At 37.8% G+C, this 288358-nt stretch overlaps 19 protein-coding genes and 3 pseudogenes across 40 annotated transcripts in view; 11 read left to right on the plus strand and 11 right to left on the minus strand.

Annotated features, from left to right (window-relative positions):
* Nucleotides 1-1284: 1284 nt before the first annotated feature.
* On the plus strand, nucleotides 1285-3192 carry ERD15 (dehydration-induced protein (ERD15)). Of its 5 annotated transcripts, none has more exons than XM_088682104.1 (3): nucleotides 1285-1425; nucleotides 2082-2412; nucleotides 2622-3192. In XM_088682104.1, exons 2-3 carry the CDS (start codon nucleotides 2103-2105, stop codon nucleotides 2702-2704), a joined length of 393 nt encoding a protein of 130 aa, XP_088538230.1. In that variant the 5' UTR covers nucleotides 1285-1425; nucleotides 2082-2102; the 3' UTR covers nucleotides 2705-3192. The 5 variants fall into 5 exon arrangements, with proteins under 5 accessions (XP_088538230.1, XP_088538228.1, XP_068341015.2 ...); XM_088682102.1 differs by having other exon boundaries at nucleotides 2638-3192; XM_068484914.2 differs by having other exon boundaries at nucleotides 2641-3192.
* A 10342-nt stretch (nucleotides 3193-13534) lies between these two features.
* BPG2 (P-loop containing nucleoside triphosphate hydrolases superfamily protein) lies at nucleotides 13535-18587 on the minus strand. Of its 2 annotated transcripts, none has more exons than XM_088681841.1 (4): nucleotides 18371-18587; nucleotides 16917-18265; nucleotides 16075-16242; nucleotides 13535-14128 (listed from the first exon to the last, which is right to left on the minus strand). In XM_088681841.1, exons 1-4 carry the CDS (start codon nucleotides 18483-18485, stop codon nucleotides 13778-13780), a joined length of 1983 nt encoding a protein of 660 aa, XP_088537967.1. In that variant the 5' UTR covers nucleotides 18486-18587; the 3' UTR covers nucleotides 13535-13777. The 2 variants fall into 2 exon arrangements, with proteins under 2 accessions (XP_088537967.1, XP_068341231.2); XM_068485130.2 differs by having other exon boundaries at nucleotides 16075-16238; nucleotides 16913-18265; nucleotides 18371-18558.
* Nucleotides 18588-40799: 22212 nt separating this feature from the next.
* LOC137745522 (glucan endo-1,3-beta-glucosidase-like) lies at nucleotides 40800-42802 on the minus strand. Its single transcript, XM_088682071.1, has 2 exons — nucleotides 42697-42802; nucleotides 40800-41881 (listed from the first exon to the last, which is right to left on the minus strand). Exons 1-2 carry the CDS (start codon nucleotides 42785-42787, stop codon nucleotides 40932-40934), a joined length of 1041 nt encoding a protein of 346 aa, XP_088538197.1. The 5' UTR covers nucleotides 42788-42802; the 3' UTR covers nucleotides 40800-40931.
* Nucleotides 42803-67329: 24527 nt separating this feature from the next.
* Nucleotides 67330-71442, minus strand: LOC148692426 (uncharacterized; annotated as a pseudogene). The gene is made up of 4 exons (XR_015954512.1): nucleotides 68858-71442; nucleotides 68665-68724; nucleotides 67767-67909; nucleotides 67330-67557 (listed from the first exon to the last, which is right to left on the minus strand). The product of XR_015954512.1 is annotated as an uncharacterized LOC148692426 (transcript).
* A 5503-nt stretch (nucleotides 71443-76945) lies between these two features.
* On the minus strand, nucleotides 76946-78542 carry LOC148692427 (uncharacterized; annotated as a pseudogene).
* Nucleotides 78543-88408: 9866 nt separating this feature from the next.
* Nucleotides 88409-94417, plus strand: LOC137745901 (N-acetyltransferase). 2 transcript variants are annotated; one of them, XM_088680836.1, is made up of 14 exons: nucleotides 88409-88494; nucleotides 88586-88687; nucleotides 88819-88887; nucleotides 88975-89042; nucleotides 89141-89238; nucleotides 89422-89473; nucleotides 89620-89712; nucleotides 90266-90376; nucleotides 90557-90899; nucleotides 91135-91643; nucleotides 92672-92781; nucleotides 92969-93027; nucleotides 93128-93315; nucleotides 93862-94417. In XM_088680836.1, the coding sequence occupies exons 1-14, from the start codon at nucleotides 88449-88451 to the stop codon at nucleotides 94048-94050; spliced, it is 2037 nt and encodes a 678-aa protein (XP_088536962.1). In that variant the 5' UTR covers nucleotides 88409-88448; the 3' UTR covers nucleotides 94051-94417. The 2 variants fall into 2 exon arrangements, with proteins under 2 accessions (XP_088536962.1, XP_088536963.1); XM_088680837.1 differs by lacking the exons at nucleotides 88409-88494; nucleotides 88586-88687 and adding an exon at nucleotides 88707-88746.
* A 1345-nt stretch (nucleotides 94418-95762) lies between these two features.
* Nucleotides 95763-99526, plus strand: PRFB3 (peptide chain release factor). Its single transcript, XM_068486100.2, has 6 exons — nucleotides 95763-96153; nucleotides 97219-97436; nucleotides 97690-97887; nucleotides 98383-98592; nucleotides 98885-99059; nucleotides 99234-99526. Exons 1-6 carry the CDS (start codon nucleotides 95979-95981, stop codon nucleotides 99506-99508), a joined length of 1251 nt encoding a protein of 416 aa, XP_068342201.2. The 5' UTR covers nucleotides 95763-95978; the 3' UTR covers nucleotides 99509-99526.
* Nucleotides 99527-105904: 6378 nt separating this feature from the next.
* On the minus strand, nucleotides 105905-106570 carry LOC148692428 (uncharacterized). Its single transcript, XM_088680936.1, has 2 exons — nucleotides 106211-106570; nucleotides 105905-106123 (listed from the first exon to the last, which is right to left on the minus strand). The coding sequence occupies exons 1-2, from the start codon at nucleotides 106568-106570 to the stop codon at nucleotides 105905-105907; spliced, it is 579 nt and encodes a 192-aa protein (XP_088537062.1).
* A 1585-nt stretch (nucleotides 106571-108155) lies between these two features.
* Nucleotides 108156-113042, plus strand: LOC137745110 (glycosyltransferase-like At2g41451). Of its 3 annotated transcripts, XR_011069662.2 has the most exons (12): nucleotides 108182-108725; nucleotides 109394-109543; nucleotides 109673-109725; nucleotides 109950-110058; nucleotides 110147-110281; nucleotides 110652-110696; nucleotides 110959-111146; nucleotides 111352-111493; nucleotides 111825-111871; nucleotides 112151-112238; nucleotides 112369-112773; nucleotides 112872-113042. XR_011069662.2 is itself a non-coding variant. In XM_068484991.2 (11 exons), exons 1-11 carry the CDS (start codon nucleotides 108363-108365, stop codon nucleotides 112675-112677), a joined length of 1629 nt encoding a protein of 542 aa, XP_068341092.2. In that variant the 5' UTR covers nucleotides 108156-108362; the 3' UTR covers nucleotides 112678-113042. The 3 variants fall into 3 exon arrangements, 1 of the variants encoding a protein (XP_068341092.2); XM_068484991.2 differs by having other exon boundaries at nucleotides 108156-108725; nucleotides 112369-113042; XR_015954276.1 differs by having other exon boundaries at nucleotides 108202-108725; nucleotides 111985-112238; nucleotides 112369-113042.
* A 928-nt stretch (nucleotides 113043-113970) lies between these two features.
* Nucleotides 113971-124511, plus strand: ARP (apurinic endonuclease-redox protein). Of its 6 annotated transcripts, none has more exons than XM_068485835.2 (12): nucleotides 113971-114143; nucleotides 114227-114416; nucleotides 114531-114631; nucleotides 114801-114880; nucleotides 115021-115272; nucleotides 115392-115699; nucleotides 122162-122272; nucleotides 122833-122970; nucleotides 123057-123104; nucleotides 123255-123335; nucleotides 123792-123951; nucleotides 124219-124511. In XM_068485835.2, exons 1-12 carry the CDS (start codon nucleotides 114100-114102, stop codon nucleotides 124338-124340), a joined length of 1635 nt encoding a protein of 544 aa, XP_068341936.2. In that variant the 5' UTR covers nucleotides 113971-114099; the 3' UTR covers nucleotides 124341-124511. The 6 variants fall into 6 exon arrangements, with proteins under 6 accessions (XP_068341936.2, XP_068341937.2, XP_088537429.1 ...); XM_068485836.2 differs by having other exon boundaries at nucleotides 114014-114137; nucleotides 114224-114416; XM_088681303.1 differs by having other exon boundaries at nucleotides 114027-114137.
* A 449-nt stretch (nucleotides 124512-124960) lies between these two features.
* Nucleotides 124961-128424, minus strand: LOC137745822 (uncharacterized). Of its 4 annotated transcripts, XM_068485840.2 has the most exons (5): nucleotides 128291-128424; nucleotides 127709-127763; nucleotides 127389-127476; nucleotides 126854-127263; nucleotides 124961-125259 (listed from the first exon to the last, which is right to left on the minus strand). In XM_068485840.2, the coding sequence occupies exons 4-5, from the start codon at nucleotides 127244-127246 to the stop codon at nucleotides 125089-125091; spliced, it is 564 nt and encodes a 187-aa protein (XP_068341941.2). In that variant the 5' UTR covers nucleotides 127247-127263; nucleotides 127389-127476; nucleotides 127709-127763; nucleotides 128291-128424; the 3' UTR covers nucleotides 124961-125088. The 4 variants fall into 4 exon arrangements, with proteins under 4 accessions (XP_068341941.2, XP_068341940.2, XP_088537432.1 ...); XM_068485839.2 differs by lacking the exon at nucleotides 127389-127476; XM_088681306.1 differs by lacking the exons at nucleotides 127389-127476; nucleotides 127709-127763 and having other exon boundaries at nucleotides 128291-128404.
* A 3683-nt stretch (nucleotides 128425-132107) lies between these two features.
* On the plus strand, nucleotides 132108-144077 carry LOC137745194 (uncharacterized). 3 transcript variants are annotated; one of them, XR_015953960.1, is made up of 12 exons: nucleotides 132108-132534; nucleotides 133018-133105; nucleotides 139634-139725; nucleotides 139843-139961; nucleotides 140847-140962; nucleotides 141036-141163; nucleotides 141253-141339; nucleotides 141868-141959; nucleotides 142409-142469; nucleotides 142611-142651; nucleotides 142749-142869; nucleotides 143730-144077. XR_015953960.1 is itself a non-coding variant. In XM_068485102.2 (11 exons), exons 1-11 carry the CDS (start codon nucleotides 132176-132178, stop codon nucleotides 143787-143789), a joined length of 1272 nt encoding a protein of 423 aa, XP_068341203.2. In that variant the 5' UTR covers nucleotides 132108-132175; the 3' UTR covers nucleotides 143790-144077. The 3 variants fall into 3 exon arrangements, 2 of the variants coding, with proteins under 2 accessions (XP_068341203.2, XP_088537124.1); XM_068485102.2 differs by lacking the exon at nucleotides 141868-141959; XM_088680998.1 differs by lacking the exons at nucleotides 140847-140962; nucleotides 141868-141959 and having other exon boundaries at nucleotides 141076-141163.
* A 182-nt stretch (nucleotides 144078-144259) lies between these two features.
* LIS (WD-40 repeat family protein / small nuclear ribonucleoprotein Prp4p-like protein) lies at nucleotides 144260-149944 on the minus strand. Its single transcript, XM_068484902.2, has 5 exons — nucleotides 148848-149944; nucleotides 148059-148512; nucleotides 147767-147964; nucleotides 147570-147651; nucleotides 144260-144860 (listed from the first exon to the last, which is right to left on the minus strand). The coding sequence occupies exons 1-5, from the start codon at nucleotides 149606-149608 to the stop codon at nucleotides 144727-144729; spliced, it is 1629 nt and encodes a 542-aa protein (XP_068341003.2). The 5' UTR covers nucleotides 149609-149944; the 3' UTR covers nucleotides 144260-144726.
* Nucleotides 149945-173067: 23123 nt separating this feature from the next.
* Nucleotides 173068-176536, minus strand: LOC137745771 (uncharacterized). The gene is made up of 3 exons (XM_068485780.2): nucleotides 176402-176536; nucleotides 176085-176222; nucleotides 173068-174319 (listed from the first exon to the last, which is right to left on the minus strand). Exons 2-3 carry the CDS (start codon nucleotides 176170-176172, stop codon nucleotides 173286-173288), a joined length of 1122 nt encoding a protein of 373 aa, XP_068341881.2. The 5' UTR covers nucleotides 176173-176222; nucleotides 176402-176536; the 3' UTR covers nucleotides 173068-173285.
* Nucleotides 176537-194900: 18364 nt separating this feature from the next.
* On the minus strand, nucleotides 194901-197062 carry LOC137746194 (pentatricopeptide repeat-containing protein At1g05600). Its single transcript, XM_088680699.1, has one exon. The coding sequence runs from the start codon at nucleotides 196636-196638 to the stop codon at nucleotides 195127-195129; it is 1512 nt and encodes a 503-aa protein (XP_088536825.1). The 5' UTR covers nucleotides 196639-197062; the 3' UTR covers nucleotides 194901-195126.
* A 33507-nt stretch (nucleotides 197063-230569) lies between these two features.
* Nucleotides 230570-231019, minus strand: LOC137744471 (uncharacterized). Its single transcript, XM_068484275.2, has one exon. The coding sequence runs from the start codon at nucleotides 231017-231019 to the stop codon at nucleotides 230570-230572; it is 450 nt and encodes a 149-aa protein (XP_068340376.2).
* Nucleotides 231020-235085: 4066 nt separating this feature from the next.
* Nucleotides 235086-240392, plus strand: PAP16 (purple acid phosphatase 16). 2 transcript variants are annotated; one of them, XM_088680697.1, is made up of 5 exons: nucleotides 235086-235467; nucleotides 236268-236492; nucleotides 236594-236870; nucleotides 237103-237280; nucleotides 240053-240191. In XM_088680697.1, the coding sequence occupies exons 1-4, from the start codon at nucleotides 235209-235211 to the stop codon at nucleotides 237278-237280; spliced, it is 939 nt and encodes a 312-aa protein (XP_088536823.1). In that variant the 5' UTR covers nucleotides 235086-235208; the 3' UTR covers nucleotides 240053-240191. The 2 variants fall into 2 exon arrangements, with proteins under 2 accessions (XP_088536823.1, XP_068342169.1); XM_068486068.2 differs by having other exon boundaries at nucleotides 235087-235467; nucleotides 237103-237271; nucleotides 240053-240392.
* Nucleotides 240393-268766: 28374 nt separating this feature from the next.
* On the plus strand, nucleotides 268767-270427 carry LOC148692429 (uncharacterized). Its single transcript, XM_088682077.1, has 2 exons — nucleotides 268767-270244; nucleotides 270306-270427. Exon 1 carries the CDS (start codon nucleotides 268784-268786, stop codon nucleotides 270128-270130), a length of 1347 nt encoding a protein of 448 aa, XP_088538203.1. The 5' UTR covers nucleotides 268767-268783; the 3' UTR covers nucleotides 270131-270244; nucleotides 270306-270427.
* A 4369-nt stretch (nucleotides 270428-274796) lies between these two features.
* LOC137744770 (protein IQ-DOMAIN 12-like) lies at nucleotides 274797-279679 on the plus strand. The gene is made up of 6 exons (XM_088681144.1): nucleotides 274797-275262; nucleotides 275389-276146; nucleotides 276233-276393; nucleotides 276704-277902; nucleotides 278868-279154; nucleotides 279309-279679. The coding sequence occupies exons 1-2, from the start codon at nucleotides 275188-275190 to the stop codon at nucleotides 275626-275628; spliced, it is 315 nt and encodes a 104-aa protein (XP_088537270.1). The 5' UTR covers nucleotides 274797-275187; the 3' UTR covers nucleotides 275629-276146; nucleotides 276233-276393; nucleotides 276704-277902; nucleotides 278868-279154; nucleotides 279309-279679.
* An 874-nt stretch (nucleotides 279680-280553) lies between these two features.
* LOC137744472 (uncharacterized) lies at nucleotides 280554-281173 on the plus strand. Its single transcript, XM_068484276.2, has one exon. It carries the CDS (start codon nucleotides 280619-280621, stop codon nucleotides 280949-280951), a length of 333 nt encoding a protein of 110 aa, XP_068340377.1. The 5' UTR covers nucleotides 280554-280618; the 3' UTR covers nucleotides 280952-281173.
* Nucleotides 281174-282270: 1097 nt separating this feature from the next.
* LOC137744771 (pentatricopeptide repeat-containing protein At1g09410, mitochondrial pseudogene) lies at nucleotides 282271-286431 on the minus strand (annotated as a pseudogene). Its single transcript, XR_015954089.1, has 4 exons — nucleotides 286275-286431; nucleotides 285406-285838; nucleotides 282735-285211; nucleotides 282271-282639 (listed from the first exon to the last, which is right to left on the minus strand). The product of XR_015954089.1 is annotated as a pentatricopeptide repeat-containing protein At1g09410, mitochondrial pseudogene (transcript).
* Nucleotides 286432-286645: 214 nt separating this feature from the next.
* LOC137744772 (uncharacterized) overlaps nucleotides 286646-288358 on the plus strand; it is a 3251-nt gene continuing 1538 nt past the window's right edge. The window contains exons 1-2 of the mRNA XM_068484570.2: nucleotides 286646-286785; nucleotides 287794-288358. The exon at nucleotides 287794-288358 is cut by the window's right edge and continues 1538 nt beyond it. Of these exons, the coding sequence (XP_068340671.1) occupies nucleotides 287806-288358 (553 nt within the window). The 5' untranslated portion in view covers nucleotides 286646-286785; nucleotides 287794-287805. The remainder of the gene's footprint in view (nucleotides 286786-287793) is intronic.

Consider the following 288358-nt stretch of genomic DNA (forward strand, 5'->3'; position numbering starts at 1 on the left):
TGCCGATACGCGAATGATGTGGAGCGGATAAACCAGAACCAGTCTGGTCCCACCATTGAAGGAACACGCAACCAATTCTCCAAGGTATCGTTTGGTATGCACACGGGACATGATGGAATTGAATGGGACATGACGGGACGAGACAGGACGGAACGGAACGGAGTGGGAGTAAAGATGTCCTCGGATGGAAGCAAGGAGGAAGAAGAAGGAGATGGAGAGGTTATAATTTTGTGTTCCACCGATGTGGAATGAGTCGTTCCAGGGGGGTGAGGTGGAACGAAAATTCACCAAAAACTGGTCCCGTGAAACAGCTTGTTCCACCCGTTTTAGGCGCACCAAACGTGGGACGGAACGCCTTGTTTCACTCTGTTCCGTCCCGTCTCACGTACCAAACGGTACCCAAAAGAATGTTGGCCATTTGATTAAACAGGCAAATTTCTAGTCCGCAAATAGAGTAGTTCCTGTGCTGGAAGTACCTCTGAGCAATAGGCAATTTAATCCCTTTTAGTGAATTTTAATTATTTTTAATAAATAGTAATTGTCTAAGTGTATCTCCATCATTAAACTACATATCCCAAACAATTCGTATTAAAATATAATTTTTTTATTTTATAAAATAATAAAAATATTTTTACTTTTAATTTTAAATATGATTTTTAACAGATCTCATCATGTCACGTGTCATTATTCGAAAATACAATTTTTGAAAATATTGAAATATGGTGTAAGGTATAAGATAATGGTTAGGTATTTATAGAAAAAAAAAATTATAATTTTTAAAAAATTTCTTCTATTTTAATTAATCTAGACTGTTGGATTATAAAAAAAAAAATCAAAATTCAACCGTCCAGATTGCAACACGTGGCCAATGGTAAAATTCTATTTTTATATTTTTATTTATTTTTTAAAGCAAAATAGATGAATGGTTGAGCGAAAAATTAAACAGTTCAGATCGTGCCATCTCTTCTAGTCGTTTGGAGAGATTTGAAATTTGTTCACCGTTGAAATTCCAACAACTCAAAAACAGAACGGTTGAAAATCCAACTACCTGGAAGCAGCCACATCACCCAAACCCATGGTTACATTGTTTTTGAGGGTAGGATATTTGCATTTTAACTTGGCACGGTTTTAATTGGTGAGATCCCAAACCAGTCAAGAGTCAACGACCAAGAGATTTGTTACCGCGTGACACCGATCAGGCAATCAACGGCTGGTAACTGCTAAAAAATCCAGGAGTCCGTACAGTGCGTACGTTGGCTCGGAGTACCCGAACCTCAGGTTCAAATTCCAAACCAGCTAGGCTCGGATTTCTCTCACTATATAAACCCCCTTCCCCTCTCTTTCCCACTCGCACGTATTTATCGCTTTGGACACCTGATATTTCGCAGCCTGATATTTTCCTCTTCGCTCGAAGCCTCGGAGGAGGTACTGAAAATCTTTCGAATTTTGCGATTTTTATTTTCGTTAATGGATCTGATTAGGTGTAAAATTAGTTTCACCCCTGTTTGGTTGCTGAGAAAATGAAGGAAAAAGAACGAAATTGGAATCTTGATTCTTTGAATTAGGTTTTAGTGTCCGAACAAAATTAAGACCAGAAACTGGTGACTAGGTAAAATTGAGCGAATGATTTAGCTGTAAGGGTTTGGCTTGTTTTTAATTTTCTGATTGGTAGATCTGGTTCTGTTTGGTTGTTGAGAAAATTTGGGAAAATGCGAAAAGAAAACTGAAGATTTTTGGGAAAACTTAGAAAATCTGGTTTATTTATTTCTGTTTTCTTTATGACTGATTAGTTTGAACTGGATTTCTCCGATGATGTTGATCCAATTCTGGTAATGTGAAAGTTTGCAAGTTCATTGATTTTATGATTTTCAATTAGCTGCTCAGGTGAAAATCCTAGTTTATATTTCCAAGGAATTAATTTCATTGTCGATCTGTGCAAGTTTAGATTCTCGTCAGTGTGCTTGTAAATTAAAAACTTTAGAAAACGTTTTCCATGGATTAGTGCATTGTTCTCATTTACTTGTGTGGAACTTGAAAATGACAAGATTTCGTGACTGATTTACTGTGTTTTTCCGGTGCAGTTGACTTGCGCTCGGCCAAAGATGGCACTGGTTTCCGGAGGATCAAGGTTGAATCCCAATGCCCCTCTCTTCATCCCTGTGGCTCTGCGACAGGTGGAGGATTTCTCCCCGGAATGGTGGCAACTGGTCACAACCTCCACATGGTACCATGATTATTGGCTCAGTCAACAGGGTGAGGATGGCTTCTATGATAATACCCAGAATGAAGTTGATATTGTCGCCGATTTGCTTCCAGAGACCTTTGATCTCGATGTTGGTGATGACTTCTCCAGTCTAGAAGAATCTCAGTTTGAAGAGTTCCTTCAGATGTCTCATACTGAAGGTAAAAATGGTAAGAACAGATACTCTGAAAGATTGTAGATTTTTGTAAAATGGAATGAAAAACGTCAATGCACAAAACCGAGCGCCGTTTTGTGCGCAGTGGCATTGTAGGATTCATACAGCTGACCCCGTTTAGTGGTATAAGGCTCTGTTGTTGTTGTTTGGAATGAAAAACTTTTAAGTAGTTTCGAAATATGCTGTTTGATTGTTGGACACAAGTTTTGTTTTGGAACAGCAGCGGGGTTAGAAAACAGTGCTGCGGTCTTGAAGAATTTGAAGTCACTGGAGGACAGACATCCTAAATCCCCGGTGGAGCTGAGGAAGTACGCTGAGAAGCCAGCAAAGCATGTGAGCCCGAAATGCAGCCCCCGTTTCATCCAGCAGCCTCGTTGAAACTTGAAAGCAGCTAGCCTCCCTTGTGTAGTTTAGCCGATGGCAAAACCGAGTAATTTGTAGTTTCTGTAATTTCTGTATAGAGCGAGGCTGAAACGCTTGCTTCCATCCTTGTTCATTCTGATGCTATCTTAAACCAATAGGATTATAAGACTAGTATTCATCCTGAAAGCAACAACAGAGCTTGTGGATAGAACTAATGTCAACATCCTGAAAGCAACAACAGAGCTTGTGGATAGAACTAATGTCAACCTCTACAAGGAGATTCCTATCAGCTTTCATATGCACAATCTTTGTAGAAAGATATCTACTGCACTATCCCCAGTGAAGAAAAATTCAGTTCTGTTGAAGGAACATGTTTGATCAAGATGAATATATACCTGGAATCCCCCAAGCATCTCTGATTCTGAAGCTTCTTAACTACGGGTACATGATCAGTTACTTTCTATTGAATATATGTCAACAATCTGTGATAAAATTATATATGCTAACAAATAATAAATGTGAATAGGAAATTAACAGAGTATGAACAAAACAAAAATATAAAACAGACAACTTGAAGATCGAGGTTTGCGTATTGCAATATCCTTGAAACAGAAATTTCGTCTCTACTTAGTGCTTGTAGTTCTACGAACGTCTGCTTCACCAGGATTCAAGGATCAAGTTAGAATTCCAGCACCAAAAAACTTAACTTTTGGCGAATTTATGTGTGATTCTCTCAGTAAGAAGGTTTAGGAATGTAGAAGAAGAATTTGATAATTTATTTGTTCTAAATATCATGCAGATGGATGTATATATAGTGGGATTATGCCTGTTCGCAACAGGTATGAGAATGAGATGCGACTGTTGGGAGATATCTCTTTAGATGGGTGATGAGCTCTCTGCGTTTTTCCATTGGCTTCATACTTCATCTGAAAAGATGAGTTTGTTCAAAAATAATTTATTTAAATTCGAAATTAATTAAAAAAAATAATTAATTAAAGAATTTAATTTTCAGAGCCCAAGAGCCCCAAGGCCCAAGGTCCATCTTTTGATAATTAATTATATATTAATTATTAATTAATTATCAATTAATTAGTATACCCCAAAGCCCAACCCCAAGGTTGAGCCCAATTTCATTCTCAAATGTCCATTACTCCAATCACTATATATAAGAGACAATGAAATTTCTACTCAAAAGTTCCAACACTTTCTCCATATAGACTCAAACCTACGCGAGCAGAGAAAGAATTAGGTAACTCAAGAAGAAAAAGAATGGAAAAACCAATAAGTTGATTACAATGTAGTAAGACATAATGCAGTATTGCTACTTTTGTTATCGACATTCGACACTAACTAGAGTTAATAGGTTATACTATAAAATCAAACGGTAATATGGGAGTAGCTCAACCTCTTCTTTGCAAGGTTTCTTCTTTCACCAATATGGGACTATTTTACCTTCACCAATGTGGTGGTGGCACTATTTTACCTTTACATTCTCATACGCTCCCTCATGTATGGCGAATTTCAAGCACGTGTGGCCGTTGGGCTTTGCACATGGGCCAACCTACTCTAATACCATGAATGGAGATTGAGGTTCCACCATAAAACCAATTGGCAATATGAGAAGTAGCCCAATTTACTTATTATAAGCCCATGCAAGGTCACTCCCTCATCAAAGTGGGATTCATTCTTAACACGCCCTCACTTGTGGTGAATTTTCAAGCCTAACACGTGGACAACACAACCGGGTGACTTAGAGTGCATGTGACCGTTTGACTTCACACGTGGGGCAACCTGCTCTGATACCATGAAGAAGTTGAGGTTCTACCATAAAACCAATTAGTAATATGAGGAGTAGCCTAACCTCTTATAAGCCCTTACAAGGTTTATCCTTTCACCAATATGGTACTCTTTTATGCGAGACCTAACCCACGAACAGGGCCGACCCATGCTAAGTGTGAGCTGGGCGTCCGTCTGGAGCCCCAAAAAATTGGGGGCACCAAAATGATTAGAATGGTATATCCATATATGTTTTCATAAGAGAACAATTTAAAAAAAAAAATGGTTAAATAACAAATTAAGTTAACTATAATTGGTGGTTTTTGTTGTTTGAAATTAATGAGGATGTCTTGGGTTCAAAACACATGTGTGTTTATTTACTTTCCATTTTTTACAAATTTCTTTTCATTAGAGTACAAATTTATAAAGTTTGGCCAAATGATAAATAAGTTTGACCATAAGTGGTGATTTATGTTGTTTAAAATTAACAGTGATTTATGTTGTTTAAAATTAACAAGGAGGTTCCGGATTCAAAACACTATGTGTGTTTTTTTCCTTTCCAATATGTGTGTTTTTTTACTTTCCAACTAGAGGTCCTGAGTTCGAAATGCTATATGCATATGTTTATTCTTTTTCAATTTTTACGAATTCCTATTTGGTTATTAATTTCTTTTTAATTACTAGCTAGCAGCTATGTGCAGTTTTTAAACATTCATTCCAATTCAAGTCTAATCTCCAACAAAGAGTAATACGTCGACTTTGCAAATCATATGACGTCTCACCAATAGGTTTAATTAAATGTTCATTCATTGCTTATACATATCAATTAAAGACTCAAAAATATGATGTTGCCGCAAATGCATTAAGCAACTACATCTTGGTTCTATTGCATGTATAGGAAGTATCACTGTGGAAAGTTCGTCTCTGGAATCCTTTTCTGCTTCCAATAAATTTTACTACTGCAACTCCAAATTTAATATATCTGGTGAGAAACTTGAAAATCTAGATATAAGTTCAGCCTGCACAATCATTGAAGATTTTTGCTCCCAATTTTAAAAGTTTGAAGTGGAATGGCGTTTTGAGTAATAACCAAAATCTGGGACAATTATTGAGCTTGGAAAAAGTCGATATTTCTTTAGATGCTCGGAAAAAAGGAGTTTGACAAAGTATTTGAGGTTCTTTGCAGTGTACGCTGGGCAAAAGTTCTTATTATAAATGAGAAGACCATCAAGGTGGAGTTGACTTTAACCCTTAAGACATTCCGGTAAAAAAGACAGCATTGTTATTGTGGTATTGGTTTCTGCAAAAATGACATGAAAGTTTATGATTGGATTATTACTAAAGCGTTGATATACGTACTCATTTTTTATTAGTGACACATCATTTGGTGGAAATTTTGTTTACAAATTTAGTCTATTTAGCATTACAAGTGTACATATATTTTGTGTAAAGATACACACCATAATTGTTGTGATATTCCGGTAAAAGAGATGCCATTAAGATGAATACAATATATTTTGAAGATATATCATTTAAAAGGTCAATTATGCAGATGGCATTGTTGTTGTGATGTATGTTTTGTGTCTGAATGTGTATTAAGACATTTTTCGAAGGGTAATGGTCATGAAACTAAATTTGTAGAATAAATTTTGGAAACTAAAGGACATGGAAGTTGATGATTGGTTTATTACTTAAACGTTGATAAACATGCTCATTTCTATTGGTGACACATCATTAGTTTGCAAATTTTATCTACAAATTTAGTCTCCCTAAAATTACTCATTTTCGAATGTAGTTATAATATGACGATGTTAATTGAGAAGCATTCTAGGTTCATGTCCTCTTTCTAAGTAAGATTAAACTTGCAGGCTCTGTCCAAGGAAGGTTCTATGCCAACACCGATATTTGATAATATGTGTAACTTAGTATACATTGCGAGAGCTTGAATGATGACCTTGTTCCTGGAACGGTCTCTCTTCTTCGGGGAATGCCTAATCTGAAAATTTTGTTCATAAAGACCAGCTCGTCTCTGCATTATCCCAAAACAGTAAGTGAAAGTCTTTGTGATCTACTGATCTCCCTTTCACTCACACAGCACACATTTTTCTTGTGGTAATTCTAGAATCATTTGGTTATATCTTATCGTCAACAGATAAGTTCTGCAAGTTACTTATTTGTATTGTAATTTTGAATTAATTCGCTTGTATGCTTGTTGCCTTTCTATATTTTCAGCCAACTGGGCTTTGGTATGGAATACTGGAAACTGCAAAACCTTGATTTCATTAGTCAGCTTGAGGTGGTAACCATAGAGAATTCACATGGGTCTAATGAAATCGTGTTTGCTAGATACATCCTCGAGCATGCTCAAAATTTGAAGAAACTGGTCATTGTTTTTCATGATGAAGATGAACAGTTAAAAGTTGTAGCAAGGATGGTGAGCGCAAGCAACATCATTTCCACTGCCACAGTTCACATTCGGAACTCAAAGACAACGTAGCAACCTCAGATCTGATTCGGAGTTTTTTGAGCAAAGGGTTTTGTTAGATTTAAAGGAAAGAATGTTTGATATTTTGAGAGAACTTTATGTATGTCCTTAATGGTTTGCAGGAGTCGGAATTAAACCTCATTATACTTGTAAGAATCAAACTCCTGGGGAAAACCATAGATCATATTTATAAACCATCTTATGTGGCGGTAAGCAAAATTATTTTTGGGAAACCTAGCTTAATTAACTCTCTCTCTCTCTCTCTCTCTCTCTCGAGTGACATTGGTGTGAGAAGTAGGATAAACTTGTTTTTACGTCCAATACTTTCGAAATTTCTTCAACTTTCTAATATATATTAATAAAGAAAATGAATGAATTAGTATAGATTTAGATTCATGTTACACAATCATCCATAGTTTAAAACAGCACAAAATGTGGTAAGAAAATAATGGCGGGGATGAGAAAAATCTAATTATGTAAAAATATTAAAATAACCATAAACCATATGGGCGAGTGCCCATTAAATGCCTTGTGTCGCAAGTAATCACTTTATCACTCATCTATTTTCTCTTCCAGCGACATTAAAACATTATTTGTCCAAAGCCACTACCATCTGTAAGTGATATTTGATTGCAGAACATGCGATTTCTTGAAAACTCGTATTTCAAATTGGATTTCTGTCTAATTGTAAACTGTTTGTCTTATTGATTTCGCTTTAAGGTTTTGTGAATGTGCCTGGAAAGTGTTTGATGATATGATATTTGCTTGAGCTCTTTGGATGGATATGTGCTTGATTGTGGTCATAATTAATAGGATTCAACGCTTCCACATCAGGTGTAGTTTCGTCGAAACCAAAACAATGAAGAAGCTTTGTGGTGATCAACTTCGTGGATTTGTAATGCTTTAATGTGTAATGTTGAAGAGCTTGATCTTTCGTTTCTCACAGTGTGACACCAATATGTTTTCGTACCATCTAGCATTTTTTTGTTCTCAATCTTTGCGCTCTCTATTGGTGAACTTGAATCAGGATATTTTTAATCATTTTCCAATAATCTCCATTACTTGGAAATGGAATTGAGAAATGCTAGCGTCGTAGATGAGAGGATTTTCAAATGGATCTCCTGATGCTACAAATGCATTAAGGAGCAGTTGGCTCATGGTTAGTTGTGTTAGAGAGGGAGAGGGAGAGGAAAGGGAGGAATTGCCCTTTTGGTGGATTGAAGAACTATTGAATTGAATGGTTGATTTTATTCACAGTTAACTGCTTCATATATACATCACAAACCTACGTTGGGGGTACAGGGATTAGGATTCCCAACATATAAATGGGAAAAAGGAAAGAATCGGAAAGCTTAAACGTACCTTGGTGTATATGGATTACGAAATTAATAGATCACTTCAGAATAGCATATACATCACACATCTTGGATCAAGTAAAAACTCTGGGGTTCCGACAAGCCAATGCTACATCCATTTCATTAGGAACTGATGATCTTTTAACAATACCTTTTAAGGGGGTGGCTAGTCCAAGATGTTGAACAACAAAGTTTTATTTTGGAAAAACACAATAATTATGGAAATGTACACACGGAAAAATTACGCTAATCTATTGAGATATGGTATGCTTACACTATATATTTGGATGAGGGAAATAAACTTGGAATTTTGACAAATGTCAGAATTTATAAATTAACATGCACCAATTCCTTCGTTTGGATTCATAAACAAAAGAATTTAAAATTTCCGTGTGGAAAAAAAAAACTTGGAATTTGGGACTTTCAATTCCTAAGTTTAAATTTTGAATAAATTGTAGCAATGATCCCTTAACTTTAACTCAATTGGAGCAATGGTCCCTCAACTAAAAATCCATTACCATTGGTTCCTTAACTCATCAAAACGTGCAGCTATGGTCCCTCAACTAAAAATCCATTACCATTGGTCTCTCAACTTTAATCCAACTGGAGAAATGATTCCTCAACTTTAACCCAATTGAATTAATGGTCCCTCAACTTTAACCCAATTGTAGCAATGGTCATTCCAACATAACTTATTTTGACAAAATTCTGACGAAGTTGATGAAAATGACCATAGCTACATATTTTGATGAGTTGAGGGACCAATGATAATGGATTTTTAGTTGGGTGACCATTGCTCTAATTTGATTAAAGTTGAGGGACTATTGTTACAATTTACTCTTAAATTCCATGTAAATAGGTGTATTTCCAAATTTCTATGATTGAGAGTTTAAAATAATAGATTCCATATCGAATTCCATTGCTTTTTAGGTTAACCTAACAAGAAAATTCATAAATTTTAGAAAATAAAATTTCGTCATTTCAATTTCCATCATTTTAAAATTCCTTAGTAATCTTAAATTTCTTTGTCCAAACAGAGTGACATGTTTACTTAACAAAAGTGGGAAGAGGAAGGAATCGGAAAACTTTAAAAAATTTGGAGAAATAAGAAAGCGAATCAAATTAACTAGTCCTCTAGGCCCTAGTTGATCTGATTCCTAATTTTTAGGCATTTAATCAAGGATTTCAAGAGAAAATGTTACACTTTTCTGATTCCTTATGTGTAAGTAAACTCAGGAGAAAATTAAGGACTAAAATGATTCACTTATCTATATTTTAATACATAAAACTCAAGAATTTTTGTTCAAAAGAAAAAAAGTCAAGAATCAAATTGATTCCAATTCCTATTTCTATTCCTTGTAAGTGAACATGACCTAAATTACAATTATTGTAATTAAATAATTGTGATGGCAATTGTTATGTTCGTTTACCAACCAAAATCCTAGTTAGTACGTACGTTTTTCCTGCCTTTCACAACTTACATACGTAAGTACATACATACATACATACACACACATACACACACATACATACAGACACACATACATACATACATACACACATACACACATACATGTACATGTACATACATACAGACACACATACATACATACATACACACATGCATGCACACATACACACATACGTACACCATACACACACATACATACACACATACACACGTACGTACACACATACACACATACATACATACATACATACATACATACATACATACATACATACATACATACATCTGTTGTGATGTTTCCTTCCTCGTTTGAAAATTTGCAGATAGCTAATTCAAAGCCATGGAATTGGCAGGAGAAAGCTCTATTGTTTCGACTCGCGGCCTAAAAATGATTCAATAAACACATTGTATTACCTCACGTTACAAATTTTGTATTCCAATAAATATGAATGCAAATTTTCGCCTTCCCTTAATTGACGAATATGCATCTACAAAATAATAAAACCTAAAATTATGGCCAAAAGCCTCACGCGCCCATGATGAATGGGGGAGGGGGGCCTTGGCCGAAGAATCTTCAATGCCAAAGTTAGAGTTATGAAAAAAATGTATTCAGAAGTTTGCAGGTAGCAAAAGCCTCCTCAATTTTGGAGATAAAGTGGGTATTTATTGGAGAAAAGGAGGAAGTGGGCCGGCCCTCTAGGGTTTAGGGGTGGCCGGCCCTAGGTTTGTGTTTAAATGAGAATATTCTAAGATATTTGTGTAAATAAATATCTTGAAGTAATTAGATAAATATCCTAAATAAATGAAATGAGGATTACTAACTTGAAAGATGTATTATCTGATTATGAATGTATTTATGATAAGAATAAGGGATTTTTTATCATAAATATTCTAAACACATATCTTCAGCAGTCGTTGATCTTTGCCTCCTCTACCTCAGATGGGCATGGTGAATGAGAATGCTCTTTACTCATTTAATAGGGACAATCTTGTCTTGGAAAATAATCTACACGTTTGCTCCATGATTTTTGGAATTACTTTTGCCTCCACAATAAACACCTAAACTTAACGAACAGTCGCGTTAACCATGTTGCCAGTCGAAAATGAGGCAGAACAATCATGCTTCTCTTCTCTTCAAATACCTCAGAAAAGGGAATCTGCACTCTCAATTTGAAGCTTTTTCCTCTGAGCTTCAAGTTTACTCTGGTTACCAATTGCCTCAGATATTGCTTTCGGTAGCCAAATCCCGGGTCTCTCAAGAGATGGTGCCCGATCAAGAAGTAACAGCTCTGTCAATGTAATTTCAATGCCACCATACGTCCACGGCGTCAAGGTTGCTTCCCCTTTGAGACCTAATGAAAACCAACCTAAACCAGCTACTGCAATATCGATGCTATTCACATCCCAACTTGCTCCAGACACTTTGATTTCCCTCTCTTCCCATTTTCCCATCTCAGCAGCACGGTCAGCGCCAATTGGAGGCTGCAAAAGTATAACGCAAGATCCAGTGAGTAAAAGGTACAGTAAACTGAAGGAGCGGCTGCATTTTGCAAGAACATGAAACATAGAATTTCACATTGCTTCTTGAACGTTCAAAGGGAAAAAGAAACTAATTACTGTAGATTAAGGTAACTAACTGTATTACTAACAGCGGTTTTTCAATTAATGATTATCAATTACAGAAAAGAAAATTTAATTATTAATTAATTGGCGGGTTTCTGAGGATGCTACTGTGCATTTGACCCTTCCATGATACCGGATCATCGTCTTCTGAAAGCTAGTTATGTATAACATAGAAACTCGCAAAAGGAAAAATGCAAAACCTTTCAAGACACGTTCCACATCACATGATAAAAATGATACATTATGTTCTAAGATTTCAAAGCAGACAAACTGCAAAGAGGTATTGCAAGTTTCTTCATGCTTCAATGCCAATGTTAATCCAAGACAGACAGACAGAAAATTAATAAAAAGTACCTAACAAAACTTGTTTTCTATAAAAATATTAAAATAACCATAAACCCTAGGAGTAGTTCCCATTAAATGCCTTGTGTGGCAAGTAATCACTCTACACTCATCTATTTTCTCTTCCAGCTACATTAAAAGATTTTTTACCCAAAGCTATTACCACCTGTAAGTGATTTGTTTGCAGAACATGCGATTTCTTGAAAACTCAGATTTCAAATTCGATTTCTGTGTAATTGTAAATTGTTAGTCTTGTTGATTTCGCCTTAAGGTTTTGTGAATGTGCCTGGAAAATGTTTGATGATATGCCCTTGTCTGAATTTAATTAGGGGGCATCCTGTTTAGCTCCAAAAATTTAGTTTAACTGGACAATTGGTGTGTGTAGTTATAATAAACCGTTGCTTTAATTTGGTTGCAGGAAGGATTATCTCTAGTAGCTCTGACCAGGTATCGCCTTCAGGAGTCACTACGATGGGGCGCAAGCGTAAGTTCCAGGCATCTACAAGTGGTATAGACAGATTTAGTGATCTTCCAGATGAATTTGCTCATCATATTCCTGCCTCCCTAGATTATAAAAACCTCACTCGAGTGGGCGCTGTGTCCAAAAGATGCAGAAAATTTCATCTATCAGTTCCAGTCGTGGATTTTGGTTCAATTAACAGTCCAAAAGGACAAACCAACCAGTATCTAGCGAGGCCGTTGAGCTCTTTAGATGGATATCTGCTTGATCGTGGTCATAATAGGATTCAATGCTTCCACATCAGGTGGAGTTGCTTCAAAACTGAAACAGTGAAGAAGCTTTGTGATGATCAATTTCGAGTACTGATGTGGATTTGTAATGCTTTAAGGTGTAATTTTGAAGAGCTCGATTTTCGTTTCTCACAGTGACACCAGTATGTTTTAGTGCCATGTAGCATCTTTGCGCTCTCTATCAATGAACTTGAATCAGGATATTTTTAATCCTTTTCAATTAATCTCCAGTACTTGGAATTGAGAAATGTTAGCAGGTGGATGAGAAGATTTTCAAATGGATCTCCTGTTGTTGCAAATGCATTAAGGAGCAGTTGGCTCATGGCTGGCTGTGTTAGAGAGAGAGGGAGAGGTTGATTTTATTCATGGTTAACTGCTCCACATATACATCACAAACCTACCTTGGTGTGTAAGGATTAGGATTCCTAACAAGGAATAGGATTCCTAAAAGGAGAGGAAATCAAAATTACACTTAGGCATGTCTATTTAACAAAAATGGGAAAAGAAATGAATCGAAGAGCTTAAAAACATAGGAGGAATAAGGAAACATAATCAAATTAACTATTCCCCCTTAGGCTCTGGTTGATCTGATTCCTAATTTTTAGGTATTTGATTAAGGATTCGTCAGTATACTCAAGGAAAAATTAAGGAATGAAATGATTCGCTTACCCATATATTAATGAACACATGAAACTCAAGAATGAAAATGGTTACAATTCCTACTTTCTATTCCTTGTAAGTAAAAATGCCCTTAATTACAATCTTGTAATTAATTAATTGTGATGGCAATTCCTTGTTCGATTACTAACCCAAAACCCTAGTTAATACGTTTTTCTTGCCTTCGCAACTTCATATATATATATATATATATATATGCATACATATATACTTATATATGTTGTGATGTTTCCTTGTTTGAAAATTTGCAGAAAGCTATTTCATGGCCATGGAATTGGCTGGATAAAGCTCTATAGTTTGAACTCGCTGCCTAAAAATGATTCAATATACACATTGCATTTACGTCACATTACAAATTTTGTATTACACCTATAAAGATAAACACCTAACGCAACACTAAACTCAAAGAGCTGTCGAAAAACCCTCTTAAACGCCAAGCTGACTTGCAGAGCTACGAGATGAATCATGTTGCCAGTCGAAAATAAGGCAGAACAATCAAGCTTCTCTTTTCTTCTCTTCAAATGGATACCTCGGAAAGGGAATCTGCACTCTCCATTTGAAGCTTTTTCCTCTGAGCTTCAAGTTTACTCTGGTTACCAATTGCCTCAGATATTGCTTTCGGTAGCCAAAACCCGGGTCTCTCAAGAGATGGTGCCCGATCAAGAACTAACGGCTCTCTCAAAGTAATTTCAATGCCATCATATGTCCACAGCGTCAAGGTTGCTTCCCCCTTAAGACCTAAGGAAAACCAACCTAAACCAGCTACTGCAATATCGATGCTATTCACATCCCAACTTGCTCCAGACACTTTGATTTCCTTCTCTTCCCATTTTCCCATCTCAGCGGCACGGTCTGCGCCAATTGGAGGCTGCAAAAGTATAAGGCAAGGTCCAGTGAGTAAAAGTACAGTAAACCAAAGGAGCCGTTGCATTTTGCAAGAACATGAAACTTAGAGATTTCATTGTTTCTTGAACATTCAAAGGGAAAAAGAAACTAATTACTTAGATTAGGGTAACTAACAATAGTACTAACAGGGGCTTTTCAATTAATGATTACCAATTAGAGAAATAAATTTGATTATTAATTAATTGGTGGGTTTCTGAGGATGCTACTGTGCATTTAACCTTTCCATGATACCGGATGGTTGTTTTATAAAACTAATTATGTATTAACATAGCAACTCGCAAAAGTAAAACTGCAAAACCTTTCAAGAGACATTCCACATCAACAACAACAACAACAACAAAGCCTTATCCCACTAAGTGAGGTCGGATATATGAATCCTAGAACGCGGTTGTCCTCGGTTTTGTGTCATGTCTTCCGTTAGATCCAAGTAGTCCAAGTTTTTTACTAGAGTCTCTGTCCAAGCAGACAAACTGCAAAGAGGTGTTACAAGTTTCTTCTTGCTTCAATGCCAATGTTAATCCAAGACAGTCAGACAGAAAACTCAACAGGAAATTAAATAAAAATCCCCTCACAAAACTTTTTTTTATTCAAAAACTCTTAGACGACTTTCTTTATCATTAAGGGCATCTTTTATTATTATTAAGGACATTTTTTTAATTTTAAAACCTCATTAAGTACGACTACCTTTTTGTTTTTTGTCCTTATAATATAAAAAGTGTCCTTATTAATGAGAAAAGTTGTCTAAAGTGTTTTTCGATGAAAAAAAGTTTTGTGAGGGACCTTTTATTAGTTATCCCAAAACTTAAACAATCATTTCTTCTTTATAGTCCTATACACAAAGAACGGTTGTGTTGTGAAATAAACTCGATCATACTGTTAATCCCGTAATGTAGATGAAGTTCACCAAAATGTAATTACCAAGTGGAAACTGAAACTTTCTAGGCAAACATTGATGCATGTATATGAAATGACAACAATGAAAGCCAAAAGAGACATGTTCATTTATCAACCTACGTGAATTAAGAGGAATATTTAAAATCCTCAGAAACTAAAAGGAACGCAACCTGCAAAGCTGACAGTTTTAGGCAAATCAATTGAAGTGACAAAGATAAAAACCTAACAATCCAGTCATTTATCAACCGAAGTAAATTATGACTTTACTATGTTCACTCTCGCAAATATCAATATCACAGGAACAGACGGACTGCAATTACAAAATGTGGGGAAAATAAAAATCTTTGAATGTCAGTGTGATTACCACTTCAGGAGGGCTGTTTCGTGGCCTAATTCGTTAGGACAGCTAATAGAGGACACTCCTCTACAACTGTGGGAGAGCCTTGGAGTTGACAAAATTGCAAACATTTTTTGTATGCCTGGTTCAGCACAACTCAACAACCAAACCAACCTAATTTGGGAAAAAATTGGCTCTTATGCCAGAACAGGAATTGAAGTACAAACTTCCTAAGAACATACAGGAAGGCTTAGTTTCCAAACAATAATATTAATACATGTTCAATCATATTCATGGTCAATGTTACATATCCAAGATGAGGAACCATTGATGACTACAGGGTAATCTAGAATCTTCAAAGGATTCAGAGCACCAGTCTATTCTGTGGAAATATGATTAATGCTACAACTCCTCACATCCAAAAAATCTGGTCAAACATCTTCTAGAGTAAAGACTAGTTCCTATAACTGCTGACCAAATTTTAAAGGATGAATCACACTCAATATTGTTCATACACAAAATGCATACATAAAATAAAATTTCAGTAAGGATCATTTTATATTACTGGCAGATATCAAGATGATATCATTAAAAATTTGGATCCAGAATCAAATCGAATTGAACTATGCGATAAAATGCAAAATCATGACAATTATCCAACTGGGATAAAGAATTACCTGCAACCTAATACCAACATGTTTCCTCCATGTCTCATCAGCATTTTCTGTCTTCCCCATATGTAAAGAAATATTTGGTGAAGCCCAAACTGTTAAATAAATTGTTTCAACAGAAGCTTGAACAAGATCTAGTCTCAGTAAACCACCAATATGTATGGTTTGTCCTGCCTGCAGATATCAAACATATGATTAGTAGCACTTAGATTTGATCATTAGTCCATTCTCATGAATCGAAAAACTACACATGTATGGATAGATTATAAGGGCTTTCTTTTCATTAAAAAAAAAAAAAAACTTTAAAGTAGAATCTAAATAGATTATTGAACTGATAACCTCCAACTGAGATTATAAGCTAGTATCTGTTGTAGAAGTAAACAAAAGATCCTGACATCGACTGAATTGTTAAAAATCCTTTTTGTGGAATTTGAGCCAAGAAATAAGCATGTTCTTCAAACTTGCATTTTAAGATAATTTGAGCAAAAAAAATCAAATGAGGCTCCACAAACCATTCATAATCTGCAACTATAACAAGAAACCTGAAAAAGTAAGTGCTTACGAATAAGGTCAAGTTTACATGTCCTTCGATTATTGCAGAAAATTGGTGACCTGTACCCAATAGGTTATTGAATATGTTCATTTGGTATTAAGTATAACCAATTATTAGACTTTCAACAAGATTTGCCTCAAAATCAATTCATAACACTTGCACGAGGTCTCAACATTTATCCTATAGTAGCTGTAGTCAAATATGTATAAACAAACAAATGCACATAACAAATACATGCGTATTTAAAAAAAAAAAAAAGGTCCAGAATACAACAAAATGGAAAGAAAGAACTTGCCTTTATCCTATAAGTCCGAGGACGAAGCTCCTTCCGTATTTCAACCATTTTCTGTTCATCCCTATTCAATCTCATGGACACCAAATATGGATGCAGAAGTCCTGGAGTGTCAAACAACTTTGCCATAGCTGACAAGATCCCTCCAACTCTCAGGATCCCTAATGTTGTCCCAGGAACTGGAGCTTCCGTGAGCTTTGTGACTTTTGCCCCTTCTTTCCTTGCTAGTGCATTTATGAGAGTGGACTTGCCAGCATTTTGAGCCCCGATAACCCATACATTCCCTCGAGGGCCAGCCAATTCTTTGAGGAAGGATAACAGATTCCTGACATTCAAATCCTTATGAGAACTAACCATATACACCCCACTTAGTTTAGGTCCTCCTCCAGCCTTAGCACGATGGCGGACCCATCTATCCAATCTAGCAGGCGAAACTTGTGATGGGAGGAGATCAACCTTTGTGGCCACAAGAACAAGCTTTGGCAGTCTTTTCCTAAGCTTAGGATCATTTTCAGTTCCCTTTAATGCTGCAAACAATGACTTTGCTGCCCGTTTAGGAAATGATCCATCAAAATCAACACAATCAACAACCATAACCACAACAGGATTGGCACTCGCAGTAGGTTTAATCAGCCGGGTTGCGATCAACCTATCAAAATCAAAATCAGGCATTAAGTTTTCAGCTGCTTGGTTCTTCACCTGCCCATAATTTCTTAATGAATGACATCGGGCACACACCGTAACCTCTTCTTTCTCTTTCTGAGCCTCTCTAGCCATTCTCTTCTTTTCCGATTTTGGCACCTTCTTCATCTTCTCTATAGTTTCCACTTTGATGTTACCGTACCCAACTCCCGCTGGAGTAAAACCATCCAAATCCAAATCATTTTCTTCCTCCCCCAACAACTTGGCTTCGAATTCATCGGAATCCCACTCAAACTCATCCCCCATTTCCAATTCACTATCTTCTTCACCACTTTCTACAAACTTTCCCTCGATTTCATCCACAAACTCCTCCTCCTCCTCCTCCTCCTCTTCTTCTTCGACATCGAAGTCTTCAAATTCACCCTCAACACCCTCCTCACCATCTGACAATTCTGACACATTAATCTTTCTTTTCTGATAAAACCCAGGAACATTTGGGTCCTTATCTTGCATAAACACCCCACACCCAGGGCAAAACGGTCCATTCCTCTCATCCTCATCCCTTCCCTCACTCAAAAATGGGTTCCCAATTCCACCACCTATCCTTGGTGTAATCTTCCCATTTACTTTCTGGGTCGTTTCAGTGCTCTCTTGCTTCTTTACAGCACAACTAATCAATGAAAATTTGTTGCCTTTATCTAAACTGAATCCTACCAAACCCGAAAACAAGATAAAAAGATTGTGTTATTTAAATTGTAGCTGGAAAAGGAGAAGTCGGAAGGGAAATGGAGAGGAAGGGTTTTGTTAGGGTTTACCTGCTGAGAGGTGAGAAGGTTTTGGATGGAGGTTGCCGCCATTGTTGAGATTGAGAAGCTTCAGGCTGAGCTTTGTTATTGAAGGAAGAGCTGCTGTAGATAACAGAGTCGTCATTTTGTTGAAGAGGAAGGAGGGAGGAGGGGAATTTGCTCAAAATTATCTTCAAGGAAGGACAACGCCGGGTTCAGATTGCCAAACGCTCCTACCGGGCCGGGTCGGCCATTTTCTAGTTGGGTTACTCATGTTATGTTAAATTGTCCTTACTAACATCTCCGGATCTCTTTCACTAAATCCACTAATTTTGAGGATTCAAGCCGTTGAAATTTAATCCAACGGCTACAAGCAGGAGGTCCCTTAGTCCCTTTAAAAGTTATAATAATTGTAACCGTTGGATTAAATTTCAACGGCCTGAATTTCCATACTTGGTAGATTTGGTGAAAGAGATTCGAAGAGGATCCCTTTCCTCTAAGGAGGACACCCATTTTTCTCAAATGAGAAATGCTAAAAGGAGACTTTGACTTTCAATGGGCTCTCTGCAACTACATGTTTTTAGCACAATATATTGTAATGGTGGCAATGAAATTAACGTTAAACTGTGAGGTGGTAGCGAGTCCATGGAGATTTTTTTGAGAGACTCCTTAGCATTTCTCTATTCAAATTGTTTGGAGCCAAACCACAGGGCTTGGGCTAAACATAATTATGGGTTCAGCCCAGTGCAAAGATCTCGCCCCAGTTCATGTTTTTTAAGAAGTCCAACCCAGGGAATGGCCGAGTCCAAATAAGTGAAGGACTCTTTGGAAGCCAGTTTAGATTCAGATGAGTCCTAATAGTCCAGATAGGACTCTACTTTGACATAAGGAGATCAACATGAAAATCACCACTGTAAATACGAGAGGTTCTGCAACATTCAGAGGACTTTCAACATGACAAACAAATCTGCCCTGCGCAATTTCTCACTTTACTCGAAACTCTTTCATCTTTGAGAAAATACTAACCTTCCCAACTTCATCAAACGGATCTTCAGTTTAGATCAACAACACTGTGGTTAACAACCGACGACATTTTCAGTTTGGATTAATAGCACTAGAGCACTAGAGTCTATTGAGGAGTACCTTCAATTTGGATTAACAGCATTACTTCAAGTTTGGTAGACTATTTATCCAATTCTCTATCAACAAGGAGTCTTTGAGTCCTTGTTGGAAGAGGTCAACTCATTAGCCTCTCGGCGAGTTGATATGTTACTAGGTTATGTTGTTTGGCACAATTGAAAACCAACCCATTTTATGATTCGATATACTCAAGTGCATTTTAGAGTTCGGTATTCTAATACGGAACCACATTTACAAGCAACACTCATCTCCTTTGAGTATTTGTGTTCATACAATCCGATACCGATTTGGTGCACTTATATTTTCACAAATATAATTGAAAAAGCCGAGCATGGTATAGACGATTCCTGAACTTTGCAGTGGCTGACATCCTTATCTTCGTACCCTAGTATCTAAAGGCTGATAGGAGTTCCTTCCTTGGCTATGTTCGTTTAGATATAGAAGTCAGCATTGCAATTGATACCACCACCACATTCATTTACTCACCAACTGAGCTTGGTCGACAAGTTGGCACGGCCACCATTCAACTGAATGATGTAGTTAGCTCATTAGCTATTCGGCAAGTGCGCCATGTAAGCTAAATAGTTTTTAAGGTCAACACAAATATATTACAGTCAAAGAAATCTTAACTTTTATAATTTTTCTTGTTAAAAATCATATTACTATTTTAAGTTATGCATGTCATAAGGAATATAACAGAAGCGTTGTGGGTTGAAGAAAAGCCTGTCTACCAAACTAACTTGCCACTCACTTTAAAATTTTATAATTATTTACTAATTTATGCATCTTTCAATCAGTTTTTTAGTTTCGGATTGTATTATTCATAATTTTTATATAACCATACACTTACATACTAAAAGTACTATAAGTGCATTTTATCGACATACATATTATATTATTTTGTGTCTTGTCTCATGTATATATGTGCTATATAATTAAAAGCATACTATTGTTGTAATTAGTGTCTCTTCTTTTAATAGACTTATGGCATGTTTATGTATTCGGAATGGAGGTAGAAGAAAGGGAATCGAATTCTTCCGTAGGTGATTCTGGTGTTTACCAAATTTTTGGGATGCAAACAATTAGTGGGCTCCATCCAAAATTAGAAATCAAACTCCTGATATTCTTGGAATCGAACTCCTGACTTTGATGAGGTATTTGAATTCTGGAAGAAAGCCAACATTCGGAATCATAATTTCGACCGAAACTACTCTTTTAGATTCAACCCTTTTCATTTGCCTCTTGCAATTCAACCACCCAAAGCGCACCCATCCCCACTCCTAAACCAACGCATACCATCGCAACACCTCCCAGACTACCAATACCCATCACCAACCCACCCAAAAATTTTACCCAACAAACCCACGACAACCGATATATATATATATATATATATATATATATATCTGTGTGTATGTGCGCGCGCGCGCGTGCGTGTGTGTCTACACTCCAATTCTGATATGAGTCCAAAGGGGTATAATTTATGGGATTACCAGAAAGCTTAGGATGTAGTTTTATGTTTCCAAAACATCCGTTATTCTCACACTTGGTTCATCCAATTTCGTCTCAGAACTCTGAAAGAGATTCCTAACTGGTTTAGAACATGGTTTATTGTTTGGGGACCAAATTTGGATTATTTGCCCAAGTAATTGTTGATTCTTTTCTAGACAATTTTAGTAAAGAAAACATGGATTATCCTAAAAAGAGAAAGTTGTTTCTCTGGTTCATGATATTTTATGAACTCCCTTGGATCTTGAAATGGGACTATGGTTTTGTTGACGATGATGATGGTGATTGAAATTTCGTTCCCCAGCTTAAAAGAAAGCTCTTTGTCTGTTGGTGGGATAAGTTTCACTAGGACCATCTTAAGCCAGACGTTTTTAAGGCCATAAGAATCTTGCCTGATGTGCAGTGTGCTATTGAACATTCTCAATCAACCCCTGAATCATCATCATCAAAGATTGAAAAACTTAAGTCTTTGATCGAGTCTAGGCCATCTTGTTCAAAGAAAGATCTAAAAGATAAAGTTCTCAAAATCCTTGAGCTGGACAGTCTAGATGACGAAGAGATGAGATCTGAAGCTGTGTCATCTCAACATAACATGGATGAAGACTACGGAGATGATAATGAGGACGTCTGCTACGGAATATATCTTCCTATCCATCCAAAGAAATAAAGCATGAAATGCTTTTCTCTGAATAAAGATAAGATAAGATGCTGTTTGAAATCTAGACATCAGCTTTTATTCCTTTTTGAATAGTTTTCCTATGGTTCCTGTAGCTGCTTGTTGATATGTGCTTTTTTTTCAAGAATCTTTCTAATGCTCCACATGAAGCCAAGTCATTGTCATTGCAAAAAGTGAAGATGTCGCTTATTATTGTAGGCTTCTTTTTTTATGCTTCACTACCTGTGCGACACCTGGCTTTTGAGTTTGCTTTTAGTTTTCTATTTATAGAGCCTCCGAGCTCAGTTGTAGGAGGACGAGAAAACTTTCACTTTGTAAACTATATTATTGAGTGTCTAAGTGTTTAAGTGTTGTCTCTATTTTCGACTTTGGTGCTTCCTTGTAAATCTCAAAAATTAATAAATTAATGCAAGTTTGCTTTTCACCTTATGCTTATTTTATCGTTTTTTATTTCAGTATGTACTTATCCTTTATTTTATCTTTATTTTAATAAATTAATATATATATATATATATATATATATATATATATATTCTCTGTCTGTTTATAGACTTAATAATAAATTTAAACAAGATTAAACATTTTCAACTACTCTTATGTCTCTGGGCCATTTTTGGTATCAGAGCCAAAACTTGCTAGTTATAGGGCTCTTTTTTAAAGTTTCTAATTAACCTATACCATTAGATCAAGATACTCTGCAAAAACTTCTCACTAAGGTGGGAGGAAGTTGTCAGCAGGCCGGATCGCCATGTGAAGCCGTAGTGAGGCGTAGGTAGTAAGTTTGTCAACACATCACCTAGGGAGCAGAGAAGTAGAGAAACTTTTTTCTAATGACTGGTTTACTTAGATCCTTGAGTAAGAGAACTGTAGGTAGCAGTAGTGGTTCTAATAGTAGTAATAGTTCGAGAATAATGAGGGTTAAAAATGTTGAAGAAGTAACCATCTTGAAAATAGAAAAGGATTTAGAAAATTGGAATATCCCTAAAGTCCCAACTTGTGATATTTATCAAAAGGGAAGATTTGAATTTAAATCACACTATTTAAAACGGTTGAAAAACCCATTTCCTTCACTGATGCTAGTGCAAACTTCCAACTACTCTTTCAACACCAAATAGATCAACATATGCAAAAGGGTCACAACTATTTGCATATAGGTCTAATACAGGTTGCGGTGAAACCGTTAACTAGAACAAGATTAGATACCTCAATTCTACTTTGTTTAAGGGATAAACATCACAAATTTTTGTTAATTCCATGTTGGGATTAATAGAGTTTTCTTTAAGTGAGGGGCCAATTTACTTTAATTGTTACCCGAACTTCTCAGTGTTGTTATCCGACCCCGGAGTCTTAAAGACCTTTACCTTAAGTAGGGATACCCAAGGGTATGATATGGACCCTGATCACAGAATCTCGATGTGATTTATCAAATTTCATATAAGGTTATGAATACCATTGTACCGCGAGCCAAAGTCATGGATAGTAAAGGACAAAGCGTTTTGTTCCAAGCTAATTTAGAAAAGGCACATACTGTGGTACCCAAAATGATTAGGTGGAATGAAATTACTCTATCTGAAAGAGGGAGATTGCAGAACGCAATTCCTCCTCAGCCCATCCAAAACAGATAACCTAGCCGTATTAACCAATATGATGATGGAGATGTAGAAATACATTTTAACAATGATAGGTTAACCAGGCTATGTTTAGGTCCTTGAAGAAGTGTTGATTCCCTTAGAAAAACATTTTAAAAACAAATTCCTTTAGGAAGACAACACTAAAAAAAAGCTCGTATGAGCAAGACCATGAAAGGACTTTCCTAGAAGGCCTTAGAAAAACCCAAGAACAAGTGCATTACCTTTTCTATAAGGTCGAAAATATTAGAGCCACAACTCCTTCTATGAACTCTAGAAATCTACACTTACAACCAAAATTTACATGGGACGATGTTGAATCAAACATTTGTGTAATAACAAAATTTGAACAAGATAGAGACTTCATTGAGAAATATTATCTTAGTAAAGAGAATACTCTAAAAAGAGAATGGCTAGAAAAAGCCTACAGCCTAGAAAGAAGAACTTTCCTGAAGAAACCTTATTATACTTTCATGATAGAAAAAGGGATTAATACAAGATTTTTTCCTTGGTATGAATGGTGTGCTAAGAAATACAACTTTCCTGAATACACTCAATGTATAAGCACTTTAGAAAATCCATTTAAGAAAGAGAAGGAAAAGAAGAAAGAGCGATACATCCACTAGAAAAGTCCATCCAGATCAATTCTAAAGGAACAATTGCCTCTCCCTATAGAGAGTCTCTTGATAGAGGTCAGGAAGCCTCTTTAAAAAATGGAGTTGCTGCTATGATACAGCAAAACAATTATACTGACCCGTTCCTTCAATCTTTAGGATAACAAGCCTCTAGAATAAAGAATTCACTAAAGACAAATGATTATCTCGAATCTAGAATTTGGAACCCTAGAGAACCATGAACATCTTCCAATTCTTTTGAAGGAAAGAAGAAGGTTGACCAACCAATGTTTAAACCAGCTCCCGAACTTAAATATTACACGCTTGGAAACAATGATAATTTTATTGATGCTCTGGTAAAGAGGTTAAGTTCAATAAAATTATCAAAGCCAAATGTCTTAGTTATTACTGAAACCTAAATTGCTAATTTGTAAGAGCAATTTGACGAGTCAACCCTAGACCCACAAGTGAATAGGATAAGACAAGGACACAAGGTTATGAGAACACCTATCTTGAATAATTATTATCCTAAGCCAACCCTTATAGATCTCCAATTTGAAGATAATGATATGAGTGAAAATGTTCAGTATGATGGAAGATCAATTGTTGAATGGAACATTGATGGACAAACAGATTACCAAGTAAATTATACTATAAGACATATGATGATGTTCTCATTCGCTAGTAAATTACAAGGAAATTCTGATAGCATCATTGCACATGCAATACTAACAGGATTTATAGGTCAAGTGCGTGGATGGTGGGGTTTTCACCTAAGCAAAAAAGCAAAGAGACAAATCCTTGCTGCCACAAAGGTAGGAGAAATCAATGGGCAAATAGTAGCTCAAGAAGATGCGGTGAATACTTTAATTTACACCATTACCCTACATTTTGTTGGCTCTACTGAGCTACAACAAGATAGGTCTAGAGAACTCCTAATGAACTTAAAATGCCTGACTTTATCTTATTTTAGATGGTCTAAAGATGTTTTCTATGCCAAGGTCTTTCTTAGATACAATTGTAATGCTAATTTATGAAAAGAAAAGTTTCTTTTTGGATTACCTGGATAAGAGAAAAATTTGGAAGAGTTATACCTTATGATAGGTATACCTATGGAAAACTTACCTCTGAAATATGTGTTGAAATATTAGCACTTTATAATGATATAAAGCTGAAAGGGCAACTTGATAAGCAAAGAACCTTAGGGTAAAAAGAAATGGGAGATTTCTGCGAACAATTTGGCTTTGAACCTAGAAGTCAATCTTCTTCAAAGAAACCCCTTAGGAAAACCAAAAAATTTCCCATAAAATACTCGGAAGAAAATCCCCATAAATCATCAAAACCTTATAGGTCATTTCGTAAGCAAAAATTCCAATCTCATAAACAAAAACAGGGGGAGAGAATGATTAGATATAAAAACCTTGTGTTTGCTATAAGTGTGGAAAAGTTGGACATATGATACCTTAATGCCGAATGAAAAAAAAAACTTAATAATCTCAATCTAGATGAGGGTTGAAAGAAGCAATTATGCCAATTAATGATAAATACGACTAATTTTGAAGAAAGTGATAATTAAGTAGCAGTTCTTGAGGACGAATAGCTATTTACAGCATCAACGGATGAAAACAGCACGGAGTCAGAAGATGAATGTGCCTGCAAACTAAATCTATATGTTAACACCAAAGAAGAAAGTCTGATTCTGGACTTAATAGATAGGCTAGAAGATCTTTTAGAAAAAATAGAAGTTTTGGAAAAGTATTTAGATCTGGCAAAAGAAAAGAAAAAGCCTGAGCCAAGTGAGAGACAACCAATTGAAGCCTACAGCTTCAAAACAATTGTTGATAGAATAGTTGGAAAAAACAGCTAAGAAAGAACCCATATTAGCTTAAATGCAGCATGAAATTAATACTACAAAAGAAGAAATTAAGGGATTAAAGCATATAATTCAAATTCTCGAACTCTATCATTTCTCGCCTCAAGAAGAGGTTCGGAGTAAAGGCAATGTGATTGAAACTGAAAGTGAGTTTCAACGTCTGATGGATGACTTCACAAAAAAGAAGAAAGATAAACCACCAGAGTATGAACCAGAATTGTTGTTTACTAATCCGAACAACAGTGTCTCAACCCTGAAGTATGTTAGTAGCATATACAAGGTAGTTTTTTAAAAGTGGTATTCTATAATTACCTTTGTTCTTAATAAAACTTTCAGGTTTTCGATTGACACACTCATTGATTCAGGAGTAGATTTAAATTGTATAAATGAAGGAGTTGTACCTATATAGTACTTCTTAAAAACTTCTCAAGGTCTGAGAATGCAACTGATCAACTTGTGAAAATTCAGTATAGGGGTCAGATGTCGCGGTCATTCAAGATGAGATTTGTTTCGAAACCCCTTTTGTTATGGTTAAAGGACTAAGCCATGCTGTGATTTTAGGGACTCCTTTTATCAACATGCGTTACCTGTTCAAAGTTTCAGAAGAAGGAATTGAAACTGAAGTAGAAGGAACAAAGGTAAAATTCATATTTTCTATGGAACATCAAATGTAGTATGTAAATGTCATACAAAAGAATATTCAAAACAAAGAAAATTTTCTTTGTTAAAAGAAGAAATGCATTTTAAGATGACTGATGAACAAGTCACTACGAAGATGGTGAAAGAAAAGATTAAGTCCATACAAAAGGAATTTGAAAAACAGGTCTATGCTGAAATTCCAATTGCTTTTTGGGATCGCAAAAGGCATATTGTCGAATTACAGTATGAGCCTGATTTTGATGAAAAAAAATTCCTATCAAGGCTCGACCCATTCAGATGAATAGCAAATTGATGGAGATTTGTAAGAAATAGATCAATGAACTTCTTGAAAAAAGGTTAATTCGAAAAAGCTACTCTCTTTGGAGTTGTTCAACATTCTATGTTAAAAATGCCGCTGAACTATAACGAGGAGCACCTAGGTTAGTTATCAATTACAAACCTTTGAATAAAGCTCTTAGATGGATTAGGTACCCTGTTCCAAATAAGAAGAATTTGTTAGATAAGCTAAATCAAGCGGTAATATTTTCAAAATTTGATATGAAATCTGGAGATTGGCAGGTTCAAATTGTTGAAAAAGGTAGGTATAAAACCACATTCGATGTCTCATTCAGACGCTACAAATGGAACGTAATGCCATTTGGATTAAAGAATGCTCCTTCAGAATTTCAAAATATAATGAAAGACATCTTTAATCCTTACTCCACTTTTACTATTGTTTATATTGATGATGTTTTGGTTTATTCTAATTCATTAGAACAACACTTTAAACATCTAAATATCCTTTTGAAAGTGGTGAAGAATGCATGTCTAGTAGTCTCAGCTCAAAATATGAAACTCTTTTAAACCAAGGTTCAATTTTTAGGGCATAATATTCATAAAGGAATAATTTTGCCTATTGTTAGGGCTATCAATTTTGCTGATAAATTTTTGGATGAAATTCTAGATAAAAACAATTGCAACATTTTTTGGATAGTCTAAATTACGTACGTGACTTTTACAAGTACTAGCTTAAGATAACAAGCTGCTTTATAAAAGGCTAAAGAAGAATCTTGTTCCCTGGACCGAGGAACAAACTCGAGCAGTATGACTTTTGAAGAAAAAGGTCAAAGAACTCCCATGCTTAGCTTTGGCAAATCTAGAAGCATTCAAAATAGTGGAAATCGACGCTTCTGATGAAGGTTATGGATGAGTTTTGAAGCAAAAAACTAGCCTTTAGTTCACTTCAATTCTGGTGTCTGGAAACCAGCCCAGAAAAAACTATTCAACTGTTAAGAAGGAGCTTTTATCCATAGTCCATGCAGTTACTAAATTTGAAAGTGATCTTCTTAACAAGTGGTTCCTGATCAGGGTAGATTGTAAGGCTAGTAAAGTTATATTGTTGAAAGATATTAAAAATTTAGCATCAAAATAAATTTTTGCCAGGTGGCAAGGGATATTGTCAGCATTTGATTTTTTGATATTGAACATGTTAAGGGTGAACGTAACTCTTTGCCAGATTTCTTAACTCGTGAATTTTTCCAGGGCACATCAAAGAAAGAAGGAGCAGAATCTAGCTCTCGCTAAAATAGGCTCTACCTCAATCTAGAGAGGTTCTCGTTCGTCCTCCCAAAATCCAAACCCAATCTCATCTGCTCTCCTTTATAACGACGGCAGGAAAAAGGCTTTAGCTGACAATCTTATTAAATGGTCCATGGCGATTCCTCTAATGAACATAGAGGATTTTGATCTATTGTTATCTCCAAGACAGGTTGGTAAAAAATACCACTGAGATCATATTTGTCCATTTCTCAAGCCAAGATATTGGTACAAATGACTTCTAATAGAGACCAAATCAGCCGATGTTGTTCACATATACATGAGTGAAACGAACAACATGATTGCGTTTTCAAAAATCCTGATACTGAAAGTTATATTTTTAGAAGAACGAGGAAATAACCTTTATCATATGTGTCTACATTCCAACCCTAATATGAGTCCAACAGGGTATAATTTCTGGGATTACCAGAAAGCTTGGGATGTAGTTTTATGTTTCCAAAACATCTGTTATTCCCACACTTGGTTCATCCAGTTTCGTCTCAGAACTCTGAAAGAGATTCCTAACCAGTTTAGAACATGGTTTATTATTTGGGGATCAAATTTGGATTACTTGTCCCAAGTAATTGTTGATCATTTTCTAGACAATTTTAGTAAAGAAAATGATGATTATCTTGAAAAAGGAAGTTGTTTCTCTGGTTCATGATATTTTATGAACTCCCTTGGATCCTGAAATGGGACTATGGTTTTGTTGATGACGATGATGGTTCTTGGGATTTCACTCCCCAGCTTGAAAGAAAGCTATTTATCCGTTGGTGGGATAAGTTTCACTTGGACCATCTTAAGCCAGACGTTTTCAAGGCCAGAAGAATCTTGCCTGATAGGCAGCATGCTATTGAACCTTCCCGATCAACCCTTGAATCATTATCATCAAAGACTGAAAAACTTAAGTCTTTAATCGAGTCCAGCCTAAATTGTTCAAAGAAAGATCTAAAAGATAAAGTTCTCAAAATCCTTAAGCTGGATAGTCTAGATGACGTAAAGATGAGATCTGAAGCTGTGCCGTCTTAGCATAACATGGATGAGGACTATGGAGATGATAATGAGGACAAATGCTATGGAATATGTCCTTTTATCCATCCAAAGAAATAAAGCATGAAATATTTTTCTCTGAATAAAAAGAAGATAAGATGTTGTCTGAAATCTAAACATCAGCTTGTATTCCTTTTTGAATAATTGTCCTATGGTTCCTGTAGCTGCTTGTTGGTATGTGCTTTTTTCATGAGTCTTTCTGATGTTCCACATGAAGCCAAGTTAGTGCCATTGCAAAAAGTGAAGATGCCGCTCATTATTGTAGGCTTCTTTTTTATGCTCCGCTGCCTGTGTGACACCTAGCTTTTGAGTTTGCTTTTAGTTTTCTATTTGTAGAGCCTCTGAGCTCAGTTGTAAGAGGACGAGAAAACTTTCACTTTGTAAACTATATTATTGAGTGTCTGAGTGTTTGAGTGTTGTCTCTCTTTTCAACTTTGGTGCTTCCTTATAAATCTAAAAAATTAATAAATTAATGTGAGTTTGCTTTCCACATTATGCCTATTTTACCTTTTTTTTATTTCTGTCTATACTTATCATTTACTTCATCTTTGTTTATAATTCATAATTATTGTGTTGTTATCTTTATATATATATATATATATATATATATATATATGTTGTAAAATCGGCGGTGTGTGCAGTGAAATAAATAAAATAAGACACAAAATTACGAGGTTCCTCTACAGTTAGTGTGACTGGAGTACGTCTTAGAAGCAGCAATGGAGCTTTAATTATAATTTGGAATAATAAGAGTACAAAGATAACTCTCTTTATTCTCTCATCTATTTTCCCTCTCTCTGCTGTGATCCTTGTGGCTTATATATATTTGCTCTCATCCTCAACATTCATTTTTATAGGCATATATTTAAGAAAATGATAATGCTTGCTGCTTTGCTACTAGCCAAGCTACAACTCATCTAAGTGGTTGATTTAGTCATCCATTATATAATTTAGTGGTCAGCCACCAATGTTAATAACACTCCCCCTTGGATGACCACAAGTCTTCGATTGACTTGTTAAAATCTTGATTTGTTTTGGATGCTCCCCTAATTTCAAATCCTTTAGGCTGATGTTTCCCCCCAAGATGATATACCTTTTCACTTGCCTTATCTATAGTTTTGGGATTGGTGAAATATGGTACAAACCATATAATGGGAGTCCCTCCAAGTCTCTGAGCAAGGAGAGTTGCCTAGAGAGGTGCTTTACTTGTTGTTGACTTTCCACAGGCTTGGTCTTGAACTGGGTTGGAGGTTTCTTGAAGGGTCGGCGAGGCTTGGTCTTGAATGAAATGGACCACGAATGGTTTCACGTGGTGGATGATCTTCCAAAACATCACTTCTTGGCGACTCAACCATGCTTCGCAGCTTCAGTGTAAAGAGCCAACATCATATCAACTGTTCTGAGGTATTTGTTGAGGAAATTCGTGACCTAACAACAGTTGAAGATGAGTACTCGAGAGTAATGCTAGGTAAGCAATCAGGTAAAGGTTCCACGTAATTAGTTCTAGGTCGGAAGTTTGATTTTAGGTTTCAACTAATTGCTCTCTTTCTCTTTGTCTTATAGATAAGAGCATGGGTAATAGAAAAGACAGGGAAAAAACATGATATGAAATACTCTTGCTCTCAACCCTGATGATATATGATACTTTTGCTTTTGAAGGAAAAAATATAAGATTTTGATGCTGGTGTAAACCTTTTCAATCGAAAGGGGTTTCTTGCTGAGGAAATAAGTTTGACATTTTTAGGGGACTTGGTTGAAGAGGCATCCTAAGAGAGAATGAAGACTGAATATGTTGAAAGGTTTTATTGCAGATGCATTCTCGGCAAGGAAGATGAGCTAGGTGCTTTTGGAGGTGTGCCTTGCCATGGAGGATGAAGGTTGACATATATAGGGGTTTCCCAATACCAGGTAGTGGTGCGGATGTGGCCTTGTTACCCACGCTTGTCAGCAACAGTGATGTAGTTGGAATAGTGAACTTTACACATTTTAACTTTGCCAGAGATATTTTGATAGAGTTGTCCTTGATATCCGGAAAGTTGAGATTGCGTCTGAGAAATGTTGACAAACTTTATTCAGGAAAATCCGGCTTTTGAAATTAGGGGAGTGGTGTCTCTTCGATTTTTGAACAAGTGGCCTTGTTGCTGCTACCTGTATAATTTTTCCCTTCTTGCACTTTTGAGATTTTATCTAACCTCATTTTTCCTTCATCATTTCTGAAAATGGCTTGCCCACTTGATCGTCATTTTGATTTGAATGTTGTGGAAGATGCAGACATGTCTTCTCAAGACAACATATGGCACCCATCCTTCTTATCTGCTAATGGTCTTCTTACGGTTGGGGGCTCAATGATGAAGAATGACATAACCGCTATAGTGATAGCTAGGAATCTTCTCACTCCCAAGGATAACATAATACTTTCAAAATGTTCGATGAATTGGATGTTCAAGACTCTCTACTTTCAGTGTTCAATGTGTGGGCTCTGTTTCCAATTTGGGCCAACACCTACTTGCTCGAACTCGCCAAGTTGAATCATTCATGGCTGAGGTGGAAAGTCTTAGACAAGAGATCAGAGGGCTCAAGCATGAGAATAGAGAGTTGCACATGCTTGCAAATAATTACTTAACGAGCATGAAAAGCTTGACCAGTTGCAAGAATCCGAAAGTCGGATTCAAAGTGACCATTAGAGGTTTGTGGCTTTATTCCAAAGGCACCTATTTCCTTCGCCATCTGGAGTTTTACCAAGTATTGAGGCTCCAAATAATTAACCTCTTGTTTGTTTGTTTTAACTGATGTGTATGCACATGTCTGTAATTTCTTGGAGATGTCAATAGATAAGCTTCATTTCATTCAGTGTATTGTGTTAAATACAATAAAGCATATATTTCACTAAGATGTGGAACTTCTGGGTATTGTGTTAAATGATCTTTCTTAGTGTCTAAATATTGGTTAATCATTTGAGTATTCAACTCATAATCTTCAATCCATATAGTTTTTTAATATCATAAACATCATGGATAAGATTCGTGTTGGCATGTTATTCGATTTGCAGCTCGAGATAATATTTCTCTCAACACTTTATAATTTTTCTAGACTCTTTAGGAGTCCTAATAATATCAACTCTTGCAAGAGATTTTAGTATGTTGCAACAATACCATAATGATAGTACTCACTATAGCAATTTATACCATCCATTGATATTGAGTACATAATTTACGTTTTACCATTTCGGGGCTTATTTCAAGCAATTTGAATCCTTCAGAAAATTTCTACACTTCATGACACATTACCCTTTTAGAACTTATACAGAGCAATTTGCTCTCATGTATACTTGAGGGATTTGACATATTCGCCATTCATATGAACTTATTTATAGGAGTATAATTTCAGGTGTCAATTAGTAACTTTGTGTCATATCATGTGAGTGTATTTCACTATATTACAAATGCCCATATGTAATCTCATTGGTTCAACACATCTTATTTATGAGGTTCCTTTACAGTTAATGTGACTAGAATACGTCATCGGAGCAGCAGTGGAGCTTTCATTATAATTTGGAATAATAAGGGTACAAAGATAACTAACTTTATTCTCTCCTTTATTTTTCCTCTCTCTGCTGTGAGCCTTGTGGCTTCTATATATTTGCTCTCATCCTCAACATTCCTTTTTATAGGCACATATTTAAGAAAATGATAGTGCTTGCTACTTTGTTGCCAGCCAAGCTACAGCTCATCTAAGTGATTGATATAGTCATCTATTACATCATTTAATGGTTAGCCACCAATGTTTACAACAATATATATATATATATATGTGTGTGTGTGTGTGTGTGTAGAGGGAGGTTGACGCTTCGGGAGTGGCAAGACTTGGCGTATGGGGATGATCAGAGAAACAAATTGTGGAGGATGCAGAGGGAAAGTATAGAAGGTTCTGGTGGAACTGTGGAGGTTCCAACAACTTACCTTGTTTTATTTTTTATGTTGAGTTTTTACTCTTTAAAAAATAAAAAGGATTCAAGTTCTATTAAAAATAAACATATGGAGTTAAAACTTTAAGTAAATTAAAACATATATACTAGTGTTGTTTTAAAAGTTTAAAATTTGTCTATTATTTAAATTAAGGGTATTTTAGTAATCATACAAATTTTCATTCCGATTTGGGTGAATGAGTAAATAATTTATATCATTCCAACTCTAATTCTAAAACATTATAGTAAACAACTTTGACAGGAATTCTATTCTAACTTCTTCTCATTCCAATTCTTCCTTAGTTTCGTCCCTCTCGTTCTGATTATGGATTAATAAACGAGCCCTTAGACTTCTTCTTGGTCATCTAGCAAAGAAGAAGCCCAATGAATATTGCTCTTTCCACTAGTGCACTAGCCACACCACTCGAAACAGTAATTAAGTTCTGATGATAAGGGAGGAAACTAATAATAATGTTTTATTTCTTCTGATGTTGTGAGAATTTTATAAAGCAATGGAGGGAGGTAGCAGCAGCTTAAACAACCACCCCAATATCTTTGTTTAGTACCTATGGTACCTTCTTTTCTGTAGCTCTCTAATTTTTATTTATGTTCAACTAAAATAATTTTTTCAGTTAAAAGCAGTGTTTGAAAAATTAAAAAGGGCGCGTAGGCTAATTGTTGTTGTTGTCTAGGAAATTTTTTTGATGATAATCAATATAATAATTGCCTACTTAGACTAATGGTTCTACTGTAAAATAAGCCCTATGTTGAATTTTAGAGCTTGAAGAATGCAAGAAAATCTTTGATTCAGAATAGAAGAAAACAACTTATAATTCCATATCAGATTGTGCATGTTAGAAGCACAAGACTCTTAGAAATGTTGAATCATGTAAAATTAGCAAATGTAATTTAAATATGTAGAAAGAAATAAAAGAACATTGACACATACATTATACTACACTTGAAAACAGTTAACCCACTGGTTACATCTTTTCTCTTCCGATCATCGAAGCTAATTTCGTACTTGGGTTGCTTATTAGGAAAGAATAAACCAAAATGCCTTTGAGTTTCTGCAAAACCCTTTCGGGTTTCGTTAAACATGGCAAACAAATAAGTTTCCACAGGTTGTCTAGACCTCTTTGGTGTCCCTCGCGTCACAGTTCTTGCATTTTCAACCGCTACAGAATCCCCTCCATCAGACGGCTAACCAGTCTCCCATACAACCACCATCACATTCAGTCTCGAAGGACATGGTCTTTGGATAAGTATCCATTGATAGGATTTTTAGTACCTGCGCAAATAAGGTTAAAATCACTAAAAATACTTGCAAGAATACAAGGTAATTGTAGTATAAATGCTCATGCAAGGTCGTTGTCCCCAAGGATTGTTTGACTAATTTGTAATTAAATCAACTCTTAATTAACTATTAAAACAGATTTTTATCAAAGATTTGAGATTTATGAATTTGAAAAGATTAAATTAACAATAAAAGAAATATAACAATTTGGAAATAATGGCAGCAAGGAAGAAAAACGTTTTTAAAATCAACAATTTATAGAAATCTAGGGTTCAGCCGTCACCGTCACAATCCTATGCAAATCTATCAATTACTTATGAATTTCCACATATATGCTTTGAAGGTTGGGTTTTCCTAATGCATATTTTCCTTGTGATGTTCAAGTGAAAACGTATATCTAACATGCAATCTGTCTATGATGTTCAGATCAAATATAAACATGCAAGACTCATTAAGTTTTGTGAAAACCCTCTGAAAAACCATGCAACCCTTAAGAGCGTGATGTTCGCCTTAAGTGAACTTACAATTACTAATCACAAGAAGCCCTCCTCAATTTCAGGGTGATGTTTCAACAGAAATTGCATCAAATTACTTATCTAAATATTCTAATGGTGATCATTTATTAAAATAAATAGATAGTTTTAATCGCGGTGATTAATAATTCAAAGCAAGCATGCACCCATTCATAAGCAAATTGATAAAATCACAAATTCATGCTAAGGCTTATGGCCTAACCCTAGCAAAGGAATTAGTTACGCATACTCATAATAAAAATCAAAGAAAATATTATTAAGAAGAAAAGGAATGAAAACACCTTAAAGTAGAAAATCTTCAAGAACTCTCGCAAAGTGTGAAGTTGAATAATAATCAGCTCCCCCTAGACTAGAACCGGCCAAACCCTTTTAATATCCCCCTAAAGCCAGCGCACAAACCTTAACAACCAAGTGTTTCATTCCCACCAAGAAACTAAATAATAATAGAATAAAATAGAAAATAAAGTTCTAATTAAACTAGGAGAATCTGCCAAGCACTTGTCCAACCACGTTTTAGCCTTAGATATCCTCCAAATCCAGCCCATAATAGCTTGTTTTGACGATAGGACGTTCAAAACACATCTCTAGAAGGCCATGAACCCATCCGAGGTCACCTTGGGCTCCAAAAATGCAATTCAAGCCCAAAACGTCACTATTCCAGCACCGCACACTGCTCCTTTATTTCATTGCCAGAAAATCGCCGCTTGGTGGAAAATCTGATATTTTGATACGATCAAGCCAAGTGACTCACGAACATCCTCCAACTAGAATTACTCCAAAATTCATCCATTTGGTCCGGTTTTGCTCCAGAGGAAGTTGAAAGTCCTATATCAAAAATACAATTCAAAGTATCAAAATTCTTCCAAAATATTAACCAAAATATACTAAGAATATAGTTAAATATATAATATAAAATCCACTCATCATCCATCCTGAAGGGAAACAATTTCCTTTTAGATACTTAGTTAGGTGCAATTGCGGGATGGTAACCAAACTTCCAAATTCACACTTAAATAAATTTAAAAAAATTATTTTATAAACCCAAACACAAATTGCAAAAATTTCTCTCTCTACACCCATTTTTTAAAATCCGGTGAACCTATCCCTGACGCAACCCTTCTCCAAAATCGTCGACACCCACCATCCCCTTACACTCTTTTTTCCTATTGTTACTAGCATATGCCCCACCCTTCGTGTGTGAAACTATTTTTTTTTTAAATGGGAATGAGAGAGGGAGAAAAAGAGGAAGGTGGAATTGGAGAGGGAGGTTTTCATTTTTATTTTTTATTTTTTAAATTAGAGGATGTTAGGATTACCCTTGGGTGAGGCTTTGAAAAAGAACTGTAAAATTTAGTTTGTGCTTATTTACTTTATTGCTCATGATTTTATTATGTGGTAGAAGACTAAATTGTCTTTTTTCCTCTTTTGGTTAACAAAGAAAGTTTTATTAATAAGTAGTTTGGATTTTGTGGTAGAAGACTAAATTATCTTTTTCCTCTTTTGGTTGACAACTAAGATTTTATTAATATGTAGTTTGGATTATATGATGAAGAAAGTATTGGCGTGATTAATCTTGAGGGAAATAGGAATGTAAATATTGTGTAATTATTAGAGTCCTTTATTAGGAAGGATATTTCTTTGTGTCTTTTTTGTTTCCTTGGAGAACAAGGATTGTATGTACTATATATCAAATTATGCAATACATGAAAATTAAGCCATAAAATTCTATTTGGCATCAAGAGCTTGGTTTTGATCCAAATTCTATACACGTATTGTGTCTTTGTTGTTGTATTCATTGCAGCAAGTGTGCCGTGTATTATGTATTGTATTGTGCCTCATGGGAATATTGCTATGCTGCTTCTGCAATCTGCTTGTTGTCTAGTAGGTGTCCACTTGTTGTCCGTGTGCCCGTTTGCAGCCTTGCCTTGAGTGGCAACTGCAGTTCTTCCACGGGTAATTGCTGCATAATTGCAACCTATTTTTTCTTGTGCCGTGGATAACTATTGTAAAGGATTGCAGCATGTAGTTGTTTGCTGCAACACCTTTTCCTTTTTGAGCGACTTGGTTGCTATGAGGACAGAAGGAAAAGGAGAACCAAAAAAGAAAAAAAAAAAAGGAAAAAAAAAAAAGGAAAAGTTAGAAAAGGAAAAATTGGTTAGGTTTTGAGGCCCACACGGGCAAGGAGAAAAGATTGGTTTTTACTTTGAAGTCTTTAAGGCTTTTTTGTCTATACCTCAAGTCACTGAATAATTGGATTGTGTTGTACTAATGTATCCTTCATTTTGTTTGCTTCAGGATATTTAGACAAATGAGATCATTAGGTGTGGTACTAAGAGAGAGGGGCTATATTATGTGGATGACGTGGTTCTGGGAAAAGCTAATTTGATTTGTGTCTCACGTAATAGTAATCTACAGAAGGTATTGTTATTGCATCGTCATTTGGGGCATGCATCATTTGGTTATTTGAAACATATATTACCTGATTTGTTCAGTAGTATTGAAGACTCAGAATTGCAATGTGAAGTATGTATTTTAGCCAAAAGTCATCGTGCTTCATTCCCTCCAAGTATGAATAGAAGATCTTCTCCATTTGCGCTAGTACACTTTGATGTATAGGGGCCTTCCCCTATTAATACTACTTTAGGAATTAGGTGGTTTGTTACCTTCATGGATGATTGCACTCGTATGACGTGGTTGTATGTGTTGAAAAGTAAAAGTGAGGTTTGTGATGTGTTTCGTCTGTTTCGACATATGATTAAAACTCAGTATTCCTATGATGTTAAAGTTTTGTGTTTTGACAATGGTGGAGAGTACATAAATTATGAGTTATCTCGGTTTCTACAAGATTGGGGAATTATTCATCAAACTATTTGTCCACATACTTCGCAACAAAATGGGGTTGTTGAGAGAAAAAATCGTCATATCTTGGAAACTGCTCGTGCCTTGCTTATTAGTGCGTTCATGCCTAAATGTTTTTGGACTCAAGTCGTTACCATGTTGTGTATGTGATTAACCGTATGCCATCTCGAGTTGGGGACTTCCGTACACTTCTTCAAGTATTGACAAAACATGTTCCCGTAGTATCCACCAATACCCTAACTCCTCGTGTGTTTATATGTGTAGCGTATGTTCATATTCACAAGATTCATCATAGTAAATTGGATCCATGTGCTCTTTGGTGTGTCTTTATTGGATTTGCATCCCAACAAAAAGGTTATAAATGCTACCACCCTGAAACCTAACATATGTATGTGCCAATGAATGTTACCTTTTTTGATTCGGAATATTTTATACTCTGGTATCATCACCTTCATATCACAATGGGAAAATGCTAGTATTTGTGATCTTAATGGTGATTTTGGGTTGTTAGATGTCCAGGATGACATGATAATCGCTTTAGGGGGAGTAAACCATGACAAACTTGTGCAAACTGGTGTAACAGAGCCTCGGTTCATTCCCGCCGAGACTGCTGCAGGTGTTCAGCAACTATCTGCCGAGACTGCTGCATGTGTTTAACAGCTGTCTGCCAATGAAGAATGTGTTGGCATTCAACTAGCTTGTGCTGAAGAGGAAACAGCTCCACATCAGGTTGTTGCCAAGCCTAGTACTAGTATTACCGAAACTCTTGCCAAGCCTGTTTTCCCCTCTCCCTCTAGCTCAATAGTGTTGTCGTCCAATACGTCTTCTCTGAATGTCCCTGAGGTAAGTACTATTGATGCCTATGTAACTAATGATGCTATAAGTACATATAAGTTGCCACCAAGGTAAAATCGTGGTGTACCCCCTGACAGGTTTTCTCCGGAAGGAAAAGTAAATTATCCAATAGCCAATTATGTGTCATGTAAAAATCTTTCACCTGAACGTCAAGCTTGGGTGATCAATGTGGAGACAATTCAAATACCAACTCAAGTGGAGGATGCTTTGAAGAATAAAAAATGGGCTGAAGCAATGCATGAAGAGATGATGGCACTACAGAAAAATAATACATGGGAAGTAGTGGAACTGCCGAATGGAAAAAAAAAAAAAACCAATTAGGTGCCGATGGGTTTATACAGTTAAATACAAGGCTGACGGATCACTGAACAGGTACAAAGCAAGGTTGGTAGCAAAAGGATATACTCAAACGTATGGTATTGATTATCAAGAAACTTTTTATTCGGTGGCCAAGATGAATACGATATGAGTTCTTATCTTATTAGCTGCAAATCTGGATTGGCCGTTAAAATAGTTTGATGTAAAAAATGCTTTTCTTCATGGACATTTGGAGGAAGAAGTGTATATGGATTTTCCTCTGGGGTATAATGTTGGGGGGGGGGGTGAAACTGGAGTGTGCCGATTGTGAAACTCGCTTTATGGACTTAAGCAGTCACCTCGTGCATGGTTTGGAAGATTCATTCAGGCCATGAGAAAGAATGGGTATTATCAAAGTCATTCTGATCATACGCTATTTGTGAAATGGAGAAACAGTAAAGTAACATCCTTAATTATTTATGTGGATGATATGATAATAACAGGTGATGATTCAGATGAGATTGTCAAACAGGAAAAAAAAACCTTACTGCCGAGTTTGAGATGAAGAATTTAGGTGATTTAAAATATTTTCTTGGAGTCGAGGTTGCTTGTTCGTCCAAAGGTATTTTCTTGTCTTAACAAAAATATGTTCTAGATTTGTTAAAGAAAACAGGTATGCTTGGGTGTAAGCCTGTGGATACTCCTATTGTGGAGAAACATCACTTGGGAATTTATCCAGATCAAGAACCAGTGGATAAAGGCAAATATCATAGATTGGTAGGGTGACTAATTTATTTAGCTCACACTCGTCCAGATATAGCCTATGCAGTTAGTGTGGTGAGTCAAATTATGCACTCACCGAGTGTGGATCATATGGCTGCGGTTATGCGGATTTTAGCATATTTAAAGTTTTGCTCCAAGGAAGGGAATTTTGTATAAGAATCATGGTCATCTAAGAATTGAGGGGTTTGTTGATGCTGATTAGGCAGGTGATGTGATTGATAGGCGTTCTACATCTGGATACTTTACGTTTGTTGGAGGAAATTTAGTTACTTGGAGGAGTAAGAAACAAAAGGTGGTGTCTAGGTCTTCTGCGGAGGTCGGGTTTAGAGGCATGATGCATGGAGTGTGTGAAGTCCTTTGGTTGTGTAAGTTGCTTTAGGGTCTTGGTTTCAAACAAAAAGAGGCAACAAATTTGTATTGTGACAATAAGTCAGCAAGAGAGATCGCAGAGAATCCGGTACAGTATGACAGAACGAAGCATGTGGAGGTCGATCGACACTTCATTAAGGAAAAACTGGAGAAGAAAATTGTGTCAATAATGTTTGTGAACTCGGAAGAACAACTTGCAGATATTCTCACTTATTTCGTGTGTAGTAGGTGTTTTTAGTAACTCACTTATCAAGTTGGGCATGTGTGACATCTATGCTCCAACTTGAGAGGGAGTATTGGCGTGAGTAATCTTTAGGGAAATAGGAATGTAAATATTGTGTAATTATTAGAGTCCTTTATTAGGAAGGATATTTCTTTGTGTCCTTTTTTGTTTCCTTGGAGAACAAGACTGTATGTACTATATATCAAATTATGCAATACATCAAAATTAAGCCGTAAAATTCTATTGAAAGTACCTTCTTTTTTTCATTTAATTGGGTTATTTTTGCAAGCACATATTGGGTGGTGTTGTTTTATTATTTTTAAGCGGAAATTAAACAAGTACATTTGTTTTTCTTGTTAGATCTCTGTTTTTCCTCTAACAGTTAAAAATTTCTGTCTTTTTCAATTTGGTTTTAGTTCACAAATATAGAATACATTCTTCTCTCTCTGATCTTATCTTCTTCCTCCTTCAAACTCTTAACCAAATTGAGAAATTCCAGAAATTAGCAAAATGGCAATCAAATCCCAACAATAATATCATCAAAAACAACTTCATCAACATTCGAATCCATGATAACCATGTGTATTCTTTTTATTGTATTGCATATATATGGGGTGAGATAACCGGGCACAAGGCACCCTTATTCAACTCTAACTTACATACTCAGAGACATGATTCTGTGACTCCTATCCAAATGTGAGTTGGTACTTGGGTTGTTTGTTAGGGGAGAAAACTCCAAAGTGTTTCTCAACTGGTTTACCGTCCTTGAGATTTTCATCAAACATTGCAAAAAGATAAGTCTCTATAGCTTTACCAGGCCTCTTTGGAGTCCCAGTAGTACTCGTCACATGGTTGATCAAATTCTGGTAGAATGTGGCTGCGTTCTCAGGGGTTGCTTGATCACCACCTTCAGAAGGCCAACCGCTCTCCGATACGACTATCTCCATATTTGGTGCACCAGCTTTTTCAAGAGCTGCGTACTGAGCGTCCAGAAGAGCATCAAAGAGGCTAGGGTATCGAGTCCCATCCGGCACTACAACCCCTTGCGAAGTGAATAAGGCATAGGCAAGGTCTATGTTAGGGTTATCAGTGTAGCTGAAGTAAGGGTACACATTCACAAGGAGTGGGGCCCCACTGCTGACGAGGAAGTCGATGACTGGTTGTATGAATTGATTTGCAGCGTCATATACTCCATCGGAGGGAGGGAAGGGATTGGCCACAAGAGTTGTGTCAATTGCTGTAGAGACTTTGATTTGGCCTTGCAGATTGGCTGCTACAATTGCACTGTGGATGTTTTTGATGGCAGGCAGGAGAGACCCAACCTCTGCAGAATCGCGGTGTATTTCGTTTCCAACAGCGATGTATTTGAATCGAACATCAGCTGAATAGGGTTGTACGTTCTTCTGGACCCAGGCAGTTGCAGCAGCTGCATCATTGAGGGCTGGAAGCTCGCTGTTGAGGATGGTGATTGTGAGTTCTATGTTGGAACCCCTAAGGGCTTGCAAGGTTGCTTCATTTGGTTCATAGATCCTCATCCGTCCGATGCCATTGCTTTTGTACAAGTCGACCACTTCTCCTTCAGCTGGTAAATTGTTGCCGTTTCGTCCATAACAAACACCAACAGATTGTGCACCTGAAATAAGTAGATGATTTGATCCAAAATGTGGTGAGTTTTGGGTTGCGGGAGAGAAAAAGGTAGAATTTCCCGTAAGAAATGTTTGAAAGGATCAAACTTCTAGTTAAATACTCCATAGCTACAATTTCATCTAATTAAGATATTTGACAGTTGGAGCAACACCATAGAAAGAGCAACCAAACGAGACTTTTTTCTTTCGCTGCGTGGATTTTCAATTATTTGTAGAAATTAAATTACCTAGTTTTTATTTTTCATGCTTGAGTTATGAGGAACGTATATAGTGAAAATGATGAATGAAGAAGAGTGGGTGAAGGTTGGTATAAGAGAGAGATGTAAAATAATGCTCCAATAAGAAAAATAAACTTAAAATTTTGACAAAATTAAAATTTATAAATTGACATGTACCAATTTCTTTGTAGGAATTCATAGATATAAAAATTTAAAATTTTATTTCTAACCTAGCTTAGAAAACAGTTTTGATAATTATAAGGGCACACAAAAAGAAAACAAGAATAATATTCGTCCCTCCTCTATTTTATACTTTCATTCATATCTATGCACAAAAAATAATAATTAAATATCAATAACTATATAATTATCAAACGGACTTTTAAGTAAAACATGTAAATATACAGAAACAACGGTTGAAGAAAAATCCTCACGTCAGTCTAATCAATTAAGCTAGAAAACAGTTTTAATTAATTATATTCTAAAGGCCATAATTAAAAAAACTTAAAAACGAATATATATGTATGTGGTGTTTATGTCATGAAAATGCAAACTACAGACAGAGGCATGAAAGTAAGACAGAACTGTTATTTGCAGGGCTGGCATCAAGACTACAAGTAGTAGTAATATGGAAGCCATGAGAGCTCTTCCAGTTTTATATATGTTGGAAAAATGCATGAAGCTATTGGAGACATATATAACTTAACTAACATATATTGATTATATACATAGGCGGCTGCCTTGGTAATGTAGAGTTTTTTTCCCCAAACCATTAAGAATTAGGCAACGACTAATTCACCGCGTGGACTAAGGATGACAACGACTACCTGCAGTTCATCGAAAATATGATAACATCATGAAAACCTGCCACATCCGTAGTTAGGAAGAGGAGTTTTCAAGTGAAATTGATTAACCTAAATAAATAAACAAAATTGTGGTCAATTTTCACAATTCATCTATCTATGTGGTTTGACGTCCATCACAGTTTGGTCCATGTCTTTGAAACAAAAACCATAAATTTATCAATGTTACATTGACATTCGCGGCCTAGGATAATTCTTGTCACGTTGCGTGAATCATTGATTTTTTAGAAAATTTATCGAAATTAGTCATTTTACAAATTTTAATTGTTGAACCGATTAAAATCACATATATATGGTCAAATAATTTTTTCCTCATGAGAAATAAGTTAGGGCTCATTTGGAAGTATTTGTAAGATGATTGAAAGTGTTTTTGGTGAAATTGATTTTGAGGTCCAAAAGCATTTTAAGTGTTTTTTGGCAAAAACAACAATTATGTGCTTTTTGTAGGAAGCACTTAAAGTACTTTTTTCATAATCTACTTGAATTTTTACTAGGGATTGGTTTTAAAAATATTTTCACTAAAAACGTTTTCAATTGATTTAAAATCACTTTAAAACGAGCCCTTAATTTCTCAAGAGTGGTTTTCATTGTGGCAGCTACGCACCCATGGTTCTTGTGTAAGTATTATTGTGTTTTGTAGTGGTGGTTATGTAGGGAATTTATTATTGTGTTTTGTTGTGCGTATTAAAGATTTGATCACTGTAGAAAGATGCACCAAGTCAGCACCCCTCTTGTAGTCATCGTCGGCATTTCCAATTTCCTTGAAAAGTCATTGAGATCAATTATACTCCAAAACAGCTGGGGTTCCATATTTCAAAGTCTAGAATCCGCGTACAAAATGACAATTCAACTAGACAGTGATTTGAACAACGACAAGTGTTGGAAAATTCAAATTCAAGGTGGCTTAATTTCAAGACTAGACTAGTATATGCAACTTTTCATACGTCTTGGGCTGAAACATTTTCATTTATACTTGTTTCATACGTGGATATGACCATAGCATGTATATATAATGTAACGACCTGTTCCTAAAAATTATGGTTTTTATAAATTTAAAAGTGAATTTACGAAAATACCTTCGAGGTAAATGCATTGACCTTGTTTGAGCCTTCGTGTCACGTAAGATCTATTTTCTTGGCGTATCATCGTAGTATTCGTCGCTACGAATACGTAGGCGCAAACCGTTCGTGAAACGGAGTTATAACCAAGGCGGTATTAATGATCGAAGTTAGGGTTAAAATGGTAATTTTGTTTTATTTGGCGGAAGGCTCCAGAAATTTGGGAGCCTTCCCATCACATTTTAAGCCATGTGGAGGGCTGTATCGGGGCAAGAAGGAAACTACCCAATCAGAAACAGAAGAAAGGAGGGAAAATGAGAGAAGAGAGAAGAGAGAAGAAGGGGATTATCCCCAACCCGTTTTCCTTTTTGTCGGCTCAACCCCAGTTCGAGTTATCCGGAGCCGATTCCGGCGTTTTCCCGACGATCTGGGCATTGCCACCGCCACCAAACAAACCAGCATGGACCCAGCTTCCATTTCCAACCCAGCTTGACGGCTGTGGGTGGCTATTTCACAACGACAAAAGTCGTCTTCTCTGGCCAGTCCGAGAGCACCCACGGCGGAATTTCGTCATTTTTGAAGCTACCACCATGGGTCGACTCCCCTCAACCCCAGGAACAAACCCCAAAAAGGTTTGGGGGCGGTGGAGCTTTGAATTTGACGAATCGAGGTTCACCTACTTTCGGGATTTTCGGTGGATTTGTGGCAAATTGAAGCTTTTCCCGGCCAAATTAGCCTTGGCCACAGGTATGAAACTTACTTTACTCATTGAGATCTTCATTCTGCTAAAATTTGAGAATTTTTGGAAATAGTTGAATTTTTCCAGCGAGTTGGAGCGGCCGACCGTCACCCACGGCAGCGCATGGCCAGAATGCCGTCAACGCTATTTTTAGGCTAAATTAGATGCCTTGAGTTTAGTTCTGATAATCGTATGACGTAGGTTGATTGTTGGAACCTAAATTCTCTACGATATGTTAATAGGTCATCATATAAATCGACGATCCAACCGTTGGATCGCCATCAAACTGTAATAGGTTATTATTCGTAATATTTGAGGACTGTAGGAACTTACAGATCGGGAATCCGACATATGGATCTTCACAAATTGGATTTGTACGTTCATAAAATAAAATGTTAATCACCACTTGAATTTGCAATTGGCAAAGATCCAGCCGTTGGATCGTAATGAAACTTTAGTATGTTGTTCTAGAAGCATAATGTGGATCTTTGGAAGTTACAGATTGGAAATCTGAGATGCGGATCTTCCGGATCGAGTTACATAGGGTTGTGGACCCTACCGGCAATCTTTGACCGACGGTTGACTTGTGGTCAATAGGTCTCAAATTATTCTAGAACGTCCTTGGGGATGTGTTTTTATGTAAATTACGTGTTTTATCAGTAAGGATTATGAGATGTGGTTTGATATTTGTTCTAGGCGACGATCGTTGGAGACATTTCGATATTCGTGCTAAGGAGTGGAGCGTGGACCTTAGGTGAGTGGCCTTTTTGGTTTTCTATATATATATATACACACACACACACACGTATATATGCTTTACAAGTTCCCAAAACTATGTTAAATGGATTTACATTTTTAAATGCTATGTCAATTACATTACATGTTAGTATACGCATTAGTATGCATATGCATAACATTTGTTGCTGCTAAGGAGGCCAGGTAAGTTTCAGGTGAGTATATCATGATGATAGTGAGTATGGTTATGATTAGTTGTATTTAGTGCTCATTACTCTACACCTCGGTGTTAGTGCTCCTGCCCGTGGCCAGGGCACAGTCCTTCACGTGATGTTCACCTCCAGCACCACACGTTCACCTTGGATCTAAGTTTGGTGCACAGTCCTGTCCTACAGACCACATTAGGTGGTTCCGACTCGTGTGCAAGAGTTGATTGATGAGTTATAGGTTCAGCCGTACAGGTCACGTTAGGTAACTCTGGCTAACATGTCTTTTTGCATTAAATTATATCACCTGACATACATGATTACAGCTGAGGTACTTGACATGGCATAGACTCAATTTCCATTGTTTTCGAGAATGGTTTCTAATTACGTATGTAGTATTATTTTCTGGGAAACTATACGGGTTTTACGGTGAGGGGTTATTATGTTTAAAAAGAGAAATGTGTTTTCAAAAAGTTTGTTTTCGCCCACTCACATTTTATGTTTTGCGCCCCTCCTGAAAGTTCGTATTGACGAGGATTCTTGGCAAGTCTCAGTATAGGTGGCTACCTCTGAGGGTATAATCCTTACCTACTCTACTGTACTTTACTTATACTCTTACGTCATATGTGAATGAGTTCATTCCCGCTCACTAGTGCACTCTAGTATTTAGACACTCTTAGGTTTAAATTTATCACACTTTTCACATCACCACACTTTATGGCTTTGTCACCTTCCAGGTGTCAACCAGCACAGCTCGATTCGGAGTCCTAGTGGACATCCCAGGTCGGGATGTGTCATATAATCAATAGCTTTCGAGTACTAACCAGTTAGTATGTTAATAGGATATTAACCACTTTTGTTAAACAAAATTATTATGTTTTCCAAATTGAAAATCTCCATTTAATATAATTTAATCACCACAAGTTCAAAATTGTCTTTAAATTGATAACGAAATTAAAGACAATGACAAAATTGACAAAAACAAAATCGTTTTGACCTAAATTATTAAAATTGAGGCAAAATAGAGTGACCAAAAATCCATATTTTTAACCTCTTCTCATTGTTGGAGACGATATCACTAAGTCAGTCCTTTGGTACTCAGTGAAACCATATGGAACTCCAACTTGTTGAAGTGACATAATGTAGGCTTACATGTATACAAGGCTACCTCACATAACATAATTTAGGCCCCATTGGATGTCTAGGATTTAATTTAGATTGGAAGATGCACACTTCGAGATCAAAGAACTGCTGGATCAGGGACACTGCTAGGAGTTTGTAAGAGACAAAGCCATAATGGAAGAACATGTTGAAAAGATGGATCAAGGTAAGTCCAAAAGGTATGAATTTACCGACAAGGAGAAAGGCTGGCGGCAGGTGAAGAAGCCAACCCTTACCATCACTTAAATCTATGGAGAGCCAAAGCATCAAGGTATCACCAAAGTATTAGGAGGCAGAAGAACCTCCAACTTTGCATGTAGGGATGGAACTTTAATAAATTGGAAGCGAAATATCCCCAAGTCCCGCGACATTGCTAAAAAACTTCCAACGAACTACATGTGGTTTAATGCTTGATATGAGAGAAGATATGTAGGCTATCTGACACATCCCAACCTAATATCAAGGCGTGCTGGTTGTCACGTGAGGGTGACGTAACCATATGCACAGTGCGAAAGCAAAAAAATAATAGTACAAGTACGAATAAATAAAAACCAAACTACTAAACAATGTAGTTAACTTACAAGTGCAAGTGTAAGTGTGACAACAAAATTCAGAGCATAGAAAGCCTAATGCAGTCCAGAGGAACAAACACTAGCTAAACACACCCAAAGGTGGTCCTACACTGGATAAAATTTGTTAGATATGCCATGGATTCCTCGTAAGCCACCAAAAGAGCAACCCAAAGTAGAACCTGGAGGGGCGCAAAACAGAAAGTGTGAGTGGGCAAAAACAAAGCTTTTCAAAATCATTTCATTAACAAAAGTTCTAACCCCTAGCCATAAAACCTGTATAGTTTCCCAGAAAATAGAATATACACATATATCGAAAACATGCTCAGAAATATGCCATGTCGAATGCCTCTACATAAACTGTAAGTAACCCAGGTAATGTTAATCAATGCAAGTAACATGTCAGCCGGAGTCACCTAACATGACATGTACGGCTGAATCTAGAGCTCAAATCTCCAACTCACTAACTATACCTGCACATGAGTCAGAACCACCTAAAGTTGTCTGTACGACAGGACTGGGTGTAAATAAATACGCTCAAGTGCTACGATCACGTGAAGACTGGGTGAATAATCGTGGGTCACCTACGAGTCGGAACCACCTATAGTGGTCTGTACGACAGGACTGTGCACCTAACTTGGATCCAAGATGAGCGTGTGGTGCGGGAGGTGAACATCACGTGAAGGATTATGCCCTACTCTGGGCGGGAGCATTAACACTGGGGGTGCAGGTTATGACCTCTCTATGTATCTCATATAACCACTACGTCACAACTATAAACTATAACTTACCTGGCACTTACCTGTGCGTCCGCAGCACCAAACATACATATATGCAACCACTAATGCATAAATAAATAGGCAAACGTTATGCATGGCATTTAAAACATATAAACATTCCATATCATTTTCTGGGAAAAACCACAATATATAGGTTTATATGGAAAACCAAAAGCCCACTCACTGGTATGTGGAAGGGTCGTAACCCCTTGTCTCGAGTGACTGCGCTCGTCCTTGGGATAAGTCTCACCTATATGTGAAACAACTATAAAAACGTCAATTTAAAGCACATAACCACAACTAGGTAATAACTTCTCATACAATGCTCAAATGGGGTGTGTGAATAACCAACATGATCTACTCAACCTCACGAACATCCCCATATTTTAAAAATAATTTTTCAACCTCCCACGCGTAGGCCACGCACGAGCACGTGCCTGGCACACGTGTGGCAACCCTAACAGCGTTAGGGAATATTCTGTTAAAACTAATAGATTCTGTTAAAGTTAACCTGATGCCGTTAAGAATATTCTGTCCAAAATGACGGAATATTCCATCTTCTTCTCCGGCACACCTTCGGTGCCGTTGCCGTCGCCGAAAAACTGGAAAATTTTCAAACCTTCGTTTCTCGCTCGTTTTTCAACAAAATTTCATGAAATTTGCACCAAAATTAAGCTTACAACAAGTAGAACAAAACCTTACCACTTTTGAGCCCTGAAATTCACGGAATCTCGTTGTAGAAACTTCACAAAATCCGGCCAAACCTGCAACTCACAATCCCAACGTCCAAATCCTTCCAACAAACCACCCCAAGCTTCCTAAGGACCTCACTAAGCTTCCTACAAGCTTCAAATTCCCTGAAACACAACATTTCACGTGTGCATGAACAGTGACCAAAACGGAGATTCTTGGTTCGACGTGAAATCGAAGGATTTCCTACCTGAAATTGGTATGGTTGAACTCGTATGTCCTCGCAAACACAAAGGTACAGTTTTCCACCTCGATCTGCAACTTTTTCACGGGATTTGGGTCTCGTCCATACAAAGAAAAAGAAGAGAAAGAGGGAGAGAAAGAGAGTTCGTAACAGAGAAGGATACGGGAAGGAGATGAGGATGAGAGTGTGTGTGTGGTCCAGATGCAGCCAACAAATCCACAAAACAATCACCCCAAAATGAAACTTAACCACTAGGGGCAAAATCATCATTTCACACATACGGTACAAATAATTCGGAATGGGTTGTCACAACCTACCCACCTTAATAAAATTTCGTCCCGAAATTCATAACAACCATTAGTGATCAAAGAACAATCGAGGATACAAATCTCTCATCCGATCTTCTGTCTCCCAAGTAGCCTCATCCGCTGAGTGATTCCTCCACAAAACTTTCACTAAACTCACAGCCTTCTTCCTCAGAACCTTTTCCTTCCAATCCATAATCGTTACTGGTTCCTCATCATAAGTCAAATCTAGATTAATTTCCAATGGTTGGGGAGGTATCACATGCGATAGATTCGCAACGTAATGACAAAGCATAGACACATGAAAAACATTATGCATTTTAGCCAGCTCAGAAGGCAACTCAAGCCTGTAAGCCACTTCACCAACTCGCTCGATGATCATCTACGGTCCGATATACCTGGGACTTAGCTTACCTTTCTTTCCAAACCGTACTACAACTCTCCACGGTGAAAGCTTTAGAAATACCCAATCGCCCATTTCATACACTCTGTCAGTGGCATGCCAGTCCGCTAAGCTCTTTTGTCGATCCTGGGCCACCTTCATGTTAGACTTAATTACCTGAACATTTTGAGTAGTCTCCTTAACAATCTTGGGGCCCACCAAAACTCTTTCTTCGACCTCTGACCAACACAAGAGTGTTCGATAAGATTTACCATACAGTGCCTCAAATGGTGACATGCCGATACTCGAATGAAAGTTGTTGTTGTAGGCAAATTCCATTAAATCCAACTGCTTGTGCCAAGCATCGCCAAACTGCAACACTGAAGATCTCAACATATCCTCCAATGTCTGAATGGTCCTCTCTGACTGTCCGTCTGTCTGAGGATGATATGTCGTACTGTAGAGTAATCTCGTACCTAAAGCTTCCTGAAAAGCCACCCAAAATTTAGAAGTAAATATTGGGTCACGATCCGAGACAATACTCACTGGAACACCATGGTACTTCACGATCTTCGATATGAATAATTCAGCTAATCGGCCCAAAGAATACTTTTCCCTCACTGGAATAAAATGCGTTGACTTAGTAAGCCGATCAACTATCACCCAAATGCCATCAAAACCATTATGTGTATGAGGAAGCTTGTACACAAAATCCATTGTAATATTTTCCCATTTCCACTTTGGAACTGGAAGCGGCTGCAACAACCCAAACGGCTTATTCCTTTCAGCTTTAACTTGTTGGCAAATGGCACACCTACTCACATACTCAGCTATCTCTCTTTTCATACCCAGTTAATAATAAAATGGTCGAATGGTATGATACATTTTAGTAGCTCCTGGATGCATCGCATAAGCTGATATATGCGCTTCATCAAGAATCGCTTTCTTTAATTCCAAATTATTCGGCACAAACATTCTACTCTCCTGCATAGGCATGCCATCCGATTCACGAACTCTAAGGTCTTTCCTTTTCCCCTGATTCCTTGCTTGAATTATTTCCTGGGTCTCTTCATCAACCATTTGGGCTTCAAGTACACGATCAATTAAAATCGACCTAACTTGAAAATTAGCAAGTAAAGCTACCTCCTGATCTTTTACCTCTAACCTCACTCCAGTTGATCTCAAGTCTACCAGAAGAGGAACATGACTAACGTACAACGCATTAATACGGCCCTGTGATTTCCTGCTAAGTGCATCAGCACACATCCCAGACCAATTAAGGAAGCATCACTGTAGACTTCGAAATTACCACTATCATCCGTGAGTGCTAAAACAGGTGCATGAGTGAGATAATACTTCAATTGCTGAAAACTCCACTCACAATTATCATCCCACTCAAATTTAACATCATTCCTTATTAACCTCGTCAGTGGTAAAGCAATCACGGAAAAATCCTTTACAAACCGTCGGTAATAGCCTGTTAAGCCAAGAAAACTCCTCATCTCAGTGACGGTTCATGGTTGCTCCCACTTCTCCACTGCTGCTACCTTTTGAGGATCCACCAAAATACCTTGAGTAGAAATGACATGTCCCAAAAATGCCACTTGATCTAGCCAAAATTGACACTTGCTAAACTTAGCATACAGTTGGTGTTCCCGCAACCTTTTCAACACCAAAGTAAGATGTCGAATATGCTCAGATTTAGACTTAGATTATACCAGGATATCGTCAATGAAGACGATGACAAACCTATCCAAATACGACTGGAATACTCGGTTCATCAAATCCATGAAAGCTTCTGGTGTATTTGTCAATCCAAATGACATTACCAGAAACTCGTAATGACCATAATGAGTCCTGAAAGTTATCCTAGGGACATCCTCACTACTGATCTTCAACTGCTAATAACCAGACCTCAAATCAATCTTGAAAAATACATAAGCACCTCGAAGCTAATTAAACAAATCATTTATACGCGGCAATGGATAACGGTTTTTAATTGTTACCCGATTCAATTGCCGGTAATCAATGCATAGCCTCAAAGTCCCATTTTTTTTCCTTACAAACAACACTGGAGCTCCCCAGGGTGAAGTACTAGGCCGAATAAAACCTTTATCCACTAATTCCTACAACTGGACTTTCAATTCCCTCAACTCAGCAGGAGCCATTCGATAAGGAGTCAAGGATATAGGATTAGTACCTGGAAGCAAAATCAATGGTGAACTCTACATCTCGGTCTGGCGGCAATCCAGGTAAATCATCAGGGAAAACATTAAGAAAATGCTTGACTACCCTTACATCCTCCACGCGACTAGGAGCAATATCATTCAACACCACATGAGCTAAGTATCCCTGGCAACCTTTTGATAACAACCTTTTTGCTCGCACAGCAGAACTAACACCATGTTTCACCCCACTCTGCTCACCCACAAAAGTAACCACAAGTAATCCAGGAGGGTGGAAGGTAACTATTTTCCCGTAACAATCAATATTAGCACGATTATGGTGCAACCAATCTGTGCCCAAAATCACATCAAAATCAACATTATCTTACGAGAAAAGGTCAGCTAGCATAACAACATCCTCCACCATCACTGGACATCCTGGATACACACAATCAACAATACATCTGTCTCCTCTAGGCATAGCAAACTCTAAATCATACCCTAGAGGTGTAGGGTGAGGTTGCGTCACTTGAGCAAATATATGAGAAATAACCAAATGTGTAGCACCACAGTCAATCAATACTCTAGCAAAATAACCAAGGATATTTAATGTACCCATGATCAAGTCTGGATTCTTCTGAGCATCCTGCAGAGAAATATTATGGATACGCCCCTAGGTCTGCTGTTGCCCACCACGACCTCTACTAGTTTAACCACTATCACTCTGCACATTACGCCCCTGACTAGGTTGACTAGACTGCCATGAAGATCTCGCACTACTAGCAGTAATCTCTCCCTTCTGAGGTTGTCCTCCCTGGTACCACTGAGATCTACCTGCCGGAATGGGAAGATACGGCATATAACCACCTGAAAACTATGGATAACCACTCTGAGAATAAGGATCTTGGGAATACGGATATTTTCCTGGAGCATAAGGAACGACATCACCCTGATAATAGTAGGCATCACCACGACCCGTCTGACCATAACTACCAGGGCCAGGGACCTACTGGATTGGCGCAAGTGGTGGCAAGAAAGACTGCTGGGGCCTTTGCTGACTCTAGGGACAATTTGCAGCTCGATGTCCCATCTGCCCACAAGTGAAACAACCACTGTTGCCTCTCCTGCACTCTCCAAAATGCCGATTATTACACCTGCGGCAAACTAGAGCCCTTCCTCTACCAGTATCACCCTGTCTCTGGCCTCTAGGACCCCCAGCAAATCTACCACCTCTTCCCTGACCAGTGAAACTAAAACCACCGCTAGAAGAACTGGAACTAGTCATACCTCGCTTAAAACTCTAGGTCTTTCGAGATCCTAGAGATGTCTGACCTTTGCCTTTGTCGCATTTCCTCTGATTGCCATCTTTTTCTTCTTCCTCACTTTCGCTGGGAATGTTCTTGGAATCCTCAATCCTCAACAGAATCTCATAGAACTCCTGATAAGATTCGCAAGGGGTAGTGGTCGTCATAGAACGCCACTTCTTCTTGGTACCCAATCGAAAACGACGAAGCATCTCACCCGGATTGGTAGCAACCTCCGGATAATAACGAGATAAATCAGTGAACCTCCGATAATACTCGTTCGCCGTTAACTTCCCTTGCCTCAACTCGATGAATTCTTGCTTTTTACATCAATGTACTTAGAAGTCACAAACCTTTTCTGAAACAAATGCTTCAACACTTCCCAGTCAGCCCTTTCTTCTAGAGTCAAACGACAGACCTCCTGTTCCCACCAGGATGATGATTCCTTACCCAAGAACCATGATGTCGTCTCAACCCACTTTTCAACAGGAAGATTCCCCTGATTATGCAACACTCGAAAAGTCTTTTCAATATGGTCTAGCCACCGCTCAGCTCCCTCAAAACCCTCGTGCCCCTCAAACTTATCCAGCTTCAAATTGTACATGGTTTCCAGAAGAGTCCTCTGGGGAGGGCGGAGCACTGACTGAATAGTGGTAGCGATAGCTTCCCCCAATTGAGCTACATCGAGGAAACTAGGCTCAGCAAAGCGACGTGGTTCCTTACGAGGTGGCATAGTTCTGACAGAAGACACCAAAACAATTAGAACGCTTACAAAAATATGCAGGACTGCCAAACTTATGCTCTGATACCAAACTAACGCACCTCAACCTAAAATTAAGGCATGCTGGCCGTCACATGAGGGTGACGTAACCATGTGCACAGTGCGGAAGCAAAAAAATAATAGTACAAGTACGAATAAATAAAAACCAAACTACTAAACAATGTAGTTAACTTACAAGTGCAAGTGTAAGTGTGACAACAAAATTCAGAGGACAGAAAGCCTAATGCAATCCAGAGGAACAAACACTAGCTAAACACACTCAGAGGTGGTCCTACACTGGATAAAATCTGTCAAATATGCCATGGATTCCTCATAAGCCACCAAAAGAGCAACCCAAACTAGAACCTGGAGGGGCACAAAATAGAAAGTATGAGTGGGCAAAAACAAAGCTTTTCAAAATCATTTCATTAACAAAAGTTCTAACCCCTCGCCGTAAAACCTGTATAGTTTCCCAGAAAATAGAATATACACATATATCGAAAACATGCTCAGAAATATGCCATGTTGAATGCCTCTACATAAACTGTAAGTAACCCAGGTAATGTCAATCAATGCAAGTAACATGTCAGCCAGAGTCACCTAACATGACCTGTACGGCTGAATCTAGAGCTCAAATCTCCAAATCACTAACTATACATGCACACGAGTCGGAACCACCTAAAGTGGTCTGTACGACAGGACTGGGTGTAAATAAATATGCTCAAGTGCTACGATCACGTGAAGACTAGGTGAATAATCGTGGGTCACCTACGAGTCGGAACCACCTATAGTGGTCTGTACGACAAGACTGTGCACCTAACTTGGATCCAAGATGAGCATGTGGTGCGGGAGGTGAACATCACGTGAATGACTGTGGCCTACTCTGTACGGGAGCACTAACACCGGGGGTGCAGGTTATGAGCACTTTATGTATCTCATATAACCACTACGTCACAACTATAAACTATAACTTACCTAGCACTTACATGTGCGTCCGCAACACTAAACATACATATATGCAACCACTAATGCATAAATAAATAGGCAAACTCTATGCATGGCATTTAAAATCTCACATCCCGGCCCGGGCCCCCACCACATCCCGGGCTCGACTCCACTGTAACACGATATTGTCCGCTTTGGGCCCCGACCACACCCTCACGCATTTGTTTTTGGGAACTCACACGAGAACTTCCCAGTGGGTCACCCATCCTGGGATTGCTCTCATGCGCTACTTGCTTAACTTCGGAGTTCCCATGGAACCGGAAGCGAGTGAGCTCCCAAAAGGCCTCGTGCTAGGGAGAGATGGGAATATACATATAAGGATCACTTCCCTGGACGATGTGGGATGTCACATAAAACATATAAACATTCCATATCATTTTTTGGGAAAAACCACAATATATAGGTATATATGAAAAATCAAAAGCCCACTCACTAGTATGTGGAAGGGTCGTAACCCCCTTGCCTCGAGTGACTGCACTTGTCCTTGGGATAGGTCTCACCTATATGCGAAACAACTATAGAAACGTCAATTTAAAGCACATAACCAAAACTAGGTAATAACTTCTCATACAATGCTCAAATGGGGTGTGTGAATACACCAACATGATCTACTCAACCTCACGAACATCACCATATTTTTAAAATAATTTTCCGACCTCCCGCGCCCCGGCCAAGGCATGGCCAGACGCGCTGGCCACGTACGGGCACGTGCCTGGCGCATGTGTGGCAACCCTAACGGCGTTAGGGAATATTCCGTTAAAACTAACAGATTCCGTTAAAGTTAACCTGATGCCGTCAAGAATATTTTGTCCAAACTAACGGAATATTCCGTCTTCTTCTCCGGCACACTTCTAGTGCCATCGCCATCGTCGGAAAATTGGAAAATTTTCAAACCTTCGTTTCTCACTCGTTTTTCAACCAAATTTCATGAAATTTGCACGAAAATGAAGCATACAATAAGTAGAACAAAACCTTACCACTTTCGAGCCCTGAAATTCACGGAATCTCGCCGTAGAAACTTCGTAAAATCTGGCCAAACCTGCAACTCACGATCCTGACGTCCAAATCATTCAAACGAACTATCCCAAGCTTCCTAAGGACCTCATTAAGCTTCCTACAAGCTTCAAATTCCCTGAAATACAACATTTCACGTGTGCATGAACAGTGACCAAAACGGAGATTCCTGGTTCGACATGAAATCGATGGATTTCCTACCTGAAGTTGGTATGGTTGAACTCGTATGGTCCTCACGAACACAAAGGTATAGTTTTCCACCTCGATCTGCAACATTTTCATGGGTTTTGGGTCTCGTCTGTACAAAGAAGAAGAAGAGAAAAAGGCAGAGAAAGAGAGGGAGTTCGTAACAGAGAGGGATACGAGAAGGAGATGAGGATGAGAGTGTGTGTGTGGTCCAGATACAGCCAACAAACCGACAAAACAATTACCCCAAAATGAAACATTACCACTAGGGGCAAAATAGTCATTTCACACCTACAGTACGAATGATTTAGGACGGGCTGTCACACTATCCATCACCGATTTAACTACAAAAATAAAAAAAAGTGAAACGCCCTCAGTCTATGCATAGACATAGAGAAGCGTCTCCAAAGTCTCATGTAGTCAAGGCACCTTCATCAAAGACAAATCCCTATGTAAACACATTATGTCATCTTTTCTTATAACTACACCTGTGATTTAGTTCTCCAAGTTCAAAGATATATAGGCAGTCTAATATGAAGTCAATAATATAAAGTCAATCACACCCTTCCCATCAAACATCCATTCCTTAATAATAAGAATTTGGTTTGATTATAGCACAACTTATATTTGTTTGTTCCCTTTTTCTTTTTTCTTTTTTCTTTTTGCAGTATAGGAAATCCTTATTATCCCAAATATCACACAACTTTGAAACATTGCAAAAATGAAAAGTCTAAAATTTCAAAATAATAATGTTAAAGGAATCTCTTGTGATGGTCTTCCAGTTAGCAACTTAGGACACTCGAGCCATAATAAGCGTAGTTACTTTAGGCAGGCTACAAACATTGGAACATGTCCCCTTTGTCTAAAAGCCTCCAATGCACCATCCAGCTTTTGAAAAGTTTATGCAACCTAAAGCTTGTGGGGGTATACACTTAAACTCGAACTCTGGCCATTCAAGGGAATAATAAATAAAAAAGGCGAACCGAAAATTAGTCGAATAATGGCTCTGAACTTTGACCCGAAGTTCAATTACTTCTTTCTAAGACCAGTGTATTTAATCAAGTACGTTCTACAATAATTTTATGCCTAAAGCAAATTCAAAAGATGCATCCAACTTGGAAATCTTCAAGATGAAATTGTATTCCAATGGAGATCTGATTTGCGAAAGCAACTCAAAGTAAATGTAATTCGATCAGAAACACTCAGGCCCGATACATACATAATTTGACAAAGAAATTTCTAAGGTGTTTAGGCGATCAAATCCTTAACAAATATTTCGTTGAAGGTTCACTAGCAACAAAAATATAATTGTGTAAACTTACAGACTACCAATAGAATTTTGGAGACCAATCCACATAAACTCTGTGTTTTTGTGGAATAGTATAAATAAAGAACAAGGCCAAGAGTGAAAAGACAATTCTCATACACTGGGAATCTCTTTCCTGACCCTCTCTCTCACCCACTTACAAACTCAGTTTTACAACAACAATTTTATTTTGTGCCTTTTTTTTATTTTTTTATTTTTATAAAAACGATAGTGTTGCATTTGTTCAGGAAAAGATCAAAAGAAGTCTTAACCAAAGTACATAGGCCGGTTACATAGGGTCCTCAACAAGGAGGTCAATGATAAAACTAGGAGGTTGAGTAAACCACTCATATTGGCTGCCAACTTTCAAACCAAACCTAGCAAATCTATGTGCAACTGTGTCTTCTACTAACTACCTAATTGATGATGATATGTTAGTGGAGACATCACAAAAACCGTCACAATCTGAAGAGTCTCCTTTCAATAAGAAATCTCTAAAACCCCTCGAGTCTGCCTAAACTGAACAAGCCCTTGTTGCCAAAGCTTCTACCTGCAAAGGAGAAAAAACATCTAGAAGTTCATGCATGACACAGCAACAAAGTTACCTCGACCTTGTCATCCCTAACGACACACCCAAACCTCCTTGTAAAGAATCCTTACATATATTATAATTCATTTGACCTCTTTCTCCCACTGCAAATTAAGATGTGTGTTCCTAATGTTTCGACTTTTCAATGTTCATTTCTGGAAATGTAAAATTTCTAAGTACTGATATATGAATAACCCAAAATTGAATTGCAAGACATCATAGAATTTTGAACTTCATCCAAAAAAATATACAGAAGATCAAAATAAGATTTATGTTACTATTACAATGCAATACGGTCTTTTTCTAATACAATACTTTTGACCACATTGTTTGGATTGGTAGTTTATTCACGTCTACTATCCAATGTGATTCACTTACTTATATGATTACCTTGAACGTGATTTGGAACGACTTCCTAAATCTCATTCATACTCTGGCCAGAGATTCTTAATCATATCATAGAGTATTCTCCCTTAAATTGTTTGAAGGTTAGAGATCCCTTATTGCACATTCACTTGCCTCCATGGCTAAGTTGCTTAACCCCAACCATGTCGTGGAGATCCTTTAACAGAGTGACTTTGACATAGTCAAAGATCAATGACCTAACCACAAGACAAATATGATACCTCAAATCAAAGGACTATTTTGCATTATCCCAACGATATTTCTCATGTGACATGAGTATGAGAACTCTTTGTTGATCGCTTTCAGTGGACTCATTCTCTATTAAGCACCTACATGCTTGTCTTGGTGTCAGTCACACCAATGACTCGAGACCAGTTACCCTCCCTAAGAAAAGATATAGCACATACTAATCTTAATGGACTGTCAATGCCCAATTGGCAATCCTATGATCAGGAACGTTTAGGATATGTAGACGAAAAGGAATGGTCTCATGAATCTAACTTCTTTATATCATATTCTCCCAATTACATATTCATTGGACTTATCGTTTAAACATATAACATTTATATGAGGTGGCTTTAAACAATAATCTTAGCCCTTTATATTAAACTAGTTAGTTTAATATGTGAAATGTCCGTAAAGTATCATCATATGACTGGTTTTTGGGCACATTTCCAACATATATGAGCAATGTGTTAGACAATTTTTGGAGATAAAAGGAATTGTACATCAAGTTTCTTGTCCTCATACACCTCAGCAAAATGGTCTTGCTGAAAGAAAACATAGACATTTGGTTGAGACAGCTATTAGTCTGTTATCAGATGCTCAAATATCTTCAATATTCTGGTATCATGCTTGTTCATATGCTGCATTTTTAGTTAATAGAATGCCTTCCAGGAATCTAAATATGTAGTCTCCTTATCAAGTTGTATTTGGTAGTATTCCTGAGATTCAACATCTTAAAGTCTTTGGCACTGCAGTGTATCCATTACTAAGACCATTCAACAAACATAAACTAGAACCAATATCTACTCAATGTGTATTCCTTGGTTTTGCCCATGGTTATAAAGGAGTCATCTGTTTTGATATTAAGACCAAAAAGTTCATCTTATCAAGGCATGTCATTCATGATGAAGATGTTTATCCCTTCAAACAACCTCAACCACATAAGGTCTCTTCGATTCAAGTGTTTGTAGGTCATCTTAGGCACCTATTGTCATTCAGGTACAGGTTCCAAGAGAAAGAGACATGTTTGTTTCACAATTACATACTGATTCACAAGTAATTAGTTCTGTGCATATATCAGAACATGATATTGGTTCAAATCCGTATACTCCTGGAAATGGTGACGGTGAAAATTCAATTGATAACTTGAATGTGTTCAATCCCAACAGGTCAGAGAGACTTCAAAACAATGACAGTGGTGCAAGTTTGACTGCTGGTACTTCGTTATATGGGTCTCCAAGTTCAATACATCATCACTCTCCTACAAATCATCACTCTAGTACACAATCATTGTTGCATGTCCACTCAAATCATTAACTAGAGGTAATTCTTCCTGATTTATCTCCGTCTGATTTAAATTCAAATATTGTCCCATCTACACATTCAATGATAACTAGATTGAAAAGTGGAATAATTGAGAGAAGAAATTATGCTGCTTTAATAGCACATTGTCCTAAACTTCAGTCCCTTCAAATCATTGAGGAAAAGCCATTCACTAGTGGCTACTCCTTTATTTCTGAAATCACGGATGTCTCAGAACCTAAAACATTTAGGAAAGCTGCTACTATTCCACAGTGGCAAAAGGCAATGCAAAAGGAATATGATTCTCTTATAGCATAAGGGACTTGGATCTTGGTTCCATCTCCTCAAGATCGAGCAATAGTAGGAAGCAAGTGGGTATACAAAGTGAAGAAAAATCCAGATGGCAGTGTGTCCAGATACAAGGCAAGACTTGTAGCTCAAGGTTTCTCTCAAGAACATAGGGTTGATTACTTGGATACATTTAGTCCGGTTGTAAGGCATACTACGGTCAGGATTATTTTAGCCTTAGCTGCTATGAATCATTGGAATCTCAGACAACTAGACATCAAGAATGCTTTCTTACATGGAGATTTACAAGAGGAAGTGTATATGAAGCAACCACAGGGGTTTATTGATCCATCCTATCCTTCTCATGTTTGTAAATTGATTAAGTCATTATATGACTTGAAACAGGCCTCAAGGTCTTGGAACTCAAAGTCTACAAGCTATTTGGCAGTTCTGGGATTTCATACTTCCGTTTCTATTACAAGTCTGTTTGTGAAGAAGGATGAATCTAATATCATCATTTTATTATTGTATGTTGATGATATAATCTTAACTGGATCCAATGCTTTGAAGATACAACAAATGATTCACGAGCTTTCTGAGGTGTTTGAGTTAAAAGACGTGGGGCAGCTTACATACTTTCTGGGATTACAAGTTCAATATAAAGAGGATGGAGGAATCTTTGTTAGTCAATCAAAGTATATTAAAGATTTGGTCCATAAAGTAGGAATGGATTTGTGCAAACCAGCAAATACCCCTTGTAAACCTCATAATCAACTGTTGCATTTATAAGGACAATTGTTGACAAATCCAACTACTTATCGAAGCATTGTGGGATCTTTACAATATATGACCTTTACTAGGCCAAATATCGCCTATGTTGGAACACACCAGTTCATGTCTTCACCAACTGATGTTCATTTTGGAGTTGTCAAACGAATTATTTGCTATCTTCAAGGAACCATAAATGCTGGTATTACATTCTCTGCAAACACGATTTCACAGCTCACTGCATTTTCTGATTCTGATTAGGCTGCAGATTTGAATACTCAAAGATTAATAACTGGTTATGTGGTGTACTGAGGGAAATATAAAGCCTTAGCGCATACTGCAACAGATATAGTTTGGATATGAAATGTATTGAAGGATTTATGAGTGTTCTTGGATGCTCCACCTACCATTCACTATGACAATATGTCTGCAATTGTACTAAGTGCTAATCTTGTGTTTCACTCAAGAATAAAACACCTTAATACAAATTATCATTTTGTGAGGGAGCGAGTGCAACAAGGCGATTTAAAGGTTGTGTACATCCCAACTGAAGAACAAACTTCGGATATTCTCACCAAAGGTCTTCGCAGTCCATTATTTGTTAAACATTGTTACAATCTCAACTGGAAATCCCAGTTGAGATTGCGGGGGGATGTTGAAGGTATATGGCTATTGCCACATCATCAGTTGACTGCCACATCATTTGACACATCATCACAGATTACCACATCAGCTATTGGAGTTAGTTAGTATGTTATCAGGTAGTTACGGTGATAGCGTAGCTGATAAGGCATATCTGCAGGCTATATAAATATGTACTCTGTGTGTGTGAGCATTGTATTGAATCTGTTGAGAAATAACAAAAGCTTTCATTCTTCTTCCTCTTTCTCTCGCTCTCGTCTTTCTATTTCTTTAGGCTTTGTTATTGTATGTTCTGCATACATACATTCATCTCTACATATCTGGATGAATGTTATCAAGTTTGAGGGTAGAAAGAGAAGGGAAATGGGAAGTGCAAATGGGCTGCCAATTGTGGTCGCAAGACAGAGAAATGAACCATGACTTGCAGACACAGGAGGATATGGCTAGGGATTTAGGGTCAAGGTGGTGAGAAACTAGGTCAAGGACTTCCCATGGAGCCATGGTGATGACTAAGGACGATGAAAATTAAAATGGCTCAAAAGTCCTGGGTTTTCTGTAAATTGCCAAATTTTGTTTGAAACCCAATGGGAGGGAGGTCCAAGAAATGAGTGGTTTAATAGTTGGCGGTGGTTATGAGTGGAGGGCAGTGGTGTTTTGGGGAGAGGCACGTGGAGTGAGACGGTGTTTTACATGGATAGAGTTGCCACGTAAGATTGCAGCTGGTGTGTATGAGGAATCTGCGTGCCGGTCATGAATGTAGTGTGCCATTCCCCTTTAATCTATTTACTCCATGCACAATACTTTTTTGCTGGAACTCCATGCATAGTACTAAAGCGAGTAGTAGTTATTAAGTCGCATTCAATTATTTCGTTAAATTTACATGTGGCAACAATGAGATATGAAAATGAAAAATTAAATTAAATATGAAAAGTTCATCAATAAAATAATAAATATTGGAAAATTTCTTTAAAAAAAAAAGGATAAAAATTCAAATAGAGTTTAAAGGAGGTAGTAAAGCTTCCAGTCCTTTTTGTAGATGATGAAGGTAGTTGAAGCTACGTCATGGTAATTCATACCATTTTAGCAACCTTCATGACCTTTTCTGGATGTTGGCAGCTTGACTTACAGGGTGGGAGTTTGTGGTTATAGATTGGGTTTAGAGGTGACGGCCTAAAGGGCGGTTACTTGGTGGAAGCTATGCTTTCATGACCTTCTATTGATGTTGGAGACAAAGTAAAACCTAGTTAATCTAACAGAAATTTAATTAGGGCTCAACGGATGTGACATTATCAATAGATTGAATACTTGTTTGGAATGTTTAAAAAGGTTGAGACAAATTTAGAATGACACAATTGATATCTTGTACTTCTAGTTATCAATTACCATTTCAACGATGAACTTCTTCCATAATGATATCTATCTACCTAGTACCGTCATAATATCAGCCAATTTCATTCTTTTAATTAACCACGGAAGAATTTGCAAATTATAAAACCCGGCGGGTGGATTTTCCATCTCCAAGGAAAACCACTAAGATCCCTTATGAGGAAAATTTCCCAATTCTCCCTTTTAGGCTTCAACTCTCACATAAAATTCTTGTTCCGGCAATTCAAATATAGGAGACGGCTTTTTACTAATAAATCGATATTCAAAATTGTAGGATACCGTTGGTATGGAATTGGGTTAGTAAGTTATAAGGGAGTAACAACTTATAGGAACATTGTTGCTTGAAATTAATACATAAGGTGATAGAAGCAGCTTATGCTTTTCAATGTTTTTTACTTCAACGCAACCATTAGACTTTTGATACAAGCAGTACTATGGAAGGAGAAAACCGAATTTAAAACCTCAAATGCATAAGTAAATGTTCTTCACCCTTTAAGCTACAAACTCCTTACGACTATAAAACTTTTTAATGAATAGCTCTGAAACTTACATCAATGGACAACTATGAATCAATTAACAAGAAGGGCCTCCTGATAAGGATTTTTGGGTATTAAAAACAGCATTTATTTTTGTACCTGAGCTCCTATACTTCATACTATCCCCTCATACAATACAAGGAAGATAGCTACAACTAAAGGAAAAGAGTTTACCGACAATGGGATTATGGGTGTTCATTATTGACATGTTAAGTTGGGGCACTTAGTCGTTGACCCTCCTGAACTTGCATAATTAGGCAATTTCTCCTCTAAACTTTCACTTTAGCTGAGTACCCCCTAAAATTTTATAAATAGCCAATTTCCCTCCTAGCTTTAGATTTTAAAATTTTCCCTCCAATTTTCCATTCTTTTTGCCCCAATACAACTGTCATATGTTGTCCGTGTGATCAAACTGAATGAAAATTTTTTAAATGTAGAGTCAAGAGGAGATTTGGCTATTTATAAAAGTTCAGGGGGTAATCGGCTAAAATTAAAGTTCAAGGGGAAATTGGCTAATTATAAAAGTTAATGAGGGTAAATGGCTAAAATTAAATTTCAGAGAAAATTGACAGCTCTGTACAAGTTCAGGGGACAAAATGACAAATATGCCATAATATTAACCCTCGTCTGTGCGGGTTCATCTACTCTTGTTTGTGAAGCATGTGGATATATCAACTACACAATAGGCGGTAAAGCCAAACATAGATGCCCTTACACAACAAAAATACGTAACCAAGTGTTATGACCCGAATCAACAATAAAACGAATGATTCTACAACTGCTTTCTCGATAAACAAAATCGTCTCCTAACAGAAGACCCGCAATGTAGCCTTCGACAACTTCTTTAAGCAGATGGTAGCCAAGATCGTCTCAAACCTCGAATGGTAGCCTCGGAAAGGAAAACTGCACTCTCCATTTGAAGGTTTTTCCTTGAGCTTCAAGTTACTCCGGTGGCCAACTGCCTCCGGTATCAAAACCCAGAATGGAGCCCGACCAATAACTAACGTTCTCCAAAAGTAATTTCAGCGCCATCCTGTGTCCACAATCCAAGGTTGCTTCCCCCTTTGAGACCTGACGAAAACCAACCTAAACCAACTACTACAATATCGATGCTATTCACATCCCTCTCTTCCCGTTTTTCCCACCTCTAAAGCACAGTCAACGTCAATTGGAAGTCTGCAAAAAGTGTTGGGCAAGAGATTTCACATTGTTTCATGAAACATCGAAAGAGAAAATGGAATGAATTACTATAGATTAGGATAACTAAACATAGTAGTAACAAGGGTATTTCAATTAATGATGATCAATTAGAGAGAAAAAATGAAAACAAATAATAATATTAATCACGGAAGTGAACCCTCCACAACTCTTTTCTCCACCTGAACCCCTCACTTATTTCTGCCGTCACTGAACAGAAATATAGAGAGGCGTGCAAGAGAAGGGGTAAATTGGCAGGTTTCTGAGGATGTTACCGTCCATTTAACCTTCCCATGATATGTGTAAACTATGAAGTTGTGACATCCCACATCGCCCAGGTGAGTGATCCTTATATGTATATTCTCATCCCTACCTAGCACGAGGCCTTTTGGGAGCTCACTGGCTTCGGGTTCCGTAGGAACTCCGAAGTTAAGCGAGAAGGAGGCTAGAGCAATCCCATGATGGGTGACCCACTGGGAAGTTCTCGTGTGAGTTCCCAAAAACAAAACCGTGAGGGTGTGCTGGGGGCCCAAAGCGGACAATATCATGCTACGGTGATGGAGCGGGCCCGGGAAGTGGTCCCCCCCCGGGGCGGGATGTGACAATTTGGTATAAGAGTCTAACCCTGGTCGCGTGTGTGCCGACGAGGACGTCGGGCCCCTAAGGGGGGTGGATTGTGACATCCCACATTGCCCAGGGGAGTGGTCCTTATATGTATATTCTCATCCCTACCTAGCATGAGGCTTTTTGGGAGTTCACTGGCTTCGGGTTCCGTAGGAACTCCGAAGTTAAGCGAGAAGGAGGCTAGAGCAATCCCATGATAGGTGACCCACTGGGAAGTTCTCGTGTGAGTTCCCAGAAACAAAACCGTGAGGGCGTAGTCGGGGCCCAAAGCGGACAACATTGTGCTACGGTGGTGGAGCGAGCCCGGGAAGTGATCCACCCCGGGCCGGGATGTGACAGAAGTGCCTTCCAAGACAATCCTATAAAAGTATCAAATATTAAAATAGCTTACTTTGGAAGTTTAGTGTGCAAAGCAAGTTGCAAAAGCACGAAAATCCTTTCAAGACACATTTTCCACGGTAAATCACAAGAATGATACTTGTGTTCTAAGTTAAACCATTTCAAAGCAGACAAACAGGAAAGAGGTAGCGCAAATGCTCTAAAATATGCTACAATGCCAATGCTAATCCAAGACAGTCAGATAGACAACTCAAACCATCATTTCTTCATTATGTTTGAGCACTTGGCTTCATTTATAGTCCTAGACACAAAGTACGGCTGTGTCATGAAAATTAACTGAGTCATGGATAAATCAATGGCTGTGATTCACCATGATTCCCCAACCTATTACTCCTGTTATATAGATGAAATTACCAAAATGTATATAAATAATGAAAAAACATTAAACAGCGAATTTTTTGCCATATTTCTTTAAGGAAAAGTTCATTAAAGAAGAATTGAGTTAAAAATATATACTCAATGAATTTGTCTCTTTTACGCTGACAACTAAAGACCTCAAAAACAATACGAGTGCAAACAGGCGAAAACTGAAACGTTTTAAGCAAACAACGATGCATGTATATAAAATAGCACAACTAAAAACCCCAACTGACATTATCAACAAGTGAATTAAGAGGTCAATACTTTCAAATCCTAAGAAAGCGCAAAGAATGTTTCCAGCAACAATGACATGTTTAGGCAAATACTTATGCATTCATTTGAGTAACAAAAATAAAAACCTAAGAAGCCATAGTCATTTGTCAACTAGAGTGACTAAAGAGTTCACCATGTTCAAATCCTCTTAAAATCTATCATTTGATTATTCTGATGCTCCTTCATTGCTGAGACAAGAAAGCAATATAATAGGAACATACATGCTTCAATCACAAAATACAGGAAAATAATGGCAACTAGAATAAATTTCTTCAAACGGGCAAGTGTAGTCAACAGAGAGTCAGCGTTACCACTTCTGGAGGGATCCAAAAGAATGTCAGGCCATTTTGTGGTCTACTAACTAGGACAGCCTATAGATGACAATGGTAGAAGAGTTTGGAATTGACAAAACTGCACACATTATTTGTGTGCAGCTTAGTTTGTCAGAAATCAATAAAAACCCAACCTAATTTGGAATCATTTCATTCTCATGGATGAACAGAAATCTACAAACTTTCTAAGAACAAAGAAAGAATTTGCTGCCAAAAGTCTCATCCACATTCATGTTTATATGTTATATCATGATTATGATTCTTTTGCTGTCTTTTCTGTTAGTCTTTACCTTTGGATTACTTCACAATTAATGTCTATTTTCCGCAGCTTCTATAAATATGAAACTGCATTATAATCAGACCAGTTGAGTTTAATTCATATTTTTTATCTTCTTGTGTCTACTCTTCTTCATATCACACCCCTTTGTTATATAACTTCATGTTGTATTTTTGTCTGGTTAATGGTTATACATCAGTATGTTTGTGGAGTCCACTTCCTCTTAAAATACAAAGGCAGAGGAAAACTTATGACAGATTAACGGTCAACATTACATGTACAAGAAGAGGTTTACCCATTGATGACTACAGGGTAAAGCTGGAATCTTCAAAGTATCTAGAGCACCAGTCTATTCTTCGGAAATATGATTAAAGCTGCAAGTCATCACATCCAAAGAATCTGGTGAACCATTTAAATGAGGAATCCCACTCAATATTGGTGATAATATATATATATATATATATATATAATTAACTTCGGAATCAAGACTATGATATCCTTAAGAATTTGAATACAAAATCATACTGTACTCAGTTAGCTATGCTATAAATGCATGATGTATCCAACTGGGATAAAGAATTACCTGCAGCACACTATTGTTTCCTCCAAGTCTAATCAGCATTTTCTATCTTCGCCATATGTAAACGGCATATTTAGTGAAGCCCAAATTGTTGAAATAAATTGTTTTGACTGAAGCTTCTCACTAACTTGTATGGTTTGCCCTGCCTGCAGATAACAAACATGTGATCCAGTAGCACTTAGGTTTCATCAAACCTTCCCCTCCACAACTAGTCCACGCTCATGCATCAAAATTACATATAAAAGATAAGATTACAGGGACTATTCTCATTGAAAAACTTAAAGTAGAATCTAAATAGATTATTGAACTGATAACTTGTTCCTCCCATATCAACTGGAATTATAAGTTCATATTGTTTGTTCAAGTAAACAACGACGTCTACTGAAGTTTTGAAACACCTCTGTTGCTGCTTAAGAACATGAGAATCGGAACATTTGAGCCAGGAAACAAGCATGTCCATAAACACATCAACTAAGCTCCACAAATATTCGTATCAGCAACCTAAACTAAGTAACATGAAGCTCCACAAATACATTTAGGATAAATTCAGTAAAACAAATCAATGAAGCTCCAGAAATATTCGTATCAGCAACCTAAACTAAGAAACATGAAGTAATTGTTTATGAAGAAGGCAAGTTTACATGTCCTTCGATTATTGCAAAGTGTCAACCCGTACCCAATAGGTTATTGAATACGTCATCTGGTATTTAAGAGTGACCCATCATTACATTTTCAACAAGATCTGGCCCAGAATTCAATTCATAACACTTATAAGAAGTCTAAAAAATTATCCTATACTAACTTTAGTCAAAATACAAAGAATGCACATGACAGTTACATGCATGCAAATTTAAAGAAAAAAATGGTCCAGAAATAAAACAGATGTAAAGAAATAACTTGCCTTTAAGATTCTTTCGGCATATGTCCTTTCCCTGGTTCAGATAGAGTTGCTAGTATTCATCTAAAAAAGAAAAGTTATAGGCCAATAACATTAAATATGTACTCAGCTAAAATTTCAGAAGTACAAAACTAGTACGATACAACTACAAGGATAAACCAAATTGAAGAAATAGAAAGAAATCCAATCAGTATACCATGTGGTGGTCCTTGAAAACATCATTCCTTCAGTATCCTAACATTTTGTAAGTGCGCCAGTATAAAGCCCCATAGTTTCCTGGGCAATAATATCTGGGGCAATACCCCTCTACTTCATTTCACCAAATAATTGAATTGCTCTATCAATATTCCCAAGTCTGCAATACCCAATCATGAGCACAGTGTAAGTCACAGCATCGGGAATAACATTTGTTCTCCTCATTTCCTCAAACAAGAAGCTGGCAAAATCCATGCGCAAGGACTTGCAAAACCCATCTATTAAACAGGTGTAAGTTATTGCATTGGGCAAATGGTTATTCCTCAACATTTCATTGAACAACACCCAAGCCTTGTTCATGTGTCCAATTTTATAAAACCCAGCAATTAGAGACGTGTAAGAAATGACATCCACAACCCAACCCTTTACACTCATTGCCATGAACAAGTTATAAGCTTCACACATTTTGCCTCCCTGGCAGAATGTGTTAATAAGGATCGTAATTGTTACTGTATTGGGCATGACACCAACTCTCAGCATTCCTTTATACACAAGCAAGGCCTTCTTTGTACTTAACTGCCTTGCAAAACCATTCATAAGAGTATTATAATTTGCAACTTCTGGATGTATATTCCTCTTGAGCATTTGAGGGAAAAATTCCCACGCTTTTTCCGGTTGTCTTTCCTTGCACAAACTCTTGATGACTGCATTATAAGTATATGAGTTAAGGTTTATGCCTTGATCATGCATCTCATACATAAATTTCAAGGCTTCCTCCAAGCGTCCTTCCCTACAGTACCCTTCAACAATGAGAGTAGAAGTGATGGCATCAGGGCGCACCCCAGCAGCTTCAAGATCACGGAAAATATCCAGTGAGTTATCCACCAACCCAATCTTACAAAGGCCGTATATCAGTGAGCTATAGCTAACTAAAGACTGTTCAATTTTATAATGCTCCATTTCTTCAAATAAAGTGAGAGCAATCTCAATATCTCCTTCCTTGCAAAATCCACCTATTAAAATGGTGTAGCAATAAACATCTGGTATTGTCCCATACATCTTCATTTCTTCCAAAATCTTCCAAGCTTCATACGTTTCGCCTTTTTGGCAAAATCCAATAAGTATGGCGTTATAACAGTAACTATTAAGAGGTTGATTTCTGCATCTCAAGTTTCGAATAAAGTCCAAAACAAACTCAACCCATCCAACTTTAAAAAGTGCATGAATATATTTGGTGTATATCACAACAGTTGGGTGTTTCCCACGCTTCTCCATTTCCTGAAGAATGTCGGTCGCTTCACCAATATCTACACCCTTCCCTTCATGTCCTTGGCAGTAAAAGTTCATCATAATTGTGTAAGTGTAAACATTAGGCGAAGGACCATACTTTTTTAAACATTCAAATAAAATCCTAACAGATTCCAATTTGTTTGCTTCTGCCAAACACTTGAGCAAAAAATTACAAGATCAAATGTGTGGTTCAAGCTGAATGTTTTTGGTCTGCACAAAAACATCCACAGCATTCTCAAGCATCGAGTAGGCAGCAAAAGCCGTAATGAGTGCATCAAATACAAGAGTTCTCGCCCCATTGTGAGGTGAATCAAATACATATGGGAACAACCCAAATGCATCATACTTAGCATCTTGATAATAACAAACAATATCATTGAGAAAAGACTGCACTTCCATTTTCATCCCCGCCAATGCAAAGACATGAACAATAACACTAAACGCACTTAAAGAATGAGAAAAGCCATACTGCTTCACAGACCTGGAAAACCTCCAGTCCAAAGATTTAAACACTCTGGCAACGTCTGGATAAAGTTTCCGGTTTCTCCAAATGCCAGACCTTTCTCTCACAGCGTTAATCTCCTGAATCACATAGGCTTCAACCGGCAATGGGTTTTCCTCAAACACATGGGCATCCCTCGTCAACAGCGCAGACGCAGTGGCGTAATAGGCTCTGAAATTCCCCTTCTCCACTAAAAACAGAGAGTTTCTCAGAGAACCCGAATCAACCAAACATGATTTGAACATGGGCGGATACACGTTACAACCCTGTCAACGTTCTTCAAGTAAAAGATAACATAGTGCCTTATCCCAACTCTCCGGGTTGGAAAAACACATGCATGTGCCAACACTAAAGTCAGAGGACTTAATTTGTAGCCTAAAGTTTCAATATTTCCCAAAAATAAAAAATGTTTTCGGTAAAATCAGAGAACTGAATTTGCACCCTAAAGTTTCAATTGTTCCCCAAAACAGCAAGTTTTCGGCATCATTTTTATCAACTAATATCTAGCAGATAGAAGAACCACGAAGGAAAAACAGAGCAAAAAATGGAAGAAAAATTGAAGAATTAAGTGAGATTACATACCTCAGAGAGAGAGAGAGAGAGAGAGATAAGACGAATCCTCCGACAAAGAAAGCCGGCAGAGAAGTCGCGAGCAGCGGCTGCCGGCGATGCAGGAGAGGAAACGAGAGAGAGAAGAAGTTAAATGTGTTTGGGTTATTGAACTTCGGCTTCAAATCGAAGGAAGCCCAACTAAGCTCAATAAAGAAGGTATGTCAGAAGCCTAGGATCGAGCTCAGATCATCCATCTCAAGACAAAATGACGGCCTCTATTAAATGCAAAGGTTAGGTCTTTACAAGAGAAGTGACAACAGATGGAAATCAACCTATTTCCGGCCCAAAAGTACTTTTGGATGGCAGAACATGTAAAAATGCTGATGATTCATTACCCTTCAGTTACTTTCGGGTAAGAACAGAAACAACACAATTGGGTTTAATTCGTCTATAAAGGGAGGAAAAAGGCCTAGAGACAAGGATACTCAACCAATCAAACAAACAAACATACAACTTGTCACTTAGTCAAGCAAATACTCAGAAAGCTGCGCTTTGTCCAGATTCTGCACCCTTTTTCAACCCTAGATTTCCTATAGAAAGACATCTTTTGTCTGTGTAAAAGCTATGCTACCTTCCCCAAATGTTGTAGTATCGATTCCCTTGTGTAAACTCATTTACCCCACATCCCTCTTTATTACTTAACCCTTTGTAACTGCAAAGAAAAGAGATTGCAAGACGCTTTAACCTTGCCCGACTCTCTTTCTTTTTGCCTTTCCATTAATAGATCTAGTTTTATAATGTATCCCTTAGTATATATGTAAGTTATTTTCGGTCTCCTGATGATCCAAAGTTCTATTAACTCTCAGATCTGGTTCACATAGTACTTTTACTATCATAAAAGTAAATAAAACTAATATCTTAATTAGTTCTGAACCCCTATTTTGTAAAAAGCATACAAGATAAACAAAAGTCCTTGATCTCAAAGCATAGAAAAGAACTTAATGTGGATTTAACCCATCTACGACAATCATTTGATGATGAGAAGTCAGAATAACTTGGGGCATAAGTAATCAACTTAAATACATTCATTTTACATTTGACATACAAAGATGGCAGTGGCATGCCTCAGCATTTAGTTAGTTTTAATTGCGAGCCTCCCGGCCTACATCTAAGGCCCAACAAAGACACCTTTCAGAACTAACTATGTCCTCTTCTTGCAGCCCAACAAGCAAGTGAGAGCTCGACAGTCAAACAAAGTGTCAACTCCTCGGGGAGCTATGTGCTCGAGCCACGGACCCTTCCCAATGAAATTCTTGCCCGAACATAGTTTTGCCACACCCGGTGGGACTCAAATCTTGTATGCCAAGAAGACGAAGGAAAGAACAAACCTTAAGGTGGAAAAAGGAACAAAAACCACCCCAATACATGCCAAGATCTAGCATGGCAAATCTCCCCGAAGACTTGCAAGAACCTATCCTAACAGAAAGCCCAAGTCCTTCTAAGAAATCAAGAGGAAAGGTTACAAATGAAGACTTGCAGGCTACAATGATGGCTGTCATAAAAAGTATGGAGAGAAATTCTCTACAAACAAGGGAAAAAGTAAGCAAACTCTGTTCCTTAACAGGACATCTACAAAGGAGACTAGATTTGGAATATTTTACCCTATAAAATGATCGTGCTAAAGAGACGATGAGAGAAGCCAGGCCTGTGGAAGAGCCAGTTATTCCTTTGTTTCCTTTACTTGAAGAAAAGAGGAACAAAAACAAAGGGAAAAACAAAGACGGATTCAAAATGGATCAGTAGTACTGGAGGAAATTCTGGATGCAGAGTTGCCCGACCCCCTATTCCCACTAAATAGTGGGGGGCAAAACGGGCAAGAAAAAACAAAGTATGGGATGCCCCAGTTTATCGGGGAATCCAACGGGAAAGGAGAGTGTACAACTATGGACAAACCCCCTCTTTATAGGCCACCATTATTGGCTAAAAACGGAGTGGACGTCAAGTGGAGGCAAACCGAGTCAAGAATGGAGGCTTTATCAGGTAATGACCGTAGCCCAAAAAGGGAAATTCCTCATACCCCGCCTAATAATACAGCCAACCAACAACTCAGAAATGAGTTGGATGAGTTAAGAAGGATGGTGGTAAGAAATGCCCAGCCATAAGCTCGCCCGCTGTTTAGAATCGCTTATCAAAAGCCCTACCCGGAGTTTATTAATGAGCAGAATCCATTTCCTCTTAATTTCAAGATGCTCGTGTTCCCAACATTCAGTAGAGAAGATAACAATGTATCTTTCAGGGATCACGTCTTCAAGTTGTCCAACCATTGTGTAGCATTTGAAGACAATCCCAACTATAAGTTGAGGTTGTTTGGGAACTCATTGGTAGGCTTAACATCTTAGTGGTACTCTTTATTACCCCCAAATTCCATTGCTAACTAAGGGCAAATGAAGATGGCTTTCCACGAGCAGTTCTACAGGATGGAGCCAGAAATGACCATCAATGATCTAGTTGAGGTAAAACAATATGAGCATGAATCTACTGAAGGTTTCATTATGAGGTTTAGAAGAACGAGGATGAGATGCCAGTTTCCCATCAACCAAGTCCAGCTTATAGTTATTGCTCAGAAAGCCTTGAGACTACCCTTGAGGAAGAAGTTTTATGACGCACGGTTTAATGAGCTTCAAGACTTGGTGATTGCAGCCACTAAGTATGAGAAGTTGTTGCTTAAGGAGCAGCAACTAAAACACTCCTCTAAAGCACCATATTTCTACAAAAGTAAAGCCGTCATTCACCAAGTGGAATTTGAGGGAGAGCCAGAAAGAGATGATGGTCGAGGGAGAGAGGTAACAGACATGTGTGTAGCAGAGATGACCACTCCCTTTAAACCCTTAATAGCCAAGGGATTGGTTCAGCCAGTCAAGGATCAGAAGATAATAATGAACGATGGTGAATTCGTCCCCATGAAACCCCCAAAACACCAGAGTTATTCCTTCGACTTAACTAAGGCCGCAGAGATCTATGAAGAATTGGTGAGGGCAAGAGTGATTGTGCCCAACAACACCAAAAAACTGCCTAAGCCTGATGAATTAAGAGGAAAAAAGTATTGCAAGCTACACTACACCTTTAATCACTCCATCACTAACTGTGTCCAATTTAGAGATTAGATACAAGATCTCATCATTAAAGGGAAGTTGTTATTGGAAAAACCTCAGGCCAACATGATGATTAACACAGATCCCTTCCCAGAAGCTCTTATAAACATGGTCAACCTAATGTGGTCCAAGAAAGAAAGATGGAAAGCCACTTGGGAAGTAGGAGCAGAATGAAGGGTCCACAGAGGAAACTCTTAAAATACCCGAAAAATCCAAAGCAAGCCACAAAAGAAAAACTTTTACTATTAAAAAGTTCAGAAAATGGAAATTCAAAGAAAAGAGATTTCATTCCATTTCATAAAAGGGCTACAGGGATCTTAGTCCAGTAACTTTACATCTTCAGCAAGAGCAACTACTCTAGAGAAGTAAGTTTGCATGATGGTGAAAATCCACCCTGGTTCTCCTAAATACATGTTGTTGTTCACAAGTTGAACGTTGGAATCCTCAACCTTCTGGGAAATCTTTTCCATCTCTTCTACTTTTTGGGAAAGGTGGTTGGTAAGGGTCATTTTCTCAGTTTTAAGAGAAGACAACTGCTCCTTCAAGCGCTAGATTTCAAAGTCAACCACTGCAATCCTTTCTTCCATCACTGACCCTTCATCCACCAATTGTCGAAGCATGGTTGTACTCTTTACATGTTTTTTCTTGCAAGCATTTCACTCGGTTTGCTGCCCGCTTCGCCTTTTGATGTTGATCCCTTAATGCTTGCAAATTCTCAAAGAAACTTAGAAAAGATTTATATTGAACCTAGTATAATAACTGAGCATGGTATAGCTCAATAAGATCTTCTCTGCGTCATAGAGGGTTTTAAGACTAAAGGAAGTTGTAAAGTCCTTTTTCATCCAATCCTTGAAGATATGACGAACATGTTGAAAATTAGGAAACTCTGAGGATGCTGAGGGTGACTGCAGTTTGGTTTTGATTTGCTCGAACTTCTTTACCAAATCTAGCAAAGATGAAGCTGGTGACTCAGAAGGTTCACTTCTCACACCTTCAACCGTAACAGAAGGGGCAACATCAGCTAGAGAAATAGGAAGGATCGTAGGCGCAGGAGCAGGAGCAGAAACAGGTGCAGGAATGGAAGTAGTCACTGCAGTAGTCTTGGCTTGTTTTTTAGACCTAAGGTGAAGGCCCTTGTACCCCTAGAAGCCGGAGAATAACGTGGAAGATCTCTTTTACGTACTAAGAATGGTGGAGAATTGCCCGAGCCTTCTTTAGAATCCTGTTGCAACCAAAACAGATGTGTTAAAAAGAAGAATTCACAAGACATAAGAGGACAAGGTAAATCTACCTGAGTTAAGTCCGGAGCCTTGGAAGAAGGATGAGTTACTTCAGTTAATTGCTGGGGAAGATTGTCATAGCTAACTAAAGGAGGAGAAACTGTGCTCGAACTTTCAACAAAAACGTACAAATAACAGAAGCAGGAAAAAAGTAAATAATATGTTTTGAAGAAGAAAAGCAGAAAGTCTAAATAATAATATACCTGAGGAATGACCTGAGGTTGGGGAACAGACACTTCAAAGACTTCGGGTACATTAGTAGGAGTTGCCAGCGAGACTTACGGATTAGCCATCCCTGAAACCACTGGAATCTCAGGGACTATGGGCTTCCCAAAAATAGAAACTGGTGTTTGATGAAGTTCTTGTACTCGAGAAGACTAGGAAAGATAAAAGATAATGAGTACAAAGAAGAATGATGCTTGGTATGAAAATATTAGGAGAAATCACTTGCCAAGTCACTGTCGTCCTCCACATAATGCGTCACCTTCCCAGTGAAGCGATCAAAATGGGAAATTGGAGTCACCTCCAAGGGAATAGATTTTGCTCGAAAATGAGGAATTTGCTTCGATTAAGGGAGAAAAAGCTTCGGACAATGAAATCTTTTCTACTCAAATCCCCTGTTATGGACGATCAGACATAAAGTTACAAAATAAGGAAAGGGAAAAGGGAGAAATTCGATGAAATAAGCGGGTTATACCTCTAACTCTTTAAGGATAACATCTTGTTGTTCTCTGGCCCTTCACTGCATTTCCACGCCAAAAGCTCATCCCTCGAGACAAAAGAACGCTTTTTGGATGCCGTTGGTCCTACAATGCAAGAAAATTGAGTTGATAACTCTCAGGCATAAAATACAAATGGAAGATTGGGGCAAAGAGCACTTACTGAAGGCTTTCTGTTTCTGCCTACCCGCTATGGGAACAGCAACAGTAGAAGGATTTGCAGCAGAAGCAGCTTTTATGGACTTGGAAATTTGAGCCTTTGTACTCTTCCTGGTTGGGGTTGCCCGCTTGGGTTTAGGCTGTTTTTAAGGCTCAGAGTTTGAAGTTTCTACCACAACTGTCTGTGCCCGTTTGGGTGCTTGAATATTTACTTCAGGCTCCCCCTTCAACCTCTGAGTCTCTAAATAGCTCAGAGATATCTCCATCTTTTCCAGCTTCTCACCGTTTAGCCTCATCTGTGGCTTCTTGAAGGATCAAGGCATCAGCTAATTCTTCCTCTGACCCAACATCTACCATTTCTGTATGCCATTGGGCTGTAAATATTAGAAAGAAGGAAAGAATAAGAGGTTAAGGAAAGATAGACTCACAAGATTTTCATAGAAAATGGATCAAAAGAACAGGAAGTACCTATCAGAAGAAGCTGGTTTTTTTTATAGACTATTTCTTTCCAATTCTAGAGCTTGCCCAAACTAAGATAAGATCTGAGAGAAAGTTGGTTGAAGAGACGATCGTGAGCCTTCTGTAAGTCCCTTTCGTACTTCTTGATCCATTTAGCCTCCCACCAAGTGGAGAAAGTCGAGGTGCATTCAAAATTAAGGGCCAAAAGCTTTCGGGCAACTTTGCTCAAAACCTCAAGGCTACGTTGGGCAGCTCGGAATGTGTCTTTATGAGGGGAGTAGAGGCGATAAGAAGTACCACAATGGATAGAATCATAAAATGGGACTGGAATGACCTGCCTAAAGCCTAATTGTTTACTACAGAAGTTGGGGTGATAGACATCCAATCTGCGATCATAACGATCACTACGAATTCCCCAGGCCAAGTCCCGTGGGATATCTCCTAAGAGCAGATGCGCCACACTCCAAATCTGCCCGAATTCGGCAAACTCTAAAGAAATAGAAGCATGCGAACGTGGAATGATCTATGGGAGGAGCTTCGGCCAAGATTCGAGCAGAGGCCACACTTTCGGGGAACTCCAAGTTAGCTGCTCAAAACTCTGGAAAGTACCATTGTAGCCATAGTTGGATCATCCATATTGAACTGTTAAGGTTGGTCTTAAACGGTTCACCCCGAGTCATCTAAAAAATGAGGTGGTAGAAATGAGAAAGAAAGAAAGGGCCGGTAGCAACATTATCAAAATTTTGAAGAGCTTCTACTAAGGGGATCCATTCGACCTTCACTCCCTTAGATTTGTTAGGAAAGCATGCTTGTTAAGCTAGTACAAGAGAAAGTACATGTGCTCTTGATCTAAGTTGGCATTAGAAGAACCTGCACCAAAGTTGTTCTTCACAAAATGGATAAAACCTTTAAAAGATGTCCCATAACTTTTGAAGGTTGCAGGGTTATATTCTAACTGAAGAGAGAGAGCCGTGGTGCCTGAACTCTTAACAATCAGACAAAAAGGGAGGGCCTAGTCTTGAGTTACATCCACGATTCTGCCCGAAGGTCGTAGCCCGAAGACTTATGCCATATCTACAATTGTCGAGGACATAGGACCCATCCTGAAATTGAAGGTGTTAGTGCCCAAATTCTAGAAAAGAAGAGCGGTGGTGTGTAATTCAGGTTTAGCAACCATAGTAGTCTTCGAAAGCATTATCAACTCATAGATGCCATTGTTCATCCACTTCTTTTTAAAAATTGGCTCGAGTTCGTTTATCCACTGAACCCAAGCCGAGTCATTCATCAGAGGAAAACCGCAATGATATTGCGACCACTTAGATGAAGAAATGCCTGACTTTGCCATAAATAGGTTAGGGGTAAACCAATTATCCTGGGGCATGTTAGTTTCTACTACATTTGGAACCCGAAAAGTCTATGCAGGTCCCAATAAATGCACCTCAACTTCTTCAAAGAAAATTTCTGAATGCAAGCCAGCCCAAGGGAGATGAAGGGTGTTGAGTAAACGGCGCAAAATGGCAATACCCTCACCAGATTCATGAGAAGATCGGATTTGATTAGCTTTTGGGGCCATTAATTAAACTTAGAGGGATATGAAAATATTTGAAAAGAAAGCTAGAAAAACAAGAAAGTTTTGAGGACTCTGGGAAGTTCAGGAAGTTCTGAGAATTTGGGGGTTTAAAACTGTTTAAAGTATTAAGAAAACTATATAAGGAGCATATGATTAAGGACAGAGATCGTGGGTTAGTGCAAGAAACTCCGATAAACACCAACTGCATTAAATAGCGTGCGTACCGAGAGAAGGCGTGAGACGGCTGTTCAATCATTATTAGTGCCTCAGGTTGTAGGCTTAACAACAATTGAAGGGGGCACTGTTTAGGTTAATATTTGAACTTTGGGCTTCAAAGGGAAGGAAGCCCAATTAAGCTCAATAAAGAAAGTCTGCCCGACGCCTAGAGTCAAGCCCAGGTCATCCATCCCAAGACAAAATGACGGCCCCCATTAAATGCAAAGGTTAGGTGTTTACAAGAGAAGTGACAACCGATGGAAATCCACCTACTTCCGACCCAAAAGTACTTCGGATGGCAGAATATGTAAAAATGTTGATGATTCATTACTCTTCAATTACTTTCGGGAAAGAACAGAAACAACACAGTTAGGTTTAATTCATCTATAAAGGGAGGAAGAAGGCCCAGAGACAATGACACTCAACCAATCAAACAAACAAACATACAACTTATCTCTTAGTCAAGCAAATACTCAGAAAGTTGGGCTTTGTCTAGATTCTGCACCTTTTTTAGCCCTAGATTTCCCATAGAAAGACATATTTTGTCTGTGTAAAAGCTCTGCTACCTTCCCCAAATGTTGTAGTATCAATTCCCTTGTGTAAACTCGTTTACCTCTCATCCCTCTTTATTACTTAACCCTTTGTGACTGCAAAGAAAAGAGATTGCAAGATGCTTTAACCTTGCCCGGCAAGGTGAAATCTTGCCCAAATCTCTTTGTTTTTGCCTTTCCATTAATACGTCTGGTGTTATAATGTATCCCTCAGTATATATGCAAGTCATTTTTGGTCTCCTGATGATCCAAAGTTTTATTAACTCTCATATCTGATTCACTTAGTACTTTTACTATCATAAAAGTAAATGAAACTAATGTCTTAATTAGATTTGAACCCCTACTCTGTAAAAAGCATACAAGATAAACAAAAGTTCTTGATCTCAAGGCATAGAAAAGAACTTAATGTGGATTTAACCCATCCACAACAATCCTTTGATGATGAGAAGTCCGAATAACTTGGGATGGAAGTAATCAACTTAAATACACTCATTCTACATCTGCCATACAGAAATGGCAGTGGCACACCTCAGCATTTAGTTAGTTTTAATTGTGAGCCTCCCGGCCTACATCTAAGGCCCGACAAAGGCACCTTTCAGAACTAACTATGTCCTCTTCTTGCAGCCCGACAAGCGAATGAGAGCCCGATAGTCAAACAAAGTGTCAACTCCTCGGGGAGCTGTGTGCTCGAGCTAGGGACCCTTCCCAGCGAAATTCCTGCCCGAACAGAATGAATTAGGGTTTTGCTGGGTTTAATTTTACATGGTAACCAAAAACCTTTTCAAAAATTTCAAATTTGCCCCGACTCAGCAAGCTACGTGCTTAAATAAAATAATGCCATCTGTCACTTAACTTTCTAACCAAACAAAACAAAGGATATGTGTGTGGACTAATGGAGAATAGAGATTTTAGGGTGGTGACTGTTGTCACCGTAGAATAGAGGAATTGGGCGAGCTGGCATTTTAGACATCTTGTTTACTCGTTTCAATTCACCCGTTAAAATTAGCATTTAGGTGGACTCGTTAATGGGTTAGGTCGTTAACAGCTGAACTCGTTAAATAACGAGTCATTTTGAGTTTACTCGCAAATCAGTTAACCTCGCTAATTGAGAGTGTTTGTGTAATTTCAATAAAGATAAAACCAACTACATTACTTCTTACTCCTCAATTTGGAGTTCCCCATTCGATTGCAAGACAGAGCCATCAACGAAAACCCCTCCCTCAACTGCCTCATCTACATTGGCAACCACGAAGCCTCCCTTCACTCCTTGGCCACCTGCGTTGCTGACCGTGACATCAACCTCCTCCACCCACCCAAGGTTCTTTTCCTATATCGGCTTTCATTTCACGGTATGTCTTCTCTCTAGAATTTTGTTTGAGATTCTCTCTTTCTCTTTTCCCCTCTATCTCTATGGTCATATGTTGTTTCAGAAATTTGGAGAGTTTGAATTCCTTTATGGGTTTATACTTGAATTCCTTTATGGGTTTATGTCTGCCTGTGATTAAATCTGTTTTTGTTAATCTTCCTAAACAACAAGACATGAGTTATTCGTATTTTTTAATTTTTGTAGTTATAGATGTTTTTTCTCTTTTTGAGGTGATGATTTCAAAGATTAAGATGGTATGTAGCTTGTAGTTGATGATGGTTTTACTTCCTTTTTACATAGCTTGTAGTAGTTCAAAAATTAATGATGTTGAAATCGTTTCTTGAATAAGTTTGTTGTTGGTTATGCACAATTAGTTGTGGTGTTTTTGCATATTTAGAGTCTAAATTTTTATGGTGGTGAAGTCTTCTTCCCTTGTCTTGTTTGCAGGATTAACATTCTCCAATGTTTTTATTTTTAGTATTTTTTTTTAATTCGATTACTATTATTTGGTGCAAGTTTTGAATTACAATTGCCTACTGTTTTGCAAATAGATATTGATGAAAATGACATTGAGGCTATGGAACTGGCAACAGTGAATCTAAATGGTATGCACAAGTGGCCGTTTACCACAGTGATGGAAGGGTGTTGAGCCCTTGCATGACAGAATGGGTTCAAACCTCATGAACGTCTAATCTAACATCTAATTTGACAAAATCTATTGTTTCACTAAAAAAAATCTAAATGGTATGCAAATTACAACTGCAAAAAGTCCTTAAAAAGGAAGACAAAGGCATGTGAGTAGGTATGATACGCCAAAAGAGATTTCAAGTTTGGACTTTGTTTGAAGAATTACATGTTAGTCCTAATAATAAACAACATACGAAATGTAAAAATTGTGGGATAGTTATGTATCTGATAGTAGTTTTGGGACAAAATACATGTTGAATAAATGGATTCATGTAATAAAAAACATCAAACTGATATGAAGAAATATCAAGTTGGATTGCCTTCTCCTTAATATAATCATGATATTTTTATGGGTTATCGATTGAGGCCATAGTTAAGCATGATTTTCTTTTTAGGTTTGTTAAGTATGAGAGCATTAGAGCTTTATTTAAATACATATATTTTGATATCAAATAGCCCCATAAAAATATTTTTATGTATTAAAGATGTTTGAAGATGAAAAGATAAAATTTCGAGATTAGTTAGATATAATTGAGGGAAGAATTTGTTTGACATCTAACTTATGTCTTCTACTGCAATTGATAGATATATCACACTCATAGCTAACTTTGTTGACAAATAATGAAAAATGAACAAGAAAATTTTAAATTTTTGTCATATGCCTCTGCCACATACCGGTGTTGATTTGTTTGAAAAAATTAATGCATTATTAGTTGAGTGGGACTTTGAAAAGAAATAATTTTCATTACTTTGGATAATGTCGCTGCAAATAATTGTTTTGTTGAGCTATTGAAGAAATAATTGAATTTTAGAGGTTTCTACTAATGATAGAAATTCCCTTATATATGTGCTCCAATACTATTTTCCTAATATCAACTTAATGGAAGAACTTTCCATCCATTAATATCAAACCTCTAAAATTCAATTGTTTCTTCAATAGCACAGCAAAAAAATCATTTACTTAATGGAAAATAATTTCTTTTCAGTCCCCCAATCAATTAATATTTCATTAAGTTTTTTTTTTTCCAGATAAAGCAACACCGGTTTGTGGAGGAAACATGACAAAAATTTAAAATTCTTTTGTGCATTTTCCTTTTTTTTGTCAACAAAGTGATTTGTGAGTGTGGGATATCCATCAATTGCAACAAAAGATCATATGTCAGATGTCAAACAAATTCTTCCCTCAATTGTATCAATCTCAAAGTTTTACATTTTCATCTACAAACATCCTCGACACATGTTTCTTAACGGTATTTCTACATGACAGTTTGATATCAGGAGATATGTATTTAAATAAAGCTCTAATGCTCTCATATTCAACAAACCTAAAAACCAAATCATGCTTAACTATAACCTCAATCAAAAACTCAAAAAAAAAAAAAAAAAAAAAAACCATGATTAAATTGAGGAGAACGCAATCCAACTTGAGATTTGCTCATATCATATCGATGTTTTTTATTACATGAACATGATTTTTGTCCCACAATTATTATCATATGCATAAACTATCCCACATTTTTTACATTTCTCATGTTGTTTATTACCATGACCAACAAGCAATTCATCAAACAAAGTCCAAATATGAGATCTCCTTTGACATTTCTTACCCACTCGTATGCCTTTTGTTTTCCTCTTTGAAAGACTTGTTGCAATTGTTGTACCTTGCGTATCACTTAAATTCATTGTTGACATTTATATAATTTCGATGCCCTCTTCATCAATATTCATACGCATGAACCATAAACGAAAGCCAACGATGAATAACAAAAAATAATAGCCATTTATAACTCAATGCACCAATTCAAAATGAAACCAGCAAGAATCATAAACAATGGTAACTGGATTCAATGAAAATGGTACTAAAAAGTAAAAATCTCGGAGAATGTTATTCATGCAAACAATAAAGAGGAAGAAAATTTCACCACCATAAAAATCCATACTACTTAAAATTGCCTTGAATCTAAGGGGAGGTGTACTCAAACTTGGATTTGAGAGGATTTTAATAGATTTTGATAATTAATGGATTTCATAGGATTGTATAGACTTCTACAAAATCCATATTGATTTTGGAAAATTTGAGAAGATTCATATAACAAATTTCTATGGATTTTGATAGATTTTGCAGCATTGAATTTGAATTGTCAAATACATCTAACAACTTATTGAAATCCTGAAAAATCTTAACCATAAAATGTCACATCCCGGCCCGGGGCGAATCACTTCTCGGGCCCACTCCACTACCGTAGCACGATATTGTCAGTTTTGGGTTTACCATTCCTTCACGATTTTGTTTTTGGGAACTCACGAGCAACTTCCCAGTGGGTCACCCATCATGGGATTGCTCTAGCCCCCTTCACGCTTAACTTCGGAGTTTCTACGGAACCCGAAGCCAGTGAGCTCCCAAAAGGCCTCGTGCTAGGTAGGGATGGGAATATACATATAAGGATCACTCCCCTGGGCGATGTGGGATGTCACACAAAATCTGCAACTTAATGAAATCCTGCAAAATCTTTAATTTTTTTAATATATCTAGAATTGGATGGATTTTAAAACCAACAATATAAAATCTTCATTGACTACACCTAGATTTACATGGATTCTAAAAATCCTTTAAAATCCATTGGTTGACTATATTAGGATTTTAAAGTCTTTTAAAAATCCAACTTTAACTACAACCCCCTAAAGATGTAGAAACACAACAACTAATCATTTTGTGCATAACCAGCAACAATCATATTCCAAGAAATAATTTCACCATCAAATTAATTTATGAACCACTGCAAGCTATGCAAAAAATGAGTAGAAGCATGGCCATCTTCAAGCTACATACCATCTTAATCTTTGAAATTAACTTGAAATTGTCACTTCCAAAAAGAGATAACAACATCTATAACTACAAAAATTTAAAAAATTGAACTTTCAAGAATATGGAAAATTAAGTATCGACCCATCAAAGCAAAGAGAAAAATATGAGCAACTCAAGTCATGTTTTTGAGGATGATCAACAAAAACATATTCAATTAGAGGCAGAACAAACATAAATCCAGAAAGAAATTGAAAATTTCCAAATTTCTGAAACAACAAAAGACCATTGAGATTGAGAAGATGGGAGAAAGAGAGAGAGAGAGAGAGAGAGAGAGAGAAAGAGATTCTCAAACAAAATTCCAAAAAGAAAGAGGACCGTGAAATGAAAGTTACTTGGGGAAGGGAACCTTGGGTAGGTGTACGAGGTTGATGCCGAAGCGGTCGATGGTCTAGGTGACCAAGAAGCGGTCACCGTGTAGACGAGGTAGTCAAGGGAGGGGTTTTCATCCTAGATGGCTTCATCCTGCAATCGAAAGGGGAACTTTGAATTGAGGAGTGATGAGTGACGATTATGTTTTGTCATTATTGAAATTACACAAACACCTTTAATAAATGAGTGTTAATGGGTTCCGAGAGATCCATAATGACATGTTATTTAATAGGTGATTAACGAGTTCATCTGTTAATGACCTGACCTGTTAAACATCCACCCAAAGGCTAATTTCAACAGGTGGGTTGGATCGGGTTAACAGTTAGGTTTAAAATGTAGTTCTAAATGGTATGTAATTTCACTTGTTCTATTAAAGATATTTTTAGATTTCTATTATGAACAGAGGATCTTTCTAATTCCTTTCTCTGAGCCTACTTTTTTTTGCAACTATTCCTTACTACTTCAATTCTTGAGAATTATAAGATGGTTGCATTGTACTTTCTGTATTTTCATGTTTTACACCTTTTTTCTATACATATTTCGATTGTGAATTGTTATGTTTTTTACATTCTTCCTTGAAGTGAAGATCTAATTGGGTGATACAGTTTTTATGATGTTGAAGACAGCATGCCCCACAACTTATAACTCTGCTACTTGATCATATTTTGCAAACCTCGTGCTTTTGGAGTTTTATTAATTATGTCCCTTATGCTTATGGAGTTTTATTAATTATTTGATTTGGAAAATTGTAAATATATATTATTAATAATGTTGGAGTACTGTTAGTTAATATGATGTTAGAATGTTAGTTAACAAGGTTTTATCATTTTTTCTAGGTTACAATGTTTTATCATATTTATATTGTCAATTGCAAGACTTATTAACTTTGTGTGTTGGGTACTTCTAAATGTGTTGGACCTCCATGCTTGAAATCTTGATTAAACATGTGTAATTTGTATAAGAATGCAAAATAAAAGAAAAATTATTAATTGGTGTTAATAGGTGAAACAGGTGACCCATTAGTTTAATGGGTTCAATTTGAGTAACATGTTATCTTAACAGGTTAGTTTGTGTTGGAACCATACTCGCACAACGTCATGGATATTGAGGCACAAATCCGAATAATCTATAAAACAGCAACCAACCGTGAAGAAGCCTAAGATCGAGGAGGGTGTGTGTCGTCCAAAGGCTCTCAGAAAGTCAAGTTAGTAAGCAAGTATAAGACTCAGTGGGTAATAGAATATGGGTGCGATGAATACACTGCCAGAGATGAACCCTAGAATAGTGTATTTATACCAGTCGGGAGAAAGATCTTTATAGGATAGAATCCTTATTCTAATCTAGGAGAATTCTAAAGGATATTTAGAAGTAGATATTGCATCCTTTTTAGGAGTATGATTACTTGTTGTGCACACCAATTCCTATATTGTAGGAACTCCAATACATATAGAGAATTTGGTTGATACTATACCGGATCAGATCTTCACATCTTGTGGAACAAGCATGGTCATTCTCAGCGAAGTCGATTGAACTTCGACCACTGCTTCGGAACAGGATGATGGCGACACCACTGCTCCGTTAATTCAGATATGGTCGAAGCTATTGAGTCCATGACCGGATTTTATAGGTAAATATATTCCACTCCACTTACTCCAGCCTTAGAAATCATTGTCCCACAATTTCCTTTAACTATGTATCTGAAAGGAACCTGTCCCTCTTAAGGATGTATAATTATCCAAAGACTATGCCTCTCGGAGTAAGGTGGAATACGTACTATTTAGTCTTCTATCTTCTTATGGTGGTCTGGTTTTGTAGAATAGTGTAGACATTTTGGATTCAGATGTGTTGGGTGAAGACCCTGAAGCCTTCTGGACATTCTACGTCATGTTTGAGAAGCATGTTATTGGGGCTATGCATATGGGCTCAAATCAACGATTCTTGTTAGAATCTGAGTAGGCGTTCCCTGGACCAATGCCTTCTTAACAGGAGACATCGTCTTCAATGTCTTTCAGTCGCATTTTCAAGTTAGCAATCTTGTTGGTTCTTTGGTTAGTGGGCTTTCTCAAATGTCTTCCAAAGATAAAAATACTTCTATTAGAGTTTTCCATATCTGATCTATGGAAAAAATTCCATTATTCGCAAGGTCGACGTTTTGCCAGGGGACAGCATGGTCGTAGCGTGATTGCTCATAAAGGATTTCTATAACGATAGAGTGATCTGGTCAAGTGGAATATGAATTCACTCTCAATGAAAGCACAAGTTGTGAGAACCAACCACCATAGATGGTGAATGCACAAATTCGAGTAACCTGTAAAACATCAAACAACCATGAGCAAGCTTAACACTGGGGTGTGGGGTGTGTGTGTGTGTGTGCTGGCCAAAAGGCTATCCGATGATCAAGTTGGTAAGCAAGTATAAGACTTAAGCAGTGGGCGAGAGAATTAGAGTGCAATGAATGCGTTACCCAAGACAAACCCTAGATATGTGTATTCATACTAGTCGGGGAGATACTTTTTTAGAATAGAATCCTTGTTATAAGCTGGGAGAATCCTAGAGGATTTCTAGAAGTAGATATTGCATCCATTTTAGAAGTGTGATTACTTGTGGCGCACGCTAATTTCTAGATTATAGGAATTCTAAGACATATAGAGGATTTGGCTGATTCCATATCGGATAATATCCTCGCATCTTGTTGAACAATCATGGTGATTCTCAACAAAGTCGCTCAAACTTTGCCCATTACTCTGAAACAGGGTGATGGTGACACCACTGCCTCGTTAATCTAGTCCATGACTAGTCTTGTTAGGTAATTGTATTCTAATTCACTTAATCTAATCTTGAAAAATTATGGTCTCACAATTTAAATGACCCGTTAGCTTAACAGGTATGGTTAAAATTGACTAAACATAACAAGGCTATCTCCAACCGAATGGTTCAGAGGGCCGAAAATAGCCCGAAAACAGTTTCCAACCAAGAGCTAGGCCAGAAGGCTCGTGGGCCCCACGGAATCTGAAAGGGCCAAATGGCCAAAGGGCTGGCCCCTTCCAGCCAACCAGCTTGCCCCGGGCTAGCCAGAATTTTGCTTAAAACTGTCGAATTTCCTGTCGGATATAACCGATAAGAAAATTTTGTTTATCGTAATAGTGTCGGTTATAACTGACACGAATAGTAACGGCTACACAAGAATAATTTTGATTGATTGCAATCGTGTCGGTTATATGAAAAATTTGAATACAACGGCTAGCTGAGTTAGCTAGCCGTTGTATTCAATTTTTTTATATGAATTTAAAGCTTTTTTTTCTTTTTTTTTTCTATAACTTCCTATAACTTCTATTTTACAAAATTTGTTTCATATTTTTTTTTAAATTCTATTTTTTTCCTATAATTTCTATTTTACAAAATTTAGTTCATATTTTTTTTTAAATTCTATTTTTTTTCCTATAACTTCTATTTTACAAAATTTGGTTCATATTTTTTTTAAATTCTATTTTTTTCTATAACTTCTATTTTACAAAATTTGGTTCAAATCCAACGGCTAGAGATCAGAAGACTAAAACGAGTTCTCGGTTAGAGATGGCTTAAAATAGATTACATGTTTAGGTTGAGGGTTGAGGTCGGCTGTCAGATTGACGAAGAGGGAGAAGAGAGAAATTGAGTGGGAGATCTTGTAGTGATTGGTTACGGAGATAACAAGTGTTTGGGGACAGGGAGAGCTTCAAAACGACACGTGTCATAAATATATTGGACCACGTAGCTTCGTGAGTAATTACTTGAAATCTTTTCTTCTTCGCGCCTATTTAAACCATCTACTTCTCTTCCACTTGAAAAATAAAAAACCACGCTTTCGTTTTGTTATGGCGCCAAGAAAGACCGCTTCATCGTCTCCCCCGATCCCAATCGGTAAGAACAAACCCTAACCCTAACCCTAGAAATTCGATCTCATTCATCCTCTCTCTCACTTACTCTAATTGCTTGTTAATGTCATTGACAGGTAATTGCCAAGTCACAGTCGAAGCTAACAATTTCAGTTGTCAGTCGGACCCAAACTCCCTCCAAATATCCCTCTCCAGAAGCGCCAAAGTCACCATCTCAGGTGCCATTTTTCCGTATCCAATACAATAAGGATATGGGTTTCTTAAATACTAAACAAAGGTCTTTAATTTTTTACCCATTCGTATTTAAGTTATCGGGGGTTTTTACTTACTGGGTTGTTGTTTTTGGTAGTGAGGAAAGAGGTGGAAAGAAATAATGGCGATTGTAGTATTGCTGCGCATTTGGAATCTGAAGAGAGAGGTAAATTAAATTGGTTTATTTTAAAAAATTGTAGTTGGAGGTGTAAGATTTGGGCAGAGTTTATATGTTATTTCTGGATATATTTAGGGGGTGATCTTTTGTACGTGCTCGTGAATCCCAAAGATGCCAATAGCTGTCAAAAATCTTATCTCCAGGTAATTGAATGAATCTATTTCTTCCCTTGTTTGTTTTATTGACCGGGCATTTTTATGTTTCGGCTAAGGATTGAACTTATATGAGTTTGTACTTGTAGGAAGTACTGAAAATGTACATTAGGGAACTTCCTGCTATGAATTTTGCTGCTAATACTGGAAAGCAATCAATGTTTTTAAAAAGATCTGTTACAAATGGGTAAGATTATGAAACTTCTTTTATTTTTGTTAATAAACAGTTACCTAGCTGTGTGCCTTTTCATTTTCATCCCTTATATTCACATCATAAAATGAAATTGCATCGGTGCTTGTTAGTATTTAATTACTAATAAACCATATGTTTGCTAGTTGGCTTTTGATCATTTTTAGGTTCTCTCTACAGGAAATACTGCACTTTGTTTTATAAATCTCAGTCTGTGGCAGATTCTGAAGGGGTAGGTTTGCTAGGTTCTTTCTTCTCATCAACCGACCTTTTTTGTCCTTAACAATGCATGGAAAGGAAATGCTAATTCCCTTTTTTTCGTTCCAACTAATACTGTTGGTCACTTTTCTTCTTTTGCCCTATGTTTTCTTTTTGCAGGTTATAGCTGCAATCAGTTACCAAATAGTTCCTGCTGACACACAATATGCTGAGATTCCTCTGGCTGCTGTTAGTTTTAACTACCAACGCAAGGTCTTTTATCTTCTCTTCTTTTTGTTAGTTCTCATTAGAACTTTTTTTTTTTGGCTTAAGATTAGGGGTTTGTGTAGTGTTGGGATGCTGCTTCTCTGAGAGGTAAGTTTGCAATCTTAGGAATGACAACACACTTACCCCAATAATACACTATCTGGTTCTTAGTATAGTACCAGCACCTGATGAAATACTCCTTTCTTTCAGTTTTGTAGCTTTTTACATATGATAGAGATATACAGTTATTAAGTCCTTATAATAACTTCCAAAGCACGCGGGATTATAGTCAACTGTTTCAAAGAGGGAGAGGGGACATCCATAAATTCTGTTTTTCAGTATCCTTGAAAATTAGAAATATTTTGGGTTCTGAGTTGTAATTGCAGCATGCGAAGTTTTTTCTATTCTAGTGTCATATATTTTGCATATTTGTTTGGCTTGTACTTATATGCCTTTTAATATTCTCCTCATGTTCATTCTTTTTAGTACTATGATGGATTTTGTGTGGTTATGTGGAAATTTCTTTTATTGGTTATCTGACATGAATTAGTAATTCCAGGGATTTGGTAGCTCCTTGTTCATGGAGTTGAGAAAGAGACTTCAGAGTGTAGGCATATGTACAATATTCTGTTGGGGAGACAAGGAATCTGAAGGGTTTTGGTTTAAACAGGTAATTTTGATGATATAAATCCTCAGGACTAGAGCAGGAAAAGTAATTGTATTATTTTGTTGATAAATGTATTTGGAAATGAACTACAACATGCTTTCTCACTCGTTTTCTCTTAAGATATGTCAAGGTATTCATTTGATTTTCAATTTTGAAGCTGTCCTGAAATTGATTAAATTGCAGGGTTTTGTACCAATAGCCGAGGTGGACGCCAAAGGTAGACGCTGCAGATTACCTATTAAAGCTGACATCCGCAAAGCATTGTGCTTTCCTGGTGGTTCAACCCTCATGGTTTTACATCTTAACCAGGATGTTTCCGGGAATACTTCAGACTCTTTGAAGTTGGGAGTTTCTTTGAAGCCTAATGGAAATTCAACTGCTGCTTTGGGAAACCAAGTGCTGGAATTTTCTAGAGGGAATCGCAATACTCTGAATGCAAAAAATCAAACGTCTTCAAGAAGTGAAAATTATCAGCCTGAAACGTTGGTAAATGATGGCCTTCCAAGAGAAGATAACCAGTCTGTAGGTAGGTAGATTTGCGCATATTCCAGTTCTTTGAATTATACTACAAACAAAAGGAATGTCTGGACAGCATATGAATGCATAATGCACATCTTCTTGGCATAGATCAAACCATTATGACAATGCTTAATCAAAATGACTGTATTTTACTTTCAAGCACTAATCTACCGACATTCAGCCACTGACAAGAAACTTACATCTTTTATCACGATGAGAATTGAAAATCTCTGTTTTTGTAGGTTATGGGTCTTGGGAGAAATTGCAACGTTACAGGGATTCAGTTCCTCTCACCAGAGTGGACCCCAGCATGTTGGGCAGTGGTGCGGAATTATCCAATATTGGAACTGATGCTGATGAAACCCACTTACCTTGTTCCAAACAACCTTCATGTGCAAAGAGAAAGGTCTGGGAAGCTTCAAAGTCTTCATTGAAGTCAAAAAAAGTAAAGGGATGCCATCTGGTTGGCTTCCAATCCGAGTCTAACTGTAGTTTAGTTCCAGAAACTGATGGAAGTGATTCTTGTCTGAAAGGATGCTCCTTAGTTTCTTCCAAATGCAAATCCTTAGTGGCAGATCATCCTAGAGATCTTCTGGCTAGTAGTCACAAGGAAAATATTGCTGAAGAATGCGGACTAATTAATATAACATCAGAAACTTTAGTCAGGAAGGAGTTTCAGTCACAGCCAGAATTCTTTAAAATCATGTTGATGAATATTGCTGACAATAGAAAGAAAGCTAATCTCACAAAGGTATGCCCATTTTATTACTTATGATTGTCGGCTATAAAAAAATGATGCAAATATCAAAATTTTATTTTAGCATTTATTTTTCGGGATATAAAAAATCCCATTTTATTCTATCTGCAAACTGCAGTTTGGTACCACAACATGATTCTTAACATGCATAATTTGTGTGTTGTATGTGCGATTTATTCAATCGTACTTCTCTACTTTTGAACACAACGTACAAGAAAAGTGGGGTGAAGAATCTGATGCTTCTGAATGGACCTAGTAGATATCTGTTTGATTTTGACTTTAGTAAGGGGTTTTTAAATATCTTAGAGTTAGAGGGTGATAGAATACAGTTCTATCTTGCTCAATGGCTTCTTTCTATGCATGACCGACCTGATCATGGATTAAGCTTGGACCTTGGAGATGGTCCAATTTTGAGTGAATCCTGGCCAGTCTGGGAAAAAATGTACCCGCCATGATCAGGTCAGCGTGATTTATTGGAATCAATGAACAGTGATTTCAAAAGGTTTAACTAGTACTACAAATTTTGTAAGGAAAAATACTCTCTGTTTGGATATGCATTTTCCTTGAAAACATAAATGTAGTATTATAGTATTAAGGGTTCTTATGGTACCATTCCATGGGTTATATGGATAGAATTTTGACGTTGTTGTACATAAAGCAATTCCGTAGTGCCGAGCCTTCATATGCATACTTCCATTTACTCTAGTCCGCACGGATGACTTGAATTCATATTGGTTAGGTTCGATAATCTCTCCTGAAAGAATACGATCTCCAATAGTCCTCACTAATATATTTTACTAGAAAAGATGAACTTGTTGGTCATATAAATCAGGAGGCGTCCTGATTTGTTTTGTTTTTGATAATTTCATGCATTTCATTTGCTTTTTCTTTCTATATTGATAATGGTTTTTTACTTTTATTGTCACTGTCCAATATTTTTGGAATGATATTTAGTTCTTTTTCGCTTCACTGCATATAAATATTTTGAGTTTTGTTGATTTTTGTATTTGTTTGATGTATAGGTAATTGAGGACCTTGGTGGTGTGATTACATCTGATGGAAGTACAAGCACACATGTTGTCACTGGGAAAGTGAGAACCACTTTGAATTTCTGTACTGCTCTTTGTTCAGGGTTAGTAGTCAACTTTCTAAAAGTTCTCTTTATTCTTTCACTGCTGCTACTGCTGATGCACAAATCTATTACATTTTATGTTCTAAATGATTTAGCAGCTAGTGGTATTTTATACAGCATCAACCTTTATTAATTGTCTGTCCAGATTATGTCATTATTTATTCATAGAGCTTTCTGTGCTGTGCAGGGCTTGGATGGTTTGTCCGTCCTGGTTGAAAGAAAGCTTTCGTCAAGGAAGATTTGTCGGTGAGTCAGATTGACTACTTGGTTTTGTTTTATTACTGATACTCAACCTTTGCTGGGTTGACAAAAAAAGAAAAACATTTGTTGGGCTTCTCATTTGCAGATGAATCATCTTACATATTGAATGATCAAGAATACGTACTTAAATATGGAACTGAGTTGAGAAGTGCAGTTCTCAGAGCGAAGGCAAGTCCCCGAGGCTTGTTCAAAGGCTATAATGTATGCATAGCAGCTTGTGTTCAACCTCCTGCTAGGATGTTGTCTTCCATTGTAAGGTCTGCTGGTGGAAATGTAAGCTCTTTACTGATCAATCTGAGCATTGTTTAAGCGTGCATGCCTATCATTGAAAGTGCAAACATTCTGTAATGCTTTAGGGGAATGACATCGTGCATTTTGTATGTCATGCTTATAAATTCCATTTTGAGAAAATGATATCTACCAAATCGGCACGATGTGCTTTAGGAAAATGCATGTTTTACAAACCTGCACGATATTATCTTTAGTTTCTCAAATGTGTACACAAGGTTGAGCATGATATCTGCAACTTCAACATAACATGTTGTGTATGTTCCCACCTTCATTTTACTGCTCAGAACTCATTGTATGACCAGTGTTAGGTTCATCGTGCTTGATCTTTACTGGTTATCAGAAGCATGGTTGTGGATTTTGATGATTGTAACTCTTTGAATCGATTATTATCTACAATGCCGTGGGGATATGAACCTATAAACTGATTTTTCTTGAACAGAAATTCTACGTAAATTCTTTCTTAATAGTTCACTTTGATATGTATATATATAATCATAGCCTGCCACTGATTACTGGATGAAACTACAGATTATTGGTGAATTAGAGAAAGTAAACGAAGCTTCAAAAACAATCTTTGTGGCATGCGAGGAAGATATGGAAAAAGTATCGTTGGCCGTAGAGAAGGGGATATGGACTTTTAGCAGTGACTGGCTTATGAACTGTGTCACGAGACAAGAGCTTGACTTGGAGGCTCCCCAGTTTGCAGAGTCCCTCTGACTTTGAGGAGAAAATTGCATATGTAAATGTCTGTGTCGCATAACCGTACGTCAAATAAAAGAGGAAGATAGAATCAAAATGTAAAGTTTTCTGTACATTTTAGTATAATTATTTGTATGCATATGTTGAACCAAGAAATTAAGATGGTTTGGTTTCCTCATAAGGACAGAAACAGATTGTCAAAAGGCTTTTATGCAGGAATGCTTTTGAAGCATTAGTATTTATTAATCAAGGTTTAAATTTTTCCAAGACTTAGGGCATTGGTTGTACTTATTGAGGAGGACTTGCACAGTTGCATGGTACGGGTACATTGTCACAGTGATGTCCTGTGTCTATAAAATAAAAATGTGTAAGTTTGTTTTGTCTATGTGTCCTTGTTTTATAGGCACATGAAGTTATATGACTATAAGCATGTACCATATAAGTTGTTTTCCTTATTCGAGACTTGCTCACGAATAACAAATGAAGCATAAATGGTTGAAACGTAATCCAACTTGAACTCGAATTATGTATTGTGTTAGCAGAGAAATAAGTTGTCCTCTTTTTCTTTTTCCTTTTTTGGAACTCTTATTGGCAAACTCGAGTCTTGGTCTAGACCTATGAAGTCATTATTTTGGTAAAGCTCATGTTCGAATAGTTTTGTCTGTGAAGATCGGCTTAAGATCTCAAGGCCTAGATTTCTTGTCTGGACTCTTAGCCCCCTTTCAACCAAAATAAAAGAAATAAATAACTATTGAGGCATCATAAGATACAGAATTAGATAGCAACCAACTGAAAATTATACAATAGTCCAGTAGTCAATCACCGAAAAATTCGCAAAATATTAGTCTTTCGCAATCAATTGACTAACAAGCAACCGAAAACTAATTTAACAAATCAGTAGTCAAAATCGAAAAAATCTCAAAATCTTTGGTTGCTTTATGCTGACAGATGTCCCATAATTTAGTAGCAAACAACCTAAAATTAGAAATCCAGTCCTATGATTTAGCAGCAGCAAACCGAAAAATATGTAAGAATTCATTAGCAAACAATTGAAAACGAATGTAAAATTCAGTAGCCAACAACCGAAATTTTTGAAATCATTCGATTCTTGTAAGCTGAATACTAGAAGACGATCATGGGTCCCAACATTTAAAACCAATGAACTAAAGTTGTGCACATTTTTTAAAGTGTCAACGCCATTTTATTTTATTTTATTTTAGGGAATTGGGTTCAGAAACCCTATTGCAAAGCAAACAATCCCAAATAACCCCACTCCCTAAAATTCAATATGTACAAGTCTTATTTGACAAAAATACTCTAATTTAAATACCCCTCTATGAACGTTTTTGAACATGTTGTGTTGTTTCTAGATTAACATTAAACATGATCTAAGTTTTCAGAAAAAATATGGTGTTGTTTCGAAATGTTAATAATGATTTGAATATGTTATCGGTATAGTATTGATATGACGCCAACATTTTCTATACAAAATTGAAGGCTATTTTAGATTGATGATTTTGCAACAGTGCTATTCAAGCCAATTTCCCATTCTTTTATTTGGGTAGTGGACATATTTCACTTTTCTTTTTTTTTCTTTTTTCAAAGAGAGACACTTGTAAACGAATTACTATTATCCACTCATTTCGGAAAAAAGAGACAGTAGGAATTTCACTTCTTTCAAGTTTTAAAGTCTGTCTTGACATGAGCAACGGTAGTTTCCGGAAAAAAAAAAAAAAAAAAAAAAAAAACATGACCAACGGTCTAGAATATTGAGGATAAGATGCGGGGAGAGGAGGCCAAGCAACTCACTCCTTCGTCCTCCGTCCTCCGCCTCCGACAGGAATGACAACCTAGTATTCCCATACGTACGGATGTCCACACCCCACGTGGCCTACGTGGCCTCAGCTGTTCTCTCTTCTGAAACATAATTTTCCCTTTTCTTTGTTATGGCAAGCTTGGCCGCAGAATCCGCGTTTCTCAGAAATGGTACCACCACCGCCGCCGCTGCTTCCGCCGCCGCCGCCTTATTCAGCTTCAATTGGAAAGCTTCCCAAAGAAAGAGCCACGGGTCGCTACACACTCATTGCATGGATGACAGGAACAGGGCCTCCAAACAACTGGGTCTCCTCTCTCTCTCTCTCTCTAAATATGTATATATGTGTTCTTGTATGTATATGTATATCCGTTACTGATGAGGTGTTTTGAATTGGGCAGACCCAACTGAAAATTAAGCAACTTTATGCTAAAATAACTTTGTTTTTCTGTGAATTTATTGCTAGAATTCAAATTTGGAAAATGCATATTGCTGGGTCCTAAGTGAAGATTATGTCTAAAGTATTATCCTTTTGAGTATTTTTTGAAGTTTTATGTTTTGGTCCTAAGTGAGGTACTATAAGGCTTTGAATTTCTGTATATCTTTGTAATTTAGAGGCATGAAATATTCTGTTCTGTAAAATCAATTTGGGGTTTGGAAGGGGGAGTAGATTGGAAGGTTTAACAAGTGTTTATCAAAGATGATAGGATCTATGGGGCTTCTAGCTCCAGTAGTACAACACTTATCCTCTGCCCACATAGCAAGAGTCCGGTCTTGAGTGAAAAAAAAAGAGTTGGGACCTATACTTGGGGGAAAAGGAAAGAGGATGTTAAGGAAGGGGCATCGGGGAGACTATTCTGTGATTGTGTTTGGTGTTTAAACTCTGTGATATAAGATGCTTATTGTTTAGAGGGTGAAACAGGTCGGTCATGCTAATGTCCTGCTCCACGACACCTCTCCGCATAAGTTTTGGATGTGTGTTTAAAAAATTATTGGAAGGGTATAAAAAGGGCTGAGGCTTTTGTACTATAGTATACGGATGCATCAGTTTCGAGTGGTGAAATTTGACAGTAGGTTATTAAAACCATTCGCTTTTTGCTTGTAGTTGTGGGATATACAAAACAAAACCCTTCAGCTGTAACTGGTGCAAAAAAGGATGAAATTTATGTATGTTTCCATTTCACAAACAAAAGCTTAATTGAAGATCCTAAAGCAGGATGTCAGTTGTTGCTTATGTTTTGGAAAATCAGTGAACTGATCAGAAATTAATGAGTATTTACCGTCACACACAGCTCTAGAGTATGAATCAGTACTACAATTTATTTATTTATTTATTACGTGGGATTCAAAATGATTGTCTGAATTTTGTTCAGGATTATTTTCATTGAAGAAGAAGATTGAAGATACAGTTCTCAGAGCTGAGACGTTGGCTCCAATGGCATTGGAACTTGAAGAAGCACGAAGAAATAAGCAGGAACAACAGATACGAGACTATAACCTTTGGGATGACACAGCAAAGTCTAATGAGATTCTTGCTAAGTTAGCTACCAGTGCTAAAGTGGTTGATGCTCTTAAAGACTTGACATTTAAGGTGACGCATTAGGCAACATATTTAATTTGTAGTTATTTCATGTTATCAACTGGTTTGCAATTATGCAATATTGAGATGTACTTCCTGCTCAACATTTGATGCACGTCAATCACTTATTTACCCGTCAACGTCAAGTGTGGTGATCTGCATATTCATTTTAATTTCTCCCTATATATATGTAGAAATTGTCAAAAAGTAGCTTTGATAGTGTTGCTTTGATATGGATGATGACTAGAGTTGCTTATCTATGCAGGCTGAAGAAGCAAAGCTAATAACACAGTTAGCAGAGGTAGACGCTATAAATTATGGGCTTTTTAGGCAAGCATATGATGCCTCTCTAGATGTAAGCAAGCTGTTGGATCAGTATGAGATGTCCAAGCTTCTAAAGGGACCATATGACATGGAGGGAGCATGTCTAACTATCGAAGCTGGAGGTGAAGGCTACCCTGAGGTATGATTATCTACTTTTTCTCTTGGTACCATGGGCTTGGATATGAATGAAGGTGGTGGTTTTTGTTAATCATTCATGTTACCTAGAAATAGAATGCAATCGGCTGAATGGAAAAGGAGCTCGATACACCACAAACCTTAGGATCTGGTAAAATGAAAAGAAAAATTAGGAAGATTGCTTACTTACAAGTTTGAATGCCCTAAGGTGCGTAGTTAACCTCGGTATTGAGTAATAGTGGGTTGTAAGTTCCTAATGAGAACCAAGTTTGCACTTGAAAACATAGAGATTTAGTAACAAACTGATTAAACAATACTTTTCTCGCTTATACAAGTAAGAAACGTAACAGTAAGAATCTGTAGTGTGTATGGACCAATGCAGTACTGAAAATGTGACTCTAGACCTAAATGCTATTTGTACTCTCTCTCTCTCTCTCTCTTCTAACACACACACACGCTTTTATTCTGTGTAACTTCATTTCAAAAATTTCTGTAACAGGTATGGGTAAAACAACTACTGAGCATGTATACCAAATGGGCCAAAAAGCTAGGTTATAAAGGGAGGGTAGTCGAGAAGCATTCTTCCACAAATGGTGGCATCACATCAGCAACTATTGAGTTTGAATTTGCGTTTGCTTATGGGTATCTTTCAGGAGAGACAGGTGTTCACTATCTTACAAGCTCGCAAAATGTGTCTGATTTGCCTACGGTAAAGATTTCTTTCTGTTCACTATATTACAACTTCGCAAAATGGATCTGTCAGATATTAGATCCATTTAGCCAACAGTCAATGTTAAGGATATATCTACTTCTCATGTGTATGGTTCACCTTGGTCAATTCTTTGCTGCATATATTATAATTCGGTCACACACTGCAAACCAGAGACTAGGGCCTTGTGATAGGACAAGTGCTTCAAAATAATCATTATAGTAGTTTCATTACATTTCTTTGACAATCTGAACTGGTAATTTTACCTTTGTGAAATATGAATGTCTTGCAGGCTAGCTCAGCAAGTGTGGATGTGTTTCCTTTGTTTCTTGGAAAAGCCCATGACCTAGAAATTGACGACGACGACTTGGTCATTGCATTGCCATTGGTGCTTGAAGAGCAGCGCCAAACTGGACCTACAGTATCCATCCAGCATAAACTTACAGGCATAAGTGCTCAATCATCAGGTACTCCTTTTACTAGTAGCCATTACATACCTTCTATTTTAAATTGAGCTCTTTAGGGTCGAACGATATATCTAGAGGACTATGACAGCAATATCATTTGCAGAAAGCCTTTTATCTTTCACCTCAAAATCCATAATCTTTTGTTCTCGTGCAAATCTGCTGTAAATCGTGCAGGCGAGAGGAGTCACTTTGCGAATAAGATCAAGGCAATTAACCGGTTGAAAGGCAAGCTTCTGATCCTTGCATTGGAACAAGGTGTTAGCGAGGTTAGCAATATCAAGAAAGATGAGATTGTGAATCTGTGGGAGAAGGAGACGAGAAGGTACATGTCTTATCCACACAAGCTGGTCAAGGATGTAAAAACAGGCATCCAACTACCTGATCTAATGTCTGTTTTAGACGGAAATCTTGAACCTCTTATTGGTGCTCATATTAACACAAGACAGTAAAGTTACATGGTTTTAATCCCTCTCCGACTTCTCTTTAAGCGTTTTTGCTGGAAGTGTTTCAATTAGAAATGCATCGAGATTTTTATTAAAATTTCAAGTGTTTCCTTGAAAAACCAATTGGTAGTACTTCCTGAAGAAGCACTAGAGATACCTTTAGTTTTCAGAAAGCATTGGTAGGGCTAGGTCCAACAAATTGGTCGTGTTTGTGTCGTTTTCATGTAACACCTATTATCTTAACGGGTCATGGAGTGTCACACACATTATCTGAATGGGTTCTTAACAGGTCGGGTCATTTTACCCATTAAAATGACCCGACCCATTTAACCCGTTAAGAAAAAAAATATATTTTTTAAAATTTGCACATAACATATTGTCTCATAAATATTTCTTCAAAACATAAAAACACATTTGTCATTAAGTAAAGCCTAATAAAAGAACATCAATACACTACTACAAAATATCAAATGTGTAAGAATATGCAAAATAAAGGAGTTTTTTCATTTCAAAGTTGTGGAACCTTTCTTAGAAGTTAAAACCTTACCAATGAAACTCAAAGCTTGCATGTTGTTCTTTTTACAAAATCTTTCAATTTTCATCATTCATCATGGATAAATGGTAGTGGAACTTTGGCTTGATCTATTGTCTTCAAGATTATATTGATGATGTTTTCAATAAGGCTTTCCACATTAGAACTTTTCTGCATAAACTAAGTATACAAAAACTAAACATTATAAACCATTCAAATTATGAGAAGTGTACCAAAAATAATTGTAAAAAAGAAATAAAATAATAGTATTATATCACATAAAAATATATTACCTCATTTTCCAAATAGGGAATTAGGTTGGATTCGGGTTACCCGCGTGTATAGCTGAATCGACCCAATTCGTTATCGTGTCAACTTAAAACCTGTTAATTTCTTGTCTTTTAGAGTCGGGTTAACGAGTTGTCTAAGAAATGGCCAAACCTAGGTGAGGCTGGTGGGATTTGTCTTCTGTGGAACTCGGTCAAGGTGACCATTAATATTATGAATTTAAGTTCTCGCTGTATCCATTGTGTCGCTAAGGATTTTCATAATGATCATGAACAATTCATTACGTTTGTGTGTGCTTTCCCCCAAAAACATTTGCAGGTAGCTCTTTGGGAGGATATCCTTAAACTTAACCCACATAATAAACCTTGGTACTTAATTGGTGATTTTAATAATACTGTGGATATGTCGGAGAAATGAGGAGGTTGTCAAAATAGAACGTCCCATATGGATAATTTCATTAACTTTTTATTAAAGGAAACCTTATATCTTTGAATGCGAACGGGTGTGCCTTAGACTTGGTACAATGGACATTCTAATAATACCATAATGTGGTATGTACGACAGGTTGGCACCTTCTTTGGATCCAAGGTAAGCGTATGGTGCGGGAGGTGAACGAGCACGTGAAGACCCCTTACTCTCGGGCGGAGCACTAACACCAGGGTGCGGGATATAAATCACTGAAAGCAACTCATCATAATCATACACACTACCATCACAACCATTGCTATATACTCACTTGAAACTTACATGAGCATCCACAACGTCGAGCAGTAATATGCACAGCTATAATAAAGCATATTCTAATATGTAATGCATACGACATGGCATTTAAAATGTAAAAACCATTTAAACAGTTTCTGGGAAACATAAGGCATATATATAACTCAAAACCCCACTCACTAGTATGTAGCCGGGTCGTAACCTCCAAGTCTCGCTTGGCTGTGCTCGTCCTCTAGAAATGTCTCACCTATATGTGAAACAACTATTTTAATGTTATTTTTAAGCACATAACCATCTCTATGAAATAACTTCTCATACGTTGCTCAATTGAGGTGTTTGAATATACTATCGTGGCCTACTTAACACCCCAACCATCCTCGTATTTTCAGAATAATTTACCAATGTCCCACGCGCCGGCCAAGCGTGGGCACATGCCTAGCACACGGACAGATTCCCTAATGACGTTAGGGAATATTCCATTAAATATCAGCATATACCGTCTAAAAACTAACTGTGTTACCTTACGCCGTTAGTATATTCCATCAAAGTTGACGGAATATTCTTTGTCTTCTCTGATGGTTCGTCGGATTCCGGCGCCGACCACCGTTGCACTCATCGGTTTCTGGAAAAACTTTAATATCTTCACCATTTTTCAACCAAATTTCATAAAACTTATATCAAATTGAAGCCTTGGATGAGTAGAACATGACCTTACCACTTTGAAGTCCTAACACCGACTAAAAACGGTAGGAAAATAGCTCGACACAACTGGCCAAACCTGAAACTCGACAGACCCAAGCATTTCGACGTTCTAACCACTCCAAAACTAGCCTAGAATCCTAGTAGAAACGTTTAGGACCTTTTTTTGGCTTTAAAATACTGTGAAAAATCCACGATCATGTTGGAGTAACAGGGTACCCCGCCGGAGCTTGCGAGTTCTCGAGTTCCTGGCGTCCTTTCTTTGAACAACTGGTATGATTAGGTTCGTAAGCTTGCAAGGAATCCAAAGGTGGTCCTTAGAAGTTTGATCTGTGGTGTTTGAAGGTTGAAGGCTCAGTTGTACGAACTGAAAGAACTTTCGAGAAAAATAGAGAAAAGGGAATAAGGTTGCACGTGTGTGTATATGTGTCCAACGGAATTGGGCATTTTAAAATGTCCTAAGTCCTAATTGGGCTGCATGACCAAGCTCATGCAATTTGGGTCCAACCCAATTTCCTCTCTTCCTTACTAATATTTGTAAATTTTGGAAAGTAGTAATTCACCAATTCTCATTAAAAATAATTCTCTGTACAATACTACTATATGCAGCCATATGTTTACAATCAATTCCTACTAACTAGCTACTAATTGACAGCTGATAATACAAGAAAAATGTAATCAATTACAATATATTGATAATATTGGCAAGTATCTTGATGATTTTCCTTGACTTTCTCAACACTCCCCCTCAAGTTGGTGAGTGAATGTTGCGAACTCCCAACTTGCCTAGCAAAGAATGAAATCTTTCCTTTCCAAGAGCTTTAGTGAACAAATCAGCAAGTTGTGATATGGAAGGAACAAATCCCGTCACAATTTTTCCTTCCATAATCATATCTCAAACAAAGTGACAATCAATCTCAATGTGCCTTGTTCGCTCATGAAACACTGGATTTGCTGCAATATGAAGAGCATCTTGATTGTCGCAAAACAAGGTAGCCGACCCTTGATCTTGAATTTGAAGATCTCGGAAAAGGCTTTGGAGCCATGCAAGCTCACAACATAATGCTGCCATGGATCTATATTCGGCTTCAGCAGAAGATAAGGATACAGTTTTTTGTCGTTTGCTTTTCCATGAAATAAGACTATTTACAAGGAAAACGCAATAACCAGTAGTTGAACGCCGAGTGGTAGGACATCCTGCCCAATCGGAATCACAATATGTCGTTAACTTTAATGAATTTTGAGAGTGAAACATCATGCCTTGCCCTGGTGTGCCTTTCAAATACTTTAAGATGCGTAGGGCAGCTTCCTAATGAGACTTTTGAGGTGATTGCATGAATCTACTCAATAAATGAACTGAATATGTAATATTCGGTCGGGTTATAGTGAGATATATCAACCGACCAACCAATCTTGTATACTTGGCTGGGTCATCTAATGCATTCCCATCATCAGGGAGTAATTTTAGATTTTGTTCCATAGGAAAACTTGCAGGCCGTAATCCTACAAAACCAACATCATTTAGGATATCCAACAAATACTTTCTTTGTGAAATGAAAATACCTTGTTTCGATCGTGCCACCTCAATTCCCAAAAAATATTTCAAATTACCAAGATCTTTGATACGAAACTTGGTATTCAAAAAAGATTTGAGATCATCAATTGCTTTCAAGTCATTCCCCGTTATCAGTATGTCATCCACATAGATGAGAAGCACAGTAAATGACTTTCCTCTTCTCTTAGTGAAAAATGAGTAGTCTACTTTGGATTGAACATAACCAGCTGATTGAATAGCTTGTGAGAACTTGAAAAACCATTGCCGAGAAGCTTGCTTTAACCCATAAAGCGACTTGTTAAGGCGACACACCAAATTCTCTCCCTGTCGCCGAAGACCGGGTGGTGGAAGCATGTAGATTTCCTCCATGAGATCGCCATGAAGGAAGACGTTATGGACATCAAGTTGATGAAGTGACCATGAGTGAGTTCTGTATAATTGTTAGGCTCCAAAACAGTAGATAATTGTGCAATGAAGGATTGATACTGGGGAGAGAGCCCTTGATAAGACAAGTAATTAGAAAGAGGATACCTTGTACTAGGACCGGAAAGCGAGGAATTGGCGGAAGGGCAACGTAATAGTCGGGCAAACATAATCATGAAGCTTGGTAGGTAGAACTCGGATGCGACTGGAATGTCGCAAAGAGACATCAGCTACAGAAGTTGGACACGGGTCCAGAGAAACAGTAGCGGCAGGTTGGGCAAATGCTGGACACGGGTCCAGAGAGATAGCAGGCCCATCAAGAAGGGCTGGGACTTGGTCAAGCCCGTCAGTGGCAGAGATGGGTATAAGAAGGACTGGAGAAAAGCCCGGGTCGGTAATTTGGTGGTTTAATTGGGAAGAGAGTTGAACTGGAGCGGGTGAAGAGGAGATTGGGCCTGGTGGAAGGCCAATATTTGGGTTCGGGGTAACTGTTTGGAATTGAGGAGTTGTGTGGAATGGGAAAATAGTCTCATGAAATATGACATCTTGACTTGTAAAAATTTGTTTGGAATTAAGATCATATAATTTGTAAGCTTTTTGCCCGAAAGGATACCCGATGAAAACACATTTTTTAGCCCGAGCGTCAAACTTATGTTGTGACTGAAGATTAGTGCCATATGCTAAACACCCAAAAGTGCGTAAATGGGTATATGAAGGAGGGTGACCAAATAATTTCTCATAAGGCGTAAGGCCCGATAAGAGGGGGTAGGAATGCGGTTAATTAGGTAAATGGATGTGAGAATGCATTCATCCCAAAAGTGCAAGGGAATATGTGACTGAAAATGCAAAGCCCGTGCGGTTTGAAGAATATGTCTATGCTTTCGCTCCACAACCCCATTTTGTTGAGGGGTGGAAACACAAGAGTGTTGAAAAAGTATTCCATGATCATTAAAGAAAGTATGCATAGAAGCAAATTCGCCGCCATTGTCAGTTCTAATGGTTTTAATTTTGTGGTGAAATTGTGTTTTGGCATAGGCAATGAAAGATTTAAGCAAAGATTGAGTGTCTGATTTATGACGCATGAGATAAACCCAAGTGCAATAAATAAAATCATCAACAATAGTAAGGAAATAACGAGCACCCGAACGAGATGCTACTCTATGGGGGCCCCAAATATCACAATGTATAAGTTCAAAAGTATGCTTAGTATTAATATGACTTAATCCGAAAGACAATCGAGTTGTTTTGCCAAAGGGCAGATGTCACAATGTTTATTTTTAGAATGGGTAATTTCAGGAAAATGTTTAGCTAACAGTTGGAGCCTCGAGGGTGAAGGATGACCAAGTCGTCGGTGCCACGTGACGGAAAAAACCTTGGGAGATGAGGTAGTTGTCGGTGATGTCCGCCCTTTGGAGTCCACCAAATAATAAAGCCCATTACGTTGTCGCCCCCAACCAATCATCGTCCTCGTCTTCGGGTCCTGTAAAATACAAAAATCAGGATAAAAGGTTACTGAGCATCCCAATGATCGAGTTATCCGACTAACGGAAATTAAGTTGATAAAAAATGAAGCTATGCCAAGCACATTATAAAGAGATATTTTGGAAACAAAACTGTAGGTGCCAACAGAGTTTATGGGAACCTGAGTCCCATTAGGTAATGCCACGGGTGGTAAAGGTGGATTTGAGGTTGCATTAGTCAATGGAAAACTATATATGTGGTTAGTGGCACCACTGTCTATAACCCATTAGAAAGAAGGAGGCCCACCTGCTATATTTTCCTTGGAATCAAGGCCCATCTTTTAACTCATCATGGACAAGAGTTGCTGAAATTTTTTGGTGGTGAGGTTGGGCATGGATGGTGCAACGGTGGATGCCACATTGTTGACAGCAGGTTTGCCACTCGGCTTGTTGTCGCGCCCACCAGAACTACTCGAACCGCTGGACTTACCATGAAGACGGTGTCCCAGTGGGTATCCATGGAGTTTCCAACACGTTTCAATAACGTGATGATCCTTATCGCAGTACGTGCAATGTAACGGCTTCCTCTCGAATGATCTTCCTTTTCCATTGTTGTTACTGTTACCACGGGTTGTTTGTACCGCCATGGCTGCAGGTTCAATGAGGCTAGGCCCAACAACCATGCCTCTCTGCTTCTCTTCTTGTGTCAACATGGAATAGACGGATCAAATTGAAGGCAATGGTTGAATAAGCAAAATCTTCCCACGAATCGCAGAATACGAGTCGTCCAGCCCCATTAAAATCTGCAAAACCTTGGTTCTCTCCACCTGTTCGTTGTTGGATTGGATAGCCCCGTAAGAACACGGCTTTAAAGTTTGGTAGGAATCCATCTCATCCCACAAACCTTTAAGCTTAGTGAAATACACATTGATAGGTTGTTGACTCTGCGTAAGACGTGCAAGGTCACGTTGGATTTCAAAGAGACGAGACACGTTTTGTTGAGAAAAACGTTCTCAAAGATTGTCCCAAACATCTTTAGCTGTCGTCATGTACACCACACTGGTGGCTAGGTCGCCGAAAAGTGTATTGAGAATCCACATAAGGATCATGCCGTTGCACCATTGCCAAAGAGCAGATTTTGTGGGCTTTGTCTTCACAGATGGTTGTTCAACACTTCCATCAACAAACCTTAATTTGTTCTTCGCATTGAGTGCAATTGACATGGAACGACACCAAGTGCCATAATTTTCACTGGTAAGTTTGGTTGAAATGAGCATCATTCCAGGGTGATCGGAATGATGAACGTAGAAAGGACTAGCAGGATCACTAGAGGGTTCAAGTTTGGGCATTGCTGACTTTGTTTCAATGCCAGACGTTGAATCCTCCACCATAACCTAAGGAAAAAAAAAAAAAAAAAAAAAAACTAAGAACCCAGGAAGGCTTCTGGTACCATGTAAATTTTGGAAAGTGGTAATTCACCAATTCTCCTTTAAAAATAATTCTCTGTACAATACTACTATATGTAGCCATATGTTTACAATCAATTCTTACTAACTGGCTACTAATTGACAACTTATAATAAAAGAAAGGAATGTAATCAATTACAATATATTAATAATATTGGCAAGTATCTTGATGATTATCCTTGACTTTCTCAATTTCCTCTCTTCCTTACTAATATTTCCACTATGAATCCAACTCAGCCACTAATTCACGTCAACACCCTCGTAACCTCAAATATCAATAATTTTTTGTCAAGGGGGCAATAATTTAAACCATATACATACATTCACATCACAACGCTCACGAGGGAAAAATCGTCATTTCCACACGTTCAAGGATATAATAAATTTTAATTTGGGACGGGTCGTCACAGTATAAATTTATAAAATTTGGCTAAATGATTAGAAGTTTAATTAGAGGCAATGATTTTTGTATTTAAAATTAGCGAGAGGTCCTATGTTCGAAATGCTATGTGCATGTTTATTTTTTTCAATTTTTACGAATTTTTGTTTGGTTGTTAATTTATTTTTAATTAATAGCTAGTTTTATTTGGTTGTTAATTTATTTTTAATTACTAGTTGGTAACTATGTGAGTTGCTATTTTTAAACATTCGTTCCAATTCAAGTCTAATCTTCAACAAAGGGTAATGCGTAAACTAAATTTTTAGACCAAATTTGCAAATCATATGACGTGTCATCCAAATGTTTAATTTGGTGCCCTTTCATTAATTATACATATCCCTAAAGACTTGAAAATATCATTATTTTTTTTAGTCTTATATTGACAAGGTTAGTAAATAAGAAAAAACACCACACGATTTATATATTAACACTTTAAAAGTTCAGATGGAAGACAAAACTCATAATGTATCTACTTGTAAGCCTGCAGTTTTTTTGTTTCCTTCTCTCGATACAAAATAAATTAGTTTTTCCATATTTCTAAATTACTGAGTTTGAAGTGTTTTTCTAAATATAATTTTATCAATGTCTTACATGTAAAAACAAATAATTTTTTTACATGAAGTGAGGGCACATTTTTTTGCTTCGTCCTAGGCCTCAAAAATCTCTGGACCAGTCCTGTTTGTAATGTTGCAATTCGAGACAAGTAGTGATCTCGCAATCTTTTTTTTTTATTTTTTATTTTTTAAAGTTTTTGAATTGAATAAATTAAAAGTAATTAATAAATAAAAGAAAGACAAATAGTGCAAAAAAAAAAACGTGAGTGAAAAAAAAATCATTACTCTTAGAAATTCATGGATCAAAGACTCAGGCAAAAGAAAAAAAGGAAGAAAATTTCTTCAAAAAATGGAAAGAAAAGAAAAAAAAGGAAGAAAATTTCTTCAAAAAAGAAAAAATTGGAAAGAAAAGAAAAAAAGGTAGAAAATTTCTTCAAAAAAGAAAAAATAGACAGAAAAGAAAAAAAGGGAAAAAAAAACCCTTTCCAGAAAAGAAAAAGAAAAAGGATAAAACTCTGAAGGCCAGCAATAACTGTCAGTCTTTGTTTTTCTTTTCAGGAGGGATTTCCAACGCCCTTTCCTTCCCTTCGGTTACAAATTACAACTCAAAACTCTCTCTCTCTCTCTCTCCCTCCCTCTGTCAATACATATAAGATTCAGACTATATATATATGCGCAGACCAGCGACCTCATCTCTCGCCTGTCCCTCTCTCGTCAACCTTCCATGGCGGGTCTCTACTCTTCCTCCAGACCCACCTCTTCTTCCTCCTCCTCGTTGTCGTCCCCATCTTCTTCTTCCTTCCAGACCTTCGCTTCCCGCCTCCTCCTCCTCCTCACCGTCCTCCCCCTGACTCTCGCCGCCTTCGCCTTCGTTCTCCAATGGCGAGGCGGCCTCAATGACCCCGTTACCCGGTGGTCGCCGGATCACCACGATTTCCCCGGCATGGTCCAGATGGGTGAGGTCCAGCGCCAGGCTTTACGTTCTTCGGGTTCCGACTGTGTCGATATTCTGGGTCGGAGCCACTCCCCCGCCTTCCCCTACTACAAGGATTGGAAGTTCGATTACGCCTCCGATCTGAGGCCCAAGGTCTGTGTGTGTGTTCGATTTGATTTGATTGTTTGATCGCCGTTGATGTTTGTGGAAATTTGATTAATGGTGTTTGGATTTGATTTGATTGATCGTGTTTGGATCTTGGGATCTGATTGGCTCCGAGAATATACGATTGGAGATTTGTTCTGTAGTACATTACGTTTGGGCTTTTCTGGCATTTATGTAGTCATTTCGGATTAATGTCTAAAGATGTCAACGTGCCATTTCTGATTAAAAATGATTGGATTCTATTATTTAGTTTTCAATGTCTAAATTCTACAACGATTTTCGGGTTTCATGATGTAAGTTACAGTTGTACTAACATCAGCACATACTATCGGCATGAAGAGGCAATTTACGACCGGTGAGCTAGTAAATATATTGGGGTCTTGACTTGTGGATGGAAGCATGAATTGAACCAAATTCAAAGGAACAACAATTATCATTTTACGTTGAAAGAAAACCGAAAGAAAAGGTCAAGCAGAATTTATGTCACGGGTGCTTTAGGTTTCATTTGGTTTATGGAAAAGTCTCATGTTCTATGTTTTCCATGGAATTTCCAGTTTTCTGTCTCTAATGCGGAATCATGTTTCCGATTGATCTTAGATGTTTGATTTTGCGCATTGATTGCCATGATGCATGTTTATGAATTTTTTATGTGCCAGATATCCATTCAAACAAGCACTTCAGCTGGTTTAGAGCAAACTTTGCCATGGATCTTTTATCATAAGGTTATTGGAGTATCAAACTTTTTCCTTTTCGTGGAAGGGAAGGCTGCGTCCCCTAAAGTATCTAAAGTTTTAGAAACCATTCCGGTGAGTTCTAGTTCAATGCTTCACTTAGATATATTACTAGTGAACAAAACTCAGTTGATGTCTATAAGTTTAGTTTGTTTTTAGTTTTGGTTTGCCGACTTCTCATGGGATACAACATCCATATTATAGGGAGTGAAGGTTATATACAGGACAAGGGAATTGGAGGAGCAGCAAGCTAAAAGGTAAGTGTAAGATAAAGAACTTTACTTTAAAGATGGTGTGTCAAATGTACTGAACAGACTCCTCTCCCCCAATTTTTTGACGAATGACTAAATAAGCTAAGATTAGAGAACTTATTTTGAAGAGAAAATTTCAATTTAATGAAAAAAGACAGTCCTGCGGTTCTTTCATGTTGTTACTACTATGATCTGATGGTTTATTTATACCTTCTGTTTTGTTTACTTAGCCGGATTTGGAACGAGACTTGGCTGTCAAGCTTCTTCTATAAGCCGTGTAATTATGAGTTGTTTGTGAAGCAGTCCCTTAACATGGAGATGGCTATTGTCATGGCAAGGGTATGAATTTTTTCTTCTATTGCACACATCACAATTTCATTTCTTTCCGGCTTGATATAGTTTGTAACATTTTCTTCTACTATCTTAGGAAGCCGGCATGGATTGGATCATCCATCTTGACACTGATGAGCTAATATATCCAGCGGGCACTCATGAGTACTCTTTGAGACAGTTGTTGTCCGATGTGCCTGGAAATGTTGATATGGTTATCTTTCCAAATTATGTAAGTGACTTTTTAGAGATAGTTTCTTCGGCACATTATATGTCATATGGGTTTTTAGGGTATACAGTGAACAGTGGCCAACTTCCATTGTTTTAACGTTCAACTCCAACTGTAAAAACAAGTTCTGATCTTGGTTCTCTAGGGAAATGCTAAACTTTATTGTCTAAGCTACACTGCACCCTTGAATGTGGATTTTAGTCTTGTTACTAAAGATGCATTCGTATTGACCTGTGAAAAAGATGAAGCATTTTGTTGATGTCAAGAAATTATAGTTGATCAGACTTCTAGTCTCATTGCTCATTACATTAATCATTGACATTAATATGAGACTTAGTTTAATTTATAGTGACATCTGCTTGTGTTTCTTCAGGAAAGTAGTGTAGAGCGTGATGATATCAAGGAACCTTTCAGTGAGGTATAATTTATTTAAACACTTTTTGTCCATGTTTGTTAATACCAAGTAGAATTGATAGTGATTGAAGGTCAGCAACATGTGTTTTTGGTTATTATGGAGAAGGATGATTCTCTAATGAGAAAAAGGACAAAAAAATCATTTCAAATGCGCATGAAGAGAAAGTGAATTAATTTTGTGGAATCATTACAGTTTTTGCTTATATGAAAAAAGAACACAACAAATTTTTGTTGACCAATATCATTTATTGTTTATGTTGTTGTAGGTGTCAATGTTCAAGAAAAACTATGACCATCTTCCAAAGGATGTATATTTTGGAAATTATAAAGAAGCAACTAGGGGTAACCCAAACTACTTTTTAACATACGGAAATGGGAAATCAGCTGCCCGAATTCAAGATCACCTTCGCCCTAACGGTGCACACAGATGGCACAATTATATGAAGACACCAAAGTACGGCTATTCTATCTAAAATATTTTATCAATCTTTTAAACATGCATCTATATAATGGTTCTGTCCTTTTTGTAATTGACTAATTATTCCAGTATATTCCCAATTTAGAGAGCATTGTAAACGGTCTTTCTGCTTGTAGTTGATCACTAGTGTTCTCCTTGTGATATATATTTACTTAGCCTTCATCCTTGTGATATTTCATAGTGAGATCAAATTGGATGAGGCTGCTATTCTGCATTATACATATCCCAAATTTTCTGATTTGACCTCTAGACGTGATCGGTGTGGCTGCAAGCCTACCAAGGATGATGTTAAAAGATGCTTCATGTTGGAATTTGACAGAGCTGTGAGTTCTGAACTTCTTATACCTTTGTTCTTATTTTCTTTGTTGCCTCATATTTTACTCTGCTTTTGCCCCTTGACATATTACCATCTATTTTAATCTTGATATACATTTGTTATGTTTGTAAATTTATTAAGAATGTTATTGTTGTGGTAATATTTGAAGATTTGTTGGAGATGTCCTGGGACTACTACATATGTTTCTATGAGGAACAAGAAAGTCTTTGAATGTCACCATATTTCCGATATTGGTTTTTCTTATCAGTGCAGTTGTCTCGACAGTTGGTTAAATTTGATTTGTCATGCTTACACTCCTTCCTCTTTATCTTTTGCAGGCATTCATAATTGCTTCAACTGCAACAGAGGAGGAAATGCTTAACTGGTAATAGTTTTTACCAATAGATTTTCTTATCCTTAACTTTTAGTTGTGGGAGCTTGTTATGTGGCAGTGAAGAAACATTTACGCATTATGACACATTAATCATTTCATTGTAGGGTTTCTAGCATTTGTCTAGTAACAACTGTCACTCTACTACTACAAAAAGAAGGATTTTTTTTCAAACGATAAATTGTTGGAAATCCTTGAGAGCCGGATTTAGACAGGTCTCACAATTGAAATTTGTCAAGGTTCCTATTCTAAAACTCCCTTCTGTTGGTTTAGGTACCGGGAACGCATTGTGTGGACTGACAAAGAGCTCAACTTAAAACTTTTAAGGAAGGGCATCTTGACTCGGATTTATGCACCGATGGTTAGTTCTGTAGTACTGGCTTGCCTTGCTTGTCTTTCTTGGTTCAATGAATATGGTAACTAATTTCGTGTGTTGATATAATTGCTGAGAGCTTGGAATCCTGAAACCTATTGAATTCATTCCGTTTCAGGTCATCATACAGGGATTAAGGGAATCAGGTGTTTTCAGCTCCGTAATTGCATCAGCTGCACAAACAAATCTCACAAAAGATCAGTTTTTGTCCTCGGTTGAAAGTAGCAACTCCTCTAGGGAATCAGCATCTGGGGCAATTAATTCAAGAAAGATTGGTAAACTACTAGATTCTCAAGCAACTGCAAGAAGGGTCTTGGAATTCATAGACGATGCTTCTCACCCCTTGGCAATTCCACCATTATCTCCTCCTGGCTTGGATGAGGATGATTTTCAAATTGACGTACAACTGTCTTCCAAATCCCAATGACCGAGACCTCATCAAGCTTCCCGTGTGAACAAAGCATATTGAGCAATGCCATTTTTGTAGAAGAGAAAAGTTCGAGGGAGTGAAAGAAACAGACAGGTTGGTCTGCTGTTGAGATGAGGTGTTTATTTTTTTCGTTTTTCAGTTTTTTATGTGGTTCTTCCCGATCATTACCCAAGCGCTGATGTACATTACATGTTTTAGATTAGGAGATTGCAGAGGTTAAGAGGTTAGAGGGGATTTCCCGGTAGCTATTCAAGAACCGGCCCGATTGCTGGCGACTGTAATTTCATATTCTTTCTCCCGTCACATTCGTTTGTGTTTATACAACATTGGATGGGGGTTAATACAGAGATCCTTTTACCTCATTCTCGCAAATGATATATTGTCATTGACATCCTTGTATATAAAGCCACACTCCACACATGCATGCACCTGTTTACGTACTTAGGTTGAACCAATTCCTCCTCCTCCTCCTCCTCCTCCTCATCCTCCAGAGGCTTAGATCCTCCCGACAAAATATTTCAACGCAACGTTCATGTTTGGCTATTTCTTTTATTCTTGAATCTGCAAGAAACCATGGCACGAGGCGACGATGAAAGACAGATGCCTTCGAACTAAAACCATAGAGAGAATGAGGAAACCGAACCGAAGTCACAGAACGAAAAGCTGAACTGAATGGTGACTTCATTTTTCGGTTTCGGCAAAATACCGAACCGAACTTACCCTTGGATGTTCTTATTGTGAGATTCATCTACTTCTCAATTTAGTTTTAGTTGTATTTTTCTTCACTTGTAAGTGAGAGGTCTGAGGTTCATTTCTCGCCAAATGCAAAGTTGAACCACATTAATTTGGCTGGCCCAATGAAATACTATTGTTTTTTCAAAAATAGTATAAAAAGTTGTCGACTATGAGTTGGTTTGGAATTGTGGTACTTTTAAAAAAACTAGCTTATTAAAAAAATTTGAAACATTAAATGTGTTTTTGATAAAAAAAAAAAAAAAGTGCTTTTTAAAAAAATTGATATCAATGACATTAGAAAAACATATAAAAGCAAAAGCATGGTCTACCATGCTTCTAAAATTTTTTTTTTTTTTTTAAGGCATAGTAATCAGTTTCCATTTTAAAAATTCAAATAACAAGTATACCCCCACATGTTTTACAAAATTACAATAATTACCCTACATTATTATCTTCGACAATTATTATATCACATTAAATATTATATTTATTTTAATCATTTAACATATCTACACCAATTTATATAAAAATTTCCGTTCAAATTTGATCGTCAAATTGACGGTTGTACTTGTACGTACCCAAAGTAGAGGGAAAAAAAGAAAAAAAAAACGAAGAAAAATAACAAAAAAAAAAGAAATAAATAAAAATCATATTTCTCAGTCTGTCTTTGCAGTTGTAAGAAGAATGCAATTAGGGTTTAAGTCTTTCCTCAATCTCAGCAGGTTAAGGTTAAGGTTTTCTCTATGATTTTCAATTCCGTATGAATTTGATTTCAGCTACATTTGAAATAACTGACGACCCATACCAGTAGCTTCGCAGTTTCTCCGACGAATTCCACAACCGGAACAAGAGCATTGGATTCTCTTATTAGATTGAGAGCACCTCAAGCTTTTGTGCCTAAACGCACCGTCTCGACTGCTTCCCCCACAAGAAAGAAATCCCCCAAAGCCAAAGGACCAATGAGTTCCACAAACCCAATTCCTCAGAACCCTATTTTCAAGGTTCTACTTGTATAAATTTCATGTATTTTATTCTGATTTTTCTATTTATTTCTGTTTTTTGTTTGTTGGGTGATTTGCAAATAGTATTTGTTAGTGATTGATTGAATCTCTTAGGAAGACGATGTCGAAAGCAATGAGCTTGAGATTGAGAGTTTTAAGGATGACCCTGCACGAATCGAGGCAATGACGGTTCACCAACTCCGAACTACGTTGAGGTAAACATTTCTTCAAGTCTTAATTTTTTTTGTTAGTCAACACTCAAATGGGGATGTTCCTTTTGTATCAAGTGTGTATGGTATTGATAGATAGCAAGTGGGGATTTGAGTTGAATATTATGATTTACAGTGCTTGTAGAATGGTTTGAAACTTTAAATTGCCTGCCAGGAATGTCGGTATCCCTGCCAAAGGTCGTAAATGCGAGCTTGTGTCTGCCTTGAAGTGCTTTTTGGAAAAGAAGATAGATGGTACCGAAATTTTTTTTTTCATGTACTGCTCCAAAAGTTAATGAACTTATTATTAAAATTGATTTCATACTATTTCTTCTTTGTGCCTAGTTCCTTGGACTTGAATGGTTAGGACTTAAGAGTTCATTTGCATCTATCAGGTGAAGGTTCTGTGGTAAGACAAGGACAAGTGTCCTCCATTTCTATTGAAAATGCATCGGGTCAAACCAAGGCTGAAACTTCATCTGATGGAGACCATGCTCAAAATGTCGACACTGTTTTGGAGGGTCATGAACTGCAACGGAATAAGAGAAGGTTAAAGCATTCGTCAGTTAAGAGTAAAACTCTTGTAGGCGATAACAAAGTTGCCACGAAAAAGGAGAAGCTGTCAATTGAATATGATGAGGTTTCAGGTGCTGTAAAATGGTTCCATGGATTGTCTTAATTCAGTGTATTTTCATATTTTTATCAGGGTTCAGTTAACTTAATGATGATGACTGGTTCTGCTTGTATACTGTTGTTATCTGTCTAGGTGAGAAAATCTCGAGGACACGGAGGAAAGTATCTTCAGAAACTATTAGCGTTGATGTCAAAACTGATGATAAAGTGGCTGAGCCGTGGACAGTTCTTGCACACAAGAAACCTCAGAAAGATTGGATTCCTTATAATCCTAGAACAATGAAGCGTCCACTGCTTCCCAAAGATACTAAATTTGTGAAGCTTATGTCTTGGAATGTCAATGGTTTAAGGGCATTACTTAAGCTGGAGGGATTCTCTGCTTTGCAGCTCGCTCAAAGGGAAGACTTTGATGTACTGTGTTTGCAGGAAACCAAACTGCAGGCAAGTATTTTAGTTCTAATTTTTACCTTTAAAGGGTCAATTCTTGTTTGATAATACAGTCAATGCATCATTGTTTTGTAGTTACATTTTATTATATCTACATGCTTTGTGATTGGCAAAGAATTGGCTGATAGTTTGGCCTCTGAACGTGCTGAGCAATGAGTGACATTATCTTTTATGTTTCAACATGATGGGCTATCTAAGGCTTAAAGTTCACTCTCAAGAAGGCTCACCGAAGAATAGGTTTTCATTTCTGAGTAAATAAAGGTCAATTTTTTTTTTTTTTTTCAATCTCTTTTTGTGTGCATCAACTATCAAGATTGCTTCACTACTTGCACTTGTATAGTTTTGGTCACTTATAAGAAGAAAAAAAAAATTTGGTGGAGTTTATTTTTACAATAGAAGGCGATCTTTTATTGTAATGCAGTGCTTTACTCTGAAATATTCATGCCAAGTATACCGGTAACCATTCCCTACTTTGGACTCTTAGGTTGTTCGATCATAATATCAATGTTTGAGGTATACTGATTTTTTCCATTCGAAACCTTAGTTTATAATTGGAACTGGACTTTTGTGTTTCACCAGTGATAGAAAAGTATATTTTCTATTTGGGACAACCAAGCTAAATCTTATGTTGTTAACTGAAGCAGCCATTGTAGACTTGTTAACTGAAGCAGCCATTGTTGACTAAAGAATTAGGAAATCAGACATGAATTCCATTGTAATTAATAAAGTAGTTGTAAGCAGTAAAGTTAGGTATAGGCAGTAGTTTCATAGCAGTGTTTTTATGACTTCTTGTACTGGTTTCATACCTGATCATCATTGCTTGTATTCCTATATAAATCCTCCGATTGGGAGATGAAAATATCAAGAAATTAACTCTATTTTGGCTTGGTATCAGAGCCATTCTGATCCAAAAGGAGTTTCTATTCTGATTAACCTACTGGCACTACTGCCATCTACCCCATAAGACCTGCAGAATAGCATGCCTTCTACTTTCATACGAATCCAATCTCTCTTTGGCCATATCTGCCAACATCACTACCCATATTGAGCTTGTTAACCATATACATTCCGCTGCATCTCTACCCATCTTGTGTCCATTTGCAATATCTCCACGAACCCATAAAACTTTCCAAAAAAACCAAAAAATTTTAAATACTACCCCATACCCTATAAACCATACCTGTTGGAATCACCCAACAAACCCGTGCCATTGCCTCTTCCTCCTTGCATTTTGTTCCTGCATCTCTCTCAATGAGACACTCTCTATTGTTTCAATAAAGAGAATTCATTGCAGTAGTAATGGGTGACTCCAAGACCACTGTTTCAGCTGCTGTTACACAAAATGATATGTCTCTGCATATCACCCCAGACAAGTTGGATGGGTCCAACTATTCCTCGTGGTCCCAAAGTGTCCGCATCTACATCACTGGCAGAGGCAAATGGTCTTATGTCAGTGGAAAAAAGAAGGCACCAGCAGAAGCCGATGCATTGTATGCTATATGGGAGGAAGAGAATGCCATGGTTCAATCTTGGTTTCTCAACTCCATGACTAGAGATTTACGGGCCATTTTTCTCCGACTCTCTACTGCAAAAGATGTTTGGGATGCTGTTACCCAAACTTACTCAACTGAAAAAGATGCATCAAAATTATATGAACTTCGCCGTCAAGCACTGGCGACTCGCCAGAATGGTGAGCCTTTATCTGCATATTATGGTAAACTCCAGCAAACATGGCAAGAAATAGATTTCTTACGTCCTGGAAAATTGAAATGTGCTGATGATGTTGCTGCTCGAGAGACAGAAATTTCAGAAGAAAGATTGTATGATTTTCTGGCTGGCCTTGATCCTCATTTAGATCATGTTCGCAGTCAAGTTTTGACTCAAACACCTTTGCCATCTGTTCGTGCTGCTTATGCTCTTGTGAATGCTGAAGCAAGTAGGCAAACCATTATGTTGGTTGGCCCACAAGTGGAAGGATCAGCCATGGTAGCTGCTCCGTCTCGATTTCCCCGTGGAGTCTCGAATTCTCGATCAGGTGGATCTAAAGTTACTAATACAAGGAAGTGTACTTATTGTGACAAGGATAAGCATACTAGAGGCACTTGTTTTAAGTTGCATGGATATCCTGATTGGTGGGTTCAAAAGAAGGAAAATCAAAAGAAAAGCATTGTTGGATCACAAGCACACCTGTCTACACCAACGCCTTCCGTGCCTCGAGTAGATCAATCTGCTCACTCAGTTTCTCCTACTACTGCTTCCACTTCCTTAGTCGACGCAGGTAACTTTGGTTTTGCCTTGAACACCACATTTGGTGCTCCAAATAAACCTTGGATCATTGATTCGGGGGCTTCTGACCATATGACCAATAACTCTTCATGGTTTGCTTCTCACACTACTCCACCTTTAAATACCGTTAAAGTTGCTAATGGTATTTCCACTCCAGTGCTTGGAGCAGGCTCCATCTCATTAACACCATGCCTATCTCTCTCATCTGTTTTACATGTTCCTAATCTTTCTCACAATTTGCTTTCCATTGGTAAACTTACAAATCAACTAAATTGTCTTGCCATCTTTTCTCCTACTCATATTTTAGCATTAAATTGGGTTTGAATCATTTGATGAAATATTGGAAAAACAGACATAACCTCACTCTTACTTTTTAGTATGTATACCCAAGAAACTCAAGTGCAGTCATCAATGAAAGAGACAAAGTATTTAGCACCAGTATAAGTAGGAATATGAAATGGTCCCCAAACATCAGAATGAATAAGAGAGAAAGGAATATCACTTTTATTGGAGCTTAAAGGAAATGAGACACTATGATTTTTAGAAAAGATGCAAGTTTCACAATGGAAATTAGAAACCTTGACTTTAGAAAATAAAGAAGGGAATAGATATTGCAGGTACTGAAAGGAAGGATGTCCCAATCTTTTGTGCCATAACCAAATTTTTTCAGAAGCTTCAAATTGTTTAGCTTCCACTTGACAACTGTAACTTGTCTTCTCACAATCTGGTGGTAAGTCCAAGTAGTATAGACCTCCCCTCTCTACCATGACCAATCAACGCTTTCGTTCGAATATCCTGAAACCAACAATGAGTAGGAGAAAAGATGGCAAGACAGTTTAGTTGATTTGTAAGTTTACCAATGGAAAGCAAATTGTGAGAAAGATTAGGAACATGTAAAACAGATGAGAGAGATAGGCATGGTGTTAATGAGATGGAGACTGCTCCAAGCACTGGAGTGGAAATACCATTAGCAACTTTAACGGTATTTAAAGGTGGAGTAGTGTGAGAAGCAAACCATGAAGAGTTATTGGTCATATGGTCAGAAGCCCCCGAATCAATGATCCAAGGTTTATTTGGAGCACCAAATGTGGTGTTCAAGGCAAAACCAAAGTTACCTGCGTCGACTAAGGAAGTGGAAGCAGTAGTAGGAGAAACTGAGTGAGCAGATTGATCTACTCGAGGCACGGAAGGCGTTGGTGTAGACAGGTGTGCTTGTGATCCAACAATGCTTTTCTTTTGATTTTCCTTCTTTTGAACCCACCAATCAGGATATCCATGCAACTTAAAACAAGTGCCTCTAGTATGCTTATCCTTGTCACAATAAGTACACTTCCTTGTATTAGTAACTTTAGATCCACCTGATCGAGAATTCGAGACTCCACGGGGAAATCGAGACGGAGCAGCTACCATGGCTGATCCTTCCACTTGTGGGCCAACCAACATAATGGTTTGCCTACTTGCTTCAGCATTCACAAGAGCATAAGCAGCACGAACAGATGGCAAAGGTGTTTGAGTCAAAACTTGACTGCGAACATGATCTAAATGAGGATCAAGGCCAGCCAGAAAATCATACAATCTTTCTTCTGAAATTTCTGTCTCTCGAGCAGCAACATCATCAGCACATTTCAATTTTCCAGGACGTAAGAAATCTATTTCTTGCCATGTTTGCTGGAGTTTACCATAATATGCAGATAAAGGCTCACCATTCTGGCGAGTCGCCAATGCTTGACGGCGAAGTTCATATAATTTTGATGCATCTTTTTCAATTGGGTAACAGCATCCCAAACATCTTTTGCAGTAGAGAGTCGGAGAAAAATGGCCCGCAAATCTCTAGTCATGGAGTTGAGAAGCCAAGATTGAACCATGGCATTCTCTTCCTCCCATATAGCATACAATGCATCGGCTTCTGCTGGTGCCTTCTTTTTTCCACTGACATAAGACCATTTGCCTCTGCCAGTGATGTAGATGCGGACACTTTGGGACCACGAGGAATAGTTGGACCCATCCAACTTGTCTGGGGTGATATGCAGAGACATATCATTTTGTGTAACAGTAGCTGAAACAGTGGTCTTGGAGTCACCCATTACTACTGCAACGAATTCTCTTTATTGAAACAATAGAGAGTCAGTCTCACTGAGAGAGATGCAGGAACAAAATGCAAGGAGGAAGAGGCAATGACACGGGTTTGTTGGGTGATTCCAACGGGTATGGAGTAGTATTTAAAATTTTTTGGTTTTTTTGGAAAGTTTTATGGGTTCGTGGAGATATTGCAAATGGACAGAAGATGGGTAGAGATGCAGCGGAATGTATATGGTTAACAAGCTCAATATGGGTAGTGATGTTGGCAGATATGGCCAAAGAGAGATTGGATTCGTATGAAAGTAGAAGGCCTGCTATTCTGCAGGTCTTATGGGGTAGATGGCAGTAGTGCCAGTAGGTTAATCAGAATAGAAACTCCTTTTGGATCAGAATGGCTCTGATACCAAGCCAAAATAGAGTTAATTTCTTGATAATCAATGCCATAGGTTTGAGTATAACCTTTGGCTACCAATCTGGCCTTGTACCTCTCCACTGAACCATCAGCTTTATGCTTTACTGTGAACACCCATCTACACCCAACAGGTTTCTTGCCTTCAGGAAGTTTAACCAGTTCCCAAGTGGAGTTTTTTCGAAGAGCTTCCATCTCTTCAATCATAGCTTTTTTCCATTTTGGATTTTTAAGAGCATCCTGTAACTTATTAGGAATTGAGACTGATGACAATTGGTTTGCAAAAGCTATATAAGAGTCTGACAAGCGATGAGATGAAACAAAATTAGATATAGGATATTGAATACCCTTTGTAGAAGAATAACCATAACGAACAGGGGGTATCCCTCGATTTTCTCGAATAGGATAACGAGAACCAGACTCATGATGTGGTTCATTTGGATCAGCACTTAATGAAATCTCATGATTGGACTCATCAAATATAGTAGGCTGAAGAGAAGGAGAATGAGTGGTTACCTCAGGATAATTTGTATGAGTAGCAGCTGATTGGTCAGAGAGTTGGTCAATGAGGGGATCTATATGTGGGTGGTCTATCTCATCAGCCACTTTTTCTTTTTCTTTTCCTTTATCTCCCCTTTTTCTTGTCCTCTCATATACCTTCAATATTTTTTCACTCTTTGCCTCATCATTAGGCAAATTTGGACCATCACCGGCATTAGACAAGTGTTCATCCGAAAAATGCATACCACCAATGTCAAGTGGCCACTGCTCTTCCTCCTTACTCCCCATCTCCCCCTGAAGAGAAGTGACCGAATCTCCCTCTGAAAAATAAGCCTCTTGTTCCTGAAAGGTAACATCCATAGAGACAAAAATTTTCCCATTGGGAGGATAGTAACATCGATACCCTTTCTGAGTAGCAGAATAGCCAATAAACATACATTTGATGGCTCGAGGATCCAACTTATCACGATTTTGCATGTGGACATGAAGTTTGATGAATGATACCTTCTTGTTGAAAAAATGTTCCAAGTCCATAATTCAAATACTCTTTCCCATTGTCAGATCGAACAACTTGAATTTTAGCATTAAATTGGGTTTGAATCATTTGATGAAATATTGGAAAAACAGACATAACCTCACTCTTACTTTTTAGTAAGTATACCCAAGAAACTCGAGTGCAGTCATCACCGAAGAATAGGTTTTCATTTCTGAGTAAATAAAGGTCAATTTTTTTTTTTTTTTTTCAATCTCTTTTTGTGTGCATCAACTATCAAGATTGCTTCACTACTTGCACTTGTATAGTTTTGGTCACTTATAAGAAGAAAAAAAAAATTTGGTGGAGTTTATTTTTACAATAGAAGGCGATCTTTTATTGTAATGCAGTGCTTTACTCTGAAATATTCATGCCAAGTATACCGGTAACCATTCCCTACTTTGGACTCTTAGGTTGTTCGATCATACTATCAATGTTTGAGGTATACTGATTTTTTCCATTCGAAACCTTAGTTTATAATTGGAACTGGACTTTTGTGTTTCACCAGTGATAGAAAAGTATATTTTCTATTTGGGACAACCAAGCTAAATCTTATGCCTTTGTCCTTCTAAAGTTAATTATAAGACGTAAATTGCGCCCATCTTTCATTTTGCTTTTTCTATATCAATTATATTATGTTTTGGAACAGGAGAAAGATGTTGAAGATGTGAAAAGGTCTCTGATAGATGGCTATGAGAATAGCTTCTGGACATGCAGTGTTTCCAAACTTGGTTATTCAGGAACTGCAATTATATCTCGGGTATATAGCTTCTCTCTTCTTGAAGGCAGTTATTTGATGTCTTTAGAAAATGAAGTATTTAATGTATAACGGTCTTTATTTATACCTGCACCGTGGCTCGTTAATGTTGTGTTAACCTCACTTAATGCTTAATTCTGGTCAGCTAATTATTTGTGTGAACAATGTAGATTCTAGGCTTCTAGTCCAATGATAATGAAATCTTTGTACTACTTTAGTCTGTGTCTACCTAGTTTTAGAAATTTTCGAGAATTGAACTGCAGCTGCTAATTTTTTCTCTTACATATGAATAATATAGATGTCAGCAACAAAGTTGAGAGCAGTGATTTTTGCCTATTACCTTTTTTTAAAAAAAATGTTTCAAACGCTTATTGGGTCAGAATAAAATTATTTTGATTAATTCTTGCTTTCTTATTTGAATGCAACTATTCATTTTTGTTTCTACATTGATATTGTTTTTCCATCTGTGGAATTGGAACAGCAGAGTTGGATTTGCTTTTATCCATTCATGAATTTTATATTGGTTAATCTGCTAATACAAATTGGCGTTCATCGTCTGACAGATAAAGCCACATTCTGTCACATATGGCCTTGGCATACCCGATCATGACAGTGAGGGGCGGATTGTAACAGTAGAGTTTGACTCGTTTTACCTGATAAGTGGATATGTTCCTAATTCTGGAGATGGTTTGCGAAGACTGGTATTTAACCTTGAGCATTTTGCAGCCGAATTCGATGTAGTATTTAGAGATGTCTTCTCTGCTAACAGTCGCAATTTCTTTTTTAGTCATACAGGATCACAGAATGGGATCCAACTCTCAGCAATTACATGAAAGTAAGTGTACTATATTTTTACCTCTATTACGGCACAATGCTCTCTTTTTTTTCTGGATCAAAGAAATTTTTTATGCTTTTGAAAAAGCATAGCTGGTGTGATTATTTAATAATTACTTGATGCTTTTGGGCACCTTCATTTTCAACGCAGGAGCTGGAAAAGTCAAAACCTGTCATTTTAACTGGTGATCTGAACTGTGCTCATCAAGAGATAGACATATATAACCCAGCTGTAAGTTCTCCAGATTTTGTTATCAGTAAACCTGTGTTGTTCCCTGCAGATCACTCAACATAAGGAAAAGTATCTGAATTTTAGGGTATCTGTCTCAAGAAATATATTTTATAAATCAAGGTTATCGATGTTTGAGATTTTGACAAACAAAATGAGCATAATTTCAGCATTAAGTTCTACGGTTGAATCAGGGGAAAAAAATTCTGTAGAAGCTTTGAGTGGTGTAAATTCAGCACGTCACACACCTGTCTGGTGTAACTTAATCTGTTCTTACTTGAAAAAACGAATCCTAAATTTGGGCCATAAATTTGCTTCAAATTTTTTTTTAACCTTTTCTTAGGAAAACTGAGGTGGCAAATTGAACATATTTAGGGGACGTTATGCCTACTCGGTGACACAGCTTATAGCATACTATACTGATTTTATTGATGATCTTTTTTCTTAATACACCTATAGGGAAATAGAAGAAGTGCCGGGTTTACAGATGAAGAAAGGCAATCCTTTGGGACAAACTTTTTATCCAAGGGATTTGTGGATACCTTCAGAAGGCAACACCCTGGTGTTGTAGGCTATACATACTGGGGTTATCGGCATGGTGGACGCAAATTTAATAGAGGTATTTCTCAATCTGTATTAGTAGATTTCATTATTCAGATTTGCAATTGCATTCGAACAAGTGCTTGATGGTATCAAATTATACCATATAGTTATGATCTAAGTGTTCCTATGACCATGCATTCTAAGCATCCATTATTTGCATACTGATTTTGTGATTCTTGGAACATGTATGTGTGTGTGCGCAAGCGCGAGATATTCATATCTAAGGAAAGATTGTTTTTCACCTTCAATAGTTCAGATTTGTTATTGTTATTGTTCTTGCTAGGGTGGCGGCTTGACTACTTCCTCGTCTCAGAATCCATAGCGGACAAGGTTCACGACTCATACATTCTCCCTGATGTTACTGGTAGCGATCATTGCCCTGTAGGTCTTGTATTTAAGCTGTAGGTAGGACGGTGAAATGAAATCCAATTTTGTATGGGCATTTGAAATCGCCTGAAGACCAAAGTAGTACATCGCAAAATTTAGAGGTGGAGATTTTGTATTGCCTTCCGTCTGTAAACTTTAACTCTGTTGTAATATAATGACTGAACCAATTGATGAACTTATTTGTTTAAATGTTTTGAAGTTCATTCCCAACAAGACTCACCTATGAATCTTTGTGAACAAATGAAGTTAGGCACCTACAGGTCTTCTCGAGAATAACTATGTTTGCTCCGCAAGATAAATGGACTAATTTCCTATAATCTTGGAGATTCCCACAATCTTGGGATTGGCTTAAGCCTCAAGTAATCGCAATCGTATAACGTAAAAATATCTATTACTAGGTATCCTCTAAAATTCTCCTTGTTTAATATGGATATCACTATCCTAAAAGGTCCCATCTCCCGACTTTTATTAGGGTTGAACATGGGCAATGCATATTCGGCTCTCAAATCTCAATCGCTCTCTTCCTTACTGCTTACAATCTTTACGCTAACTTGACCGTAAGAGAACTTATGGCTGGTATCACACGAGTGCCTTCCAAAATTTAGAGCATCCGAGGTCACAAAACATAGAGAGTCCAGTTAAAAAAGGTGTACAAATTTTGTTAAAAAAGAGGACTCGGTACAAAACATACTGAGTCCCGGTTATCTTGTCTATCCGGTGAAACTACAGGATAGCACCACTTGGCCTATTTAGAAGTGAAATAGACTCAAAGGGGTGTGGTATCGACGATGGCTTCTAAAATCTTCTTTTCCAGCTCTTGTTCATCGATCCACATGGAACTCTTACGTCGCAGCAGTTCTTTCTCATCTTTTTTCATCTCTCCTTTCTGTTTTTCCTTCATCTTCCAATTCTCAAGCTTCTCTGCTCTTTCTTTCAACTGTGCATTTAGACAAATCAAAACACGTAAGACAAGTGAAAGAAACATAGAAGCAGTGTCGAACAAGAAAAGAAAAAATAACCAGCTCTCTTTCCTTCCTCTTGAGGACATTGATTGGATAAAGATTTTCAATCAAGTATAAAATTGTCATTTATTTATGTGACCCGCGAAGGTAGACTCGCATGCCACAATTAATCATGTGAATTTACCTTAGATATTCAAACCTTGCATACTTAAAAAAGAACAAATCCCACATGTCCCTGCCAAAACCACGGCAAAGGAAGTTGCATCCCCGACCGATACACTTAATCCTTTCATCTAAGCAATGCAATCTCAACTACATGAGGAGAGATAGAGTTGGAAAAGCTTGAACCCCATGTGCACTCTAAAGGGAGAACTCTACCAAGGAAAACGACGACTTTACCTTCTACCTCAAACAAAACACCACTTCCCCCCACACCACTAAAGCTATATATTTCTTTAAACGATAAAGGAAATCTCTGACAATCAATACATTTAAGTTCACCAAAAATTTTTTTAACCCTCATTATTCATGTTATCACAGTATGAGCTCGGACTGTTAAATAAAACATGTCAAGACACCAGTATCAACTATTTTTTTCATCAATGACTATAAACATTTACTCTAGTTTTAGTTGGTACAGGAATGGAAACTAAAAGAATATGCCAAACCAGATTTTTGATCGACGCTTAACAAGATAATTAATTTTATTTTAACAGGACAAATTTCACCATTGAACATTTATAAACCACCAGATTAGGGTTCTAATCAAATGTTAAGTCAAACAACATCGATTTGGACTCTAAACTCTAAGGACCTTCTTAAAAGCCTTCTTTTTTGATAAGAAACAATTTGGTCAAGGAAATTAAACCTAAAAATATCTCAAGGTTTACCAAGCGTACAAATGAATGTCAGCTTTTACTTTTTACCTAATGAAAATTGTTTTGAGATCATGGTCAGAAATGCACCATGCATATTATCAATGAATAGACTGAATTACTATCAGAAGAGTTGGATAGCACAACAGCACAAATAGATCCATTATGAATGTCTTACTTTCTAATGCTTTTATGGATTAACATTTCCGCATAAATAACAAAGACGCTAACATATCAATCTAGCCAATTCCTAACTACTGGACCATTAGTTATTGTTCTCAATCTGCATCTAAACTCGATCAAACAAAGGAAGAGAAAAAAAAAAAAAAAAAACTATCATCTATCTTTACCATTTACTCCTATTAGATCTTCCCATTTTCTCTTACAAACCAAACTGAAAAGCCAAAAAAGATTCAAGGATTCAAAGTTTTCTCCTTTTTCTCATCTTTCCAACAACAAAACAGATAATCAAAACCACTTAGAAGACCTAAATTTGAAGCAAACACAAATCAGAAACTTCACCAACTGAAATTCTCCTCCGCCCTCCCATTTCCACATGACAAACCCAAAAAACCAAAAACCCAAAATTTCAAATTAATTAAAAACCCAAGAATTTCGTTCCATTTCCCACACTTTCTCAGCAACCAAATGCCGGAACAAAATTAAAATCGGAGAAAAATCAGATTGCACATACCAGCGTTTGCCGGAACTCCTGCTCGGCAACCTCACGCTGCTGGGCGCGGACCTTTGCAGCCTCTGCCTTGAGCCTCTTGCGCTCCTCATTCTGGAGCCTAAGGGCTTCTTTACGAGCCTCGTCCTTGCGAAGTTTCTCGAGCCTCATGAGCTCGACCTCCTTGATATACTCCTTGCGGACCTCCTTGACCTGCTTGGCGTAGTCTCGGCGGAGCTGCGCAAGCTTGGCCTCAGCCTCCTTGGGATCCTTGGGGGCATCCCAGCAACCAATGAAGGAATTGGGTTCCGTGTACTGGTGGTTCTGCTGGTGGCTGTTGTGATGAGTTGGCTTTGTGCTTGTGGAGAAGGACCGCAGGCGCAGTGCGCGGCACAGCGAGCGAGAGGTGGTTGACATTTTTGTGTGCTTTGTCACTGTTGAGAGCATAGTCAGTTATATGCCCGTATTCAGTACTGGTTCAATAGACATGGAAAAAAACACATTTTCTGCAGCTCAAACATATAATACTCATATCATACGGAAATCCATATTATACAACCTTAATAAAGGCCAACAAAATGGGGAAAAAAATGAAATTGAAACACTTCATCGCGGCACCAGAAAAGTGAGGGAGAACCACCAGACACCTATAATGATATAAAATATATCAAAGAATTGGATATATCCGTGCCGTTTTTCAGTTAATCATTTTATATCCGTGCTTTTTCTTACAAACCCTATTTTTTTTCTTATCAACATGGACACATACATATATAAAGCAGTCAATTATATCACAATCCAATCAGTGCAGATAAACATATCTATAATATATATATATATATACACACACACATGTATTATATGTATGAAGAGACTAACCTGCAAATGAAATTATTGACCCAAAAAAAACCTACAAATGAAATGTTGTTGAGTCCTGCAGTATAAAGAACAAACGAAAGTAAGTATGAAAGTGATGCAGATCAGGTAAGGCTTTAAAATCCAAACTTTAGGACCTGGATGTTGAATTTCATATATGACAGTATAGCTAATAAACAGATGAAAACTGGATAGACTTTTTACTAACTTAATTTGATTAGCAAAAATTTAAGATATTTAGGATTTTCAGGCACGAATTCGTACGAAATTTGATGACATTTGGTCCACAGTCGTACATACTAAGAAACAAATTGACTCAAAAAATTGATTGTGTTAGAAAATTTTCAAAATCCCAAAAAGAAAGAAAGAAAGAAAAGAAAAAAACACCTTGATATGAAACCCTAGAAAAATACCCACCAAATCACAGCCCAAACTTGACCAAAATCATGATCAAAACTTAAAATTAAACAAAAACCCGCAACAGATTTTAACCATACAAGAACCCAGTAAGACTGAGAGAGAGTGAGAGCAATCATAAGAGAGAGTGGAAGAGAGAAATAGAGCTTTGGAGAGGGAGAGGTTCACCTGAGTGTGTGTGTGTGAGAGCAGAGCTCAGTCGCACGAACCAGGAAGGAGGAAGCGTTTGAAAGCGCAGTGTGCCAGACGAGGCCTATGGGTATTGGGCTAATGATTTACTTGGCGTTTCTTTTCTTTTTTTTTTGAGAACTAAAAAAAAAAAAATTTGAAATCTTATTCGATGACAACTAAAAACTAAAAGCGAAAACTGAAGGTTAGTTTGTAAAATTTCAAGGGTGTTTGATAACTATCTCGTTTCATTTTTATTTTTTATTTTTTGTTTTCAGTTTTCACTGAAATTATGATAACGACTTCCAATTAAAAAAAAATAAATAAGAGTAAAGTACAAAAAACTACCTTAATTATTGATGTCATGATATTTTCATACATGATCTTTTAAAATTGACAATGTCATACCTCATTTTTAGAATTTGTGCTAATGTTATATCTTCCGTTAGCTTGGCCATTTATTTCTCAGTTAAATGCTAACGCGGCTTGATCCGGACCCATTTTCTAATAAAAAAATTATCAAAAACTAAAAAAAATCATTTAATAATTTTTAAATATTAAAATAATAATAATAATAATAATAATAATAAAGTAAAAAATTAAAATTAAAAATTAAAAAAAAAAACCCTCACGTCCCATTTCCCACCCCCCCCGGGTGTCTCTCTCTTCTCCCCCATCTTTATCTTCTTCCCCTTCCAGCACCCTTCCTGCAACCCAGAAAAAAAAAAAGAAAAAAAAAAACCAATTTATCTTCCCCACCCCCCCCCGGCACTCGCAATTTTTCCCGACCCCCTTCCTTTCTTCTCCCCTCCCGTCTTCCCTAAACCCGCACCCACCCTCGCACTCACTACCTACAACCCAAAAAAAAAAAAACCCAGGAAAAAACCCAGTTCGTCCTTCCCTTCTCCCCCCCCCCCAACCCAACCTGTAGAAGAAGAGAGAGAAGGAAAATAAAAAGGAAACTCAGTTCGTCTATCCCCCTGCACCCACCCTCTTCCCTCCACACCCATCCCCCCCCCCCCCATTTTCTCCATGCCCAGGTTCTCAACCTTCGGAATCGCCCTGGCGAAGGTTTCCCGATTCCACCTCAACGAGATTTGGGTTTTTTTTTTTTTTTTTTGGGTTGTAGGTAGTGGGTGCGAGGTTGGGGTGCAGAGGGCGGGTGCGAAGGTAGGGAGGTTGGGTGCGAAGAGTGGGTGCGAGGAGAAGAGGGGGTGGGGAGCGGGTAAGACAAATTGGTTTTTTTTTTTTTTTCCTCTTCTTTTTTTTGGGTTGCAGTTGCAGGAAAGGGGAAGAAGAGAAAGAGAAGGGGGAAGAGGACGAACTGAGTGTTGGGTTTTATTTATTTATTTATTTTTAATATTTAAAAAATATTAAATGATTTTTTTTTAGTTTTTAATAATTTTTTAATAGAAAATGGGTTTCGGATCAAGCCACATTAGCATTTAACTGAGAAATTTATGCCAAGCTAACAGAATGTATAACATTGGTACAGATTCGTAAGATGAGGTATGAAAGTGTCGTGACACCAATAGTTGAGGTAGTTTTTTGTACTTTACCCAATAAATAAACACTAAAAGCCAAAATGTAAAACAAAATTTTAGAAACTCAATAGGCTGTTAAATATCCATTTCATTTTTAGTTTTTTGAAAACTAAAATCTTATTTAGTAACTATTTTCAAGCTTCAAGTCCACATGTCCGCAGCTTAGATTTAGATACTACCACGAGTCCAGATTCGGATTCTCCATCGCCTTAGGATTTGGGAGCAGCCATGAGATAGCCTCTGGTTCATCTCTAGTTGCCTTGGAAGAATAGGTTGTTAACACTAAATCCCGCCTAGCATTGCTTAGGCGCTAGGCAGCTAGTCACTGCCCCGATTAATGCCTAGACGTTTGAAAATTAAGAGAGGGCGCCTAAACCTGCTAAATGTCCGCCTAGACCACCTAGACACTAGCTTAACCCATCCAGACCTGCCTAGGCACTTACCTAACCCGCCTAGACTTGCCTAGGCACCCGTCTAGATTGTGACTCACTTAGACAGAAAAACTTTCATTTTGCATTAAAAAAAAAAAATTGTAAGAGACTTGTTAAATACTTAAATGAACACAAATTATATGCGTATTCTCCATATATTTCATTATGTTCCAATACTTCATAATATATATGTCATTCTATTTTGTAGTTTATGATAAAATTATATATATTTTAAGTATAAATAGACACTTATTTACACGAAATATAATAGATTTACTTAAATCCGCCTAGTTCGCCTAGGCGCTAGGCCCTAGCCTACCGCCCAACTAGCGTCTAGTGTTTTGTAGAACCTTGGTTGTTAGTGGCTGGGTTGGGGCTAACATTGGCCTATGGTTCGGTGGGAAACTAGGGGGAAGACGTTGATTTTTTTTTTTTAATATCCACGTGGCCTCATATTGACATGAAGTGCCTAATTATTGTTTACGTGGGCGTCACGTTATTAGTTAACTTAACAGATATATGAGAGTGTCCTAAAATTATGAATTTAGGTACTAGACTGGAACGAAAAAAACACTTGATATAAATGGTGAAAACAAAGAAATTTCAGGATAGTAAACCTTAACCTTTATTTTTTACTTTTTAACCTTTGAAAATTTTTTGGTAATAAAAAATTTGATTTTGACAAAAAAATGTAAATAAGGATTGGATTTGGATCCTCTCTTGAGGAGGGGTTCGAATCATCCTAACCCAATAACACGGATTGTTGGATTTTAATCTAATAACTACAAACAGATAGTCCCTCTAAAAGTTATAATAATTGTAGCAATTTGATCAAAATTCAACATGCTGTGTTATTAAATCAGGAGGATTTCGACCCCTGCTCAGGATCCAAATCCAGAAGGACTAATGTTATATGTTAAACAGAATTCAAGACCAAATTTAGTTAACATACCAAATACAAACTAGGTGTAAGTATTCATGGACCCAACATGGAATTGAATCCCTCCGGATCCTTGTAAACTGAGCCTGTTGAGCAAAGGATCCGGATCATTGAAATTTGATCTAATTGCTACAATTATTATAATTTTTAAGGGCCCCCTCTTTGTAGTAATTGGATCAAATTTCATACTCAGCAGGCTCATTTTACAAGGGTCCAGAGGGGATCCGGTTCCACCCAACATCATCAAATTGGTTGATCAAAATGGATGAGGATCCTCTCCAGATCCTCACAAAGATTATTTCCGAATCCTCATTGTGAGGACTCTAAGAATCTTTACATTCTATCTGTTTATTGTATATCGTGGAGTCAATTTTCGTTAAGTACTATTTCTGTTTAATCTTGAATAAAAAAAATTATAATGATTTCTAATTGCACGATGTACAATGAACAGATAAAAATGAGGATGATAAGCTGGCAGCGTGCTACTGGTGCAATGACGAGGTGAAGAAACGTAACTGGACAGTCATGAGTCATGATTTGCCGAGTCTAAGACCTGGTTTGGTATTGAGGTGATTCTGAAAAAAGCTGGTATCAAAAAAAGCTGGGAGCTGTTTTTGTGTTTGGTAAACATTAAGCTTCAGCTTTTTTTCACAGTTTTGGGTAAAAAAAGCCAAAAACAAGAAGCTGCAAAACCCAGTTTTGAAAAACTGGCTTTTTTTCACATCTGTTTTACATAAAAGTTTACTAAACACTATAATACTGCTTTTTTTTTTCAAAATCACTTTTACAAAAAAGTTTACCAAACACTCTGCTGCTTTATTTCACAGCTGCTTATTCTCACAGCACAGCAGAAGCAGTTTTTTTTCAAAGCACAGCAACACCAAACCAGTCTGCCTAGAGTTTCAATAAAAGACTAGAAACTATTACTCAGATCATCGCATATAGAGAGAGAGAGAGGGGAGAGAGAGCCATGGCAGCTCGAAAGCGAGCTTCAACAGATTCATCGGCACAAACCAAACCAAACGAGACCGCCGCACGGCCAAAACCCCAAGAACCCACATTAGCAGAGCCGCCGATTGCACCACCAAAGTCAGGCCTAATTCTGAAGCTCGTGCTCTTCTTCTCAGTCCCATACTTTTACCTCCTCTTCTACCACTACAAGATCGAAGCAGAGCTTCGCAAATCGATTCTCATCAATGCTGGTCTCAGCCTTGCCGGATTCTTCGTCACCGTTAAGATGATCCCCATCGCTTCCAGATACGTCCTCCGGCGCAATCTCTTTGGCTACGATATTAACAAGAAGGGTACCCCTCAGGGCACTGTCAAAGTGTGAGTATTTTTTCAAATTATTTGTTTTCGCTAAATTATCCTTTTATTGAAATTATGAAGTGGGTATGTACTGGAATTAGTTTTCGTTGAATTCATGAACTGGGTATATGTTTGTTACCTTGAGGATTTGACCATGGCAATGAATACGGAATGTTGCATTCTAATTTGCACCTCAACTGTCTTGTGTTTCGAGACTTTCGAGCTTGTTGCTTAGACTGTTGGTTATGAAGATTTTAATTAGATACAAAATTCCATATATTTGACAATTAAGTGCAGTGATTGTCATCCATAGTTTTGTATTTGGTGTTGCATTTTCGATGCTTGATTGATTGACATAAAGTTTGTTCTGGAAATACTCATTGTTTATTGGAGAATATCCTGTTTTACTTTCCAAAATGTACCTTCTCATGTATATTGATCTGATACTTTATGCTCCCGACGTATTTTATTTTTGATAATCATGACTCTATTTTTGGTTGTCAGGCCTGAGTCACTGGGTATTGTTGTTGGAGTTGTCTTCTTGGTCTTGGGAATCTTATTTCAGTATTTTAACTTCACTGCAGATTCAAATGTAAGTGTGCTATTTTTCATTGAACTCAGGAACATACATTTTATGCCAGTTTACTACTTCTGCAGTAGCTTTTAGCTCAACGATGAAACTTTTAGTTCTTAGTGACACGAGACGCTTTATGTCGGTTTGTTCTTTATTTTTGTCAAATTGTTTAATGTAGTTATTTACATAATTAAGGGCGTTAATGAAGGCTATTGCTACTTAGGAAGCCAATGGGCAGGGAGAAATATATGAGTGCATACTAAGATCATAGTCAATCTCAGTGGAGCCATGGACATGCTTCCCGAAATAGGCATCCTTTTGTAAATGGTAGTGTTATAATGCTATCAAGGCAGGCTTAATGTTGTAGGAGATGGTCATTACTTTGGTGTGGTTTGTGATGTAAGTGGCATAGAGGGAATTTCACTGGTGGTGATTAGAGCTGACTTGGTTCAACTAGGGGCCTAAGATGAAGTTATAAATTTGGCACTTCTGGTAGCTAACATCTCAAAAGAATTCATTTTATTTGATTTTCTTATTTATCTGAACCTTTTTACTTGAAAGAAGAGTAAAAAAGAACGAAAAAAGGATATTAAAGGGACAAAATTGGAAAGTTAGCTTTGTTTAATTTAAACCTTAAATACATGGGGGTTTAAATTTCATTTTGGTCCTTGGCCATTGCCTTATGGCCTTAGGAAGAGCTGGAGCAAAACGATTCAGAACCGCTGACAACCCCATCTGAACACCATATAGGCCCTGAAACTTCCTCTAGCCTCTGGCAAGGCAATGGGTGGAGTGGAAAGTCCTAGAAATCCAGAAGCTTGTGAGGCTTAACCTCGAAGTCTTTCACACAAAAGCGCAACAAGCGTACAATTCACCAAAAAGCCGTACGCCTTTAGAGCATTTTGTATATCAGAGGTGTGCCTAATTGTTTTTGACCTACGTTGCCGTAAAGCTTGCCTCGAGGCATGTCTTTGAGAATGTTAACTGAAGCAGCCATTGTAGACTTGTTAACTGAAGCAATCATTGTTGACTAAAGAATTAGGAAATCAGACATGAAATCCATTGTAATTAATAAAGTAGCTCTAAGCAGTAAAGTTAGGTATAGGCAGTAGTTTCATAGCAGTGTTTTTATGACTTCTTGTACTGGTTTCATACCTGATCATTGCTTGTATTCCTATATAAATCCTTCGATTGGGAGATGAAAATATCAAGAAATTAACTCTATTTTGGCATGGTATCAGAGCCATTCTGATCCAAAAGGAGTTTCTATTCTGATTAACCTACTGGCACTACTGCCATCTACCCCATAAGACCTGCAGAATAGCAGGCCTTCTACTTTCATACGAATCCAATCTCTCTTTGGCCATATCTGCCAACATCACTACCCATATTGAGCTTGTTAACCATATACATTCCGCTGCATCTCTACCCATCTTCTGTCCATTTGCAATATCTCCACGAACCCATAAAACTTTCCAAAAAACAAAAAAAAATTTTAAATACTACCCCATACCCTATAAACCATACCCGTTGGAATCACCCAACAAACCCGTGCCATTGCCTCTTCCTCCTTGCATTTTGTTCCTGCATCTCTCTCAGTGAGACTGACTCTCTATTGTTTCAATAAAGAGAATTCGTTGCAGTAGTAATGGGTGACTCCAAGACCACTGTTTCAGCTGCTGTTACACAAAATGATGTCTCTGCATATCACCCCAGACAAGTTGGATGGGTCCAACTATTCCTCGTGGTCCCAAAGTGTCCGCATCTACATCACTGGCAGAGGCAAATGGTCTTATGTCAGTGGAAAAAAGAAGGCACCAGCAGAAGCCGAGGCATTGTATGCTATATGGGAGGAAGAGAATGCCATGGTTCAATCTTGGCTTCTCAACTCCATGACCAGAGATTTGCGGGCCATTTTTCTCCGACTCTCTACTGCAAAAGATGTTTGGGATGCTGTTACCCAAACTTACTCAATTGAAAAAGATGCATCAAAATTATATGAACTTCGCCGTCAAGCACTGGCGACTCGCCAGAATGGTGAGCCTTTATCTGCATATTATGGTAAACTTCAGCAAACATGGCAAGAAATAGATTTCTTACGTCCTGGAAAATTGAAATGTGCTGATGATGCCTTTATCTGCATATTATGGTAAACTTCAGCAAACATGGCAAGAAATAGATTTCTTACGTCCTAGAAAATTGAAATGTGCTGATGATGTTGCTGCTCGAGAGACAGAAATTTCAGAAGAAAGATTGTATGATTTTCTGGCTGGCCTTGATCCTCATTTAGATCATGTTCGCAGTCAAGTTTTGACTCAAACACCTTTGCCATCTGTTCGTGCTGCTTATGCTCTTGTGAATGCTGAAGCAAGTAGGCAAACCATTATGTTGGTTGGCCCACAAGTGGAAGGATCAGCCATGGTAGCTGCTCCGTCTCGATTTCCCCGTAGAGTCTCGAATTCTCGATCAGGTGGATCTAAAGTTACTGATACAAGGAAGTGTACTTATTGTGACAAGGATAAGCATACTAGAGACACTTGTTTTAAGTTGCATGGATATCCTGATTGGTGGGTTCAAAAGAAGGAAAATCAAAAGAAAAGCATTGTTGGATCACAAGCACACCTGTCTACACCAACGCCTTCCGTGCCTCGAGTAGATCAATCTGCTCACTCAGTTTCTCCTACTACTGCTTCCACTTCTTAGTCGACGCAGGTAACTTTGGTTTTGCCTTGAACACCACATTTGGTGCTCCAAATAAACCTTGGATCATTGATTCGGGGGCTTCTGACCATATGACCAATAACTCTTCATGGTTTGCTTCTCACACTACTCCACCTTTAAATACCGTTAAAGTTGCTAATGGTATTTCCACTCCAGTGCTTGGAGCAGGCTCCATCTCATTAACACCATGCCTATCTCTCTCATCTGTATTACATGTTCCTAATCTTTCTCACAATTTGCTTTCCATTCGTAAACTTACAAATCAACTAAACTGTCTTGCCATCTTTTCTCCTACTCATTGTTGGTTTCAGGATATTCGAACGAAAGCGTTGATTGGTCATGGTAGAGAGAGGGGAGGTCTATACTACTTGGACTTACCACCAGATTGTGAGAAGACAAGTTACAGTTGTCAAGTGGAAGCTAAACAATTTGAAGCTTCTGAAAAAATTTGGTTATGGCACAAAAGATTGGGACATCCTTCCTTTCAGTACCTGCAATATCTATTCCCTTCTTTATTTTCTAAAGTCAAGGTTTCTAATTTCCATTGTGAAACTTGCATCTTTTCTAAAAATCATCGTGTCTCATTTCCTTTAAGCTCCAATAAAAGTGATGTTCCTTTCTCTCTTATTCATTCTGATGTTTGGGGACCATTTCATATTCCTACTTATACTGGTGCTAAATACTGTCTCTTTCATTGATGACTGCACTCGAGTTTCTTGGGTATACTTACTAAAAAGTAAGAGTGAGGTTATGTCTGTTTTTCCAATATTTCATCAAATGATTCAAACCCAATTTAATGCTAAAATTCAAGTTGTTCGATCTGACAATGGGAAAGAGTATTTGAATTATGGACTTGGAACATTTTTTCAACAAGAAGGTATCATTCATCAAACATCTTGTCCACATACTCCTCAACAGAACGGTATAGCAGAACGTAAAAATCGTCACCTCTTGGATGTGGCTCGATCTTTATGTTTTGCTATGCATGTTCCTAAACGTTTTTGGGGTGATGCCATTCACACAGCTGTTTTTCTTATCAATCGCATGCCATCACGTGTTCTCCAATTTCAAACACCTATCCAAACCCTTTCCCAGTATCATTCTCTTCCTTCACTCCTTCATATTCCTCCAAAAGTGTTTGGTTGTGTCTGCTATGTTCATGTCCACATGCAAAATCGTGATAAGTTGGATCCTCAAGCCATCAAATGTATGTTTATTGGCTATTCTGCTACTCAGAAAGGGTATCGATGTTACTATCCTCCCAATGGGAAAATTTTTGTCTCTATGGATGTTACCTTTCAGGAACAAGAGGCTTATTTTTCAGAGGGAGATTCGGTCACTTCTCTTCAGGGGGAGATGGGGAGTAAGGAGGAAGAGCAGTGGCCACTTGACATTGGTGGTATGCATTTTTCGGATGAACACTTGACTGATGCTGGTGATGGTCCAAATTTGCCTAATGATGAGGCAAAGAGTGGAAAAATATTGAAGGTATATGAGAGGACAAGAAAAAGGGGAGATAAAGGAAAAGAAAAAGAAAAAGTGGCTGATGAGATAGACCACCCACATATAGATCCCCTCATTGACCAACTCTCTGACCAATCAGCTGCTACTCATACGAATTATCCTGAGGTAACCACTCATTCTCCTTCTCTTCAGCCTACTATATTTGATGAGTCCAATCATGAGATTTCATTAAGTGATGATCCAAATGAACCACATCATGAGTCTGGTTCTCGTTATCCTATTCGAGAAAATCGAGGGATACCCCCTGTTCGTTATGGTTATTCTTCTACAAAGGGTATTCAATATCCTATATCTAATTTTGTTTCATCTCATCGCTTGTCAGACTCTTATATAGCTTTTGCAAACCAATTGTCATCAGTCTCAATTCCTAATAAGTTACAGGATGCTCTTAAAAATCCAAAATGGAAAAAAGCTATGATTGAAGAGATGGAAGCTCTTCGAAAAAACTCCACTTGGGAACTGGTTAAACTTCCTGAAGGCAAGAAACCTGTTGGGGGTGTAGATGAGTGTTCACAGTAAAGCATAAAGCTGATGGTTCAGTGGAGAGGTACAAGGCCAGATTGGTAGCCAAAGGTTATACTCAAACCTATGGCATTGATTATCAAGAGACATTTGCGCCGGTAGCAAAGATCAACACTATTAGGGTTCTTATGTCATTGGCAGCAAATCTGGGGTGGCCTCTACGACAATTTGATGTGAAAAACGCATTTTTACATGGAGACTTGGATGAAGAGGTATACATGGATCTTCCTCCTGGATTCACTACCACTTGTGATATTGGCAAAGTATGCAGGTTGAGAAAGTCCTTGTATGGATTGAAGCAATCACCAAGGGCATGGTTTGGCAGGTTCGCTCAATCGATGAGAAATTATGGGTTCAAGCAAACTCAGGCTGACCATACCTTATTTCTTAAGCATGATAAAGGTAAACTTACAGCCTTAATTGTTTATGTGGATGATATGGTGGTTACAGGTGATGACGTCGAGGGAATTCAAAAACTTCAAATGTATCTAGCCAAGGAATTTGAAATGAAGGACTTGGGTATTTTGAAATATTTCTTGGGTATTGAAGTTGCAAGATCAAAGCATGGCATTTTTCTTTCTCAAAAGAAATATGTTATAGACTTATTAACTGAGACTGGGATGTTAGCTTGTAAACCTGCAGACACACCAATTGAGCAAAACCATAGATTAGGAGACTATCCTGATCAAGTTTCGGCTAACAAGGAAAGATACCAAAGATTAGTTGGGAGGTTGATTTATTTGTCTCATACACGACCTGACATAGCCTATGCTGTAAGTGTGGTGAGTCAATTTATGCATAGGCCAAGTGAAGCCCACATGGATGCTGTACAATGCATTCTCAGGTATTTGAAGTCTGCTCCTGGAAAAGGCTTGATGTTTTCCAATCATGGACATCAAGAAGTTGAAGGATACACTGATGCAGATTGGGCTGGGTCAGTAACTGATCGCAGATCGACTTCTGGATACTTTACATTTGTTGGAGGAAATCTAGTTACTTGGCGCAGTAAGAAGCAACATGTAGTGGCTAGATCCAGTGATGAAGCTGAATTTAGAGGTATGGCACACGGCGTGCAAGAATTGTTATGGCTCAAGATTTTGTTGAGAGAATTGGGTTTCAATTCTACAAAGCCATCAAATCTTTATTGTGATAACAAAGCCGCCATTAGCATTGCTCATAATCCAGTTCAACATGATCGTACTAAACATGTTGAAGTGGATAGGCACTTTATTAAGGAAAGGTTGGTTAATGGTACCATTAACTTGCCTTATGTGAAGAGTGATGACCAGCTAGCAGATATTTTAACAAAGGCAGTGTCAAGTAGGATTTTCCATCTTTCACTCAGCAAGTTGGGCATTCGAGATATTTATGCACCAACTTGAGGGGGAGTGTTAACTGAAGCAGCCATTGTAGACTTGTTAACTGAAGCAGCCATTGTTGACTAAAGAATTAGGAAATCAGACATGAAATCCATTGTAATTAATAAAGTAGTTGTAAGCAGTAAAGTTAGGTATAGGCAGTAGTTTCATAGCAGTGTTTTTATGACTTCTTGTACTGGTTTCATACCTGATCATCATTGCTTGTATTCCTATATAAATCCTCCGATTGGGAGATGAAAATATCAAGAAATTAACTCTATTTTGGCAGAGAACACTTGGACAAATTTTATTATTTTGTGACATCAGCTTTAAAGGCTTCTTGTATTGAACTTTATGTTTGCAAATTGTGACTATTTTTTTATGATGGAAGCCTAAAGTGTTAAATATGTGAATCATGCAGTGGCTTGTCGAATACAATGCAGCATTAGCATCCATATGCTTTATGGTATTGCTTGGATTTGTAGATGATGTCCTTGATGTACCTTGGAGGGTGTGAGTATCCGGTCACTAATCTAGATTACCACTTAATAGCATTTTATGTTCAGAACGGCTCTTCTGATTAATGCTATATTGTATTTCTGTGTGCTTTCTTGTAATTGTGAAGAGCAGGAAATTAGTTCTGCCATCCATTGCAGCTCTACCTCTGCTGATGGCCTATGCTGGACATACAACTATCGTCATACCAAAGCCTCTTGTTCCATATGCTGGGCTAGAGGTTTTGGATCTAGGTATTCTCGCAATATAGTTACTCAACTACAATACAGTTCCTATCGTCATACTGCCCTCTCCCTCTGATACACACACACCAGTAAGGATGCTAGGATCAATTCTGTTAATTTTCCATCACGTAATTGTAGTGAGATGGCCATTAAGATCGCAAAGTATCATAAACAGAAAATGTAAAAGATGTAATTTGTACAAAGTGTATATCTCGCTGGGGGAAATGGAAAAGATATCTCCTATGTTTATGTGTTATCTCTGGAAGTATTGAGCATATAAAAGTGTGCACTAGAAGGTAACCACGTACTTGGCAGTAATTATGTTGCTAGCATATACATTAGGCTTAGCAATTCTGATTTTCAAGGAATCAAACCAATTATTAGCATTTGCACCTATGGATGACAAGGACCAGATTTCCTGTCATTAGTCCAAGTTATACTCATCGCATACCCTTAATACGTCTTGTAACTTTTATGCCTCTGCATATATAGCCAACTTGTCTTGGAAATGATTTAATATACAAGACATAAAAGTTTTTCTATTTATCTGATCTGATTCTTTAAATAATTCTTTTTTTAACATGTAGTGGAAGTGATTTAGATTTTTTAGGTTCTTTCTTAACAATTACAGTTATCATTCACTGGCACGAATATTGACTATAAATTAGATCAAACTGAGTCACTAGGATGAATCTTGTAAACAGAGGCATAGGGAAACTTGTAAGTGCTGCATCTTTCTGTTATGTGATTGAGGAAACAATAGATAAATTGATCATATGCACGAGATAGCAATTGAAATTATATGCAGTAATCTCCAAAATGTTTACCACACTTGTAATATTAAAAAATGAATTCTTATCCTTCATCATAAATATGTTCCTCGTTAATGTGAAGGATGGATTTATAAACTATACATGGGACTTTTGGCGGTTTTTTGTACAAACTCCATAAATATTCATGCTGGCTTGAATGGTCTTGAAGTTGGGCAGACGGTCGTTATTGCAGCTGCTGTAAGCATACAGACTTAAGAAACAGTTGCAGTCCAACTCTGTTATGAAAATGACTTGTGTGACTGACCTGCAGATTTTAATACATAATATCATGCAAATCGGGGCATCTGCAGATCCTGAGTACAAGATGGCACATGCATTCTCTATTTATCTTGTCCAACCCTTACTAGCCACCTCTTTGGGATTGTTCGCTTACAACTGGTGATGCTGCTTCTTGTATTTATGTACTAAGTTGCTTATGCATATGGCTTTCTTCATAGACTTTAACATTTTCGTTTCTCTTTATTTAGGTATCCTTCTTCAGCTTTTGTTGGAGATACTTACACATATTTTGCTGGAATGACGATGGCTGTAGCTGGGATTTTAGGCCATTTTAGGTGCGTTCTCAATCATCTTTCAATTATAGTTAGTAAATTTGCATATAATACTTGTATTATACATGTACATACATATTTTTAATAAAAAAAAATTCCGTTTTCCTTGCACTTTTTAATGATTCATTAAACTGCACGTTTTTTATTCCTCCAAATTACTCTACACGTATTATACACGAACATACATATTTTTTGCTTTTAATGCATGTTAATCTGACACATTTTTCAATAAAACATATAAAAATCGCATTTTCTATACTGATTTTCAACATATTATCAAAGAACTGAAAATAAATATATATTGTAAATACATAAAATATTGATATTTAAAAAATGGCCGCATTTTTCAAACTATTTTTTTGGCAAAGTTGCCAAATAGTACACGTACGTATTTTTCACATACAATACCTGTTATGTATTTTACTAACTATGCTTTCAATTTCACTTTTGATACAAATGATATGTAGATCTTAATTTGCATATTTTTTATTGTGGCCTGCCGTAATATGGGGAATCCTTATCACCATACAGTTCTCTAACTGGAACTCACAATCTTGCATAGCTAAAAGGAACTAGGGTGAATTCCTTGTTTTTTTCTTTCAAATCTGCGACATGGCTGGAAGGTTAAAATTATGCTCTCTTGTTTCAATTAATAATTTCTCATTTTATCTTTTTAATTTTATGCAAATATGGTTGTTTCTGCTTTTGCTTAACCCTAAAAATCTCATATCAGAGAGGTCAATTTTCCTCTCGTGTATACTCTCGTAACAGAAAGATGTTTAAGAAGTGAACCTTAAGCTGTACTACTTAGGTGCAATTTGTGAGAAAGAAATAGTTGATCTTGTCATGATCATCTTCTAGGTAAAGAGAATAAGTATGAAGTATTTGCATTGAATGAAGGGGTCAAGGGTATAATTCTTATGAGCTGAGCCCACAGAACGTAGTAAAAATTAACAATATGCACCCTATGCAATGAGGCTGTTTCTTTCCTTATGTGGACTTTTTGTACACTACTTTCTAGCATAGTCATACAGTTGTTGATGATTAACTCTTTTCTTTCTAATTTTTTCAGCGAAACACTCCTGATATTCTTTGCACCTCAAGTATTGAACTTTCTCTTGTCAGTGCCCCAGGTTTGACTCTCTCCTCTCTCTCCCTCACACACACACACACACACACACACACACACACACACACATGCACGCACACATTCACACACGTGACATCTAAAATTCATGAGATGCAAGGCATCTTATACTGTTTCGTTTTTTCAGCTTGCTGGAATTGTTCCATGTCCACGGCATCGTCTGCCTAGGTAACATTGTAAAAATTCTAACAAACAGTTTAGGAATTGCTTCAGGCATCTTATGGGAATGATCCTTATAAACGTCTCACATGTCTTTTTACTTCAGGTTTGATCCTGAAACTGGACTTCTGACTGGGACAAAGGATGGGACAGTTGTAAACCTTTTTCTAAGACAATTTGGCAGGATGACGGAGAAGTCACTTTGCGTCTCTCTTCTAGTTTTCCAGGTGATTATTCATGCTAGTTTTGCCTATAACCTGCATTTTTAGGCAATAGGGAAAGATCCAGCTGAACTACCTTAATCCTTCCAGCGCATAGTGTTTCCCATTTTGATTATGCCATGTCAGTCAGGCCCCTACCCTTATATGTTGATCAAGCTGAATTATCCTTATAAATTTACAATGTACCCAACTAGATATTCTAATATATCATGAATATGCTTCTCAGATGTATTTAGAGAATCGGGTACTAGGACACCCACATAGTGAATTAAGGCTCCATGTAATTCACCCCAATATGGTGCGGTTAAGTCCCAGTCAATCGTTTTCTTGGTACATTGGCTTTGGATCAAACCCATGGCTATCCTAATTCTAACCCATGGCTTTGGATTGCTTTAAACATGTATCCATCTCTTTAGAGTGGGTTTTAGTGGCTTTACGAACGGTTAACCTGGTGTCCGAAGATAATGCACATTTTGTAGTATTGTTGTGTTATTCAACATTTGCAACCCACTGTTCTGTACCTCGGATGCATTCCAGAAACTTGTTAAGATATTCTGTGTGTTCAATCCGGACAGGTACTGGTTTGGAGGTTCGTTGGAATAGAGTTCAGTTTTTGTCTTTTCTCTGGGCTTCAGTTTCCCAGAGAATTTCACTCGAGTGAAAAGTGGCTATGTTCTAGTTGGTCTTAGGTCCTTTACGAGCTCTGTTGAGTTGGACGTTTTTTTTCCATGCTTTTGTTGTGTAATGTTATCTTGGGTGGTCTTCTCGGTCACCCTTTCTGTTTCTTCTCTTTGGGTTCACGTGCATACTTGCGTTTTAATCGCGTTATTTAAATTTTTCATGCGTTGGATGCATTCATGCAACAGGCTATGGCATGCTGCTTCTGCTTCCTGCTGAGGTTTTTCCTTGCTGGCTGGTACAAATGAGGCGGAAGAGAGGAAAGTAACTTCGGTCTAATCGGTAGAAGCATGTTGAACTGTATCATTTCCCGCAGGCAAGTCGATGGCTGCTAGAGAGAACATTTTTTGGTTAAAATACAAATGACTGGTTTGAAATTTTGACATCCTTAAGATGGTTCCAACTTATATTTGTTTATGCTATGTTAAAGATAGATGATAAACGTTAAATTTAGGCATACAAAATTTGTATTTTGGCACTTGAAGTTGAAATATGTACTTTTATTTTTTGAGAAAATCAAACATACTTTTTAAAAAGATTATCGGTGATGCGGGTCGTGAGCTATCGTTTGCAACTAGTGGTGATTGTTTTTAAGTAGTCTTGATCCTTGAACATACGCACATCGGCCTCTTTTTCGTCGCTTGTTAGTGTTTCACGAGCACTATTTTTGGCCAGCATCAGACAAATTCACAACAAAAAGGAAAGCTTGACATCCGAGTTTAAAACGATCGGAAAATTTCACCAAAAGCACACGAAACCATCGGAGTGTTTCCCTAACAATTCACAATACGTCAATGAAAATAACAAGAACTACATGCCTCAACATTACATAACAAAACGAATAATCGAAAGCCAAGTACAAGTTCAGGAAGGATTTTGGCAGTTTAACAAAAACCCTCTTCCACCTGGGTTCCTTCACAATTAAAAAACTAAGTTGAACACAGATATCTGCCAGTTAGCAAGGGTTGTGTCTGAAGACAGCACAAGAAGCATTGTACATGTTTTTCATATTCTAAGGGACATCATCTCATGTACCTTATCATTTTAAAAGCTAGAACCAACGTTATGATCTTAAACTCGAACACAAGCTTTAGCCTTGACGAAACTGTCTCACTATAATCCATGCATCCGCAAGTAACCGCCTCTTTACCATCTTTTGAAAGGTTATCTAGAATTGGACAAGTCCTAATCCGCATCCATTGCCTGATCCTTCTCATTGGTACTGTAATCCACATCCATTGCTTGATCCTTCTTGTTGGTACGGCTGGACCACAGTTTGATGGTTCGGTCATGTGATACGGTAGCAATCTGTTGCCCATCTGCTATCAATAACATAAGTTCGGATGTTAATCCAGAAACTAGCTTTCCAGCACAACAATTAGATAACAACTAGTCACTTGAAGAAATACCTGAGCAGGTTAAAAAACGTACTCTTATTTTGAGAAATTATTAAAAAGCACAAGCAGGTTAAGAAAAGCTTTTAGAAACTAGTTAATTACAAACAAAACCCAAGAATGAAAGAAAAGCAAGAAGAAAAAAAGAACGGTGGGTGCAGTTACATGGTCTACGGGACAGAATTAGAAAGGCTGTGGCACATAGATATCATATATCATAAAGATAAAAAAGGAAAATACTGTGTTTAGGTATTTCCAAAATAGTGTCAAAGAGAGGGAAATTAAAATGGAGAAGAAAAAAGGGGCAAGGGGTTAAGTGGAGGACATCTGCAGGTTAATGAGTTGTCTTGAGCTGCAACAGACAAAAGGTTGTTTCTTGTTGAAGTTTGCTTGCACTACAATGCTCCGTCCAGGAAGCATGCCTGCGAGAAGCGCAGTGAGCTCCTGACCTAGGATTACAAGGCAAGGCATATGTTCATATCCAAAACCCATAGATATATATATATAATCCCAGACACTTGTAAATTGAACAGTGCCACTAGCTCAAGATATGATTGTTCTAAGGGCCCCTTAGAAGCCCTTGAAAGCATTACACTTCAGAGAAAAAGACTTCAAGCTCAATACTTTAGGTAAAAAAACCCAGGCCAACTTTGTAAGGTTAAGGGCACCGAAAGAATTTCACAACTAAGAATCAATTAGAGTATGACAAGTGGATAGAAAAAGGTTTTTTCTCCTATTGAGCTTTTGAAGTGTTTTTGTGTAAATCTTGTCGTTGTCCATGTGGTTTTTCTAATTTACTATTGTTCTAATTCATATGAACGTTGCCTCATTAAATATGACATCATGCAATCAAAAACATTCTTTCAGAAGAACCAATCATTCTGAACAATTCCTTTTAAATAAATATGATTACTTGCGAAGCTGTGAAGTTCCACCTAGAAATCCCACTTCTCACCACAGAAAAACAATGCAAAGAATGATGCAATACCTCCTAAGGTAACAGCTACAAATAGCAGCTGGTAGGGTTGCACTAATAACTGATGAGAGTTTGGGGTTTCGAGTACTGACTTTAAAATGTCTGGGTGAGACTTTACTGTTTGAAATTCTAAACTAAGTACAAACTGACCGCAACAAACCTGCTTCAAGGACTCAATCTAAACAACTATAACTTATCACTTTTTTTAATAGAAACGATATCATTCTAATATCAAAAGACAAAAAAAATTACAATGGGGAAAGGAAGAGAGCAGCACAGAATTAGATAACGGCTGCTCTCCAATTAAGCAAAATACAAGAGAAGACATGTCTTTAACTTCTTTAGTAACCGAAGCCCAAAGAGAGGAGCATGGTTATCACTTTATTTTGACAGGGTCTCTACTGCTAAGTCAAAATGTCCAAATCATCATTAAGGCAGCAACATTGTTTTCCAACTGAAAAGCCAAATCTGATGTGGCATGACATGGAATGGCAGGTCTCACCCTTGCTGTCAAAATTGACAGCAGCTTCAAATTTTTATTTATTAATTATTAAATGCTTTTTATTAATTTTATTATTGTTTGAAAACATTTATCTTCCTCCCACACCCTCACCAACTCTGAAAATATCAGTCTGCACATTGCAAAACCCAGCTTCTTGGTTCAGAGAAAACCCAACTCCACCACAAATCTTTGAAGCTTGGCGTTCTCTCCAAACAGTAATTCCTCATTTTCTTCCTGATAGGCCTATGGAGCTTTTTTTGCAAATGGGTTTTAGGATTTGGTGTGTATTTGAGTACTGAATATTTGACCATTGAATCTTGCAATGCATTTGAATCAAAGGGAAGAGGCTATGTGAAATTGTATCAATTCAATTTTTTTCGAATCCAATTTAAAAGAAAAGAAGAAAACCAGACGGCTTGAAGTTATATAGGTATCAAACTTTTGAGCTGATTTAAATAACTTTGCAGCTCAGAAGCCTCAGTTTTTTATGTCTTGGGTATCAATTCAGATGCCCATTCTGCTGTACATGCTATATGGGAAATTATGAAAATAAAATAATGGAATAAAATAACAAAAAGAAAATAATGTAATCAAATTTGTAATTATAAAACAGAAATTATGAAAAGAAATAATATAATAAAATAATATTTTAATTTGACATATCGGGTGGAGAGCAAAACTTAGAAAGATGTCAGAGTGCCACATAGGCCATCAAATTTAAATTTTATGTTTAAAATTTGACGTCTCCTTTGGAGATGGCCTAACTTGGTGAAGTCAACACACGATGACAAGGTCAGATTGCAGTGGTACACTTTCTGAACCTACTATATAAGGGAGAAAAAAAGTACGACCTAATATAGTACAAAGTTAGGAACGGGTGAAAAATGTAAGAGTGCCTATATGTCACATATGTACACAATATATATCAAATGGTGTACATTACACATACCAAAAGGTGAGATATGTTCACAGCTCTGCCTGCCCCACTTCGTTCCACCCATCAATTTCTTATTACACTTAGAACTATGCCATAATACAGTCATACACCCAAAAGATCCATCCATACTTTTTATCAATAAAGTCCAAGCATACTTAGGTTGGTGAAACAAGTAATAATAATAAAAAAGAATTGCATAACTTGGACGAGGAAACTTACCTCCAGAAATATCCAAAGATGTAACTTTTGCTTCATGTCCAGAAAGCGTCTTGACAGGCTTAAAATCTCGGGCTGACCATATCTGGCAAAGATGAAATATTTCATAGTCAAGATGTGAAGCAAACAAAATAGTAATAACAAATAATAACTACAACTCGCTATCAATTTAGAAATCAAGGTTCTGAAAAGAAGTATACCTTTGCTGTCAAATCATATGAAGCAGTTACAAGGAAATATCCCTCTTGAGGCTCAAATTTGACCTGTGATATGAGATTGGAATGTGCTGGAATGGTGTATATGGATTTCTTTTTTCTTAAATCCCATATTCTACAAGTGTTGTCTTCACCCCCAGTGGCTAAATAATAGCCATTTGCTGAGAAACTGAGTGCAAGAACCTGAAAGATAGCCAAATACATGAATGAATCATGAACAATAAAAAATTATAATTAATAGTCCTCAAATAATGGTAGATAAAAATTAGAGTCTCACTTTCTTGACATGGCCTTCCAAGGCAAGAATACTTCTACCAGTACGGAGGTCCCAAACACGAGTAAGTGCATCCAGTCCAGAGGATGCCACCAATGATCCATCAGGATGGAAGTCTATCCCATAGACACTCCTACTGTGACCTTCTTGTAGAAGTAACTCTTCACCAGTTTCTACATCCCATAACCTCCATGTCTGGTCAAAACTAGTCGTACCCAAGTACTTACCTGATGGATGGAAGGCAATTCGTGCCAGACGGTCCAAATGGCCCTTAAATGTCAACAGCTGAGTTCCTTCTGTGTTCCACAACCTTGCAGTCCGGTCAGCAGAGGCAGTTGCTAAGAGTTTATGCACAGGAGAAAACTGAACATCAGTCAGTCGCTCTGTGTGTCCCTTTAAAGTGGCAACCTTCTTTGCTTCAGGCATGCTCCACAACTTGGCCACTCCACTTATAGCGCTGACAAAAGCAAAACAACACAAGAAAAATTAATTCAACCTCTTGTACATACAATAGTATAGTCTCACAAAACCTACAACACTAGCAAAGGAAATAAATCATGACCACCCTCCTACACCTCGTTAGCAATAGCATCTTAATACGAAAAGGATGAAACCTGTTTTTCTTCACTTATACAGTATACTGACATGTTTACCTCTCAACTCAAGATAGCCATAGTCATCGAAAATCAAATAGCATTATAGCAGGGAATAAACCATAAATTATCAAACTTAGCAATCAATTAAATTTGCAATTCAATTATACACATAAAAGAGAGGCAAGGATATACATACCAAGTGGCAAGCAGTTGCCCATCATGTGAGAAAGAACAACTCGAAAGTGGCCTATCATCCCCAATCTCACTGCAATCAAGTTCCAAACTTTTTGCCTGCTCCAAAACCAAGTCCAACTCTGCATCCATATCCTCATCTGGGTCATCCTTCTTTCTTCGAGCCCGTTCGAGCCGCGAGGCCGCCCTCCTAATGGAGTACTTGGCAATGTCAATCCTAGCATTCAACAAAGCTTTGGACCCTTCAGTGTAAAAAGGGTACTGAATAATTTGATCATCACCATCCTCCACTGCAGCAGCAGAAGCTGCAGCTTCCTCCTCCTCATGAACTTTCAACAACTTCTCCAACTCCCCTTGCGAATCGAGCCTCGCCATGATCATCCTCAACCTGTCTCGCCTTTCCATCTCTCTTTCCCCAAAGAGAGTAATGGGTTCGCCGAGCCTCCGAAGACGAGCCCTCACGGCCATGTCGTTGGTGGGAACAGCAAGAGCAGAAGCACGGCGCTTCATCAGCAGTTCCTGCATTGCTTTCTCCTGCCGCTCTCTCACCACTCTGCTCTCTTCCGATATCTCGTACTCCCCACCCGAAACGCCGGTAGCTCGTGGAGGCTCCTCCGAGTCGGAATCATCGGAGTCACTTGTGCTCGTCCTGGCTTCCCCATTTATTGGCGGCGGCGGTCTGAGGGGAGGAGCACGGACTGGAGCAATTGGGACTGCTGCAACAGATGGCTCCGGTAAAGTTGATAGAGGTTTCTCCTCCTCCATAGCAATCTCGATACCTCACGAGGAATTACTTTCTCTGTCTTTTGTTTTTCTCAGTGAGACATATAAACAAACAGTTGGTGCGCAGCGCAATGTGAGAAACCAGGGACGTAGCTAGCTGAATACAGTACTGGCTGGGCTACTGAGATGCGATGAGAATCGCGAGAGCGAGAGAGAGAAAGGGATGAGCTGAGCGGTGGAGGCCGGAGGGTTCCAAAAATCCCAATTCTTCTTCTAATTTTAAATATAAAATAAAATAAAATAAAAATCTATTCTCTGTAGGTTTTCGTTTTCCAAAATTATCCCCGCTTGCTTAAAATAAGATGCAACCACTCAAGCAACGTCAATTAGACATTGCGTTCGTATCATGTTTTTTTTGTGCTCGTGTTATTTTTGTGTCTTATTCAATATCTTAATGAATCGTATTATGTAACATTCGTTAAAATAAATGAATAATACGACCTGACCCAAATTTGACCTTTTAATATTCACCGCAATATAACACAACCTGTTACCCATTAAGGAAAATATATTTTAATCCAATAAATAGTCAAATGAAAAATATAATACTAAATTAATATATACATATCACAATGTCACATAAAAATTACTTCAAAACATAAAAACACATTTGTTTTTCAAGTATGACATAAATATTAATTAATGTAGAAGTGTGAAAAATGTAATATATATAAACACTTGTGATACTGAAGGGCTCAACTTCAAAATTCGTCACTATAATCACATAAACTATAGATTGAAGTTTAACCATTGATTGTCCTTTACATTTACGCTACATTCTTTTCACCAAATTTTGTTATTTCAGGTTTTCCTTTTTTGAAAACATGATCTTTTAGAGGATATAGGAAGATGAATGGTTCATATCGTTGATATTACGTCCAGAGTTTTCCCATAAGTGAAAATATTGCTCGAAGTTTGTAAAGTCTCTAGAAACTTTATAACATCAACTTGTATTCTAGTATTCTAGTTAACTGTAAATTTTGGAACGTGATATTAATGATCTGAACCATTCATTTTTCTAAATCCGATAAAAGATAATGTTTTATAAAAAAGAAAATTGGAAAAACGAAATTCTATGAGAAGAATAAAGCATAAACAAGAATTGACGGTTACATATAAATCTAAGGGTTTATAGATGATGGTATTGGGATGTACCCATCTCAAAGCGTAGAGAATGCGATCACAAAGTTTGTATATTTCTTCAAATTTTTCGCACTTGTAAATTAATTATTATTGTCACATCCCGGCCCGGGCCCTCACCACATCCCTGGCTCGACTCCATTGTAGCACGATATTGTCTGTTTTGGGCCCCGACCATGCCCTCACAGTTTTGTTTCTGGGAACTCACATGAGAACTTCCCAGTAGGTCACCCATCCTGGGAATGCTCTCGCCCCCAACTCGTTTAACTTCAAAGTTCCTAAGGAACCTGAAGTCAGTGAGCTCCCAAAAAGCCTCGAGCTATGTAGAGATTAGAATATACATATAAGGCTTATAGGATCCACTCCCCTGGGCGATGTGTGATGTAACAATCCACCCCCCTTAAAGGCTCGACGTCCTCGTTGGCACACTTCCGGCCAAGGATTGGCTCTGATACTAAATTATCCCACCACATCCCGGGCTCGACTCCACCATAGCACGATATTGTCCGCTTTGGGCCCCAACCATGCCCTCACGGTTTTGTTTCTGTGAACTCACACGAGAACTTCCCAGTGGGTCACCCATCCTGGGAATGCTCTTGCCCCCAACTCGCTTAACTTCGGAGTTCCTAAGGAATCCGAAGCTAGTGAGCTCCCAAAAAGCCTCGAGCTATGTAGAGATGGGAATATACATATAAGGCTTACAAGATCCACTCCCCTGAGCGATGTGGGATGTAACAATTATAACTTTTAATGTGTCTTTAATATTTTTAAATTACTTTGATATTATTGTTTTTAATGTGTTTTATAATGTTTTAATCTCACTTTTAAGATGATAAAACATTTATGAGTATGTCTGTATGAGAGATAGTAAAAAGCTTTGTTAGGATGTTGACCTTTAAAATTGAAAGTTTGTCATTTTTACTATACTAATACTATACTAGTTGATTTGAATTTTGAAATCAAGTAAATTTTTTTCCGAATAATGATAATAAGAAACTCTCGTAATAAAAATAAATAAATAAATAAAACTTGTTTTTTTATATAATTTATATAGAATTGTAAACACGAAAATTCTGTAACGAATGAAACGAGAATACATGTACAAAGTAGATTTGTATTGATGAATTTGTAGGGTTACAATCTCTGTTTACAATTTTCCTCTTATTCAGTCTTCAAATTTGATGTATATGCATAGGTTGTTGGTCCAAGGGTTGTGATGATTTGATCTCGGACAAACGATTGAACGATTGCTTCAAGTTTTGAGCTTGAAACAATGCGTGGATAGTCTTCACCTCTAGGTTTGTTTATGATCTGCGGCAAAGGTGATGTTGATGTGGGATTTTGTTGATTCAAGGGTCCTGGCGACTTGATCTTGAATCGAATGTCGTTACAAGTTTTAAGCTTTCAACAGAGTCTTAAAGGAATCGGCACAAGTGCTTGTTAATTCTTCAAGGGAATGCTTCAGCTTTGGTCGAAAGAAAGCTTCGGCTTTGGTTGTACGTTCTTCATTTGGCCTTGATTTGTGTCTTGATTCATCCATGGGAGAATTTCATGTTTTGTGTCTTAATTTTAGCCACTTTCCCTTGCTTGGTCGAAATCTATAGGGCTTGTTGCCTTTTTTGTGAGCAATCTTCAATTCTTGCTTGTTTTGTGAAGATGCTTTAGCTTTCTTTCCGGTTTTGGGAGCAATTTGGACCCCTTGCCGATTTTAAAGATATTTCCCCTTTTTTGCCGAATTTTGGGAAAGTTTTTAGCTTCTTTTGCTTGATTTGTGCCATATGTCATTGATGACTTGTCCATTTGTGATGAGTTATATGCCATGTCGAGCTTTGTGATGCATCATTTGTATGCAATTCTTGAAGTGTTAAATGCCTTGGGCGGACCTTCTTGTTGAATGCCTTGGATAACCGTGCTTGGTAGCATTCTAAGTGTTGTTGAGCTTCGAGCCTTCTTTCGTTGAGTGCTTCCAACTCTTGAAGTCATAGCTTTGCATTTTCCTCTTCAGTCAAGCCTTCTTATATAGCCATCCTTAGTGAAGGGATTTGACTTTCGAGTGGCAGAACAGCTTCCATGCTATATACGAGTGAATAAGGCGTAGCTTGGGTAGGAGTCCTATGTGTCTTCCTATATGCCCAAAGTGCTTCGCTTATTCTTTCGTGCCAGTCTCTTTATTCAGCCAATTACCTTTTATAGAAGGTTGCACATCGTTTTGTTGAATGTTTCTCAAGACCATTGGCCGGAGCATAATACATGGAAGACTTGTGCTAGTTGAACTTGTATTTCTCGTAGAGCTTGTCCATAAGTCGGTTGGAGAACTATTTTCCGTTGTCGGTGATGATGTAGTGAGGCATACCATATTGGTTGATGATATGCTCTTTGATGAAACGGACGACAGTTTCTTTCTTGACTTTAGCCCATTTAGAAAAGTAGTCAGTTGTAGCTAGGATGTAGGTTTCTCTTGCAGATGATTTTGGTGTGATTGGTCCTATGACGTCTAATCTCCATGCATCAAATGGCCATGAAGCAATCGTAGGGTCTAATGGCTCAAGCGATTGATGCATGAAGTTGGCATGGAATTGGCAGGCTTGGCACTTTTTGGTGTACTCCAGGCAATCTTTCACCATACTTGGCTAGTAGTAACCTATTCTTTTGAGCTGGAAGTGCAGCTTTGGTCCAAACTGATGCGCCCCGCATACGCCTGCGTGTGCTTCTTCCATGGCTTGATTGGTTTTTTCCTCACCTAAGCATCTTAGAAGTATTCCTTCAAAAGAGTGTTGGTAGAGTGTTCCTTTGTATTAGAGGAAGCGAGGTGCTCGTTGATGTACTTTAGAGCAGTGTTTAGGATCGTCTGGAAGCTTTCCATGCTCCAAGTAATCGATCAGCGATTGTCTCCACTTTTCAGTGTCAACTAGAAGTACTGAGATGACATTTGTATCATCTAGTAGTACTTCAGTGATGAGTGGGATCACCTATCTTTGGCAAACTGGCACGTCCGCAACTTCGTCATCTTCTAGCGCCATACTTGAGGCTAGGTTAGCGAGAGCCATTTAATTTTCTTTTCTTGGCACATGTTCTAGCGTCACGGCCTCGAACTTTTGTAGCAGTTGAGTTGCTAGTCGGAAGTATGAGACGAGATCATCTTTCTTCACTTCATATTTAGTCAAAAGTTGATTAATTATGAGCTTGGAGTCGCCATACACTTCTACTGTTGTGATTTCTATGTCAATAGCCATTTAGAGTCCAATAATCAATGCTTGGTACTCAGCGACGTTGTTAGAGCACAGCTCGCTTAATCGGAAAGAATAGGGTAGCACTTTTCTTTGTGGTGACATGAATACTACTTCTGCCTCCGCTTTATTTGCTTGTGCTAATCCATCGAAGACATTGTCCACGTTGGGAAAATATCAATGTTGAACACCTCATCGTTAAGCAAGTTGTTCGAGATTTTCCAATCGGCTCAGATTAGATGATCGGCAAGGAAGTCTGCTAGGGCTTGTCCCTTGACGGCTTTAGCTGAGACATAGATGATCTCGTGTTGGTTGATAAGCAACACCCATTTAGATAGTCGCCCTATCAGAATCGGCTTGGACATAATTTACTTGACCAGGTTGGCTTTAGCAACCCAGTGGATGGTGTAAGCATGTATGTAGTGTCTAAGCTTTTGGAAGGCAAAGACTAAGGCAAGGCACATCTTCTCGATTGGTGAGTAGTTGAGGTTGGCACCAGTGAGGGTTTTGCTTAGGTAGTAAAGTGCTTTTTCATTTTAGTTTTCATTTTCTTGTGCCAAGAGTGCTCTAATGGAACTTTCTTGTGCCGCAATGTATATGATGAACGGCTTTCCAGGCACGGGTACTCCTAAGACATGTGGGTTTGCCAGGTACCATTTTTTGCTATCGAAGGCATTACGACATGTGTCATCCCACATGAATGAAACACCTTTCTTCATGAATCGACTGAAGGGTTAACATCGTCCAGCGAGGTTGGAGATGAAGGCTAGCCACCCTTGTAGACTTTTCAGCTCATGTAATTTTCTTGGCTCAAGTACGCTTTGAATGGCCTTGATCTTTGATTGGTCTACTTCAATGCCATGGTGCTTGACAATGAAGCCGAGGAACTTCCCAAAGGTGACGCCAAATGCACACTTTAACGAGTTTATCTTGAGGTTGTAGTGTAGTAGTTTGTCGAATACCATTCATAAATCCTTCAAGTGATCGGACCTCTTCTTGGTCTTGACCACTACATCGTCTACATAACATTCTATGTTTTTATGTAGTAGGTTGTTGAAGATTTTCTTTTATGTAGTAGGTTGTTGAAGATTTTCTACATTGCACATTGATATGTAACTCCAACATTCTTCAGACCAAAGGGCATTACCTTGTAGCAGTAGATACCTTTTGGAGTGTGGAAGGCTGTTTGTTCCTCGTCTTTGGGAGCCATATGAATTTGGTTGTATCCAAAGGAGCCGTCCATGAATGACAATGTTTCGTGGCCGGTGGTCGCGTCCACCATGATTTCAATGATTGGCATGGGAAAGTCATCCTTCGGGCAAGCATCGTTGAGGTCTTAGAAGTATATGCAAAGACGTATTTGTCCAGATTTTTTAAGGACAATGATGATGTTGGAGATCCACTTAGGGTATTGCACATTTCGAATGAAGCCTGCTTTGATTATCTTGTTAATCTCGACCTTAATTTGTGGGATGAGCTCAAATCGATAGCGTTTTTAAGTTTGCTTTATCAGTCGTGTTCTAGGCTTGACAATAAGACGATACATGACGATGGTAGGGTCAAGGCTCGACATTTCTTTGTAGGTCCAAGCAAAGACGTCTTTGTACTCCAATAGTAGTTAGTAGTACTCCTCTATCTCGTTTGTACTTAGCAGCACAATTACGAAGATAGGCCTCGACTCCTCTTTTGTGCTTAAGTTGAGCTCCTTGAGATCATCAACCGTGGCTTGCCCTCCGTCTTCGAGTTGTGGTGGCACAACAATGACATCTCCCTTAGGGACTTCATCTTCTTGGATTGTGATATGGAAGACGTCTTGGATCTCCTTTTCAGTGTCATCCTTTTGGGCTTGTTGGTGTGAAGATTGGCCAGTATGGATGATGGTGCGCCTCTTTACCTTTAGTTGTCCTTTTGTGTTAACTTCCAAAGTTGTTTGGCACTTTATCCTTGAAGGAATCGAGCTTTGAACGTTGTCTTTTTTTGCTAGATCGTTGGGCTTTTCTTATTTTGACGTTGTTTTCCTCTTTCTAGAAGGTTGCTTGGTTTATTCAAGTCTTTCCAAAGCCGACCATCGTGGAGGAGAGCTATCTGTGCTGCTTTGTTTCTTAGGTTTTGACAACCTTTCAAAAATAGAGCTTTGGGGTGTTGGCGTGTTAAGCCGATTGAAGACGGAAGTTCGATCTTGACCACCAATGCGATCAAGTGCCGAAATTCTGGGTTTTGAACAATTCAGCCTATTAAAGACTGACGTTCGAGGGGCGGGTTTAGGCTTATTTTGATTTTGTTCAACGCTCATGCTGATGTGTTGAGCGCTAACATTTTTAGCTTTACTTGAAATCTTCACGGGTGTATTTGGTGTGAAGCCAAGTCCATCTTTGTTGTTGTCAACTCTGTAACCATGCTCATTCAACTTCTTTTGAGTTTTGGTGAGGTCATGTTCTTTGTTGTTGACAGTGTTTACATTATTCTTTCCAAGATTTGAAGAGAAGGCAAAATCGTACCTGGCCTTTGACATGAGTTTGTAGGCGTTTGGGTCGAAACCTTCTTTGGTCCTCTTGGTTGGAAGAGAGCTTGGTTCTACCCCCTTTGATAGAGGTTTTACGAAACCTTGTCGTGGTTTTGAAACTTTAGTGTTGCCTAGCTGTGTCAAAGGTAAAACTGTATTTGTTTTGAGCAGCATTACATCGTCCTTGTGCAGTTGTGTGTCGGCTTTGCTTGTTCCAGTTTTGAATGGGGATTGCCCATTCTTTTTTCTCGACATTAAGATGTATCGGAAGACAAGTGTGTTTGGTCATTTTGAGGGCATCACACTACTTTTGGTTGTTATGGGCTCAGCAAGCTCATCTTCGTCTTTGCTTGAAGATGGCATAGCTTCCCTTTCTTGCTTCTTGGGCATGGCTTGCCATTCTTGCTTTTTGGGTGAGGCTTTGCCTGTGGATTTGATCTCTTTTGGAAGAGCTTCGGGCACCATGTCTTCATCCATATAAAACTTGGAGTCCGTGAATTATGATTCGACTTTGGTGAATGGCTTGGTGTCACCTTGTATCACCTTTACTCATTCTAGGTAGAACTTTAAGCATTGATGAAGGAAGGACGACAATACTCCATTCTTATGAATCCAAGGCCTTCCTAAGAGCAAGCTGTAGGAAGTTCTTGCATCAATCACGTGGAAAAACATGCTTGATTTGAGTTCGCCAATGGTCATCTTTACTCGAATCATGCCCATCGCTCTTTGTCCTCATTGGTTAATACTTTGGATTAGGAGGCGGTTTCAGGATAATTCATCCACCTTGTTGCCGATTGTGGTCATTGTTGACTTTGGCATGATGTTTATGACTGATCCACCATCCATAAGCGTGCAGTTGGCTTTGTGCTCCCTTACGTACCCACAGACGAAGAAATGACAGTTGTGAGGCTTTAATCCCAGCAACAAGTCTTCGTCAGTGAAGTTGATTGCATCATGGGCGGCACAACACGCGACATATTCGTGTGGTCGAAGCTTCAAGCATTCGTTCTTGCTTTCTTGCACTTCGTGGTCGTCGGGGCTCGCCAAGATCGCTAATAGTGCAAGGAGACATCTTCTTGGGCAATCGTATTGCTTCCTTGATGCTAAAGTATGTTGGCGGGCTTTCTTTGGGTGTGAGGATCTTCTCTTCCTCGACGACGATAACTTTGCCTTTTGAGGGCACTTCTGTCTCTATTTCAACCATGTGGCAGGCAGTGACAATGCACTGTTGGAAAAAATCCTTTGGGAAGTACTCATGCAAGGAGACGGGAATGCGTGGCTCTTGCTCCATAGGTTCCCCAGTGTACGTTAGCTTAACAGCTCTTACGCTCATTTTGGGCTTCCTATTGTTGTGGCGGCAGTGCTTTCTCCCTTGTTCCACTTTTGGTCGTGTAGCTTATGGTCTTGACTTCCTTGTCTTTTTGTAGGTCACTAGTGTCCACCTTTCTTTATCGTCGGTAGGTGCATTTTGGGCACTTGCCCCTCAACGATGGTTGTGTAGAAGGTGTCGTGTAGCTTGAGCATAGACGGAAATGGTCAGGCGTCACTTGGAGAAGCACGGGATCAAAGAATCCAAACATGATTGTAGTTGTATATGTTGCAGTTATGTCTTCAAGGTCAAGCATTTGCCAACATGATGACTCACGATATGATGATACTTGCAGTACCTATGATAGTTAACGCGATTCATCTCTTTAGGACATTTGCATTCAGGTAGCTTGATCACCTTCTTTTCCAGTAAGTCATTTAGCATTGTAGCCATGTCAGAGTCAGGAAAAAGGTATGTCTTTTGCTCCAGTTCCCTCAAGGTGTTTTTGTACCTATCTTGGATGTGAGAAGGTTTACTTCTCTTCCTCTCATTCACTTTATTCTTGGAGAAGATCTTGACGGGCGCAGATGAGGTCTTGATGGGGGTAGTGTTGACGGTAAAAGCTTTATTGGTGGGATTCTTCCCAATCTTGTCCATATTTGGAGTAAACACCTTGTCCTTCTTGAAGTGTCGGTGATCAGCTCATTCTTCCCTTGATTGGCGATACTCAGCTCCATGTAATGGGAATGAGTTGCCAACTCCTCAAATGTTCTCGGCTTTATGCCTTGGATGATGTAACCCCAGTGCATGCGTTGAACACACATCTCAATGGTAGAGGTTTCAGAAAGCCGATCTTTGCAATCCAGACTTAGTGACTGCCATTTATTGATGTAGTCGATGTCAGGTTCATCCTTCCATTGCTTCGTACTTGTCAGCTCCAACATGCTTACGGTACGATGGGTGCTGTAGAAACGGTTGAGGAATTGCCTTTCAAGCTGATCCCAGCTATTGATGGACTCGGGCTCGAGGTCGATGTACCAGTTAAAGGCATTACCTTTTAGTGAGCACACGAACTGTTTGACGAGGTAGTCTCCTTCGGTCCCAGCATTGTTGCAGGTTTCAATGAAATGGGCAATATGTTGCTTAGGATTGTCCTTTCCATTGAATTGCATGAATTTGGGCGGCTAATGACCCATTGGCATCCTCAGGCATCAATATTCTTAGAGTAAGGCTTTGAGTATAGAATGGAGTCATGTGAGCTCTCTTCGTATTGCGTCTTGATGGTGTTTGTGATCATCTATTGCAGTTGTTGGATAGAGATAGATCCCATGAGTGTGGTAGCTCAGTCCATCTCTAGCTTTTCTTCGGATTTCTCTACCAGAGACTCCTCTTCTTCAGCGGTTCATTTCTTTGGTGGATCAACCTTTGGGTCAGCTTTCTCGTCATGCTGCGCCTCTAAACGGTTGACGAGTGTAGCAATCTGCAAGTCATTTTCTTCCACGGTCTTTGTCAGCCTTGCGATTGCTTCGCTCATTTATGCTAGTTGCTCCTCGATGGATGTCGCACCAGTAGCATGACTTGCATGGCCACGGGAGATACGAATTGCTGCTTAAGTCGGCATCGGAAGTCAACAACTTGGAGTACCTCCTCGGGTTTTCTTCTCTTGGCGCCCTTAGCGAGGCCAGGTGATCATGGGTTCATGCCTCAAGTGCTCTTGCTTCTTTGGCAGGGTTAATGTAGGGGTGAAAGGCACAATAAAGATAGTTCTTGCCTTGCTTCGGGTTGTGACGCCCAAAGTGCCACCACTTGAGGCAATGATGTTCTTATTCTTTGCGTTGGTTGTGGGAACAGCTTGATCCTTTCTTGATGCCATATGTGCTTTTTGCGGATTTGAAGACAGAGATGAGAGGCAAAAATGTCCCACCGAGCGTGCCAAATTTGTAAACACGAAAATTCTATAACGATTGAAACGAGAACACGTGTAAAAAGTAAATTTGTATTGATCAATTTGTAGGTTACAATCTCTGTTTACAATTTTCCTCTGATTCAGTTTTCAAATTTGATGTAGATAAGTAGGTTGTTGATCCAAGGGTCGCGATGACTTGATCTCGGACGAACGATTGAACGATTGCTTCAACTTTTGAGCTTTTGTTATGCATGGATAATCTTCACCTCTAGGTTTGTGTATGACCTATGGCAAAGGTGATGTTGATGTGGGATTTTGTTAATTCAAGGGTCTTGGTGACTTGATCTTGAATCGAACATCGGTACAAGTTTTAAGCTTACAACAAAGTCTTGAAGGAATCGGCACAAGTGCTTGTTGATTCTTTAAGGGAATGCTTCGGTTTTGGTTATACGTTCTTCGAAGAGAGCTTTGGCAGCATATTAGTCTTCAAAGATTTGGCAGAGGTTCTCTTTTTATGAGAATTTCGGCCCTTCAATGTAGAAATTGTTGACCTTTTGTTTGTCCTCGGATCTTGTATTTATAGACTTCCAAAGCCTTGCCTTTGGATGGATTTGGCCTTAATTTGTGTCTTGATTTGTCCATGGGAGAATTTAGGTATGTTTTGTATCTTAATTTCAGCCACTTTCCCTTGCTTGGCCGAAATCTATAGGGCTTGTTGCCTATTTTGTGAGCAATCTTCAATTCTTGTTTGTTTTGTGAAGATGCTTTAGCTTTCTTTCTGGTTTTGGGAGCAATTTGGACCCCTTGCCGATTTTAAAGGATGTTTCCCCTTTTTTACCGAATTTTGAGGAAGTTTTGAGCTTCCTTTGATTGATTTGTGCCATATGTCATTGATGACTTGTCCATTTGTGATGAATCATATGCCACGTGGAGTTTTGTGATGCATCATTTGTATGCAATGAAATTTACATATTTACAAGAATAATAATACAATAATATATCTTTAATATTCAATATATACACAATGGCTATTGTATGTTATAGTTGTAAACACGAAAATTTTGTATCGAATGAAACGAGAACACTTGTACAAAGTAGATTTGTATTAATTTGAATTTGTAGGTTACAATCTCTGTTTACAATTTTTCCTCTGATTCAGTCTTCAAATTTGATGTAGATGCGTGATTGTTGATTTAGGGATCGTGATGACTTGATCTCGGACGAACGATTGCTTCAAGTTTTGAGCTTGAAACAATGCTTGGATGGTCTTCACCTCAAAGCTGCAGCAAAAGGGTGATGTTGATACAGGATTTCGTTGATTCAAGGGCCTTGGCAACTTGATCTTGAAACGAACGTTGCTACAAGTTTATAAGCTTTCAACAAAGTCTTGAAGGAATCGGAACGAGTGCTTGTTGATTCTTCATAGGAGTGCTTTGGCTTTGGTCGAGAGAACACGACCCCTATGCTTGTGGGAGGACTTTGTACTTATAGGTTTTTCAAAGCTTGCCTTTGATTGGATTTGGCTTTGATTTATGTCCTAATTCGTCAATGGGAGAATTTAGGCATGTTTTGTGTCTTAATTTCAACAACTTTACAACCTTGGCTGAAATTATGGGGCCTTTTTGCCTATTTTGTGAGGAATCTTCAATTCTTGCTTGTTTTATGAAGATGCCTTAACTTTCTTTCCGTTTTTGGGACCAATCTAGAACCTTTTGCCGAATTTAAGGGAGTTTTCTCCCTTGTGCTAATTTTTAGGAAGATTTTATATTTCCTTTGCTTGATTGGTGCCACATGTCATTGATGACTTGTCCATTTGTGATGAATCATATGCCACGTGGAGCTTGGTGATGCATCCTTTGTATGCAACAAAATTTACATGTCTACAAATGCCCTCACTTTAAGGCATGTTGAAGGCTTATGCTTGTCACATGTAGGAAATGTGTTTTGAAGTCCTGCAATGTGAATGGTCTAACTCAAGGGTTCTTGAGACTTGATCTTGAATTAGTTTGTTTCTTTAAGGGCCGTATAGGTGTATTTCTTGAATTGCAATGATGAATTTCGTCAACGGCTGTTGAGGCGTATTTCTCGAACGAAACATTTCTTCAAGGGCCGTTGAGGCCTCGTTTTGATAGAGGTGATGAATTTTGTCAAGGGCCATTGAGGTGTATTTCTTGAATGAAACATTTTTTCAAGGGCCGTTGAGGCTTGGTCTTGAATGAAATGAAACTTTTCTTGCTCCCTTTGATTCCTCATGGCAAAGAGGTATTTCTCCTTTCTATTTTTTTTTTGTTTTTGTTTTGGGAAACATGTCATCTGACTTGCACGCCAAGTTTGAGGTTGATTTCTGTTTTGGAAAATTTTGTAAAAATATGAGAAACGTAGCTTTATCCCTTATCTTTTCAGGCATATATCGCATGCCACTAGGAAAAATCGGGAAGGCCTTCAACTTTGCATTTTTCTACAGCTGCGCAATCTTGACGGGAAAGCAACTTCTGAAGGAATGAATTTTGAAACTGGAATGTTTGGCTTTAGGGAAAATTATGAAATTTGGATACAATGAGCCTCAACCATTTAGCTTCCTTCTCTAATTGGCCTTGCATCAAAATTCTTCCGGAAAGTTAAATTATCACCAAAAACGTCATGCTTGCGCAGATTGGCCGTAACTTGCCATTTTTTCTTGGAATTTGCTTCCTTCTTTTGGTGGGAATGTGCTTCCTTGTTTTGATTTTCCTTTTGCTATTCAGGTATGTATTCCCCTTATAGCATTAGGAAGCAATTGACCCCTATATATAGGACAATTGGGTGTGCATTTTTTTTCATAGACACAATTGCTTGCCATGGACTACCTTGAAGCTTTTGCCATGGGTTTGTTGCTGCCGCGCCCTAGCTGTTGCTGTCGTGCCCTTCTTGTCGCTTGGAGCTTGTTGCAGTGTGTCACTTTTATTGTGTAGGATTTTGCAAAAGACTGTAGCGAATTTAGGCTGTGTAGTGCCTTTTGGTCACAACTTTCCTCGTTGGTGACGTTGTCGTGCCTCTTGCTACTGCTTGGAGCTTGTTACAATGCGTCACTTTTACCGTGTGGGGTTGTGCAAAAGACTGTAGCTAATTTATGCTGTGTAGTGCCTTTTGGTCACAACTTTCCTCGGTGGTGATGTTGTTGTGCCTCTTGCCGTTGCTTGATCAAGCTTGTGGTTGATTTTCTTTCATCGTCGTGACTTTATCATCGCCAACCTTTAACGTTCACAAGGTTTGTCTCACATGTCTTTTGTTTTGGCGAAGCAAAAAAAAAAAAATTTCTTGCCTTGCCTTTGTGCTTATGTTGCCTTATTTGTTTTTGTTATAGCCGTGATATTTTTCAAGTGATTTAAGAACAATACCATCACCATTCTTACGAAGGAAGGCGATCCACAAGATAGAGGAACGACGTTGAAGCTTTCTGAGCATCGTTGACTGACCCTAAGGCACTTGTTCTTCCTGCCAAAGACAACTTGATGCACATCAAGTCGTGGTTTTCTGAGCATTGGTGTACATCAAGGATTCTTATTTTGAATCCTTTGCACCATGCTTGTGACAACATCGACTTCGTTTGAGCTTTTTGGCGATCGTATCCATAGAGGAGCTATGACTTGGAGTGGCGCCTTGTCGACTACTGGAGAAGCCACCTATGTTGAGTTTTACTGGGATGGCTTGAAGATGTCTTGAGCCGATCCAAAGATGTGCTTACCAACGTGGGCCTTTATCACGTTGTGTAAGCATCTTTGTTTAGCTATGATTGCCATCATTCCATCATTTGTGCGTTCTTCGAGCATTGGTGTTCAGCAACCAACACACTTCACACAGCTCAAGGGGAGATGTCGATTTCACTTTGAGATCTTCACAAGATAGGAGGCTTGCCGATTTAGGGGAAATCTTATGACGAGGTTGTTCTTAGCATGGAGGAGTTTTCTCATCTCAACAGTCGATGATTGCTTGTGAGTTACCACTATTTGTTTTGGGCATACCATAAGCTTTCCCAGGAGGCTCAGGGTAAGTCAAGTGTGAAAATTTCTTAATGGATCCAATTTTGGTACTGGGATGCCATGAAGTACAAGAGGCCTTCAAAGAAAAGTGGCTGCAACAAGACAACCAAGCCGAAGGGAAACTTGGATTCGTCAGGTGTCATTGGTTTAGCTGGCTGCCGTATCCTTAATGAGTTGAGAGCATTTAAGGATCTTGGCATAGTGTCAGAACACTTGGAAGAATCTTACCTAGCCGCTTTCTTTGCTTGTTAGCTTTGTAAGTTTGTTTTCCCCAAGAAAACGCCAACTTTATCCATCATGAAGTCTTCAAAGTTGCTAGCCTTACTATTCCAGTCTTAGCCAATATTTACAACTGCTAGAGTGTTGTTTCGAACTCGGCGAGCATCGAAGATCGTGCTGTGGTACTTCCCTACCACTATGTGTACGGTTGGTTGGGTGAGTACTTTGGCACTCATTTTTCTTCATCGACTTTAGACAAGCTAAGGTCTTCTTCACCAACTTCAATCAAGCTAGGGCTTTTGACGACGAAGTATTCTGGCATGCTTTCCTCGAAGAGTCTTAATGATTCACAGGCGCAAGCGCTGTATAGAAGTTGTGACGGCTTGAGGATGAACCACCTAGTGAGAGTTGGCTCGGCGTGGCGAGGTCTTGTAGATGACTCACACCTTTGTTTATTCGACTTGTCTTATCTTATGAGTCTTCATTCTGGGTATGTTTCTTTGCGGTAAGGAGATCGATGTATTATTTAGTCGTACAACCCTCACCTTTTCAGCAGGCAATTTGGTTTTGCCCAGCATGTGCCAGGCAAGCTGAAGGAAAATACCCAGCCGGAACCCTTGCAAGTTATGTATATGCATTGGGAGTCTTGTACCAGTGTATGCACAAATGCTTCTATTACTTTGCCAGCCAAATACGAGTTTAAGAGCAATCCAGTGACCTGTGCCTAAGTAGGTTGGTGATTAAAGGTGCACTGTGATGACTTGGGGACAACAAGTGGTACCAATTCTTCTCATTCACACAATAATACGCCAAGAGAGGGTTGTTTTATGGTTCATGTGCATCTGTCACCTTTTGATTGTGCGAGTGTAGCGGCTTTACAAGATGGACCTGCAACTTTAGCTCATCAATGTCCGCGCTTGCCTTCTCAACAGTTGGATGCTTCTGAAGAGGCGGGTGAAGAAGTTGATTCGCACGAAGATAAGATTGTTTTGCAGCAATGTCAGCAAGTTTTGAACAAGCGACTGCATGAAGATGCTTTGGACAATAGTGATGTCAATTTTCTTCATAAGAAAAAGAAAGTGTTTAGTCCTCCTCAATTTGACTTGGCGGACATGGATGCTCATTACTGTATAAAGATGTTGTTTAGAAGTAGTCTACCTATAGATGAAGAGATTGGGGACACAGCTGGTGCAGAGCTTGCTTTGAATCTGCCAAATTGCCCAAGCTTGCCGTGTATAGGTGAAGGGATGTAGGAGCCTGTCGTGTGTCCAACGCCTTTGCCAGCTAACTCTGAGATATCTCTAAGAGGGTTGAACCTTAGTGGCACTGAGCATTTTATCCATCGCATCAAACTTCACACGGTCATGGATCTTAAAAGCCATATTGAGAAGAGGATTTCCAAGTGCCTGTTAGAGGACCTTTCTTTGCTCGAGGAGGACTTGTCGAAGCTTGTTTCTGTGATTGATAATCTTAATGTTGATTCCTCGTTCTTAAGAGTCAAGATTACTGAACTTATGGCTACCTCAATTAAGAATTCTTCCTTGCATGCTATTTCCTTGCATAAATTGAGTCCAGAGATTAGAGCTCAACAACTTGCGGCAATAGACCAATTGCCCAAGTTCGGTCTTCTCAGCAAGCTGTTTCGGAAGGTTATAAAGTCATAGGGACTTTTTTGGCATCTGTCCAGGCATGGATAGAAGCATTGGCAAGTGAGCGAAAGCAGTTGGAAACTGAAGCATCTCGACTTCAAGATGAGATTTTACACCTAGAGCAAGAGAAGGGTGCGGCCATAGAAGTGCCCACCTTGTCTCCTACCGATGTAGAGACTTTGAGGACTTTGGAAGGCTTGCTTGAAGATCGTTGTCGTAGTTTTAGGGACATAGCTTTCAAGTAGTGTCTTCCATTTTTGTGCTTTAAGCCTTCTTTGCCTTTGCTCATTTTTGTAATAAGGCTTTGTAGCCAAATTTTTTTCAAAGAAATAAAGTATTTATATTTGAATTTGCTCTTTATTCTTCAAAGTGTTTGTGTTTTGTTAGTGATGTGACTGTACTTGAAGTTTTGAAGTTTCAAGTTGTCTACGTACCCTTGGTTGAGGAGGGATCAAGTCATGACGTAGTTCAAATGAGTGATGGATGTTGGCGATTTTAGTGGTGATTATGATGGTGATTTTGTCTATGAGCGAAAGACTCCGAAGACAAAGAAAGCGAGTTAATTTCCATATTTTTTCTCAATCCAATTTTTCTTTGAGTTCACATTGTATTCAAAGAAATCAAATATTGTAAACTTCTTTTATTTAAGAAAAAGAAGAATGATGCCTATGAGCACCATCATCCTGCTTTTTCAATAAATTTTATTAGTCAATTGTAAGTTTTCAAAAGTCAATAATAAATTCTTTTTTCAGCAATTATATTGCATCATTAATTTAAATTTATTATTTTCATCATATTGTATGAACCAGTTTTGCTTAGCAATCTCAATCATTCCAAAATTGAAGTATTTATTTATTATCTTATTCACAAAATAGACACTGAGCCAGTTGATTTCTATACATTCATGTTATATATATGTATATCTATAGGCTCTTTAAAGGGAGGGATCGTCATTTTTTTTCAAAAAATGGGTATTAGTTGTGGCACCGACTCCACATCGAACTTCAACGACTCGAACCGTCTATTTTGGAAGTCTTGCTTCATAGATCATCTTTGCAAAAATTCAATTCAATTCAATTCAAAACTATTTGCCTATCTAATTATCACAATGAAATTTCATTGTTTCTTATAAAACAAAGTGATCATCAATTTCTTTGAACTCAATTAGATGTCTTAAATATTTCTGATTTGGCTAATATTTTGTAAGAATGATCTAAGATGAGTAATTTGAAAAATAAAAGGTTTGGATCGTTGAAGTTCGATGTGGTGTGGGCCTCACAACTAATTTCTATTTTTATAAAAAAAATAGAGATATTTTCCCCTAAATATATATATGTGTGTGTGTGTGTGTGTGTGTCAATCGAGAGAGAGAGAGAGAGAGAGAGCCTTTAAAGGAAGGGATCCTCATTTTTTTTTACTTGGGAATTAACTGTGGGGTCCACACCACATCAAACTTTAACGATCCGAATTGCCTATTTTTAGTTTGCACCTCATAGAACATCCTTGTAAAATATTAGCCAAATTGAAAATATTTGAGGCACCTAATTGAGTTCAAAGAAATTAACGAACATTTTGTTCCAAGAAAAAAAAATGAAATTTCATCATGATAATTAAATAAACAAATGGTTTTGAATTTAATGAATTTTTGCAAGGATATATAGAAAGAGCATTTAAGGAAAAGAGATCCACATTTTTTTTTTCAAATTTATATATGGTTTAAGAGAAAGGATCTTTATTTATAGACGGTGATTGCAGTAATTACATAGATTCACATGAATTATTCAGACAATTAGATGACGTTGTATTAAATACTTGTAAGTATTGTAGCCAAAATATGTATGAGATTAAAAATGCAACAAATTTTTTTAAACACATTACTTTAATGGCTTGTTTACTAATCCGTAATCAGAATGAAAGGAATTGAATTAAGGAGGAATTGGAATGAGGTGGAATCAGAATCAGATTCTTGTTGAAACTGTTTACTAAAATTTTAAGAAATCGAAGTAGGAATAGTACTAAACTGTATAAGTTGTTTACTAATTTACATTAATGGGAAGAAAATCAATGTTGACACACCCCGATCCAGAATATTCACTAGGACCCCAAATCGAGGCGTGCTGGCCGACACCTGGAATGTGACGAAGCCATAAAGTGTGATAATGTATAAAATGTGAATAAATTAAAATCTAAAAGTGCCTAAGTACACGAGTGCGTGGTGAGCGGCTCTGGACCCATTTCACGCGTGATACAGAGCATATGTATAGTATAGTAAGGTAAGATAATGATTATACCATCATAAGAAGACATCTGTACTGGAAAGTGCCACGAATTCTCATCGATACGGAACTCTGCTACTAGAACCTGGAGGGGTGCAAAATAGAAAATGTGAGTGAGTGAACAAAACTTTTCAAACCAATTTCAGACCAAAGGCAGTAGCCCCTCACCATAACACGTGTATACTTTCCCAGAAAATAGAATATACATACATACATACATATATATATATATACACACATATATATATATATATATGTATCTCATTACCATGCTCAGAATATCGAAATTCATAAATATGCCACGCCAAATATCTCAATAACATAGAATAAGTAACCCAGGTGAAATAAATTAATACGAAATAGTATGTCAATCGGATCCACTTTGGTTGCCTGTACGGCTAAACTAATAGCTCATCAACATATTAGCAAGAGTCACCTTACATGACCTGTACGGTTGAATCCATATCTCATCAATTATCTCATCAATCATTGCTAGCATATAAGTCGGAGTCACCTAAAGTGACCTGTACGACTTATCCATATCTTATCACATATCTCATCAATTAGCTCATCTACCAAATCCTGCACACGAGTCGAAACCATCTACAGTGGTCTGTACGACAGGCTAGGTGTAAATAAATACGCTCAAATGCTACGATCATGTGAAGGCTGTGCGAAGTATCACAAGTCACCTACGAGTCGGAATCACCTAATGTGGTCTGTACGACAGGCTGGCACCTACCTTGGATCCAAGGTAAGCGTGTGGTGCGGGAGGTGAATGATCACGTGAAGGCTAGGCCCTGGTCACGGACGGAGCGCTAACACCGAAGTGCAGGATAATGAGCATTAAATACATCTCAACACAATCATACTCACTACCATCACTATCATCAACATGTACTCACCTGAAGCTTACCTGGGCGTCCGCATAATCATTTGGCACTTCAAAGCATTCACAATAATTAGATTCAGGTAATATATATAAGAATATGCCATGATGCAAATCTAAGAATCAGGCATTTCATAGTATTCCTAAAATATATAATACGACGTCAAATATATAATCAATAATGCCATACTCCCAAACTATGTACTTTTAGGAATAATTATCGGTGATAAACCCAACTAAACACTGGTTTAACTAACTATCAAAACTGACAATTTCTTACTTCAATTCTTTATTCCTCATTCATTGATTTATGACCATATTTAACCACCAATTCATAAAGCTAAAACTCACATTTCCACCAATTTTCTTCACATTGCTCAATTTCCCAAACAAGGTTTTTGTCTCAATTATTGTATCTCACTTATTATATGGCTGCATCTAACGTCTCTTTAGACTACCTACGTACCCTAAACAGGAATCAAGTCATTCGTAGTTCACATCAATTATTTGTGGGTAACATGCATATGGATAAACCATGACATAAATTGCTTAATTCAATTTAAAAGTATTTTTGAAATTATCAATCATGTGTGTGTATATATATATACACGATAAAAAGGAAAAAATCCACTCACCTGGAGTCCGTGCTACAACTTCCTAGCATAACCATCGAGGCGTTCTGAACGATCGGCGCCTATGGCCAAGTCTAATTTGGCTTGGAAAGGCTCCAATTTTGCTAAAACCCGCCGAAACCTTATAATTTGGGTGTCTTCAATTCGACTCCATTGCAACTCCGACGCCCCCAAACTTGTTTGGGCTTTGTTCCAGGTCCCAAAAGGATGCTATGGGTGGTGGTGATCGAAGGAATTACCTTCGGATTTGGTGGGTTGTCACTACGAAGCCGTTGCACCCACCGGTGCATTTATTCCCAAATTCGACTCTAATCTCCTCAAATTTGTTGTGGGAATTGTAAATGAAGGGTCTAGATGATGATTAGGAGTGGTAGATCGACACAATTCGTTGGAAAAAGGATGAAATTCACCGAAGAAACCCACCAGCTACAACCGGGTCGCGGGTAGCACGGGTCGGGTTTGTGTTTTGTTGCCCTTCTCCTTCCCTCCTTTCTCTTCCTTCTCTTCCTTCTGGTTGGCCATCTTCTTCATCTCTCCTCCTCATTGGTTGCTCATTTCCCCCCTTCCTCTTCCACGACTAGGCAGTTTTGCCTCTTCTGTTTTTTTTTTTCTTTTTTTTCCTCCTTGATTCCCTTCTCCTTTCTTTTCTAAATTTTCTATCCACTCAAATTAAAATAGTAACCAAATAATTATGAGAAATGTATAAAATAATAAATAGTGTCCTTACGCACGGACTTTTTGGATTTGTAGTTCTGTAAAACTTTAACCATAACCCCAAATTCACTTCTACTTGCGCTTACGCGTCTATATCGTCGGGTATTTTATGAATATGCTAAAAGAAATCCATACGTCTTACTATACGTTGATCAATGAAAGCCAAAAAAACTTCACCTCTAGGGCATTTTCATAAAATCACATTTTTAAAATTTATAAAATCGTAAAATTTGGGACGGGTTGTCACAAATGTCATTACTAAAATGCCCCTATTCTAGGAATCTATTTTATATGCTAATTTTTTTTTTTGTAAAACTTTATTTTATTTTAACTTTAATTCTTTTTTCATTTGTTGACAGAATAAAATTTGGTGCTAGGTTAATGTGAAGGGCAATCTTGAAATTTTATAAATAAATGAGGATATAATGGGGAGAAAAATTCATTTCAATTCGCTTGATAACCCGACATGAAGAAGAAAAATTTATAGTAGCTTTATATATGAGAGAGAGAGAGAGAGAGAGAGAGAGAGAGAGAGAGTTTATGGTAGGGTTAATGAGCTCGTGTGTGGAGATTATTAGTGGGCTTGATTGCCGAGGTTCTAACTATCGATCGAGTTTGATTTATGTAATGTGTTCAAAATGTTTTTGTATTCTGATAAGCAAAAGCCACGAGTTATCATGAGATTTATTCTATTTACAAATATCTCCATATTTTCAAGTCAAACCTATTTGATTTCGTGTAATCACTTTCGATATATGTATATACATTCTATGGGATTGTTTGAGATGTTCATGAAACATAAGAACTTTAGGATTGTTTGAGATGTTCATGAAACATAAGAACTTTAGTGTTGGATCGCCATAAATAAATGTATGGCACACAGGTTCCTTAGGACAGAATGACCAACGTAGGGGTCACGTGGTGAGCTACATCTTATAAAGAATAATCAACACGTGGAGGGATGATGTGATGTGAAATTATATGGCTAAATCTTTTCATATAATTGTGAAATTTTCTAGGGCGTGTAAAACGACATTGCTTGATTGAAATATTACATATTCTATTAACTGGGCGACGGTGGTTGTTGCTCACCCCTCATCTTTTATTTTTCATATGAGTTATTTGGCAAGATAGGAGCTAGACAAGCTAAGTTTGTGTTAGACAAGAATGTGGGAGTTTTATTATTAACTTTATACACTAAGGTTTTTAGGTTCTGTGAATAAGATTGTTTGACTTCTTTTTCTTTTTTTTTTCGTGCATCGGGTGCGGATTAATTTTTAATAGGCACTAGCGGTTTATCACTAGGAACAAATGACTTTGGCTTTGGAAATTTGTAGTACGTTCTAGGGTTCTTTAAGCGACAACCTGTTCTGTTAATTGGGTTAGTTTGATTTGGGCCTCCAAATATGCATTAGACAAGAAATTAAAAAAAATATATATTATTCTTACTGCACAGTTAACCAAGAGTTGAGGACATGTAATTTTTATAAAGATTATTACATGTCAAGCTTGAACGATCGAGCTAACCTCAAACCTACTTCAAGCTGTCTCGTAAAAAATTTTGAATTGCTCACAAGCTTTACGAGTTGAATATACTAATGTTTAAGTTTGGCTTGGATTTGAATTCAAGCCAAACTAGGGCCCCGTTTGGTAATGTTTTTTGTCACAAAAAATTGTTTCACTTAAAAGTTAAGCAATAAAAAAATGTTTGGTAAAAATAAAATATCATGCTTATTTTAAAAGCAATGGTCTCCAAACATTAGTTTTTAAAAGCAGTTTGTACGTAGGTTGCTTTAAAAAATGCTTCAATAAAAAGTGGAGTTGAACTTTTAATGAATATTTTCAATTCTTGTAATACCCTCATTAATTTTTAAAAATAACATTATTTATTCTTCTAAACACGTTTTATTTTACTCTTACACCACTATTGTCATTACCACCATCATTGTTGTGAACATTACCGCTATAAACCGCCACCGCAACCATAACTGCCATCACTACTTCCACAACCACAATTGTCATTTTCATCGTTGCTGTCATTGCCACCACCATAACTGCCACCATCGCCGTTGTCGCCGCCTCTACCACCATTGTTACCTCTGCAACCCAACCATCACATCCTTTTATTGGCACCACCATCACAATCACTGCCCTCGCCACCGTTATCGTCATCATCATGTCCATTTTTGTCATCATATACTATTATATCACTTTTGTATTAAAATTTACCGAATGATTTTACATTGCTTTTCATACTTACAACACTTTTAAAAATACAATTAAATCAAACGCTCAAATATTTTAATTTGCAATTGATTATTTTTAAAGCACAAACAAAAACAGTTTTTCAAAAAAAATACGACAATCCCAAACTAGATCGACAAACCTAGTGCTCCACACTCGATCGAGGACTGATTTCTTGGGGACCTAGGATCCAAACCAGGAACTCGCTACTAGGAACAAACCCTAAAAGTCATGAAACATAGGACATTCCGGGACACCATCATGAAAGTTGTGGACGTCCAAAAGTAAGTCAACACATAGTAAAGTACCAAAGCTCCTGGTCACTTGGGCCGGAGGTAGGAGGGTTTCGTGGAATCGCGGTCCAATAACATCATATCGTGTAGAGAATAACTTACACACGGCATGACATTATTAGAGTAGGAAGCCATGGTAGACCTCATTGCTTATTGAATAGGGACACCTGGGACACCAGGTGGCGGAAAACCTGTTCCATGTAAGTCATTATCCCACTCTTCGAACACTAACCAAGAAAAGGAAATATCGGCCAAAAACAGAATGCATCTCTGTCTCTTTGATATTCTGACCTTCAATTTACAATTGCTGAGACAATCAACAAACATATGACCTGAGATATACAGGCTCTCAACCAATTTTCAGGGCCTGCTAAGAAACCTCAGGTGAGGTTTTTATTTCAACATATAGATTGCACAAATGTAACACATTCAAACCGAATGAATAGAATAGATACGACCTTGCCGATTACACTTCACATTTTTACTACCCCCACCTACTATATACTCTGCCCTAAACAGCCAAAGACAACGAAAAACAAAACAAAACTACAACATACATCACATACTCGAGACACTCGCAAAACTAGTTTCTCACCCATTCGAGTCCCAGATTAGCTTACATTTCCGAGTTTTACCCCCTCAAGCCAGGTTCTCGTAACCGACATGACCTCTGTTGTTCCTTCTCCCTCCGTTCCTCCACCCTCCGTTTTTCTGGTAATAGTCACCTTGAAATCTCGAGGTCTTATGCCTTGAGTTGTACCAACTACCTCCATTTTTCTTCCTTCCATTTGCATTTGAATTTCCCCATGAGGCTCCATCAGCTCTTCCATAGTGCATGTTCTTTGAAGTGTCGATATTGTTCTTCCATTTGCTTAAGTTATTATCCCAATTGTTGTTCGAACTGTCATCCCATCCTCCTACAGCTGCTTTGCTCTGAGTCTGAGTAGAATCAGGTCCCCGTGGATTTTCTTTATTATCTGCATTCCATCCACAACCCCAGTTTTCAGGATTTTCTTTATTTTTGAAGTCTACTTCAGCGTCGCCCCATCCATAACCCCAGTTTGCATGATTCTGTTTACTTTTGAAGCCTTCTTCAGCAATGCCCCATCCACTACCCCAGTTTGCAGGATTTTCATTATTTTTGAAGTCTACTTCAGCGTCGCCCCATCCACAACCCCAGCTTGCAGGATTTTCTTTATTTTTTAAGCCTTCTTCAGCAGCGCCCCATCCACTACCCCAGTTTGCAGGATTTTCATTATTTTTTAAGTCATCTTCAGCATCGCCCCATCCAGTGCATGCAAGCGACTGATCTAAAAGGAGAGGATTACCAAGAGTGACACCTTTATCTTGGCTCTCATCGTTGGAGGGTTCAGGTTCAGGTTCCCCTTCCAAGTCCAAAATCAGTTCAGGATCAATACTGGAGTTCCAATCTATGTCATCAATATACATGTCAGGATCTGGCAATGATATGTTGCAGGAAAGGCCGTTAATCGCTGCCCAAAACCGGTGTTTCTCATTGTTGAATGTCTCTAAATTAGCAGAATCATTCCATTGAACGATGCTTTCATAGAGATGCATATACTTCTTTGTTTCTTCAACCTTCCGCCATGGAACTGAGCCAACAATGAAACAGAAATCTCTTTCCCAGTAAGGCGCACCTAATTGCCAACAATCTGCATAGCAAACAGAAGAGAAATGTCAATTCAATCATCATGAACATATAGAATACTACATTTGGATAACAATTAAAAAAATCTACACAAACAAGAACTTCCTCAAGGGGGAAAAAGAGGCAATAAACTATCAGAGATGGAGCAATACTTAGAAGAAGATACAATGACACATCACCAAGATGGAAATATGATACAGCATTGAAAAGTGGTGCTACAAATAGATTAAGAAAAAAATGACAAAAGGAAATCTTATCGATAATGACAAGTTTCTGACTGTCCCTGATTTCAATAGCAGTTTCACAGTCGTTTTTCTGGTTACAGTATTGAAAATCCATCTCACGTTAACCTGAACGGCTAAACTAACCGAATCAGCAAGAACTACTTTCCAAACCCTAGAGTCGTTATTCTCATTAAAGCCGAGAATACCTCCAATTTAAAACTTTTACTCTCATGGTAAATTAACGGCTGCACTAACCAAATCAACATGAACCCCTTTCCAAACCCTGGTGTCGTTATTCTCTTTAAAACCAGGAATACCTCCAATTTAAAGCTTCCACACTCACGTTAACCTTAATGGCTCAAACTAATAAAATCATCACAAATCATTTTCCAAACCCTAGTGTCGTTATTCTCATTAAAGCTGCGAATACCAACAATTTTAAACTTTCAATCTCACATTAACCTTAACAGCAAAACTAATCGAGTCAGAAAGAATCACTTTTCAAACCCTAGTGCCACTATTCTCATTAAAGCCGGGAATACCTCCAATTTAAAACTTTCGTATGCTGCACTATCCCATGCACACATGCTAACTTAAAACAGTAACAAAAATGTACAAATACCGCCAAAAACCCTATCCCTTGGGATAAAATCTACATGGAAAATTACCAACCAAACATAACTCGAACACCTCTATACTTCAGCAAAAAATTCAAACAAGGTAATCATTCAAAAGAAAGAACTTCTGCCATCATAAAGCCACAGCTTGCATCATTGTCAGAACAACATCTTACTCTAAACAAAATTAATCTCATAACAAAACACGAAGTACATAAAAATGTTAAGAGCCTAAGCAGGAAATATCATTGTTCTGAAAATGTTAACAAAACTACACATGCTTTAACAGAGTGAAAAAAGGCTACCTTTTAACATTTGCGAGGGGGAGTTACCTACATCTCAATTGCTCCTCATATTTAGATTGGAAAATAAAATTTGAAGTGTAAGTAATCCAGCAAAAAATTTTTCTTTGGGAAACTTTTAGCTGTTCGATAGATTTTAGAAGACTTCTGGATTGAGATTTTTAGTAACTTACTTTCTCTTTGATCCCACCTTATTCCATATGTGGGGAGATTTAGAGAGAAAATTAGATTTTGTTTGTTGTTTAATATTTAAACCCTCACCAATGGCTACAGATTATATCTCAATTCATATGAAGAAAATTCTCCCCAAACACAAAGAACTCGGCAGATACACGAAGCAAATTTACAGAAAAATAAATAAATGAATTGTGGCATCCCACTCCACAATTCTGAAAACAATCAAATTATTACCTCATTCATCAAAGGTTGAACAAAAAGCACAAAAATTATAAAAACAAACATAGACAAAGATATGGGAATCAAAAGCGAACCCAATTTCCTAAACCAAAAACGCACCTCAAAGATACAATCTTCCACAGGAATTACAAACTAGTGCTCATGCAACAGCTCAAATAAAAAAACAGGTGAAATTTTTTAAAAAAAAATCAGAAATTAAAAAAATATACCTTGGTGGTGCTGTGGCTCTCTGCTCTGCAATTTAGTCCTTGGATTGTGTGGAGAATAAGTGTCAACTTGTTTCCTTCTCCAATTCATTACTCAAAAACCAGAGAAACCCAACAATCCCAGAAAAACCACCAGAGATTCTGTGAGTCCAATAAAAAAACAATTAAAAAATGAAAAAATAAAGCAATAATTACAAATTCTGAGGCTTTTCGATATCGGGGTCTCTGAATTTTGGTCAGGCAGATCCGATGAGAAGCAGAACAATTAAGAAAAAGGGTACATATATACACACAACATATTTGTGTGTATATATATTTACCAAAGTAAAGAAACTCCGAGGTTTAAGAACTGTCGTTTCGAGGCTTCAGTTTCCTTGAAATGTCCCTGGTCTTTGTGTTATTGTACTTTGGGTTTTTCGTTTGCAGTCATGGGTTCGTACTAAATCTACCAAATTGGTCTTTAAATAGAGTGGGAATTTCCTTTTTGATGACGAAGGGGTCGGTGACTCGGTGGCTGTCGAAGAGGGTTTCAAAACCCCACGCGCACGTCTTGGTTGCCCGCTGCCTGCAGTTTTGGATTCTTTTCTCTTCTTCCGTTACGAATATTCTTTAAACTTTTTCTTTTTATTTTTTTATTTTATTTTTTTATTTTTTTATTTTTTTCTCAAATGGAAGGGGATAATCATTCCATTTTTTGATAAAGAAAAATACCATTATATATTCATGAATTCGCTACCAATTTTTTACCATCTTAGCATAAATCACGAAAAAAAGGGGATGTATCTGGTGACCACGTACATCCATCCATCCATTTGATATGTAAGATTCTCTAGCTGCAAAACATCGACCAAATTAAAAGTATATGGTCATTTGGTTAACATTATCTACACTAAAGATTAGTAATAATGTTGTTCAAATTCATTTTTAGTGAAATTTGAACTTAAGACATTTCACTTACAAATGAAGAGGAATACCACTAAACCGTAATACTAAGTGACTTTTTTCCGACTTATTTGATAACGATTGTGGACCGGTTTACTAAATTATTTTTAGATCCGAGAGATGATCTCTAAAGTGTCGCTATACAACACATGTGGATTTAATCAGCTAATAAAATGCTATTTGTATCACATTTTTTTATACAAGGCAAGCCCTGAGGATAGTTGGAAGAGGCGGCTGCTTGGGGCCCTAATTTTGAGGGCCCCAAATTTTTGTTTTTACATAATAGATATATATTATATATAGCAATTGTAAGAATATTTTTCATATTTTAAGGTGGTCCACATGATACAGTCTATTTGATATATAGCGTTTAACTGCTATTATTATTTGTAAACAATCATATATATATATATATTTATATATATTGGTAATCCATTTATGAATTTTTCTTTCCAAAATGATTGATTACTGTATTCTCTAAGCATTACTCTAGATAGGGGTGGGTTCAAAAAACTGAAAACCCAACCGGACCGAAGCCAAAAAAAACCGAACCCAAAAAAAACCAAATCGAAACTACCAAACTGAACCGAATCAAATTTGGCCAGTTCAGTTTTGGTTTTTGAGGTTCGAAAACCAAACCGAGCCGATATATATATATATATATATATAATTATTATTTTTTCAATATTTATAAATAGTTTAGTCATACAATCTAAATAGAACGTGTTACCAAGTTGGTTTTGAGTGAAACTTTTCAAGTTGGAGAGCATGGGTCAGGATTTTGGAGATTTTTATGAGAAATCAACAAAACCCTTTAACCCTGGAAGCAGCCGCACCTTTTCTATATTTCATTCCCCTATTCTCTCTCTTGTTCCCTGCCTCCAGACTCCCTCCATGTCCATGCCTCCAATTTCTCCATTCTTCTCCATAACCCACATCCTCCTTTCTATTCCAAGCTTCATATTTGTGAGACCCTCCATGTCCATGCCTCCAATTTCTCCATTCTTCTCGATTCTTTTCCATAACCCGCATGCTCCTTTCTATTCCAAGCTTCATATTGTGAGAAGCAACTTCTTGCCTTTCCTGGAACAAACTTCCACGGCCATCTATTTCCATGACAATAATTGTTTGTTCAATTGCAAATTTGTATTGCTGCTTTGTATTGCAAATTAGTATTGTAGCTTCGTAGTGCATATTTGTTCGATTTTTGTGTTGTGGGTTTGTTAGTTATTTGAATTTCAGATGAATGAATGTAATTATTGTTGTGAGTTGTGGATTAAGATAGTATTTTGATGGATTATGTGCTTGTGTTGCTCTTGGTGTTGCAGACTTGCAGATTTGTTTCTTTCCAGATTCATTTCTTTAACAATTTCTAGATTTACTTGTTTATCAATTTTCAGACGTCTGTTTCTCTTTTTATAGTTGTTGGGGCTTGGTTGGTCTTCACCTCTGGTGTTTGTTGGGTTGCTAGTTCATGGTCATCGGAGCTTGCTTTGATGGCGGCAAGGGAACTAAGCGGCTAGGGTTCTCAGTTTTTTTCTTTCTTTTTCGGGCTCAACCCTTGGGTTGGGTTGTTGTGCTGGCCCATTTTTTTGTTTGTGTTTAGTTGTGGGCTTTTGTTATGTATGTAAGTTTACCTTTTATAAAATAAAAAATTAAAAAAAAAAAACTGAACCGGGCCAAAACCGAACCAAAAAAAAATGATTCGAATCAAACCGAACCGAAATTTCTGTTCAGTTTCGGTTTTGGCAAAAAACCAAACCGTTTCAAACCGAACCCAGCCCTAACTCTAGACATGAAAACGTCTTTGTACCACCTAAAATCACTTAAGGTGGGGCACCTTAGATTACCGAGTTGATCATGTATTATGGAGGTTAAATTACTTGGTGTTCCTATGAAGTGTTCAATTATTGTGAAGAGTAATGTGTTGACTGCGTCTGGGACTTCCATATCAATTCTTTCATCGAATATAGGGGTTCCATCGTCATCCTTTTTTATTGCATGTTTTATTGCATTTCTGGATTGTTCAGTGAGATGTTTTTCCCACCAGGAATGTAGCATCCCTATAAATCCAGTGACTAAAAAATCAACAACTTCTGGTTGACTGAGATTATGATTGGTAACATAATTGTTAGCAATCATAGAAATATGTTGTAGTTTGTTTATAATTTCTTGTTCGGATAAACTATCTATGTTCCATTCATAGAGTTTATTTGCCGACACTGAGAATTGACTTTGGAAATTTCTTTCTTCAAATTGAATATCCCGAGGTGTTGGCCTTGGATACCAATTCTTGGTAAGACTGGTTGGATTTACCATCCCTTTGTTTGTTATTCTTTTTAATTTGAAATTTTGAAAAGCTTCTTCCAGTTTTTCGATTGCGTTTGGGTTACTGTCCTTTGACTCTGAATTTTCAGAAGTTGTTTCTGATTGTGATTCTTAGTGTCTTACTACTTTAATGGACTTTTGTTCCTTTTTTTAATTCCTTTAACATTTGATCTATTTTTTCACTAGTGGAGTTTGTCTTTAGAGCTGTTTTACTAGATTAGGCATTTGGGAAGTTTACTAGAGGTTTTTCATTGGTTATTGTTTTTTTGTTGTGGTAGTTTGTCTATTTTACTTTTAATTTTATCTAATCGTTTTCCTATGGTATGTAGACTTTGGTTTGTGAAGTTGTTTTATTCTATGACTGGTTTAATTGCTGCATCTTATTTAGGAATTTTATAGGGTGTAGCTATTACTTGTGTATTTGGAGTGGATTAATATCGTTTCTTGTGGAAGGTGGCTTGAAGATATTAAGATTTTGTCTTGTTAGGCCCAATTTTCTTTTGTGACTACTTCAATTTTTTCTTCTTCTGATTCATAATATTCTTCAACAAAATCGAAGAAGAATATATCAATATATTGTTTATTCATGAATTTTCCTATTTTTCGTAAATATCTAATTTTTTTTTATTTTTTATTTTTATTTTTATTTTTTATCATGGTGTAACTTTGTTTGAATCTTTCTCTTCTTGGTATATTTTCTTTTGCTTTGATGTCAACTTTTAATGATTTCCAATGTATTTTAAATGGCTTATTTAAAACCAATAATTATTAGTTTACTCCAAAATCATTTGCTGTTGGTGAAGTTGGATGTTCTTGAGTTTGGGTTTGGTTTTTGTAGCAAAAGTGAGTAACTTGGGAGTTTATTCTAACTGATTTGAGTCTCATTTTTACTAAACCATTAATTAATTCTCGGTCACAATCTAATATGTATGTTGATGTATATCTTGAAAAAGAATGTCTAACTGGTTCTTTAGACCTAGTTGATTGACTTAATTTCTGAAGTTGGATGCTCAACTTTTTAGCTAGAGTGTTGAAATTCATATTAACTATACAATCTAAGTATTGTTCTATGTTGTCTAGATTGACTAAGTTATTTTGAATATCAACTAGTTTACCTTCATTAATTAGAAACCAATATGATGGTAGACTAATGTCTAACCATTTGATGGTTCTGGGTATTTTGATATTGGCATTTTCTTGATTACTCTGGATTAATAAAGTGTGCTCTCTAGGACTCTTGGCTATGGCTTGGAAGTTTATGTTTATACCCATGCACTTGTAATATACTCTAACAATCAAAGCTAATGGTTGGACACCTTCCAAGACTTGATAACCAGAAGGTTTTATGTTTAATGTGAGTGTTTTTAACATATGCGGATCTGTTATGCTTATTGTGAGGTCTGGGAAACAATCGAAATTGATTGGTCCATTGTATAGCTTGACTCGAGCATTCCAAATGCTATTACTAAAGTCAGTGAAGCTTGCATCTTGGAGACATAATAGAATAGAGATGTTGAGACCTCTTCTTGTTAATGGTTTTATTGCAATCTGTACAAGACCAGGATTATGAACTCATGGTTTTCCAAAGATTATCAGTTTTAATTAATGTTAATTGAATCGACTTGATTAGTCTTTTTATTTTTGTTTCGAAATAATTTTGATTCATTGTGCTAATTTGAAATAACCTAATTGTATAATCCATGAACGGAACCTAATTTGGACGACACGCCTTTTTACGAACTGTGAATGAATTTTTATATACTATAAATTCATAGATCAAGCCGAAATAGAATCCGCTATGCTATTTTTTTTATTTGCATTTGCTGTGAATCCATTGTGCTACTTTTATTTGCAATGTATTGATTATATATTTCAATGTCGGATAATATTGTTATGAATATATTTCTAGCACATGTGTGATTGTGTAAATCATTAGTAGATTGTATTTAACATACTAGAAGATCATTTCCCTTTAGGATTGTATTACTACAAGGAATCCTCATTGGTTTATTATAAATAAAGACACGATGACTAGGGAATAACACACAGAATTCCTGAAACTGTTTTCTCCATATCTCTTCTCTATGTCATGCACCCCCTCTCTTTCTCTCAGTTAATTATAGGCCACAACACGTTATAAGCACGCTCTTGACACTACGTTAAAGGAAATTTGTTAATCTTCAATCAGGGAAGTATTACGTTTCAATTATAAATATTTGATTAAATTTTGATTTTATTGAATTCATATACTTTATTGATTCAATTTATTCTTCTTGTGTTGAACGTGATAAAAGCTTTGAAGATGGAATCCAAAATCCGGAGGAGGAACTCGTACAAAACCGTTCACAATATTCACCAAGAAATCCAGATTCTTCCAAAACAACGATTTTTATCTTGATATTTTTTCAACCTTGATTGCATGAACCATCACCATAATGCCTAACCCAACTTTAAGTTTTATGAATTATATATTCTACATAAATTATGCATACATTATATTAAAAAAATATTGCTATATTATGTGAATTAAATATGTGTGAATAAGAAAAGAAAAATAAAGAAAAAAGGAATTTTGAAACCCTAGCTCGCGCTGAGCCACAAGCCAAGCCACGTTTCTTTTTAATAAATAAAAAGCCTAAATTTTGTCCAAGCCGTGGCTAGAAGCCTCGACTACGCCAAGCTGCTCCAGCTCAGTTGAGCTAGAAGCTCCGGGCATATCTGCATAAGGAAATGACTACGTTACGGTCGTCTTCCTCCTTTAGCCCTCTATACCTAGTTTTTATCAAGGATCACTGTGCCTTATCACCAGTTCTCAGTGATTGATGGATGCCGATGATTGTGACGCTAGCAGTCGCGCCCTATGGCTAGATCGTCAACTACAACTACGGGGAATGAGAATTCTGATGAATTCCCATTGAGATTTTTCAAACACCCACTTTCGTACTCAACCTATTGTTGGAATTGTGATACTCTACGAACATTTCACAAATTAAACTATTTCAATTTAATCTAAGGGCAAAGATTATTGTTTAAAAACATCTCATTAAATGTTATATGCTTAAATGATAAGTCCAAGGAAATGTAGTTAAGAGAATGTGATCTAAATAAGTTTGATTCATGAGACCTCTCTCTCTTTCATACACATATCATAAACGTTCATGATCATAGGATTGCCAATTGAGCATTGACAATATGCATAGATGAGTACATACTATGTCTTCTCTCCATAGAGTGACTGGACTCGAATTATTAGTGTGAATGATAGCAAGACAAGTATGTAGGTACTCAAGACAGAATGAGTCCCCCCTGAACACAATCAACTTATAATACTCATGTGATATGAGAACTCACTAATTGGGATAATGCAAAGTAGTTCTTTGACCTAAGGCATCATAGTTTTCTTGTGGTTAGGTCCTTAGTCTTTGACTATGTTAAAGCATTCCATTTGAGGGTGTCCACGACATAGGTGGGGTTGAGCTACTTAATTATGAAGGCATGTAAATGTGCAATAAGGGATCTCTAACCTTTAAACCGTTGAAGGAGAATAATCTATGATATGGTTAAGAGTCTACAGCCATAGACATATGCAGGGCCGGTCCAGGCCCAGTGCTAGCAGGGCGATTGTCCGGGGCCCAAAATACTTGGGGCACCAAAATTATTAGGGTAGTATATTTATATATGTTTTCATAACAGTATAAATTTATACAATTTGGTTCAATGACAAAGAAATTAACTAGAACTGGTGGATTTGTTGTTTGAAATTAATGAGGAGGTCTTGAGTTCAAAACACCATGTGTGCTTATTTACTTTTCAGTTTTTACAAATTTCTTTTCATAAGAGTATAAATATATAAAATTTGGCTAAATGATCAAGAAGTTTAATTAGAATCAATGGTTTTTGTTGTTTAAAATTAACGAGAGGTCCTAAGTTCGAAATGCTAAGTGAATGTTTATTCTTTTCAATTTTTACGAATTTTTGTTTGGTTGTTAATTTATTTTTAATTAGTAACTAGTAGCTATGTAGTGCGTTGACCAAATTTTTAAACCAAATTTGCAAATCATATGACGTATCATCAAAAAGTTTAATTTAGTACCCATTTATTACTTATACATATCAATTAAAGACTCAAAAACCTCATTATTTTTTTAGTCCCATATTGACAAGGTTAGTAAATAAGAAAAAACACCTCACGATTTATAACCCAGAGTTTTTTTGTTTCATTCTCACAATACAAAATAAATTAGTTTTTCCTTGTTTTTAAATTATTAAGTTTGAAGTGCTTTTCTAAGTATAATTGTATTGATGTCTTACGTGTGAAAACAAATAATTTTCTTATATAAAGTGATGGCACATTTTTTGGCTTCGTCCTGGGCCTCAAAAATCTCTAGACCGGCCCTGGACATATGAATACGATTTAGGAAGTGCATTCCAAATCACATTCAAAGTAATCATATAAACAAGATGATCATATTGGATAGTGTTCATGAATAAACTATCATCAAAACAATATGATCAAGAGTAATGGTTTAGAGAACGATTGTATTGCATTATAATCCCAAACTGAATAGGTTTTCCACCTCTTCTATTTAGCTTGGGTAACCATGACATACTGCTATGTGCCACTCATGGCTTGTGGAAGCCTTGAAGATTAGCAATCACTAATCTTCATTAAAGGAGTAAGTTTCAATTCACAATCGATCATTAAGAGTACTAATCACCCACTACCTTACTAATTAGAACCTAATCGATTGTACAATGTGTAAGGTTGAGATTGAAGAAAACAATGGGGTTGAGTAAGGAAAATTAAATTGTTTATGGCAAGGATTAATTAATTAAACGAATAACTTGAGCCCATTAACTTGAGTTGTATGACAACTTAAAACACAAGGGGCATAGAAGCCCAATGAACCCACATGGCCGGCCATAGAGAATGTGAGGGAGAGTTGGTTTTAATTTCAATTGTGTCACTCAATGTAAGTGGCTATATAAAGGTAATTATCCCATTCCCTCATTAGGGTTTCATGAGGCTTAGAGAGCAAAACGCATGCTTCTCATCCTCCATGAAGCTACTACACTTGAAGCCCTAGTGAAGAATTTCATCCCCAATGAGACGAAAAATTAGGCTAGATCCACCACTTGGGCTAGCTACTTTCTTCCTTGGGTAGCCAAAAATTAGGCTACATCTAGCCCTAAAAAGCAGTGGGTCCCACGAGAAATGTCACTATTCATGTAAGCCAAATTCTATCACTCTCCCCCTACTTGCGAATACACTTATACTCTCATTTTATTCTTTCTTTTATTCTTTTTCTTTACATATTTTTGTTCCAAAGATCCTCCTCTATTTTATTTGTATGTTTAATGCTTAAGACATAAAATGATATAAGATGTTTTACTAAAAGGGCTTAGTTTTATTAATTTCCAAATAAAAACACACTACGTATTAAAATGACATTGAAAGTTTAGAGACCCAAACTGAAAACATAAAAAACAACATACCTAAATTGCAAGGACATTAGAATTTAGTTATGAGATATAAGACTTCTCGTCAAATTTTAGAGAAACAAATCAACGAATAAGATGAGATAAGGGAACGTAATCCAACAGTTCATAAGTAATAAAATCTAACTTTGTTATACTTGGAATGTTTTAGGTTGAAATGTTCTAAATTTTTTTTAAAATTTTTTTTGAGATAACAAGTCCAAAAATTAACTTAAGAAAAATTAACACAAAAAAAAAAAAAAAAAAATTATCGCGTAATCAAATTATTACATAAATAAATATTTACAGCCCCATATATAGCCCCAAAATAAATAGCCCATCATTAGGAGATATTCTTTTATAGAGCCTCAAAGATTCTTCAGAGCTCTCAAATGGGCTATATCCCCAATTTTCCAGCCTCATATAGAGCTCCTTATTGGGGATGCTCTTAGGGAAGATTTACTAGCATCAAATCCTCCCCAAAACACTCATCTTCTTCTTTAATGCATCTCCTAGGTGTGGAGACTTAGAGGTTTCCTCTCTTGGGAATTTGGAGAATTCATTCATTCATCCTCCTCCAAGAAATCCATGAAACAAAGAAGCAAGGAATGAAGGTCCTCTCTCATGGGTGATTAGCCTTTGATTATGCAAAGAGGATTCAACAAAGGTATAAGAAATTTCAACTCCTTTCTCTTTGATTGAGTTGAGTCTTGGTTAACATATTTGTCAATTCAAGGATATAACTCATTTCTAAATTTAGAACTTCGATTGGTTTGGTTGCTAAATAAGATTGTAACCAAGGATATAACTCATTTCTATTGTCAATTCAATTTTCTTTGTGGTCTTCTCATTACCTACGATGTAATTTGTGGAGCAAAAAATAATTTATAAAATTCTGAAGCTGACACATGAACTTTTTCCCACAAAAGACGAGAATGCTCTTATTAAATTGGCAAGGCCCACATTCGTTCCACGCTCAACTCAACCACCAAAAAGACCTGAGTTGCTAACTATGACTTCTCAAGCTCCTCTACTCATGGCAAGTAGATAAGGCAAGAGAACTAAAAGTATAGTTGATAACTAATCTCTACCTTTAAATTTTTCTCATTGAAGACATATTCCTTTATGCAGGGAAACACAATCACATCCAATCAAGGATTATCCAATTTAATTCTTAGGATATTATTAATTAACTTTTATAATAACTTTAAGGATTATTTGTGATACTGTCATTGCGATTTCAGCAGTAAAATTTTTTAACCCGAATTTTCCCATAATGTTCCAAACTTATTCCGATAAAAAAACCTCCGAGGTATTTTGATCTTCTATAGTTATTTACTTAAATTTTAGGGTAAAGTACAAAATACTACCTCAACTATTGGTGTCACGACACTTTCATACCTCATCTTTTAAAATTGACAATGTTATACCTCATCTTTAGAATTTCGTCCAATGTTATACTTTTCGTTACTTGGCCATTTACTTTTCAGTTAAATGATGACGTGGCTTGATTCGGGACCCACTTTCTATTAAAAAATTAATAAAATATTATTAAAAACTAAAAAAAAATTATTTAATATTTTTTTAAAAATAATAAAGAAAAGTAAAAAAAAAAATTTGAAAACCCATCAACCTCCCCTGCGGAAGAAGAAGAAGGAGAAGGAGAAGCAGAAGGAGGAAGGAGAAGAAGAAGAGGAAAAAAAGGACAAGGAGGAAGAAAAAATAAAATAAAAAAATTTAAAAACCCATCAACCCCGCCTTGCGAAAGAAGAAGGAGAAGGAGAAGGAGAAGGAGAAGGAGGAAGAAGGAGAAGAGGAAGAAAAGGAGAAGGAGGAAGAAGAGGAAGAAAAGGAGAAAAAATATATTTGAAAACCCATCAACACTCCCCCCCTACGGAAGAAGAGGAAGAGGAAGAAGAAGGAGAAGATGAAAAAAAGGACGAGGAAGAAAAATTGGATTCTTTTTTTTTTTTTTTTTTTTTTTTCAGGGTTTGCAGGTGGGGGAAGAAGATGAAGATGGGGAGAAGCGAGAGAGAAGGGGGGGAGGGGAAGGGACGAACTAAGGGTTATTTTATTTTATTTTTTTATTTTATTTTTACTTTTTATTATTATTTTAATATTTAAAAAATATTAAATATTTTTTTTAGTTTTTAATAATTTTTTTAATAGAAAGTGGGCCCCGAATCAAGCCACGTCAGCATTTAATTGAAAAGTGAACGGCCAAGTAATTCTTCGAAGTGATTATTTAAAAAAAAAAATTTCTCGTGTGAAATCTTCTATCTTGTTCTCCTACCCTTTCCTCTCTCTATCTCTCTCCCAATCGTTCACTCCCCTTCTAACCTCCTGAGTTTTTTGCTTTTTCCTTTTCGCTAAGAAAAAGGGAGAGGGGTTTTTTTTCAAATTTATCATCGTTGTAGGAAAATTTCATATGGAAAAGGGGTTCATGCGTTCATTTCGAAACACAATCTCAATTTTTTTAGTGCTTTGTAACTAATTGGGTTTGAATATTATTGATAAATAACTGGATGAAATTGGATGTTGAAAGTTATGAGGGCTTTATGTAATTGGATATGCTGGGTTTTGATATTCAACGAGTAGAGTAGGTTTTGCAGATGGAAGGGATTCGACATGACGTGAAATCTTTTCTCTCTTCTTATTTTTTTGTCAATTAGTAGTTTGTTTCCGTGTAATAGGAATTATTTAAGTTTATAACTTAATCTACATGAAGATTAATTTGAGAGCAGCTCTGTTTCCAAATATGCTGAAAATTACGAATTAAATTGTGACCGATACGATTCGATTTCAAAATTTTGGAACGAAAATTGGAAACATTGTTTCTGATCAAATCCTTCCAAGAAACACCTATAGGTGAAGAGCATAAAGTATCTCAAATTTGAAATATAAGTTTTAACAATAGGAAATTGTAGTAATAGTCCCTTAACTTCAACTCAAATGGAGAAATAGTCCCTCAACTAAAAATCATGGATCAATGATCCCTTAACTCATCAAAACATACTGCTATGGTCATTTTCGTCAACTCCATTAGAACTTTTGTCAAAATGAGTTACCTACCACGCACGTGAGGCTGAATCAAGGGGCAAATATGACAAACCAAATGAGAAAAATTGTAGCAATGGTCCTCAACTTTAAACCAATTGGAGAAATAGTCCTTCAACTTTAACCCAATTGGAGCAATGGCCCCTCAACTTTAATCTAATTGTAGCAATGGTCCTTCTAATTTTAATGAAGTTCTAACAGAGTTGACGAGAAGGACCACAACTGCACATTGATGAGTTTTCTTTTTCTTTTCTTTTTTTTTGAAAAAAATGGGGACAAATAGTGGCAAGCCATGGTTATCTACCCCTTCCAGGTCCGGAGAGGCTATGGAGAATTTCACCCTGCCCGTGGCCACAATCAAGCAGACCCATCAGCTCGGAGCATTGAAACAATGGTCATGGAATTTTAGTTGAGGTTGAGGGACCATTCCTCCAAATAAATTAATGTTGAGGGACCATTTCTACAATTTTCACATTTAACAAAGTCATACTAGGATATGAAGTTGAACAGAATTCTCGAATTGGGATTGGAAAACTTCTTTCATAAAAAGAAGACATATATTCTAACTAAATTGCAAGGAAAAAAATTCAAACTTGTGTACAATGAAGCGAGCACACTGCTCTGCTTAACTCATGTCGGCACATGAAACACATTCCTTGTATCTTGTATGGACTAAATTAAGCAAAGTGATTTGATGGAAGGGTCCGAGAAAAAATGTTCACTTTCATCTGTGACATAAAGATGGAATCTAACTGATTTGGCTTTGTTGGCTAGCTTATGTCTCCTTCATCCCTATTAAATCATGATATACACAAGTAATACATGAATTTGGACCACACTTATTGTGTGTCTCTCCTCTGAGTATTTTGTTTTTTCCATATCGCTTATGAAAAAGGAAGAGGGATCTGTTTCAAAATTTTCAGCATCGTCATTAAATTGCATATGAAAAAAGGGTTCGTGTGTTCACGAAGAAGGGGATTCCAATTTTCGAAACCATACAATCTCAATGTTTTGGTGCTTTGTAACTTACTCAGTTTGAATATTATTGATAAATGATTGAATGGAATTGGATGTGTAAAGTTATTAGGGTTTTATGCAATTGGATTTGTTGAGTTTAGATATTCGATGAGGAGATTAAGTTTTGCAAATGGAAGGAATTAGACATGACGTGAAACCTTTTCTTTCTTCTTATTAATATTTTTTTTGTCAAGTATTTTGTTTCCCTATAACATGAATTATTTAAGTTGGTAGCTTAATCTACAATAAGATTAATCTAATAACTCATCTGAAAAAGGACCTCATATGTCCTCAAAATGAGGACCTTAGGAGAGCAGCTCTTTTTCCGAATATGCTAAAAATCACGAATTAAAAAATTGTCATCCAATACGATCTGATTTTGAAAGTTTGGAATGAAAATTGGAAACGTTTTTCTGATCCGATCCTTCCGAGAAACACCCTAGATGAATAGCATAAAGTATCTCGAATTTAGAATATAAGATTTTTGACAAAGTCATACTAGTATATGATGTTGAACATAATTCTAGAATTGGGAAGGGAAGACTTCTTTTACAAAAAGACGACACATATTCCAACTAAATTGCGGGGAGAAGAATTCGAACTTGTGCACAATGAAGCAAGCATGCTACTCTGCTTAACTCATGTCTGCACATCGAACACATTTCCTTATACCTTGTACGGACTAAATTGAACAAATTGATTTGATGGGTCCGAGAAAATGTTAACTTTCATTGTGACATAAAGATGGGATCTAATTGATTTGGCTTTGTTAGCTAGTTTATGTCTCCTTCATCCCTATTAAATCATGAAAGCAAAAGTAACCGCTCTAACACATGAATTTGGACCACACTTGTGTGTCTTTCCGCAAGGGGCGTGGAGATTCTAGACAACATCCACTCAGGGGTCTCTTTGACAACCACTCTGGTGGACAATCCCTCCCTCAGAAAGCCTTTATTTCTGTGTATTATTGGCCAACCATGAAAATAGATGCAAAAGATTGTGATCAAACTTGTAATAAGTGCCAAAAGTAGGCTCCGATGAATCATCAGCATGCAGAAGAGCTCAACACTATATTAAGTGCATGACTCCTTACGCAATGGGACATCGACTCAATCGGTCCACTCAAGAAGGCTAACATATTACCTTGCCAAGTGGATCGAGGCCAAAACTTTTTAGCAGGTAACGGCATCTATTATCAAATCCTTCATTTGGAAAAATATCGTATGTCATTTGGCATCTCACACAACATTATCTCTGATAACAGGCTGTAGTTCTCTGATTCAGTTGGTACAGATTGGTACAAAGAACTTGGCATCGAGCACTTAACGTCCACTGGAAATATCCTCAGGGGAATGACCAAGCCGAAGCCTCTAACAAAACGATCCTTAATTGTTTAGTAAGGAGACTTGAAGCAAAGAAAGGTAAATGCCCAGAAGAACTTCCTGGTGTTCTAATGAGCAAGCCAAAGCCTCCAACAAGTAACAAGATGATCCTTTTTTGAAGGAAACGATAGTAACAAGATGATCCTTAATTGTTTAGTAGAGAGACTTGAAGCAAAGAAAGACAAGTGGCTAGAAGAACTTCCTGGTGTTCTATGGGCCTCTAGAATCATTGCAAGGACGGCCACTGGTGAAACTCCCTTCTCTTTGACATACGTAACCGAAGCTATCATTTTGGTCCAGGTCACCACTATGCCAATATGCACACGGAGAAACAAATGTAGATCAAAATTGAAGGAATACTCCGAGCGAAGCTGGACTTCCTTGAGGGGCGGAGAGAGCAAGCTAGGATCCGGCTAGCGACTTATTAACAAAAGATCCGTTTATACTACATCAAAGGTGTTGACCAAGAAGTTTTCAAGTTGGGAATCTTGTTTTAAGAAAGTGTTGTCACATCTCAGTCCAGGGTCCACCACATCCCGAGCTCGCTCCACCACAGTAGCATAATATTGTCCGCTTTGGACCCCAACTACGCCCTCACGGTTTTGTGTCTGGGAACTCAGACGAGAACTTCCCAGTGGGTTCATGGGAGTGCTCTTGTGCGCTACTCGCTTAACTTCGGAGTTCCAAGTGAACTCCCAAAAGGCCTCGTGCTAGATAGAGATGAGAATATACATATAAGGTTTACAGGATCCACTCCTCTGGGCGATGTGGGATGTTACAATCCACCCCCCCTTAGGGGCCCAACGTCCTCGTCAGCACACCACGGCCAGGGTTAGGCTCTGATAACAAATTGTCACATCTCGGCCCAGGGTCTACCACATCACGGGCCCGCTCCACCACCGTAGCACGATATTGTTCGCTTTGAGCCCCGATTACGCCCTCACGGTTTTGTTTCTGGGAACTCACACGAGAACTTCTCAGTGGGTCACCCATCATGGGAGTACTCTCGCGTGCTACTCGCTTAACTTCGAAGTTCCAATAGAACCCGAAGCCAGTGAGCTTCCAAAAAGCCTCATGCTAGGTAGAGATAGGAATATACATATAGGGCTTACATGATCCACTCCCCCCTGAACGATGTGAGATGTTACAAGTGTTCCAGAATATACAAATTCCCGACAAGTGCAAAGTCAGGGAAAACGAGGAAGGACCTTATCGTGTCATTGGAGTTGATGGTAAAGGCACGTACAACCTTGCCGCCATGCAAACGACGCTTCGAACCAAACCGTGGAATATCGCTAGGTTAGATGCTATCCGTTTGTGCTAATTAATACTACAGTCTAGTGGTATTTCTCTTCGCCTGTAAGTGAGAAGTCTTAGATTCGAGTCTAGTTAAAGGCAAATTTGAATCACATTATTGCTAGCCCATAACCCCTTAGTGTAGATAATTTCATTTGTTTGTTTTAGCTTTCAAAGTAGGAAGTAGGGCTACTCCGCCTAACTGTTTTAAGTCACCAAGAGCTGAGCTATCGGACTTTCCAACAGTATGACAGTCCAAGTGATTGTGAAAACCAACCCTTAGCTCTGTGGTCAACAATCGGGATTAGGGAAACAGCCAAAATCCAGGACCCCAAGTCATGTCGCCCTTGAGCCAGCATGTCCGAAGAAGGTGATAAAGCTTTAAAGTGGAGTGCTCAAAGTGGACTCTGACTCGCAGACTGTTCCAGGCATCCGATTTAGAATACGTCCAAGTCTGTTCAACATAGGATCTGACAAAAGGATTTCGATACATGTTTCCAATCCAAGGATTTTGATTAGGGCTGTAAAAAAATCCCAAAAATCCCAAACCAAACCGAAAAAATCCCGATCCCAAACCAAAATTCTCGAAATTTTCGGTATGTCATCCCGAACCAAACCGAAATTTTCGGTATGGGATTCGGTATTGCATCTCCATTTTTTTGGTATTCCCATACCGAATAGAAATAAATATTATATATATATATATATATATATATTATTTTGGTTCCTTTTATTTGGTTTTAGGTATGCAGGAAAATACAGAGCAATAGCCCTCTGCATAATACAGTGCCAATTTATCTCCTATATTTTTCTCCAGACAATTTCATCCTCATTGTATAGTTTTCACTTCCACGATGCTGATCATGTAATTCTTTTGCCTAATCTTCTGATAGTCGTCTGTTATCGTTTTTCCTTAAAGCTATTTAACTTCTGTATCAACCTTTTCAGTTACATAAGATAAAATCGAGGATACAACTATGAATTCTGTCGCTTCTGTGGTGATCTCTTCTTGTACACGTATCTCACCAATAAAATACATTTCATTACATTCCGCAACCAGTACTAAACAAAACTTGTGCCATCAAAATGTCAAAAACTAACACGAATACATGAAATTCTGAATCATATTTAGCAGTAGCTAGCTCAATCTCATTTATTCCATGGAAAGTACTTTGATAAGGGCATTCGGAAGTCCTTATTCCTGATTCAGAAGTATTCGAGTCTTCATCTGTTTCACTCTGCTAGGTTAAACTTCGCTGAGGAGAAGGAGAAGGCGGTTGAGTAATTTCTTTATCGCCCTGCAACATCTTCACCACATTGCTCATGAGAGGTCTTGCATTCTGAACGCACAGCAGAGCTACCAATAACATCCTCTCCGATTTTTCCATGTCTTCTCTTTGATCCCACAACGCGACATTAAAATTGCTTGTAGAGACGAATCACATGCCTTTCTGAAATACTATAATATATGTGAGTCATCTATAACATACAAGCAATCCTTGTAAGTTTTACCGATGAATGTAAAGGGGACTCATCAATGTTCGCAATGCATTCAAGATACGTTTTTAGCAAACTGCGATTGATTACCTTATTGTCTTGTTTAGGACATTTCTACCTGACGTGTTCTTCCCTGTATGCATCATATGTGGATATTAGTTTCCTGCATACCTAGGCAAATCAAGGAAACAAAGGAGCAAAGACCATTATGCATGCATGAACATATCAGTATACATATATTTCGGGATTCCCGATTTGTCCCGAAATCCCGAAATTATTTCGGGATTCCCAAAAATTTCGGTTTGGGAATCGGGACAAGGATTTCGGTATGGGATCTCATACCGAACCACCCCTAATTTTGATAGGTGTTTCCTATTAAAAACCTTCGGTATCGTGGTTACTAGGAGCGTTAAGTCAATCTGGTGCCGAGGGATGCCCCCTTAGGTAACCACGTTGCGAAGTCAGCCTTTGATGACAGATTAAGTGAGCCCAACGCTGCGGTGTTCAAACGAAAGCAAGCAAGGAACAGGAAATCATGCTGATTGATCGATATTTATGCAACGGAGCAAGCCGAAAAGATTGGTTTTGTACCTATAAATTAAACAAAGTGCTCAGGTGAGCTTATGTCCGGATTACTATGGACAGGAAGAGTTCTGTTCTCGACAAGACCAAATGATCACGGAAAGCATTTCTCAACCCCCGTTTTTAGTATATCTCTTCATCGGTTAGCCTAAATCCCTTGGCACTTACAAGTCCATCCTGAAAAAAAGGAGTAATTTGCCTCCGAATTTGTGGCGTGGTGTAATGGACGCCTAAAACAAAGAAGCAGCAGTGCAGCATCAGTATGAAAACATAATTATATTTCATCAAAACATTACTTGCCTGTAATCAAAGTTTCCGCGGACGAGCAGCTTGACAAAATATTATGAAAACAACAAAATCGTAACTAGCTTCTTAACATTAGTGAATAAATAAATCTATGAAATTATGCCTAAACGTCTAAATCTTAATTATCATATTATCTTGACATGCGTTGGTCCTTTCCAATGAAGGCAATTAACGAAATGGTTAAGATGTAAACGATAGATTCATAGCAAAGTGAGATATTTCAGTTTATTAATGTACAATAGGTGAGATATATAGCAAACTGAGATATTCCAATTTTTTTTTCTTTTTCTTTTTTTTTTCTTCTACAGAAATAGTCCTTGCAAAAGGTCGTTCGAGATAAGCAGTAGTAGTTTCTATTAAATTTTGTTAGATGAGTTTGATTTAATCTATTAACTACACACCAAACGAAGTAAAATTAAATGTTGATGGGGCAATTCCGTCCCGAGGCTCTATTAGAGGAGTGGGGGTTGTCATCCATAATGAGGTAAGGGATTTCATAGGAGGTTGCACCTAGAAAGTCCAAGGTTCTGTTTGTGCGTGTGCTACAGGGCTGGGTTTGAATTTTGCAGCAGACTTGGGTTTCAATCACGTTAAAGTTAGACTATCAAACCCAAAATCAAGTCCAAGTCGTAGCATATCTACCACAAAATTGGTTATCAAGTAAGAATTACCAGTCTGATATGGTATCTGTTCCTGTAACAAGACGATCATGCATTAACGGTCTTCCAAATTCCGTCAAAACAAGAAGACCCTCACTGCAATTCTGCAACAAAATATGTTAGAACTTTTCAAATTTCATTTATTGTGTCCTTAAGATGAGCCACATTGTAATAGCAATCTCACCATATAGGTTGTGAATATATATTCCGTTCCCTAACCAATCAAATCAGATTTCATTGAACGACAAGATACCACAGCATCAGCATCCAAAACATAACAAAGACGGATTAGATATCTTCAAAGCAAATCGTACCCTTTTTATACAAACACAATCCTTCGAATTTGTTCCCTCTTTGGAATCATAAGAGGTATCATACGAAAGTGAAGAGCTATGCTGTTGTTATATAAAATTCATTTTTACAGAACAAAGAGGTCTTCTTTCTAACTACCAATTAGATGGTGTACACAAATGAAAATGCATAAATAAGAGCAAGAAACAATTAAGAATTTCGTAGTCGGTTATAGGTCTCATAGCAAACCTCAACATTGGCTATGTTAGAACACACAGATGCCACCAATGAGTTCCATAGCAAATGCTCCGGTAGCATAGCCCGACTTAACATCTCCTCCAACCACATAACAGCTTCATATTGCCTGCCCACTGAGCAAAGACCCCTAATCACTCGACTGTAAGTCTCAGCACAGGACCAATGTGACTTGATCAACATCTCTTGCAATACTTGACTTGCTTCCAGAAATCGTCTCTCCTCACAAAGCCCATCCACTAAAATGCCATAAGTTTTCTTGTCAGCAACACAACCCACCTGCTTTTCCATCTTCTTCAAATACGTAATGGCAAGAACCGATTGCCCTTCACTACACAGGCATCTAATCACAACATTGTACACTCTTAGAGTTGGTACACAGTTTGCCTCCACCATCTCCTTTTCAATCACCTCCACTGCTTCAACGACTTTCTTTTCACTACTCAATGCAGCCACCTTTGCTTCAAAGACCCACTCTGTTGGCCTAAAGCCGTTATCTCGCATTTCCTTGAGCACTTTGTCAGCCTCACCAATCTTATTTTCATTGTAAAGATCAATTGCCATAGCACTATAGCTTGCCAAGCTGGGAATCCCACCTCTAACCAGAGCTTCATTAATCAACAGCTTCACGCCTCCCGTGTCTTTGCCATTTCCATAACAACTGAGATCAAGATTGTATCGAAACCGCTTAGGGGCCTTGAGCCCCTTCCTTAATATCTTACCAAGAATTTCGACAGCTTTGTCAATCTCCCCATTATCACACAAGGCATCCAACAAGGTTCTATAAATTACAACATCTTCACCACAACCCTTCTGAGAAATCCTCCAAAACATAGAGTACAACAAATGGGTTGCCTCATTGAGCCTCTTATCTTCACACAACCCTCTCATCAAAATCCGATAACTTTCCCTATCCGGATTACAATGCTGATAATCCATTTCTTGGAAATTTTGCAGGGCAATATCTGAACGACCCTTCCGGCACAAAGCAAGCATGAGCAAATTCAAGGACCGAACCCGAGAGCTCACCTCCCACCCACAACAATGCTCCACAAAAATGCGATGAGCAGCTTCAAGCTTGGACTCATTCACCATAATCTCCAAAAGGGTATTGAAAGAATGCGTCCAGTTCACACAGTTGAACTTGGAAATGTTATTAAACAGAGACACTGCATCCTCCAGCAATCCAGCTTGCGCGTAGGTTTTAATTGCAGTTGCAAAAACTGAATCTTTGCATTCACAGGAATCATTTTTCATCTTGTTAATCACGTCCTTCATCTCAGCAATTCGGCCAGAGTTTCCGAGAATGCTGATCATGGTGGCGTAGACTGGACCATTGTGACGGTAATTGGGGTACTTGGATTTCACTTGAGTGAAAATTTGGAGGGCCGTCAATGGGTTTTTCTGCTTTCGTATAATCTGAGAGAGATGTGTGGGTGTTAGCAGCCTCGGCCATCTTATACTCATGCTTCGAACTTTGAACTTTCGGTCGGGCAATTTGTCAAACAGTTGGTGTGCAACTGCAAGAGAGGCTATTTCAGGACACTGAAAGCGCAGCCATTGAATCACCGGGGCGGTGCCATAGTACCTGTTGGCCTGCTTCGAGATCCATTTTCGCTCCGACAGACTCCTCCTCCTCGTCCTGTCGAACTAGTTGCTGTGTTTTTTTTTGTTTCCCAGCTAGTTTTTGGTCGAGCTGCTGTTGTGTCGTCTTTTTGCTGCCGTGTTAAGTCAACGAATAATGGGGTGCCGCAAGAAATTGCCTCGGATCATGAATATATATGTCAAAGATGGGTTCGTTAATCATGAATGGGCATCGATTTGGATGTTGCGAATCCCAAATAAAATAAAAGTTTTTATCAGCCGGTACTGCAACAATATCCTTGCGGATGACCTAAACTTGTCTATTAGATTTTATTCAATAAAATCTGTTCTTTGATAAAAAAAAATAATGAAGATTCAGCTAAATCACATAATAGACGCACTCTAGTTAGAATACGTCAAAGTAGGCAATCGAACATAAAATCTTTTACTCTGCAATTAAAAAAAAATTGTGATATTGCATTGTGAAAAAAATAAATCCAAAACAATTACAAATCCAGGGACAATTTCACCATTTTAGCATCTTTCCCAAAGACCTTAAGACAATTAGCCATGTCCTTGCCTCATAAGGAATGAAAATGCCAACACCAAAGCGCGCCTGCTGTGCTGCCTACTGAGTGATGACATTGACAGAGATTGGACATTTCTTGTTCTTCACATCACGTCCGTACATCATCATCTTCTTTCTGCTCATCTTCACCATCATTGCTGCTCTAATGATTGTTTGCACTTAAAATATGCACAATTTTACTTATTTAAGTTTAAAGCCAAAATATGACTTTTGAGTAGGTCTGGCAATTTCTGACACGACCCGATAATCCGACACGACACGACACGAAATTAACAGGTGTTTGGGTCGACACGATAACGAATCGGGTCGTTATCGGGTAACCCGATAAGCACCTGTTAAGATAACGGGTTGGTTCGGGTAGGTATACACGTGGGTAACACGATACATGATAAGCAGAATATTATTTTTATAATTTTATAACCCTAAAAAAATACTGTAATAATTATATACATTAATTTTACAATTTTATACCCCTAAAAATTATAATATATATATATATTAAATTAACTATAAAATTTATAATAATTATATATACTATAATAATTATACCCCCAAAATATTAAGTCTATCTATAATAATTATATATATATATATATATTAAATTTTATAAAAACTATAATAATTAATAATTAATAATTTAATATGCATGAATATGATGCATTGCATTGCATCCATTGAAATTTGATGTGATTTGTTTCCATTCAAATTTCAATAATGAATTTCTTGCCATTGCCAACTTGCCGCCCTTTTTGAAAAAAAAAATGGAGGGAAAATGAAAATGTTAAGAAAAGTTGAAAATGAAACAAAAAAGTGAGGGAATTAGGGAAAGATGTTGGAGGGAAAAGTGAAAATGATAAGAAAAAGTTGAAAAGGAAACAAAAAAAAGAGGGAAAAATGAAAATTAATAGAAGTGGTGACAAATTATTTTATTTTATTTTTTTTAAGTTATTAACTTTTTATCACACACATGACTGTCATGACATATCTCACTATTTTTATAATGACACACGTGACACGTGATGTATGTACTATTCCGTGTACCAGTCAATTATAATTTATACGTACAAAATAAATAAATTTAAATCTACTTAATAAATATATATATATACACACACACACACACGGAACTTGATTGATGGCATACGAATTCTCCAAAACTAATTTCAACGATCCCAACCGTCAAACTTGTTTGTATATGCTTTGAGATCACATCAACAAAAAATCATAAAAAATAAACATTTAGAGATCAAGTAACGGGACAAAGCTTTTCAACGGTTATAAACGAAAAATCACGATTTAACGGTTATTTTAACTCCGATTTTGATGATTTTTTATAACTACACTCCTTGACCCTATATGAATACAATGAATGAATTCGATCTTCAATTTAAAATATTTACACAAGTGGATACCACAAAATCTTATGTTATACTTAATGAAAGTATAAATAAACTCTAAGTGTTAGTCAATCTATCGTTTTATGAATTCTCCAAAACTAATTTCAACGATCCAAACCGTCAAAATTGTTTGTATATGCTTGGAGATCACATCAGCAAAAAATCACAAAAAAAAAACATTCAGAGATCAAGTAATGCGACAAAGCTTTTCGACGGTTATAAACGAAAAATCACGATTTAACGGTTATTTTAACTCTGATTGTGATGAATTTTTACAGCTACACTCCTTGACCCTATATGAATACAATGAATAAATTCGATCTTCAATTTAAAATATTTACACAAGTGCATACCACAAAATCTTATGTTATACTTAATGAAAGTATAAATAAACTCTAAGTGTTAGTCAATCTATCGTTTTACGAATTCTCCAAAACTAATTTCAACGATCCAAACCGTCAAAATTGTTTGTATATGCTTGGAGATCACATCAGCAAAAAATCACAAAAAAAAAAAACATTCAGAGATCAAGTAACGGGACAAAGCTTTTCGACGGTTATAAACGAAAAATCACGATTTAACGGTTATTTTAACTCTGATTTTGATGAATTTTTACAGCTACACTCTTTGACCCTATATGAATACAAAGAATGAATTTGATCTTCAATTTAAAATATTTACACTAGTGGATGTGGATATCACAAAATCTTATGTTATAATTTATATACTTAATAAAAGTATGAATCAACTATTTGGAAAAGGAGGTAATATATTTTTATATGATATAGTATTATTATTTTATTTCTTTTCATAATTATTTTGTTTAACTTTTCATAATTGAATGATTTTTAATGTTTGCTTTTTCTATGATATAGTATTATTATTTTAGATCAAGCCAAAGTTCCAATACAATTTCATGATGATCGATGTAAATTGAAGGTTTTGTAAATGGAGGTGTAAACTTTTGAGAAAGACTTACAATCTTAAAAACAAAAACTCTTTATCCTTGCACATTTAATATTTGTAATAGATTAGTAGTGTATGTATTATTTTTTTTATTAGGCTTTTTATTTTCGAGTGTAGATATAGTACTTGAACGAGAAATGTTTTAATGTTTTGAAGTAATATTTATGTGGCAATGTGTGGTATGTGCAAATTTAAAAAAAAAAATATTTTTTTCTTAACGGGTCATAACGGGTCGGGTCACTTTACCCGTTGGGTAAAGTGACACGACCTGTTAAGGACCCGTTAAGATAACGGGTGTGACACGACACGACCCGTTAAGATAACAGGTGTTACACGAAAACGACACGAACACGATAGACACGACCCGTTTGCCAGGCCTACTTTTGAGGGATTTGTGTGCAAATAGACTAAAAGTTGCATGTGGTAATGTTTCTCTATATGGTTTGAAGCGGTGGCTTTATTGCAAGTAAGGATGTTGGTAGACTTGGGAGATGGACATGTGGTAAAAAACCAACTTGCTTCTTTTAATATTATTTCATATGCAAGTTGGCTTCTTTTTCTATTCTTGCAAGTGGAGTCGGCGGTGGAACTTCTTTGTACAGGTTAAATGTCTTCAGCAAAAGAGCTCTCTTAGTTCTCTATATAAAGAAGCAAAGGTAAAAGGATTATAGAAACTCAACCAATCAATCAAACAACTCTACTCAAATCAATTCCTCAATAGATTAGCTTAGCACCCCTTTTTAAAACTTCAATTCCCTGCACAAGCCTTGTATTTCCTTTCAAAGCCTTGTATTTCCTTTTAAAGCTCTGTTGTTCACTTGGCAGTACCGATTTCTTTTGTATTTTCATTTCAACCTTCAAACCCATTCCCCAAACCACCATAAATTGCCCTCAAGACTAGAGCAACTTGCCTGATTCCTTGAGAACAAGCTCCAACCTTGTATTTGGCATCTATTTGTACTTCTAATGCTTTGTACTTTAAATAATTACATTTATGTACAACTACATTTCCATTCATTTAATTTACAAACAATCTACAATACTAGTCATTCACTTTCCCTTGTCATTTAGCAAACCTACCATTTACATATTGTTACATCTCTCCTCATAAGTAAAGTCCTTATCATTAAGGCAAAGAAATAACCTTGATTTGAGCCACTCTCACTCAATGGTGCAATCTCTTGATTAGAAGTTGAACTCATACGCAATCTTAATCATTTAAATCTCGTCTACTAGCGGCAACTAGTAGTGGGCACGCTCGCAACCACTAGTTTTTTGTTCGAGTAAATTCCCAGTATACTCGCAAGGCCCATAACGAATTTAGGGGGCGAACACCGACTAAGCCGAAAGGTTACGACTAGCTACATCTGCAACCGTTGTCATAACTCGGTGTTGATTTTGGACCACAGAATTTTGGGGTTAACTATGTTTTCATTAATGTTCTAAAAAACGGCCTAGGCGCTGGGCGGTGATGAGCCGAGACGTTTTCTTGCAAATTGGTGGGAAAAATCGGATGGGCTATAGGCGACTAGGGGGGCTAGGCAAGGCTAGGTAGTGCTAGGCGAAGCTAGGCGGTTTTTTTTTAATTTTTTATAATGAAATTAAAAAATAAAATAAAAAATCCTATCTAAGTCTAAGTGGCTTAAAATTGTGAACTTGTTGTACATGTGTCATCCTACAATACTCCTCACTATGGTTATGTGGCATATATGCTTAATGTGTTTTTAAATTTTGGACTTGTTGGATACTCCTTTTGCATTTTATCATTCTTTTATTATCATATCCATAGATTTCATACAAGTATAATTTTTTGTAAGTGTCAATATGCACTTATTTACAAGACATACAAGAAATTTACCTCAATCCACCTAGACCCCTCCTAGCCGTCTAGGCGCTAGGCGCCAACCCGCCGCTCGACTAGCGCTTCGACTAGCGCTTAACGTTTTTTGGAACCTTGGTTTTTATCATTACACCAATGTTCATATGGCAATCATATATATCTTTGGGTATTTCACTTAACTACGGCTTTTATTTACATTTACAAACATTTCTTAGAAGATACTCAGTCTCCTTCACCAATTTAGATCTAATTAACATAAAGATAAAAGCTTAACCATTATACAACTTCCTTTTTCGACAAACCTTCTGCAGTGCGCTCCTTTGGATCCGACCAATATAGAGGCCAGTTCCATACAATTTAATCTCAATTCTACATTTTCTTAATTGGAGGGGAGTTATTATTACTCAATATACTAGTGCATTCAATCCTCCAAAAAGAGGATTTAATTGAGTATCGGAGGGTCAAGGAATTTAAGCCAAAATATCAAATGAAAGTAGATCGATTTTTTTCATTCCCAGGGAAGTGCATATTTTACCCGAGCCTTCTTCCATAATGGTACGGAACAATAGTCATTTTCAAACCAACGTAAACATTGGGTGACCATTAGGTTAAGTTGATGTCAGTCACTTTGCAAAAAGGCTGGCTTTTACTGCTTACTGGTAGACATTTTGTAGAGTTGAATCTGATGCTACATGCAATGCTATGACCATAGATGTCATAAATGAAATGAATATAAGAGTTTGGTGTCTTGTTTTCTATAAACTACATTCTTCCCTTACACAGAAAAAGGTTTAAAATGAAATATGTACACCATTATGTATCAAATATATGTTCGTTTTTCACGTTTCTGTTGTCGTGAAGCTAGTAAAAACTTGAAATTCTTATCTGGTCTAGCTTGTGTATACATGCATGTTTCAAGGAAAGAAGGAATGAAACATTGCACTGTCAATTATTTAGCACGTCTTAGCATTCTGATTACAACACTTTTTATCTGCTATATTGTCATATATTCTAATGAATGGTACGTACATTGCAGATTTTATTATCCATCTCGGAGGCGTCATGACATCCAATAATATAGTAATCAGAACTGCAGGCTTGTACTGGGATCATGCATTTGAAACCATGACGATGCAGCATTTGAGTGGCCGATTGAGTGGTTTTCGGCTCCTGGAATTCCTAAAATTCATCGTCCTGTAGCCAATGTTAAGGAATCTCCTACATCAAAGGAGATCAGTTCGTCAACAACACAATCTGCTCCATCAACTGCACAATTGGGGTACAACCTGGACAGAAGGAATACTGCACGTGGCTGCAATATTCCTTGACAGCAGACTACCACATGGTACAGCTCATGTGCTCCGATGTGCAGACTACCACATGGTACAGCTCATGTGCTCCGATGTGCTGCAGCATGGGCAGCAAGCACGCCACCTTTACAACATTAGTTTATTGCATGTGTGTGTGTAAGATGTATATAAAACAACCACCTGTCATTACAACAGTTTATCAAAGAAAACATATCATTACTATATGGTATCAGAGCCCAAAAACTCCAACGAGCAATTTTTTTTTTTTTGATCCCTCTCTTTCCTGTCTTCATCCATGGCCACTGACGCCGCTACAACCAACCCTCTACCAGACCTCAACTCCACTACTCCCACCTTGATCACCATAAACGCTACAGCCCAATTACCTGTGAAACTCACACCCACCAATTACTCATCCTGGCGTGCTCAGTTCAACGCCCTTCTTTACGGTTACGACCTCATGGGTTATGTGGATGGTTCTCATCTCTACCCATCAACCACTCAAACCGTGCTTCGCACCTTTTGGATTCGGCAAGATCAACTCCTCCTTCATGCGATTCTTGCTTCCGTCTCCCCACAGGTCATCTCCCTTATTGCCTCTGCCAAGACATCCAAGGGTCACGGGATGACTCTTTAAGCCTTCCGCCCGTGCGGCACTTAGACTTGAATACCTCGATGAACAAGCTAAGTAAGCCTTCGAAGCCTCGCTTCCTCGGATTGAATCACGAAGAAAGCTAAGATAGCTTGGAGAATGCTAAAATCACTTAGAAGATGGGAGAAAGGAAGCTTTGTATTGAAACTTAGGAGAACTTTACAATTGTTTACAATTCTTGGATGCCTTGACCAAATGGCCTTGCCTCCTATTTATAGGCCTAAGTAACCTCCTCAATGGAGGGTTCTAGAATTCCCTACTTACATCCAAAAATATCTAGTATAGTTCTAGATACAACTTGCCTAATCTAGATTGTTCTAGGTGAGGCTTGAATTTGTACACTTGTGTGGATTGTTCCGGAATGCCCCAGATTATCTTGAACGCTCCGCCATGTTCTTGATTTTTCCGGGATGTTCCAGAAGCTTCTATGAAGACAAGGCTTTATGGGCTTAGATATATGATGTCTTGGGCGTTTTCTTTGTTTGTAACAGATGGCCCGTGACATCCTCCCCCACTTAAGCCGTCGACGTCCTCGTCGACTCTTGCCTCTCGAATGTATTAATCAGGTCCTTATATTGCCATAAGGACGTCTCCTTCTCCCATGTTGCTTCGGAGTATGGTAGCCCTTTCCATTTGACAAAGTATTCCACATGCTTTGGTTGTCTTGGACGCACCACGACACGCTTGGCTTCGATGCTCTCCACTTCTTTGTCAAATGCTTCCGTCATCAAAGGGGGTGCTCGATGAGACTCACCTCGACTTAGTTCCTCATTGTCTGTATGATAAGGCTTCAAGTTGCTCACATGGAACACCGGGTGAAACTTGAGACGGGGTGGGAGTTCCACGACATAAGCGGCTTTGCCAACCTTCTTGATGATAGGGAATGGTCCCTCATATTTCCGCAACAAGTTCTTGTGCAAGCCACGAGTACTCTTGTGCTGAGACGCATTAAGCTTCACAAAGACTTGGTCGCCGGTTTGGAACTCCACATTCCTTCGCTTACGATCCGCCCATTTCTTCATCTTCTTTGAAGCCTTCTCCAAATGAGCTCGAGCAAGTTCGTGGGCTAATTGCCACTCCTTAGCAGTTTTGAAAGCGGCTGGACTATTCCCCGTGTAGCCAGTCACGACTGTGTTCGGGGTCAAGGGTTGTTGCCCTATAGCCAACTCGAACGGACTTTTCCCCGTCGACTCCGAACGTTGCAAGTTGTAAGAGAATTGGGCAACATCAAGTAACTTAGCCCAATCTCGTTGATTGGCACTAACATAGTGCCGCAAATAAGTCTCTAACAATGCATTAACCCGCTCCGTTTGTCCATCAGTTTGGGGATGAAAAGCGGTGGAAAAGTCTAATTTCGAGCCAAGTAGCTTGAAGAGCTCCTTCCAAAATCTACCCATGAAGCGAGCATCTCGATCACTGACTATGCTCCTCGGAACACCCCAATACTTCACCACGTGCTTTAGAAATAAGTGTGCAGCTACTTCGGCTGTGCACTCCACCGGTGCGGGTATGAAAGTGGCATACTTGGTGAATCTATCGACCACGACGAAGATAGATCCACATCCATCAGACTTGGGCAGATGTGTGATGAAATCCATGGTTAAACACTCCCATGGTCTTGATGGGGTGGGAAGTGGTTCCAACAGTCCTCCCGGTTGCCTTTGTTCCACTTTGTCTTGTTGGCACACAAGACAAGTCTTCACGTAGGAATCTACATCATCCCGCATTTGTGGCCAATAATAAGCATCGCTCACCAAAGCCAACGTGCGGTGAATGCCAGGATGTCCTGCCCACATTGAGTCATGGCACTCCTTCAGGATTTCTTTCCTTAAGCTTCCCCACTTTGGGACGTAGATTCGCTTGCCCTTGGTGTATAGCAAGCCGTCTTCAAGCCAAAACCTTCTTGTCTTCCCTTCCTTGACAAACTCCACAATGTTCTTGGCTTGGACGTCATGTGATAAACCTTCTCGGACACGGCCCAAGAGATGGCTTTGCGCCTTGAGTACCGTAGCCATTAACTCTACTCGTCTACTTAAAGCATCGGCCACCACGTTCTCCTTTCCTTGCTTGTACTCTAGCTTGTAATCAAACTCCGCCAAGAACTCTTACCACCTTGCTTGCTTAGGTGTGAGCTTTTGTTGGGTTTGAAAGTAGCTAGTGGCAACGTTGTCCGTCTTGATGATGAAGGGAGTACCAAGCAAGTAATGCCTCCAAACTCTAAGGCAATGGACGATGGCGGTCATCTCCTTTTCATGGGTCGTGTATCTCTTCTCGGCATTGTTTAGCTTGCGACTTTCATAGGCTATCGGATGTCCCTCTTGCATCAACACTCCTCCTATGGCAAAGTCGGAAGCATCAGTGTGTAACTCGAAAGGCTTACTAAGGTCGGGCAACCTTAGTACAGGCTCCTCCATTAGGGCCTTCTTCAACCTCTCAAAGGCCTCTTGACACCGGTCCGTCCATTCTCATGCCTTGTTCTTCTTAAGAAGGTCTGTTAAGGGTGCCGCTATGGCTGAATACCCTTTAATAAATCTCCGATAGTAGTTGGCTAGCCCCAGAAAAGATCGTAGTGTTGGTACCTTGGTCGGCGGTTCCCACTCTTGAATGGCCTTGATCTTGCCCTTTTCCATCATAAGTTTCCCCTCCTTTATCTTGTGGCCAAGAAATTCTACTTCTTTTGTGGCAAAGGAGCATTTCTCCTTCTTGACATAGAGTTCATGCTCCTGAAGGGTCTTGAACACTATGCGCAAGTGCTTGACGTTCTCCTCCAATGTCTTGCTATAGATAACGATATCATCAATGTAAACCACGACAAACTTGTCAAGATAAGGATGGAATACCTTGTTCATCAATGTGCAGAATGTTGCAGGGGCATTGGTCAGACCAAATGGCATGACTTTATACTCGAACGATCCATATCTGGTCACCATCACCGTCTTCGATTCGTCTCCAGGGGCTATCCTCACTTGGTAGTATCCCGATCGAAGATCTAACTTTGTGAAGTACCTTGCTTCACCAAGTTGATCGAATAAGTCGGCGATCAACGGAAGTGGGTACTTGTTCTTGATGGTAATCGTGTTCAATGCTCTATAGTCGATGCACAACCTTAGGCTACCTTCTTTCTTGCGTTGGAACAAGACGGGTGCACCATATGGGGACTTGGAGGGTTGGATATAGGCAGCATCAAGTAGCTCGTTGAATTGCTTCCTCAATTCCTCCAACTCGGGTGGCGACATCCTATAAGGTGATTTGGAGGGAGGCTTAGCACCAGGCTCCAACTCAATCGCATGGTCGACCTCTCTCCTTGGTGGCAACTTCTTTGGCAGTTCCTTAGGCATCACGTCCGCAAACTCCATAAGGACGGCTTCCACTTGTTTCGGCAAAGGCCCGTACTTCTCCTCCCCTTCATTCAACATTAAGGTTGCAAGAAATGTGGCCTCGCCTTTCTTCCAGGACTTGGCAAATTGAATTGCCGACAAGTGCTGGGTACACTTCTTGGCTTGCCTCTCCAATGGCACCAGGCAAGGTTGTCTTCCGTCGTCCAAGATACAGAAAATATTGTAGAAGGGAATGGGAAAGGCTCGTACCTTGTCCATGAACTCTAACCCAATGACTACGCCATAGTCGTCCATCTTGACTATGGTGAAGTCGATATTTCCCTTCCATGCGCCAATGTCTACTTGTACATTGCGCGCAATTCCAACAATGGGGGTGGCAGCGGAATTTACCGTCTTCACGCTACCGGGCTCCTTTGTGACTCGGAGGCCAAGCCTTGTGGCTTCCTCCGACGTCATGAAGTTGTGGGTTGCTCCCGTGTCCACCAACACACGCGTTGTCTTATCACCAGTCTTGACGTCGACGAACAATGATCCTCCCTCAACTTGAGCCTTAGGTTGTGAGAGGGTTGTTTGGATGGCATTCAGTAGACGGATGCATCCCATCCTTGCATCGTTACTCTCCTCGGCCTTGTCCTCCTTGAAAGCCATGGCCTTAAGGGCCTTCTTTTGTGGGCAATCTTGCATCATGTGAGGGCCGTCGCATAAATAACAGGTGGGTTGCCAAGACTTACCCTTGCTTTTGTCATGCTTATCGGCTTTCTTCTCCTTCGGTTTGCTTGTCTCAGCCTTATCCTTCGACTTATGTTCTCCCCCACTTTTCTCATGGTTAACCCTCTTCCCCGTGGACTTGGAATCACCTTGGTGGCTTGATTTAAACTCAATCAAGGATTCGGCGGCGACAATGGCATCAGACAATGTTTGCACGTGTCTCCTTTGTAGTTCGAGTTTTGCCCAATTTTGTAGTCCACTCATGAAGTACATGAGCTTGTCTTCCTCTAACATGTTGGGCACCTCGAATAACAAACTCACGAAGGTGTTGACATAGTCTTTGACGCTCCCCGTTTGCTTGAGCCACCTTAGTTTCTCCTTGGCTTCGTACTTGGCATTTTGGGGATAGAAGTGCAACATAAGATCTTTCTTAAATTCATCCCAAGTGGTGAGGGAGAACTTACCTTGCTCAATCTCCATGCTTCGACGACACCACCACATAAGGGCATTGTCAGCTAAGAACATGGTTGCCGTTGAGATTTTGGACTCGTCGTCTTCAAGCTTCAGGTACTTGAAGTATCGCTCCACGTTCCACACGAATGTGTCGAGCTCCTTTGCTTCCCTTTTCCCATTATAGGATTTGGGTTTAAAGGAGTCGATTACCTTGGAGTCCAACGCCTTGATTTCCTTCGGCCCTTGCACGAATTGCTTCACGAATGCTTCTTTACAAAACGCCACATCTCCCTTAAGTTCCCTTGTGTCTTTTATCTCTTCTTGAAGCGCCACAAACCTTGCCTCTATGTTGTCAAGGTGAACCTGGACTTCCCTCCGCATCTTGTCTGCCATAGTGTTGAGGGCGCCAAGGAGCTCATCTCGTAGCCCTTCCACCAAGCCACGCAGTTCATCCTTACCATTGTCCACCATGGTTTGGATTTCCTCCTTGTCGACAACGTCCTCATCAAGTCGAGTATCGAACTCGAGTATGGTTCGTTCCACCTTCTCGAGTCGCTCCTCTATGGTCTCCATCGATGCTTGCAAGTCCTTTAACTTTGGCTTACTCTTGGCAACGTCTTGGACCTCGGCAATACGCTCCCTTGGATCGGAGACTCCGGACACCATCTCTCCACTTGCCATATCCTACTTTCCTTCAAGTGATTCACGAACTAGGCTCTGATACCAGCTGTCACGGGATGACTCTTTAAGCCTTCCGCCCGTGCGGCACTTAGACTTGAATACCTCGATGAACAAGCTAAGTAAGCCTTCGAAGCCTCGCTTCCCCGGATTGAATCACGAAGAAAGCTAAGATAGCTTGGAGAATGCTAAAATCACTTAGAAGATGGGAGAAATGAAGCTTTGTATTGAAACTTAGGAGAACTTTACAATTGTTTACAATTCTTGGATGCCTTGACCAAATGGCCTTGCCTCCTATTTATAGGCCTAAGTAACCTCCTCAATGGAGGGTTCTAGAATTCCCTACTTACATCCAAAAATATCTAGTATAGTTCTAGATACAACTTGCCTAATCTAGATTGTTCTAGGTGAGGCTTGAATTTGTACACTTGTGTGGATTGTTCCGGAATGCCCCAGATTATCTTGAACGCTCTGCCATGTTCTTGATTTTTCCGGGATGTTCCAGAAGCTTCTATGAAGACAAGGCTTTATGGGCTTAGATATATGATGTCTTGGGCGTTTTCTTTGTTTGTAACAGATGGCCCGTGACACAAGGAGGCTTGGGACAAGCTTCTTCATCTCTTTGCTAGCAAAGCCCGTGCCCGCGTTCTTGGTCTCAAAGAACGCCTTACTCTCCTGCGTCGTGAGAACAAGCCTGTCTCTGAGTATCTACAAGAAGTCCGCATTATTGCAGACGAGCTTGCCATCATTGATGTCCCCCTCTCTGATGATGATCTCCTCTTCTACATTCTTAATGGTGTTGGCTCGGACTTCAAGGAAATTGCTGCGGTAGTTCGTTCCCACGACACCTCAATCTCTTTTGAAAACCTGCATGACAAACTGGTTGAACATGAAGCTGCTCTCAAGCGTGATGATACCATTGTTGTACCCCCAGTGATCACTGCCAATGTCACTCAGACATCTCGCTTCCACACCTCAAATCGCGGCTTCCGCTCTCACAACTCCAACTCCAACCGTGGGTCCTTTCTCTCTCGCAATCCTTCTCGTAGTTCCTTTGAGCACCCCCACACATCTTCCATTGCCACCAATTCTCATGGTTCCTACAAGCCCATCCAACAATCCTTCACCGACAATGGTCGCCGCTCTACCAACATGAACAACACAGGTTATCGTGGTTTCTGTCAATGGTGTGGCACTCAAGGTCATAGTGCCAAACGCTGCCCTCAACTCCAATCTGGACCTTCCAGTCCGCTCGTGGCCAATCCTACCACCCATGGCCGGTCCACCTCTTCTCCAACATGGTTGCTTGATTCTGGTGCCTCTCACCATGTTACCTCCAATGTCAACACTCTCTCTGGTGCAACCATATATGATGGTCCTGATGAAATAATTATTGGTAATGGTTCAGGTTTGGGTATCACACATGTCGGTTCAACCACTTTACCCTCCTCATCCTCCCAATCTTTCAGCTTATCAAATGTTCTATGTGTTCCTTCTATGAAAAAAGACATTATTTCTATCTCTAAATTTAATAAACAAAATAATACCTCTATTGAACTTTTTCCTGATTTCTTTCATATCAAGGATCTGAGCACGGGGGCGGTTCTTCTTCGAGGCCCGAATAAGGATGATGTGTACGAGTGGTCTCCTAAATCATTTCATCAACCACAAGCTATGGTGGGTGTGGTGGTCTCTCCCAACCTCTGGCATCGTCGTCTTGGTCACCCCAGCCATCAAACTCTCCAACAAGTCCTTCGTATGTCTTCCATTAATGTGTCTTCCAAGTTGTTCAAGTCTGTTTGTCATTCATGTCTATGTAATAAAAGCCATCGTCTCCCGTTTGGTACTTCGTCTCTCACCAGTCATGGTGCATTAGACCTCATTTACAGTGATGTTTGAGGCCCTGCTCCATACTCTTCAATTGATGGTTTTTCTTACTATGTTATCTTTGTTGATCATTTTACAAAATATATATGGCTCTACCCTTTCAAAAAGAAATCTGATGTGTTTTCCACTTTTGTCACCTTCAAAGCACTTGTTGAAAATTACTTCAAAAGAAAAATCACTAGATTATACACTGATGGTGGGGGCGAATTTATCAAACTCCAACATTTTCTCTCATCCAATGGCATCACCCATCTTCTTACACCACCTCACACTCCTCAACACAATGGAGTCGCCGAACAACGACATCGTCATATTGTTGAAACTGGTCTCACACTTCTTCATCAAGCTTCTTTACCTCTCACCTATTGGTCTTATGCCTTTAAAACAGCTACCTATCTTATCAACCGTATGCCCACTCCGATTCTTAATAATCTCTCCCCATTCACTCAACTCTTTGATGAACAACCCAACTACTCCCGTCTTCGTACATTTAGGTGCTTGTGTTTTCCTTGGTTACGTCCTTACAATTCCAATAAATTACTCCCTCGTTCCCGCCCATGTCTCTTCCTTGGTTACTCATCTAATCAAAGTGCGTTTCAGTGTCTTGATCTTTCCTCCCACAAACTTTTTATCTCTCGGCATGTTCAATTCGATGAGTCCACTTTTCCTCTTGCTAACCTCCCTTCCTCCACTCCCCATGTCACGGTTGATAACTCTCACACTTGGGTCTCTTCTCTTTCTCCAGTTACTCATGTTCCTGTCCACTTACCCACCAGGCCTGTTGAGTCGGTTGTTTCTTGTTCGCTGTCACCACACTTCACATCATCATCATCATCAGAATCTGCCCCTGTCTTAGAACCGTCACCATCCGCTGCCCCGATCCCTATTCCTGCTGTTATCCCTCCTCTCTTACCGTCACCCAATCGCCAAGCATTGGTCCCTACCTCTACCGCACCTATATTCACCCCACCACATTCTCCAACCCAAACTGATCACGTCTAGCCACCTACTCCTAACAACCCCGTTCGTACATACACTAGAAACCCTCATAGAACTGTTGTCACCTTTCCATCCTCTAACCCAACCTCCCCCAACCCCCCCGTACCTCCTGTGCTCAACGATCATTCCATGATCACCCGTGCCAAAGCCGGTATCCACAAACCCAATCCTTGGTATGCTATGACTGCTACTAAACATCCCATTCTCTCCTCAGTTGAACCGACATGTGTCTCTCAGGCTGTCAAGGATCCCCTTTGGCGACAAGCAATGTCCAATGAGTTCAATGCGTTAATTCGCAATGGTACATGGGAGCTCGTTCCTTCCCTTCCCTCTCAAAATCTTATTGGTTGTAAGTGGGTGTTTCGTATCAAACGGCATCCTGATGGCACTATTGACAGGTACAAGGCACGCTTAGTTGCCAAGGGTTTTCACCAACGTCCTGGTGTTGATTTTTCAGATACTTTCAGTCCGGTGATCAAACCTACTACCATACGCATTGTTTTGCATCTTGCCGTGACTCATGAATGGCCAATTCGTTAGTTGGACGTCAACAATGCTTTCCTTCATGGCACACTCCGTGAAAATATCTATATGGTCCAACCACCTGGTTTTGTTGACTCTAATCATCCATCTCATGTGTGTAAATTGAGGAAAGCCCTCTATGGCCTCAAACAGGCTCCCCGGGCATGGTACAAGGAATTACACTCATTTCTGCTCTCCCATGGCTTTGTCAATGCCATCTCTGATGCCTCACTCTTTCTCTTCAAAAATGGGACTGCTGTAATTTATTTTTTGGTTTATGTTGATGATCTTCTTATTACAGGAAACGATTCCTCACTTGTAGCAAAGTTCATTCACCTGTTGGCAACTCGGTTCTCCGTCAAAGACCTGGGCTCCTTACATTACTTTCTTGGTGTTGAAGTCCTTCCCACAGCCACTGGCCTATTTCTCTCTCAGCACAAGTACATTCATGATCTTCTTGTCAATGCCAAGATGGATGGTGCAAAGGCTGTCAGTACGCCTCTCTCCACCACTCACTCCCTCATGCTCCATGATGGCTCCTCCCCAACGGATCCCACTCCCTACCGTCGTCTTGTTGGTGGACTTCAATACCTCAGCCTTACACGCCCTGACATCTCTTTCACAGTCAATAAGCTCTCTCAATTCATGCATTCTCCTTCCGAGACTCACTGGCAGGCACTCAAGCGTCTTCTCCGCTACTTGAAGGGTACCCTTTCCTTTGGCCTTCATCTTTGTCGTCGCCCCTCTCATCGTCTCTATGCCTTTTCCGATGCTGACTGGGCTGGTGATCGTGATGATCGCAAATCTACGACTGGCTATGTTGTCTATCTCGGTGGCAATCTCATCTCTTGGAGCTCCCGAAAGCAGCGTTCTGTCTCTCGCTCCTCTACCGAAGCCGAATATCGGGCCATTGCTGCCACCACTGCTGAACTCATATGGATTCAGTCCTTACTGCGTGAACTTGGCATTTCTCTCCCCACAACACCGGCTGTTTCCTGTGATAACATTGGAGCCATGTTCTATTGTGCTAATCCTGTTCTCCATTCCCGTATGAAGCATATCGATATTGATTTTCAGTTTGTACGGGATCATGTCACTCGTGGTCTTCTTCAAGTCTCTCATGTCTCCACTACTGATCAGCTTGCAGACGCTCTAACCAAATCCTTGCCACGTCCACGTTTCCATCTCCTTCGTTCCAAGATCGGTGTCTCCGATGGTGCCATTGTCTTGCGGGGGCGTGTTAAGGAATCTCCTACATCAAAGGAGATCAGTTCATCAACAACACAATCTGCTCCATCAACTGCACAATTGGGGTACAACCTGGACAGAAGGAATACTGCACGTGGCTGCAATATTCCTTGACAGCAGACTACCACATGGTACAGCTCATGTGCTCCGATGTGCTGCAGCATGGGCAGCAAGCACGCCACCTTTACAACATTAGTTTATTACATGTGTGTGTGTAAGATGTATATAAAACAACCACCTGTCATTACAACAGTTTATCAAATTAAACATATCATTACTATAGCCAATTCATCATGCTCAGGTGAATTACAAGTTTGATCTGTTATGTGTCCACAATTTTGATCAACCTGTATGCTTTTGCTCAGTACTTCTTAATAGTGACTAATTTCTCCACTTTTAGCATTGACGACCTCTTTCATGTAGGCCTATTTCAAAAAGTGGAATGGAAACATAAACACATAAACGAAAATCACCTGCGTCAACTTTTTTTCCATGAACATATTCACGTCGAAGTGCCAACTCTTATTTTTTCTGACTGTTCGTTCTTGACTGCAAAATTAATGTTGTTATAAATTCGAATGAAGGCATTCAAATCTGTGTTTGATGAACCGAAAAGCAGGAGACTCTTGACAGTTTCTGATATCTATTAGTTTAGGAGTATCAACCACTGTTCAATTAATTCAATCTCTTTAAGTTGTGTTGCCCTCAATTGTTATCATATTTCAAGTTTTGAAACTTTGAGTTTGATCAATGCAAATAAATATGTCAATGCTGTTATAAAGTATGATTCTCTTGATTTAGGTACATTATCGTCGTTTTAGGAGGATAATCAGTAAGAATTGTTAATAATTTTTATACTAGTTCTTTTACAACACCTTCTGATTTGTAGGGCAAGAAGATTGTAGCTTCAGGGGCACAAAACGTCTGGAGCTAGTGAAAAATGAGATTGAGCTTAATACGCTATCATATTCTCGACATGGCCCAAAAGATCTTTGGCCTGGTATATCCAACTATGTCCTCCAAGTTTTGTCATCAGAAAATCCCAAGTCACCTGTGGCATTTTTGTATTTCCTGGATTCCGGTGGTGATTCCTACCCAGAAACAGTGCGCAAGCAGAATGGTTCGGGCAGAAAGCTCTAGAGATTAACCCTGATTCAAGGTAGAAAAGTATGGAAGTATTACCTGATAATATTGTAACGAGTACAGGTTTACTGTTCTTTTCTTATCAATGACAGAAAGCTTTATTTGACAGGGCTCCAGAGATAATCTTTTGGCATATACCAAGTCGTGCTTATAAGAAAGTTGCTCCAAAGTTCGGCATACACAAACCTTGCGTGGGTTCCATTAACAAAGAGGAAGTAGCACCTCAAGAAGCTTAAACGGGTATCATGAAACTTTTGGCTAGAAGGAAATCTTCCAAGGTGAGAACAAATGTTTTACCTCCCAAAAATTTTGCTATACATAGGTGTGGTCATAGATGAGCATGCTTACCCTACATGTATTCACCCGGGTGGAAGACATCCGTGAAAATTCAAAAAAGGGTACAATGTTCCAGTAACGACAGACAAACACATGCGTAAAGAACTTATACAGGCACACAGACACCATCTTTACATTATCTGAAACATTAGGTTAATAAAATATAGGGACAAACAAGATTTAACTGTATCATAAACTAGGTATGGTTAGTATGGATTAACTTGTATGGATGGTAATCTCGGGAGCGTTAGACTTTAATATCAGAAGTTTATATGAACTTGTTAAGTTCTATATGCTTTTGTTTTTCTTGTGAAGTGCATTGGCGGGGTGAGGAAAGTTTCCTTGAAGTTCAATAAGCGTCTCCAGTCCGCCCATCACCAATTGGTTTTGGCTTTAAAGCTCCAACTTTGCAATGTATCAGAATGTGAGGCTCTCTCCACTAAACCATGTGTTTGGTTTAGTCTAGCTTTAGGTGATGGGACGTGTTGAGAATTAAAAATCTCACATCAGCCTTTTAAGCCTTGCATCATATTATACGGACTATGGCCAATTAGTCTTAGGTTTGAATTTCCAACTTTAACATCCTACTACACCTGCTCTGAGATGGTAAACTGTCTTCTTGGAAATTATGGAAATCTTTCATGAAAATCTTCAAAAATCGTGAATTTTTGTGAATCTACCCAATTAGGAAATGATTTTGCTTACTGATGAGTCCATATTATACTTATATTTTACCCTAAACTTAGTATTAATTTATTGGTTATTTTGGTAGACTTTTGATACTTTGTTATGTATTTTCAAATGTAGGATATTAGACTTCCTCTAGAGCAAAACATGATCAAACGGAAGAATTTTGGAGTGATTCCAATTGAATGAGGTTTGTGAGTCTTTCAAGATGATTGTGTCAAAATTTCAGATTTTTCTACCAAGCCGTTTGACTGTGGCGATGAAATAAACGCCCAGCGCATAGCTTTCCTAGATTGACGTTTTTGGACGTTTTGGGTATTTTGAAGGTCAAGATGGCATATTTTAAGGAATATTCCTTCTTATTTGTAGGGGACGTCTTCAACTTTCAAAGGAGATCTTTTGGGACCAAATTGGAGTTGATTTGGTCGGTCAAAAGGCTAATTTTCTAGGAATTAGTTCGAATAGGAAACCTTTTATTTTCTGTTTTATTATTTTATTATGTTTCCTAATTTTATTCTAAGACCTTTTAGGGTTTTATTGACACACCTCGACAGGAATGTCCACTAGGACTCTGAGTCGAGTTGTGCTGGTCGACAACTAGAAGGTGACGAAGCCATAAAGTATAGTGATGTGGAAAATGTGAATAAATTTGAACCTAAAAGTGCCTAAAGACCAAAGTGCGCTGTGAGCGGGAATGAACCCATTTCACACGCGACGTCAAAGAATAAGTAAAGTACAGTAGTGTGGGTAAGGATCATACCCTCAGAGGTAGCCACCCATACTGAGATTCGCCAAGAATCCTCGTCGATACGAACTTTCAGTAGCTAAAACCTGAAGGGGCGAAAAACAAAAAATGTGAGTGGGCAAAAACAAAGCTTTTTAGAACCATTTCTCTTTCCAAAAATAATAACCCCTCACCGTAAAACCCGTATAATTTCCTAGAAAATAATAATACATACGTATATAAAAATCAGGCTTGAGAGCAATGAAAACCAAAGTGAGTGTCATGTCAAGTATCTCAGTAATAAATATGTAAGCCAGGTGATGCAAATCAATATAAAAAGATATATCAGCTGGAGTCACCAAACGTGACCTGTACGGCTGAATCTATAGCTTATAAACAATTCTTGCACACGAGTCAGAACCACATAATGTGGTCTGTACGACAGGCTATGTGTAAATAAATACGCTCAAGTGCTACGATCACATGAAGACTGTGCGAAGTATCACAAGTCACCTACGAGTCAGAACCACCTAATGTGGTCTGTACGACAGGCTAGCACTTGCCTTGGATCTAAGGTGAGCGTGCGGTGCAGGAGGTGAACGATCATGTGAAGGCTAGGCCCTGACCTTAGGCGGAGTACTAACATCGGGGTGCAGGATAATGAGTACCAAATGCATCCAAGCATAACCATATACATCACAACCACTAACATTATAATGTACTCACTTGTAGCTTACCTGGGCTCCGCAGCATCATGCAACATTATGCATGACTACACTAATGCATATACTAAAATATAACGCAAGTATGACATGGCATTTCAATCACATTTCATTTAAAACAATTTCTGGGAAAAACGTAAAGTATACATACATATATATAGAAAACCAAAAGCCCACTCACCTGGAGACCGCACTACAACTCCCTAACATGAATATCGAGATGTCTCGAACGACAGTCGCCTAAAGCAAATATCAAATCACACCTCAGAATCTTTACTGATAGAACATGTAATTTACATAAAACACATCCCCCAAGGATGATCTAGAATGATTTGAGACCTATTGACCAAAAGTCAATCGTCGGTCAAAGATCGACGGTAGGGTCCACAATCCTACGTAATTCAATTCGGAAGATCCGCCCCTCGGATTTCCAATCAGTAACTTTCTAACATCCTCAAATATTACGTATTATAACGTATCAAAGTTTGGTGACAATCTAACGGTCGGATCGTCGATTGCTATAATAATCAAGTGGCAGACCTTAATGAAACTACGTTCAAATGATGGAAATCCGTCAATCAGACTTCACCAATAGAATCAGGGTATTCAAATTTAGCCTAGGAAGGTCAGGGGACGTCTCGGCCCACGCACCGCCACAGGTGGCGATCGGCCGTCCCGACTCGTCGGAAAATTCAACTATTTCTAAAAATTCTCAAATTTTACAGGAATGAAGATCTCAATTAGTGGAGTAACTTTCATACCTATGACTAAGGCCAATTTGACCAGGAAAAGCCCCAATTTAGCTTGAACCGTACGGAACCCTAAACTTGGGTGTGTTTGATTAAACCTCCAAATTCACTCCAACACCTCAAACATTGCTTGGGCTTTGTTCCTGGGGTTGAGGGGAGTCTAGTGGTGGTGTTAATTTGCTGGGTTAACTTCATGATCATCAGATTTCGCCATGGCACCCACGGGTTTCGTTATACTCGAATTCAAGCTCAAACCCAATAAAATTTAGTTGGAAATGGAAGAGGGGAAGATAAGGATTAGTTTTTACGTGGTGGTGAGGGTTAGATCGCCGGAAAACCGACGGAAAAATGTCGGGAAGGCGGCGGTGTGGGTAGTGCCCGATGGGTTACACGGGCCAACCTGTGTCTCCCCCCTTTTTCTTCTCTCATTTCTCCTCCTTGCTCCTGTTTCTGATTGGTCACTTTCCTCCCTCCTTTCCTCCTTTCTCTTCTCTCTTTCTCATCCCAGCCGTCTATGTCTTTCTTTCCTTCCATCCCAGCCACACACGTGGCCTCACAGATCTTTGCTCCAGAAATCTGGAGCCTTCCAAGTTAAATAGAATTACCAAAATATCCCTAACTTTAAACATTAATAACTTTTCCGTTATAACTCCAAATAACGTCCTATTAGTGCCCACGCGTCTGTAGCGATGAGTGCTATAAGAATACACCAAAAAAATGAACCTTACATAACATGACACGACAATCAACAAAAGTCAACACTTTACCTCGAAGGGCATTTTCGTAACTTCACTTATTCAAATTATAAAAATCATAATTTTTAGGAACGGGCTGTTACATTTATTTTGTAGTAGTATAAATAAGGCTTTTTAGCCATTAGGTTGAGGGAGAGAACGCACGCACTACTTTAGAGAGTTTTGGAAGTTTATTTCCTAGGTGTTTTCTATCCTTGTTCTTAATAATATTTTGTTTTATGGTTGTTTGTAGCTAATTTTCATTTGCTAAGGTGATGCCTTGAGCCTTAGCATGAATATGTAGTTTTTATTTAATTTCTTATGATATTATGCATGCATATTTTGAATTATTAATCACTGTGTTTAAATTGTCTCTATATCTTAATGCTTAGCTACTATTAGGATGTTTTGATAAGTAATCGGATGCAATTTGGTCGGAATGCCACCAGAGGATTGAGTATTGCTTCTTGTGATTGATAGTTGTAAGTTCACCTAGGGCGAATGCCACGTCTTAGGGGTTGCATGGTTTTTCAAAGGTTTTTCACAAAGCGTAATGAGTCATGCATGTTTATATTTGATCTGAATGTCATAGAAAAATTGCATGTTTGATATACATTCTAGCTTGAATGCCACAAGTAGAATATGCATAAGGAGAACCTAACCTTCAAAGTTGAAAGGGTAATTCATAAGTAATTGGCAAATCTATATGGGATTGTTAAGGGGACGGTAGAACTCTAGGCTTTTACAATTTGGTTTTCAAAACTATTTTCTTTTGTTTCTTTACTTTGTCAATTTATTTAATTGTTTTTAATTAAATTTGTTTTTAAGATTTTAGGTCATAAAATCACCTTTTTCCAAACTTTGTTTTCAAATAATTAATTAAGATTTGGTTTAAATACAAACTATTCATTCAATACCTGTGGAAAACGACATTGCTAGAGTCGTTTATACTATAACTACCTTGTTCTCTTGCAAGTACTTTTAAGTGGTTTTATTCCTACTTTTGCAGGTGGTAAAAATCCCCATCACTTACAGTCTATGAACGAATTCCTAATTCCATGAACTTGAACTTAGCATAGACTAGAATCGAAGAACAAGTGAAAACTTGAAGACCTTGAGGCAGTGGCGAAGCTAGAATTTTAGTCTAGGAGGGGCCCAAATGTCGAAATCCGAAACGCTCAATGAATCTTACAAAAATTAATCTGCCTTGTGGTGAGCAACTTACCAACATCGTTTAGGTCTAGTATGGCGTCCATCTTATCATCCTCTTCCTTAAACCTAAACTCCAAGCCTCTTTGACGTTCTCCCTCTACTGATTCCCAAGCCAAAGTCCTCCTCAAAGCTCACAAGCAACGAATTGCCTGAACTCCATAGGAGTCACCAACCTCAAATCAAACCCAATGAAAGAAATTAGAGTAAAAACGTCGGATTGGGGCTCTGAGCCTATGAAAAAACCTCGAAAATCATAAGCATAGCACTGGATTTTTCTATGTAAAAAAATATCAGGATGGTCCTGGGATCATCCTAGTCCTTCCATGGCTCCGCCCATGCCTTGAGGAACCAAGAAAAGGAAAGAAGATCAAGTCATATGCAAGAAGACTTGCATCAGCAGAAGGAGGCCATCGTTAAGTTTCGGAGACATTAGGCTGAAGGTTATGTCTAGAGAATGCAGGACTTTGCTAATATTTTTTGTATAGGTCACATCTAGGACTCAAATAGCAGCATATCCGGAAGTCTGGAAGAGAAAAGGCCAAAAAAGACCCAGCCTTCAGTAGGACTGCTATGATCAACCTACCATGGAGCGTTTGAGGCCGGTCACTCTGGCCAGTGGATTATTTGAGAGAAGGAAATGTCCTAGCTGAGCGTCGAGAGTGAGCAGTCTGAATGAAATGTCCCTACATCCCCAATGGACTAGTTGAGAAACTACTTAAGAAAGTCAACTGCATAATGAGTTCGGGTAAAATATAATCACTGAAGTTGCTTTAAACTAACTGTTGCAGAGATGTTTTTCAGAAAATTTGAGAGTTAAGGCGTCTAGTCTATTCCTTCTTTAAGAGGGATTTAAATTGCAGAGCATCTGTTTGTTCTAGTTTGTTGAGCTATTCCGGTTAATCCCACGCCCCGCCCCTTTTTGCATTGGTAGGATGGGAATAAAGGAAACACCCTAATATTTCATAGAATTGTGAAAAACGGTAGCTAGCCACTTTTGCCGGAGGGTGTTGAGTTGTAATGAAGTTTTTTGTTGTCCCAGTGTGAACAAAACTAATTAGTTTAAAAATCTTTGGGCTAAATACTTGTATTACTAATCCTATAAATTCTTTAGAGTTATAATAATTTGAGCTGCCATGGTGTTTGTCAAGACATTATCCGTTAACTTTCAATGTTGTTTTTTGCGTTCTGGAAATTGATATTCATTTGTTCTGGTGACTTGTGTTGATTTTTCTCACTTATTGTATGACATGTAAAACAAATAATTTCCTCGCGATTTCTTGTCCAAAACATGTCAATGCAATTATCGTTGTAACATTGTTTGTGTCAACCGCAACCGATGAATTTTCCTATCGTGAGAAAACTCGAAAATTCAAAACTGGATTAGGTAAGTTGTTGAGTAGAAAGTAAGTGGTCCTAAACACAGAAACTGCAAAGAGTAAAAAGTAAGGAAAATCACCCCTCTCCAAAGTTCTAGGACAATTTTACTTCAGGAAATGCATATAAGAACCATGCAAATTGCCGAGTCACGCGGAACCTTTTGTACCTGTACACTTTTGTTTGCATAGCAAGCAAACCAATCCAAGAGCAACTTTTGTGTTTTTCTTCTTACAAGGTGAAGAATCCGTGTTGAAGAAAATGTTTAAGCTGAATGGTTAGTTTGCTCTCAATGTAGGAAGTTAGTTTCCTATTCTGTTTGGATAAACTGCTATTTTACCCCTTAAACCTATTATCCCAGTTGAAATTGACTTCCTGAATTTTTTTTATTTTGATAAATTAACCCCTAAACTATTTGAAATTAGCCAATTAACCCCTTTTTGGTAGATTTCATCCACTATTTCGTCAAATTCAAGGGCAAATTAGTTTTTTTATCAATTTACTTGTCAACTATAACTACCAATAAAATTATGACGTATGGACACAAAATAATGTTTAATGACAATGTGAAATGGTCCGTTATGTAAACATTGGTTTTTTTATATTTTCTTATTATACTATATGTTTTACATATCATTTTGTGTCCATGTGTTATAATTTTATTAGTTATCATTAACAAGTAAGAATTGATAATGAAATGACTAATTTGCTCTTGAATTTGATGAAATGGTGGATGGAATCTAACGACAAGGGGTTAATTGGCTGATTTTAAATAGTTTAGGTGATTAATTTACCAAAAAAATAGTTCAATGAGTCAATTTCAACTAAGATAATAGCTCAGGGGGTTAAACCGCAGTTACTCATTTTGTTTCTTGTAAAAAGTTGGAAAACAAATACTATTGTAAAATGAAAAGAGGCCCATTTAATTAAGCACAGGTAAATGTTTTTAATTTTCTGAGAAAGGCCCACTTTTCGTGGATAGTCTTTGTATCCTGATTTTCAGAAAAAAGTTCTCAAATACTTTTGTCATGAAAAACTCCTACCTAAAATCACAACTATTTTATCACTTTGGACATGAATGTTTTGTGTCATTTCATCTTTTCATGATGGTCAACAGTTGATTTTTATTTAAAGGTGAGGTAAACAAATGGTATCTTGTCCAGTTTCAAACTGTTCGTTCGTTAACGATATAATTAATTTGCTAAATGTTGTTTTTCATACTAATTTTTTTTGTTACCGAGTAAAATATTGCAGGAAACTAATCATGAATTGGGACTATGATCCTCTTCGGATCAGTCTTCTACGGATCTTGCGGACCAATTGGTCATATCCGTTGGTGCAAATCCAACGGCTGAAATTGGTTACACGTCAAATGAGTTGCCTTGGATATGGACATAGTCGCCTATAAGGCCACTGACAAGCAACATACCTCCAATTTCTCGAGCTAGTTTATCATGGTTTTTATCTCTAAACCTTTAATGATAAGCATTGCAATTTGTTTATTGATTTTTTGGTCGAATTGCAATTTGTTTCTTTGGTTTAAGCAGAAATTTGATTATATGGAGACTTTAATTAATCAACAGCAAGAGCAAGAATTTGCAGATATGGAAAGAGAGGAAGGAGAACACGAGATAGCAACAAAAACAGAGAAAGGAGGGAGACCACCTCGTTGTACTTGAAACTAATTAAAAAAAATTCAAAAGTTGGATTTGTACCAATACTTATGATCGATTGGTCTACAAGATCCGTCAGTATCTCAGTCCATGAACAGTAGGGCATGATACTAGGCCTGGCAAACGGGTCGTGTCTATAGTGTTCGTGTCGTTTTTGTGTAACACATGTTATCTTAATGGGTCATGTCGTGTCACACATGTTATCTTAACGGATCCTTAACAGGTTGGGTCACCTTACCCGTTTGTGTCGTGTCACACCCGTTATCTTAACGGATCCTTAACAAGTCGGGTCACTTTACCCAACGGGTAAAGTGACCCGACCCGCTATGACCTGTTAAGAAAAATGTATTTTTTTTCCTTAAATTTTCACATACCACACATTGCCACATAAATATTACTTCAAAACAGTAAAACACATTTGTTGTTTAAGTACTAGATTTACACTTGAAAATAAGAGCCTAATAAACAAACATCTATACACTACTAGTCTATTACAAAATATTAAATGTGCAAGGATATGCAAAATGAAAGAGTTTTTGTTTTCAAGGTTGTGAAACATTTCTCAAAAGTTTAAACCTTGCCAATGGAACTCAAAGCTTGCATATTATTCCTTTTACAAAATCCTCAATTTTCATCGATCATCATAACATAAGATTTTGTGGTGTCCACTAGTGTAAATATTTTAAATTGAATATCGAATTCATTCATTGTATTCATACATGGTCAAGGAGTGTACCTGTAAAAATCATCAAAATCGGAGTTAAAATAACCGTTAAATCGTGATTTTTTGTTGATAACCGTTGAAAAGTTTTGTCTCGTTACTTGATCTCTGAATGTCTATTTTTTGGGAGTTTTGGCATTTGCGATCTTGAAGCATATACAAACAACTTTGATGGTTGGATCATTGAAATTATTTAAGCAGAATGCGTATCCCATCAAAATGATAGATTCACTAACACTTAGAGTTTATTTATAATTTCATAATTTCATTAAGTATAACATAAGATTTTGTGGTATCCACTAGGGTAAATATTTTAAATTCAAGATCGAATTCATTCATTGTATTCATATAGGGTCAAGGAGTGTAACTGTAAAAAAATCATCAAAATTAGAGTTAAAATAACCGCTAAATTGTGATTTTCGTTGATAACCGTCGAAAAGTTTTGTCCCATTACTTGATCTCTAAATGTTTTTTTTTTGCAACTTTTGGCTTATGCGATCTTGAAGTATATACAAACATGTTTGACGGTTAGATCGTTGAAACTAGTTTCGTAGAATGTGTATCCCATCAAAACAATAGATTCACTAATACTTTAGAGTTTATTCATACTTTCATTAAGTATAACATAAGATTTTGCGGTATCCACTAGTGTAAATATTTTAATTGAAGATCAAGTTCATTCATTGTATTCATATAAGGTCAAGGAGTGTAGCCGTAAAAAATCATCAAAATCGGAGTTAAAATAACCGTTAAATCGTGATTTTTTATTGATAACCGTCGAAAAGTTTTGTCCCTTTATTTGATCTCTGAATGTTTGTTTTTGTGATTTTTAGTGTATGCGATCTCAAAGCATATACAAACAATTTTGATGGTTGGATCATTGAAATTAATTTCGTAGGATGCGTATCCCATCAAAACGATAGATTCACTAACACTTAAGAGTTTATTCATACTTTTATTAAGTATAACATAAAATTTTATAGTATCCACTAGTGTAAATATTTTAAATTGAAGATCGAGTTCATTCATTGTATTCACATAGGGTCAAGGAGTGTGGTTGTAAAAAATCATCAAAATCGGAGTTAAAATAACCGTTAAATTATGATTTTTCAATGATAACCGTTGAAAACTTTTCTCCCGTTACTTGATCTCAAAATGTTTGTTTTTTTTGCAATTTTTGGCGTATTCGATCTCAAATTATATACAAACATATTTGACGGTTGGATCATTGAAATTAATTTCGTAGAATGCGTATCTCATCAAAACGACAGATTCACTAACACTTAGAGTTTATTCATACTTTCATTAAGTATAACATAAGATTTTGTAGTATTCACTAGTGTAAATATTTTAAATTGAATATTGAATTCATTCATTGTATTCACATAGGGTCAAGAAGTGTAGCTATAAAAATCATCAAAATAAGAGTTAAAATAACGGTTAAATCGTGATTTTTCGTTGATAACCGTCGAAAAGTTTTCTCCTGTTACTTGATCTCAGAATGTTTGTTTTTTGCAATTTTTGGCGTATGCGATCTCGAAGTATATAAAAACATGTTTGACAGTTGGATCGTTGAAATTAGTTTCATAGAATGCGTATCCCATCAAAATAATAGATTCACTAATACTTAAGAGTTTATTCATACTTTCATTAAGTATAACATAAGATTTTGTGGTATCCACTAGTGTAAATATGTTAAATTGAAGATCGAGTTCATTCATTGTATTCATATAGGGTCAAGGAGTGTAGCTGTAAAAAAATCATCACAATCGGAGTTAAAATAACCGTTAAATCGGGATTTTTCTTTTTATAACTGTCGAAAAGTTTTGTCCCGTTACTTGATCTCAGAATGTTTGTTTTTTGCAATTTATGTGTATGCGATCTCGAAGTATATACAAACATGTTTGACGGTTGGATCATTGAAACTAGTTTCGTAGAATGCATATCCCATCAAAACAATAAATTCACTAACACTTTGAGTTTATTTATACTTTCATTAAGTATAACATAAGATTTTGTGGTATCCACTAGTGTAAATATTTTAAATTGAAAATCGAATTCAATCATTGTATTCATATAGGGTCAAGGAGTGTACCTGTAAAAAATCATCAAAATCGGAGTTAAAATAACCGTTAAATCGTGAATTTTTTTTTTATAACCGTCGAAAAGTTTTGTCCCGTTACTTGATCTCAGAATGTTTTTTTTTTCAATTTTTGGCGTATGCGATCTCGAAGTATATACAAACATGTTTGACGGTTGGATCATTGAAACTAGTTTCGTAGAATGTGTATCCCATCAAATTCAATGGTGTGTGTGTGTATATATATATATATTTATTAAGTAGATTTAAATCTATTTATTTTGTACGTATAATTGACCGGTACACGGAGTAGTACATCACGTGTCATTATAAAAATAGTGGGATATGTGTGATCAAAAGTTAATAACTTAAAAAAATAAAAATTCTCACCACTTCTATTAAAACACATGGTGTACTATTTCTGTTCCAGTTACAATGAAAAATTTCTCAAGAAAAAAAAGGAGAGACAGAGGTAAATGACGTACACGTGTCAGGAACACAGCTGTTGGATCTTATCCTAACAATAACAAGTGCACACTTGACCACGGTGGAAAAACCCACCTTACTAGTAGCAAGCAAAATTAAAAATACCACTAGGTCCCATATTTCCCTCTCTTTTTTGTTTCATTTTCAGCTTTTCTTATAATTTTCATTTTTCCCTCCCCTTTTCTTCAAAGGACGGCATGATGCATATTAATTATTATAGTTTTTAGGGGTATACAATTTAATTTAAAATTTAATATATATATATAATTATTATAGTTAATATTTTGGGGGTATAATTATTATAGTATATATAATTATTATAATTATATATATATATTTATTTATTTATAGTTATTATTATATTTTTGTAGGGTTATAAAATTATTAAATTAATATTCTACTTATCGTGTATCGTGTTACCCACGTGCACACCCGAACCAACCCGTTATCTTAACAGGTGCTTATCGGTTTACCCGATAACGACCCGATTTATTATCGTGTCGACCTGAACACCTGTTAATTTCGTGTCGTATCGTGTCGGGTTATCAGGTCGTGTTAGGAATTGCCAGGCCTACATGATACATGTACTACGTTAAAAAATTAAGATTTCCAGATTATGATAATAGTGGGAAGATCACCTTCATATTGTCATATTATGACAATTCGGAGTTTTCAACGAGTTAAAGGTGTGGATTATTACCCAACAAGTACACAACACTTGGAATGGGGGTCGAAAGCAACCATCGTACATTGTGCCGAACTTGCACCTTCCTATCATCCTTCTACTTGTTCCAGAGTGAAATATCGTTAGTTCTCATAAACATTCTAGGTGAGCTAGCTTGACCTGCTTTTGAGGTTCTGGACAATTTTTTTTCTTGTTACAATGATAGTTACTTATTTCTGTTGGTGCTTCATAAAAGTTATATAGGAACGCTCTACTCATATCAGTTATGTTGATATCTACCTAACATAAAAAATATGAAAGATGAAATTTCTAATGCTTTGCAAAACCATGATGTATTACAAACTTCGATGTTTTCCCCAGTTTGGTTTGATTTGTTTTTACATTTGTTTTAATATGGCTAGTTATTGTTGGGAGTAATTGGGGTCATAGAGAGACCCCTATAGGCCTAGAGGTGGCGGATGCCCCCACTTTTTTCTTTTTGGCACAAAAACTGTACAGTATTGCATCACAATGACCAACCCTAAATAAAACACAATTAAATCCTATATGTTAATTGGTATTAAGGGAAATGCTAAGAAGACTCTTTTAAAAGTAGATCTCTTCAAGGATAATGCGCCACGTCAAGTTTTTAGCATAAAATCCATACCAACATTATAAAATATTATGCAAAAAACATGAGGTATTGACATTGTGTCAAAAACATGAGGTGGTGCAAAGTCCGCAAAGAGTTCACGGAGAGTCTCCCTAACATTTCTCTTGGTATCAATATGATAGAACTGAAACATATATTCTCCCATGCTCTTATATTGAAGTGAATTGATTGCACTGCATTGCATTGCATTTCTGGGTATGGATATTAACTAACATACTGGAAGGTATTCTGGGAAGCTTGTAATTACTAACTCATCATAACTGGATTACTTAAGAGTAGGTCCTAATTATCAAACTACTTATGCAGCTACCACCAGCTCCACCACCGCCACCATTTCCAGAAGGCTATGTTCCCACTCCAACTGCAAAAGCTGAGAATGGCACTGAAACCCAATAGACTGGAGAGACACAAAACCTTCAGTGATCAAGGCCCAGCTAAAAGAATGAAATTTTAGAGCCCAACTGCCATATTACTCAAGCTCGTCCAACTCCTCCGATTCTTGTCCTTTTTCAATGGTTCAATATTGTGTTAAGTATAAGTAGCAAGTTTGTAGCAAAAACCAGCACTTATTCAACAAATGTTTAAAGTTCCAGAATTGGATTGATATCTCCTTGATCAAGCAGTAGTTCATGTCCACATGTTATTTGTCGAAATTTATCATCCATAATAGTTGAGTTTTACACAACCACTTGTCATTACCTGTGGCTACAACCCTCAAGTTCAACACGGACTCAGCTGCTCCTACAGTATTGGCTAACCACACAGATCCCTTAGGCCTCCTCCAACCCTGGGCTAAAACCCAAATTTCCCCTTCCCTCCCCCACCCCCCCTCCCCAAAAAAAAAAAAAAAAAAAAAAAAAATCCAACCCAACCCAAGTCCTAAACCAAACCTAAAACCTAAAACTCAAAAAAATACCGGACTGTTTTTAGGCCAGAAATTGAAGTGGAGCCCACGGATGAGAGTGAAAAGTGGGTTGTGAAGCCCAGACTCCCCACCCCCACTCGCCCAACGCGTTGCACGCACCAGGCCAGATCCTAGCGGGAGCCCACCCACGTGGGCGTGACCCCCCGCGTGGCAAACGCCAATGTAGCCCAATGACTAAAATAATTCAAAAAAAATTATTTAACTCAAAATTCACCAAAAAACTTTATAAATACGTATGTATTTGTTCAAACATCCACACAAAACTCACTTTTCTCCTACAATTCTTCCAATTTTTCTTTCTACCCTTTCTTCTCATTTCTAAATTTTTCAAGATGGCAAAAATACATGTTAGAGGTCGTAATTGGACCTTTGAGGAAGATATTGCTTTATATTTGGCATGGGTTTCTATTAATTAGCGAAGATGGTGTTGTCGGCACGAACCAAAATAAAAGGTTTTTTGGGGAAAAATCATTGATAAGTTCCATGAAAGCTCCAACGCCAACCGAAGGAAAGGTGGTGGTGTTTATGATCGGTGGAAGGTTATCAACAAAGCGTGCACTTTGTGGTAGGGAAGCTTGGAGAGAGTCACGGTTGGCATGGCTAGTGGAAGGAGCTCCTCAAAAATTGTGAGTTTCTTTGTTGATATTTTATTTTTCATGTACATAATAGTATCTTTCAACTAATTGTTTTTACGTAGTTGATGCATAGGGTGACAAAGCAATGGCAATTTACAAGACAAGAACTACACCAAAAAATCAAGCTTCTAAGTTCCATCATGCTTGGAACGTCCTCAAGGATTGTTCGAGGTGGGGAACCGATGCGAACCAACAATGGGGAATATTATTTCATAGTGAAGCCCCACCCCAAATGATGTCAATGAAGGTGTGAATGAAAGTGTCAAACAATGACCCCAACTTCTTCTTTTGCAAGGCCCTCGGGAAGAGACAAGCAAAGGAAGTAAAGAGAAAAGGGAAGTCCCAAGATCCCATAAGGGAACAAATTGCTATCGGATTTGCAAGATTGACCGAAAGCCATAACTCTCATGAGAAGGAAGCGGCCTGATTGCGTGTGGCTCTAACGCAGCTAGGGGATAGGGAGCAAGAGAGGTTCGAAATAAATTTCATGATGGAGGACCTCAACAAATACACTACAGAGAGGAATAAGTACTTACTTGGTAAGCAACAGGAAATTGTGCAAAGGCATGCCATAAGGAGTATATTTCAAGATGATAATTCATCTCAAGGCTATATCCCAAGTCCACCACCAAATCAAGATAGTGGATATCATTATTAAGTTTATGTAGTTTATGAATTTTCGATTGTATTAAGTTTAGGTAGGTTATTAATTATCGTTTTTTTTTTTAAGTTTATGTGGTTTAATTGTCCTTTGTATTAAGTTTATGTGCTTTTATTAAATGTTGTATTAAGTTTATAACTTATTAATTATTGTTTATATTAATCTAAATGGCTTCAATAATTATTGTACTTATTGTCAGTTGTGTCTACAGAGCACCCATTAATTATTGTACAATATATGCCTTCAATAATTCAAACGACCTTCAATAATTTGGACAACGTTCTAGTGAAAAGACTTGTCACAAGAAGACAATTCAATTTATTACTAGAAATACCAACATAGTACATGCAAAATTATTACATAACATAACACATTATTACACTTAAGATCATCCATCATCAACGTTCGCCTTCTCGGCACCATACATGCTCAACCAAATCCTTGCGGAGTGTGTCATGACCTTGAGGAGCTTGAGTTCTATTTAAGCGTCTCATATACTCACTCAATGTGACCTTATCCTGTCGGGTCTCATATGTGGTTGCAGCAAGATATTCAACATCTCTTACCATAGATCTCGCATGTGTTGGTTGGTCATCATCCACATCTTCGTCTGAATCTTCTTCAATTTCGATGTACTCATCTTCCATAATCATGTTGCACAAAATTATGCACGTCATCATGATTGAATGGAGGTCTTCAGTATGCCAAAGTTATGAAGGCCCTCTAACAATGGGCCATCGAGCTTGTAAGATCCTGAAGACTCTCTCCACATCCTTCTTGTAAGACTTTTACCTCAATAAAAATAATTTGTTCTTTGCATTATCGAGATGGGAAATTTTTTTGACAAAGGTAGACCAACTAGGATAAATACCATCAGTTAGGTAGTAACCTAGCTCATACCTATTACCATTAACCTTGTACCTCTATTTTGGTGCCCATCCATTGACAACTTCATCAAACAGAGGAGAAGACCAAAGAATATTGATATCGTTGTTTGATCCAAGAGCGCCGAAGAATGCATGCTAGATCTATGTGTAGTAAGATGCCACAACCTCGAGCACGATGGTTGGCTTGTTGTGATAGTCCTTGAATTGGTCGGCCCAAGCAGTAGGACAATTCTTCCACTCCCAATTCATACAATTGAGATTTCTTATCATGTCAGGGAAGCCACTTTTATCTTCCTTGCTTATAAGCCGCTTTAAGTCTTCACGATTTGGCTTGTGGAGGTATGTAGCTCCATATATGGCTTCAATTGCCTTACAAAAGTGCTTCAGGTTCTCAATAGTAGTACTCTCTGCAAGTCGGCAATACTCATCAGTTGAGTCTGCAGAGTACCCATTAGCTAGCATTCGAAATGCAGATGTTAGCTTCTGATGAGGTGATAGGTTTTGTCGGCCTACGACATCTATCTTTCTTGCAAAATAGTGATCATGATGGACAACTGCATTCAAGATGCTTTCAAAAAGCTCAATCCTCATCTAAAACCACCTTAAAAAATCATGAGAAGAATACCTCGGACGTTCGATGAAATAATCTTTCATCATCCGGTCATGACACTCTTCTCTATCACGCTGCACAAATGAACACCCCGTGACAGAACCACGATGGCTAGATTTAGCATGGTGCTGATACTACATAAGCAAGTTTGCAAATTCAGCTTCTTCTGCGTTCATTTCTGCATTGGCATTTGCACAACTTGCTTGGTATTGTGTCATCCGCATTGCTAAGCTACACCTTCTCCTATCACCCATTGATGAGATATTGATGATTTTTATGAAACAAAAACACTTTAAAAGTTGAAAGATTGGTGAATATAGAGGATGACTAAAGGTATGAATGTTGTGTGATAGTTAGATATTCAGCACAGGCTTATATAGAAGATGGTTGAAGGTTTGAGTTTCATGTGTGTAGGTTTGTGTTTCATGCGTTTCATGTGTTTTGTATGTATTTGGTATGTGTTTCGTGTGTGTCATCTGTTTCACATGTGTTATGTGTCTGCTTCATCTCTATCATGTGTTTTGTATGTCCTTCACATGTGTGTGTGCTTCACATGTGTTTTGTATGTCCTTAACATGTGTTTTGTATGTGTTCCACATGTGTTCTGTGTGTCTTGTGCATTTCATGTATTTTGTATTTATACATCTCTATCATGATTTTCATATTCATCATAGTGTTTCATGAGTTTCATGTATCGATTTAGTGATTTTTCAATATTTATCGGATTTTAAATATTTTTAGATTAAAATGTTCATAAAATTAATTTATGATAGTCTACATAATTTTATTTGAAAAAAAAAAAATGGATTTAAGAAAAAAATTAGCCCAAATTCATTCTTTAATAATTTGGGGCTAAAATTTTAAGCCATAAGGGTTGGAGCAGAAAAGTTGTTTCTAGGCTAAAAATTTTAGGTTTAGGTCAAGGGTTGGAGACGGCCTTAACAACATAGATCTGGGCATTGTCTCATAAAGAGGCTCGGTGAAATAGACATGTCTGTGAAGATGAGGACTACCTGCACCTGGATAGAAAGACCCTATGAAGATGCTCCTCGATCAGTTGATTATACGGTTCCAATGCTGTTTATTCAAATTGAAGATGTTGCCAGTTACTTCCATAGTGTTTTTTATCCACACTAAAGTGTTGGTGGGAAAAATAAAAATAAAAATCTCAAGGTCTTTGAGAGGTTTCGTGTAGAGTGAGAGTTTGCACATGGCAATTTTGTGTGTTGATTTGGAAGGCTTTGAGTGATGCATTCCCTTCTCTATTTATAGTAGCAATTTTCTCAGTACCCAAGTCATTATTTCACTTGTATTAGAATTCCTCAACCCATTCTGATTAGGTCTTGACCAATCCTAACTCCTGTAGGATTCTAAACCAAGCTCTTTAATTAATCATTCAGATTCAACCCTTAACTCTCGACATCTTTTCTGATTCGAAGCATCCTTAGCTTCTGAAAAGTCATTATTATACTAGGATTCGACCACTTCACCCTTATCCAGGCAGAACCATCTTCTGATAGGATTCAGCCGAGCTCTACTAGGCTAGGCCCAAGATGGGAATATTCCTGGTACTTCTTACTGGATCGAGAACAATCATGGACTCGGCCCAATATATTATTTTGGGTCCAAACAGTATGATTGCATCAACTGTAAGATTTGCAAAATCTAGACAAAATCTAGTAAAAATGTAACTTTGATCATGGAGTTGCAAAGGCGTGCAGGCATATTCCTCCCATTTCTGTTCCAAAATGTAGAAGCTCTCACACAAACCCAGAGTTAAAATAATATAATTCCAGTTAAACATTGTACCACCCTTTCTCAATTCCTATTCTTTTACTATTATACTTTATGAAGGAGTAGGGTTTCAATAATTAAATCGGAGTAGGATTCTCTCCTCTCCTATTCCCATCATCTTCCTTCCCCTCCTCTCACATATTTTTTTTGTCTTATTGTCTCAATAAAAAAAAATCAATATAAGATGTTGATGTGGCTAAACAGTAATCGTTCAAATAAGAGGGGAGGGAAGGGGAGAGAGATTAGGAGGGGAGAAAATCCTCCTCCAATTAAATATTCCCAATCAATACCATGTCCTTTCTTTCCCTTCTTCCTAGTATGTATCTTTTCAAACATGTTAATATCACTGCTGTCACTTGAACGATCATTTGATGGATGCATAATTCTATCAATTCGCTGTTTGGCAGCATTTATCTTTTCTTTCCTCCTCTTAATTGCCACACAACCATTAACAAAAGACGGAAGCATAGCAACCAATCCTACATCTTTCTCTAATATCTCTTTAGTAGAGTTTGCCGTCAGTGCAATCCCACCTGCGATGGCACATGTTCAACTAGAGCTTGTTGTCAGATTTGCAGAGCAAAACGAATCGTTTCAACGTGCAGGCAAAGCCGACGATCTCGTGAGGCGCGAGGAAAGAGAGGATGCAAAGCTGGACATAGGAGACGAACACCAGAGTAAGAGGAGAAAGAGATGGTTTTAGCTTAAGGGTAATTAAGTCTTTTTAACTTCAATTTTGATTAATTTTATAAAAATTAAAAAACAGAGGCTATATTTCATTAAATGTTTTCAAAATGGTTATATTTCCAAATTTCCCCTATTAGGTATTGTAAAATTGAGTGATCTATGAGATTAACAGAATTTCTAACTTTGGCCCTTTGATTTCAAAATCCATTAATTTAGGGGGGTGGGGGGGTGGGGGTTAGATCAATTTGGATTTCACAAGATTTTAAAAGACCTTTTAACTGTATTTTTAAGGATTCTTATGGATTTTGATTAAAGATTTGAAACGATTCTTATGGACTTTGATAAAAGATTTGAATGAATTTTGAGACTTTCTTGTCATTTTAAAATTTATTTTTAAATAAAAAAATGAGAGTAAACTTGAAAATAAATGAAGAACTATGCCCAATTCTCCCGTGTAACCCTTATCCTCCATGTCCATGGTCCTCCACGATAGAAAACATCCACCATAATCATTCACTCATGAAAGCGCATTCGGCTTTTGATTTTTTGAAAAGGTGATTCCTTTAGAGAGAGAAAGAGAGAGAGAGAGAATGGATGCTGCAAAGGTAGGAAAAATGGAGAAGTCCATCAACAAGTGCAAGTCAAACCCTTCAATTATTCACACCCCCTCTATCACCTTCTTCAAGTCCTATCTCCAAAGGTATCAACTTTGCTATCTTTGTATACGATTGTATACAATGGTTTATTGATTGTATATTGAGAGGATGGGGTGGGTGGATGAGACGCCCAAAGGAAGGAAGGATGAATTTTTCGAAGAAAAGGAGAGTGAGAAAGAAAGCTCAAGTTGCAGTGTGGGGGGATAGAGAAAGAAAGTGAGGGTTGAAAAAGAAATCCTAGGGGTGGAGGTAGGATTTTGTTATGCTTACAATCCTTCTCAAATCCTATAAAATCTCTTATTGAAGGAAATCCTTCAAAATCTATGAATTTTTGAATACCTATAGATTTGCATGAACTCTATAAAAATTCTTTAAAATTCTAGTTGACTACAATATGATTCTAATTTTTTTTTAAAATCCTTTAATTGATTACATCTGTATTTGAATAGACTCTTTTAAAATCTTATAAAATCCTAGTTGACTACGTCATGATTCTAAAGTCTTTTAAAATTCTTTAAAATCCTTATGTGACCACACCCCTTAGTGTTTGACTTTTATTACACATTTTAATGTGGTCTTTCTGTTGAAATTCTTTCAATAATTTTATTAGTGTGCAATTGTGACACACATAATAACATATTTCCAATACCTTTGTAATTACTTTCATAATTAAGTTTAATTTCCACAATACATATCTTTTATTTTCAATCATGATATAATTGCCACTTAATACTAGAGTCTAATGTTATTCCTCTTTCCTTGTGAACCATATTAAGTTTGATTCTCGCGAAAAACGAATTTGAACTATATTAATACTAACTCATTGTGAGATTTAGTCCATTCTCACCCGTTTAGTATAAATAATATTATATTCAGTGTTAGGTAGCATTGGAGAAAAATTGATTAAAAAGACGAAGTTTTAAACACAGGGCCAAGTGGTGGAAGGAGAAAGCCAGGGACAATTCCGTAATTTCGCTATCTTTCCCACCGGAAGGCCACAGCCACTATGAATCTATGATCATATCATGAAGGAATGCCGTCTGTCTGCTGGCTGGTGCCCAGAGTAACTCAAGTGATGATAGCAAAACTCTTCTACTTTCTGCTCATCTCCGCCGTCGCTCTACCGACCAAGGCGGAAGAGGGTTGCCATCAGCTACGGTCCACTGCACCGTTCAAGATCGCTCTGTTTGCCGACCTGCATTTCGGAGAGGACGCATGGACCCATTGGGGTCCACTCCAGGATGTGAAGTCTATCAAGGTCATGTCCTCTGTTCTCGACGATGAAACCCCAGGTGAAGTCATTCATTTTCTCTTTTCATTTCTCATGTGTTGACTTTTGTATATAGTTTTATATTTAGCTTCCATTTCTTTTGAGACTACTTTATCGAAGAATCGTGTAACACAATAAGTCGGTAATAATTTAGCATTTGACTCGTTATTTATAAAAGTTGAGTCTAAGACTTTCGGTTTACAAATGGAGAGGAATACCAGTAGACGACAGTGCTAGTATAAACTTGTTCAGGAAAACATGGAGAAAAATGATTTAAACTTGTGGGTGTGTGTTGGTGCTCTATTGTTATTAGAGCATGTCAACGATTGCTAATGATCCTTTTCATACTAATTGAGATTGATAATCAAAATCTTAACCTTAAATTTGAAGCATATTGTTGCCCTGTGACATGAAATTGGTATTTTGGAAATTGGAAAACAGTGTTAATGTTCAAAATTCGCATAATCTCGGCCTAGATTTTGGGCACTTTGTTTAGTTTAAACCAACCTAAAGAATGGGCGTTCATTAGGTTAAGTTAATGTTAATCAACATGCGAAAGGCTATCGTTTTCTGGTTTCCTACAGTTGAATTTGATGATACATATCATCAAGTATATTGTATATTATACAAGATCTTGGTCTGTTCTTTTCCTTTTCTTTGAACCAAATTTATGTTCTTTTTTATGTTTCACATTTCTAGTTGTGTTGAAGCTGGTAGAGTTTGAAATTTGTTATTTAATCTAGCCTGTAAACCTGCCTGTCTTACCATGTATTCCCGTTGCTGTGTCGTTATAGATTCTAAGGAATGAAAAGTAAATTGCAGATTTCGTTATCTATCTCGGAGATGTCATCACAGCCAACAATATAGCGATTAAAAATGCAAGCTTGTACTGGGATCAGGCAGTTTCTCCAACAAGAGCTAGGGGTGTTCCTTGGGCAAGTGTGTTTGGAAACCACGATGATGCAGCATTTGTGTGGCCAATTGAGTGGTTTTCATCCCCTGGAATTCCTGAAATTCGTTGCCACGTAGCCAATTCATCATGCTCAGGTGGATGAGAAGTTTTATCTATTATGTTGTTAATTTGATCAATACAGTGAGAAAAACATTTGGATACTAGTTAGTCTAACACAAGGCTGCCTGTTATGAAGGAGAAGAAGAGTGTCACTTTGAAGGCACACAACGTCTGGAGTTAATGAAAAATGAGATTGAGCGTAACACGCTATCATACTCTCGATATGGTCCTAAAGAACTTTGGCCTAGTATATCCAACTATGTCCTCCAACTTTTGTCGTCCGACAATCCCAAGTCACCTGTGGCATTATTGTACTTCCTAGATTCTGGTGGTGGTTCCTACCCAGAAATTATATCCAGTGCCCAAGCAGAATGGTTCCGCCAGAAAGCTCTAGAGATTAACCCTGATTCAAGGTAGAAAATTGTGGAAGGAACATCATTTTATCCTTTTTTTTCACCTTATTGACAAGAGGAACATGGCTTAGCATCTGATTTTTCCTGAGTGCAAGTATATATCTCATACCAGAATTTAGAATTTCGACTTTTTGTATTTTGTGCCTGTGCTGAAAGAGATTTACCTGACTGCTTGCCGAGATTTATTGTTCTTCTCTTATTTCTTGTCAATCAAAGACTCCTTATTTGGCAGGGTGCCGGAGATAATCTTTTGGCATATACCAAGTCGTGCTTATAAGAAGGCGGCTCCATGGTTCGGTATACACAAGCCTTGTGTGGGTTCAATTAACAAGGAGAGAGTAGCAACTCAAGAAGCTGAAATGGGTATCATGAAACTTTTGGTTGAAAGGCCTTCTGCCAAGGTGAGTTAGGTCAAATACTTATCCCTGTTAAAATTTGGCATGCATTCATGTAGGGCACATCCACCATCATTAGATTACATGTATAATGAAGTTATTAAATATTAACAAACATGAATGTTTAACCGTATCATAAGCTAGGTTTAGTCTTATGAACTTAAATATCAGAAGCTCATAAAGATTTTTTAAATTCAATATTTGCTAAACAAGCTTTGCAACTGCATTATATAAAATCAGGGGCTTCTCAGCCCATTGTGATTTGGTTGAATGCTCTGACTTTAACATTATACCTGAATGTGGGAACCACTTTAGTCACAGATTCTCCATGTTACTGACTTGATATAATTCATGAACATGTTTGGCTAAGTCTTTCCATACACGAGAGTTGTGTTATGTAAAAATTCCAGATGTTAGGTTGGATAGATGCACTGGCCCTAAAGCCTATAGTTTGAGTACCAAACAAGAAGCTAGATTGCTTCTTCCTCGCCACCGTTTGTCAAAGTCAATACCCATGGGGCTTGGAAACCTCTTACATCAGCGGTCATTGGAGTAAAATCAGATGCTAAACCATGTTCCTTATTCTTAACAAAGGCGGTGTCTTGATTGATGTTGAACATTCCCACCTTAACCAATCCTCTGGGGAAGTGGAAGCTGAGGCAATCTTTGTTGGCCTTAATTTAGTGAGTGATACTAGGGTTCTTAATTTGGTTGTGGAAACTGATTTGAAGTCGTGATTCATTTCATCTCTCGCAAGTCAATCAGGGGCCTTTGGAGAATTTTTCCAATCGTTGAAGCTATCTGGAGGAAAGCTGCATCTTTTAACCAAGTGTGATGGAATTCACCGTGAAGCAAATCAAGCAGCTCATGTGGCGGCATCATTGGGAATCAAGAGGGTGAGTTGTCAGTTGTCACCATTGGGCCTCAAGGCCACCTCCCTCTCTTTTGTTGGTTCTGTCTCGAGGTGGCTTGCCATGTCTACCTGTTTAAATCTGTTGTAGAAGGGAAGATGGAGCGTAATTCCTCTTCCCTTTTCTTTTGGTTGCCTTTTGGCATAGGTAGTTGATGTTAGCGATCTGTTGGTGTTGTCAGTGACTACACTGTGCATCACTAGCACTTTCTTTTCTATTGTATCTCCTCTCTGCTCTTTGCTTGACTATGTTTGCCAGATTTATGAAATATTTCCATTGACGAAAAAAAAAAAAGGTGGGGCGGTGAAGCATCAACATCTACATAAAATGGGTATAGCGGAGATGAGAATGCTTCATTGCATGTGTGGGCACACGAGAAAGGATAAGATTAGGAATGAGGATATCCGAGGTAAACTAGGAGTAGCCGAAATTGAAGGAAAGATGGGAGAAAATCGGTTAAGGTGGTTTGGACATGTGAAACAAAGGCCTACTGACGCTCCGGTTAGAAGATGCGATTACAGGATAGAGGTTAGGGATGAAGGGGTAGAGGAAGACCTAGGAACACTTTGGAAGAGACTCCAAGAAAATACTTGGAGTATTTGGATATAACGGAAGACGTAACATAGAACCGAGCGCAATGGCGTGCTAGGATTTATATAGCCGACCCCACTTAGTGGGAAAAGGCTTTGTTGTTGTTGTTGGTTGTTGTTATTGACCAAAAAAAAAAAGGTTTAGGTTGGATGTTCCAACCTTAACATCCTTCTGCAAATAGAGGAATATCGAAAGATAAAAATGAATACTGAAGAGTGGGCAGCCAACTGAAATGCTCCTATGTAGCATCCAACAGGTCAACTACATGTATTACTGTAGGGATTGGCGTTATGGAATGGACTAGTTGAGTGATCACTTAGGAAAATCGTTGTTTTAAACTAATTGACGGAGCTCAGGAATAAAAACCAATACACCCATTTCAGAGATGATGGGAGGGAGGGAGAGAGTTTAATTTCACAATCAGACTGCCAAACATCGTCAAATGATAACCAAGATACATTGACTGAGTGTACCACTGGTTGTGAAAAAAACGTGGCAAGCAACTTGCAGCCAAAGGTATTGGTGCTTAGGTTTAAATTTTCTGTTCAAATCCTAGTTGGTTCTTAGCAATTCTAGAGTCTACAGAACCATGGTTTGCTTTGTACTGACATTTTTGGTCGAACCATAACTTTCATCATAAGTTTTTGCATGCTGCTGGAGAAGGCAATATCCGTCTGTTCTCCAGTGACTTGCGCTGATTTATCTTTCTTGCTCGCCTTGTCTGATATATGTAAATGATAACTGTCTTTGCTTATTGTGTAAAATGCAGCAGTGCAACTATCGTAGCAACCAATTGATTTTCCTATCATGAGAAAACAGCGGAACAATTTAGGATAGTTCTATTCAGACACACACACACACACCCCTCTCAATTCTATGACAATTTCCTTTAGGAAATGAATATTCGTTAATAAGTTATTAGTGATAGAAGTATATCAAATTGATGATTCCTAAAGTTAATGTTCTGTACTATTCTGAATTTCCGACAAACTCAGTCGTGATCCTTCCAGTTGACAATCGTACATTGCAAAAGCATGAAACTTGCAATCTTCTTGCAGTCTTCCTGAAGTCAATGTTATGTTTCTTTCTCTGTCTTGTCTTAGTTTTGCCCCTTAAATTTTATTTATATGATACTCTATATGTTTCTATTTGTTCCCACCTTGAATTACTCTGTCTGAATCAAGTCACCGAAAACTTATAGAATGGCGAAACGTACTACAGGATACAGTCAGATGATAAACTTTTATGTCAAATTGATCTATTCATTTTCTTTGGGTTGTTGCAGGCAATATTTGTAGGACACAACCATGGATTAGACTGGTGTTGCCCCTACGAAAAACTGTGGCTATGTTTTGCTCGGCATACCGGTTATGGTGGGTACGGAAACTGGGACAGAGGAGCTAGAATTGTGGAAATCACCGAGCAGCCTTTCTCTGTTAAATCTTGGATAAGAATGGAGGATGGTAGTGTACATAGTGAAGTTGTCTTGAGTCCTTGAAAACTAATCCCTTTTAATTTAAGTGCTACTACCAATAGAAAGAGTAAAAATCTTGAAAAAAAATAATACATGTATATTTACGAAAACCATATTTGTATGTCTCTGTGTATAAACTGTATTCATCTTTTTTTTTTGTTTATATATATATATATATATATATATATATATATATTTCAGTGCTTCAATTCAAGTGTATTATTTTACCTTTATGTTTTCCATTTTGAGTAAAAAAAAACCCATTTTGTATTAAGGGTAATGCTAGGGAGGCTAATTGGTAGATCATATATTGTAAACCAAATGACATGAAAGTTTATAATTAGATTATTACTGAGAGATTAAAAAAATCCACCAAAAAAAATTAAATTGGGCTTCATTCCAAGAAAAACCCATTGATGCCTAAAGTCCAAATATCAAGTAAATAAAGTCCAAATATGGATTAAAGCCCTTTTCTGATATAAAAAAAATAGTAAGTGGATGAAAAAAAAAAGGGAGCAAGTTGCTCCACGTTGGAAAGAAAACTGAAATGGGAGTTTTCTCTTCCTATCTCTTAAAAATGCAACAGATAGTGGAGGTGGTTCCAATTCCACTACCCACACCCATTTTCCTTCATCCAAACTGTCAAGTAAAAGTCTATAAAAGACTTGTCTCTGTCGAGAAAGGAAGGGGGGGGGGGGGGGGGGGGGATTGGAAAACTAACCAAAAATCCAAGAAAACTTTTCTTTTAATCATCAGGATAGAATTTTGCAAAAATGCCAATCCTGGCCTTCACACATATAGACAAGATTGCTTAAGCAATACTCACAGCAAAATTCACATGACTTCACCAAAGAATACATCCAAAAGAAGAGAGAAGAAGACTGACACTTTCAGATTACATTGGAATACAAAAACTAAGGTGGCAAATATTGCAGCAACTAAGACAACATGGATTCACATGACCTTCATTAAAGCAAAGACAAGTCAGCTAGATTCCAGAAACAGTGCTGACAGCTTTCAGAAATAGTGTGCTGTCACTACTCAAAAAGTTGTAAATAGATAAAAAATTATTTTGTTGTTTAAGGAATTAGGTTTTGTATATAAGGGAGTTTTTTATTCCATGCAGAACATACCTCTATCTTAACACCTCACAACTTCTCAATACCTTTCAACATCTCACACCCTACTCTCACCATTTTCATACTCTCAAGTAGCCATAGTCTTCATAGCATCCTTGTAAACACTTTCTTGTAAACAATTATCCTTGTAAACATTTTATATATCAATAAAAGTTCAAGTCATATTCAAGCAATCTCCAAGTCTTAAGTAAGTTTTCTTTTCTTTATTTAGTGTGTTTGTTTAATTAAGACTTCTAGTCCAAAATAAGGAAACACTATTTCTGTATTGCAGAAGGTGCTCGTCAGCCATGTCTGTTCTTCTCCTCTACCACAACCCATATTTGGGTGGTCCTTAGAGGTTTTTATAGCCACTTTTCTGAGCTTTGGGGTGGTCCTAAGACCACCTTGGTCCCTTAATAGATATGACTCTGGTTCCACCAAAAGCTTTTTGTGCTAGGCATTCGAAAGAGAAGGAAAAATGAAGATTGTAAAGTCTGCAAAAGAAAGCTATAGCAGGGAATAAAAAAAATAAAGGAAGTTGTCTTCTAAGTTGCTAGAAGATTTGATGCAAACACAAAGAAAAGATGAGATGAAGACAAAATGATAGAAGCTACAAGTCAAAAGTAAAGGAAATAAATAAGTTTTCATTAAGGAAAACTTTGTATAGTACTCTAGATGACGATACTGTAGCAGCTTTGATGTTCTGGCTTCTCAGCTTTAGTAGCCGTTCTTCCTTCTTATTCCACTAAAAACCTTGCTATTAAATGGTGAGTTGATTCCAAAGTAGTGGAGGATTTCAATAAAAGACAAAATTGGGCAAGTATGCTTGCAGGGAAGTCAAAGTCCCCTGATCCTTTCATGTGGTTAAACGAGCAAACTCAAAGGAAAGACAAGTCAAACAAGTCTTTTTCACAATGAAAGAAGGTCCAGCTTTCATGCTTTCAAAGTCCTATTTCAAATAGGATTGAATTCCTACGAAACCTATTAGAGAAGGAAAGTGCAAAGGAAGAGGAAAAGTAGAATACCTCTCACGTGAGTTTATCACAAGCATGGTCTCCATCAAGTTAAAGTTAAACATGGAGCAAGAAATGATACCAAGCCAAAGATACAGTACTGAGCCAAAGTCAAATGCCAAAAAAATTAGTGGATTAATTTCACTTAGGAGCTCAAACGACACAAAGCAGCGCTCCAAATTTAAAGGGCACGAAGCCGAAGAAAAGTCTCAAATCACATGAAGCCATATCAAATATCAAATGGCACAAAGCCGCTGTAAATGGCACAAAGCTGTTACAAATTTAAATGGCACAAAGCCGATACAAATGGCACGAAGCTGCGTTATGCTCTAATAGCACAAAGTCCTTGCCCGCAGGAGCTGAAACTGCATAAGGCATCAAATGCCCCAATGGCACAAAGTCCTTGCTCGCACGAGCTGAAACTGTATAAAGCACCAACCACTCCAATGGCTCAAAGTCCTCACCTGCACGAGCTTAAACTCCATAAGGCATCAAATGCTCCTCGTCTGCATGAGCTAAAAGTGTGTAAGGCATCAAATGCTCCAATGGCTCAAAGTCCTCGCCTGCACGAGCTAAAACAAACTGCATAAGACATCAAATGCTCCTGGCACAAAGTCATTGCCCGCATGAGCTAAAACTGCACAAGGCATCAAATGCTCCTTGCCTACATGAGCTGAAACTGCACAAGGCATCAAACCCCAACAAATACATAACGAACTACGAGTGACTTGATCCCTCATCGAGGGTATGCAGGCGATCTAGGGCTTCACCTAGGTGCAGTCACAAAATCAAATAAACACCCAAATCCCTAAGTTACGATTTATTCATATTGGAATCAAGGGTTTTTTCCCTTTAACAAAGGATTGTAATTAATAGACGCATAGTCTAGAATGGGTCGAACTCAAATTAATAAAACCCTTCTTGGAAAAATGAATGAGGGTGAAATTATGTTGAGTGAATTATTTGTTTACATATTGTGTACAATTTTTCTCAACAATTACTTAATTGTTGATTAACATGCTTATTTTTTTTATTAATGACTTATCATTTAGTTTAAATTTATTCTACAAATTTAGTCTACATAGTATTACTCTTGTATTAAACCAAAGAATTAGTGGACCACTTGCATAATTGGTTCACATTTACAAAATATTTAAACCCAATTAGCCAAAAGTTTAATTAGAAAACAACATAAAATGGATAAAGAAAAAGTAGCTTAAATATATTGTTGGTTCTCTTACTTCTTTTCTGTCCCTTAAGCTGAAAGCATAAAGCAAAGGCTTAGGATCTCTTTCACCAAGGTCATCGGATTAAGTGATCTGGGTCTTCTAAATTTCATCCAACCGTAAAAAATTATCACAACTTTTAAGGGGTCAAAACAGGTGAGCCGTTGGATAAAATTTTGAAGGCCCAGATGACACACCCCGACCCGGAAAGTCCACTAGGATTTCAAATCGAGCTGTGCTGGCCGACACCTGGAAGGTGACGAAGCCATAGAATGTGATAATGTGTAAAATGTGAATAAATTTAAACTTGAAAATGCCTATATACACAAATATGCGGTGAGCAAGTAAGGACCAATTTTACGTGCGATACAGAGCATAAGTAAGCACAGTAAGGTAAGATAATGATTATACCATCATAAGGAGCCACCTGAACTGGGAGTGCCACAAGTCCTTGTCGATATGGAACTTAGTTATTAGAACCTGGAGGGGTGCAAAAATAGAAAGAGTGAGTGGTCAAAACAAAGATTTTCAAAATCATTTCCATTATCAAAGGTAGTAACCCCTCGCCGTAAGACTTGTATAGTTTCCAACAAATCACACTACGTAAAAGTATGAAATCAAAGGTATACTAATAGTAAACCCGGAAATATACCACTATCCAGCATCTCATTAGCAATACAAATAATCACGTGCTTAATAAACCATACTAGCTTGCAAGTCAGAATCACCTATGGTGACCTGTACAACTGTACACATATCACATCAATCAATACTAGCACATAAGTCGGAGTCACCTATAGTGACCTGTACGGCTTATCCATATCTCATCACATATCTCATCATTCATGGCTAGCATATAAGTCGGAGTCACCTATAGTGACCTGTACGACTTATCCATTTCTCATCACATATCTAATCATGCATAGCTAGAATATAAGTCGGAGTCACCTATAGTGACCTGTACGACTTATCCATATTTCATCACATGTCTCATCATTCATGGCTAGTATACAAGTCGAAGTCACCTATAGTGACCTGTACGACTGATGCAAAAATTACTTGACACTCAAATTAAACCCTCGTTTGACAATTGTAGTAGAATGGATAAGTGAGGGATCGTTCTAGACCGGGGATTAGGAGGGCTTGCTAAAACCTTCTAAATTGACTTAAAAACATAAAAACACAATATAAAACACTATTTAATGCTCGAAGAAAGCAAAACTAAAAATAAGAAAGATTAAGACTAAGACTTCAACAAAATAGGGGGGAATTGGATTTGGACGAATTTAAACTAAAATGAATACTTGGAAACAAAACAAATTGTAAATATGGATTTGGCGGAAATGAATGGATGGGAAGCTAGCTAAGGGTTCTTTCTCTACACATGATATTTATGCATATGAATCAATTTCCAGTTATTCCTTCATTGAATTATGAACGACAATGCCCCAAATTAACCGTGACATCACTAGTTAACCCTCAGATTTTCCTTATATTATTGGATTGGATGGCATCATTCGACAACCCAAAACATTCTCAAAAGTTCCCTACATGTCATCATAATAGAGATACAATCGAAGATCATTAAGAATAATGAAAACCATAAGCATTGACAAAGCATTTGCAACTATGACATCATGTTACTCATGCTAAGAATTAAACTTAACGCGATCGTGACAAGCGACCTTTACTACTTTCAAGTATAAGTTAGTAACGATTATGTGAAACCTCCTTAAACTTTAGCCACATATTCATGCATGCTAATTAAGTGTCGACCCTCAATCAACAAACACAAATAAGTTAATCATCAAATAGTTAAGCCAATTGCATTCACGAATCAAGAGTTCATAACCGGAATTCATCAATTCATATCACATAAATAATCATGGTATTGAAATCACCCCTAGCCAAAAAGGGTTTAGTTCCTCATATCTTTGAAATCAAAGAAACACCTAAACATTAAAAACACCTTAAAAACATTTAAAACAGCAAGGAACAACACTTGAAGTTATGGGTGATAAAATTCAACGAATTTGCATCAACATACTTAGTTACCCCCCCACACTTAAATCAAACATTGTCCTCAATGTTTTAAGCATAGATTCACACAAAGCATAAGTAAATACACAAAAAGCACTTAAACATACTAAACATGGCAGAATGTAATTAACAAAGAGAAGAGTTTAGAGACGCAAATCTGGTTATAGAGTGTAAATTCCATCTTCTCCTTGGTAATTACATTGAGGCTTTTGATCTTTGTGATTCCACAGGCTTACTCTTGAACTGGTTTCTGCCCATCGTTGATTTTCCTTTGTGCTACTTCTTGAACTGGGCAGCAGGATGGTTCTTTTGGTCTCCCCCGAAGGTCTGAGCTTATCCCTTTTATCTGTTTCTTTGTTCAATCTTTCCAATTCGTATTGAAAAGGGTTGGAGGATAACTCAGCCTATGTTTGTCTCCACATGCTTCAATGTATCATTTTCACTTGCCTTACTCGCTCCCCTTTGCAGAAGTGGTCCCTTCTCCGGAAGTGTATCAACCGTTGAAGATGACTACTCGAGAGCAACGCTAGGTAAGCAATCAGGAATAGATTCCAGGCAGTTGGCTCCAGAACGGAAGACTGACTCCAAGTGCCGGCTGATTGCTTGTTTTACTTTGCCATGCGAGTAAGAACAAGGACAAAGAAAAAGACAGGGAAAGAGCATGATATGAGATACTTTTGCTTTTGACCTTGATGATATGAGATACCTTTGCTTTTGAAGAAGCGGTTGGTTGAATCAGCACATGTATTTGTTGTGCTGTTTCCTCCTGGGTCATCTGTACTCCAGACATCTGGTATCATCTTTGGGGAAGAAGAAAGAATTTAGTATTTCGAAAGGCTTTGCTGGGAGTGCACCCTCAGAGGTGAGAGAGAGTTGGGCATTTTCTTCCCTGCCATAAAAGACGAAGGTCGACATATATAGAGATAATATCAAGTGGTGGTACTTTTTACCCTTGTCGACAAACGTTTTGATCCCGCAAATCCGGCTTTTTGAAATAGTGGCGCCTCTTCGATCTTTGAACGACGCCCCTTCGATTTCTGAACGACGCCCCTTCGCTTTCTGAATGACACGTGGTAGTGCAGATGCGGCTCCTTTTGACAAAGCTGCACGCGTTTTCTGAAAAGCAGAGAAAGCGTCGCCGAACTTTGCGCTTGTCGGCTAAAGAGGTGTAGTTGCGATGATGGCCTCCACGTGCGTCTTCTGAAAAGCCGAGAAAACGTCGCCTAAATTACGCCGGAAATTCCGGCTCTTTGAATCGGTGGACGCGTCGCCTTGGCTTTTTATAGAGCTATCAATCACCCCAACACACACACTCTGAAGAATTCCCATTCTTGAAAATCGACTCCGGCCCTTTGAAATTTAACTCCATCCCTTCTCTTTGAACACTTTTGAAAAAAAATGGCAAACTCATCGAACCTTAGCTTGGAATTGAGCCTTAGCAGTGATACGGGCGCGCCGCGTCAAGGTAACGTATGGCGCCCTTCTTTCTTTTCTTCTAACAGTCCTCTCACAGGTGAAGACTCCGTGATGCAGGACGCCACAACAGCTACAATAGTAGCTAGGAACCTCCTCACTCCGAAAGATAGTAGGCTGCTGTCAGGACGGTCCGATGAGTTGGCCGTTCAAGAGTCCCTCGCACTTAGTGTTCAGTGTGCGAGTTCTGTGTCCAACATGGGCCAACGCCTGCTTGCCCGCTCCCGTCAGGTGGAATCATTGATGGCAGAGGTGGAAAGTCTCAAGCAGGAGATCCAGCAGCTGAAGTATGAGAATAGAAGTTTGCACGTGCTTGCAAACAACTATTCGACGGGCATGAAAAGGAAGCTTGATGAGCTGCAAGAGTCTGAAGGTCGGATTCACAGTGACCGTCAAAGGTTTTCGTCTTTCCTCCAGAGGCACCTTTTTCCTGGCTCATCCAGCGCTTGGCCAAGTATTGAGGCCTGGAGTGCTCTATCTTCGATGCCTTCCGTTCCTACGCCTTCCGCTCCTATGCCTTCCGTTCCTACGCCTTCCGCTCCGATGCCTTCTGTTCCTACGCCTTCCGCTTCAAGAGTAAAGCCACGTAGTGGGGCCTCAAGCAAACAACCTTTGTGAAGCACCATCTTTCTTTGTTTAGCAGTGCCTATCAATAAATCAAACATTTTCTCAATGTTACAATCATAGACTCACACAATTAATAAACAAACAAACAATAACAACTAAACAACCTAACAAGGCAGAAACGAAATAGCAACAAAGAGAAGAGTTTTTTAGGAATCTGGATTTGGAGTGCTTTCTAAGTCTTCCTTTGTTGAATGCATGGGTTGCCTCCCAAGTAGCGCTAAGACACAAACAAACACCAAAATGACTCAAATGACTCTAAAAACACATATTTTTGGGTTTTTCAAAAGAATTTTTTTTTTTTTTTAAATTTTCGGAGTTTTATACCAAGACACTATAAAACACACTAAAACACTCTAAAAACGCTTAAAACAGCAAGAAACAACATTCTAAGTGATAGGTGAATAAATCCCACGAAATTCATGCAAATACAAATTGTTTACCCCCCCCCACACTTAAATCAAACTTTGTCCTCAATGTTTTAAGCAGAAAGTCACAACAGAGCAAGCAAATAAACAAATACGAGAAAGAAAGCAAAGTAAAGGCAGTAAAGAAAAAGAAAGGAATAAAAATAAGTCTCTTAAAGGGGTTTCCAAGTTCTTCTCTATTCGGATGCATGGGTTGCCTCCCACGAAGCGCTTTCTTTTACGTCTTTCAGCCGGACGAGTACCCTCTTTTAATCTTCATTTGAGCCCACGGAATGGAAAGGAATGTCTTCCACCACTTGCCCCACACCATGCTCGTAATATGGCTTCAACCGATGCCCGTTCACCTTGAATTCTACGCCATTCCTTAAGCTTTTTATGTGGACTGCACCATAAGGTAAAACGTTAGTAACAACAAACGGGCCAATCCATTTAGAACGCAACTTACCAGGAAACAAACGTAGGCGAGAGTTGAAAAGTAACACTTTCTGCCCAACTGTGAAGGTCTTGGTTCGAATCATTTTATCATGGAATGCTTTGGTCTTGGCTTTGTACATCCGGGCATTCTCATAGGCTTCATTCCGAATCTCCTCAAGTTCATTCAATTGGAGCTTCCTATGAACTCCCGCTGCATCTATGTCCATGTTGAAAGTCTTCACGGCCCAATGTGCCTTGTGCTCTAACTCTACGGGCAAATGACATGGCTTACCATAGACGAGCCGAAAAGGTGACATCCCAATGGGTGTTTTGTATGCCGTACGATATGCCCACAGTGCATCATCTAAACGTAAGCTCCAATCCCTCCTTGTGGGTCCAACGGTCTTCTCCAAAATTTGTTTGATTTCTCGGTTAGACACCTCGGCTTGGCCATTTGTTTGAGGATGGTAAGGTGTGGAGACCTTATGGTTGACATGGTACTTTCTTAGCAACGCCTCAATGGTCCGATTGCAAAAGTGAGACCCTCCATCACTTATGATTACTCTCGGCATTCCAAACCTAGCAAAAATGTTAGTTTTCACGAAATCTGCAACCACCTTAGAATCGTTAGTACGGGTGGCTTTTGCTTCCACCCATTTAGAAACATAATCAACGGCTAGCAAGATATAAGTGAAACCATAAGATGGAGGGAAAGGGCCCATGAAATCAATGCCCCAAACATCAAAAATTTCAACATTAAAGACAGGGGTTTGCGGCATTTGGTCCTTGGTACCTATGTTACCCATTCGTTGGCAACGATCACAAGACATACAAAAGGTTCTAGCATCCCTAAATATAGTCGGCCAATAAAAACCACACTCTAGAACCTTGAGGGCAGTGCGTTGTGTGCCAAAATGACCACCACATGCATATGTGTGACAAAAGCTTAGAATTGAGTGAAATTCAGAATCATGCACACATCTACGTACAATTTGATCTGAGCAATACTTCCACAAATAAGGGTCATCCCAAACATAGAAACGTGCATCATTTTTAAGCTTATCACGTTGGTGCTTGTTTAGTTCATTTGGAATTTGTTTAGCCACCAAGTAATTCACTAAATCTGCATACCATGGTTCACTTACCTCAATGGATAGCAGCTGCTCATCGAGAAAAGTTTCAGGGATAGGTACGGCATGTTCATGCTCCTCGTGGATCATTCGGCTTAAATGGTCAGCCACTACATTCTCGCTTCCTTTCTTATCCCGGATTTCAATATCAAATTCTTGAAGAAGAAGAATCCAACGGATAAGCCTCGGCTTTGCTTCCTTTTTCGTGATCAAGTACCTCAAAGCTGCATGATCAGAATAAACGATTACTTTAGTACCAATTAAATATGAACGGAATTTATCTAAAGCAAAAACCACAGCTAGAAGTTCTTTTTCCGTCGTGGAGTAGTTCAATTGGGCATCATTGAGAGTCCGAGAGGCATAGTATATGACATGCGGCCGCTTGTCTCTTCTTTGTCCTAGAACAGCTCCTAATGCATAGTCGGATGCATCGCACATGAGCTCGAACGGAAGGCTCCAATCTGGAGGTACAATAATGGGGGCCGAGACTAGCTTCTCCTTGAGTTGGTTAAATGCCGAATTACACTCTTCATCAAACTTGAATGGCACATCTTTTTGAAGCAATCGGCAAAGAGGGTTAGACATCTTGGAGAAGTCCTTGATAAAACGCCTATAGAACCCTGCATGGCCAAGAAACGAACGTACCTCTCTAACCGAAGTAGGAGAGGGTAAGTGACGTACAAGGTCTATTTTCGATTTATCTACTTCAATTCCTTTTTCTGAAACAATATGTCCTAAAACTATACCTTGTTTCACCATAAAGTGACATTTCTCCCAATTCAAGACAAGGTTAGTTTCAACACATCGTTTCAAAATTAAGGTCAGATTATCCAAGCAATTATCAAATGAACTCCCAAATACACTGAAATCATCCATGAAAACCTCAATGATCTTTTCAACAAAATCGGAAAATATACTTACCATACACCTTTGGAAAGTGGCCGGCGCGTTGCATAAGCCAAATGGCATGCGACGATAAGCAAATGTTCCAAAGGGACATGTGAATGTGGTCTTCTCTTGATCATCCGGGGCTATCACAATTTGGTTATATCCAGAGTATCCATCAAGAAAACAGTAAAAGGCATGACCGGCTAACCTTTCGAGCATCTGGTCGATGAATGGCAAAGGAAAGTGATCTTTCCTAGTCATGGCATTTAGCTTCCGGTAATCGATACATACTCGCCATCCAGTCTGAATGCGTGTAGGCACGAGCTCATTCTCATCATTCTTGATAACAGTTACTCCGGACTTCTTGGGAACGACTTGAACTGGAGAGACCCAACGGCTATCGGAGATAGGGTAGATCACTCCGCAATCCAAAAGCTTGATTATTTCCTTCTTCACCACTTCCATCATCGGAGGGTTGAGACGGCGTTGAGCCTCTCGAGTTGGTTTAGCCCCCTCCTCAAGAAGTATACGGTGCATGCATGTGGTAGGGCTTATTCCTTTAATGTCGGCCAAAGTCCACCCTATGGCCGTTTTGTGCTCTCGCAGCACCCTCACAAGCTTCTCCTCCTCCATTGCTGTGAGACTTGATGAAATGATGACGGGCAATGTTTCGCCTTTTCCCAAAAACACATACTTCAAATGGTCCAGCAACGGCTTAAGTTCAAGCGATGGTGCCTGAACAACAGAAGGTAGCATCTTAGTGGAAACTGAATTGGAAAGTGAGAGTGGAACCTTACCATATTGTTGTGGCAATGACTCAAGGGCTGCCACAACCTCAATTATTTCTTCACTAGAACCCATTGCAAAGAATTCCTCCTCCTTGTCGTGGCCTTGCATTGGCCCAAATCCTTCATTTTTGTGCTCTATGGCCTTAGTGATGGTTGTTTCCAGGGCGTCCTCGTTCAATTCTTCAAGGTATACCTGCGCCAAAGAATCGATAACATCAATGGAAAAACAAGAATGGTCATCAACGGGATATCTCATAGTTTCAGAAATATTAAAATCAATCACTTCCCCATCGAATTCCATTGTCAAGGTGCCTTTGTATACATCAATCTTCGTTCGGGCCGTCTTCATGAATGGCCTACCAAGGAGAATCGGCAAAGATGTAGAATGGGCTGAATCCTCCATGTCTAGGACGTAGAAATCAGCCGGAAAAATTAAATGGTTCACCTGCACAAGCACATCTTCCAAAACTCCTTTTGGATACGCGTTAGAACGATCGGCCAATTGTATAATTACACCATCTTGTTTTAATTCACCCAAATTCATAGATGCATAAATAGAATAAGGCATGACATTTATGGATGCACCTAAATCAAGCATGGCATGTTCAAAACGATTATGTCCAATCACACAAGGAATCGTGAAACTACCGGGGTCTTTGCACTTGGTAGGCAGTTTACGTTGCAAAACAGCGGACACATTCTCGCTTACCTTCACTACCTCTTTGTTTGCCCTTCTTCTCTTTGTATTGCATAGGTCCTTGAGGAATTTAGCATACTTTGGAACCTGTTTGATTGCATCGAGAAGCGGTATGTTCACTTGCACCTTCCGGAACGTTTCAAGAATGTCCTTCTCGCTTTCTTCCTTTTTTTTTTGCATGAACCTGCGAGGAAAAGGTACATTGGGCAGATTAGGACGTGAAGTACATGAATTTGAACTTAAATTACCTAATTTGGCCGAGTTAGGGTGATCTGCCTCAGGTTGTGTCGTCTCTTCATCTTCTTTCTGGGCAGATTTGGGATTGTTTGGCTCGGTCCCAACTTCTTTTCCACCCCTTAGGGTGATGGCCTTGGCGGATTCGAATCCTCCATTTGGATTGACTGTGGTTGAGCTAGGAAGCTTTCCTTGCTCTCTAATCTGTCCAAGGAACTCAGAAATCTGCCCTATTTGTTTCTTCATATCCGTCATCTCCTTCTCGTTATTTGCTATTCGGTTGTTTTGATTTTGCAACCCCTGCGAAATAGAGGTTAGTAATTGCATAGCTTGATCACTTTCCAAGGACGTACCTGAATGAGATGATGCCGAAGGTTGTTGGGGTTGTTGGGGTGCATACGGCTTGGAATAAAAACCAGGGGGGTTTGGCCTAAATCCTCCTTGTTGGGCAGCTTGTTGTGGCTCCCTCCATTTGAAGTTTGGATGGTCCCTCCATCCGGCATTGTAAGTGTTCGAGTATGGGTTGTTTTGATTTTGTCCTTGGAAACCAATTGCATTGGCAGATTCCCACCCACCATTCTCGATTAGTTGAGGGCACTTGTCGGATGGATGCCCTTGAATTGAGCACACGCCACAAACTTGGTGTTCTTGTGCTTTTGGACACCTGAGAAACAAGAGAAGTAAGATTAGCAAGTTGTGATTGAATTTCAGAAATAGCACTCACCTCATTTACACTTTGTTGCCGTGGGGCTTCCCTTTGGCCCACTCCTTCATATTGTTGAGCGTTGAGCGCTCGGTTGGCTATGAGAATCTTGGCATCCCTTGGTGTTTTGTCCACCAATGCTCCTCCCGCTGATGCATCAAGCATTTGACGTTCGATAGGAAGGAGGCCCTCATAGAAATATTGAAGGAGAAGTTCCTCCTTCATTTGATGTTGAGGACATGAAGCTACAAGGCCCTTGAAGCGCTCATAATAAGCCGGGAATGTCTCACCATGATTCTGTTGAATACCACTAATTTTCTTCCGTAGGAGAATCACTCTCGAAGTAGGGAAGAATTTCTCCAAGAAAGCACGCTTCATACTCTCCCACGAAGTCACAGTTCCCGGGGCTAGTTCGTAGAGCCAATCTTTGGCCTTGTCCATAAGTGAAAATGGAAAGGCCTTCATCTTCAATATACTCCCATCCACATTGACGGGGGTCATGCTCGAACAAACCACCTCGAACTCCTTCAAGTGTTTGTTGGGGTCTTCCATAGACAAGCCATGGAACTTCGGAATATGGTGTAACAAACTGGATTTGAGTTCAAATTCCTCAGTCTTCCCCTCTGCAGCCGTGGGGTATTGGATACAAAGAGGCAATGCATTATCCAAACCCGAGGCCGAAAGCTCCTTGATGGTTCTATTATCTGCTGCCATGGCTTGTTCTTCTTCAAAAATCTGATCCGTGGGCTTTTCTTCTACACCTACTTCGTCTCCTTCAAGCCCAGGTTGTGGTGGAGGTTGTGGTGGCTCTTGTTGACTCCTCGTTCTCCTCAAAGTGCGTTCAAAATCACCGTCAAAGTCGGAGATGTTCTCTATAATAGGCCGAGAGCTACGAGTCATACACAGTACCTAAAAAAACAAGGAAACAAACAAACTAAGAATCTGAAATAAGAATGCACGAAAAACAAAATATAAAAATAAAGACAAAGGATTAGCAAAGTTGCTAATCCCCGGCAACGGCGCCAAAATTTGATGCAAAAATTACTTGACACTCAAATTAAACCCTCGTTTGACAATTGTAGTATAATGGATAAGTGAGGGATCGTTCTAGACCGGGGATTAGGAGGGCTTGCTAAAACCTTCTAAATTGACTTAAAAACATAAAAACACAATATAAAACACTATTTAATGCTCGAAGAAAGCAAAACTAAAAATAAGAAAGATTAAGACTAAGACTTCAACAAAATAGGGGGGAATTGGATTTGGACGAATTTAAACTAAAATGAATACTTGGAAACAAAACAAATTGTAAATATGGATTTGACGGAAATGAATGGATGGGAAGCTAGCTAAGGGTTCTTTCTCTACACATGATATTTATGCATATGAATCAATTTCCAGTTATTCCTTCATTGAATTATGAACGACAATGCCCCAAATTAACCGTGACATCACTAGTTAACCCTCAGATTTTCCTTATATTATTGGATTGGATGGCATCATTCGACAACCCAAAACATTCTCAAAAGTTCCCTACATGTCATCATAATAGAGATACAATCGAAGATCATTAAGAATAATGAAAACCATAAGCATTGACAAAGCATTTGCAACTATGACATCATGTTACTCATGCTAAGAATTAAACTTAACGCGATCGTGACAAGCGACCTTTACTACTTTCAAGTATAAGTTAGTAACGATTATGTGAAACCTCCTTAAACTTTAGCCACATATTCATGCATGCTAATTAAGTGTCGACCCTCAATCAACAAACACAAATAAGTTAATCATCAAATAGTTAAGCCAATTGCATTCACGAATCAAGAGTTCATAACCGGAATTCATCAATTCATATCACATAAATAATCATGGTATTGAAATCACCCCTAGCCAAAAAGGGTTTAGTTCCTCATATCTTTGAAATCAAAGAAACACCTAAACATTCCAACAACTCAAACTTGAATTGTATGAACGTTTAGGCACTCTTCTCTTCCATTCCTCATATTACAAAACAAAGAGAATTGAATTTAAACATTGAAATCAAAGAAACGCGTAAACATTCCAACAACTCAAACGTGAATTGTATGAACGTTTAGGCCCTCTTCTCTTCGTCTTCGTTGTAGCACAAGGACTAAGGGATGTTGTTGGTGTGTTGAATGGATTGGGGGATTATGGAAATGGAAGAAATGGAGGAGAAAGGGAAGGGAATGGTGCAGAAAATGGAGAGACTCACGGCTAGGGAGAAGATGGAAGTGTTTGTGGTGTGTTGTGTATGAAAATGAGATCCTCCCTAAATGAATGAATGCTAGGGTATTTATAGGGGTAGTGGAGGGAACATATGGCTGTTTGTTTAAGCATTTGTGTGGAGGAATGATGGAAAAACATGGTGGAAAGCTGGAATGTGGAATGGTGCCCACGGCAAAGTGTTTTGGGGATGGTTCTTTGTGGTTGTGATGCATGTGATTGCATGTGTTGATTGCTAAGGTGTGTGATGATGAGTGTAAGTGGAATAAAGAATGAATGAAGGCATGTGAATTAGGTGGAATGCTGGAATGATGAAGGGGATACACGGCAAAGGTGTCAATGATGCTGAAAATGCATGTGAATGCATGCTGGAATTGCATAAGCAAGCTGGAAATGGGAGTGAATGCCACGGGTTAGGGTGTTTGTTTGATTATAATGCATGTGATGGGTGGGAACAAAAGGGGGAAACATGGCACAAGGGTGCTTGAGTGAATGATTGAATGTGCATGTGGAATTAGAGAATGAGTGGTGTGTAATGATGAAGTGAATGCATGTGGAAATGCAAGGTGGAAAGCTGGAAATGTGAGTGAAGGCCACGGCAAGGGTGAATGGTGCTGTTTTGTGTGTGAATGATTGTTGTTTTGCATGTGACATTGTTTGTGGAATGTAAGATGGATAGGGTGAATGATTATGTGTGAATGCATGTGACTTGTGGCTGCAAAGAGAAGGAGAAAAGCTGGAATGTGTTGATGTGTATTGCACGGCAAAAGGGGGGGGTGAGAAATGATGGCATGAAAGTGAAGGGATTAGTGGTGCATGTGCATGTGTTTTAGGTTGTTGTTGTGATAAGTGATAAATGAATGATATGTTAAGTGATAAATGAATGATATGTGGTGATTGATAAGTGAATGGAAGTGATAAGTGAATGGTTTGATAATTGATAAATGAATGATATGCTAAGTGATAAATGAATGATATGTTATGTGATAAATGAATGATATGTGGTGAGTGATAAGTGAATGGAAGTGATAAGTGATTGGTTTGATAAGTGAATGATATGATAAGTGAATGCTTTAAGTGTTTAAAATAGGGAACAAAGCCCTTCCTTGCATGGCAAGGAAGGGAGACACAAGGAAACACACGACAATGTCCTAAGGTTGCAAGGAATGTTGTTTTTGTGTTCTAAAATGCGTAGGAGTCTTCAATGATGCTTAAACATGAGGTCTTTTAGGATTTAACTTTCCTACTTCAAGTCTTTAATTTCGTCCATCCTCTTGGCTCCAAGCATATGATATCCATTCCAATCTCTAATTTGCTCCAAAAGGCTCCAAAAGGCATCATTTTGCATACCTTGCCCTTAGAACCTGAAAACACACAAAAGAAGCATAAAGGACTAAAATAACTAGAGAAACATAACGTAAATGCACGAGAACAAGCCATTTAAGTCGCATAAATATGCTCCTATCAACGACTTACATCACATATCCCATCATTCATGGCTAGCATATAAGTTGGAGTCACCTATAGTGACCTGTACGACTTATCCATATCTCATCATTCATGGTTAGCATATAAGTATGAGTCACCTATAGTGACCTGTACGACTTATCCATATCTCATCACATGTTTCATCACATATCTTATCATTCATGGCTAGCATACAAGTCGGAGTCACCTATAGTGACATGTACAACTTATCCATATCTCATCACATATCTCATCATTTAGCTCATTTACAAATTCCTGCACACGAGTCGGAACCACCTAAAGTGGTCTGTACGATACGCTGGGTGTAAATAAATACGCTCAAGTGCTACGATCACTGAAGGATGTGCAAAGTATCACAAGTCACATACGAGTCGAAACCACCTAAAGTGGTCTGTACGACAGGCTGGGACCTACCTTGGATCCAAGGTGAGCGTGTGGCGCGGGAGGTGAATGATCACGTGAAGGCTAGGCCCTAGCCACGGGCGGGAGCACTAACACCCGGGTGCAGGTTTATGAGCTTTAACATATCTTAACACAATCATACTCACTACTATCACTATCATCAACATGTACTCACCTGAAGCTTACTAGGACATCCGCCGCATCATTTGGCACTTCAAAGCATTCACAATAATTAGGTTCAGGTACTATACATATGAATATGCCATGATGTAAATATGAAATTCAACCATATTATAATATTTCCAGATATATAAACATATATACAATTGGCATGAAATGCATAACTGTAACACCCCACTCGCGAACTATTTACTTTCGAGAGTAATCATCAGTGATAAGTCCAAATAAACACTAAATAAATTAACTATCACTACTTACCTTCCTTACTTCAATTTCTTGATTCTTTACATCTTAATTTATGACCAACATTTAACTACCAAAACCTAAGGTTAAATCTCACATTTTTTCACCAATGTCCCTCACACTACTCAATTCCTCAAACAAGGCTATTGTTCAATTATTTAGTCTCGTTTATTGTATGGCTGCATCTAACGTCTCGGTAGACTGCCTACGTACCCTAAACAGGGATCAAGCCATTCGTAGTTCACAATAATTAATTGTAGATAACATGTACATGGATACACTATGACATAATCTAAACTCAACCATCTATTAGCACTTTAAAACATATACATATATATATATATAATTGCATTAGCATCTATCTAATCTGTTCATTGCTATTCACATACTTGTATCTTATCTGCATTTCTTAATCGTCGGTCCTCAGTTCTTCTTTCTTCCAGCCAAACAGTAAGACGTGGTCCAAACATTAAGTCCCAGGAGAGGCATGAGCGGAGCGCATGAGCGAGGGAAGAGTCTAGACATACGAGGAAGGTGAATCTTTTAAGTCTTGCATATAGTATACTTGTTTTGTGCATATCATGAGTAGATTATTTAGATCTAGTTCAATGGCCAGCACTAGCTCTAGATCCAACTTAGGAACTATACCTGACATTGTCAATGAAGAACAAAAATTGGATTTTCAAACAGACGAAAGTACTGATTTTTTCGACTGGAACATTCCAAAAGTTTCAACCCAAAATATTTACAAGAAAAAATGGTCTTTGACCTCTTTTAAATCCGAGCATCACGTCAAAACAGTTGAGAAGGCTTATGCTCTTAGCAAAGAACATGAGACTTGTCAATTATTTTCTCCAGAACAAATCAAAGCGCATCGCAAAAATGGTCATAACTATCTTCATATTGGTTTAGTTCAAATCGCAGTTAAACCATTAACGCGAAAAGGTCTTAACACTTCTATCCTTTTATGTTTACGCGACGCTCGATTTACTGATTTCAATGATAGTATACTAGGAATGATCGAATCAAGTCTTTACAACGGACCTATCCATTTTGATTGTTTTCCCGATCTCACAATAAGTCTTTCAGATCCACATGTTTTAAAAGCTCTTACTCTTAATATCAAAACCTCCGGGTACCAAGTCCTGGAAGGAACACAACCTTTGGCACTTATTTTTAGAATTTATTACAAAGTCACTGGCACAAACATGAATTTTCAAGCTTTGAATAAAAGTCCTCGCGACCACACTCTTTTGATCCAAACAACCCAAGAAAGCACAAACATAAGAGTACCAAGAACCATTAGGTGGTCAGACATCAGTCTCCCTTCAGATTGGTGTTTAATTAATGAAAGTAAGCCGGTTTCCGTCCAAAACAGTCTTGTTAATCTTGACAACATTGAACAATATTTTGACGGCACTGTAAAAATCAATTTTGATAGACCAGCAAGAAAATCTTGTGAATCAGTACATTCACATAAATCTTTTACTCCTAGCAGATAGTCTTTTTCTGGATCCACGTCAACCGATAGACTGGGTCGAGATCAAGATTTGATCAAATCATTAGTAAACAAAAAGTTAAAAGAGCAAGAAGCTGCACAACAAGATTTAATCAATGATTTGCTCAAATTAAAGTCTGTTGACACTTCTTCACAAGTTGCACATCCTGTTTATCATCCTCCAAACCAAGAAGAACCCACTTCTCCAACTGCTTCTGATTTTGAAACAACATCGGTGAATCACCAATTACTTGTTTTAAACAAACCACATAAAATCCGATGGAGGAAGCTTAAAGCTGACATCGCTTCTGAGGAAAACATCACCAGAAGAAATATTTTTAGAAAAAAGTATTGTGATGAAGAAAAGCTAGCCATTTATGCTAAATGGAAAGCTTTTGTAGAACAATACCAATTTGAAATATCTTTCTTTGATTTTATTGATAAACATTATGAATCCAAAAATAAAGTTACGGTTGTTACCAAAGAAAATTGGGTTAAGGAAGACAAAACTTTGATTTCTTCCAGTCATCCTCCCAAAGAAACTATTTTGATTTCCACCGGTAATACCAACATTCCCGCAACCCCTTTCAAAATTCCAAAAGAAGATTCTGGTTTTAAACCTGTCATTGAACAGAATAATTTTACAAACCAAAGTCTTCATACTATTGGAAAACAGTTAGACAAAATTGAAACCAAAATCGACAAATTGTCTCAACCAAAATCTTCTCAAAAAGAAAAACCTTTAGTAAATTTTACTGATACTTCTTCAAGTTCCACTGCTTTAAAATCTATGACTACTTTACAAAAAATTGATCATATGCTCGCTGAGCTCAAAAAAGAAAAGGTTGTTAATGTTTTGCAAAACAATGATGTTTCTGTCGAAGAAGAAAACACATCTAATCCAGATTCTTCTCAGGACACGGAAACTAGTTCTGCTATTCAAAATATTGAAAATGCTTTTCAAAACATTGATCTTCAACCAACTTTTGATTTAAAACGTATTCGTACTCATTCGGTCAACCCTACTTCTCTTACAAAAAACTGGTATCCCAGGCCAACTCCTCCTGACCTACAATTTGAAGAACAAAATATCCAAAATCAATTTTCGGTTTCAGCTGACAAACTCTATGAATGGAATATAGATGGATTGTCAGAACAAGAACTTTTGAACAAACTTCAACACATGTTCATGGTTGCTAATAGCTACATTTCAAATCACAATTTTACACAAACACAAATCGTTGATCTTCTCGTCACTGGTTTCACTGGAATGCTTCATTCTTGGTGGGAGAAGCACTTAACTTCTCAGTCCAGAGATGAAATACGCTTTGCGGTCAAAAAAGATGAGGAAGGATTTCTCATTTTTGACGAAACAATAGGACAGGGAATACCCAACGGAGTAAATACTTTACTTTATACGATTATAGAACACTTTATAGGAACACCCAGCAACGTTACTACACGTATTCACGACCAACTGAGTAATTTAAGGTGTCCAACCTTAAGTGATTTCAGATGGTATAAAGATGTTTTCATATCCAGAGTTATGCTTCGGGAAGATAGTAATCAACCTTTTTGGAAAGAAAAATTTATCAATGGTTTACCAAATCTTTTTGCTCACAAAATTCGAAATGTTTTAGTAAATGAAGAAGGTGTCATACCTTATCATACCCTTACTTATGGTAACATAGTTAATGTTATTCAAAAGGAAGGATTGAAAATGTGTATCGACATGAAGATTTCAAAACAAGTTCATAAAGACAAATCTATTGCTAAATACGAACTTGGAACATTTTGTGAACAATATGGTTTACCTCCAATCGCTCCTTCGAGTAAAAAGAAAAAAGCCCAACAAACCAGCAAGTTTTCTAAACACCAATCCAGATTTTATAAAAACAAAAGATCTTCCAACAAACCTTTTCAAACAAATAAATTTTATGAAAAACCATCTTCAAACAAAAAACCTTTTCGAAAGTCTAAAAAGGATTTTCAGAATAAAAAGGGAAAATGTTACAAGTGTGGTAAATTTGGTCATTATGCAAATGAATGAAAAGTTAAGAAGGCTATTAACCAATTAAAAATCTATGAAGAAGAGAAAATTCAACTTATTCAGGCTTTAGAAATTAGAAATACCGACTCTAGTCAATCTGATAAAAATCCCGATTTTTCCGTCTCCGACTCTAGCAGTTCTAGCGACGTCTCCTCGCCAAACATTAAGTTTGGGTGCACGGACACTTGTTGTAATAAAATTTCAGTGCTTAACAAGCAAGAAGAACAATAGGAGTTTTTAATGGAATTAATTAGTAAAGTCGATGACCCTGATTTAAAATCTTTTTATTTGAAAAAACTCAAAAATTTGATTTCTCCTCATGAACCTGGCACTAGTCAAACTTCTTCTCAAAAGATTTCTCTCAGCACCACTTTGGAACGGTTTAATAAACCAAAAAAGGATTTAACCATCAAGGATTTACAAAAAGAGATTAATCAAATTAAATCAGAAATTAAGTTTTTAAAATCCGAAAATACCGAAATTCGTTCACAACTCAGTAGGGTACGTACGCAAGAGCTCGTCCAAAAACAAGATGGTTCTTCCTCAAATTCCGATTCCGACGCTCACTCAGCTAAATCTTCTTCTTCAAAAGAACTTGTTTTAAGTCTTTTAGATAAAATAAGAATTCGAAAATGGTATTCTAAAGTTACGATAGTAATCGAAGATTTTCATTTAGAAACTATCGCTTTAATTGATTCAGGTGCAGATCTAAATTGCATTCAAGAAGGGTTAATACCTACTAAATATTTTCACAAGTCTACGGAAACACTTAGCGCTGCAAATCAATCCCCGATAAAATTAAACTATGAAATTCCCAAGGCTCACGTTTGTCAACAAAATGTTTGTTTTAAAACTCCATTTGTTTTGATCAAGAATATTTCTGATCCAGTCATTTTGGGAGTCCCTTTCATTGCATTAATCTATCCTTTCAAAGTTCATCATAACTGCATTTCTACCAAGGTTTTTGGCCAAAAAATTACTTTTAAATTTTGCATGGAAACAGATCTTAAAAAGTTAAAACAACTTCAAAAAGATAATGTTTCAAAAACCCTCAACCAAATTACTGCAAAATCCCAGCAAATTGCGTTTTTACAAGACGAAATTAAACACAAAAGAGTTGAAGAACAGCTCACAAATAAAGTTTTATTAGATTCTATTTCCCAGTTTTCTGATAAGCTTACTAAAGAAATTTGTTCAGATCTCCCCAATGCTTTTTGGCATAGAAAACAGCATATTGTTAAATTACCTTATATTAAAGATTTTGTTGAATCAAAAATCCCCACAAAAGCACGACCAATTCAAATGAATCAAGAAGTTTTAGAGTTTTGTAAAACTGAAATTAATAAACTTTTAGAAAAAGGAATTATTCGTAAAAGCAAATCTCCATGGTCTTGCCCTGCTTTTTATGTCCAGAAAAACGCAGAATTAGAACGCGGCGCTCCACGACTGGTTATCAACTACAAACCTTTGAATGATGTTTTAGAATGGATCCGATATCCAATTCCTAACAAAAGAGATTTGATAAAAAGACTTTCTCAGGTAACTGTTTTTTCTAAATTTGATATGAAATCAGGCTTTTGGCAAATTCAAATTCATGAATCTGATAAATACAAAACTGCTTTTGTAACTCCTTTCGGACATTACGAGTGGAATGTAATGCCTTTCGGCTTGAAAAATGCACCAAGTGAATTTCAAAATATCATGAATGAAATTTTTAATCAATACAGCCATTTTTCGATTGTTTATATTGATGATGTATTAATTTTCTCAAAATCAATAGATGAGCATTGGAAGCATTTGCATGCATTTGTTAGGATCATTAGGTCCAATGGGTTAGTTGTTTCGGCATCTAAGATTAAGTTATTTCAAACCAAAGTTAGATTTTTAGGTTACCATATTTACAGGTCGACCATCCAACCAATTGATCGAGTCATCCAGTTTGCTGATAAATTTTCAGATCAAATTATTGATAAAACCCAGCTTCAAAGATTCCTTGGATCTCTCAATTATGTTTCAGAATTTTATCCTCATCTACGTCAACAATGTAAGCCCTTGTTTGATCGTCTCAAGGAAAATCCTCCATCATGGTCACAAAATCATACTTCCATTGTCAAACAGATCAAAAATCATGTTAAGACTTTGCCTTGCATTGACATTCCAACTCCCGGCTCTCTCAAAATAGTCGAAACCGACTTTGCCTTGCCTTGGTATTCCAACTCCCGGCTCTCTCAAAATAGTCGAAACCGACGCATCTGAAATCGGTTATGGAGGTATCCTTAAACAAAAAATTTCTTCCGAAGCTCCTGAACAAATTGTTCGTTTCCATTCAGGAGTTTGGAATTCTGCTCAAGCTAATTATAGTACTATTAAAAAAGAGATATTATCTATTGTATTATGTATTAGCAAGTTCCAAGATGATTTATTAAATCAAAAATTTTTGATTCAGGTCGATTACAAATCTGCAAAACATGTTTTACAAAAAGATGTTCAAAATATTGCATCAAAACAGATTTTTGCACGCTGGCAAGCCATATTAAGTATTTTTTATTTTGATATTGAATACATTAAATGCAGCCAGAATTGCATCCCAGATTTTCTAACCAGAGAATTTTTGCAGGGGAAGAATGGGTACTAATCCTAACCAGCAAAGAAGGCTTCCAACCACTCTTACCCAAACCCCAGCACCAGTAAAATAAGAGTCTATTCCCGACTCTTCATCGGCCCTCGCCATTACAAACAGATTTACTCCCTTAGGATCAACAGTAGGAAATATCCGACCAAATTACCAAACGGCCTTAGCCACCCCTTATGATCCCTACTCTTCAGTTCGTTCTCCAGCACCTTCACAGCCTAAAACACCTAGCTATGCTAAAACATCTCCATATGTCCAAAATCCCAATTCAGAAAAGCTTTTTAGCATCCCTCTTCAAATTGACAAAAACCAACCCCTAGAGCGCATTGCCAAATTACTCCTTCCACCAAATTTTCATTTCTTACCAACTGAATCCTATAAAAGCCTAAAATATTACCAGGCTATCCTTTCAGAAACAGAAAGCATTGCTATTAAGCCAATTTACAGTACCACTCATCAAAACAAAATATTGTATCATTCACTCCATATTGGAAAATTCCTTACCGAACTCGAATGGGGAATTCCCCTTTATCACACAAAACCCCTTCATACTCAGCATGTTCTCATCCCAAACAACCATTACAATTACTATGATTATATCCAAGCATGGACCAACATTTTTCTCCACCAGACAGAAGACTTTAGTCATTCATGGTTCATAACCTTTGATAACAATTTCAGATTGCGGTTTCCTGCATGGTTTCCAGATTGGTGGGCTTCCCATGGCCCAAGCTCTTCTATCATTCCAGATGACCTTCGTCATATACTCACAAACAATTTCCAGCCCAGTTTTGACAGAAGTCGTTTCGACAATAGAGTTACTATTTTTTCACTGCTCATGGCCAAGTATAAGATCCCATGGATTCTCAAATGGAACTTTGAAGTAGACACTGGTGGTATTTACAGAACCCGATAGGTAAAATGGTGGGATAAATTCAATCACCAAAAAATTATTGATCTTGTAAAAATGGAATTTCCCCAGGCATCTTCTCAGGCACTGCCAATCAAAGTTTCAACTTCTTCCTCACAAGCTTTGCCAGTTCATCAGCAATTTCCTGAGTTGCTAAAAACCCAGGAGCCAATTCAATCCCTATCAGACATTAGTTCGTCATCTTCCCTCAAAGGAAAACCTTCTAAGTCCTCCAGCTCAAAGAAAAAGGAGAAATCTGATAAGTCCTCCCAGCTTCTGGACTTGGCTCAACAGCTCATGGCTGAAGCAGCAATGCTACAGAAAAGAAAAGGTTCAGGTTCGGACTCTGACGCTTCTGATGCAAGGTCTCAGCCTCCCGCCAATTGGGCTGATCAAGTGGACCTTCAAGACGCACAAGATCCGTTCGATTTTTGAAACTGCTTTATTTGCCCATGTGATTGTGTCAGCCCAACAACATCATCAGCAGTAGCTGCTATCATCTCTTCCGCAAAAGACAAGGCATTATTCTTCAATAGTGAAAAACAAAAAGGTCACTGTTCATCTAGCTTTTGTAAAAGAATCAAAGCATCTTCACTATTCATTTAACTTTTGTAAAAGAATTAAAGCATCTTCACTATTCATTCAACTTTTGGAAGAGAAACAACGTGATTACACAGTCACCTTTCATCATTCAGCCAGCTTTGCCAGCTTTCTTCAGAGGACAGCGGGATTCCCAGATCTATTTTTACAAGCCTCAATCATTCTCCTGGCTCTATATAAGAAGGACTCATCTTCAGAAGAAGCATAAGTTTTTAACTCAAGAACTCAGTTCAACCACATCTCTCTGCTCATCCACAAAGGACAGAGATTATTTTCCAAACACTTGTAATACATATATTATTCAGGATGCCTGCGAGCTCCACCTTGTTTACTTGTTTCATTTGCCATTAGGCAACATCAGTTTGTAATCTACATTGCAGTAAGTTTTCAATAAAACTTATTTTCAAAATATATTTGCATCATTACATTTAATTCATTATTTTGATATGCTACTCTGTTTTTATATGTTTTACTTCCGCACTTTAAATTTTATGGACGGCTTTGCCGCCTGCTGTTGTTAGTTCCGCCCCATCTGGTGTGTGTGTGTGTGTATATATATATATATATATATATATATACGTGACAATTGTTCGGGACACCTCGTTATGCGTGCTAATGAATCATAACGTGGACTCTAAGTGAGTGGATCTTTTCCTTTTTATCATATGTATATAATTGATGGTTCCACAAATGCTTCTAAATTGATTTAAGCATTTTATGTCATGTTATATATATATATATATATATATATATATATTTTATGAAAAACAAAAGATCAATCCAGATTTTATAAAAACAAAAGATCTTCCAACAAACCTTTTCAAACAAATAAATTTTATGAAAAACCATCTTCAAACAAAAAACCTTTTCGAAAGTCTAAAAAGGATTTTCAAAATAAAAAGGGAAAGTGTTACAAGTGTGGTAAATTTGGTCATTATGCAAATGAATGCAAGGTTAAAAAGGTTATTAACCAACTAAAAATCTCTGAAGAAGAGAAGGTTCAACTTATCCAGGCTTTAGAAATTAGAAATACCGACTCTAGTCAATCTGATAAAAATCCTGATTTTTCCGTCTCTGACTCTAGCAGTTCTAGCGACGTCTCCTCGCCAAACATTAAGTTTGGGTGCACGGACACTTGTTGTAATAAAATTTCAGTGCTTAATAAGCAAGAAGAACAAGAAGAGTTTTTAATGGAATTAATTAGTAAAGTCGATGACCCTGATTTAAAATCTTTTTATTTGAAAAAACTCAAAAATTTGATTTCTTCTCATGAACCTGGCACTAGTCAAACTTCTTCTCAAAAGATTTCTCTCAGTACCACTTTGGAACGTTTTAATAAATCCAAAAAGGAGATCACCCTCAAAGATTTGCAAAAAGAAGTTAATCAAATCAAATCGGAAATTAAGTTTTTAAAATCCGAAAATACCGAAATTCGTTCCCAACTCAGTAGAGTACGTACGCAAGAACTCGTCCAAGAACAAAATGGTTCTTCCTCAAATTCCGATTCCGACGCTCACTCGGCTAAATCTTCTTCAAAAGAACTTGTTTTAAGTCTTTTAGATAAAATAAGAATTCGAAAATGGTATTCTAAAGTTACGATAGTAATCGAAGATTTTCATTTAGAAACCATCGCTTTAATTGATTCAGGTGCAGATTTAAATTGCATTCAAGAAGGATTAATACCTACTAAATATTTTCACAAGTCTACGGAAACACTTAGCGCTGCAAATCAATCCCCGATGAAATTAAAATATGAAATTCCCAAAGCCCATGTTTGTCAACAAAATATTTGTTTTAAAACTCCATTTGTTTTAATCAAAAATATTTCTGATCCAGTTATTTTGGGACTCCCTTTCATTGCATTAATTTATCCTTTCAAAGTTCATCATAACTGTATTTCTACCAAGGTTTTTGGCCAAAACATTACTTTTGAATTTTGCATGGAAACAGATCTTAAAAAGTTAAAACAACTTCAAAAAGATAATGTTTCGAAAACTCTCAACCAGATTACTGCAAAATCCCAACAAATTGCTTTTTTACAGGAAGAAATTCTTCACCAAAGAATTGAAGAACAATTAACAAACAAATCTTTATTAGATTCTATTCGCCAGTTTTCTGATAAGCTTACTAAAGAAATTTGTTCCGATCTTCCAAATGCTTTTTGGCACAGAAAACAACATATTGTTAAACTACCTTATGTTAAAGATTTTATTGAGTCAAAAATCCCCACAAAAGCACGACCGATTCAAATGAATCAAGAAGTTTTAGAGTTTTGTAAAACTGAAATTAATCAACTTTTAGAAAAAGGAATTATCCGTAAAAGCAAATCTCCATGGTCTTGCCCTGCTTTTTATGTCCAGAAAAACGCAGAATTAGAACGCGGAGCTCCACGACTGGTTATCAACTACAAACCATTGAATGATGTTTTAGAATGGATCCGATATCCAATCCCTAACAAAAGAGATTTGATAAAAAGACTTTCTCAGGCCACTGTTTTTTCTAAATTTGATATGAAATCAGGCTTTTGGCAAATTCAAATTCATGAATCTGATAAATACAAAACTGCTTTTGTAACTCCTTTCGGACACTATGAGTGGAATGTAATGCCCTTCGGCTTGAAAAACGCACCAAGTGAATTTCAAAATATCATGAATGAAATTTTTAATCAATACAGCCATTTTTCGATTGTTTATATTGATGATGTATTAATTTTCTCAAAATCAATAGAAGAGCATTGGAAGCATTTGCATGCATTTATTAGGATCATTAGGTCCAATGGGTTAGTTGTTTCGGCATCTAAGATTAAGTTATTTCAAACCAAAGTTAGATTTTTAGGATACCATATTTACAGGTCTACCATCCAACCAATTGATCGAGTCATCCAGTTCGCTGATAAATTTCCAGATCAAATTATTGATAAAACCCAGCTTCAAAGATTCCTTGGATCCCTCAATTATGTTTCAGAATTTTATCCTCATCTGCGTCAACAATGTAAGCCCTTGTTTGATCGTCTTAAGGAAAATCCTCCATCATGGTCACAAAATCATACTTCCATTGTCAAACAGATCAAAAATCATGTCAAGACTTTGCCTTGCCTTGGCATTCCAACTCCCGACTCTCTCAAAATAGTCGAAACCGACGCATCCGATATCGGTTATGGAGGTATCCTCAAACAGAAAACTTCTTCCGAATCTCCTGAACAAATTGTTCGTTTCCATTCAGGAATTTGGAATCCGGCTCAAAGTAACTATAGTACTATTAAAAAAGAGATTTTATCAATTGTATTATGCATTAGCAAATTCCAAGATGATTTATTAAATCAAAAATTTTTAGTACGTGTTGATTGCAAATCTGCCAAACATGTTTTACAAAAAGATGTTCAAAATATTGCATCAAAACAGATTTTTGCACGCTGGCAAGCCATATTAAGTATTTTTGATTTTGAAATTGAATACATTAAAGGCAGCCAGAATTGCATACCAGATTTTCTAACCAGAGAATTTTTGCAGGGGAAGAATGGGTACTAATCCTACTCAGCAACGAAGGCTCCCAGCCACCCTTACCCAAACCCCAGCACCAGTAAAACAAGAGTCTATTCCCGACTCTTCATCGGCCCTCGCCATTACAAACAGATTTACTCCCTTAGGATCAACAGTAGGAAATATCCGACCAAATTACCAAACGGCCTTAGCCACCCCTTATGATCCTTACTCATCAGTTCGTTCTCCAGCTCCCTCACAACCAAAAACACCTAGCTATGCTAAAACATCACCATATGTCCAGAACCCTCATTCAGAAAAGCTTTTTAGCATCCCTCTTCACATTGACAAAAACCAACCCCCAGAGCGCATTGCCAAATTACTCCTTCCACCAAATTTTCATTTCTTACCAACTGAATCCTACAAAAGCCTAAAATATTACCAGGCTATCCTTTCAGAAACAGAAAGCATTGCTATTAAGCCAATTTACAGTACCACTCACCAAAACAAAATATTGTATCATTCACTCCATATTGGAAAATTCCTTACCGAACTCGAATGGGGAATTCCCCTTTTTCACACAAAACCCCTTCATACTCAGCATGTTCTCATCCCAAACAATCATTACAATTACTATGATTATATCCAAGCATGGACCAACATTTTTCTCCACCAGACAGAAGACTTTAGTCATTCATGGTTCATAACTTTTGATAAGAATTTCAGATTGCGGTTTCCTGCATGGTTTCCAGATTGGTGGGCTTCCCATGGCCCAAGCTCTTCCATCATTCCAGATGACCTTCGTCATGTTCTCACAAACAACTTCCAGCCCAATTTTGACAGAAGTCGTTTCGACAACAGAGTTACTATTTTTTCACTCCTCATGGCCAAGTACAAGATCCCATGGATTCTCAAATGGAACTTTGAAATGGACACCGGTGGTATTTACAGAACCAGATGGGTAAAATGGTGGGATAAATTCAACCACCAAAAAATTATTGATCTTGTAAAAGTGGAATTTCCCCAGGCATCTTTTCAGGCACTGCCAATCAAAGTTTCATCTTCGTCCTCACAAGCTTTGCCAGTTCATCAGCAATTTCCTGAATTACCAAAAGCTCAGGAACCAGTTCAGTCCTTATCAGACATTAGTCCATCTTCCTCTCTCAAAGGAATTTCCAAGTCAGCCAAGTCCTCCAGTTCAAAGAAAGAAAAAACTACCCAACTGCTGGATATGGCTCAGCTGCTAATGGCGGAAGCAGCATTGCTGCAAAGGAAAAAAGGTTCAGACTCAGATTCAGATAATTCTGATGCCTCGTCTCAGCTTCCCGCCAAATGGGCTGATCAAGCAGATTTTCAAGATGCCCAGGACCCATTTGATATCTGAAAAGCAATATTTGCCCATGTGATTGTGTCAGCCCAGCAACATCATCAGCAGTAGCTGTTTTCATCTCTTCCGCAAAAGACAAAGCATTATTCTTCAATAGTGAAAAACAAAAAGGTCACTATTCACAATAGTGAAAACAAAAAGGTCACTATTCACAATAGTGAAAAACAAAAAGGTCACTATTCATTTAACTTTTGTAAAAGAATCAAAGCATCTTCACTATTCTTTCACCCGGCTTTAGCAGACAGCGGGATTCCCGGATCATTTGGCCAAGTCTCATTCAACCTCCTCGCTCTATATAACGAGGATTCATCTTCAGAAGGGGAATAAGTTTTTAACTTCAAGAACTGAGTTCAACCATATCTCTCTGAGATTATTCAAACACTTGTAATACATATATATTATTCAGGATGCCTGCGAGCTCCATCTCTTTGTTTACTTGTTTCATCTGCCATTAGGCAATACCTGTTTGTTATCTGCATTGCAGTAAGTTTTCAATAAAACTTATTTTCCAAATATATTTGCATCATTACGTTTAATTCATTATTTTGATATGCTACTCTGTTTTTATATGTTTTATTTCTGCACTTTAAATTCTATGGCTGGCTATGCCGCCTGCTGCTATTTTATGTTTTACTTCCGCACTTTATATTCTATGGCCGGCTTTGCCGCCTGTTGTTAGTTCCGTCCCATTTGGTTCCGCCCCATTTGGTATATATATATATATATATATATATAACATGACATAAAATGCTTAAATCAATTTAGAAGCATTTGTGGAACCATCAATTATATACATATGATAAAAAGGAAAAGATCCACTCACTTAGAGTCCACGTTATGATTCATTAGCACGCATAACGAGGTGTCCCGAACAATTGTCACGTATAACAATTATTGAATCATGTCTCAGGACTCTTGTCAATAAAATACGAAATTCACATAAAGTACATCCTATATATATAACATGACATAAAATGCTTAAATCAATTTAGAAGCATTTGTGGAACCATCAATTATATACATATGATAAAAAGGAAAAGATCCACTCACTTAGAGTCCACGTTATGATTCATTAGCACGCATAACGAGGTGTCCCGAACAATTGTCACGTATAACAATTATTGAATCATGTCTCAGGACTCTTGTCAATAAAATACGAAATTCACATAAAGTACATCCTCAAGAACATTCTAAAATAGTTTGAGACTCATAGACCACAAGTCAATTGTCGATCAAAGATCGACGGTAAGGTCTACAACCTTGAATAACTTGATCCGGAAGATCCACATATCCGATTTCCAATCCGTAACTTCTAAAGATCCACATTATGCTTCTAGAATAACCTACTAAAATTTCATTATGATCCAACGGTCGGATCTCTGCCAATTGCCCAAAATCAAGTGGCAGTTAACATTTATTTTACGAACTTACAAATCCAATTAGGAAAAATCTGCACATCAAATTCCCATCTGTAAATTCCTATAATCATTAAATATTTCGTATAATAATGTATCCAAGTTTGGTGACGATCCAACGGTCAGATCGTCGATTCACATTTTGACCAAATCTCGTATCATAACAAAATTTGATTCAAACGATCAACCTATTTCATTCAATATCAAGACTGTATTCCTAACATTTATCATAGTCTAAAAATAGCATTGACGGCCCACTGACCATGCGCCGCCACATGCGCCTCCGCCGGTGGTGGTCGGCCACCCCGACTCGCCAGAAAATTCAACTATTTCCAAAAATTACCAAAATTTACAGAATTGTAGGTCTCAATGGGTAGAGTAAACTTTATACCTGTGACCAAGACCAATTTAGTTTGGAAATGCCTCAATTTCACCAAAATCCGTACAGACCCTAGAATCTGGTGTGCTTTGATTCGACCTCCAACTTGTTCTGACGCCTCCACCATTGCTTGGGCTTTATTCCTGGGTTCAAGGGGAGTCTAATGGTGGTGGTGGTTGATGGGATTTGCTTCAGAAATGGTGGATCGCCGACACCCCACCTCCGACGCACTCTTGTGAAAAACTCTTAAATTGCTCTCAAATTCCTTCCAAATTTGGGTGATAATGGGAAAAGGAAGGGTTAGATGATGATTGGGAGTGGTGGCTTGGTCCAATTCGTAAGAAATACGGTGGAAAACCACCGGAAAGCATGGTGAAAACGGGTTGAAGGGTGTGGGTCAAGGATTCAGCCGATCCCCCCTTCTCTTTTTCTCCCTCCTTTCCCCCTTCTCTGGTTGGTCACTCTCTCATATCCCTTCCTGATTGAGTAGCAGCCCATCACTTTTCCCCCTCGGGAAAACGCTAAAAGAATATTTAGTACGTCTCACAACACGTTGGTCAATAAAAGTCAAAACCTTCGCTTCTAGGGCATTCTCGTAAATTCACATTTTAAAAAATTTATAAAATAATAAAATTTGGGACGGGTTGTCACACCAGATCACTTGATCCGGTGGCCTTGGTGGAAGAGATCCGGAGAGGATCTCTTTCCTAAAGCAAATGCTCAATATTGCTTGGTTAATATTATTTTAAAGGGAATTGTTATTAGCACTCCAAAAATCATATTTGGCAATCCAAACTTTCTGTAATTAGAAAGAAAAATACACTTGTGAGAAGTATAAAATGAAAATTTTGAAGTGCTAATAATAGTTCCCTATTTTAAATTGTCACTCAAAGTTTGAAAATTCAGGAATGAAGAAATGCATGCATCAATATTGTTGGCATGTTTCATTCTTTTCTCCTTTTAGGTAACTGAATAACTGAGATATAACATAATTTTTTAAATTCGAGGATACTGGATATCTAATCTAATTAGATTATGAAAACGATAAAAATTTGAATTTTAGTGCGGACAGTAATACACTGCTCTAAATAACTCTGATGTAAAAAACTAAAAACAGGAAAATGTATATTCATTTGAATATTTATATGCTTACATTCCATGGGTCAACCTCTTAAAAGTTAAAACCGATGATTAGTTTGACTCGTGTTTCCAAATCTTATCATGTATATACAACAAAGCTTCCCTAAAGGATACATAAATATTAGCAGCAGTTCGATTTTAACATGGGCTACTTATCTTTTCTCAAAAGCAACAGTCGTCAATAATAAAATTGGGGAAATCAAATATTAAACATATATCAATGATCGAGGCAATTAATAATCTCTTAGAGCAATTTTACCCCAAGTAAATTATCCAAGCAAATATTGTTCAGACCATTGAACTAAAGTGATTTCTACCTTATTAAACAGTAACTGCTTAAGCAATTTCCTTGGGACGGAGTTGCTCTTAGATTATTAGGAGTTGGGACAACTCATTGAATCTAAGCAAAGGTTGTAAAAATTCCGCACATTGATAAAAATCTTAAAACGTGGACAATTGAACAGCTCAAAAGGTGTTTTAGTCTCACTTTTGCCCGCCGGGGACAATTGAGAGGATTAGGATTGTGACGAAAGTTGTTATTTGACAAGTCAAAACTCACACACACATGTATATAGTGTCGCATTACTTGCAGAATTAAATGGAAGGAGAGCGAGATCAATCTTAATCAGGGTGGTTCTATTCACACTATTTTTGATTTTATACACTTTTCATTTTCAATCATTATATCGAATTAATTAAAGAAGATTCAATTGATAGAAATTAATATAGAGTGTGTTAAAGATAAAAAAATAGGTATGTAGATACCATCTCTTTTAATTATATTTAATCACAGACTTTATTGGTGCAATTTGCATATCATTGTTGTGAAAATACTCGGTCCATTCTGCCGACCAAAATCCTTCCAAGTTCTGTAAAATTGATAAAACAAACTCTTTTTGAAATTGATATAGAAAATGGCATATGGTTATGAGGAAGTATTATTGGGGGACGTGTGTGTTTTTTTCTTTGGTCGAGTTATTATTGTTGAGTTGGGTTAATATACAAACAAAGTTCTATAGAGTTAAGTTCTTCGAGTTTGCTCAAGTGGTGGTGAAAGAAGACGGTATAATGAGTTAAACTAGATAAACGGCGAGAAGTTAGCTGACGGAGGAGGGTTTATCACAAAACTTTTAGTGCAATTAGAAGTAGAATCATTTAATAACGGAAACTTTAACGAAAAATTATTGTTCACTTTAACGAAAAATCACATTTTTATACTAAAAAGTCAATCATGGTACTATTCATTTTACCTTTTATTTTGTCCTTATTGTTAAAACTTAAATTTTCAAGTCTTTTTCATTAGTTTTCCTTTTAATTGTTTTGTTTATCTTCCGATATAGGATTCTTGTATGTCCAACAATATTGATGAAGCTAAAGCTTGAACTTATTCTTAGCTAGGTTTTCTACTCTATATACTAAGAGTTGAGTTTATCTTAGAATGCAAGAGATTAAAAGAGGAGCACGTAATATTAAGTTTTAACGATTATTTACCATGCAATGCAATATATATAGAGTATCCAGGTTCTACTTATTAAGTGGACCAAACCAAAACATGAACATTAATTTGCCATAGACTTTTGGCCTCGCACATGTTAGACTTTCTTAACATGATTACAACTAGTGGTAGGGTAATTTCACGAAAGCAGACATTTGGACTCGTCAATGGCGGTTGATGAATTGACGGTTGATGATGGAGAGCAAGCGAGGGCCCCTGTCAAGTTAAGCAGACTCCTTCTTAAACCATCACACCAGCTGCTGTCATGAGTCTTCAGTCATCCTAAACTATACGTACCTGTAGCAGCAGCCATTAGAAACTAGAAAGAGTAATCTCTCTCTCTCGTGTTCATTTTTGTGCTTCAAGGGTGAAAGCAAAGAAACCATGGAAAACCTATATATATGGAGTATCAAGATTCATGCATGACGATGATTGATAAATGACATTGGAGTAGTTTTTCGTCTAGATTAATCTGTCAAGTGCATACAGACTTTAATGTACATATGAATTAATAACATATGTATATAGTAATACAGTAGTTCAAGCGAGTGGTTAGCACCTGAAAAATAAATGACATTGCATATCGTAATGGATTAAGATTTAAGATGGTCTTAGTACTTGTTCAATGGCAAAGACAAAGTGCTGGTTTGGTTGGTTCAAGAGGCTCTTCACTTCTGAAGCAAACGCAAAGACACAAAAGGTTAGTTGCTGAATTGAATTCTCACACTCTTCCTTCATTGCCAAAAAAAATAATATATATATTGTGATCCTCTTTAATTTGGTTCTTAATATATTTTTTTTTGTTTCTTAATTAATTAATCACCAGAAATCGAAGAACTGGAGATGGATTTTTGGAAGACTTGAAATATTTCAGCAGTACCCTGCGCAGGCTTCACTGACCACATCGGCAGCATCAGAGAGAACAGTACTACTGAGTGAAGCAACAGAAGAGCAGAAGAAACATGTTTTCACTGTTGCAATTGCAGCAGCGGCTGCAGCTGAGGTTGTGCGCCTTACTACTTCACAATCTCGCTACTGTGTCGCAAAGTTGGACAGGAACTTGTGAGCTTCTTCCAAACTTACTTATTTTATCGTCTCAATCAAATTTATTTGTTTGATGGGAATTAAGTGAAAGGTGATTAGAAATATATATATATATATATATATATATATATAAAGCAAATGACCCCTTGATTTCATCTTATTTGCAAGAAAGCCATCCAAGGGCTGGGTTGGAGGGTAATTATGAAAAGATAGGAGGGTAATTTTGTCCGTGGGATTTGGGTGGGGTTGCATTCGTGGGATCGACGGCTGTGTGAGGTGGGATTTGGTGAGGGGATGGTTTAGAGAGGGATGGAGAGAGAGAAAGAGAGAGCCTGAACGAGGGTTAGCTGTGCAATTCCAGTTCTCTCTCTAAAATAAAAATCTGCTTTCGTCGCTCTCGACTTCTGCTTCTATCTCACGGAGGTTAGGGTTGCTATCGGTCAGAAGGAATGGGTGTGAGATTCGGTGAGAGGAAGGAAGGCGAGGAGCAGGGAACCTATAGACTCAGCACTCATGGAATAATCATGGATTATTGTTGAGGTAATTTGGTTGTTTCCTCTTTTGTAACTTCTTTCTGTTAGTTTATTGTTCTTGAATTTTAATTTTTCTCTTTTCCGACTTGGAAGAGTCGACCTCGCAGCTCACAACAACGAAATCGCGCAAGGCTTCGTCGATTTCTGTCAACTCCAACCACGGCCAGCGTTGGGTTAGCTATCGACCACCCCCTGTCCATCTTCTTTTTCTTCTTCCGCTTTTCCATGTGCATTCCAGTTTCATTTTAGCTCAGGTACGAATAGTGGAGTGAGAGTGTTTGGTTTTTGGTTTAGCTGGTTCCACCTCTAAATTTTCAACCTTTACTTGATTTTCCCAATTGAAAAACTCTAGAAATTTCTGGGTTTTACTGTAATTATTTAAATCATTGTCAAAATTTGATTTGATTTTTCTTTTCTTTTATGTCATGTAATACACATTGGGGTCTCGGCATGTGCATATGGGTTATCGTGGGAGAGTCTCAATTGGGGCTCTCAGCAACATAAAGCATCGAGTTTTGTCTTCAGAAACTCAAGACTCTTTTGTATATATTGGTGGAAATGCAGAGATGGGTGCTCTTTGCTGCTGCCCTTGCGTTGAGGAATTCCAAGAATATGCGCTATCGAGCAATTCGTGGGCATTTTTTATGTCTGAGATACTTCTTCCACCAGCTAGGTAGGTATAAAAGCCATGATCAACTCAATACTTTGTCGGTTCTTCCGTTCAGGAACTCTCCTAGGAAATTTACGTAGTTTTCTATTATCGGATGCATTTGGTTATATAAATGTTTTAGATTTATTGTCTGAAAAAGAAAGGGCAGTGGACCATAAATTGGCATGTCAATTGGAAACTGAGGAGCCTGATGCAACTAAACAAATCTGTCTGCATTACTTCTAAAAATTTGTAATGTTAATGATGGCTACAAAGTAAACTGTTCGAAATCATCTATCAGTTTTAAGTTTGGGCCAACGTACTTGAATAGAAAGACATTATTTTCAAGGTTATTGTTAAATGAAAATGTTCTGTTTCTTATGTGTATTAGAAAGAAAAAAAAATCATTTTTCATTCTGAGTTCATGTTTTTTCCCAGTATGTCTAGAAGTATGAATTTTCCTTTTTGTTGACCTTTATAGTCGGTGCTCATATTCTTTCTTACGCGTAGTAAATATGCCTTGTGCTTCTGTATTTTTTGTTTTTAATGAGGCTTGATTGAAATATGCATCAACTTGATTCAAATATGCATCAAATTGATTGATTATACTGCTGTGTTCTCTCTCTGTAATTTATTTTTTGTCAATTTACAACACTTTTAAACATTGAAGAAAACCTAGGATTCTGTTTATTTATTTATTTTTTGTGTCAAAATACCAAGGATTATAGTAAGGTTTTCAATTTACAAATGGTTTTTCTGTTCAGATTTTCTTTTTGTGAGTTTTGTGTATGAATTTGTAGCATGATCTTCCACTGCACCATCCAAATTTTGCATTTGTAAATTGTCAATGAAAAACGAAGTATGAGGAAATTATAGGAGATTGTGTCGGCTTTGGCCATGAAGGGTATCAGCAGGTTGTTCCCCCATACAGGTGATTAATCGTTTTTCAGTATGTGTTCTATTTGGATGAGAAAGTGATTGAAAAAGATGATTTTTTTTATTTGTCGGTTGATTTGTGTATGGACTATGTTTTTTTTATTTTATTTGGGATTTTGTGTATTGTGTGGAACCAGCAATGCAAGAGCAGGATCTGATCAGTCATGCCCAAAAAGAGGTTTGTTTCTCAAATCACATATTAGTTTGATTATTAATGTACTTTGGAAGGCTCTTCAATATGATTTTCTAATTTCTCCTTTCCAGCATTCTCTTTTTGGTTTTTGGAGTATGTATGTGATTTATATTTGATTATAGAATAAAAATTAATAAACACGAGATGCAGCAATTAATTTGCATCCTTATGACAACACATGTATGAAAGTGCATTCAATTTCATTGTGTGTATGTGTGACAGGATGTGCCTGCTTGCTGCTGCTGGGTATGCTTGCTGTTGTTTCTCGTGCTATTAATTTTTTGTGTGTGTTGATTTGATTAACAATTCAAGCATATCTTTATTTTGTTGGTGTGTGTTGGTTAGCTGCCAGTTTTATTTATTGGTTTTTTTATTTGGATTTATAGCACTGAGGGTATAGGTGAATGGTGAAGCGGTTTTTATGGGCTCATGTATCTTAAACGTGTAGTGAGAAGTGAGGATTTTGTTTTAGTGTTTTAGATAATCTGAAGGAATATGTAGATACTATGATTTGGGGTTGCTTTCTTAAACCATGATAAAGCAGTCCAAGTAATTTTAACATAGATATCATTTTTTTATGTAATGCATGAGTATATGAAATGTTAAGACGATAATATATCATGTGATTTAAAATTCAAAGAGAGACATTGAACCGTGTTTGATATTTTGTTTGTCTTGATTCGTTTAAATTTGGGCGTTTTTCAGTTGGATTCATGGGTTTTGTTTAAGATATCATTTTTGGTTTATGAATGGTTTGCCAATGCAAAAGTTTGCATCTTTTCTTTGTTGGATTCATGGGGTTTTCTTAAGCTTTCAAGTTTTTAGTTTTTATCAAGAAATTTTGGGTTTCATTTATTTTTCAAACTAGACACTTTTTTGTTAAGATTTTCTTTAGACTTCAGTAAATGATTGCTTCTTTGCCTGTAAATTTGACTTGTGTAAATTTTCAGGTTGTTCAAAACCCGCAGCGAAGAGCAGGCAATTTTTCTAGTGAATGCCTAAAAGTCGAGTGAAAGAGGCAAGGAAAGCGCTGCGAGCGCTGAAAGGACTGGTGTGAGTTCAAGCACTAGTTTGTGGCAGAGCTGGGAGACGACGCCAAGCAGCTACCACTTTCAAGCGTTTGCCGTCCAACAGAAAAGGGCGGGAGGGGCAGGTGGACGTTTGCAAAAGTAGCATTCTTGCTGCACATGAGAGATGTAGCGACAGCGAAAGGGAGTTGGAAGAAAATGAAACACCAGTAAGTAAGAATATATACGATTCTTCAAATCAACAAATAATTTATACTTTTCATGATATATACACGAGGCTTAAAAATATAATTGTGCTAGGCATGCATTTTTATTTTGCTTTCATGCATTGGTTGATTTGCGGAAGATGTTTGTTATGGACAGCTTGGATGTAGCAACCAGAGAGGGTGGGATTTGAGTATAATTTCACAGGAAGATGTAGAATCGGCACTGCTAAGAAAGCAACAGGCCATGACCAAAAGAGATACTAGTCTTCTTCCATCGCCAGTGCCTCTGCAACTCTGGTCTTCTGTTCCATGCCCTCTCGTCTTAGGCGGACTCGGATATGCAAATCAACTCTCTGGATACTAGACTCGATGGAGAGGGGAACTTGCAGAGAAAAATATAAGAAGTATGTGTGAATGAACAACCCAGATTGAAGATGTGCGAGAAAGAGACCCACTTTACTGTATTTACAGTTCGTTCACCACCATGCCTTATCATTAATCATTAAATAATAGAATTGATTTCTTTAATCTTTTCTCTACTATTACATCATTATGTTGGATCGAGACTTTTTTGGTGATGTGAAATAGGGGTTGGAGATGTGTAATCTTTTCTCTACTATTACATCATTATCTCTTCCCATTTAAAAAAAATCTTAACAAAATTCCAATACTATATCTCTTCTTGTAAAGTATCTTAAATTACTATTTTATCTCTATTATTCTATTTTAAAACCCTAAAGCAGGGAGGAGAGTTTCTTGATCTTTTGAAAACTTCCCATTTTTCACTTTCTCACTATATATATATATATATATATATATATATATGACTAATATCACTATTCTTTTATTATCTTATCCATGAATTTCATACAAGTATAATTTTTTATGTGTCAATATGCACTTATTTATAAGATATACAAGAAACTTACCTAAATCCGCCTAGACCGTCTAGGCACCCTCCTAGATCCCGTCTAGTCGCCTAGGCACTAGGCGCCAGCTCACCGCCCGACTAGCATTTAGCGTTTTTTAGAACCTTGCTAATTTACCTTCCAAAGTTAACTCCATACACTATTTCTTAATGAAGAATTACCAATCTACCTTCCAATGTGTATCACATGCAAATAACGTAACCTAAATTGATGGAAAATTGAATATAGTAGCTTCGAATATAATACTAGGGATCTAATTGGCAGATTTCTTATAATTCAATGACTGATTTTTTTGAAAAAATAGTTCAATGACCTAATTTTTACTCAAATGATAATTCAGGGCCTAAATTGATAATTCACCCTTTATTTTAATAATACAATAGGAGAAAAGAAAGTGTTTGAACTCGAGAGCCAGTGATATCCATTGCCCATCTCTCATATATATATATATATATATACACATACTATGTGTATGTGTGTGTATACATATCACAAACATACACTCACGCAGAGAAACAAGGAGTTAAGAGAGAGAAGCATGGAAGGAGGAAGCAAGAAGAGGAAGATGGAAATTGAAGAAGAGGATGAAGAGGAAAAGATTGAGAAATTCTTTGCGTTGATTAGAAGTATGAGGGAGGTGCGCGAGCTTCTTAGGGGCAACTCAAACGTCCCAAAGGAGAAGACAGATGAGAAGAAAAAGGAAGATGGCAAGGCTGCCGGGGGTTGGAACCCGAAATTTCAACCGGAGGACTTCCTTGAGGATGTTAAGAATTCTGGTCATCATGGAGCAGGCCCCTCTAAAACAGAAGAAAAAGAAGATAAGGAAGAAAATGGAGGAGGGAATGCTATAAACCTAAATCTTTCTTTGTAGGGCAACGGGATTGGAGTTCAGTTGATTAAGAGCATTCACACTCTGCACCTTAGGTTCTGAGTTTCATCATACTCCCGCAATATCGTTTGTATCAAAAAAGAAACAAGGTTTCTTTGTAGGCATTCTGTCTGTGATCAAATGAACACAGCAGTGCACTTTCTTCCATGTGGCTCATATTTACTTAAGCTTTTGTGCATTACTAAGTTGTTTCCTCAATGTCAATGCTATGGCCTCTCTGTGGGGTGTGTGTGTCTTGTGTCCATCATCTGACCCAATACGAAAAAAATATAACAAAATTAGAAAAAAAAACACACCAACAACTTTGAGTTTTATACGGAAACAATTCAAGAGCTCAATTGAAGAAAAAAAAATTCTCATATATGACGCGTTTTTCCTAAAGTTATGGGTTTGACGCGTTTTTCTCTAACATGTACTGTTGTCAATAACTTCTACGTGAAAAACCCAAACAAATATGAAATTATATCCAGCAACTTGGGAGATGATCCAATTATTCTACTAGAAAATATCTTCTTCAAGCATAATCCATTAGTAGAAACCACTACTTTCTAGCATGAGATATTGAAATAAAGTGATTGAGGAGTGATGTAATCAGCAAAATAAACCAACATTATTGATTCATTCGACCTTTGAAAATGCAAAAATTCTAGGGTGCTCCGGAATATGAGATACTCCTCGTTTTTTTAACCTTTAGATCTTGGTTTGTATATTTTTAAACGAAGATTTAATAGTAAAACACTCAGAATATCTCCTATTTCGGAGTAGTGTAGAAAATTCTTGAAAGTGAGCAAACTTAGTTGATTCACGTCAAAACCAACTCAGGACCCACATTGAATGATTGAAAGACATTAAGACCTACAATAGGTCCCGCTTAAATGATAGATCTTTTCCTGTACACGAAAATGGTGTTAAACAAAGAAATTTACTTTGAACCAAATCTTTGTGCAACTTATTTTTCACTTCACTCATAAAGATGGACTCTACCATCGTGTGAGAAAGTTAAAAAAAAGGGTTTATACTGTAAGCCAAGATCAAGCCATTGTCATCTACGAGTAAAGAGAAAACCAACAGGTATTATATTTCGACCACATCCTAATTTTCATCAACTAACACCGAAGGGGGAGAATTTGAAACAGCCCCTCAAAGGGAGAAAAAGAGAAGCCTAGTTTAGCTCAATTCATGTAAATACGAATTGCAAATACGAAACATATTCAAACTAATTTTTTTGTTGGGAACAACCGATGTGCAAACAATCAATAACGTATTTTCGAATTTCCAGTAAGAGGAGAGAAATCAAGAAGTTCACAAAAAAATTGTCAACATCAGTGATATCACCATTCAAATCTTTCACTAGTATAATTTTATTTATACTAACATCCCCAATCATTAAATCGGCAGGCAACCTCTTGACCAACTCAACCATGCATATAAAAGTGAACGCATGCACAGACACACACTCGCTAACATGGTAGTTGATAGCAGGGAATAGAGGAAACTACAAGTTTGATGCCAACAAAAGTAACAAGAAAATCACATTAAGTTAGGAACTGTGAAATTTAAAAGTATTTAAAAGATGACCTTTCCTGAACAAAAGCTTTATGTTCGCCCTCCTTGGCTCAACTCAATGTGTATCATTTATATCAAATCCCAGCCCTGAATCATAAGGTGAACTGCAAACGGGGCACAAAATATTAGCAACTTAACAGAAGAAAAATGTAACAAACTAAATGTTAAGAAATTAGTAGCAGATGAAAACAAGCCTCACCTCTATAAGCAATCATCCCGCCATTTTCATACGGCCATAACTGAAAAGTACTTCGAAACTGTTTCGAATCCAGAATCATCGCCGTAGGCCTTGCACTTCGAAGTTTACAAGCTTTTTTTGGACTGTCACGGCATACAAGTTATCATTTTGGAAGTTCTCAACACAAATTCCTGGATTGATTTGAAAGTCATGTACCAACAAAGTCTTAGCAAGTTCTCCTCAAGGTTCTTTATATCGGTGTCATTATCTGGAAGTATCAATATATGTCCCGATCAATTAACGCACGTTTCCCGTCTCAAAACTAGGCAGTCCCAGGATATATCCCCATAGCACAAGGTGTGCAATCACCAATAGTCTCCACAAGAACACACGCCATCCTTAAAATGATGAAATCTATTAGCATCCCTCAAAACTATCTCTCTCTGCGTAACTTTAGCTATTAATTTAATTGCAGAATGGCAATCTCCACAAACCCGAATGTTCTTCATCACACAAATGGGCATCCCTTGTGGCACCTTCAGGAGCCCATATGCTATGGCCAGTTTCTCACTATGATAACCCAAGCTGTGCCCCTTCTCTTCTTCTTCTACATCATGCAATACAAAGCTGCCATCAGGGCAGTAACCAGCTTCTCTTAATAATACACCCAGTCTCTGTAACTCTCTCATGATCATCTCATGTTCAGGGTGTCCCGTGCCCTCTCCCCCAGTAAACATATGTACATTTTTCTCCACCTCAATCCAGCTACAGCCAGGTGACTTGCGAAGGCTTCTGGCTCTCATGTTTTCCCTCAGCTCTGCAACATCATGCCATCTACCCTGGGGTGCATAAATATTTGATAGCAAGATGTAAGGCCCTGCTTTTTCTGGCTCAAGCTCTGTAAGTTTCTTTGCTGAAACTTCCGCCAAGTCCATTTGCATGTGCTGTCTGCATGCACCTAATAAGGCACCCCAAACAATTGCATCTGCTTCCACTGGCATTTTTTTAATTAAATCTATTGCCTCCTTTACTTGCCCTGCTCGACCAAGCAGATCAACCATACAAGCATAATGTGCAGTTCCAGGCTCCACCTGGTACTTTGATTTCATTGTTTCAAAAATCTCAAGACCTTTTTCTACCTTCCCACTATAGCTACACGCTGAAAGAATTCCAACAAAGGTGATTCCATTGGCTGCTATGCGCAAAGAGCACATCTCTTCAAATACTTGTAGAGCTTTATCTCCCAAACCATGTTGGGCATAACCAGTGATCATTGAGTTCCACATAACAATATCCTTTGCAGAAAACCTGTCAAATACTTGTTTTGCCTTCACAAGGTTGCCACATTTAACATACATTGTCATCAAAACGGAAGCAACATATACATCAAGATCAAACTGGTTTCTCACCAACTGGGCATGAATCTGTCGACCATGATCATGATTTGCCAAGCTGCCACAAACAGATAGAACACTTATCAAAGAAGGGAAATTCGGCCTTATACCTTCTCTTTGCATCAAAGAAAACAAGTCAAGGGCTTCCAATTCAAAACCTTTGCGTTCGTAAACTTTAATCATTGCACTCCATGTCCGCTCATCCCTATCTCTCATATTATCAAACACTTCCCTTGCTTTAGCTACCTCTCCATTTTCGCCATACCCAAGTATCATGGCATTACAAGCAACAACTGACTTAATCGGCATTGCTTGAAAAAGATCTGAAGCCTCTATGATCCGTCCACACTGAGTGTAACCTATCAGCATTGCTGTCCAAGACACCTCAGTTTTCTCTGGCATCACTTCAAAAAGCTTTCTAGCGATATCCACCTGTTGGTTATGCACATACCCAGATACCATCGTGGTCCAGGAAACAACATTCCTATGCGGCATCTCATCAAAAATCTCACGTGCTTCAGCCAAACGGCCAATCTGAAAATACCCACCAATCATATTAGTTCTTGCCACAACATCCTTCTCGGGCATCATATCATAAAGCCTACGAGCACCATCAATCCGACCCTCTTGTATCATGCCACCCAACATCACTGTCCACGAAACAACATTCTTTTCAGGCATTTCCCAGAAAAGTGATTCAGCCTCCGAAATCATACCCTCTTGCATGTACCCTCGAACCATCGATGTCCATGAAACAACGTTCCTTTCGGGCATTGAATCAAACACTTTCCTAGCCTCACTAATCATCCCATTCTTGACATACCCAGATATCAAACCGTTCCAAGAAACTGTATTCCGCTCCTGCATTTTATCAAAAATCTTTGGGCTTCTCCTGGCTGATTACTTTGGAAGTAACCTCCAACCATTGAGTTCCAAGACACAATATTTTTATCAGGCATTTGATCAAACACCCTTCGGGCTTTCTTAATTTGGCCAAGCCGAGCATACTGAGCAATCTGAGAATTGGCGGAAATTGCAATACCAGTGCCATATTTCCGAGATAGAATAAACCGAGCCAACATTGTTACGCTAAGATTGCACTACCTACATAAAGAAAACAATTATTCAGAGATTACTAAATAAAGGCTAGAGGTCTAGTCTAATAAACCAGTTCCCTTTTCTTTCCAGCTCAACCTCAAAAACAACACACGATCTTATTTTTACACTGAAAATACAAAGTGAAACATTAATGACCATATTACAAAGTGAAATACAAATTACTCCAGACACAAACACACCTCATATTCCTTCTTCTTTGCCAAGCTTTAGCTCCCTACAGAAACACAGATATCAAATTTCCTAATGAACCTCTGAAGAGAAAACAAATTTGCTCCTTCACAAGGCCAAGGATATTAAGTTTCACGTGCAACATCGGTTGTCATATCAAGCTGGGGATCTTCTCGAAAATGGGAAGATCTAGAAAAGGCGGCCAACCTCCTAAAGGGGACTCGAAGATATAGCAAGTAAGTAGCAAGGTTCTCCATTTAGGACCAACTAGAACAAGCTGGCGACAGTAATAGAAACAAACAGTAAGCTCTCGTGTCTATTTGCTTGTAACGCTGTGTTCCCCCTCTCAATCTCTCTCGGGAATGCCATCTCTTTCATAATCTCCCCAATGTAATAACAGCAAAATAACACTGTAATTTCTGGCAGCACTGAAAACCGCCGCAGCTGATCAATGAAATACAGGCAAATATCATCCCCTCTTCATCAGATACCCAAATAGTTACCATTTCCATATCGCACTTCACGGACTACCCTTTCTTCTGAATGCAACCATTCTCAATTCCATAAACATATAATGACCTAAAACTAACTACAATCCTAACAACTCCTATCAAAATTCACTTAAAAAAACCCCAAAAATGCAAAATTATTTTCTCAAAAATCACACTAGTTGAGTGGTTTGAGTTCATATTTTTTATTTCTTTTTGGGCTTTTTCCTAAATAATACCACTTTCACTGATGCAATTGGAAACACACCAGGAACATCAAAATTTGCCAATGAATCCATACACAAGAATTCAAAACAGGAAAACAAATCAACTGTGTAGAAAAAACTAATAGAGTAAATAAACATTGAAGATTTGATGACAAGAAATCTCACCTTCGAGTTTAGGGCATATTCATATATTTTCTGGTCGGATCAAATCGAACAGCAGCTGTGGCTACTGCTGAGTTGTCTGAGAAGGAGAAGCAAAGAAGGAGAAGAAGACGGGTCGTTGTGGTGGTGCGCGTTTAGGGTAGTCGACGAAGAGAGAAGCAGCATTCGCGGCGGCGGGGCATTTTCCAAATTTCTCCGACCGGGAAATTGAGAATTAGATGTAATTTTCAAAAACATATAAGGGTATTACAGGACTTCCAACACTTTTTAAACCTGCAACTGCAACCCTCCCAGTCGTTGCTGCTAGATACTGCCCCGTAGCTTTTAGAAAAAGCGGCTTTTATCCACCGCACCGAATAAATAAATAAAGACTCCGTCAGTCGTCTCTCTCACTCTCTGCTCCTTCTCTCAATACCCAGACCCTAACCCTAACCCAAAAACACCATACCCGAATTCCCTCAACTTTTTTCACTCCAATTACACACAATTTCGATAAGCCCTAATAAAAGAGAAGGTATGATTTTGTTGTTCAATTTTGATTTCAGTTTCTAGATTAATCCGCTTTGTGTCCTAATTTGTTTTAGTATACCAAATTGTGAGTGAATTTTATGATTCATGTGCTGTTTTACCCCTCAATTTCCTCATATTTACCTTTATTTCTCATATGGGTCACTGGTGTTTTGGTCTGTTTTGCTAGTATATATCAAAAAGCTTGCAGCTTTGTGTTGCCTGTTCAATGAGCTTCAACTCCATGAATATGTGGCTGCTGAGAAAACCAAGAAATGGGGGCATGGAATACTTGATTTTTTTTTTTTTTTTTTTTTTTTTTGCTTTTAACTTATTTGTGTTACTTGGCCAACTTGGAAACTTAGCACCCCACTTAATTGATTGGTTTGGTTACTACTACCATTTACCATAAGATACAAACTGTTGTTCTCTTTTCATTTTCCTATGCTTTTCTCAGGAAGTTGGATTTTGTAACTTCTTAATCATATGTTGAGTGTGGACATCCCTGCAAATTTCGAGCCTCACTATGTTTTTGTTTGACATCAGTCTTTCGCATATCCATGGTGTTTGTTTTTGTTTTTATTCTGAATAGGTTTTTTGTCAGGAATATTTGAAGGAGTAAATGGTTTCTTTTGAAAGTGGTTATTGAAATCTGCATCATTTTATTTGTGAGTGAGCAAGTTACTGATGTATGATGGGTATGGAGAATCTACGAATCAATGAATATCCGATCATGGAATTATTTGCAATTGAATTTAGCTTCATCTTTAATTTGACCTTTACATACATGTACACAAAGCATGATCGCGAACTGGCATTGATGTTTGGTGATTACGCTGGTCAAATATATTAGTGTGTTTGAGCTGCTTGAGTTGGTTGGTTATTACTAATTTGTGCGTCTAATCTATTATACACACACACATACACACACACACATATATATATATATATATATATATATATATATATATATATGCTCTCTCTCTGTGAAATCTCTGACAAACTAATTTTACAGAAAATAAAGGAAATGGAAGAATCAGAGAAAGAAGCTCAGCGGCTAAAATCTCTAGCCGAGGCCAAATACAAAGACTCCAATGTCAAATCAGCCCTCAAATATGCAAAACGTGCTGAGCGCCTGTGCCCAAGCATGGAAGGCATCTCCTCCATGGTCACTGCCTTAAAGATCATCCATACGGCCTCCAAAAGCCCCAATCCCGACTGGTACAAGGTCTTGCAGGTGGAGCCCTTTGCTCACATCAACACCATTAAGAAGAACTACAAGAAGTTCGCGTTTCTTCTCCACCCTGATAAGAATCCTCATGCCGGTTCCGAAGAGGCTTTCAAACTCGTCAATGAGGCTGTTCGATTCCTTTCTGACAAGCTTAGGAGGAAGGAGTATGATATGAAACTCAGGATTAGGATTCAGGATGAGAAGATAAAAGAAAGTGGTGTTGGGGGTTTAGATTTGAGTATGGGGGTGGAGAGTGACACCTTTTGGACTGCCTGTTCGACGTGCCGGCTTTTGCACCAGTTTGAGAGGAGGTATTTGGGGCATAATTTGGTTTGCCCAAGTTGTAGGA

This window comes from Pyrus communis, chromosome 12, assembly GCF_041283825.1.
Source record: "Pyrus communis isolate YQ-2024b chromosome 12, ASM4128382v1, whole genome shotgun sequence".
Taxonomy (NCBI): Eukaryota; Viridiplantae; Streptophyta; class Magnoliopsida; order Rosales; family Rosaceae; genus Pyrus; species Pyrus communis.

Bases quoted from the DNA above. Each gene is read 5' to 3' on its own strand.
- ERD15 (XM_088682102.1), top strand. From the start codon at position 2,103: ATGGCACTGGTTTCCGGAGGATCAAGGTTGAATCCCAATGCCCCTCTC. The intron at 2,413-2,637 runs GTAAGAACAGAT...GTTTTGGAACAG, and splicing joins TCATACTGAAGGTAAAAATG to CAGCGGGGTTAGAAAACAGT.
- BPG2 (XM_088681841.1), bottom strand. From the start codon at position 18,485: ATGACGACTCTGTTATCTACAGCAGCTCTTCCTTCAATAACAAAGCTC. The intron at 18,266-18,370 runs GTAAACCCTAAC...CGGGTTTGGTAG, and splicing joins ACCTTCTCACCTCTCAGCAG to GATTCAGTTTAGATAAAGGC. The intron at 14,129-16,074 runs GTAATTCTTTAT...ATACTTTTGCAG, and splicing joins ATGTTGGTATTAGGTTGCAG to CCTCCAATTGGCGCAGACCG.
- LOC137745522 (XM_088682071.1), bottom strand. From the start codon at position 42,787: ATGCATTTTTCCAACATATATAAAACTGGAAGAGCTCTCATGGCTTCC. The intron at 41,882-42,696 runs CAGTTCTGTCTT...ATCTACTTATTT, and splicing joins GATGCCAGCCCTGCAAATAA to CAGGTGCACAATCTGTTGGT.
- LOC137745901 (XM_088680836.1), top strand. From the start codon at position 88,449: ATGGCGCCAAGAAAGACCGCTTCATCGTCTCCCCCGATCCCAATCG. The intron at 89,239-89,421 runs GTAAGATTATGA...TTCTCTCTACAG, and splicing joins AAAAGATCTGTTACAAATGG to GAAATACTGCACTTTGTTTT. The intron at 90,377-90,556 runs GTAATTTTGATG...ATTAAATTGCAG, and splicing joins AAGGGTTTTGGTTTAAACAG to GGTTTTGTACCAATAGCCGA.
- PRFB3 (XM_068486100.2), top strand. From the start codon at position 95,979: ATGGCAAGCTTGGCCGCAGAATCCGCGTTTCTCAGAAATGGTACCACC. The intron at 98,593-98,884 runs GTAAAGATTTCT...AATGTCTTGCAG, and splicing joins ATGTGTCTGATTTGCCTACG to GCTAGCTCAGCAAGTGTGGA. The intron at 99,060-99,233 runs GTACTCCTTTTA...TAAATCGTGCAG, and splicing joins CATAAGTGCTCAATCATCAG to GCGAGAGGAGTCACTTTGCG.
- LOC148692428 (XM_088680936.1), bottom strand. From the start codon at position 106,570: ATGGTGGAGGATTCAACGTCTGGCATTGAAACAAAGTCAGCAATGCCC. The intron at 106,124-106,210 runs GTTTGGGACAAT...CGTCTTACGCAG, and splicing joins ACATGACGACAGCTAAAGAT to AGTCAACAACCTATCAATGT.
- LOC137745110 (XM_068484991.2), top strand. From the start codon at position 108,363: ATGGCGGGTCTCTACTCTTCCTCCAGACCCACCTCTTCTTCCTCCTCC. The intron at 110,282-110,651 runs GTAAGTGACTTT...GTGTTTCTTCAG, and splicing joins TGGTTATCTTTCCAAATTAT to GAAAGTAGTGTAGAGCGTGA. The intron at 111,872-112,150 runs GTAATAGTTTTT...CTGTTGGTTTAG, and splicing joins GAGGAGGAAATGCTTAACTG to GTACCGGGAACGCATTGTGT.
- ARP (XM_068485834.2), top strand. From the start codon at position 114,100: ATGCAATTAGGGTTTAAGTCTTTCCTCAATCTCAGCAGGTTAAG. The intron at 115,700-122,161 runs GCAAGTATTTTA...GTTTTGGAACAG, and splicing joins TGCAGGAAACCAAACTGCAG to GAGAAAGATGTTGAAGATGT. The intron at 122,273-122,832 runs GTATATAGCTTC...ATCGTCTGACAG, and splicing joins GAACTGCAATTATATCTCGG to ATAAAGCCACATTCTGTCAC.
- LOC137745822 (XM_088681305.1), bottom strand. From the start codon at position 127,276: ATGCTCTCAACAGTGACAAAGCACACAAAAATGTCAACCACCTCTCGC. The intron at 125,260-126,853 runs GTATGTGCAATC...CTAAATGCACAG, and splicing joins AGGAGTTCCGGCAAACGCTG to TTGAAAGAAAGAGCAGAGAA.
- LOC137745194 (XM_068485102.2), top strand. From the start codon at position 132,176: ATGGCAGCTCGAAAGCGAGCTTCAACAGATTCATCGGCACAAACCAAA. The intron at 139,962-140,846 runs GTATTCTCGCAA...GTTAATGTGAAG, and splicing joins GCTAGAGGTTTTGGATCTAG to GATGGATTTATAAACTATAC. The intron at 142,652-142,748 runs GTAACATTGTAA...TTTTTACTTCAG, and splicing joins CCACGGCATCGTCTGCCTAG to GTTTGATCCTGAAACTGGAC.
- LIS (XM_068484902.2), bottom strand. From the start codon at position 149,608: ATGGAGGAGGAGAAACCTCTATCAACTTTACCGGAGCCATCTGTTGCA. The intron at 148,513-148,847 runs GTATGTATATCC...TGCTTTTGTCAG, and splicing joins GGGCAACTGCTTGCCACTTG to CGCTATAAGTGGAGTGGCCA. The intron at 147,652-147,766 runs GTATACTTCTTT...CATCTTTGCCAG, and splicing joins CATATGATTTGACAGCAAAG to ATATGGTCAGCCCGAGATTT.
- LOC137745771 (XM_068485780.2), bottom strand. From the start codon at position 176,172: ATGAATTGGAGAAGGAAACAAGTTGACACTTATTCTCCACACAATCCA. The intron at 174,320-176,084 runs GTATATTTTTTT...TTTGCTATGCAG, and splicing joins AGAGCCACAGCACCACCAAG to ATTGTTGGCAATTAGGTGCG.
- LOC137746194 (XM_088680699.1), bottom strand. From the start codon at position 196,638: ATGAGTATAAGATGGCCGAGGCTGCTAACACCCACACATCTCTCTCAG.
- LOC137744471 (XM_068484275.2), bottom strand. From the start codon at position 231,019: ATGAGGATTGAGCTTTTTGAAAGCATCTTGAATGCAGTTGTCCATCAT.
- PAP16 (XM_068486068.2), top strand. From the start codon at position 235,209: ATGCCGTCTGTCTGCTGGCTGGTGCCCAGAGTAACTCAAGTGATGATA. The intron at 236,493-236,593 runs GTGGATGAGAAG...CCTGTTATGAAG, and splicing joins AGCCAATTCATCATGCTCAG to GAGAAGAAGAGTGTCACTTT. The intron at 237,272-240,052 runs GTGAGTTAGGTC...GGGTTGTTGCAG, and splicing joins TTGAAAGGCCTTCTGCCAAG to GCAATATTTGTAGGACACAA.
- LOC148692429 (XM_088682077.1), top strand. From the start codon at position 268,784: ATGGGTACTAATCCTACTCAGCAACGAAGGCTCCCAGCCACCCTTACC.
- LOC137744770 (XM_088681144.1), top strand. From the start codon at position 275,188: ATGGCAAAGACAAAGTGCTGGTTTGGTTGGTTCAAGAGGCTCTTCACT. The intron at 275,263-275,388 runs GTTAGTTGCTGA...ATTAATCACCAG, and splicing joins CAAACGCAAAGACACAAAAG to AAATCGAAGAACTGGAGATG.
- LOC137744472 (XM_068484276.2), top strand. From the start codon at position 280,619: ATGGAAGGAGGAAGCAAGAAGAGGAAGATGGAAATTGAAGAAGAGGAT.